Source organism: Leguminivora glycinivorella, chromosome 24 (genome assembly GCF_023078275.1).
Source record: "Leguminivora glycinivorella isolate SPB_JAAS2020 chromosome 24, LegGlyc_1.1, whole genome shotgun sequence".
Classification (NCBI taxonomy): Eukaryota; Metazoa; Arthropoda; class Insecta; order Lepidoptera; family Tortricidae; genus Leguminivora; species Leguminivora glycinivorella.
In genome coordinates this window covers 6,950,189-7,238,546 of record NC_062994.1, presented here as the reverse complement: position 1 = coordinate 7,238,546, position 288,358 = coordinate 6,950,189, and the positions used below count along the sequence as shown (strand labels likewise).

The window sequence follows — 288,358 nt, the reverse complement described above, 5'->3', positions numbered from 1 at the left end:
CACGTGGTTGAACAAAATTACTATAAATGTTACTGGACTTCGTCCAAAGTAAGATGTAGTTATCTAATACTATTAACTATAAGTATTAGTATAACAATACCACATTACATCGGTCAGAAAAAAACAAAACATATTATCAAAATTATATAAAAGAAGAAACTGACTGACTGACATATCAAAGCACAGCCAGATTCCAAATTTGGCACGTAGGTTCCTTATAAGGTGTAGAGGATCACTAAGAAACGATTTTTCAAAATTCACCTCCTAAGGCGGTGAAATGGGGGTCCAAAGTTTGTATGGGAAAACAAGATTCGTTTTTATTTAGTACGCGAGTGAAGCCGCGGGAAAAAGCTAGTTATACATATTATTCTTTTCCACGTTTATCCAAGTCCGCTTGCATGTGTTGCGTACGTACACGTTGCGCTTGTGCGCACCGCGCGGCGTACGTTTGTTAGAAGTGTTTATAAAGATAAAGATATTTTATTTTGCATTAAGCATTACCACATACAAGATGTTAACAATTACATATTGGTAAGTTTACATACTTAACCAAATTTGGTATGCAAAAGAGGAACTTAAGACTAAACTTACAACTAACAAGTCTAACAACACATTTTGATGATTTTGAATGCTACTCTGTGTCAAAAAATTCACTAAGGTTATAGAAATTTTTACTATTGAGCCATTGATGTAATTTCTTTTTAAATAATGTAAGATTCATTGTGCGGAATCCAACAGTATCTTATTATAAATTTTTACACTTAAAACTAGACAGATTTTTTGGTGTTTTGCTAACCTATACTGTGCCTTTGGGCAGACTGTAGTTACAAGGTCACTTCAAACTTTGAAGATAGCTTCACGGTTGCTTGAGAAGTTTTTGATGATGATTTATCTGAGTTTAGAGTTATGATTGAATTAAAAGGTTCGCTATTTGACTTTGAGCGGAATAAGGAGTACATTACGATACAAGTGATGAAAAGAGAAAATTCTAGACGAGTGGTGATAAATAAAAATACGGCCGAAGGAGAATTGACACGAGTTACGAATGACAAGGGGTATTTTCAGAATTTGGGTCCCCCAATTAGCGTAAGTTGTTAACAAAAATTAACTCGCTGTCAGTTTTGTGACGACAATTAAGCATAAAATCTGTCTAAAAATATACTTTTTTCAGATTCTGAATGTAGATTATCGCTTAAAGTTTATGTAATTAACACAAAAACAATATTGAAATTTCATTCTTAATTATCGTCACAAAACTGACAGTGAGTTAATTTTTGTTAACGACTTACGCTAATTGGGGCAGTCCCAAATTGTGAAAATGCCCCAAGACAGGAAATATACTACTTTGCGAACTGTCGTGTTTTAATTTATCGCCACTCATTTCGAAGTTCCGCTTTTTCGCACTTGTATCGCACTATTTGCGTTATTTAATAGTACATTACGATACAAGTGCGTAAAAAAGGAAGTTCGAAACGAGTGGCGATAAATTAAAACACGAACGAAGGGAGTGTTTTAAATCGACACGAGTTACAAATTTCCTTTTCGCACGTGTATCGTACGACGTTTTTCAGTACAGATGTGCCTCTGAAGTTTCGACCTGGCATATAATGAACCACTTCTCGCACTAGTGCGTAAAAAAAACTCCATCTGTACGAAAAAAAAAAACGTTTTTACTTAATCTGATCTCTGCTATGAGTTATTGACGTTCGAGAAAAAATGTTATTTGATACCATAACTGTCCAAAAACACCTTGTTTATCGTGTCTTCTTTGCTTCGTTTTGGTTAAAAATATTAGACATATAAACACAAATTTGATACCCTTGATGTAAATGAACGCAAAAAGGTAACCTTTAGCTAACAAAGAGATTTTGTTTATTATGATATTTATGATACAATATCTTTTGTGTTGTAAGGCACCTTCATTCGTCCCAATAAGTGTAGTTATACGTGGGCAACACCGAAAGTTCTTGGAATCTGAAAACTATATTAATTAGGCTATTTCACAGAACTTAATTTAGATAGAAGAAACAAATTCATATATTTGTATAGGGGCCGAGCGTGTCAAATTTTGTACTGAAGTTGATTCTTGCCTGTAATTTTAAATAATTATGTCTCAGGCTCTTGATTGTTCATAATTTTTGTGTTGTTGCAATTGAATATCACGTAACGAGGCATTTTTTATGTTTTGGTTGACTTCAACTTACAAAAATTGACGCCCGAAAGCTGCAAGCTGCGAGTAAAGACGGACAACTCAGTGGATTTCACTGAGTTCATTTGACACGCTAAGTAGATACGTTTGCTTGATCTATGGTATATATGACATCTGTGGGCTATTTACTGTTTTTTTTCTTTTTTGGTGCCGAGAATGAACTTGATACTTGAACTAATGCGACCGATACTAAAGGTGCGTTCACTATAAACATGTTTGTTTAGAAATACGGTTTACAAACATTGTTTTTAACCCATTCGCTGACAGTTTTTTTTTATACTATGTCGGTGGCAAACAAGCATACGGCCCGCCTGATGTAAAGCGGTCACCGTAACCTATGGACGACTGCAACTCAAACAGTGTCACATGCGCGTTGCCACCCCATTAGAAACTTGTACATTCCCTTTTGATGTGTTAAGTACACAGCAAAAAGGAGTGTACAAGTTCTAAGGAGGGTTCGTGTTGCCGACGGCTCAAAGGACAATAGACGGAACAAGTTAGTTCCGTAAGTCCTCCTGTCATCAGCACACCGCACCCTAATTGAGCTCTGGCAGCCTTACTCACCGGCAGCCGCCAGTGACGTACTGTCACTTAGAATACAGATACGGGTATGTCCTTTCTGCGGCAGTAGTTCGGCTGTCGACGTAGTGTCAGTGAATCTATACTTAATACTATAAATGGAAAAGTGTGCGTGTCTGTTTGTTTGTCCGTCTTTCACGGCAAAACGGAGCGATGAATTGACGTGATTTTGTAAGTGGAGATAGTTGAAGGGATGGAGAGTGACATAGGCTACTTTTTGTCTTTTTCTAACGCGAGCGAAGCCGCGGGAAAACGCTAGTGGGTTAATAACTGTATTAATTACGAAACATTGTTCAGTAACAGTATTTCGTATCAACTGTTTATAGTGAAAACGCACTTAAATGTACTTATGTATATGATTAAAATTTAAATATTATGAAAGAGAAACTGACCAATTGACTATAGCTGTAAAATATTTTCATTTGGAGATAATTTATTCACTTAGAAAAAATATATTAGAGCATTTCTTTATTTTTGCCAATAATTGTTTTAGGGAATCTTAGGTCAATTGTACTCAGAATCACGAGTACTTTCAATCTCACTGGGAGACAAAAAGTGTCCCAGAATTTCCATACATTTTTGTTACTTTCCTCTTTTGTTACCCCATACAACATGTACGGAAAATGGTAACAAAATAAGAAAATATCATATGGGACATTTTTTTTAACTACTAGGATTGAAAAGGCTAGTAATTCTGAGTAGAAATAGCATATTTTTTTTCAAAAATATCACTCTTCATAAAAGTGGCAAAAAAAAAGAAATGCTCATTTACGTTGACGAAATTATGAATCATTAAAGCAAATCTCATTGAAATATAAAATAACAAAAAAACTAGAAAACAAACTGCACTATAATTCAACGAAAACACATAATTTCAAAAATAATGCATGTTTGCATTGCTCAATTGCTCATGTTTTTGATGATTATTTATACTAGTACTAAATAAAAATTTCAGATTATTTATACTTTATACACGACAGATCCCAATAAAATTGCCTGATGTCTTCATTTCACTTTATTTTCACATCAAAGACCAATACTTTATGATATACCCACTTTTATCTTCGGTTTGAACTATACGGACGGACAAATTATTATTAATAGAGAAAGTAGGACGACTTCTGTTGAGGTGAGATCTATCGTTTGGAGTTTATTTATGCAATATTTGATTTATTTTGAGTTATTCTTGTTTTACGGAGTTTTAGGATTCTGCACTAGAAAAGTAACAAAATTAAAATTTTGAAAAGGCCCCGACCGCGACATAGTAGACCGATTTTCATGAAACATGGCTAAGAACACTCCCGACTAACTCAGCTTTCAAGCAAAAAAAAAACTAAATCGACATAGGTTCATCCGTTCGGGAGCTACGATGCCACAGACAGACACACACACACAGACAGGCAGACAAACAGACAGACAGACACGTCAAACTTATAACACCCCGTCGTTTTTGCGCCAAACAACGGGGCGTTTAAAAATAAAACTTTAGGGTACAGTCACAGAATATATAATAGTACAAGTACAGAAGGCTCACTCCTTTGATGTTCACAAAACGCCGCCATTCTAAATTCTTACCTACAGTAACAAACGGATCGCACGCGTGCAGACGACATTGAATTCTATTTCGCCGCGCGAAGGTCGTCGCCACTGAATGGGCCGCGAACTCGCGGCCGCCGGCATGTACTTGTAGCGCGGCGAAAGGATCGCGGAGTGAGCCGCCCCTGGTACAGTCAAGTGTAAAAATATGGGTGTACACATCTTACTCAAAAATATGTCCATAGCATCTTAGTCCGGTGTAATAAGAGAGTACCTTTAAAGGGAAAAAAGACACCATAGCGAAACGTCGCAATCGGTTGCAAGCTTCCCTTTGTCAGATGTGTGGCAAAATGTGTCGCTCTCGCATAGGTCTCTTTAGTCATCAAAAGCGATGTCTCTCGGACATTGCACCATAAATCGTCTGAAATAGACGCTAAGGCCATTGATTGATTGATAGTACCATATTTATGAGACGATTTTTCGATACATATTTTTGCACTTGACTGTATAACAATACAATCATACAATAATACACACAATACATACAATATACAACAATACGATCTTACCAAGCCTTTACCTGTAACATCAAAATAAGCTAATGCTACTTATACTTACACTGTACAGTACAACATTTCTAAATGTTATTGTAGATTTAAAAAAACGTCTGAGTACATGATAAAGATACTTGGTGACAAAGTTTGTTTAATCTTCGTGCCTTGAAATCCTCGCAACGCTAAATATTCCACTTTGCGAAGCACACGCTACGCTCGCGGTTCAAAATCGGAATCTTTCGCTTGCTCGGGTATCAATATTGGCATGGGGTCTCATCCGGAACAGTGCAAAATTATTTCCAAATAGATCTCATAGATGGCGCTAAGTGTCACGATTGACGATTATTATTTTTTTATCAAATAGATTTAAAGGTATTTGAAGCGTCATAAATTAAGTACATTATAAATTAAATACAAACATCGATGACAACACAAATTTAATGCATTATTTTAGAAATTTTCAAAGAAATAATATCACGTAATATATTGCTACTGACTATGACGCAACAACGTGAACAACCTGCGCGCGACAGTATCGAGCTACCTAAATTTTATTGCATATTGTCACTAGATGGAGCTGTCACTATCTACAGTATACTGCCAACGAAACGGTGCGATTGTGTGCGTTCCGTTCATTGAGATATATGTACTACGTACTATAGGCGACGTTGCCAGACGGAAACTCTGCACAAGCTGACAAATGCGCGGAGTGCGCGAAGCGGTAATTTACGCGTAGAGTAGTAAGTCCACCATCAGATGTGACACATTATTATATTCCGCCTGTCAAAATTATTTATTTATTTATTTACAACTTAAAAAATACAAAGTAAGCGATCACTGCCGCCCATGGACACCCGAAACACCAGGGGTGTTGGAGGTGCGTTGCCGGCCTTTAAGATGGATGTACGCTCTTTTCTTGAAGATTTATCTTCTTTTTTAAAATACAAATATATACTTATATATAATAATATATATATAGTGCGGTCAGTTTTATTGGACAAAGCGTAGGTATCCATTGTTCTCTTTTTTCATGACCAGGCCAAAGAAAACAGCAAAAAGTGAGCGTGCTAAAAATACAATTTTACTCAATAACTGTTACCAATCAATAAACAAATTAACTTTTTTTTTAATATTATACTTAGTAACATAATTCATAAAGTAGTAAGTAGTAAGTAGTTACCTAATAATTTTCCAAATTGAAATAAATATATTTCGCAAATCTATTAGAGGTGAAACACATTAGTAGGAACAATGAAAATGGCACATCTGCGCGGTTAACTTTTTAGTCTATGATTGCGTCACCAAAATCGCGCAGCCTCGCTCCCGCTCGCGTGTTCGTAGAATATTCAGCTGTCAGCCGATAATATTTGTTTGTGTACGTTAATAATGTAGGTATACGTTTGTAGTAGTGTGCGTGACAAAAATGTCGTCTATTTCTATTAAACAGCTGCCAATGATCGAAATTCAAATTAGTTGAACAATTTCCATTGAAAAAAAAAGTTTGTAATGCATCGGTCCGAATTGTGGATACTAGTTTTATCATCTTTTAGTAGATACAATTGAATGTAAAATTATTTATTTTGCCTGACACTCTTGAGTATTTTTTATGCCGTTATTTTAATTTTACAATATAATATTTGGAATATGGTGCTTATAATTATTAAATATAAAACATTTTTTAAATACTTTTTGATACAAAATCATACTTCATTGATTTGGAACAATGCTTTTTATCGGACCTACAGTCAACCAATTGGAACCCTAGGCCACTGTAGAACTATGTCATAGTAACGTTATAAATCAGATTGTAAGAAACCTCTTACTGCTTGTCATTTTGACATGGTTGTAGAGTGGCCTAGGGTTCTAATTGGTTGACTGTACATCCGACACTATCGGAAGCGTTTATCGGATGTAGGATGTCGATCTGACACCCGATATCGGATCGGATAATGTGAAAACGGCCTAAGCATTAACCGTTAGTGCGTTTTCACATTATCCGATCCGATATCGGATGTAGGACCGATATCCCATACATTGAAGCCGCCATCTTTGATTTTTGCCTTTGAAATCCTTCCGACATTTGCTACATGCACGACCGATGCGATGCATGCGAAATCAAACCTTATCGATATGGAAGTATGAGACGCGACGATTGCCGACTGGCTAGGATTTCCGAACGCACACGAATGCGCGCTCGGTCGCCGATTTGCGGCGGAGTGGGCCTAGACCTCGACGCGACGCCGCACTTGCGTCGCGCGAAGCGCAACAGCATTTTAAAACATTATTATTGTACAAATATAATTATTTATTAACCACATCAGCCCCCCCCCCCCCCCCCCCCCCCCGACCAAACCAAACCAAAACACACTACATTTTTGCATTTTTCCCCTCGCTAGGTCGGAAACACGCGTTTTGTCCTTCAATACCAGCAGGTAAAAACCCACTAGTGGATAAAGTAATTTGACCTTGAATATAGTCATATAGTGAATCTAGTGATGACGATATGTTTTACCACCTGTGGAACTCCTGGAAGCAGTGATAAACGCGTTTTTTGCGTTGTACTTTCCTCGCTATAGTGAGGGAAAATGTTGTTGTGTATCGTGGTTCAACTATAGAATACTTTCGCTTGCTCGTTTTTCAATTCCACACTCGCCGTTAAAATACAACTTTGCACTCTTGTATAACAAATAACTATGTATTTTATATTTTTGAATATATTTTTTCAGACTGGCACTTAAAAAGAGTTTAAACGTTTTTTTTTCTAAAAACCTAAATTTTTCAACAAAGGTTACCAAGGCTCGATCGGCGCGCCTAGTGGATGCCAGGCTTAAATTGTCTGGTCTTGGTGTTTTAATAATTTTATGTGTTTATAGTCGTAATTTATTTGCGAAGTATTAATTTTATATCTGTATTTTTAAATTACACTATGTTGTGGTACCGGGAAGCATATTTTAACTTAAAAGGACGTAATGACAACATTTCATACCATGTTTCAGAAAATAAATAGTTTCGGAGTTTAAATTAAGTTTGCAGTGTTTGCACAATTTTATGAATATAAATATTACTCTCGAAAATGTTTTATCAAATACGTACTTTACATTTTGTTCATTATGTTTACTACATGTACATTCTTAGCTATTATACTTATGTATTTCTTACATAATAATATTCATTTCCATATTTCTAATTAACTACGCGCCTGCTTTAGAGTGCTTTAAATTTTAACAAATCAATGCATCCTTTGGTCGGGGGCTGGGGCCTCTCAACTCAAGGTCGCCGGCGCCGTGGTCGCGGGGCGCGGGGCGTGGGGCGCGGGGTGGGGCGCCGCGGATCTCGTTCATTCAATTCCGCTTACATGTGTTGCGGACAGAGCGAGTATATTATACGTACGCGGCGAGCACACATACAAGCCGCACGGCAACGCCATCTAGTAATGTTCGACTTTAAACGTCCATGTGACGTTATAGGTTTAGTGCGTGAAAGCTAAAACAGATGTCGCAAGATGTTGCAGTTTGATGACTATTTCGACGTAGGATACTGATAAGAGTTTTGTTGGCCACGCGTGGCTACTGGCGCCATCTAGCTCTTTGAGTGTGGATTAAATTTAGCCTACAGGTCTAGAATACTTAGGACGGCGCCCATTTTTAGTATGGGCATGGGGTCTCATCCGGAACATTGTATAATTAATGTCAAACCAAAATCATAGATGGCGCTACGTGCCACGATTAGCCATTATGACCTATTTATTCAATAAATTTAAAGGTCTCAAAGGTATTGTTTTAGTCTCATGCATTAAGAATATCATTAATTTAATACACAAATCCACAAAAACACGAATTCAATGCAATATTTTTCAAAATTCGAATCTAAAATTTATTACACGACTGAATACAACATCAGCAAACTCGCATTGAACGTTATTGAGTCGTCTAAGTATTATTACCTCTCGTCACTAGATGGAGTGACTGTGCATAACGTACGTGATATAATTAGAATAGCCACTTGAGTACGGGCTAGTCATACGCTCAAAAAAACCAGTGTAAGGGCGCTCTCCGGAACCATGATCTTCTTACGCGTCTGGACGGCACATTTTAGACTGGTTACGTAGCCGTATTCAACTCGTGTGCACTCCGTAACCACATGGTATTGTTAATGAAACTTATGAATGAATGGCGTTGTTGGTAAAACGAAAAGCAATATGTGAAGCCTGGCGTCCACTAAGCGATTCGTCACTAATGCACGCACTTTCATAACAAATTCAGAAGGCGAATTAACCCTTAAGAGGATACGATACCGAAGCACGAATTCATCAATCAACAACTGTATCAAAACCGGCATCTTTCCTGATGAGTTAAAAATCGCTAAGGTTTCTCCCATCTATAAATCGGGTTCAAAATCTGATCCGGGCAATTATAGACCGATCTCAGTATTACCAGTCATTTCCAAGATTTTCGAAAAGATTATCCATACCCGTCTCAACAAATATCTAACAAACATTAATTTTCTTTTTGACTGCCAATATGGATTTCGTACCAAATCAAGCACACTTTCAGCAACAGTTGACATAGTTACAAAAATAAAAAGCAATATTGATGCAAAAAAAATAGCACTAGGAGTATTTATAGATCTTAAAAAAGCCTTCGACACAGTAAGCCACTCTCTGATCTTAAATAAACTGTCAAACATGGGAATAACAGGAAAGGCATTCGAACTTCTAGGATCTTATTTAAAAAATCGCCAACAAATTGTAAGAATCGGGAAATATCAAAGCGACACTCAAACCATCGAGTGCGGCGTCCCACAAGGGTCAATACTTGGGCCACTCCTGTTTCTTATCTATGTCAACAGTATCAGTCAAAGAAAATTACACGGAGAAATAACGTTGTATGCTGACGATACTTGTATCTTTTATTTTGGCCATTGCATAACAAAAATAATAGAATCGGCACAAAGAGATTTAGATCTACTATTTGAATGGTTTCAGTATAATTTGCTTACAGTAAACACCGCGAAAACTGCATACATTATCTTCAAGGCCAAAAACAAAAAGATACAAAATCACAAGCACCTTTTTATAAACTCCGAACAACTAAATCAGTCTAGAGAGGAAAAGTACCTCGGATTAATGTTGGATGGCGATTTGACGTGGAATGCACATATCAGTAAGATTAGGTCTAAATTATCATCTCTCCTAGGCTCACTTCATGGCATAGTGCGTTGCCTTCCACGTCAGGTACGATACAACATATACCATTCGCTTGTACAGTCTCGCTTGGATTACCTTATTGAGATTTGGGGGAGCGCAACGAAGTCGACTCTTAAAGATCTCCAAATCACACAAAACAAAATAGTCAAAACACTGTTTCATTATGATTATCTCACTCCAACAAATAAAATATATTCTGAAACAAAACTTATGAGCGTTCATCAGTTGTATGTATACAAAATATGCATACTTATAAAAAAAATACTAACCAAAAGTATACGTACTCAACTAACTTTCGTCACAAACAGAGAAAAAGGCAAACGAATTCTTCGAAATGCTGATAACTTATATCTGCCACCACCGCGCACAAAAAAATTTGGTAATAAAAACATCACTTATGAAGGAGCACGTATTTTCAATAATTTACCAAAAACAGTAAAGGAAGCAACTACTTTGTTTAGTTTCAAAAAGAAGCTCAAAGACCACATCATTCAAAATATTCCAGTTGCCTGAATACGGACCTGTACTGCGCACAACATGTGTTGTCGAGCATCAGTTGCGACCAGAGGAATGCGTTCAATTATCATTCTACCTGATTTTTAGAGTCATAAACACCTACTGTACCAGTCTAATATTACAATTGTTTTTTTACATTGTGTAAATTATGATTTATGAACTTTGAATTTTATCATTAAGAAATGTGAACCTTGCTGCCTACTAGTGAATTAACTAAGATATGTATCTAATACTCATTAAGTGAAATGTAAAATTTCTTATGAGATAATAAATTTCTTTAACCCGGAATTCAAATTTGAGATTTTTAGGTCTTTATCGCCGTCGCGCTGACGGGGGTGGAACCCACAAAGAGGCCCTGTGTGCGTGCGCGTGGCGCACGCACACAACCGCGTCCGCCGCCGGCGCAAGTAGCTACTCCGACTGCGCGATGGCAATAAACACAAAAATCACAAATTTGAATTCGTGCTTGCCTACCTTATCGTGTTAGTTCTTCATTATTAATAAATCATTTTAATTGTTGAATGTTGATTAGAACTGTTATCTGGGACATTTTTATTTTTGTCAAAGTTGTACGTCCACCCGACTTTTTTTGAATTTGGAAATTTTTATGTGGTTTCCACTCAGAATCGTGAGCTCTTTCACTCCTAATAGGAAAAAAAAGTCTCCCAAGTTTTTTCCCATTCCGTTACCATTTTTTTCATACATTTTGTGTGGCAGTAACGGAATGGAAGGTTTGAAAAATGTATGGATATCTTAAGACATTTTTTTTACTTCCTATCAGGCAGGATCGAAAGACCTTGAGATTCTGAGTATGAATCGCGTAAAAAACACCCATGTTACAAAAAAACAGGGGTGAACAACTTTAAAAAAATGGCTCATCTGGCCGGCAGCCATAAGGCCATAACAGATAATAGTAATTATGTGTTGAAATGAAATGAAAATGAAATATTTATTTTTCAAGTAGGCATATTACAATGAACATGTGAACGTCATGTTTCAGTAAATAACTAATTTCGGTGTTTTTCTCAATTTCATGAGTAAAAATTACTCTAGACAATGAAATAAAACTATGGAATTAATCCGTTTCCATAATTTTATTTCATAACTATCGCGGTAACCGAAGACAATATTACTCTAGAAAATGTTTTGTCAAATACCTAGCTACATTACCTTTTATTTTTTATATTAAGTACATGTATTTGTTTACTTAATAATATACATTTCCATATTTATACATTGAAATAGATATCATACACGAAAGGAAAAACGACACCGACGACGGTTTTTTTCCCACATTTCTAAATAACTACGCGCCTGCTTTCGAGTGCTTTAAATTTGAATAAACCAACGCATTCTTTGATTGGGGGCTCGGGCCTCTCAAGGTCAGTGCAAATGTGATGCATAGAATAGGTACTAGTATAGGTAGGTAGGGGCGCGGGGCGCGGGGCCGCGACTAAATCTTGTTCATTCACATCTGCAGCGAGTACGTAAGCGGCGAGCACACATACTAACCGCGCGGAGGCCGTTTGCCAACCTGATGTATACCTCTATGTACCTAAATGAATTTATTAGTGTGAGAGACCCTTACGAATAACATTCAAGTTAGTGTCAAGTGATTGACTGCACATGTCAAAACAAAAAACATTAGGAATTGGTCACACACGTGTTCAGTAATTATCTTTGGTAAAGGCAGTCACACACATGTTCAGTAATTATCTTTATTTTTTTAATAACTCGATAACCGTTTCTTAGAGACATTAAATTCATTTGATCTTCCCTTAAAGTTAACGGAATTCAATAAAAACAGTGTGTATAACAAATAACAATTTTATTTACATGATTTAAGCCCCATTTAGATGGTACGAGTTTCTCGCCTCGAACGTACGATTATCGAAGTACGAGAAAAAATATTGTATCATGTAAACTATGCGTACGATATCGCACGAGAGGGGGCGATAATCGCCTCGCCTTTGATATTTGTATGTCTCCGTGTAAACAAAACACATATGCGAAAATCGTATACGAGTTTATACGCTACTCAGTCGAAATGAATTCAGTAGAAAACATGGTGTTTTTATATTTATAGCTGCCTCTCAGTAACTGCTAAAACCAAAAATAAATTCGGCTTATTAATATTATACAGTTAATGTTTACCTACTGACATTTTACCCCATATATCTATGGGGCAAAATGCCTACTATGATTTAAAAAAAATGTTATTTATATTCTATGTTTAATATCCTAAACCTAATCGCAAGTACCGCAACCAAGATTTTATTAGCTAGGTAACGCTACGGTCGAATTCATTATTTTCCCTATTGTATATTATTGAGACCTTCATAAATCATTTATAGTGTTTTTAATATTATTGGGTACTATTCAACTTAAATTCAAATAAATCCAAGGTAAATTATACCCAATATTCTAAAAAAGCATATAATATATGTGTTTATAATTAATTAATTAGCAACTAAGCACGCAAGTTGACAGGCAAAACTCGTATGAAAATCGGTTCGCTCCGATTCGTGCGATAATCGCACGTTCGAGAAAAAATGTCATACGAGAACCGGTTTAGACGAGTCGAGAAATGTTATGGAAATATCTCCCGAAAATTCTACTCTCCGTCTAAACTATTTCGCCTGGCGATAATCGCCTGGCGAATCTCGCATACGATACTCGTATGCGAGTTTTTATTTCTTGCACTAATGTAAACGTTTTGGTACGATACTCGCACAGATTTCGGATACTCGCCAGGCGATTATCGCATACGATAATGTCATACGAGTTTCTCGACCAAGACAGGCGAGAAACTCGTACCATCTAAATGGGGCTTTATTTTATTTCTCTAGTCGATCTGTGTCGATACTAACCCAACGAAGTAACTTTTCTAAGACGTCACCAGCACGGGTAGCATGGTCGCGCGATAGACGATAAAATATCAGGCCGTCCCTATCGCACTAGTAGTAAGTGCGATAGGGACGGCCAGATGTTTTATCATTTATCGCGCGACCATAATTGCCTACCAGGTCACCACGCGTCCTTTTCTTTAGGGTGCTATAGAAAAGGATACCTATAGTTTTCTTTGTTCTTATTTACTGACAGACTTGTTTGACAAATTATATCAATTTATAGAGCAATCAATTTGATTAGTGAAACTAAATAATTTGTTATTCATGTCTATATAATATAAAGCTACAACCCGACTGACATTTTTCAAAAAATAGGTAGGCAGTGTTTGGTGTGGTCGTATAGAGTTTGGTCCTGCGACCCCGGATAGATCAGACGGTCGGTCTACCGGTTCCGGGTAAAAAAATGTTGGACGGCCTGGCCAAACGGCTGGAGTTAGCCGGGGAGTGTTCGACCAAATGTCATAGAGGACCCTGGGCAGTTTTTGACGCCGCCATTTTTTTTTCAAAATGGCCGACTTTTTTTTTTGACGATTTTTCAAGTTTGTCGTGGAGAGCTCAAATTTTGGTCATAGAATCTCCAAGCGGCCTTGATTCGAATAAAATAAAAAAAATTGAAAAGTGCTACAAATGTGGGAAAACTGGCCACTTTTATTTTGTATGGCAACTTTTAAACCGTAAGAGATAGCCGGGGGGTGCTCGACCAAATGTCATACAGGTATCCGAGTAGAAAAAAGTTGCATTAAAAAAAAATCAAAATGGCAGACTTTTTTTTTTGAAAATTTTCAAAATGGTCCTAGCGCGCTGAGATTTGGCACACGGGTGGACGGTCGCGCTAAGATTAGTATTCAAAAAGAAAATTTTGAAAAATTCAAAATGGCGGCCTTTGAGGGCCAATTGAAATTTGAATGGAGGTTTTTCTTTTAATTACCATAGCTCCGTAACGGTACAAAGAAGTGAAAAGTGCTCAAACAAATGTTATACAGTCACCCGAGGTCCATCGAATGGCATTAAAAAAAAATCAAAATGGCCGACTTTTTTTTTTTGAAAAATTTCAAAATGGTCCGAGCGCGCTGAAATTTTGCACACGGGTAGACAGCCACCCCAAGATTAGTATACAAAAAGAAAATTTTGAAAAATTCAAAATGGCGCCCTTTGAAGGCCAATTGAAATTTGTATGGAGGTCCTTTTTTTAAATCCCCATAGCTCCGTAACGGTAGGGAAAAGGTTAATAGTGCTTGAACTAATGTTGTACAGTTATCTCAGGTCCATCGAATGGCATTTACAAAATTTCAAAATGGTTGACTTTGAAATTTTTTTTTTTTTTTCGGTCCGAGCGCGTTCAAATTTGGCACGTGGTAAGAACGGCGGCCAAAAATAGAAATGAGAAAAAAAAAATTTGGAAAAGTCAAAAACGGTGGCGAGAGGGGACAAAGTCAAATTTCCCTACCAGTTTGTATGGAGGTTTTTTTTTTAATTCCCATAGCTCCGTAACGGTAGGAAAAAAGTTAATAGTGCTTAAACTAATGTTGTACAGTTATCTGAGGTCCATCGAATGACATTTACAAAATTTCAAAATGGCCGACTTTGAAATTTTTTATTTTATTTTCGGTCCGAGCGCGTTCAAATTTGGCACGTGGTAAGAGCGGGGGTTAAAAATAGAAATGAGAAAAAAAAATTTTAGGAAAAGTCAAAAACGGCGGCGAGAGGGGACAAAGTCAAATTTCCCTACCAGCCTGAGGGAGCGTTCTACAGCCCGACGGTCATTGCTCCTGTCCAAGTTCCGAGCTGCGTACAGACAGTGCTCCCAAGCAAGAAAATATAAGTAAAAGTGTCTAAAAAGCGACGCGGCGGGCCGGAGGCCGCAGGCCGGAGGTCCAACTTCCCTACAAATCCTACAATCCCCACAGTAACTACGCGGAGGGCCGAAGGCCCGGAGCGTGCCCGAGAGGCTTCCAAGCACGCGAAGGCCGCAGGCCGAGCTGCGGGCAGAGTGTTCCCAAGCACGCGAAGGCCGCAGGCCGAGCTGCGTACAGACTGTGCTCCCAAGCAGAACGATAATTAAGGTGTCTAAAAAGCGACGTGGCGGGCCGAAGGCCCGACGCGGAGCTTCGAAACGAAACCCAGCGAAGGCCGAAGGCCGAGCTCCGCGTAGGGCCGAGACACTTTTACTATTGGGTCGTGTTTAAGCTCCAATTTCCCTACAACCCCCACAGAAACTACGCGGAGGGCCGAAGGCCCGGAGCGTGTCTGAGAGGCTCCCAAGCACGCGAAGGCCGCAGGCCGAGCTGTGGGCAGAGAATGCTCCCAAGCAGAACAATAAGTGAAGTGTCTAAAAAGCGACGCGGCGGGCCGGAGGCCCGACGCGGAGCTACATAACCAAGCGAAGGCCGAAGGCCGAGCTCCGCGTAGGGCCGAAGGCCCGGAGCGTCCCTGATCGGCTCGCCGGCGTTCCGGGAAGTTGGAGCTTAAACACGACCCAATAGTAAAAGTGTCTTAGAGAAGCAAAACGACGGGCCGGAGGCCGCAGGCCGCAGGCCCGTCGTGAGCTTCTCAAGACACTTTAACTATTGGATCGTGTTTAAGCTCCAACTTCCCTACAACCCCCACAGTAACTACGCGGAGGGCCGAAGGCCCGGAACGTGTCTGACAGGCTCCCAAGCACGCGAAGGCCGCAGGCCGAGCTGCGGGCAGAGAGTGCTTCCAAGCACACAAAGGCTAAAGCAAAAAAGCAAACAAGTAAAGCAAAAAAACAAACAAGCTAAGCAAAGAAACAAAAAAGCAAAAAAGCAAAGCAAAAAAACAAACAAGCAAAGCAAAAAAAAAACAAAAAAGCAACAAGAAAGACCGCGGGGCCCTCGGGCCCCGCGCACCTTTAAAAAACTAGTTACCTACTTAAAACTGGAGTTTTAACATTTGGTTTAACAAGACGTCCTTACGAGGTTATATAAACAACAATGTGCCACAGGACTCAAAATAAAACGGCTCAACATAATTTTTAAGAAAAAAAAACCGTCGCCTTTCGGGTTCTGGTGAAAGCTACTGGCGAATGTTGGATTATGTAGAAATGTGTAAGTATTTTTTAAAATTGCTTTTAATGCTTTAATTATTAGAAGGCAACACAAATGAATATACGTATAACGTTAAGGTTTGAGGAGTTTCCTCAATTGACTCAATTCCTCATGAATCCGATTACATTATAAGAAATCGAAGCTTGACAAACTTTGACTTGAAAACTCAATATGCTTAACAAACATTAACTAAATAAATGTCACTGTTTCGGACTTAAATGTCAGCTTTTCTTCCAAAAATACCAAAGTCACTATGAGTGTGCCGTTCAGATTTGAGGAGTTCCGTTCTGACTATCATCAGCAGTTCCACTGCACCAAATGTTACTGTTCTGGACGTAAGTGCATGCTGTTCTTATAAAAATACCAAAGTTACTATAAGCGTGCCGTTCAGATTTGAGGAGTTCGGTTCTGACCATCATCAGCAGTTCCACTGTACCAAATGTCACTGTTCTAGACGTAAGCGCATGCTGTTCTTATAAAAAACCGGCCAAGAGCGTGTCGGGCCACGCTCAGTGTAGGGTTCCGTAGTTTTCCGTATTTTTCTCAAAAACTACTGAACCTATCAAAATCAAAATAATTTTCCTAGAAAGTCTTTATTAGTTCTACTTTTGTGATTTTTTTTCATATTTTTTAAACATATGGTTCAAAAGTTAGAGGGGGGGGACGCACTTGTTTTTCCTTTAGGAGCAATTATTTCCGAAAATATTAATATTATCAAAAAACGATCTTAGTGAACCCTTATTCATTTTTAAATACCTATCCAACAATATATCACACGTTGGGGTTGGAATAAAAAAATATCAGCCCCCACTTTACATGTAGGGGGGGGGGTACCCTAATAAAACATTTTTTTCCATTTTTCATTTTTGCACTTTGTTGGCGTGATTGATATACATATTGGTACCAAATTTCAGCTTTCTAGTGCTAACGGTTACTGAGATTATCCGCGGACGGACGGACGGACGGACAGACAGACATGGCGAAACTATAAGGGTTCCTAGTTGACTACGGAACCCTAAAAATGGCAAAGTCACTATAAGCGTGCCGTTCAGATTTGAGGAGTTTAGGTTCTGGCCATCATCAGCAGTTCCACTGCACCAAATGTCACTGTTCTGGACGAAAGTGCATGCTGTTCTTATAAAAATACCAAAGTCACTATAAGCGTGCCGTTCAGATTTGAAGAGTTCCATTCTGGCCATCATCAGCAGTTCCACTGCACCAAATGTCACTTTTCCGTACCTAAATGCATGCTGTTCCTTTAAAAACACAAAAATCAGCATATGTATGCCTTTCAGATTCGAGGAGTTCCCTCGATTTCTCCAGGATCCCATCTTCAGAACTGGGTTCTGAGAAAAATGGGACCAATCTGTATGCATATAAATTCAATCAAAAAAAAATTTTTCAAAATCGGTTCAGAAGGGACGGAGATATCGAGGAACAAACATTAAAAAAAATAAAAAAAAAACATACAGACGACTTGATAACCGTCCTTCTTGAGAGATGAGGCGACGGTTAAAAATAATACCAATAATAATAGGTGCGTGCTATGTTTTACTCAGCAGCCGGCGTAGCCGAATGGCAATTGTCGACATCATATGCCGACAGAAATGTAGTCTAGCTCTGTCGCACAAGTACGCAAGAGCTATAATTAGAGGTAGATAGATACAACGAAACAAATATTATCGTGAGCACGTGTGCATTCGACTACGCACACTGATGAGCGGACCCAGCGCGTACGTACATTGCGCACCACCTGCACGCACACATACAAACCGCGCGGCATACAATCCACTGGTAGGCTATGTCTACAACGCCATCTAGTAATGTCTGACTTTAAACGTGCACATGACGTTGTATGTTTAGTGCGTGAAAGCTAAAACAGATGTCGCAAGATGTTGCAGTTTGATGACTATTTCGACGTAGGATACTGATAAGAGTTTTGTTGGCCACGCGTGGCTACTGACGCCATCTAGCTCTTTGAGTGTGAATTAAATTTAGTACACAGGTCTAGAATACTTAGGACGGCGCCCATTTTTAGTATGGGGTTAGGTATCTGTACTAGTATTATTTGATCTGTGGTATGGGATTAGGTATCTGTACTAGTATTATTTGATCTGTGATATTGGCCTGCGATTAAACAACTTAAGTTGACCCCTTGTAAAACAAACAAAAAACAAATAATTATTATTTTAAGTGTAAGTGCCGGCCCGCGCACTCCATCAGGGTAGAGCGAGATATAATTTTGGCGCCCTTGTTTAAACTTTTTTGGGGTCCAAACTCCAAAGCGAAAGGAATCCTTAAAGGTAGTTTCGCTACATACGACTGTCGTATTAAAGCCATTTGACTAAGTAACAAAAATATATCAAAATACTTTCACTATAGATACAATGACTAAACGCGAGGGAAGCGAGCGCGAATTTTTTTTCAATTCTTTTGGGGAAAATCCTTCCATATAAGCCCCTCACTCCCGGACCCTCTCGCCTTGTTGGGCTATATGTGCCCCGCGACCATTTTTTTTATCTGGAAATTTCGACATTTACGATTTTGGCGCCCCTTTACCATGTGGCGCCTAGAGCGGCCGCTCCACTCGCTCTACCCTTAATTCGGCCCTGAGTGTTCCCTATATGTGAACGACGCAGGAGACGTCATTTAAATAAGTTCAAAATTGTAAATTAATTGATAACTTAGCTTAAGTAATTCTGAAAATAAATGGTTGATCTCTGCTTACATTCATTTAAGAGGCGGGCCTCAGGTCGCCTAGGCGGCCTGAGCCCCGACCTAGAATCTTATAAGATTCAAATTAGAATAAGAAAAATCGATTGCATAAGAATAAATAAAACAAATCAGTGTAGTAGTAATAAAGTTTATTAAAATAAATGACAAGTTCTGAAGGGCTAGGGAGAGCGCATGCGCGCGCAGCCTAGGCGCTAGAAGGGTATGCACGCGGGGGGCGCGATCGGCCGGGATTCGGCTATAAAACCGAGCCCCGATCGCGCTCCGGCGTCAGTTTGTTCGAGCCGCGCCAGAAGAAGGAACCCTCCCGAGCCCTCCGGAACTAGAAGAAAGGAAGCAGTGTGTTATTGCCCGTCCTGCTCTCACCCCTATGACCCGATCAGCTGATCGGCGAAAACAGCTGATCGCCTTTCGATACCTACAGTCCACATATCTACGTACGATCTCATTCGTATCTAGGGCCGAACACTCACATTGTTTGGTCCTTAGCGAAGCCGGATCTCTGAAGCAAGAAGAAAAAGGGCAGGATGGCAATAACTAGAAGCAGAAACGGAGCTCGGGAGGAATCATCTGGCAGCGGCGGCACTAATACGAACACCGATAACACGTCCGCTACCGCTGGGACGTCCGCGACCGCTGGGACGTCCGCGACGGACGGCACGTCCGCGACGGACGGCACTACCGCGACGGACGGCACTACCGCCACGTCCGACACCGACGCCACGGGCACCACGACTGGCACGGGAACCACGGCGGACACAGAAGCAACGACGGAATCAGGAGCAACCACGGAGGGTACAAGCGCGGCCCAAGAAGAGGTCACGCCCGAGGATGCCGCCGTCGCCGCCACGCCCGCCGACACCTCTGGTATCAGAGCCACGCCCGCCGCCAGCACCATAGCCACGATCGTCGAAAAACAGCTGATGCCTCCACCGCTCGGCACGAAGAGGTGCGCTAAGCCCGCTCGGTCACACCGATCCAAGGCCTCCAGCAAGAGGCTCCTCGCGGAGCTAGAGGCCAAGGAGAAGTTAGCCGAGCTGGAGCTCAAGCGCATCGAAGCCCAAGCTACGCTGGCAAAAATCAGAGAAGAAAGAAGAAACCTCTCCTCGTCGGGTGAAGACTCCGAACGAGAAGAGGAAGACCTCGGCCCCCAGAGATTAGCCGATTGGTTCGACCGCCCGATTCAAGACGCGGTCGAACACCACGCCGCGCGCCCCCCTGCGCACCGCGCGCGGCACCACAAGCAGACAATGGATGTGACGTCACTCGCAGCAGCCCTGACCGACGCCCTACAAGCGAACAGATCGAACAGGAAGTACCTGCCAGACCTGCCGTCGTTCAGTGGACAGTGCGCGGAGTGGTTACAGTTCAAAGCCGCTTACAACGAGTCGGCGCCTAGTTTCGCGAACAGTGAAAACGTCGCTCGCATAAGAAAGAGCCTCAAAGGCGCCGCCCTAGAAGCCGTCAGTGCACTCCTCATCAGCCAGCCGCGTCCAGACGATATCATCAAGGCCCTGGAACGCCGCTACGGGAGGCCCGACGCACTACTCCTGAACGAGATGGAGAGAATAAAGGCCTTGCCACGACTAGCCGAGAGCCCGCGCGACCTGTGCACGTTCGCCGGACGTATCGCCAACGCCGTGACAACGATCGAGATATTGAAGAAGCCTCAGTATCTTCACAACCCCGAGTTACTGAGGTCTATAGTGGAAAAGTTAACGCCCATATTAAAAAGTAAGTGGTACGACTACGCCGCGAGTGATGAAGACACGCCGGAACTTAAGAAGATAGCCGACTTCCTCAACAACGAAGCCGACAAGTGCACGCCCTATGCCCCGCCCGAGACCATAGCGGAGCCCAAGGAAGCACGAGCCACGAAAAAGAAGCCCGAGCGTACCTGCGTAGCCGTCGCCGAAGTGAAGAAAACCAAAGAAGAAAAGTTACCCTGTCCAGTGTGTGACCAGTCCGCCCATCAACTGCCGACGTGCCCGCAATTCACTAAGCTGGGCACGAACGAGCGGTGGGAAATAGCGAAGAAACACAATATGTGCTATCGGTGCCTCGTCAGCAAACATCGCCGCTTCGTCTGCCGAGCCAAGCCCTGCGGTCATCAAGGCTGCGCTATGCGTCACCACAAGCTGCTTCACCACGAGAAGGCCCCGACAGACACCGTCGCCGCCTCGAACGAGCCGACGCAGCCCCGCAAGTCCGACGAGGTCGTGGCCATAGCCGTCAAGCAAGCCGTACACGCCGCGACCCGGGCGAGCCGCGCCTACCTCAAGATGGCGCCAGTACTACTCCGGGGGCCGCACACGGAAGTGGCTACGTTCGCGCTCCTAGACGAAGGCAGTACAGTGACTATCATCGACTCTGCGATCGCCGCCGCCCTCAACCTTGACGGGCCCACCGAACCTATGTGGGTCCAAGGCGTGGGCGGGAACGAGATGGCGTACGAGAAGAGCAAGAGAGTGGATGTCCGCATACGCAACAAACACGGAGGGGACGAGCAGCTAGTGACGAACGCGCATACAGTCGGGCGCCTTGACTTCACCACTCAAACGATCAGCGAGCGAGAGATAGACGACTGTGAACATCTGCGGGATATCAAGCACCTGTTGACATATGAAGACGCTACACCGGGAATACTGCTCGGACAAGACAACTGGGAACTCGTTGTGTCGCGCAAGTTGAAAAAAGGACGGCGCGATCAGCCGGTAGCATCTAAAACGCTACTAGGTTGGGTACTACACGGTTGTCGCCACTCACAAGCGATACCCGTAGCCCACTGCTGCGCACACCTTACGCGCGTACAGCCCGGCGGGAACATCGAGAACGAGATGAAGAACTTCTTTGCGCTCGAATCACTCTCGATCGAGCCGAGGAAGCCCCGTAGTGATCCCGAACAGCAAGCCTTGAAAACGCTAGAAGAGAAAAGTCGACGCCTCCCCGACGGGCGCTTCGAGACCGGCCTGCTGTGGCGACAGGAAGACATCAACATACCTGACAACCGCGCCGACGCCCTCAAACGCCTACACACACTAGAGAAGAAGCTGGATCGCGACGCGGACTTGAAGAAGCAGTACACCGAACGAGTTGACAACCTGCTTGTGTCCGCCTACGCCGAGCTCGCGCCGACACCGAGCAGCGGGAAAACCTGGTACCTGCCCCACTTCGCAGTGCGCAACCCGGAGAAGCCGAAGATAAGGTTAGTCCACGACGCCGCGGCCACCTCACACGGCCGCAGCCTCAACGACATGCTTCTCGCGGGCCCCGATCTCCTGCAGTCGCTGCCCGGCGTTATCATGCGCTTCCGTCAATACGGCGTGGCGGTATCAGCGGACATAAAGGAAATGTTTATGCAAATAAAAATAAGAGAAGAGGACCGCGACGCGCTGCGCTTCCTGTGGCGAGGCGATCGACGCGAAGGCGGCCCGACAGAATATCGCATGACATCAGTCATCTTCGGCGCCTCTTCATCCCCCTGCACGGCGCTGTACATAAAGAATAGGAACGCACGCGAGCACGCGGCCCGCCACCCAGAGGCCGCGCGGGCGATCGAGCGAAATCATTATATGGATGACTACCTGCAGAGCTTCCCAGCATAGAAGAGGCGAAGAGAGTGTCAAGCGAAGTGAACCACGTACACAAGAAAGCTCGCTTCGAGCTGCGCGGCTGGGCTACGAACGAACCCGAGGTCATCGGCAAGAAAGAGCGAGAGGGCGTCACCGTCTCTATCGGCGGGAGCGAGATAGAGAAAACACTCGGCCTACTGTGGGACACGCGAGAGGATAGCATTCGTTTCAAACTCAATACGAGACGAGCGCCGCCAGAAGTGATCAAAGGTCAACGCCCCCCCACGAAGAGAGAGGCCCTCAGTATCATCATGTCAATATTCGACCCGCTGGGCCTCATCTCACCAGTGACGACGCCCGCGAAGAGGATCATGCAAGACACGTGGCGCTACACTACGGCCTGGGACGAAGAAATACCAGAAGAGCTGCGTGAACGCTGGGGAAATTGGCTGCAACATCTGCGCGACCTAGGTGACCTATCGATACCTAGATGCTACGATACCGCGCCCGCGCCCAAGTACGAGCTACATACCTTCGTCGATGCGAGTGAAGAAGCCTACGCCGCCGCTGTGTACTGGCGCATGACCCGAGCTGACGGCACAACAAAGGTCGCTCTAGCCGCCGCCAAGAGCAGAGTCACGCCCACGCGCCTCGTCTCGATACCTAGACTTGAGCTCCAAGCGGCCGTCCTGGGCGTGCGACTCGCCGAGGCCGTCGGGAACGAGCACGACTTCGAGATCGACAGTAGAACATACTGGAGTGACGCGCGCACGGCCCTAGCATGGATACGCTCAGAACCCCGCACTTACAAGTCATTCGTCGCGCACCGCCTGGCCGAAATCGAAGATTACACGAAAAAAGACGAATGGCGATGGGTACCGTCAGCACACAACGTGGCCGACGACGCGACACGCGCCGCGCCGAGCGACTTCGACGCCCGACACAGATGGTTCACCGGGCCGGCCTTCCTATACGAACCGGAGGAGGCCTGGCCGCAAGAAAACAAGATGAAAATCGAGCCAACAGGGGAAGAAAAAGAAGTCTGCTGCTCTGTCGCGACGCCGAGAAAAAGCCGCGCGGCCGTGCCCGCCATCGAAAACTTCTCGAAGTGGACAAGCCTATTACGCACGGCCGCACGGGTGCTGCAGTTCATCGACCTCTTGCGCGAACGACAAAAAAGTCGCGCCTCACTCGCGACACAGTGCATCGCCGCGGCGCGAAGGAAAAGGACGCGCGCAAACAAGGACGGCGACAGCACCTGGGGAAAACGAGACAAGCGCGCTCCCGTCGTACCCAAGACGGTCGAGAATAGCCGGAGGAGAAAATACATAATACTAGAAGCCAGATACCTACTCGCGGCCGAGAAAGTACTCGTGCGAACCTCGCAGGAAGATAGCTATGCAAGAGAGAGAAAGCGCATAGCCGAGGGCCTCGCGCCGAACAAGGACGACCGGCTAGCCAAGCTGAGCGTGTATCTCGACGAAGACGACATCATACGACAACGCGGCAGAATAGCGGCCGCCGACGACATAAGCGAAGACGCCGTGCACCCCATAGTGCTGTGTGGTAAACATCACTACACATATCTATATGTTTCCCACGTGCACGAACGGCTACACCACGGGGGCACCGAAACCGTCGTCAACGAGCTTCGCCAACGTGTATACATACCGAAGATAAGACCTGCAGTGAAAAAGGTGATCGCGCGCTGCCCCGAGTGTCGACTACGCAAGGCGAAGCCCGCCGGCCCGCCTACAGGGGACCTACCTGCCGCCCGGCTGGGGCATCACCTGAGGCCCTTCACATACACGGGGCTTGACTACTTCGGCCCGCTTGAAGTGACCGTCGGCCGACACAGAGAGAAGAGATATGTCGCGCTGTTTACCTGTATGACGTCAAGAGCCATACATCTGGAGGTGGCCGCCTCACTAACCACCGACTCGGCCATCAACGCGCTGCGCCGGTTCATCGCTCGCCGCGGCTGCCCCACGGAGCTGTGGAGCGACAACGGGACCGCTTTCAAGGGAGCGAACCGCGAGCTGACGGAGGCCATGAGAGAGGCCGCCCACGCTCGCCGCATCAACTGGCGTTTCCTACCCCCCTCCTCACCCTTCATGGCTGGGGTGTGGGAGAGAATGGTGAGATCAGTAAAGGAAGCCCTGAAGACCACGCTGCACGAGCGATGCCCGAGCGATGAGACACTACACACCCTGATGGCGGAGGTCGAGGCTACAGTCAACTCGCGACCCTTGACCTATGTCGCGACCGACCCAGAGGACCCGCCCGCGCTCACTCCGAACATGATCCTGCTCGGGCCAGACTGCCACTCCCCGGCCCCGGGAGACTTCAAGGTCAGCGATGAGAGCGCGCGGCAACACTGGAGGCGCGCCCAATACCTGGCCGACACCTTCTGGCGCCGATGGGTGCGCGAGTACGCCCCTCTACTTCAACACCGGCGGGAGCCCCGCGGCGAGGGCGTCGAACCAGCCGTCGGCGACGTCGTCATAGTGTGCGATAACAACCTCCCACGCAACACATGGCCGCGAGGGAGAGTGACACAGACGTATCCAGGCAAGGACGGAGTAGTACGAGTCGTCGACGTCACCACGAGCCGCGGTCACGTCCTGCGCCGACCCACCAAGAAGATCGTCGTTCTACCAGTAGGATCGCACGGCGACGGCGGGAGAAATGTGAACGACGCAGGAGACGTCATTTAAATAAGTTCAAAATTGTAAATTAATTGATAACTTAGCTTAAGTAATTCTGAAAATAAATGGTTGATCTCTGCTTACATTCATTTAAGAGGCGGGCCTCAGGTCGCCTAGGCGGCCTGAGCCCCGACCTAGAATCTTATAAGATTCAAATTAGAATAAGAAAAATCGATTGCATAAGAATAAATAAAACAAATGTGGGGATCGGAGTCAGGTTCGATTAATGGTGAACACGTGTTGATAGTTCAAACGATTTATTAATACTAACTCGCTTACACATGCATGCAATACTTATGCCCACTACATCACCGGGCTAATAAAAGAAAAAAAAAATAGTACTTATTACAATTTTTTTTTTGTTATATTTCTATTTAATAACAAGAAAAACCTGGAAAAAGTCAAAATGACTCAAATTGATATATATATTCCTATACCTGAATCTATTACACAAATAATAAATCATTGAATTTTACTCAATAAACAATTTTATACGGTTTTTATGAATTGTTTCAATTTTTCCTTTATTTATTATTTTTATATTTGGTCCACAATCTTGAACAACTTTAAATGGTCCTTTATATAATTTATCCAATTTCTTTGCAGTTTCGTTTTTCATTAATACTAAATCACCCTTATTGTAAACAAAAGAATGAGCATTCTGGTCATACAATTTCTTATTAGCTAATTTACTCCGGAGCAAATGCTCTCTGGCATCCTTATGTGCTAATTGTAGCCTATATCGTAATTCTAACATGTAGTTATTAGGATTATACAATGGATCCAAGGTGTTACTTAAATTACTAGGTACTTGGCATACTTTTCCAAAAACGAGCTCAAATGGTGAATATTTAGTTGAGCTATGAATTGTGGTGTTGTAGGCAAAACACCAAAAGGGTAGCCAACTACTCCACGTATCAGAACGTTCGTCACAATAAATTCGTAAAAATGCCGCTAAATGTTTATGCATATTTTCTATTGATCCTAGGGATTGATGATGGTAAGCTGTCGAATGAATTTTATTAATTTTTAAAAGTTTACATACCTCACTGAATATTGTTGACGTGAACTCGGTCCCTTTATCTGTAGCAATGACCTTGGGGATACCATACCGTAATATGTAATTGTTGACTAAAGCTCGCGCCACGCTGACTGAGTCCTTATTGCGTAGCGGGTACGCTTCTATATACTTACTTAGCTCGCATTGTACGGTTAAGATGTAGGTGAATCCGTCTGAGTCTGTTTGTAATGGTCCTACGATATCAAGAAATATTTTTTCCATTGCCGCAGTGGCTGTTGTCGTTATTTGCATTGGTTCCTTATTTTCTCGCGAATATTTCGTAAATTGACATTTACTACATTTTCGTACAAAATTTTTAACATCGTGTTCTAGTTTTGGCCAAAAATATTTACTTTTGATATTATTTATCATGCGTCGTATGCCGGCATGCCCACTCGTTGGCAATAAGTGATAGTCGTTCAATATGATAGTTTTTTCTTTTTCGTCAATTATCCTTTTAACATTTCTGAGAATGCTAATGCGTGGTCCGGACCACTGATTATTATTCATTATTTCTTCACTGAGATTCTTTAAAAATAACGCGTTATCTACTGTCTTAATGACAAATATCTCATTTATATTTAATTTATTACAAAAAACACTCAGTTTATTCGCAAAATCGACTCGCGTATAGTGCGACATGTAACTAAGGTTTATGTATATAATTGACTTTGCCTCAACATACGAAAAACATTCCTGTTCCGTAGTTACTTCACCTCTTTGTCGTAACTTGTCTAATTCTATATTTTTTATAAATTGTAACTCAACAGAATTACTCGGTTTTCTTAATATTTCCGAAATTTGAGGTTGATCAGGCCCCGAATCATTGGATATATTAAGATCCGCGGTATTTCCCGAATCTGCGTTTTGTTGTAAAGCTTTTTTGCTTTGCGCTCTAGTTGTAACTAAAACTTGTTCTCCTATACTCTTTAACTCATCCGAAGTGATGGTCACTCTACTCAACGCGTCTGCGACGACGTTATCTTTGCCCTTAATGTAAACAACTTTGTAGTTATATTGTTCGAGTTGCAATCTGAATTTAATTAAACGGGTGGACGGGTCTTTCATGCTGAATAAATACAATAAAGGTTTATGGTCGGTCATAATGGTAAAACTTTTTCCGTACAAATATGGTCTAAAGTACTTGACGCTCCATATCACAGCTAATAACTCTTTTTGAATAGTCGGATAATTTAACTCGGCTTTGTTCAATGTTCTACTTGCGTACGCCACTGGTCTCATATCTTTGTTACATAAACAAGAGCCTATCGCCAATCCGGAGGCGTCTGTTTGTAAAATGAATTCATTATCTTCTGAGAAGTCTGGATATTGCAAGATTGGTGGGGAAATAAGCTTTTGCTTCAGAGTTGAAAATGCTTGTTTACACTCATCCGTCCATTCGAAAGTAACATTTTTCCTACTTAATTTATTCAACGGTAATGTGATTGATGCAAAATTGGGTATAAATTTCCTGTAATAATTACAAAACGCTACGAAACGTCTTACTTCATCGCTATTTGTGGGTTCTGGATAATTTTTTAATACTCTAGTTTTTTCAGGATCTGGAAAAACTCCATCGGATGTTACTGTATGACCTAGGTACAAAAGTTGAGTTTTTAGAAATTCGCATTTCTGCGGATTAACCTTGAGATTTACCTTTCGCAATCGTTCTAAAACGTTAGTTAAATTTTTGTTATGCTGTTCCATATTTCTACCAAAAACCACGAGGTCGTCCATATAAACAAAACATTGTTCATACGAAAGTCCTGACATGGCGATTGACATGACACGCGAAAACGCACTGGCACTTATTTTTAATCCCATTGGGAGCCTTTTCATCCTAAATTGTCCTTGACTGGTGGTAAATGATGTAATGTTTCTACTGTCTTCATCCAATGCTGTTTGATAATAAGATTGTTGCAAGTCTAGGTGACTGAAATATACTGCGCCTGATAATGAGTCCAAAATCTCGTTGATGTTAGGTAGTGGAAACTTATCATCTTGAATTACGTTATTTATTTTTCTATAATCTACGACTAACCTCCATTTTTTCGTATTACCGTCCGATTTTTTGGGAACTAAAAGAATTGGGCTATTCCAATCACTATTTGCGGGTTCTATGATGTCATCTTTTAACATATTTTTAATCTGTCTACTAATCTCTGGCTTCATAGTTTCTGGTAGTCTGTATGGTTTTACGTATATTGGTTTGGTGTTGGGTTTAACACTAATACTCTGACTTAATATGTTTGTAGTGCCTAGCTTGTCTTCATCTAAGTAAAAAACGTCTGCGTATTTCACACAAATTGATTCAATAAGCTTCCTATCGGTTTTATTTAAGTGATTTAACTTTAATGTTTGTAGCAATCGTGAAACCCTATCTACTCCATTGTCATATTTGTAAAAGTAACATATGTCATAGTCCTTCAAGGGAGTAAGTTTTGGCGTGAAAATAGGTATTTGAATGTCCCTGTCAGTTGTATTTAATATTTTAATCGGTATCCTATTATTCTTGACCTTTCCTATACTACCGGCTATAAAAACATTTTCGAATAACTCTCCTGCGCTAATTACATATTCATTTCCTATTTGAAAAGATGAATCGACTTTTATCAAATGCAATGTCTCAGTTCTAGCTGGTACTGATAAATGTGTATCGGTGTCACCATTTCCGTGAATTGGTAACACACACATTCGATCGTCAGAATGCAAAGTTAACAAGTTCGTCCGTAAGTTGATATCTGCGCCATAAGTTCGTAAGAAATCTGAACCGAGAAGTCCATCCGCATGACATGGCATTTCATTTAATACGTAGAACTTCTGTGTGAATGATATCTGGTTACCGTTCTCTAGCGATACATAAGCTTTGTTATTGCAGGTGATATCACCTCCCACGCCTTTTATTGTTGCATCTACCTTTTGCAATAAGTTATTTGGAACTCTATCTATATGAATTAATGAACACGTCGCCCCTGTATCAATAATGAAAATTAATTCTTGTCCTTGTACTTTTAAACTTACATAATTTAACCCTTCGCATGTAAACACGTAATCTACTCCGTCACATGTTAATACTTTATGGACGAAAAAATTCTGAAAGGTTGGGGTGTTCGTCACTTACCTGGTTTCCCTCTCTTGTTGTAGCAGTGTAGGTCACATTCCGTGAGGTGCCGCGGTTGTCCCGCGCACTCTGGCTCCTAGTACGCGAATTATTGCGCGTAGCTCGTCCTCTATATTGCTGATAACTGTTGCTACTTCTATACCTGTTAAAGTTATTTGGTGCCCAGTTGCTGGTATGGTGGTATTGGTTATAACGCGGATATGAGCCACGGCTATTAGATCGACCACTATAACGTTGAGAGTAGTATCCACGGCTGTTGAAGTGTCTACTTACCGGATATCCTCTCCTGTAGCCTCTCATGTGCATCACTACTGGTGTTGGCTGGCTGTTGTCCTCATCCTTCGCAGCCTGCACCGCTTCTTTCAATTCCTTGTAATTCCTTGCCGCAATGATAGTACCTAGCCTCCTGTTACGCAAACCATCTGCAAATCTTTTTACAGCTAAGTTTTCGTTTATAGGTCTCAGGATTTCGCAAGCTTTTGTATCATTGTCCGCTTGCGCAATCGTGAGATTTGTAAACAATTCCTCAATTTTATCGCCATAGTCTGAAAGTGATAGATTATTTTGTGTAATGCTATTAAGTTGCATTAACAATGAATTTGCTGACTTTTTCGGGAGTAAATATTTTTTAATGTCTGAAACTAATGCTGAAACAGTATCGTAGCTTGTTTTTAATTTGAGTTTCGCATTTTTAGTCAATTTTGTTTTAAGGACAAAAGAAATCAGCAATTTCTTGTTACTTGCCTCTTGTAATATGCTTTCCATCATTTCAATGCCTTCGATAATTCTTTCAACAGTTTCATCCTTGCCGTCGTACAAGGGAATCAGAGACCCTACTTCCTTTAAGTCAAATTTCTCAGCCATTTCGATTCGTTTTTGGATTCCGCAAGTACTGTAATTACTATACTCTAGTATTTTATTATATATTTTATCGATTTTATCGCATAGAACATCAAATATGCAGCCGGGAAACTGTTCCGCTGTACTGCTGCTTGAGGTAGACTCAATTAATTTTACATAACACAAATATAGTTCCTGGGCCTTTTTAATTTTATCGATAGGGTCTAAAGATAGGGGTCTTTTGCAAACGGCGGTTGGGTCCTAATTTACTTAAATCTACTTGTAGTTTGCCAAGTTCACTTAATATGGTATTTAATTCTGCTTCCATAAGTAAAACATGCCAAGTTTTTATAGTAATTGCTAAACTACTTGCTAAAATTAAGAATAATCGCGTCAATTAATACGAAAAACACTCCTTTTATCATACCTCACTTTTATCGTATCTCACTTCACATCACACGTGTTTCTTCTTCTGCAACGTCACCGGGACCAGCGTCATCGCCTCGAGTCTGCCTGCGTCCGGAAAGCCTCAGTCGAATGCGCCGTACCATGTCACTTTGTATTTCTCGTCGTATCCATTTATGGTGGCATTTTCTATATCGGTAGAACGCGTAGATCAAAACACCGATAGCGACGATGGTCAATATGCATGACACTAAAATGTTGTTGACTCGCAGATGCTCTGTGTGCTCTGAGATGCCTTGTCCTTCGTTGGAACCTGCCGCATTTTGCGTAATTATAACTTCCTTCTCCTCTTGTTTCGAGTAGGATTTTCCCATCGTCCTTTAAATGTAGCACAACAGACGAAACGTCCAACACAACACGACGCGAATAGGTAAAGTTCATAAAATCAGTTAAATCGATCACCACGGTTGTTTCTGACCGAACGAACAAGTATTGTCTTTGCAAAAGTCATGAAGGTATTACTCAATAATATTAGCAACATCACTGCACCGGACCGTCCAAAATGCTGACGCGCGCGGCGCCGTCGCCTTGGAATGCACCCGGCGGCGGGCGATAAGCGCGTTCATGGCTCAGGGTCGCCATGTGGGGATCGGAGTCAGGTTCGATTAATGGTGAACACGTGTTGATAGTTCAAACGATTTATTAATACTAACTCGCTTACACATGCATGCAATACTTATGCCCACTACACAAATCAGTGTAGTAGTAATAAAGTTTATTAAAATAAATGACAAGTTCTGAAGGGCTAGGGAGAGCGCATGCGCGCGCAGCCTAGGCGCTAGAAGGGTATGCACGCGGGGGGCGCGATCGGCCGGGATTCGGCTATAAAACCGAGCCCCGATCGCGCTCCGGCGTCAGTTTGTTCGAGCCGCGCCAGAAGAAGGAACCCTCCCGAGCCCTCCGGAACTAGAAGAAAGGAAGCAGTGTGTTATTGCCCGTCCTGCTCTCACCCCTATGACCCGATCAGCTGATCGGCGAAAACAGCTGATCGCCTTTCGATACCTACAGTCCACATATCTACGTACGATCTCATTCGTATCTAGGGCCGAACACTCACACTATACGACTAAATGACTACAATATTTCTAGATATAAGAGCTCGTCTCAGTAAGGTACAAGTTCAGACCGGATCGCTTCCAATCGATTTCACAATCTATTACATCGCTCGTCAAATCGCTGAGACCGCAGTTCTGCACATAGGAAATATAGGAATGTGGTGTTCCGGTACTATTTAGTGCTCTCAACAAGACCTCCGTGATGCGACAGACAGGGCGATAAATGTCGTTACCTTTTGGGCCCGCACAGCCTGAGACCATCGACACGAGAAGACGAAGAAGACTAGTACCTAAAAGATTTTTATATTAGAGGAAAAAATGGAAAAATTTACGCTTCCGGCGGGACTTGAACCCGCATCATTTGCAATCCGTGCAAGACTCTTAACCAATTGAGCTACGGAAGCCACGCCGGACATCGCAAATCTTTCCATGCCTTTCCTTATCCGGCGTGGCTTCCGTAGCTCAATTGGTTAAGAGTCTTGCACGGATTGCAAATGATGCGGGTTCAAGTCCCGCCGGAAGCGTAAATTTTTCCATTTTTTCCTTTAATATAAAAATGTTTAGAATCGTTAGCAGACGTTTCTGCTTGTTAAAAATAAATTTAGTACCTAAAAGGTTTAAGAATTGGTTGTTTTCCATAGCAAAAAGGCCCTTAATACTTATAGCATAAGTGCTATAAGTATAAGGGCCTTTTGGCTATAGAAAATATATAATTGGGTAGGTAAAACTATGGAAACGGATTAAATCGCGTATAATGAATTTAGAATTCATCGCGACGTTTCGAACACTTTACAGCATTCGTGGCCAACGGTCATCCGTTATTTGGGCAATTTTTTTCAAAGTTGTCCACCCCACTTTTTTTTTTAATTTGGAATTTTTTATGTGTTTTCCACTCAGAATCGTGAGCTCTTTCAATCCTAATAGGAGAAAAAAAGTGTCCCAAGGTTTTTTCCCATTCCGTTACCACTTTTTCATACATTTTGTATGGCGGTAACGGAATGGAAGGTTCGAAAAAATGTATGGAAATCTTGGGACATTTTTTTTCCTATCAGGATCGACAGAGCTCTCGATTCTGAGTATGAATCGCGTAAAAAATACCCATGTTACAAAAAAGTGGGGTGGACAACTTTGAAAAAAATGGCCCATTTCATGAGTAACTATCGCGGTAACCAAAGACAATATTGGATAGGTAAAGTTTATTTGAAGATAGGCAAATAATATATTGTAGCTTACCAAGAGGTGATTTGTAGGTGTGGGTAGTTTGTCTCTTTATATCATTAAACTTCCGACGTATATAGACGTCACAATCGCGATAAAATAGCCGTTTTATCTAGTTTTTCACGTAATCCGTCATAAAATAGCATTTTACGCTAAACCTGTTAACAACGTAAACAAACAGTTTTTTTGTACACTGTAGAGCAATGAAATTGGTTCACGCTGGATATTATATACTATATAAAGTGTCCTATTTATAGTGCACTCGAGTTGTAGTTGGCAAGTAGCCATAGATGAATTACTAGTTATTTTTCAATAGATTTGACGACCGGTCTGGCTTAGTTGGTAGTGACCCTGCCTGCTAAGCCGCGGTCCTGGGTTCGAATCCCGGTAAGGGCATTTATTTGTGTGATGAGCACAGATATTTGTTCCTGAGTCATGGATGTTTTCTATATATATGTATCTTATCTTATCTTAAATCTGCGGGGGCCCTTACGGATACACTTCGACCCATCGGGATCTTTTGTGCAATTACCCCCTACGATCCTAAGATCCTTCAGCTATTCAGGAGCTTCTCGACCATTTCCACGTATCGGATGATGAGGCTCATGGGTAGCTCTCTGAAGTCCTTCGGTGCCAGGTAGCCTGCTCCGAAGTTCTTCATTCTTTGTCTGGCGAGGGCGTGACATTCACACATTAAATGTCTGACGGTCTCTTCCTCTTCGCCACACATGCGACAATCAGTGTTGTCGGCGTGTCCCATCTTGGCCAAAATTCCTTTGACCCCGTAATGGCCTGTGAACACCCTCGTTATAATTTGGAGGTGTTTCTATGTATGTAAGTATGTATTTGTCTATTTAAGTATGTATATTGTCGCTTAGCCCCATAATACAAGCTTTGCTTAATTTGGGGCTAAGTTGATCTGTGAAGTGTCCCTAATATTAAATTTGTTTATCTATTTTGCGTGACAAATATAGCATGGACTTTATAATTGTTTGAAATCAAAGCTCATTTCAATAATGGTTTTGTCAAAATTGTGAATGCATGGTTGTATGCAGCAAAAAGCATTAGCGGAGATAAGACGCTTTGCCGCTTTGCGAAAACAAATGAATGTTTATCAATATGGGTCACAGAAAGCGCTGGTGGCCTAGCGGTAAGAGCGTGCGACTTTCGATCCGGAGGTCGCGGGTCGAACCCGGCTCGTACCAATGAGTTTTTCTGAACTTATGTGCGAAAAGTCGTTTGATATTTTGCCAGTCGCTTTTCGGTGAAGGAAAACATCGTGAGGAAACCGGACTAATTTCAATAAGGGCTAGTTACCCTTCGGGTTGGAAGGTCGGATCGGATGGCAGTCGCTTTTGTAAAAACTATTGCCAACGCCAAATCTTGGGATCAGTTGTCAAAGCGGACCCCAGGCTCCCATGAGCCGTGGCACATGCCGGGATAACGCAAGGAGGATGATGATGATGATGATGGCTCACAAAAATCGATATTGTCGGTTTACAGATTTTATTTTAAAATTTTGATGTGTAGTGCGTCATTTTGAAGGAATAGGAAAAAATTTCGTTTGTTCATTTTTGCCTGCAATTTATTAAGTACTCTAGCTTTTGCCCGCGGCTTATTAATTGCGGAATGCTTCATACAAACTCCCCCCCCCCCCATTTTAGGTAAGTGGGGGGTTAGAAAGAGACAAAAAGTAGCCTATGTCACTCTCCATCCCTTTAACTACCTCTACCTAAAAAATCACGTCAATTAGTCGCTCCATTTTGCCGTGAAAGACGGACAAACAAATAGACACACACACACTTTCCCATTTATAATATTAGGATGTAGGTACACTACACCTACACAAACGTAATTAAATGAATGCATAGTGCTATTAGAAAAATGGGTCAAATAGGCGAGGTTAACTAAAAAGTAAATTGAAAAACTGTAAAATCGGCAACATTTTTCAATAAAGAAATATTTTTCATCAAGTCGGTTTTCTCAACTATACCTACAACGTCAAATCAAGAACAAGATGAAATGTTATATTCCATTTTAATTGGTTTTCTTTGTTTCAGGTAAGAAAAAAGGAGCTTAAAGGATTTTCACAACACCGCAGTAAAAATGGGAATATTTTACATTACAATGGCAAGTACCAGTGCTCGACACGCTAATGCCCAGTAGATGATACCCTTCTGTCACATTTATTCACGATGACTTAACACTGAAAGTGGCATCTACTGGGTCACTGTCGACTTTTCGAGCACTGGTAAAGCTGGGCTGGACCACAGAATATATAATAGTACAAGTACAGAAGACTCACTCCTTTGATGTTCACAAAATGCCGCCATTCTAAATTCTTACCTACATTAACAAACGGACCGCACGCGAGCAGCCGGCATTGCAAAATTTATTGCGCCGCGCGAAGGTCGTCACCACCGAATGGGCCACGAACTCGCGGCCCCCGGCTTGTACTTGTAGCGTGGCGATAGAATAGCGGAGTGAGCCGCCCCTGGCTGGACGAAAAATATATGACCACACGCCATTTTGCGGATTTTCTTCATACTACGAGTATACTGAACTACTGCACTGAAGATCATCATCCTCTTTGCGTTATCCCGGCATTCGCCGTGGCTCATGACAGCCTGGGGTCCGCTGTGACAACAAATCCCAAGATTTGGCGTAGGAACGTTTTACGAAAGTGCCATCTGACCTGGCTTAAAGGGTAACTAGGCCTTATTGGAACTAGTCCGGTTTCCTGACGGTGTTTCCCTTCACCGAAAAGCGCTCACAAGATAAAACTACCTACCTACTTATGAAGTACTAGCTTTTGCCTGCGGCTTCGCTCGCGTTAGAAAGAGACAAAAAGTAGCCTATATCACTCTCCATCCCTTCAACTATCTTCGCTTAAAAAATCACGTCAATTCGTCACTCCGTTTTGCCGTGAAAGACGGACAAAAAAACAGACACACACACTTTCCCATTTACTTATAATATTAGTATGGATGAAAACGCTTACAAGATAAAACTCACTGTTCCTACATTTTAGTCTAGGCTATGGTTTATTCCACAGAACTTAATTTAGATAGAAGAAACAAAATCATATATTTGTATAGGGGCCGAGCGTGTCAAATTTTGTACTGAAGTTGATTCTTGCCTGTAATTTTAAATATGTCTCAGGCTCTTGATTGTTCATAATTTTTGTGTTGTTGCAATTGAATATCACGTAACGAGGCATTTTTTTATGTTTTGGTTGACTTCAACTTACAAAAATTGACGCCCGAAAGCTGCAAGCTGCGAGTTACGGACAACTCAGTGGATTTCACTGAGTTCATTTGACACGCTAAAGTATAGATACGTTTGCTTGATCTATGGTATATATGACATCTGTGGTTTATTCTATAGTTAGTTGCTAAACTAAAATACAATCGGAAGCGCACGTCTCTGCGTGTTATGACGTCATGCGGCTTATGACGTCACGGGACGCGATCGATCATTGGCAGTCGCTCAAATAAATTAATTGAAATAACACCGGCTTAGAAACGAGAATGACTTATGTGTTGTCCAGTTTTTATTATACTCTGATTCTGCTTTATGTTGTAGGTAGAAACATTTATTTCTGTATATTAGCAATGCCAGAGATTATTAATAAAGTTACTAATGTAACAGATCCTTCACTTGCCCGCAAAACGACAAATACCTACGCTTTATTTCACTAGTACTAATAAGATACTACGTAAAACACAGAAGACAAACCTTGTAGTCAAAATGTCTTTAATTTCCATTCTAACGCCGTGGCTTGCGTGGGCGACGGTCGCGCGATGGTCGCGCGACGGCGATGCGACGCATACGAAATCAAACCTTATCGATATGGAAGTATGAGACGCGACGGCGACGGTCGCGCGAAGACACGGCGTAACTCAGCAGATACTGGCTAAATCCATGTGTTATTTAATTAATTCATCTCACATTCTGATCCTCAACCTTTAATAGTATTTTATGCAACTGGTGGTTAAAAGAGGTCAAAAAAGGTGAGTGGCGTGGGTAACAATTTGAGGCGAAGCCGAAAATTGTTAATAAAGACGCCACGAGCATTTTTTGACTCAGTTAAACACCGTTGCATACAATACTTTTTCTACGACCAAGTTTGAAAGAAAATTATAAATTCAACAAATACCTACTTTCAGTCATCTTAGTTATCTAGTGGACCGCCTACCATTTTGAATATGCAGTTTGAGTGCAAACATGAAAATAAAACTGTCTATGGTATGGTTCTTTGAAGCCTGGCCACTAAGACGAATCGAGCCGAGTTGAATCGAGTTCTCATACATTTGAATGCGATTTGACTCGTCGCCTATGAACGCAGCAGAAAACGAAGGAGTCTCGACTGTGCGAATTGGTTTGTTAAGTTGGTAGCAATGTATTTACTGAACTGTAACAGCTATATCGTGCTACTGCTAAATGTTTTCAGGGTATAGACTAGATAGACTTAATTGTCCTGACATCTTTTATGTAGGGTTTTAAAGTTCTATGCACGACCTTGTAACTCAGTGAATAACAGTACGGGAGTAGAAAAAATAATAAAATTGTGCAAAAATATTGATATTTTATATAATGGTTTGTTTACATTGTTGACAATTTCTATTGACAGCGATTTTAGAGGTAGATACGTGCCACGCGACTACACAGGCGGGCGCGTGGCGCTCCTCGGCCACTTGTTCATTCGAATGTAGTCGGTATTTTGATGGCTGTGCAAAGTTGACATTTAGAATTTCTTTTTGACATTTAGAATTTATTCTAGAAGTTTTTAGACTAGTATTTTTTTTTATACAATTTAGATTGATATCATTTTATTAAATCAATGTAGTTTTAAAACAATATTGTTTATTGCACCAATAAATTGCTCTGATATTTAGAATAAGATGAATATTGTACACTGTTGACAATTTAAAAGTGCTTATTGTAAGCCTATTTGAATAAAGAATATTTTGATTGGTTGTTTGTAACCTCAACAGCTCGCAATGTTAATGTTAATGTTAATGTGTTTTCTTATGCGCACTGCCAAGGAGTGGAATTACTTGCCGGCGGCTTTATTTCCGAGCTCATATAACCCGGCAACCTTCAAATCAAGAGTGAACTGGCATCTTCTGGGCGAGCTCACTCCATTGTAGGCCACGTCTTTGCCTTTGGCTAGTCCGTGGCCAAGAGTAAGCCCATTAAAAAAAAAAATCGCACGCGAGTTCGCACGACGTCTAAATTAGGCGCAAGACAGGCTCTTCCGGCATTGTACTAGGGATGCTGGCGACATGTCCTTGCTGTACTCGCCATGCTGATACGTTGTGCGAAGAGTCGCCAGATCTTCAGTCACCCAGACACTTTGCGGTTTTTATAACGTTTACCCCTAAAATTCATAGTGAATACAGTGATGTATATATGCATCATACATTTTTGACTCTATTGACAGCATGTCAAAATTCAAATTTGAATAAATCTTTGTCAAGGTCATGCATTTAACGGTTGAATTCTTCTAAGTACCTAATAACTTAACTTGTTGATCCTCTATGTTATTCACTAGATGCACGACTGGTGCTGCCCTCATTTTGTAGGCTTTTCTATCTTAGATGTTATGTCGCTGCCACTAGCATTAATGTTTGACATTGCATAAGATTAGGTCTGTGTAAATATTTGTGACAATCAGTGCCACTCAACGCCCCTTTGTCAATACTTGTTTACTTGATTATGTATGTATGTATTCTTTACTAGCTTTTGCCAGCGGCTTCGTTCGCGTTAGAAAGAGATAAAAAGTAGCCTATGTCACTCTCCATCCCTTCAACTATCTCCACTTAAAAAATCATGTCAATTCACCGCTCCGTTTTGCCGTGAAAGACGGACAAACAAACAGACACACACACTTTCCCATATATACTGTTAATTAGTATGGATTTGCTAGAATCATGGTACAGCTATTAGGCACTGGTCCCACCGCGAGATAGTAAGCTATGTGCTATCGGCTATAAAAATGAACAAAAGATAAGCACCCCCGTGAATAAAACAGACACGGCGATGTTCATAGTTAGGTACTCGCCGAGCGGTGAGCTATCAAAATCGCCGTGTCTCTTTTATTTGCACGGGAGTTCTTATCTTTTGTTCATTTTTATAGCCGATAGCTCATAGCTTACTAGCTCGCGGTGGGACTAGTGCCTAGATGTCAAAGCACAAATCTGCCGACTTGTGGCGTCATATTTTGGGGATTAGAACATCTTAGAGAAATCGAAATGCTAGATTGAGTCCATAGTTCCTCTTCTTCCTTCCATATTCCTTAAAACTTTCCGTATTCGGATGAATTTGTAATAAACGGTGTTTCGTCCCGCTTGGCGCGCTAAATAAAATCCCGTACTTAAACTAACCTAACCTAACCACAAAATTAAAATTTGAAAAAACCCCCGACCGCGACATGGTAGACCGATTTTCATGAAACATGGCTTCTGAACACTCCCAACTTACTCAGCTTTTAGACAAAAAACCGGCCAAGAGCGTGTCGGGCCACGCTCAGTGTAGGGTTCCGTAATTTTCCTTATTTTTCTCAAAAACTACTGAACCTATCAAGTTCAAAACAATTTTCCTAGAAAGTCTTTATAAAGTTCTACTTTTGTGATTTTTTTCATATTTTTTAAACATAGGGCTCAAAAGTTAGAGGGGGGGGACGCACTTTTTTTTCCTTTAGGAGCGATTATTTCCGAAAATATTAATATTATCAAAAAACGATCTTTGTAAACCCTTATTCATTTTTAAATACCTATCCAACAATATATCACACGTTGGGGTTGGAATGAAAAAAAAAAAATCAGCCCCCACTTTACATGTAGGGGGGTACCCTAATAAAACATTTTTTTCCATTTTTATTTTTGCACTTTGTTGGCGTGATTGATATACATATTGGTACCAAATTTCAGCTTTCTAGTGCTAACGGTTACTGAGATTATCCGCGGACGGACGGACGGACGGACGGACGGACGGACGGACGGACGGACAGACAGACATGGCGAAACTATAAGGGTTCCTAGTTGACTACGGAACCCTAAAAAAAACTAAATCCAAATCATTTATCCATTCGGGAGCTACGATGCCACAGACAGACACACACACAGACAGACAGACAAACAGACAGACAGACAGACACACACATAGACAGACACGTCAAACTTATAACACCCCGTCGTTTTTGCGTCGGGGGTTAAAAATGGGGCATACCGAAAAAAAAATGTACACTAGAAGTGCAATATAAATAATATGTAATACATACATACAATTACGCCTATTTCCTATAAAGGGGTAGGCAGAGCACATGGAACTACTCGTTTCAGTGCCACTCTTGGCAAAAAAGGGGTTGCAAGAAAACGAAAATTGTGACACTACGCCGCAGCCCGCAATTTAACCCATTACTTTTACGACACTCACGGGAAGAAAGGGGGTGGTTAGTTAGTTTATTGGGCATTTTCCGCAAGTAGAGACAACCATTGTGCCTATTTTGCGTGAAATAGACGAGGTAGCACTACTCTCGCCACCCCAGCTCCTCTACAAAACCTGGCAGTGTTTTCAGGTTGCTAAATACATCTTTAAATAAAAAATACTGACACTTAAGTTCTAGTTAGAATAGTAAATACATTTTAGCCAAACATAAACACGATTAATATTGTACGGGCTTCCGCATTTGCAAGGGAAATGGAGGCAAACAGACCCAAGTCAATTGGGTTTAGATCCAGTTCGAGAGGAATGGAAAGAATGAGCGGAAAGAGTGAATGGAATAGATGCACAGGTAAAAAAAGATTTTAGCTTTTTAATGAACAGTTTTTTGTTATTTTCTTTTGATATTTCAACATAGAAACGTAATTAAGAGAGTAAGAAAGAGGTAAGCAGAACACATGAAACTACTCAAGTTTCCGTGCCACGCTTGGCAAATAAGGGGTTGAATGAAAACGAAATTATGACATTGCAGTGACAGGTTGCCAGCCTCTCGCCTACGCTACAACCACAACTCGGATCTGGCGATCAAATATATGAAAGAGGCGCGTTCCTAGCACACATTATATGCTCGTGTAGGTGAACGCGTACCGTGCTTCTATGAGTGAGATATGACAGGTTGAATGTCCGCGTTTTTGACAGGCGGTAACTGTGAGGTAACCGAGAGGGGGTGGACGGCGCTTTCAGCGGGGAGCGGGAGTGGCCATACTGTACGATAGTACTCTTTATTATACTGTGCTACAACGCCACGCGTCGACGGTTTTGTGCGATCATGTAACGTCAAAATGCACGGTTAGAGACTCAGATCTCCAAGAAAGTTCAACGCTAAAAATGAAAAGAGTCAATACGCGGTTAGAGTAACGTGAGTCACGATTTTATGGCATGTTCCATTTATTCACTAAGCAAGTTCAAGTGTTAATCTATCTATCTCTCTATCGCCAGCGCGAACAAGTTGTTCACAGAAACCGCGAAGCGTCTGGTTGAGGTAACTGGTGACCGAAGAGCTGGCGACTTCCTCGCACAACGTATCAGCATTGCGATACAGCGAGGAAATGTCGCCAGTATCCTTGGCACAATGCCTCAAGGGCCTATTTGAGAGATTAGCTAGCTTTTAAGTTTAGTCTTAGTTTCTTATATAATTATGTAAATATATTCTCTAAATAAGTGTTAATTTCCCGATATATGCATAGATCCTTTAATTTGAAGACCGGTCTGGCGCAGTCGGTAGTGTGCCTCCTAATCCGCGGTCCCGGGTTCGAATCCCGGTAAGGGCATTTATTTGTGTGATGACGAGCACAGACATTTGTTCCTGAGTTATGGATGTTTTCTATGTAGATATAAGTATTTATATATTATGTATATAGTTATCTGAGTACCCACAACACAAGCACAGTATAATAAAGAGTACTATCGTATAGTATGGCCACTCCCGCTCCCCGCTAAAAGTGCCGCCCACCCCCTCTCGGTTACTTCACAATTACCGCCTGTCAAAAACACGAACATTCGACCTGTCATATTTCACTCATACAAGCATAGTACGCGTTCACCTACACGAGCTCAGACTGTGTTCTAGGAATGCGCCTCTTTCAATATATTTGATCGCCAGTGTCCGAGGTATGACACAAGCCTTCTTGAGCTTACCGTGGTCTCAACCAATCTGTATAAAGCTGAGTTTAGACGAGCAAGTTATTGCTGCAAGTTTTGAGACAGAAGCATATGCAAGAAAAAGATGCAGATACTTGCCACTCACTCTTACCTATAGTTGCGTCTCAAAATTGCAGCAATAACATGCCGGTCTAAACTCAGCTTAAGAATGTCCTATAATATTTATTTATTTTAATAAACACTCAATGAAGTCGTGACACACGTTACTTTCACATGTATTCAGTCAAAAGGTAACTTCTCCTTAATATTGATAAATGTAGAATAGGCTTTTTCTAAGCATCGAATAAATTTATCATGCAAGTTTCTGGAAGACAAAGCCATCGTGTGATAACAGCGTGACGTCACGATCTAAATCAGGCCCCAAGGCTATCTACATGCTAATGTGGGGAAGATCGATAAGACACTGTCAGTGCGTAGCAAATAGTTACACCTAATACCTACTGTATTGTTTCTTGAATAAATATATGAGTATGAGTATGAGTATGTATATTATGTACTATGTTCCGGATATATATATATTAGATATTATATCGTGTCATTCAGGAGCAGCGCTGCAGGAGAAGCGCTGGTAGCCTAGCGGTAAGTACGTGCGACTTTCGTTCCCTATTCTTCGTTCCGGAGGTCGCGGGTTCGAACCCCGGCTCGCACCAATGTGCCAAGTGCGAAATGTCAATTGATATTCGGTGAAGGAAACCATCGTGAGGAAACCGGACTAATTCCAATAAGGTCTAGTTTACCCTTCGGGTTGGAAGGTCAGATGGCAGTCGCTTTCGTAAAAACTAGTGCCTACGCCAAATATTGGGATTACTTGTCAAAGCGGACCCCAGGCTCCCATGAGCTGTGGCAAAATGCCGGGATAACGCAAGGAGGATGATGATGACCGTGTCATTCAGGAAGACGCCTGTGTGGGTAGCCGAGTACACAAACGCTCACGAAATGCTTACGATAATACTATATCTCTTTCGTAGCTATCTATCTTTATCGCTCTTGCGTATTGGCGCGAGAGAGCCAGACTACAATTCTGCGGCGTTTCAGTGGCGTTTCGCGTCGCAGAAATGCCATTCGGTTTCGGGGCCGAGTCGGAAAAACATGAAGAATTTTTTTTGATGCGAAATTTCTATTGCGACTTCCAACTGACAGCGCGTAACACTCAGTCATTGTTACTTTGCGTGTAATGCCGCTTACTCAGCGCGTACATTTTGTCAGTGTCGTTACGTTCAACGACTCACTCATTCCATTCATTCACTTATTCACTCAGTCTGTGACAGAACAGAAATGAATTGGAATGTGTGTGTTTTATATTTAGATCGAGTTCAAAATGAGTTTATGTTTGTTTTTTCAATAATTTGAGCAAATAGCAATGTAAATAAAATATTTAAAACAGTAAAAATATGGACGTAACTAAACGCAAAAACGTGGTGGTCACTTGACAAAATATTTTTGAGGTTATGTTGTTTGTTTTATGTTGTGCTGGGAGTTGTTTATGTTGAAGTTTGACTTCTTTCGCGCGAAGGGACTCCACGCACTGTTTTTTTTAATTGTTTGTTTAACCGCACGTACTAACATTAATACCCAAGCAAACGAAAGCGTAGTGAGTAGTCGAAAAGTGGGCTCTTGAGACACAGAATTAGATTTAGATACTTAGAAAAAACAAGTTCATCTATTTGTATGGCGGCCGAGCGTGTCAGATTTTGTACTGAAGTTGTTACTTGCCTGTGATTTTAAATATCTCAGGCCCTTGAGTGTTCATAATTTTTGTGTTGTTGCAATATCACGTAACGAGGCATTTTTAATGTTTTTATTGACTTCAGTTTACAAAAATTGACGCCCGAAAGCTGCAAGCTGTGATTAAGGACGTACCACTCAGTGGATTTTACTGAGCTCATTTGACACGCTAAGTAGATACGTTTGTTGATCTATGGTATATTATAGGTTTAGCTCTCTAGCTCTTTGCTTAGTTTATTAAGTCCGGGACCCACTGAAAATCAACGCTTCGGCATGCCGTGGCAATATGCTGAGTGGACTCCCAATTTAACATCTAGATTGTGTTGTATTTATCTTTGTTATATTTGTCCCAACTGATGTTAAATAAAAAATACTCTATTCTTTTTTTTTTTTAATACTACGTCGGTGGCAAACAAGTATACGGCCCGCCTGATGTAAAGCGGTCACCGTAACCTATGGACGCCTGCAACTCAAACAGTGTCACATGCGCTTTGCCACCCCATTAGAAACTTGTACATTCCCTTTTGCTGTGTTAAGTACACAGCAAAAAGGAGTGCACAAGCTCCAAGGAGGGTTCGGGTTGCCGACGACTCAAAGGACAATAAACGGAACAAGTTAGTTCCGTAAGTCCTCCCGTCATCAGCACACCGCACCCCCGTTGAGCTCTGGCAGCCTTACTCACCGACAGGAACACAACACTATGAGTAGGGTCTAGTGCTATTTGGCTGTGGTCTTCTGTAAGGCGGAGGTACTACCCCAGTTGGGCTCTGCTCTAGATTCGAGCGAGACGATATCGCTGTGCTGTACCACACAAAGCGGAATATCATTCGCTATGCCCTACCTCCAAAATCTATTCTGTATATGACATCTGTGGTCGCGAGTGTTTCATAAAACATGCGTTATTTATATAAATGTGATTCCACTGAGATAACCTTCAAAACATTTATCTATTCTTGAAGCTGTACACTATCTGTCAATACTACGGTTAGTCACGGAACGTATTTACGTTTTCAGTCTTATTTACATCGCAACTTACAAAACACACCTACGTCTTTTTACGCAGTTTTAACCCCCGACGCAAAAACGACGGGGTGTTATAAGTTTGACGTGTCTGTCTGTGTGTGTCTGTCTGTGGCATCGTAGCTTATTTTTTAATTACATACATACATACATACATACATACATACATACATACAATCACGCCTGTATCCCATAAAGGGGTAGGCAGAGCACATGAAACTTTGGCTTCAGTGCCACTCTTGGCAAATAAGGGGTCGAAAGAAAACGAAACTGTGTGTTTTTAATTACATTTAGAGTTTATGCTAGAAGTTTCTAGACTTGTATTTTTTGTACAAATTTAGATTGACATTATTTTATTAATTCAATCTAGTTTTAAAACAATATTGTTCATTGCACCAATAAATTGCTCTGATATTTAGAATATGATAATTGTAAAAGTACATTGTTGACTATTTAAAAGTGCTTAGTTATTGGAAGCCTGTTAAATGCTTTTCACCACACCAACTGATAAAGGCTTTCTTTGCTATTCAAAAACAGATAGCAAAATTGCATTTTATCCACAAGAGTGCAAAGCTGCACTGAGTCCAGTAATTTCATACAAATTTTAACTTGATGTCTAAAGCTGGGTGTTATAATTTACGTATAAATAATGATTTTGAATCATAAACGTTAAATAAATTGAAGTATTTTATTTATTTTGATGTTTTACAGTTCATATTTTCATAGTGTTGGTGTGGTGAAAAATTTTGTGTTTTACTCGGTGGCAAAGTTTGTTTAACCTTCGTGTCTTGATAACCTCGCAACGCTCAAGATTCCACTTTTTGAACCACTCGCTACGCTCGCGGTTCAATATTGGAATCTTTCGCTTCCTCGGGTATCAATATTGGCACGTGCGGTTAAACAACAACTTTGCCCCCTTGTAAAACAAATAACTATAGTTATAGGAGTGCTGATAAAAAGCGGTGTTAAGTACACAGCAAAAAGAGTGTACAAGTACTAAGGAGGGTTTGGGTTGCCAACGACTTAACATTTTCGCTCCTGTAGCATCTTAAAAGTTTTAGTAATAGATGTGTGTTTATGTGTGTTGATATTTATGAACACTTTGCCCGCTCCGATATATTAGATAGTGTCTGTATTACGTTCAAGTACGAAATGTACCTGGAGAGTTATTATTATTGCTTTCATGATCTTAGGCAAACCAGGGTAGGTCCAATGCAAGTTGTAGATTATTCTCATCCATAAATTATTGGGTGAGTAGCCGAATGGCACTAACGCTTACGAAACGCTCACGAAACGAAACGCTCGTAGTCATCTACCTCTATCGCCAGCCAGCCAGACTACCTTTCGCGTCGTTTCGTTTTCGTTTAGCATCGCAGAAATGCCATTCGGCTACGGCACCTGTACTGAAAAACGCAGTACGATACATACATACATACATATATACATACAATCACGCCTGTATCCCATTAAGGGGTAGGCAGAGCACATGAAATTACTAAAACTTCAATGCCACTCTTGGCAAAATAAGGGGTTGAAAGAAAACCAAACTGTGGCATTGCAGTGACAGGTTGCCAGCCTCTCGCTTACGCCACAATTTAACCCATATCCCATAGTCGCCTTCTACGACACCCACGGGAAGAAAAGGGGTGGTGAAATTACCCGTACGATACACGTGCAAAAAGGAAATTCATAACTTGTGTCAATTTATCGCTACTCGTTTCGAACCTCCTCTTTTACGCACTTGTATCCTAATGTAATAGGGAACTTGACTGTAGTTAAAATAAAATATTTTATACCATGCACGAAATAAAGCATCAGATTATAAGAAAAACACGGACAGAAGTTGTTTTTAAATCCAATTTCTATTTAATCAGGTAGAAATATATAAAGTAAATGAGTTGACCGTGACGTCACTCAATTCGATTTCATATAAATTCCATATCAGCAAGTCGTTCAAATTCGTTTTGACAGTTCTTAAATAGAAGCTGATTTGACTAGGAGGCAAGTAGCCTATTGTGCTGTGCCTCAGTAGTAAACGTTAGCTAAGCTTTCGAAACAGCACCAGTAAATATAGGAAGCTATTTTTGTGGCTTGCATCGGCCGTTGACTTGTAGCAATGAGTAAACAGATTTTAGGGTTCCGTCTGTTTCAAAATGGCATCGGTTCTTTTTTTAATCAATGAACAAGTGAACTAGTTCCTTTTACTTACGTGCTGAGGGTTCCGTTCAAACTTACAATTACCTCGTATTTGCTATGTGCACCACTGGTACTGCCATCATTTTGTCTGTTTTTCCATGTTAAATTCTACGTGATTGTATGGTGTCAAATTAGTTCACACGGACGTCGCTAACATTAATGTTGGACATGCACATAAAATTACGTATATTTATGACAATAAACGCCACTCTGTCAATATAGGTACACAGTTATACCTCCAATTTTCCTTAAGACGATACAGGAGGGGTCAATTCTCCATACAAACGTTCTCGACTATTTCCTCCCTGGTTTATGAAGATAGAGCACTGATTTTTGACGTGAAACGTTAGGTGAATGTCTTTAAAAACCCGTAGTAGAGTGACCGGACCGAAAACCAGGTGTAACGAAAAGTGTTATGGCGCGGCGGCTTATATCTCTGTAACTATAATACCTACATAGAGAATTTTAATATGACCGTATAGAGGAAAGTAGCCATTACTCGGACACATATAATTGGCTGCTACAGATGGCGCCACTTTTGCGATAAAAGCGTTCCATTCGGGCCAAAAATGACGTTTTTTGTAGTGTTTGTTTAACAATTACTCACAAAAATTGTATTGTGCTGTACCATAAAATGGTATTGTTAGACAGATCTAGTGCTGAATTATCGAAATATTATAAAAGCCTAACATATTTATTTATGATCAGCTGGAAATATTCAATAATGTGGCATTTTTTACAGAAATTTAGTGATTGTTCATATTTGAGGACATTGTATGCAAAAATTAAAGCATAAAACTTTAAAAAAATACTTAAAACACTAAGAATTACAAATAAGGATTAAAATAAATATACATTATTCATAGTAAAACTTATTCATCTTATCAAATAATGCATTAGAAACAATGGCGGCGGCAACGGCTGGCAATGTACTGAAACTTGTTGGCAATCGTGACTCTTTCGATTCGTTTGAGGCAATCGTATGCAAAAATTAAAGCATAAAACCGACAAAAATTACTAAAAATACTAAGACTAACTAATAAAGATTACTATAAATATACATTTTCTATAGTAAAACATATTCATCTCCTCAAATATGCATTTAGAATATTTAGAATGTATGGCGCCGCCGTCGCATATAACATACCTACCGAAGCAATCTTGTCTCTTCCGATTCGTTTAAGACCATCGTATGAAAAAATTAAATCATATAACCGTAAAAAAATACTTAAAATACTAAGAAGTAACTAATAAGAACTATAATAAATTTACATTTTCTATACAGTAAAACATATTCATCTCCTCAAATATGCATTATAATTGATATAACATACCGAAGCAATCTTGTCTCTTTCGATTCATTTAAGGCCATCGTATGCAAAATTTAAACATTAAACTTTCGCAAAATACTTTTATTACTCAGATCAAGCAATAATGATTCATTGAAGTTCAAATTCAGTTAATTAACATATTAATATTCTCAAATCAGAATCTGTAGCGGCGCGGCAGCAGTAAATGGAACCGACAGCGGTTGCTTGAGAATTTGGTGTTTTTAATGTTCATTCATTCATTCAAAATTTTAGTAGTTACTATGGGTGTCGAAAACTTCTAGTTATAAATATACATACTTAAATATATATACTGAAAGACACCTTCCATAGAACGAACCTATTAGACTCAAAGTCCTCAAACTAATTGTAAGACTAGCTCGTACTATGAGTGCCAGCGACACTTGGTACATTTTTAGCTATATACTTACACGTAGACGACAGGTCTGGCGTAGTTTATAGTACCCTGCCTGCTAAGCCGCGGTCCTGGGTTCGAATCCCGGTAAGGCCATTTAATTGTGTGACGAACACAGATATTTATTCCTGAGTCATCGATGTTTTCTATGAATAATAAGTATGTATATCGTCGCCTAGCACCCATAGTACAAGCTTTGCTTAGTTTGTGGCTAGGTTGATCTGTGTAAGGTGTCGTCAAATATTTTATTTATTTATTTACATGTACAGTACTTTTTTTGGTGGTGCGCAGGGCCCGAAGGCCCCACGGTCTTGTCTTTTGTATTTTGTCTTTTGTTTACCTCTAATGTTTTCACACGAGGCCGCAGGCCGAGCTGCAGATAGATAGTGCTCCCACGCGGAATACTTTTTATACAGTTATTATTATTATTATTCTGCGTGGGAGTTGGACCTCCGGCCCGCCGCTTCGCATTTTAGACACTTTTATTATTGCTCTGTGTAGGTCTGTAGGTGAACTATATGTCCGCAGCTCGGCCTGCGGCCTCGCGTGCTTGGGAGCGCCTGGGTGGACGCTACGGGCCTTCGGCCCTACGCGGAGCTCGGCCGTCGGCCTTCGCTGGGTTTCGAAGCTCAGCGTTGGGCCTCCGGCCCGCCGCTTCGCTTTTTAGACACTTTTATTATTGGTCTGTGTGGAAGCACTATCTGTCCGCAGCTCGGCCTATCTGCCCGCAACTCGGCCTTCGGCCTTCGCTGGGTTTCGGCCTCCGGCCCGCCGCTTCGCTTTTTAGACACTTTTATTATTGGTCTGTGTGGGAGCACTATCTGTCCGCAGCTCGGCCTGCGGCCTCGCGTGCTTGGGAGCGCCTCGGGGACGCTCCGGGCCTTCGGCCCTACGCGTAGCTCGGCCTTCGGCCTTCGCTGGGTTTCAAGCTCAGCGTTGGGCCTCCGGCCCGCCGCTTCGCTTTTAGACACTTTTATTATTGGTCTGTGTGGGAGCACTATCTGTCCGCAGCTCGGCCTGCGGCCTCGCGTGGTTGGGAGCGCCTCGGGGACGCTCCGGGCCTTCGGCCCTACGCGTAGCTCGGCCTTCGGCCTTCGCTGCGTTTGAAGCTCAGCGTTGGGCCTCCGGCCCGCCGCTTCGCTTTTAGACACTTTTATTATTGGTCTGTGTGGGAGCACTATCTGTCCGCAGCTCGGCCTGCGGCCTCGCGTGCTTGGGAGCGCCTCGGGGACGCTCCGGGCCTTCGGCCCTACGCGTAGCTCGGCCTTCGGCCTTCGCTGCGTTTGAAGCTCAGCGTTGGGCCTCCGGCCCGCCGCTTCGCTTTTAGACACTTTTATTATTGTTCTGTGTGGAAGCACTATCTGTCCGCAGCTCGGCCTGCGGCCTCGCGTGCTTGGGAGCGCCTCGGGGACGCTCCGGGCCTTCGGCCCTACGCGAAACTCGGCCTTCGGCCTTTGCTGGGTTTGAAGCTCAGCGTTGGGCCTCCGGCCCGCCGCTTCGCTTTTAGACACTTTTATTATTGTTCTGCGTGGGAGCACTATATGTCCGCAGCTCGGCCTGCGGCCTCGCGTGCTTGGGAGCACCTGGGGGACGCTCCAGGCCTTCGGCCCTACGCGGAGCTCGGCCTTCGGCCTTCGCTGTGTTTGAAGCTCAGCGTTGGGCCTCCGGCCCACCGCTTCGCTTTTTAGACACTTTTATTATTGCTCTGTGTGGGAGCACTATCTGCCCGCAACTCGGCCTTCGGCCTCGGGGCCGCTCCGGGCCTTCGGCCCTACGCGGAGCTCGGCCTTCGGCCTTCGCTGTGTTTGAAGCTCAGCGTTGGGCCTCCGGCCCACCGCTTCGCTTTTTAGACACTTTTATTATTGCTCTGTGTGGGAGCACTATCTGCCCGCAACTCGGCCTTCGGCCTCGGGGCCGCTCCGGGCCTTCGGCCCTACGCGGAGCTCGGCCTTCGGCCTTCGCTGTGTTTGAAGCTCAGCGTTGGGCCTCCGGCCCACGGCTTCGCTTTTTAGACACTTTTATTATTGGTCTGTGTGGGAGCAGTATCTGTCCGCAGCTCGGCCTACGGCCTCGCGTGCTTGGGAGCGCCTCTGGGACGCTCCGGGCCTTCGGCCCTACGCGGAGCTCGGCCTTCGGCCTTCGCTGGGTTTTGAGGCTCAGCGTTGGGCCTCCGGCCCGCCGCTTCGCTTTTTAGACACTTATTATTGTTATGCCTGAGAGCACTGTCTGTCCGCAGCTCGGCCTGCGGCCTTCGCTAGTTAGTTACGTCCCCTCCTCAATAGCGGTGGTCCACACAACGTTTCACGTTATCCATCGCGGCTGTGTCCCTGATGCAGCCTACCTTAATTTTTTCAACACAGATTATTATTATTTTTATCTGTGTCGGACCGTTTTGATTTTTTTGATATTCTTATTTTTAAAGACGCTAGAGCCAATCAAAAATTTCCAAAAACGGTCTTAATGATTATGGCGCAAACAAAGGTCTGGTATTCAAAATTGGTGAGAATTTGCCAAAAAAACTAAACGGTCCGACACAGATAATTTCATTATTATTCAGATTCTCAAATTTCGCTACGATTCATTAAGTTTTAAAGGAGGAGACAGTCGGGAGCGGAACCTCGATTTTAAAGATTTTTTCGCAACTTTAACTGAGTTGTGTGAATGGTCAATTTTTTTTTCGATAAATCTAGTTAATAACACTAGTATATTCAACTAAAATTCCCAAATTGAAAGGGGGGCTCCTTTCCATTTTAGCATTTTCGTTCCTGTAGCGTCTTAAAGATAAAAAATATTATTTACAGAACAAAAGACTTCGTTTTTCGGTACGTTAAATGTACAAACTGTGGTATTGTATGGTTCATTAATTTATCTTAGTAAAAAGCATTTGTTACTTAAATGTCAGAGCATTTGGTGACAAAAAGTTGTCGCCAAGTTGATAAATTAACCAAAAAAAGCCTCTTTATTTTGATTTAAAGGTTTTTAAGTCAAGTTTCCTGTACTGTATCGGTTTTATTTTTATAGGAGGGTACCTAAATGTCCTGTACTATTTATTTATTTCTTAACTAGCTTTTGCCCGCGGCTTCGCTCGCGTTAGAAAGAGACAAAAAGTAGCCTAAGTCACTCTCCATCTCTTCAAGTATCCCCATTTAAAAAATCACGACAATTCGCCGCTCCATTTGCCGTGAAAGACAGACAAACAAACAGACACACACACTTTTCCATTTATAATATTAGTATGGATATTTAAAAAAACAGTGCCTGGAGAGAGTTATGTTATGAAGTGAAACTTCGTATCAAAGTGATTTTTTTCAAGTGATCATCACGTTTTTTTTTTACTGATTTCAATATTTGCTCAAATTATTGAAAAAAAAAAAACAATTATAAACTCATTTCGCACTCGAACTAAATATAAAACACACACATTCCAACCAACCATTCCCTTGGAAGACACATTAGAAGTTTGACTTCAATAAAAAAATGTTTTCACAGTGCATTTTACTGCCCTCTCTCGACACAGTGTAATATGTAGTTATTTGTTTTACAAGGGGGCAAAGTACTTGTTTAACCACACGTGCCAATATTGATACCCGAGCAAGCGAAAGATTCCAATATTGAACCGCGAGCGTAGCGAGTGGTTCAAAAAGTGGAATCTTAAGCGTAGCGAGGGTTTCAAGGCACGAAGGTTAAACAAACTTTGCCACCGAGTGAAACACAAAATTTTTCACCACACCAACACGAACAAAATACTAACTATAGAACATCAAATTAAATCAAATCCATCAATTTATTCAATGTTTATGATTCAAAATTATCATTTATAAGTAAATTCTACCAGCCAGCTCAAGACATTAAGTTAAAATTTGTATGAAATTACTTTGCACTCTTGTGGATAAAATACAATTTTGCTCTCTGTTTTCGAATAGCAAAGTAAGCTTTTAACAGTTGGTGTGGTGAAAAAACTTTTATAAAATCAGTTTTTGACAATTTCTCTTATCCGATGCCCTTATGTCTTGGAACAATATACTCGTACCTATAACCTGTGTCGCTATCTAACTGACCATCAACCAAAGGTGTGGTTGCCATCTGAACGAGCATTCTGGCCTAGCGCGTGGTGACCCCGTCTGCTAAGCGGCCGTCCCGGGTTCGAATCCCGGTAAGGGCATTTATTTGTGTGATGAGCAGAGATATTTATTCCTGGGTCGTGGATATTTTCGATATATGCAAGTACTGATATAAATTAATTATAATAATTACTATGATATAGTATGGAATGTACCCTTTACTGTTACCTAATAGTTACTACAATCTTAGATTTTAAAGATTACTACTAGGTTTAAGAAACTGTAATATTACTAATTTGAAATAAACAGTTTAAAGTTAAAGTTAAGTTATGTATTTATCTATATAAGTAAGTATATCGTCGCCTAGCACCCATATACTGGGGACGCTATTGCTATGTCTTGTATGGGAACCCTGCATTTTATGATTAAGCACTGAGACTTGGCACAGTTGTTCATTGGGTGGCCCTGAGTAGATAAAGATCGGGAGGCATCGAGAGCCCCCCTTAATTTAGGAGGGAGGAGGGGGGGAAGGCTGCCGCCTCCGCGCTTCCTTTGAAACCATATTTCTCTAAAACTATACAAAATAGGGCATGCGATATATCATTTTCGGATAAATGAAGGACGAGAAATTCATTTTTGGAACAAAAAAAATGTATTTTAGAACAAAAATACAAAATAAAATGGGAAAATCTAAAAACGAGATTTTTTTTTTATACATATTATTGCACATTTTATGAAAACTGTAATGGTTTTTTTTAAATAAAAAATATTATTTAATAGCTACATTTATCTAGTTTTAGAAAATGTATAATTTGTTATAGAAATATATTATAGGACGAGTGATAAAAAATAATTTACATCGCCCGATAGGGTGATTTGAATGCTCATTTCAATAAGTTTTGTCAATGATTTCAGGTATAATCACTATTTTTAACACACGAAAGCCGTAATCATTGTAGTTTATGGCTATTTTAGTGATTAATGTACTTAAAATAAAATAAAATACAAAAATTAAAAAAAAAAATGTGATAAGTAACTTTTTTATAACATTATCCTATTTTGTTCTTTCTATACAATATATATCTAAAAGAAATAAATATGAATAAAAAGCCACATTTATGTAGTTTATAAAAATATATAGTTTGTTATATAAATATATTACGAAACGCGAGATAAAAAATAATGAAAGTGACGTGGCAGGGCGATCTTGATGTACGGTACGGGTCTGCTTGTATGATTCGATGAGGTGAGGTAAAGGTACTCAAAGCTCTCAAAAAGTGTAGTTATTTAGAGTACTTCAAATTAAACAACATACTCCTATATAGTCTGAATTTAACTATTTATATCACATGAAATGATCGATTGATATGATAGGTCAGATATATACATCTGATCCTAATACATCTTGTGAAATAGTAGATATCTATATGATTTGCATAATTTATGGATAATTCTTACTTGACATATTTATTATTCCAGATCTGCGTCCTGTACTTTGGTAAACGAGTGCCGAAAATAGTTATTAACCAAAAAAGACCGCCAAATTAACAGCATTTCACCGACAAAAACTGCCTTACACCATTTTTGTAAGGGTTATAGGTATATCAAGGTAGACACCTGTTGAAACCCAATTCAAAATTTCCCATTATTTGCTACGTGTGGCTGGACGAAAGTCTGTAACAATTTAGTCATAGGGCTTACGGAAAAAAACTGCATTTTATGCAGAAAGCAAACCACTTTGCACAGTGATACTAGGGACCAATACAAATGATTTCATCCGAGGAAACACGATTTTCATCCACTAGAATTCAAGATGGCGGACATTTTCCAAAATGGCGGCCGCATATTTTTAAAAATTTATAGAATCATAACGGTTGCACCGATTTTGATGGTTGAGGTGTCTATCAGTTCGTATTGAAGAGTTTATTAATATAAAAAATTAAAGTCATAAAAAAATAAGATGGCGGCCGAATAATAAGAAAAATATAAAATTTTCAAACTTTTTTTTTCATTTTCGTGAAATTTACCAATAAATTTTCTATGACATGGCCGCATTTTTATGTATTTAAATTAAACCTGATAATATTATCTACATAATAAAGTAAATATCATGAAAATCAGTTGAGAAGTTTTTGAATTGTACCCGTTGCAAATGGAGCGCGCGGATTTAAAAGACGTTTTTGCACTTGATGTAAAAATTTTGGAATCATAACGGCTGCACCGATTTTAATGTTTGGGGTGGCTATCAGTTTGTATTAAAACGTTTATTAATATAAAAATTTAAATCATTTAAAAAATTAAAGATGGCGGCCGAATAATAAGAAAAATATGTTTTTTTTTTTTGTATTCTCATGAAATTTACGAATAGTTTTTCTACGATATGGTCACATTTTTATTTATTGAAATAAAATCTGATAATATCATCTGCAAAATAAAACAAAAAACATTAAAATCCGTTTAGTACTTTTTGAACTATACGCATTGCAAATGAAGCGCGCGGGTTTGAAAGACGTCTTTGCACTTGATGTGATGCATCGTATCGTTTGGTACCGCTATACACGCAAGACTGATTATTTATTTTGGTCACAACTTACTATATTACTGTTCAGAATCAATGTTTTTAGTATTTATATACATTATTAGTTTTTTATTCCGAGTTTAGGTATATTTAGATAACCCCCGTAAACTTTGATGATCATAATTTTTATTTTAATACCTACCTAAAAGAACTTACATACATACATACAATCACGCCTGTGTCCCATGAAGGGGTAGGCAAAGCACATGAAACTACTCAGGTTTCAGTGCCACTCTTGGCAAATAAGGGGTTGAAAGAAAACGAAACTGTGACATTGCCGTGACAGGTTGCCAGCCTCTCGCCTACGCCACAATTTAACCCATATCCCACAGTCGCCTTCTACGACACCCACGGGAAGAAAGGGGGTGGTGAAATTCTTAACCCTTCACCACACGGGCAAAACCTAAAAGAACTTAAATGCACATAACATAACATTTGTATTAATAGCAGTTGTCCTTTCCGAGAACTCCAGAGATAATTCTCGACAACTTCTGTAGGGGGCTACAGAAATATCTATGTATAAAATAACTTATTTTCTTTTCTCGTCTACTTAGCCTACGTTTGGAGATGGTCTGCTTTTTATACGACAAGGAGCGTATGTTATTGTAGTGCTGACGATGTTGGTGGGATGCTGGTTATTAATTTTTGTTGGAAACAGTTCCTTGCGCACCAAGTTCACCGATAAAGGATCATATATAGGCCGCAGGTGAACTTTTCAAACTTGGCCATTATTCCTCCAGGTATACACTGACAACCAACAAGGCTTTTTCCAGAAACTGTAGCCTGTTGATGTTATTAGTGTGGTGAATTTTTTGTATAAACAATATACTTCCTCAGAGAACATTTGCTCTGCTATTCCAGGGTAAACCATAGGAACGTAACCGGAAGAAGCCGATAGCCTCATTGTATCTCAGGGACTCACGCCACGCGTATCATCAGAACTTCCGATACAGATGTTTTGGTGTTTAAATAAAAACTACTGAAGTCTGAAGTACGGGTGAAGGATAGACTGGCCAGATTCGGGTTTGGACTTAGCTTAGAGCCTCGAAAGGTCTTTGCCTCATGAAGAGGCCTCGAGTGAGTTCAGGGTGGTAAAGTCCGCGCTTGCTCACTAAAATATGTGTTAATGTTGTTTATTGACTTTATTGATTGAAGTGACATAGAACATCAGTTGGAATACATATTGTGTAAAAAGAAATATAAATTTGAAATATTGATTAGCCAGTAATACAACATACTCCGCCGTAATCAAAATAAAAATTACAAAGTTAAACCTATCCCTTTTACACAACCCTGATGCTTTATACGCGCTAAAGGCTTAGTGAGAACATCAGCCCACATTTCCGAAGTAGGAGTATAAATGACATTAATAATTTTGTCATTCAATAAATCGCGTATAAAATAAAAACGCGTGTCAATATGCTTGGTTCTATTGTGATGGACTGGATTCAGAGCCAACGTTTGGGCAGACTGTGAGTCATTATAAATCGGTATAGTAGTCAACTCACCTGTGACTTCAAACATCAACCGTCTCAGAAACACAGCATCCTTCGCCGCACTCGTCAAACATAAGAATTCAGCTTCACTTGATGAAAGGGCAGTACTGGATTGCTTCTTACTCTGCCACGAAATAGCTCCGCCGGACATTGAGAAGTAAAATCCAGTATATGAACGACGATCTACAGGACAGTTGGCCCAATCTGCATCTGCATAGCCGTGTAGATTTCCACCTCCTTTCCTGTAAGTAATACCCAAATCGATAGTACCTTTCAGATACTGTAACACTCGTTTTGCGGCAGTCCAATGACTTTTATCATATTTCGTATTGAATTGACTCAAATACGACGTCGCGTAAGCGATATCTGGTCTGGTATTTACTGCCAAAAACATTAACGAGCCAATTCATTGCTGATATGGATAAATAGAAGATTTGTTTACATTACCATCTTCACAGGGCAGCAATTTTTTTATTTCTAATGGCGTAGGCACAGACTTGCAATCCGACATATTGAACTTTCGTAGCAAATCCTTGATGTAAGTTCCTTGAGATATTTTAATCTCATTAGGTTTACTATTTACATTTAAACCTAAATAGTAACTTAACGGGCCTAGCACTTTCAAGCTAAAATATTCCTTTAAGTCAGTTATGACGTTGTCTAAAGTTATATTTTCTTTATAGAAAATGACAATGTCATCGACATGGAATGCGAGTATTATAACCTCGGTACCAAACTTCTTAGTGTAAATGCAGGATTCAGAAGGAGTTTGGTTAAAACCTATACGAAGTAAAATTTCGCTTAATTTCTTAAACCAAGCCCTCGACGCTTGTTTAAGGCCGTAAAGCGAACGCTTTAGCAAGCACACTTTACTTTCTTGCCCAGGTTTAGCAAATCCTTCCGGCTGACTCATGTACACCTCCTCCTCCAAATCGCCGTTTAAAAACGCTGTATCCACATCTAAATGATGCATCTTCATACCTTGTTCTGCAGCTAGCGCGAACAGCATTCGCAGAGAAGAATTCCGAACGACTGGAGAGAATGTCTCAGAATAATCAACGCCATATGTTTGATTATAGCCTTTGGCTACGAGCCTGGCTTTATACTTAATTACGTCACCCTCCGCATTTTTCTTCAGCTTGTATACCCACTTGCAAGGTATGACCTTCTTATCTGGCCTGTCAACGAGAACCCAAGTATTCTTCTCATGCAAAGATCTATATTCATCTTGCATAGCTTGATGCCACATATAACTATCTTCTGCATTCATAGCCTGTATATAAGATGTAGGCTCATCCATTTGATTATGGGATAAAGATTGCATACATACGCAGTTGGCTTCAGGTTTAGGTATTCTTGGTCTCAAATTATAACGCGTACCTTCTGCAATTTCCGTATCAGATTGTTCTTCAGCTGATGAAGGTGCAGCAACAGGATCAACCTGCTCAGCTCCGGTACTAGTGTTGTACACGGGGTCCGATACATGCGTAATATCGGGTTGAACATATTTATCAGAGGTGACTGATGAACTATTTGATGAGTTCGCTTCTGAACTTAAGAGAAGAGGTATAAGTGCTGGTTCAGGTGAATCACTACCAGACTTACCTTTCAAATCTCTAAATTGATTTTCGAAGAAAATCACGTCTCTGCTTTTCACTATCCTTCTGGGATATCTAAAGTCCCTAAAGTAATAGCATCGTGGATCATCTGAATATCCTACGAAAATGTGTTCGGATGCTTTCATATCCAGTTTCTTCCGATGACATGCGGGGACATGAATAAAAGCTCGACATCCAAATACTCGTAGATGAGACAAATTTGGTTTCTTACCATACCACATCTCGTACGCCGTCTTGCCATCTAGAGCACGGTGAGGCGATCTGTTCTTGAGATACACAGCTGCCTCTGCAGCATCTTGCCAATAGGCCGGAGAAAGAGAGCTTTCAGAGAGCATAGATCTGACTTTCTCCATAATAGAACGATTCGTCCTTTCAGAGATTGAGTTCATTTGGGGGCTATACGGAGCTGTTGTTTGATGATGAATTCCTTGGCCTTGTAAATAGCTTGAAAATTCATTATTAACATACTCCGTCCCGTTGTCACTTTTCAGCGTCTTGATTTTGTTTCTTTACTTCAGCTTTTGAAGAAATAAAGAACGCAAAGGTCATACGAGAAAAATCGTCTATAAAAAATAAAATATATTTGTTGCCTTGAAATGAGGTTTCAGGCAGAGGACCACAGACGTCTGAATGAATAAGCTATAAAACTGAAGTCGATCTCTTGTGCGATACGCTTTTAAAAGGTTTGCGACTTTGCTTACCTTCAATGCAAGGGATGCAGGGTTCCTTGTCTACCGCCGTGTAGTCGACGCCGACAGCGTGACCTTTCTTTAGTTGATCCATTCCGATGCGGCACAGGTGACCTAAACGTCTATGCCAAAGCTTGAAGCTAGAAACATCGAAGTGTGTTTCAAATGCGGATAATTGACGAGGTGGGTTGACGGTACAATCTAAAGAATACAGTCCACCACAAACAGAACCATGTAAAATTACATCACCTTTACAAGAAAAAGCATCAGAATCGTAAAAATTACAACCAGTTTTATCAAAAACTACACTAAAACCTTTATCAACAGCCTTCTTTACTGAAATAAGATTAGATTTCAAGTTCGGCACGTGAACTACATCCGTAATCTTCTTTACATCAGTATTGTGACCGCAACTGGTAATAGAAATATCACCAACGCCTTCGCTGGGTAAATTTTCTCCATTTGCAATTGTCACAGTCCCAGTTGAAGAACCTCTGACGTTTTTCATCCAATCAGCTCTTGACGACATATGCGCCGAAGCTCCCGAGTCTATATAGAACTTGCCATCTTCAAAACTGTCATTGACATTCAGCGCGCATAGAGAATTCCTGTGATTAACGGTTTTTCTCTTCTTATCCTTCTTATTTGGACAATCTGGCCGCTTATGTCCTGGTTCCATGCAATCATAGCATACTACGGGCTTCTTTTGTCTTGATTGAGAACGTTTGGTCTGGTTCATTCTGGTTTGAAGAGCAGAATCAGGCTTATCTAAGTTAGGCTTGTTCAGTTCATTCAATAACTTCGTCTTAATCAGGTCTACGGTAATGTTTATATTGGAGTTTTCCAAAGCCATTACTAAAGGTGCATACTGAGGACTTAAACCTCCTAAAAGAATTGCAGCAATTGAAGCATCTTCTATAGTTTTGCCTATATCGGCTAAATCTTGTACAGTTGTCATTACAGCATTTATGTACATCTCTATATTGGAGTCAAAATCATCAAGGCAGTACCTGTATAGCTTCCGTTCAAGACTTATGCGTCGTCCTAAGCCTTTGTCTTCGTAAGCGGATGCCAGCGCGTCCCATGCCTCCTTTGCTGTTTTGCATGACCTTACGTGCGTGATGGCCATGCCGTCTACAGTTAGGCATATTTTCGACAATGCTTTTTGGTCATTTCGCAGCTTCTTTTCAGCTGAGGTATCGTTACCTGGTGGGTATCCAGCAATGGTCTCCCAAAGTTCCTCGTGTATGAGATACATACGGATTTTGAATTTCCACGACGAATAACCATCTCTGTTGACTAGTGGTTTAATCGCACCGAGAGAATTACTGCTTGACATAATCACAGCTGTTTCGAACGTCACAACAACAACAAATGTTCGAATTGAAAATTTGTGAACTATTATTTTTCACGGATTTTCATAAATTATACACGCGCACATAGCTAAAACTCGCCTATTCACTTTTAAATGAAGAATTTGCAGTTTTAAACGTGTAAACTCAATTAAATATAAGCATTCGTGCTGATAACGTATGTTGTTTATTGACTTTATTGATTGAAGTGACATAGAACATCAGTTGGAATACATATTGTGTAAAAAGAAATATAAATTTGAAATATTGATTAGCCAGTAATACAACAGTTAAGAACGGTCCCAATTTGGCATTTAAGCATGGGATCTATGGAGCTCATTATATTGGGAAATTTCAAAATCTTGTCTAGTATATTTTCTTAATATTTCAAAGGAGAATAACCTGCCAGAGTATAAGTTATAAAATAGCCAACACTTTGGACACTGGGAGACCGACTGCTCTTCGTGGTTTTTACGCCGTAACGTATGACACCACTTCTTTTTTCAATACAAAAAGAAAAAATCATGTTCTAAAACATTGTTTGCACGCCCTGAAGTTATACCAGCTTTGATAGAAACATCGCAGTAACTACAAAGTCTTCCTGGAGGAATAATCGCCATGATTGAAAATTTCACCTGAACTTGGTGAGCAAGAAACTGTTTACCTGCACCAAAAATAAATTAGTAACCAACATCGGCACTTGCGCTCCGTGTCGTATAACAACGCCCCATATTCTGGATATTACTTATATGCCTATGCCATCATCCTGGGGTTGGAAGACGTACAATGATAGTTTAGTACTGCAGTGGTCTGAAAACAGGAAGATATGGTATGAATGGGTATACTTGGTCAATTGCGGTTGTGAAAAAGGCTGCGAAACAATACGCTGTACGTACGTGTTGTGGGTCTACCCTGCGCAAATAATGAATGTAACATTTGCAAAGGCAGCTGCCGAAAAAAAAGTATTTTGCAAAAATGATATTATAAATTATTATTTATTCATTATTTCCTTGTATTTTGATATTATTTTGTATGATTTATCTTTCAGTATAACCTAGACGAGAAGCAAAAAATAAGTTTTGTATTAATATATGTTTCCGTAGCCCCCTACAGAAGTTGTCGGAGATTATCTCTAGCCTTGAAAAGGAGAAGTGATACAAATGTTATGTGTACCTATTGAAGTTCTTTTATGTATTAAAATAAGAATTATGACCATTAAAGTTTACGGGGGTTATCTAAATATACCTAAACTCGGAATAAAAAACTAATAATGTATATAAATACTAAAAAAATTGATTCTGAACAATAATATAGTAAGTTGTGACCAAAATAAATAATCAGTCTTGCGTGTATAGCGGTACCAAACGATACGATGCATCACATCAAGTGCAAAGACGTCTTTCAAACCCGCGCGCTTCATTTGCAATGCGTATAGTTCAAAAAGTACTGAAGGGATTTTAATGTTTTTTGTTTTATTTTGCAGATGATATTATCAGATTTTATTTCAATAAATAAAAATGTGACCATATCGTAGAAAACCTATTCGTAAATTTCGTGAGAATACAAAAAAAATTTAAAATTTCATATTTTTCTTATTATTCGGCCGCCATCTTTAATTTTTTAAATGATTTTAATTTTTATATTAATAAACGTTTTAATACAAACTGATAGCCACCCCAAACATTAAAATCGGTGCAGCCGTTATGATTCCAAAATTTTTTACATCACGTGCAAAAACGTCTTTTAAATCCACGCGCTCCATTTGAAATGGGTACAGTTCAAAAACTTCTCAACGGATTTTCATGATTTTTACTTTATTATGTAGATAATATTATCAGGTATAATTTAAATACATAAAAATGCGGCCATGTCATAGAAAATTTATTGGTAAATTTCACGAAAATGAAAAAAAAAGTTTGAAAATTTTATATTTTTCTTATTATTCGGCCGCCATCTAAATTTTTTTATGATTTTAATTTTTTATATTAATAAACTCTTCAATACGAACTGATAGACACCTCAGCCATCAAAATCGGTGCAACCGCAACGATTCTATAAATTTTTAAAAATGTGCGGCCGCCATTTTGGAAAATGTCCGCCATCTTGAATTCTAGTGGATGAAAATCGTGTTTCCTCGGATGAAATCATTTGTATTGGTCCCTAGTATCACTGTGCAAAGTGGCTTGCTTTCTGCACAAAGTGCAGCTTTTGTCCATAATTTCGCCGTAAGCCCTATGACTATGGGTAAAACCGATTTAAGGGGGCCCAAAGGAAGTAACTAAGTTCTGCTAGTAAACTAAAAAATCTTCAAGCCTATGCATGCTTAGGAGAGGAGAACGTGATTAAGACAATTTTTCTTTTACATTATAACTATTATGGGTGATTCTCTGTAAGGATGTTCAACAAACAGTCCCCTGGCAATGATTTTTTAAAATATTTATTTATAAAATCAGAAATAGTTTGTATAATTTAATTAAGGCAAATGGGTTTTATTAAATTATACTAACTATTTAGGATTTCATTAATAAATATTTCAAAAAATCATTGCCACGGGACTGTTTGTTGAACATCCTTACAGAGAATCACCCTTATAAGTCACATGCAATTTTATTTTACAATCAAAATAAACTATATTATAGGACTTTTACAATTTTCTGTACTGGGTCGTGATATACCTACATGTGTAAACGTTATTAGAATAAGTATATTTCTGTATTACTAGACGAACTCCACTGCATAGCGGGTAGTACCTTTACCTCACCTCATCGAATAATGCAAACTGACCCGTACATTAAAATTTTCATTTTCATTATTTTTTATCTCGCGTTTCGTAATATATTTATATAACAAACTATATATTTTTATAAACTGCATAAATGTGGCTTTTTATTGATATTTATTGCTTTTAGATATATATTGTGTAGAAAGAACAAAATAGGATAATGTTAAAAAAAATTATCACATTTTTAATATTTTTTTGAATTTTTGTATTTTTTTTTATTTTAAGTACATTAATCACTAAAATAGCCATAAACTACAATGACTACGGCTTTCGTGTGTTAAAAATAGTGATTATACCTGAAATCATTGACAAAACTTATTGAAATGAGCATTCAAATCACCCTATCGGGCGATGTAAATTATTTTTTATCACTCGTCCTATAATATATTTCTACAACAAATTATACATTTTCTAAAACTAGATAAATGTAGCTATTAAATAATATTTTTTATTTAAAAAAAACCATTACAGTTTTCATAAAATGTGCAATAATATGTATAAAAAAAATCTCGTTTTTAGATTTTCCCATTTTATTTTGTATTTTTGTTCTAAAATACATTTTTTTTGTTCCAAAAATGAATTTCTCGTCCTTCATTTATCCGAAAATGATATATCGCATGCCCTATTTTGTATAGTTTTAGAGAAATATGGTTTCAAAGGAAGCGCGGAGGCGGCAGCCTTCCCCCCCTCCTCCCTCCTAAATTAAGGGGGGCTCTCGATGCCTCCCGATCTTTATCTACTCAGGGCCACCCAATGAACAACTGTGCCAAGTCTCAGTGCTTAATCATAAAATGCAGGGTGTTGTGCAATAGCGTCCCAGCTTATTAGTACAAGCTTTGCTTAGTTTGGGGCTAGGTTGATGTGTGTAAGGTGCTCCCCCAATATTTATTTCAATTTCCTTAGTTTTTTTAGAAAATTTACTATTTTTCTAATGATTCCGAGGTGTGTATTTCTAAAAACTGTATTTATCTAAAACGATGTTACATTATCTTTGGTTTGATGCCTGGTCGATATGTGTAAAATATACCCAAAGTCGCGGGCAGTACCTAGCTAACCCATATATTTCACGGGTTTCACCTGACTGCACAGTCATAAAACAAATTTAGAATTCCACCATGTCACTGCGCAGCCATAAATCTCTTTAATAGCCGTCGATGAATCAACTTGAAAATTCCTGTCAAACTTCTATGAATAGTTTGTTCTTAAATTGTTCAGAAGGTGACATTTGCTTTGCCTAAAGGTTGACTGGTAGAGGATGCCTTGTGGTATTAAGTCTGATTTTGTGATTTTCCTACCGTGGATGTTGTAGTTGTCGGCTTGTGTCGACTGTGGAATAAGGCCCTGATTGGGGGCTAGCAACCCAAATTTTGTTTAATTATTTTCCATAATATAAAAAAAAATACCGGCCAAGTGCGAGTCGGACTCGCCCACCGAGGATTCCGTACAAACTTTCAATAGTTGAATCATCAAATGTAATGTAAAAACAAACTTTTCAAGTTACGTCGTACGATTTTATTTTTCCTGTAATATTTATTGTAATAGCGATATTTGGTAAAAAAATCATACATTTTGCGTACAGTAGTGAAAGAATTATCCTTTAACTCCTAACCATTGAGGACTTGACCTTCCATCATCAGCTCAGCCCACATAAAATTATTACCATCAGCCCCATCAGGCTTAAATACTGGTGTACTTTTGAAAAAAAAAAAACCATTCAGTCGAATTGAGAACCTCCTTTTTTTGAAGTCGGTTAAAAATAATACTAACAGCTATTAACAGTTAAATAAGGACGTCCTAAATAGGGGGAAAAAAGTCATAGAAAGAAAACCCCGTCCAGCGAGTCCTCGTGCGTTACCTCTCTGGATTGCTAGCGATATACTCTGGGAGAGGTAAGCGCCAGCCCTTGGGTCACCGGATGCGTCTATCAGCCGGATCGAGACGGCACCCATGAAAGATTTCATGTCTGCAGACCAAGGCCCCATCGTCTCCACTGCAAACTCAGTCTTGTAATAAAGACGAGTATTTGCGGCGCTTGAGTTGTTGGGCCTGGTCAGCAGCAGCGCTTGCCTGTAAACAGGTAGCTTGGATGTGGGACTGCGCAAATGTATCCACACATGTGGCGTCCCACACCAGGGGTCTACCTAAATAACTAGTAAGCAGAGCTCTTTATTGTATTAACACAGAGTAAGTTACAACAAAATAAATACAAAGTAAAAATGCGATAATACAAAATGTAACTTTGTTTTCAAGTCAAAATGTAAATTTGCATTAGCCTATGTCACTGCGCAGCTCCAGACGCGTAAATCTCAATAATGGCTTCAAATAAATCATCTCCAAAGCTTCTGTCAAACTTACAACACTAAATCATATTGCTTTTACGTCCCTTCTCACGTATTACGTTTCAAGTGGGGGGAAGGAGAGAGGGTATGCATTTCGAGTTCTGCGAGTGTTAAATTTTTATGACTGGCGCTAAATCATTAGATATTGTATTAGATTTGAACGTTAATCAAAGTTTGGGGGGACTTGGGGTTAATAGAAAATCAATTTAGGTTTTGAACTTAAATTGAATACTTGAAGTCGAGCTTGATGTATGGACTCGCGCGACAAGGCAAGTTGTGCTAAAGGGGCTGGAGCTTAGTGACATTTTACTCATATCTCATTGTTCGAATGTGCTTTAAAGTTATACATATTTCACTGTTTTTTTTGTAGATTATTTCAAAACCTATCTACATAAATGGGTCATTTTTTTTCAAAGTTGTCCACCCCACTTTTTTTGTAACATGTGTATTTTTACGAGATTAATACTCAGAATCGCGAGGTCTTTCGATCCTGATAGGGGCGGTTCTCAGGGATGACGTTCGGTGCCTAATTTCGGTGCTGATTTTTATTTACTACTTTATTGATATGTCAGTTAATTTACTAAAATCTAGCCTAAATATAAAAAATATTAGTGGTGGAGGCCTCCATTAGAACCTTATAGTTTGTAAGAAATCTGACATTTTAAAATCACCGAAATTATGTATGGGCACTGTAATCAATTTATCCCACCGAATTCAATTTTTTACACATTATTCCACATTTCAACTTAATATGTAACTTATTATTCAGTTTATTGATATTTTTCATTTTAATTCGATGACAGGTCATGTAAAAAGGCTCATAATCGCGCAATTTCACTAAATTTAACATGGTAATATGCTAGTCATTATCGAGTAGTGAATTTTGTACCCGTAGTATGCTTTAATTTGCTTAGAAACATAGTTCTATGTTTTTACAACGTATATCCTACTATTTAAGTATGAAATGTTAGAAAATAATGGACAATAAACCAGTTTACAACGTGGAAATCGAAGTCGGTGATCACTTTTTTTGATATCGGTGGTCAAAAAATCCACCGAAACCACGGAAATCAACTCCACTGATATCAAATTTTATAGCTTTTTGGGAGATAACTGCAATAGCATGCATGATACAGAGGAGATGTCATAATGACGTAATAACATACTTTCAAGGATTTATTAGTACCCTACATAACGACAAATGCACCTAAACTGTGGGAGTAAATTGAACCACCGAATGTTAAAAAACATGGGACCAAACCCAGCGAACGACTGAAAAACCTTTAAAAAGTCCCCTTTATAAAACGGTACTTCATCTCCTCTACACTGAATGGTTAAAACATAGCTAAAACATACTTTATTATATTGCCTTTGTGTCCCTGATCTACTAATTTGTAAGAGTACTGTCATGTTTAAAAAATTACACCGAAATCAGTCACTAGCCCGGGACACATTGTAAATGTGTCTTTACTCGATGAGTTTAGCTAACATATTATTTTTATATAGAAAATATGATAGGTTAACTAATACCTTATACGTGAATATCTATATCGACTGCGATCAACAACTCCACCATGAGTTATGATTTTTTGTTTTGCAAATTCTGGGTGCGGGACACGCCCACCGACGGTCATTTTTCGCATTTAAAATTTTATTACTTATATTATACAAATAATATATAAAGGAGGCTAAAGATTATGCCTGATTTAATTCAGATTTTTAGAACAGTCCGTTCTGACTGTTTCTGCCCCGGACACGTAAAAACGCACCTCCTGAGAAATGCCCTAGGAGAAAAAAAAATTCCCAAGATTTCCATACGTTTTTTCGAACCTCCCATTCCGTTACCGCCATACAAAAAGTATGAAATAATTTTTAAGAAAAAAAACCGCCTTCCTTTGGGGTTCTGGTGATAAATACTTTCAAATGTTGGATTATGTTATCAATTCGTCTGTATATTTTTTAATGTTTGTTATTCGATATCTCCGTCATTTCTGAACCAATTTTGAAATCTGGATGATTCTGAAGTACTTAAGGTGAAATACCCCATAATGGACGGTGATGCCATTATGGACAAAAAAAAACAAATCCTTAAAAATAAGTATCTAAAATTAGTTTCTAAAAACTGACGGCTATGTACCATAAAATAGAGTTGTAGAGCTGTTTAATTTTGAAGTTTCAATTAATTCGGTTATTTCTGAAGGATTTGGCGACAAGATAAAATTCATCAGTTTACTGAAAAAAATATCAAGACGAATTCTTAGTAATGTTGCTAAGAGAGTTGAGTTCATATATAAAATAATAAAAAAATAATACTCGGTGTAAACTTGAATGCGTTTTACTTACTGCATTAGGCATGAGATAAGGTATAAAACATACTAGTTTGTTGCTCCAAAGATATAAAGAAATGGCGTTATTTTGCGAGTGTCCATTACTGGAACCGAAAAACTGCCTACCTCCTATGATGGACAAGGAACAATTTACAAAACCAAAATTTACAAGAAACAATCCTATGTTAAAATAACTCAAACTAATTGTATTTATGGTATATAAAATTGACTCATTGAGTATCAGTTGGCTTTAAAAGTAAAATTTTAAATTTATTTCACTGTCCATAATGGGGGATCCATTACTGGAGAACTGCCGTCCATAATTGGAGAAAAAACATCTAGTTTTAATTTGTTAAGTATGAAGAAACTAATAGGAGTATCCATTCTGCAATACGCTTGAAATATAAAAGAAGGATAGGACATTCAAGATTTAACACGCTTAGCGGTAGAATTTTTACATTTATGAGTGAAATATCAAAAACAGGCGAAAATTTTTCTTAAACTGTCCATGATTGGGTCCGTTACCTTACAGATGAGAATGATTATCAGAACGGAACTCTAACCAGGGGCGGCTCACCCTTCATCAGCAGTTCCACTGCACCAAATGTCACTGTTCTGGACGTAAGTTCATGCTGTTCTTATAAAAATACCAAAGTCACTATAAGTGTGCCGTTCAGATTTGAGGAGTTCCGTTCTGACCATCATCAGCAATTCCACTGCACCAAATATCACTGTTCTGGACGTAAGTGCATGCTGTTCTTATAAAAATACCAAAGTCACTATAAGTGTGCCGTTCAGATTTGAGGAGTTCCATTCTGACCATCATCAGCAATTCCACTGCACCAAATATCACTGTTCTGGACGTAAGTGCATGCTGTTCTTATAAAAATACCAAAGTCACTATAAGTGTGCCGTTCAGATTTGAGGAGTTCCATTCTGACCATCATTAGGAGTTCCACTGCACCAAATGTCACTGTTCCGTATGTAAATGCATGCTGTTCCTTTAAAAACACAAAAATCACCATCACCATTTCAGATTTGAGGAGTTCCCTCGATTTCTCCAGGATTCCACCACCAAAACTGGGTTCTGAGAAAAATGGGACCAATCTGTATGCATATACATTCAATCAAAAAAAAAATTTTCAAAATCGGTCTAGTAACGACGGAGATATCGAGGAACAAACATTAAAAAAAAAAACATACAGACGACTTGATAACCCCTTCCTTTGAGATTTGGAAGGCGGTTAAAAATTGTAACGGAATGGGAAAAAAACCTTGGGACACTTTTTTTCTCCTATTATAATCGAAAAAGCGCGCGATTCTGAGTGGGAACCACATAAAAATCTCCAAATCCAAAAAAAGTGGGGTGGACAACTTTGAAAAAGATGGCCCAAATAATCCAATACACTATATTATTTATTTTCCGAATACAAATACCACTTGTCTTTAGTTCTACGAATAATAGGCCTGGAATCCGTTCATGGCGAGTAGGAGCGATTCCCTTTATGGCGGCGGCGGGATATGAAATTCCTTGGTTGGAGGTACGAGGGATAGGAGGTAGCGAGAGCGGGAGATGTAGCGGAAATGGATTAGAATAAGCTGCTCGTATAGCCAAGGCAGGGGTCGGACTCTCTCCCGATCGAATGATTCCGGCAATGTTCGGTTTGTATGTCTTAGGGCCAGTTGCATCAACCACATTTGACAAACACATCATCGTCACGCAGCAGACGTCTATGGAACTTCCCATACAATAAAATTTACCGAACGCTTTGACGGTGACCGATGGTTTGGTGCAATCGACCCTTATGTAGCAATTATTAGGGATGTTAATACCTGACGGTTGTTTCCGTGCGCCCACAGATTAGGATATTACTTGACTTTATTTGAAGCGTTAAAGCTTTAATCGTTATGTTTCTGTTGCCATAAGCCATGTCTCTGGAATATTAATAAAGTTAAGTTAATCTAAATTATGTATTCAAATCTATAAAACATTCACACAGGAAATTGAAACGAAACTGACAGGATAAAGAAATGCTAGTCAGCATCAAATTCCGGTCATGACGGAACAGTGAGCCGATTTTTGAATGTCGACCATTCGATTTCGTGAATTTAGTTGAATAATATCTACAATAGCGATTTCAATTCTGCTAACATTTAAAATTACTAGTCATCCTTTTTCAAAAATAGCATTAAGTACGTCGTTTTCCACAATTTCTAATAGTGAATTTATGCGTTAGAAATGCGGAAATCTCTTTTTATGTCTATGCACAGTTAGAAAACGTAATATCAAAAACGTAAAATCGCTACCGCTTATCACTGGAACCGCGTCTAAACAAGCCCAAATTCTCACACCACGCCCGAGTTTTCTTTTACTGCCATTGTTTAATTAAATAAGTTCTCGTCCACTTCATCTCGCTAATTTAATGGACTGAATCTTGAATGAAAGTGATTCTTCATTTAGACAGTTTAGTTAAAGATTATCTTGGACCGTGTAACCATTTTCGACCATTTTAGCAAGTGTAAACGTGAGAAAACTTCCCGTCTCATACCATCGGATGTCGTGAGTGTTGTATGTAGGCAGAGTGGCAACCCTAGCGTAAAAGTGACTGATGACAATCAAGTGCGGGTAGTTCGAAAAACTCGTACAGCTAGAAGATGTTGATACAACTCCCAGCCAGTCTACCCGTGACCACGGACGTAATGTCATGTCCGGAACGTCGGGTTAAATATAAAACGTAAGTTTTACGCGATTAAGTCCCGTTTTAATTTAATAATATGAGTGAAGATCGTGTTAGTTTAAATCAATATAGTGTAACCATTTTGTTCTTGTGGTTAACTTGGTACTTGCTCTTTTAACCCCAGACGTAAAAACGACGGGTTATAAACCGGCCAAGAGCGTGTCGGGCCACGCTCAGTGTAGGGTTCCATAGTTTTCCGTATTTTTCTCAAAAACTACGGAACCTATTAAGTTCAAAATAATTTCCTAGAAAGTCTTTATAAAGTTCTACTTTTGTGATTTTTTTCATATTTTTTAAACATATGGTTCAAAAGTTAGAGGGGGGGGACGCACTTTTTTTTCCTTTAGGAGCGATTATTTCCGAAAATATTAATATTATCTAAAAACGATCTTATTAAACCCTTATTCATTTATAAATACCTATCCAACAATATATCACACGTTGGGGTTGGAATGAAAAAAAATATCAGCCCCCACTTTACATGTAGGGGGAGGTACCCTAATAAAACTTTTTTTTCCATTTTTTATTTTTGCACTTTGTCGGCGTGATTGATATACATATTGGTACCAAATTTCAGCTTTCTAATGCTAACGGTAAATAGAAAGAAAAATAAATTTTATAGTGGCAAGTTATGTAGAAGAATAATATAAAAACAATGGCCATGTTTTTTTTCGTATCCTAGATGAATGTAATTTGCAATTTCATAAAGTAATGCATTACTAATTAAAATTGAAAATCGTAATTTGGAACTGAATTGAGAATTATATTTATAATTTAGTGAAAATTGTAATTCAATTAGAAATTACAATTTTGTAATTTCAATTTATAATTGAACTTATAAATTTAAATTTATACCTAATTGAAATTACATTTTGTATTTTTTTTCAATGCTTTTACTGGAAGCTTCATTTATTTATAAACAACATATAAAATAATACAATAAACACTTGCATTAAAACTTACAATAAAACTTTATAAATAGAGAATTTTGCCCATGTCTTGCTCGTTGGGTAAGGTGCCCAGAAGGCTGGCCGCGTTGCCCCGCTGGAAAGCAATGCTGATCCGCTGAGCAAAGTATTGGCCAGCCCTCTGGTCACCAGAAGCGTCTATAAGGCATTTAGATTAGGGATGTTACGAATGTCGCATGTGTCACATTCGCGAATGCGAATGCGAATATTCAGAATTCGAATGTGCGAATGCGAATGCGAATATCGCTGAATTTCATAAAAAACCAAGCAATCACCAACAACCCGCTAGGTAAAAATGCTTACTATTGGTCAAAATGCCGAGTACGAACTTCACGCCGTACGAATTTGAGCTATCTGCGCATGCGCGAGTCGACAGTCGACAAGTAGCAATTGGAGCGGCCGGCGCGGGCGAGGAACAAGCTGCGACTTGCACATATTCGCATTCGCAAAACATTCGCATCGTTTGAAGCGAATGCGAATGTCAATGCAAATGTTTATAAGAATACGGATCTTTCGCATATGCGAATGCGAATGCAAATATTCGTAACATCCCTAGTTTAGATAGCTCCTTGTAGAGGCAACGCGCACTAGGCCCCCACGGACCAAGGGTTTCGACCCCTGAAGCCGCAAATATGTAACTACTTCCGAGGGTGACATACTTGCGACGCTTGAGGTCTTCAGCCAAGGATGCACCAAAGTTGGTGCACCAATTTTAATTCCCTTTATTTTTTGTGAAAGTTTCGTGAATTTTTCAAGAAATTTAAGATTTTTTTTGGAAACCTTTCGCCACTTGCACATCACTAGGTTATTTAAGACGATACGGTAGGGGTCAATTCTCCATATAAACGCTCTCGACTATTTCCTCCCTGGTTTTTGAAGATAGAGCAATGTTTTTTTCAACACAGATTCTGTGTCGGACCGTTTTGATTTTTTTTGATATACTGCTTCTTAAAGACTCTAGAGCCAATCAAAAATTTCCAAAAACGGCCTTTTTCATTGTGGCGCAAAAAAAGGTGTGAACTCAAGATTGGTAACAATTAACCAAAAAAGCTAAACGGTCCGACATAGATTATTTCATTGTTATTCAGATTCTCAAATTTCGTTCCGATTGATTAAGTTTTGAAGGAGGAAAGAGTCGAGAGCGGAACCTCGATTTTAAAGATTTTTTTAAAATATCTTTTGACTGAGTTGTTCTTAATGGACATTTTTTTTTCGATAAATCTAGTTAATAACACTTGTATATTTAACTAAAATTCCCAAGTTAAAAGGGGGCTCCTTTCCATTTTAGCATTTTCGCTACCGTATCCTCTTAATACCGGTAACTATCTCCGGTATTACGTAACTACTTGTCAGCGCACGTCCGAATAACGACCGTTGCTCCTGTCAGCTAAATATGCAAATTCTGGCAGTTTCGAAATAGGAGACGTAGCCCCGTTGTATTAGATACGGTATATTCAGATTGCAGTATAATGGCTACGCCTTTTGAATGCTGAATTTCTCCGATGTTTGACGACCGGCCTCGCCTAGCGGGTACTGACCCTGCCTGCTAAGCCGCGAGCCTGGGTTTGAATCACGGTAAGAACATTTATATGTGCGACCTTTATTATCTGAATACTGTCTGTTTGTAAACCCAAAACATAAACTTGTTTAAGAAGCAATTGAAAACTTATTTAATAAGTAAAATATATTATTCGATTAACGACTTTTTTAATGACATATAAATAAATTGTTTATAGTATTATTTTAAGTAAGTATTTTAATTGATCTGAATTGTATCTTGTTTCTTGAATTATTGTTATATATTCTGTTATTTCTTCTCTCTTATTTAGTGTTGTGACTTCATCTGTTTATATTTGTAAGAATTTAATATGTACCTTAACTAGTTATAAGTTAGGATATTCATATTTTGTACGCCCATAGGCAGAACACAGAGGCTCTCTATGCATGTACTTATATTAAGACCGTTTTAACACCTGTGTTATACAAATAAATATTATTCTATTCTATTCTATTCTATTTGTCCCATATATCTTCAGACTTAATGTGGCGATTTAGCTCCAATAATTCTAATATTAGCAATTTGACTATCAAATAGTTTTACGACGTTACAGATCGTTAAATTACAATGTATCCGAGACAACAGATTTCATTCTCAGACATGATTGAAATACAAGACAACGAGATCGATTATGAATTCATAATTTGTTATAAATTTATAATTGACTAGCTTCTGAAATTCGAAAATTGTGGAATGCTTTATACAAACTGGGGGGAGTTGATACTTGCCAGTCGATTTTCGGTGAAGAAAAACATCTTGAGAAAACCGGACTAATTCCAATAAGGTCTATTAATTTACCCTTCGTTTCGGAAGGTCAGATGGCAGTTGCTATCGTAAAAACTATTGCCTACGACAAATCTTTGGATTACTTGTCAAAGCGGACCGCAGGCTCCCATGAGCCGTGGCAAAATTCCGGGATAACGCAAGGAGGGTGATGATTGGCCGATAACGCGACAGATAAAAAAAAATATGTTTCAGATGCAGGAAAATTTGCCAGGTATCGCAAATTAGTATAGAAATTGTATGAAGTTCTATTTTTGAAATTATTACAGTTAACTAAAGTCAACTATAATGAGCTTATTATAATTGAGTCGGAACTGCCATAGTACTGTATCTAACACTGAAAAGTTAGCACTTATAGTTTAGTCTGTGGTGTCCTAATTGACAGATTACAATCGACAAGTAGAAAAAATACTATTTTACACCACAACGATAACAGATATACAAATAACAGAATCAAATTGAGCATAAAGGTAGCAACCTAGCAACAGGCGGTCTTATCGCTGCAAGCGTTGAAATATACAAGTTGTGGCCTGTAATAAGAGCAAAAAATTAAACTGTAGCGTCTACTCGTCAAACTAAGCAACATTAGTTCAGCGACTTTTATAAATAACTTAGATTGTTTTTTTTTCTAAGTTCAGTTTTTATTGTAGGTATGTAGGTAAGCATACTGATGTAAAGTTTATTTTAACACGCTATAAACTACACAACACTACACTGAATATGTCAGTAACAAATTCATTATGGCATATAATCTATACCGTTTTGTTTTCGAAGTGTCTAATAATTTTGCTTGCTTTTACGATAACTTCTATTCAACCATTTTTTAAGGGACAGAAATATGATATCAGAGCGGCCAAAAAAAGAATAAATTTTGCTGGCTTTTACGATAATTTCTATTCAACCATTTTTTAAGGCACAGAAATATGATATCAGAGCGGCCAATAAAAGAATAAGTATTGACGGGCCAGTAGTTAACGAAAAAGGACAAACCGTTCGGTTGTCTATTCTTGTAATTATCAAGATTATTAAATAAAGAAAGAAACCTGTTTAGGTTCGCCGCGTTTCATAAAAAAATTTCAGCAACGCAATGTACAATTTGTTCGCACACTTTAGAACTACATCTAACGGATGCTTCGAAAACTAAGTTTGACAGCGCCTCGTGGTGTTACATCTCTTCGTGTGTTTTGGCCCTCAGAGCAGCCAATAAACCACAAAGTGGTTTGGCAGAAGATCTGTAATAGGTTTAAGCTTTACGTTCTGAATGAACGTTTTTTTTTATATAAAAAAATTAGTATCGAGCCTTATTGACGGGCAGGAGTTAATGAAGGACAGACTGTTACTTAATCTTGTGACCGAGAAGGAGACTATTAATAAACTGTCCGGTTTGGGTTAACTGACTTTCAGTTTTAGGGCGTTTTCGCGAAAAAAGATTCAAAAACTTTTTCGAAAATAGGTAAATTTAATGTTTTGTTGTTACTTGGTAAAAAAAGCGTCCCAAATTTAATTTTTCCACTTCATTACCATTTTTTAAACACTTTGTACAGCGGTTACAAAGTGGAAAATATGCAAATTAATAAAACATTTTGAACCCATTTTTATGTTTCTTGTTTTTTTGTCCTAGATCGAAAGGGCTCGTGATTCTGAGTAGGAAAAACATAAAATTTATCTACCTTAGAAAAAAATATTTTTGGTGATTGTTCTCGCGAAGATGGCTTTAGGTCCCTTTAAGAATTATTCATACACATTCATATTAATCTTAGTGAACTTCTTAAATAAAGAATTAAGTAGGTAATATCGTTATCGTAAGTATGACCATACTAGCCAAATTTTAAGCGATATACAGTGTGTAATATTCTCATGGGAACAACCTTCCTCCGTAAATTTTAGCCCCAATCTCGGCTTTCGGTACATATACACAGTGAGTGACCTCGCATGCGAGTTTCATTGCATTCCGGTATTTTTTTGGTCTGATGAATTGTATTTATCCTTAATATCTGTATTATACAAAAATATTAAATTAAAAAAAAGCGCTGGTAGCCTAGCGGTAAGTACGGTCGACTTTTGTTCCGGAAGTCGCGGGTCCGAACCCCGGCTCGTACTAATGAGTTTTTCGGAATTTATGTGCGAAATGTCATTTGATATTTGCCAGTCGCTTTTCGGTGAAGGAAAACATCGTGAGGAAACTGGACTAATTCCAATAAGTCTAGTTAACCCTTTGGGTTGGAAGCTCAGATGGCAGTCGCTTTCGTAAAAACTAGTGCCTATGCCAACTCTTGGGATTAGTTGTCAAAGAGGACCCCAGGCTCCAATGCCGGGATAACGCAATGAGGATGATGACTAAAATATTGAAATTAAAAAAAAATTTATCCCCTAAACAATAGTGTGTAATCATCTCTCACGTAGGTATTTATTTATTATTAGTATAACTGGGCTTACTCTTGGCCACGGACTAGTCAAAGGCAAAGACATAGCCTACGCTGGAGTGAGCTCGCCCAGAAGATGCCTGTTCACCTTCATCAAAGAGGATCAAGTATTACGGAGTTATATGTCTTTGCCTTCATTAAGAAAACTGGATTAGACCTGATCCGATATACTTGTTTACACTGGCAAAAACTTTCACAACATACTGATATATGATCTTAATGAAAAATCAATATTTCATCTAATCGTATCCATAGATAAGGTTACAGCACAGTGCAGTAGATACGTCACTCTGTAAAAATAGTGCTTGTGAAGTGAACAGTGTTCTTCATTTATGATACTTTGTTGGTATTAATAACACGTGTGTAATATCATTAAGGAGTACCTATTAATAAATTTGTTTTTTATCGTGCAGAAACATCTGCGAGCGATATTACATATTTTAAAACTAAAGGAAAAATGGAAAAATTCACACCTCCGGCAGGACTCGAACCTGCGACCTCTGGCTCCAGCAAAACCAGAGGTTGCAGGTTCGAGTCCTGACGGAGGTGTGAATTTTTCCATTTTTTCCTATAGTTTTAAAATTGAAGTATATAAAAACAAAATATTAACACTTTCGAAACCGGGCTCTACGCGGCGCTACGACATTTTCGCTACATACGGGGAAACCCATGTAATCGGCTACGCTTCTACGAGCGGTGTGCCCGACAGTCGGGTTCTTGGTAGCGAAAGTGTTAAATAGTAAGAGAAACGTAGTCTCATATTAGTTGCGTATTTGGTATTATCATTTAATTTTACAGAGTTTGAATACGCACGAAGCAAAATAAACACTTTTTACATCATTCTATATTACCAACAAGTAGAAAAATACAGATATCTACAACTACAACATATTTAGAATAGTGATGTGCAAGTTGCGGAAACTTTCCAAAAAAATCTTAAATTTCTTGAAAAATTCACGAAACTTTCACGAAAAATAAAGGGAATTTAAGATTGTGTGCGTGCGTGCGTGCGTGTGTGTGTGTGTGTGAGTGTCTAGGACGAAAATTCACTTACATGTTTTTGGTGTGCGACAGTAAGCTTTCATGTTTTTTTTATGGGATAAGAGGCAAACGAGCAAACAGGTCGCCTGATGGTAAGCCATCACTGCCGCCCATGGACACTCGAAACACACCAGAAGTGTTGGTGTTGGAGGTTGCTCTGAAAAATACTAGTCTTTACGTTTTGAGAATTATTACTGCGTAAATCATTAAACTTAGCTCCGAAGCTTGTTTAAGTATATGTGGAGAATCTCCACCACTGGATATCCGTGGCGCTGTAAACGGCGGCCATCTTTAATTTCGTTAGGACCGATCTTCCGGATAACGCTTAATTGCCCCGATATCCGGTTCAGCTTATCTCTCGATAGGAAAATGGGCTAAAAGGGATTAATAACGAAGGGCATAAGAAGATTTAATCAAAGCGTTTCGCTCAAAGGCTTATTATTAATAATTGAGTTGACAATGGGCTACTTTCCTTTTTGTCAAATCAGCTTCTTTTTAATAACTGCCGAAACAAATTTGAGTGGTTTACTAAATTGGAATTCATATAAATTTGTGTTGAGTGACTTCACGGTCAACTCAATTACTTACATTATAAATTTTATATAATTAAGTACTTACTCGTTTCTTATCAAGGTAACATATCTGTAAGTATAAATAATAATAAATAAAGATATATTGTAACCAACCAAGTAAGCCGCTCTACGTGTCTCGCCTGCATTACTCCGCCGTGGCCGACGAAGTGGTGGACTACGTTCGCCGGAGGGTGCGTCCCACGAGATATAACGTTAATATATATAATTTCATGTTACTAACGTTCAGCAGCAATAATGAACGTTAGATATAACACCAATATCAATACTTTTGTAAGAAATAACGCTGAGTTGCCATAATATTAGTTTTACATAACGTTTTTTAATATAACGTTTACGTTACTTAATTTCAGTTTATATACCATACACTACGTATACCGTTCACCGTGCATAACATTTCTTAATATAATGTTTAAATTAGCTAATTGCAGTTTATATACCATACACTAAGTATACCGTCCACCATAAATAACATTACTTAATATAACGATTATATTAGCTTAATATCAGTTTATATACCATACCGTTCTCCATATATAATACTTAACTGTTGCTAAGAAAGTAGGTTTAGGTTAGGTTAGAACTGCGACCCCCACACAAAACTGTTGCTAAGAAAGTAGGTTTAGGTTAGGTTAGAACTGCGACCCCCACACAAAACTGTTGCTAAGACAGTAGGTTTAGGTTAGGTTAGAACTGCGACCCCCACACAAAACTGTCGCTAAGAAAATAGGTTTAGGTTAGATTAGAACTGCGAGCCCCACACAAAACTGTTGCTAAGAAAGTAGGTTTAGGTTAGGTTAGAACTGCGACGCCCATACAAAACTGTTGCTAAGAGAGTAGGTTTAGGTTAGGTTAGAACTGCGACCCCCACACAAAACTGTTGCTAAGAAAGTAGGTTTAGGTTAGGTATATAAATTGATATCGGGTAGTTTTGTGTTGTTTACATCTCCGGTGACACTTTGCTGGGACGTCAGTCTTCCGCGACCACGGCCAGTGCAACCTGGCCGAAACGTTGGGAAAAAAAAGGTAAAAATAATGTTAATTAATCGCGTTCGACCTGTGTGTGACTTTAAATAGGTTTAGGTTAGGTTAGAACTGCGACCCCCATACAAAACTGTTGCTAAGAGAGTAGGTTTAGGTTAGGTTAGAACTGCGACCCCCACACAAAACTGTTGCTAAGAAAGTAGGTTTAGGTTAGGTTAGAATTGCGACCCCCACACAAAACTTTTGCCAAAAAAGTAGGTTTAGGTTAGGTTAGAACTGCGACCCTCACACAAAACTGTTGCTAAGAAAGTAGGTTTATGTTAGGTTAGTACTACGACCCCCACACAAAACTGTTGCTAAGAAAGTAGGTAAACCTACTGTGTGCGGGTCGCAGTTCTAACCTAACCTAAAGGTTAGGTTAGAACTGCGACCCGCACACAAAACTGTTGCTAAGAATGTGGGTTAGGTTAGGTTATTATGCATTTAAAATCTTACACACAGAATGAACATTACGCCTTTTGATGTTAGATTAATTGAAAAATATATGTTATTAATATTAGGTATCCCAAACGTTATAAACATAGATCTTAGATATTATGAACATTACACCTTTTGATGTTAGAATAATTTATTTATATATTGTTTAAATATTAGGTATCCCTAACGTTATATACATTAATCTTTATATACACTGATATTATAGAAAATAAACATTATCCACTTCGAAATTAGATTATTTGCTATTATCGATTTTGAGCATTATAACCAGTGAACGTTATGCTGAACAAGCTTATACAAAGTGAGCGTATATATTATAAGTAATATACGATACGTTCTTATATCTCGTATTACTTACCCTTCGCCGGAAGACTGGCTTCACGCTGAGGGTGCAGCAGCTGCAGTCGCGCCGCTACGTGCACTTCAGCTCGTTTGTTGTGCGCGTGCCGAGGCCGCTGCAGGACACCATCGCGAGTGCAGACTTCTGGCCGAAGGGTACATGTAGTCTTTCGACGGTTCCGGGGCAACCTGCCGAATTCTACGCCCGGACAGACGACGCAACGAAGTCTCGACGTTACGTTGTCACCTAAATCTAGATGACGTTTCTTACTTTTATGTGTTTATTTTTTATGCTCTTATGTATTTTTAGTTACTCAGTGCTTTGGTTTTTACTGTCATACTGTGTAACATATTTGAAATAAAAATAAATAAATAAATTGTAAGACATTTTTTACACAGATTGACTGAACCCCACGGTAAGCTCAAGAAGGCTTGTGGGTACTCAGACAACGATATATATAATATACAAATACATATATACATAGAAAACATCCATGACTCAGGAACAAATATCTGTGCTCATCGCACAAATAAATGCCCTTACCGGGATTCGACCCCGGGACCGCGGCTTAGCAGGCAGAGTCACTATATACCCGCTATACCAGACCGGTCGTCAAACAGTATAGATAGAAGCATCATGCATCAGTATTGTCCGTAAATATAGAATATGTATTATCCTTGACTTTTTATTATCTAGTGAGGTACAAAATGTCCAAAATCATAAGGTACTGTAGGTATATTAAAATTAAATATTCATAAAGTAAGTCCAACCCTCGTTCTACCCTCTAAATAGACTAGACAGATACTTAAACGTGCTTGATAAATTCAAATGTATGAAATAACAGTTTTCAAAAGATATGAAACAACGAAATATTCGTAGAATACAGACAAAACGAGTAAAACACACAAGACGTGCAGAAATTGCAAAATAAAGGCACTGTGCAAGTATACGAACGATGCATAGAAAGCAAGCGACTTTTCGCATCGCTGGGTGCTTTTAGGATTCCGTATTCCGTATAAAGATACAATACAAATATTATTTATTGCTCACCAATATTAAAAATTAAATTAAATTAAAATATTGTGGGACACCTTACACAGATCAACCTAGCCCCAAACTAAGCAAAGCTTGTACTATGGGTGCTAGGCGACGATATACTTACGTATATAGATAAATATATACTTATATACATAGAAAACATCCATGACTCAGGAACAAATATTTGTGCTCATCACACAAATGAATGCGCTTACCGAGATTCGAACCCGGGACCGCGGCTTAGCAGGCAGGGTCACTACGGGCTAGGCCAGACCGGTCGTCGCATTAAAAGATCATGACATCAAAAATTAAGCACATAACTTTAACCATCCAGATCGGTGGGCCAAATTGGCTACAGACTGGACACCACCGATTAGCCGGGGCAGAGATAGGCCAAAGAAAAGATGGCGGGATGACCTCGACGCTAGACTTGTGTCGTTCACGAACTATGAACTGTTAGGAATAAAATCCCATCAATGACCGAAATGAACTGAATCTTTCCGTGCTCTGTGAATCGGTCTTTGCTCATTTATTTCAGTATAGGATCGGCGAGCGCAAGCGGTTTGGACCGAGAACGAGTAGTGTGTGACTGCGCCGACCGAGAGCGAGCTATTTAGCAAAGCGACACAAAAACGTCAAGTTTTCATATTAAGATTCGGTTACTTACAACCTTTCGGCCCGGAATTGTATTATCTGTGGAATATTCGTATCATTTTGACACTAGTCGATCCCATTCGTTCTGATTTTTCCTACCGTAGTGGTCGCTGGTCTGACTGAACTAAATGAGCAAAGACCTAAAAGAGCGAACTAGTTCGTGGGAGCGATTGAACGAGATCGGAGCGCTCCGATTAATGAACGAAACGGCACAAGCCTACTCGACGCACTTTGCAGCGACTAGCCGAAGCAGGCGGCAAATCGTGATGGATGGCGGAAGAAAGAGGAATCCTTTGCCCAGTAGGACACAGTTATAGGCTAGGAAAAAAAACTTTAACTATGATTTGATTTTTAGATAATAATCTAATATAATCTCATCATAGTTCAAGTTATGTAAAACTTATTAGATTTTTCCGAAAAAAAAAGGTAAAATTGATAATCACTAGTAAAGTACCTAATAGTAAGGTAGGTTTCGTTTAGCTCAGTGTTGCCTAGCAGAAATTTTCACCAGCCGCCACTGTAAGAGACAATAAATAATACTAAACGAGAAACCATATTATGAATGCTACTTTGCTATTCCACGAAATGATAGATTGTGGTTGAAAACGTTATATTTTGTTTCATTTGTTTATTATCAACAGCAGATCGACAATAAAAAAAAACCGAAAATATAGCTTATATATTCATAGAAAACACTTAATTAAACAAAATCATTCAGAACATTCTAGAAACAATAACATAACATTAATTCACGGAGCTTCCAAGCCATATAAACCACCGATCGTTTACCCGCCATGTTGGATACGGATATAAATCTGATACCGGTATCGGATAACGCGGTATTACCGGTATCGTTTGTCATTATCGCTCCCAGCGCCATCGAATGGCGGGTGGATAAAACAGATATTTATTATGAGCTTCTATGGACAGAGGTGTAGTGTGTATAAAGTTTTATATTATTTTGTACACACGATTATACTTGAAAGATCTATACGTCAGACATTTTCGACCGGTTTGGCCTAGTGGATTACCTTGACTATGAAGCCAGAGGTTCAAAATTGCAGATTACAGTTTTATGTTAATGTTATTTTTAGTTTACTGAATGCGAGTGGTACAAAATGAAAAATATCAAAGATATTAGTCTTATATTGACCGGGATATAGACTGTGATTACCTTTTTAGTTTTTAGTTACCTTTTTGTCATTAGTCTAATGAAAATAACCATGAATCATTCAAAACTCTTAAAGATATTAGTGTTGATAACAAGCTTACGAAACTAAACTAAGAACCATAGTAATAACGACGAAATAAAGTGTTTTAAATCCTTCTTATTAAGTAATATTAGCTGAACTTTACGAATCATTGCAGCCTTTTCCCTCAGCTGTTTCTTAACTTGATCAAATTCCACAAGTTCATCTTCAATTTGTTCCCTCATCACTTGGTCTTTATACATCATCACCGGTGGATTCTCTTAAGAGTGGTTTTTGATGCCACATGCAGTGTCCAGGACACTAATAATTTCTTCTCATTGTTACTTATTCGCCATTGAAAGCTGAATTATTCTAATCATTGCAGCCTTTTCCCTCAACTGTTTCTTAACTTTATCAAATTCCATAAGTTCCTCTTCAATCTGCTCCCTCATCACCTGGTCCTTATACACCATCACAGGTGGATTCTCTTTAGGGTGAGTTTTGATGCGACATGAAGGGTTCAGTGTAAACCCAGGATCCGTACGAAAAGATATGTAGCCAAAATTAGACATATATTCTGGACTGGATAGATGTGGTCTGCCTGATATCCGCACTGTGTACTGCTTGCCTGGACATGGTAGTTTAAGCTGATGTATTTTTGTTGTAAATTGGTTAAATGTGCTCCTTTCTGAATACAGTTGCTGGTATTCCAGGCCAGTGAACGAATACTCAATGATATAAAATATATTTATGTCATGCCACATCAACATGTCACTTAGAGGAAACATCCATTTGAAGACAGCAATAGAACTATTTATAGTTACCTCAATAACTTCTGGAGCTTTAAGTATTGATACCATTTTTAAATCTACATCATTCGTGTAGTTAACACATTCAAAATTATTACACATTCGCAAATTTAAAGATGCTCTTAGATCTTGACGGGCTAAACTGTAAGGTTTTATACTTTTCAAGTTCCATAAACATGAATAATGGAGAGTATATATAAGGTTTATATGCCCTTGACATATTTGTATGTTATCATTTTCCTGAATAGTTAAAAGTTTGTAAGTAATACCATCTGACTTTGAGTCCCATGAGCATGTGAGGGTTTCAAAATTGTCAGAAATGCAGGTAAACTTGGTTAAGTTAGGATAGTAGTTGACTTTACATCTTAAATAGTCTGAACAGAGGTAGCCACTAAGATCGCAGCATTGTAGTAATAGATCTTGAGATTCAGGAACAAGAACAGATTTGATCGTAGTTGCGTTGACATCTTCAGTAACCGAATCTATGTCTTCCTTAGGTATTATCTCAAGATCATTTGTGTCAGCAGAGCAATATACTTCGATAGGTCCTTCTTTGATATGACAAACCCGATCGAAAAGTATAGATGAGGGTATAGATAGTTCTGGTGTAGCTTTTGTAGCAACTATTGCTGTAAGCAGTGCTAATAGCTTTAGTTTAACTTTATACATTTCAATGGAAACTAGCAATAAAATATGTCTCTTTGATAAAAAATGTATTTATGTATGTATCTTCTGGGCGAGCTCACTCCATCGTAGGCCACGTCTTTGCCTTTGACTAGTCTGTGGGCAAAAGCCCATTTATAATAATAATAAAAAACTTAAATTTCAACGTTATATATCTACGAAATATTTAACTGTAATCACGCTGTTGAAATCTTCTTGGTCACAGTTTAGTTTTAGGTTTATAGAAGTTTTACTTTCATAACACCATACTTGTTTTTAACATTTTCTTACGACTTTCTGTGTAGTGCAAACTCTGAGGGTCAAACTCACAAGAAGAGTTGAATATAATATCACTGACTGAACATCGTTGTAAGAGGACAATATACATATATTATAGTAAGGATCGGTTGCACCATACCGTCTGCCACCATTAAAGCGTTCGCTATATTTTTAACCCCCCCCCGCAAAAATGAAGGGGTGTTATAAGTTTGACGTCTGTCTGTCTGTCTGTCCGTCTGTCTGGCGGTCTGTTTGTCTGTCTGTCTGTGTGTGTGCCTGTCTGTGGCATCGTAGCTCCCGAACGGATGAAACGATTTAGATTTTTTTTTGTCTGAAAGCTGAGTTAGTCGGGAGTGTTCTTAGCCATGTTACATGAAAATCGGTCTACTATGTCGCGGTCGGCGGTTTTTTCAAAATTTTTATTTTGTGGTTAGGTTACGGTATGGGAAGTTCTATAAATCTACTACGTTAATGTCTGCTAACTGTGGATGATGCAACTGGCCCTACTAGGTAATTAGGTATGTCGGGAATTTCCTTGCATAGCTATTTTTAATTACTATGATAAAGGCATTGCAATACATAATAATACAAAATACTTATCTTTTCCCTTATAACAAACCACAATAAAGGAAAAGCGGATTTTTGTCCTCCATCAATACAAGCGCGGATCCAGCTTCGTGCCCAGGGGGGGGGTCACGTGGTAAAGGCCCGGGGCCGCAGGGGGGTCACGTGGTAAAGGCCCGGGGCCGCAGGGGGTCACGTGGTAAAGGCCCGGGGCCGCAGGGGGGGTCACGTGGTCTATTTGTATGGCCAACTTAGGCTCCAGGGGGGGGTCATGACCCCCATGACCCCCCCCTGGATCCGCGCATGAATCAATAAATACTCTATATAATATGTATGATGTTTTTATATAAAATTTACTTAAATACATAGAAAATGTACATGAATCAGGAAGAAATATATTATTATATGCTCATCACATAGTAGAAGGTAGGGCATAGCGAATGATATCCCGCTTTGTGTGGTAGGGCACAGCACAGCGGATATCATCTCGCTCGAATCTAGAGCAGAGCCCAACTGGGGAAGTACCTCCGCCTTACAGAAGACCGCAGCCAAATAGCACTAGACCCTACTCATAGTGTTGTGTTCCTGCCGGTAAGTAAGGCTGCCTGAGCTCAACGAGGGTGCGGTGTGCTGGTGACGGAAAGACCTACGGAACTAATTTGTTCCGTCTACTGTCCTTTGAGTTTTGAGTCGTCAGCAACCCGAACCCTCCTTGGAACTTGTACACTCCTTTTTGCTGTGTACTTAAAACAGCAAAAAGGAGTGTACAAGTTTATAATGGGTTTGCAACGCGCATGTGACACTCCTTGAGTTGCAGGCGTACATAAGGTTACGGTGACCGCTTTCCATCAGGCGGACCGTATGCTTGTTTGCCACTGACGTAGTATTAAAAAAATCCCTTATCATTATTCGATGTACAGTGTGTACCGAAGTTTGACAGCCGTTTAGTCGTTTATGGATTATTATCACTTTCAGCTATTTAGAATTGTCAAACTTTAATTATCTTAATATTGTCTTCGGTTACCGCGATAGTTACTCATGAAATAAAACTATGGAAACGGATTAAATCGCGTAAAACGAATTTAAAATACATCCCGACGTTTCGAACTCTTTACAGCGTTCGTGGTCAACGGGTGACTGAGGAAAAATTACAATGTGCAAAAGCTACCCACATAGAAGAAATATTAACGAACCATGACCACAAATAATATAGATTTAATTATCTTATCTGTAGAAGCGTCCGCAAAGGGACGTCAAGTGGTCACGTCACTTCAACCCTAACAAGTGCTACGTAGCAATGCTGATTCTAACGTTGGTAACCAAACATTCATATAATAATAGGCTACTTGCCTCCTAGTCAAATCAGCTTCTTTTTAAGAACTGTCAAAACGAATTTGAACCCCTTGCTAAAATGGAATTAATATGAAATCGAGTTGAGTGACGTCACGCTCAACTCAGTTACCTTATATATTTCTACCTTGGATTTAAAAATAACTTCTGTCCATGTTTTGTTATAATTATGTGATGCTTTATTTCGTGCATATTATAATAGTACATTACGATACTAGTGCGAAAAAAAGACGTTTTTTTTACGCACTAGTGCGAGAAGTGGTTGATTATATGCCAGGTCGAAACTTCGGAGGCTCATCTGTACTGAAAAACGTCGTACGACACACGTGCGAAAAGGAAATTCGTAACTCGTTTCGAACTTCCCTTTTTTCGCACTAGTATCGTAATGTACTATTTTATTTCCGTTGTACTTTGCTTCTTTGCTGTGTACACGTTCAAATATATCCTTTCTACTATAACATAATTCAAGGGAGTGTACAGGATGACATAATGTTCTTTAAATCCTGATAAGAACATTCCATCTATATTTTATTATATGTCTATGTTGTTTACTACATAAACGTCAACTTGATAGAAGTGTATTGCCATACCTATAATTGTGAACTTTTCCTCCTCAGTAATATAACTTGTATGAGGAAAAATATAATTGACAAGAATTCCTGTTGACACTTGTATTTGTATGAGTGCTGCTTGTGATAATAATTGTGCTATTTTTTTGAGAATTGAAAGTGCAAAAATAATATCTGTGTAAGATATACAGTTAAAAATCAGGAATAGCGATAGTAAAACGGTTTTATTATTAGTGAATGGTGATAATAATGTTGTTGTGTTGTGTGTATATTTTACGCAGATACGATTGTTTTTAGTGATTATGAACATGGATACAAAATATACAAATTCATTGCCATCGGAAGCTGAGGTAATTTAAGTGATTTCGTAATAAATATTAAACATTTTTGAAAAAACCCCCGACCGCGACATAGTAGACCGATTTTCATGAAACATGGCTAAGAACTCCCGACTAACTCATCTTTCAGACAAAAAAAACCGGCCAAGAGCGTGTTGGGCCACGCTCAGTGTAGGGTTCCGTAGTTTTCCGTATTTTTCTCAAAAACTACTGAACCTATCAAGTTCAAAACAATTTTCCTAGAAAGTCTTTATAAAGTTCTACTTTTGTGATTTTTTTCATATTTTTTAAACATATGGTTCAAAAGTTAGAGGGGGGGGGGGGGGACGCACTTTTTTTCCTTTAGGAGCGATTATTTCCGAAAATATTAATATTATCAAAAAACGATCTTAGTAAATCCTTATTCATTTTTAAATACCTATCCAACAATATATCACACGTTGGGTTTGGAATGAAAAAAAATATCAGCCCCCACTTTACATGTAGGGGGGGTACCCTAATAAAACATTTTTTTCCATTTTTTATTTTTGCACTTTGTTGGCGTGATTGATATACATATTGGTACCAAATTTCAGCTTTCTAGTGCTGACGGTTACTGAGATTATCCGCGGACGGACGGACGGACGGACGGACGGACGGACGGACGGACGGACGGACAGACAGACAGACATGGCGAAACTATAAGGGTTCCTAGTTGACTACGGAACCCTAAAAAACTAAGTCTAAATCGGTTCATCCGTTCGGGAGCTACGATGCCACAGACAGACACACAAACAGACAGACAGACACGTCAAACTTATAACATCCCGTCGTTTTTGCGTCGGGAGTTAAAAATCTATTTTCAGGAAAGTGCTTATTGTAAACATTACAATACATGACACCACAAAGGCGACCTTTGGAATAGAATATCTAATATCTTTTGATCTTTTGTCCTCTCAAACTTACCTCGGATGTCCATCGATCATCTTGAAAACACCGGTAGACCGATTCTTACTTTGACACTTTATAAGAAATTGATTTGATTTTGATCCAACTTGTTCCTGATTGAATATCTAGAATAGAATAGAATAACATTTATTCATGAACACAGGCAAGACAAAATACACATAATAACAATCAGACAGAAAATAATGAAGTGTCACGAAATGGCCTCATCTCAGCGTGTTGCTGGGGACTTCCAGCGCTGATCTTCCGATGAGACCATCAAGTGAGAAAGATTCACGGAGGGTAACAGACAAAAGAAATGCAAAACACATACAAGAAAAGTGGTCAAACAGTTAAAAAGAATAAAAGTGAAAACGTTACAAGAAAAATAACAACAGTCTGTAATCTATATAAAAAAAAGAATAATAACAAACAGAACACACTAAATTTAATTAAAAAGAAAAAGTGTCGTACACCAGATTGCACACGCAGCGTTCCATCGTTTGGTCGAACCATACTATGTCTGTACATTAAAGCGGCAATTGCTAGTTGCAACTAGCGCCAGCGGTAGCTACACAAATTTTGCTATTTGTGTTGGTGGCCTAGCTGTGAGATCGTGCGACTATCCGGAGGTCGCGGGTTCAAACCCCGGCTCGTACCAATGAGTTTTTCGGAACTTATGTGCGATGCCATTTGATATTTGCCAGTCGCTTTTCGGTGAAGGAAAACATCGTGAGGAAACCGGACTAATTCCAATAACGCCTAGTTACCCTTCGGGTTGGAAGGTCAGATGGCAATGACTTTCATAAAACTAGTGTCTACGCCAAATCTTGGCATTAGTTGTTAAAGCGTACCCCAGGCACCCATGAGCCGTAGTAAATGCCGGGATAGCGCCAGGAGGATGAGGATCGAAGACATATATAACTCCGTATAGACAGATAAAGTCTAAGAAAAAAACGTACCTCAATACCATACGGGAAAAGGTACGGTGGCCTAGATGGCGTTACACCTTTGGGGTACGCTCAGCTAGATCCATTTTCGTTGGTGCAAGTGGCCCTAAGGGGCACTTGCGCCACATGCGTCTGTTTGTCTGTCTGTGTGTGTGTGTGACATCGTAGCTCCCGAATGTATGAATCTATTTGAATTTAGTTTTTTTTTTAAAGCTGAGTTAGTCGGGAGTGTTCTTGGCCATGTTTCATAAAAATCGGTCCAACATGTCGCGGTCGGGGGTTTTTCAAAATTTTAATTTTGTGGTTAGGTTCATCATCATCATCATTTCAGTCATTAATCGTCCACTGCTGAGCATAGGCCTCCCTTCGTGTACGCCACTTATCCCGGTCCTGGGCTAATCTCATCCAGAAGTGCCCCGCAGTTTTTCGAATGTCGTCCACCCAACGAGCCAACGGATGCCAGGCGCTTCTTACATCCGATAGCGGCCACCATTCGGTCAACATTTTAGTCCACCTGCCATCACTCTGGCAACATGCCCCGCCCAATTCCATTTGAGTTTGGAAATGACGGTTAGGTTATCGTTTAACAAGTTATGAAGTCAGAATCGTTCACCGATTCCAAGTTATTTCTGCATAAAGAGATCAATTTATTTGAAATCAATCCTAAATAAAGACCGTTATGTAGAATAGGATGTTCCGGAACAAATATCTTTCATTTTATGGTTCTGCGGGTCGGATTACGTTGTTAGGAAATCGGATTATTTTTATTGGAACTTGGTGTTTATTACGGTTTTGATTGAAATTCTTTGATGTTTTGGATTAAAAACTGAAGGATGAGTTAACATTACTTTTCTTACTTTTTGTTTTATAATTATCATTTTATTTAAGGAACTAACCGATTAGAAATATAACAAAAAATGTTTAATCAATCTGAGCAAATTTTGTTAAGGCTGCTTTCAAAAAAAACGTCAAAAGAATGTAAAATTGATAGTTTTAGTCGGTAAAATACTACACTTTCCGTTATCCAATAGATTTATTTAATTCAAGTTCCAGTTAGAGCATCTTATTATCTTGATTTTTATAAGACTGGATTTTTGAAAACTATCTCACTAAATTAATTATGAATTTTTCTCTAATGCACGTTTAGAAAAACGCACGTATAGAGCTGAATCAGTCGATCTTATTTGTAAAATTTGGACAATTTTGAATATTAAAACGGGTAAATTTATAATTCGTATATCCTGTACCACAATCATTTCAGACTAGATTTTTATTTTAGGTTTTTGAAAAAGAGTAAACTAGCCTAAGGCGAATTCAATTTTTTCAGAAATTACCTAAAATTAAGTGACAATTTCTTTGAAAATCTACATCACATCGAAGTAAGTTTTGTACTAAATTAATCTGCAACGTTTACTTAAATTGCTGTTATGCCTTAGTGATTATAAATTGCTATTATTGGTTTTTGCCAATTTTTTGAAAACGAGCCTTCACCGGTACAATTATTACCACTTTTGGACATTTTCTCATATTTTGTTAGACCAAGTAGAAAAAGTCCTATAATGTGATATATATTTATAAACTACTCGCAAAGCCCTTTAATTTGATACCACACACGGTATGATCGAGCGCTCGGTTGCGATTTCACTATTTTTAACACGAAAGCCCTCTTAAAACATTTTTGTTTGCAGTATGCAGGCGTGTCATAACACCGTTTACGAGCAAGTGTGATGAAAAATTATTTGGTTTCCTCATGTCACATTGTTTTGTGTATAAGTCAGAAATATTGAAATAATGAAGGTCGATAATCAGTGGGCGCAGGTGCTGCTTTCAAATACGTTATACATATTTGTTATTTCGGAAGGATTTGGAAGGATGAGTTTACTCGTATAAGCAATTTGTTTAAGATACTACAGCTTTTCTAAAATACGTGTTTTTATTCTAAAATACGTGATTTTCAGATTTTTTTTTTATTATTATAAATGGGCTTACTCTTGACCACAGACTAGCCAAAGGCAAAGACGTGGCCTACGATGGAGTGAGCTCGCCCAGAAGATGCCTGTTCACTCTTGATTTGAAGGTTGCCGGGTTATATGAGCTCGGAAATATAGCCGCCGATTCTTAAGGAATATAACTTGTGGGCATTTTCAGAAATTGGGACCCAAAATTAGTGACAGTTGTTAACAAAAATTAACTCGATTTCAGTTTTGTGACGACAATTAACAATAAAATTTGTCTAAAAACCAACTTTTTTCATGTTCTAAATATTGATTATTGCTTATAGTTAATGTAATTAACACAAAAGCAATATTTTTATTGAAATTTCATGCTTAATTATCGTCACAAAACTGATTTTTGTTAACAACTTTCACAAATTTTGGGTCCCAATTTTTGAAAATGCCCTTGTACGTACGTAACCATATGGAGGCGCTGTTATCATCAACTATGCGGCCATATTAAATCTTAATAATTACATACATACATATAACATGCATATAATCACGCCTGTATCCCATAAAGGGGTAGGCAGAGCACTTGAACTACTAAGTTTCAGTGCCACTCTTGGCAAAAAGGGGTTGAAAGAAATCCAAATTGTGACATTGCAGTGACAGGTTGCCAGCCTCTCGCCCACGCCACAATTTAACCCTTAATAATCTTTATCTTAATAATTAACTTTACTAAAGCTCTTTGTAGAGAGGCTGAATGTACGACCTGTGGCCCGTTTCTCGAAAGGTACAAGTCTTGTATTACAAGTGTGTTTCCATGACAACCCATACGATTTGACAGTTCGCGCACTTGTAATACAAGGCTTGTATCTTTCTAGAGACGGGCCCTTGAGTTCACGCTCATATAGGGCGTGCAGTGACACAGTATTCAAAAATAAATTAAAACTTTTCTTAATAAAGATGGCTTACTACTCGATTGATGAATACATATCAGGAATTCATTGATCCACATAAGTAGGTATAAAATAATAATAATAAAATCACTGTACCTTCTGATACATAATAACTACTTATATAATGTGTAAATATTTAATAATATCTACCTTTTCACCACACCAACTAGTAAAGGCTTACTTTGCTATTCGAAAACAGATAGCAAAATTGCGTTTTATTCACAAGAGTGCAAAGTAATTTCATACAAATTTTAACTTGATGTCTTAAGCTGGCTGGTAGAAATTACCTACAAATGATGATTTGAATTATAAATAATTGAATAGATTGATGGATTTGATTTAGTTTCATGTTTTATAGTCAGTATTTTGTTCGTGTTGGTGTGGTGAAAAATTTTGTGTTTCACTCGGTGGCAAAGTTTGTTTAACCTTCGTGCCTTGATACCCTCGCAACGCTCAAGATTCCACTTTTTGAACCACTCGCTACGCTCGCGGTTCAATATTGGAATCTTTCGCTTGCTCGGGTATCAATATTGGCACGTGCGGTTAAACAACTACTTTGCCCCCTTGTAAAACAAATAACTATTATTAATCTCTTTATTTACATGAACATATTTACATAATTATATAAGAAACTAAGACTAAACTTAAAAGCTAGCTAATGTCTAAAATAGGCCCTTGAGGCATGGCCTATTTTAGACATTAGCTATATCTACCTTGTTCTAAGATGTTGACATGTAAAATTGTTTTTACCAAGAAATATTCTGATTCTGATTCTGATTCTGCTTCAGGGTGGGGCGTGCGGCGAGCATTTCAAACAATTGAAGCTCACACAAGTGTCCTGAGTCGACGCCGCATAGGGTGGACGCACGATATCCCGCCCCGCTACACGCCCCGCCAAACGCTCAGAGCGTCAACTCTGGTCATACACTTAGGTCATAGTATAAGGACGACTCAGTAATAATTCTTCTAACAAATTTTGCGCCGCGCGGTTTGTCCTTGAGAAGCGCTCGCACGCAGCGAGGTGCAGAGAGTACATAAACCGGATGATGCTGGTCGCGCCAGTACGCGCGAGAGAGAGAGGCAAATACCGATCGTGGTAGTTTTTTTTTATTATAAACTGGCCAGTGATTGAACTTAGTCGCACCTGATGGAAAGTGACGACAAGGTCGAGGTTGTAGCTCACTGGTTCAGTAATAGCCTATTCACTCTTGACTTGAATTCACCCAGATTGTATTCGCCCGGGACTACAGATGAGGGGAGCATGTTCCATTCCTTAGCAGTTCGCAAATTAACCCATTAGTAGTTGATAAGATATTATTATGTAGTAAGGTGCATTTAGGGTAATTCCGATAGTCGTCTAATTACGAAAGTCACATAAAAATCACCATTATTTCCATCATATTAATATTCCCCTTTCGGAATGAATCGAGCATTGCTGTCATCCGTAATAACTCTTAACACTTAAGTCTTTCTATATAATTTAAGGTAGTAACTTTGAAAATGAGTGCTTCATTTCGCCGTTAAACGTAAGTTTGGCGAAAAGATTAGAAACATAAAACTGTAATTTTTGTTTTCAATAAATAAATAAAAAACTACTGAGTCGTCCTTATACTGTGCTTAGGTCACCCGCATACCTACTCCTGCTGACCACACATTAGTTTTATCGCCAAAGAAAGTAATAAAACTAATAAAGTTGGTATCATTCCGGGTTTAAGGTGTGAAATAGTGCGTTTTCCGACCATTAAATCGGATAAAAACGCCAACTTTTATTACCTGTGATTTATTAGAAAAGCTGTGAGTATAAGTATAATAATAGGTATTTGCATCTATAACAGATGATTTAAGCAGCATCCTTGCGACATTTAGGTTCGTGGCTGTATCAGCCCAATTCGAGAGAGGATCTCTCGTTCACGGGCATTTTCAGAAATCGGAACCCAAAATTAGTGACAGTTGTTAACAATACCAAATTTCAAGTAAATCGGTCCAGTAGTTTCGGAGAAATCGGCTGTGACAGAAGGACAGACAGACTCACGAGTGATCCTATAAGGGTTCCGTTTTTCCTCTTTGAGGTACGGAACCCCAAAAATTAACTCGATGTCAGTTTTGTGACGACAATTAAGAATAAAATTTGTCCAAAAACCACCTTTTTTCGTGTTCTAAATGTAGATTGTTGCTTATAGTTTAAAATGTAATTAACATAAAAGCGATATTTTTATTGAAATGTCATGCTTAATTGTCGTCACAAAACTGACATCGAGTTGATTTTTGTTAACAACTTTCACTAATTTTGGGTGCCAATTTTTGAAAATGCCCCCACACCACAAAATATATAATAGTACAAGTACAGAAGGCCCACTGCTTTGATGTTCACGAAATGCCGCCTTTTTAAATACCTACAAAATCCATACAAAGAAACGAGACGCACGTGCGCGGCGTCCGGCGATAGGGTTACCTAATATGGATTAAAACGAATTAATACTCACATAAAATGTTATACTATTACGAGTTTATTCAAGTCTTGGGTACTTTCGAGGTATATATACTGTATTTTATATATTTTTGTTCAAGTTCCAACATTACAAGCCTTATTAAACTTTTCCGTGGGACTTAATCAGTAAATGTAGTATTTATTTTATTCATGATGTCTACTTAACTAAGTATTATTAGCCATTCGACAAGCGGACATCGTATATGAACCTTAAAAAAACTCGTGATGTAAAGTAACAATAGAAAGTGCGAACGTGCATTCCGTGACAACGCGCGCCACCCCTGAGTAGGCCGCGAACTCGCGGCCGCCAGGATGTACTTGTAGCCCGGCGATAGAATCGCGGAGTGTGCCGCCCCTGCCCACACACACGGCAAGTGTACACAGACGGGCGGGGGTTAGGTGCTTGCTCGTGACGCCTCATGCGTTTATCATTCATTGTGAGTTGTGTGTATGTATATTAGATTTTTTCCACAGGCAAAATATTTTCTTCTAACATCTTCTACCTTAGATTTTTCCACCTTTGTAAGCTGCAACTCTGCATTATCTTGAAAAGGGACGCCATTAAGACGTCCGATTGATCGATGGCTTTTGAACGGGTCGGTATAAGGAGAGCGCATTGAGAAAAAAGTATTGAAAACCTGAATATTGTCTGAAAATTGCCTTTGCGTAGCAAAAATCTATATAGTCATTAAAACAAAAAAGCCATTTTGCTAATTCCCGGGAAAACTTTATCAGCTCGATTTCTTCGTTACTATTTTTCAAAAGTGGAAAGTAAGCAAAATAATAGAAAATTTTGGTACCATTTTTTTGTATCTCATTTTTTGTCCTAGATCGAAAGGGCTCGTGATTCTGAGTAGGAAAAACATAAAATTTACCTACCTTAGAAAAAATATTTTTGGTGATTGTTCTCGCGAAAAGGCCTAAAGAAGTCCAGTTACACAATAAAGGGTCTTCGGAGGCCAGCAAACATATCCATACAAATATTGTAAATGGGAAAGTGTGTGTGTCTGTTTGTTTGTCTGTCTTTAACGGCAAAACGGAGCGACGAATTGTCGTGATTTTTTTAAGTGGAGATAGTTGAAGGGATGGAGAGTGACATAGGCTACTTTTTGTCTCTTTCTAACGCGAGCGAAGCCGCGGGCAAATGCTAGTAGGTCATATAAGACAGATTATACAGAATGCCTCGAAACGAATAAGTCATTATACAGGATGCCTCGATCAATCATTTGGACGTCTGAATGGTGCTTTATTCCACGCCATAATGCAATTCAAGAGGGGCATCCGATATTTAATAATTGGATATTGATTTGATATATTGGGATGACCGGAACTACCGTGATACATACATACATACATACATACAATCACGCCTGTATCCCATAAAGGGGTAGGCAGAACACATGAAACTACTAAAGCTTCAGTGCCACTCTTGGCAAATAAGGGGTTGAAAGAAAACGAAACTGTGACATTGCAGTGACAGGTTGCCAGCCTTCTCGCCTACGCCACAATTTAACCCATATCCCATAGTCGCCTTCTACGACACCCACGGGAAGAAAGGGATATAATATAATTATACTAATTATTACTACCGTGATATAATATAATTTATTGTTACCATATTTTTTTATTATCACTAGTTGGTGTTAATTAGCAGAAATGGAAACTAAAAGTGGAACTAACCTAACCACAAAATTACAATTTTGAAAAAACCCCCGACCGCGACATAGCCAATTTGTGGCCAATTTTCTTAAATTACTTGAAGATTACTTGACTACAGGTTATTAAATAAAAAGCTCTTTATTGTGATATGTAACATAATATGTTTAAAATTTTTCACTTTTACCCCAAAAGTGGCCCCTACAGTTAAGTTTTCTTAATTTAAATTACATGTCCGTCTTTGAGTAACAGGTTAACATATGTGTGCCAAATTTCAAGTTAATCGGTTAAGTAGTTTTGGAGAAAATTGAGTATGACAGACGGACAGACAGACGCACGAGTGATCCTATCTGGGGGGTTACCATGACGTACTAAAACGTTCAGTTTAGGTTGAGAGAAAGGGACACAGCTATAGCAGTTACATAGCTCCGTCCCTCTCTCTCAACCTAAACTGAACGGCTTTAGCACGTCATGGTAACCCCCCAGTTTATGAGTTAGCTCTCGTTAACATGCATAAAAACACGAGACTTTAAAATAAAATTCAGTGATAATTCTCATTACTCACGACCAAGTTATTTGCTACATTTTTTTGTGCCATTTACTTAAAGTAAAACTCTGTAAATAGAAATACGAGTACTCGAGACACTCTTATTTAATCTAAGAGGTTATAAAAAGTCAGTTTTATACGCCATTCAGTTTAAAGTTATGACGCTAAAAAAGATTCTTACTCGTACAATGAAACTTACAAAGAAGTTTAATTTAGCGCGGGAAAAAAGTAGGGCGTCTATGAGGGCAATACGAGCTTACATTGACATTCTAATGTCAAAATTATATCATTTTAATATCGTTTGAGTCTTATTTAACCAGTGATTGGCATACTTTTTTATTGGGGGCCAAACATTGAAGAAATATTCCATCACACCCGCACTTTAAATGTGCTATTGCACGCAGGCAGAGCGTTAGTTATAGAAAAATCGTTTTCCCAAGGGAGTAATGACATTTTTTGTACCGTACTTAACTTTTTTACATCTATTTACATATTTTTTACATTGCGAGTGTGATGAAAAACATTGTGTGTAACTCGGGGAGTATGAATATTAGAAACTTGAGTCTTTAAATCGCTCCGGAAAGCCGTCGCGATTTAACTTACTCTCGTTAGTAATATTCAACTTATTTAAACTTTCACGATTATTACACATCATTATTTTTAAAATCGGGACTTAATCGCGTATAACTACATATTAAACTGACCTCCAACGTTTCAAGGACGGCGTTGTCCCCGTGGTCTCGGAGAAGACTGGCTTGAAATTACATCAACACCTTCTGACAGCCGCGCGAGTTTTTCGAACTACCCGCACTTGGTTTTGATTATCAACTTGAACTGTTTGCGCACTAGGGATGTTACTCTGTCGACATACAACACTGACGACACTGACGTTGGAGGTCAGTTTAATATGTAGTTATACGCGATTAAGTCCCGATTTTAAAAATAATAATAATATTCAACTTCCTCCCCTTGTTGCACAATGTACTATTATTAAATGAGGGATTTTTGGTATAATCCGGATTATACCAAAAATGCATTCTTACTACAGTGCTGACCATATTACACTCACTATATTCAAGGACCAGTGGAGGGTCGTATAACAAACCAACCTAAAGTGACAAATACGAGCGAAATGGGTCCTTTTTTCCAAAGTTGTTCACTACATTTTTTTTTATGTGGTTTCCACTCAGAATCGCGAGCTCTTTCAATCCTAATAGGAGAAAAAAGTGTCCCAAGGTTTTTTCCAATTCCGTTACCATTCTTCATACATTTTGTATAGCGGTAACGGAATGTATGGAAATCTTGGGACAATTTTTTTCTCATATCAGGATCGAAAGACCTCGCGATTCTGAGTATGAATCGCGTAAAAAATACCCATGTTACAAAAAAAAGTGGGACAACTTTGAAAAAAAAAAATGGCCCAAATACACGCTCGCTCGAGTGATATCAAAATGTGGCAGTGTGAATTTGGTTTGAATTAGTGATGGGCCGAATATTCGGTAAATATTCGGTATTCGGCATATTCGGCAAGTTTTTCAATGTTCGTATTCGGCCGAATAGTTCGGTTATATTGCCGAATATTTACCGAATAAACAAAGTAAATAAATAGCGTAAATTGTTTCGTAATTCTTGGGATAATGACATCCCATTTCAGGATTCTAAGGACCAAAGGGGGTTAAAAATGCGTTAAATATAAGTACCTACAATAATTACGTAAAAAAGTAAAAATAATGTAGCTTAAGAAACAAAAATCTAAATTTTCTTATGCACTAAATTATAGGAACATTAAGAGCCTTAGTTAGTACCCATTACCAATCATTGAAAAGTTTTTAACTCTAAGCCAGGATTTAAAATATAGTGGAACCGAATATTCGGCCGAATGATCGGTTCGGTACCAGCTGAACTCAATGCCGAATATTCGTATTCGGCAAAGTCCGTATTCGGCCCATCTCTAGTTTGAATGATATGAAAGCGATGTTTTTATTTTCTCTATGTTCTCTGTATTGTTCTTTTATGAGTCCATAAAAGAGAAACAAACGCTCCTCAATTATTTCGCCTTATACAATGTTTTGTTCCTTAGAATTCTAACAATTAACAACAATATAAGGGCATTTTCAGAAATTGGGACACAAAATTAGTGACAGCTGTTAACAAAAATTAACTCGATGTCAGTTTTGTGGTCTACTGCTCACAGACACTATATTATATTCTCACAGATACTATAACGAATATTCTATCTTGTTTCAGATAATGCCGAACACTCCGGTGGCGCCTGGGTTCCAATGGGACAAGCTGTCACCCGCAGAGTTTCAGCAGCTTCAAGAGCTCGCCTCTTGTAAGTATCTGTTGTTAGTGTTGTATATTGTTGTTAGTGTTGTATACTGTTAATGTTGTACATATACACTCCGGTGGCGCCTGGGTTCCAATGGGTCAAGCTGTCACCCGCAAAGTTTCAGTAGCTTCAACAGCTCGCCTCTTGTAAGTATCTGTTGTTAGTGTTGTATACACTCCGATGGCGCCTGGGTTGCAATGGGACAAGCTGTCACCCGCAGAGTTCCAGCAGCTTCGAGAACTCGCCTTCAATCATTTGATATTTGCCAGTCGTTTTTCGGTGAAGGAAAACATCGTGAGGAAACCGGACTAATTCCAATAAGGCCCTAGTTACCCTTCGGGTTGGAAGGTCAAATGGCAGTCGCTTTCGTAAAAACTAGTGCCTACGCCAAATCTTGGGATTAGTTGTCAATGCGGAGCCCGGGCTCCCATGGGCCGTGGCTAATGCCGGGATAACGCAAGGAGGATGATGATGACTGTTGTTTATGTTGTATACACTCCGGTGGCGCCACCAGGATAGTTGATAGGGCAATTCGGACGATTTTTTTACTCTATTGCAACGACGCGCACTTGATGTGTATAATTTGTGGAAATGTGGTAAAATGTTGGGTAAAATGAAGCTATTGTTTTATTGACAGGCTGTATATAGGTCTAGTGAAACAGATAAAGAGATATAGGAAAGAAAAACAGAAAATGAATGCTTCAAAACTCTTATAGAGAAAACTCATACGTCCAAACTTTTTATTGTTTGACATAGTCCATGTAGGGTTTGACATGATTTGAAATGACACGTCATGTCACTTTTACTTTTAAGTTAGTTAAGTAAGCTGTTTAATTTTACCGAAATTTATTTAAGTACAAAATTTTATCATGGCAAATCGGTCAAGGAGTCCAGCGAAAAAATCGCGGCCTCCGCCCGGCGGCGCGAGGCAATCGACCGGTGCTCCGATTGAGAAAGGACCACCAAGGCAATGTGATCCCATGCGATCTGTCGCCTTCCACACTGGAAACGATTCACAGAACGTCTTCTCAAACAATTGGAGCGAAGTCCTTTGCTTCCCCTACACTCTATGCATCAAGTTTTGGGAATGCTGTACAGCCCTGTGCGCCGGCACAAATTACTGCATGATGTATTGGCTCATGATCCAATGGCTTATGTGCAAAGTTCAGCAGATAACCACGCCGCACCCCGTTGTTTACCCCTACTTCTTCAACATATTCTTTCAAGTGTTCGCTATTACGTTTGTGTTTCTTGTGGTTTGGGCCAAGTATGGGAAGTCGACGTTGCTACCGTATTTAAAAGCGTACTGGATCGCGTTGCTAGAAGTACACTATGGACCTGAAGACGCCAGAAGAAATGTCACCAGGCTCTCGTACAGAAAATATTGCTTCAGAAAATCTGAGGTATTTGAAGTGCCTCTTGAAAGCAGTCGTGGACTAACTATTGTTGCAAATTATACTTTACCGTACTTAATTGCAGCTTTTCATTATTTTATTAGGAAAATTATACACTAAAACACATTCTTTGTTTATTTTTCTCCGTCTCATATTTTATTTACCAAGGATATTCTGAAAGTTGGCACACATGATAAACTACTTTAATTATTTTTAACGACGACGACGCAAAAACGAAGGGTCTCTCTGTCTGTCTGTGTGTGTCTGTCTGTGGCATCGTAGCTCCCGAACGGATGAACCGATTTAGATTTAGTTTTTTTTGTCTGAAAGCTGAGTTAGTCGGGAGTGTTCTTAGCTATTTTTTATGAGAATCGGTCTACTATGTCGCGGTCGGGGGTTTTTTCAAAATTTTATTTTTTTGTTTTATGCTATCGCTCGCTAGAATCTGCTCTAAGACTGAAAGTCATAAGGAAATAAGAACAAATTAGATTATTAGACTATAGCATCTAAGGCTCTATAGCACCAATACAGAAGAGTAATATATGAAAATGAAAATGAAAATGAAAACGAAATGAAAATGAAATATTTATTTTTCAAGTAGGCATATTACAATGCGCATATGAACGTCAAATAAAGCTACGCCGGCTCTAACCCTACGCCTCAGCCTCGAGAAGATTTCAGTCCCCCCTCAGTTGGAAGGGGGGTATCCACTATGGGACCGGCAAGAAACTCGGCGGGCAACTTCTTTTCAAAACATTACATCTTATAACTAACATGCATTAAATAACAAGATACAATTTAACATGCAAAAGTATTCATCAAAGAATATGAACAGACTAGGTACTCTATGGAAATTAATTTCAATAAATTATATTATTGCTTAATAATACGTCGTTCTTCTTCAGAGAAAACATATCAAATTGTCACAGAAGAAAAAGATAATATAGATAGATAACGATATTATCCAAAGCGTTTGCGCATTTGGCTTTTGGCTACGTACAGTGATCCATATATGACAATAACCTAACCTAACCAGAAAATTAAAATTTTGAAAAAACCCCCGACCGCGACATAGTTGACCGATGTTCAGGAAACATGGCTAAGAACACTCCCGACTAAGGGCCCATTTAGACGGTACGAGAACTCGCATACGAGTTTTAATACATTGCGGTATTTGATGGCTGTGCAAAGTTGTATGTAACCTCAACAGCCAGCAATGTACCTAAAATCGCATGCGAGTTCGCACGTCGTCTAAATCAGGCCTAACTCAGCTTTCAGACAAAATAACCACAAAATTAAAATTTTGAAAAAACCCCCGACCGCGACATAGTGGACCGATTTTCATGAAACATGGCTAAGAACACTCCCGACTAACTCAGCTTTCAGACAAAAATCGGTCGGATCGAAATCGGTTCACCCGTTCGGGAGCTACGGTGCCACAGACAGACACACACACAGACAAACAGACAGACAGACAGACAGACAGACACGTCAAACTTATAACACCCCGTCGTTTTTGCGTCGGGGGTTAAAAAACTAAATCTAAATCAGTTCATCCGTTCGGGAGCTACGATGCCACAGACAGACACACACACACAGACAGACAGACAGACACGTCAAACTTATAACACCCCGTCGTTTTTGCGTCGGGGATTAAAAATATATATCAAAATATTACTAGCTTTTGCCCGCGGCTTCGCTCGCGTTAATCGAAAATTGCGGAATGCTCCATACAAACTTCCGCCCCCCATTTTAGGGAAGTGGGAGGTTAGAAAGAGACAAAATGTAGCCTATGTCACTCTCCATTCTTTCAACTATCTCCATTTAAAAAATCACGTCAATCCATCGCTCCATTTTGCCGGGAACGACGGACAAACAAACAGACACACACTTTCCCATTTATAATATTAGTACATTTATAATATTAGTATGGATTTTCATCGTATGACGTCCTACAGTTTGAACGTTTCGCGTAAGACTCCAACGTCCATTATCCCATCACTTGGTCATACAAAGTCCTATCTCGCTATATCATCATAGGCGGTTACAACCTTGTCGAACTGATCTATCTTCAGTTGGTTTATCCTGGTACGGTTCACAAGGTTCTATCCCGCTATAGCACCATAGGCAGTTACACCTTTGTCGAGCTGATCTGTCTGCAGTTGGTTTGTCCTAGTGCGGTGTCGAATGTCCAAAGCGTTCGCGTTCAACGTTCTCTGAGGCAATTGAGTGGTAATTGGAGAAGGTTTTCCGTGTACATAAAACATCGATATTGAGAATAAGACAGATTTATGGATCAAAACCACAGAATATAGTACAAGTACAGAAAGCTCACTGCTTTGATGTTCACGACATGCCGCCATTTTAAATGCCTACAAAATTCTAACAAAGAAACGAGCCGCACGTGCGAAGCGCCCGGCGATAGGGTTGCCTATGGATTAAAACGAATTAACCCTTAAATGCATAGGGATGTATATATGCATCATGCATTTTTGACTCTATTGACAGCATGTCAAAGTGTAAATTTGAATAAATCTTTGTCAAGGTCATGCATTTAAGGGTTAATACTCAGATAAAAGTTTATCATCATCATCACGAACACGTTTTCAAAAACCACTTTACCGACCTCTGCAGATTTGATTGGTCTAAATTTTATTCTGCATTTGACAAATTGTCTTACCAGACTATACAGGGTGTAACAAAAATGGTGGTGATCCGTTTAAGGGCGTATTCAGTATCGTATTGTCATCAGGAAAAAGTAGGATAAAAAATTTTTTTCGCAAAAAATTTTTTATGTAACCTCAACAGCCAGCAATGTACCTAAAATCGCATGCGAGTTCGCACGTCGTCTAAATCAGGCCTAACTCAGCTTTCAGACAAAATAACCACAAAATTAAAATTTTGAAAAAACCCCCGACCGCGACATAGTGGACCGATTTTCATGAAACATGGCTAAGAACACTCCCGACTAACTCAGCTTTCAGACAAAAATCGGTCCACGGTTTTTTCGCAAAAAATTTTTTTATCTTTGTATGGATATTCGACCGATTCGCGCGGCCCGGCTCATACAAAAGTGAAAATTTTTTTAGCGAAAAAAAATTTTCTTCTACTTTTTCCTGATAAGAATACGATACTGAGTACGCCCTTAAACGGATCACCACCATTTTTGTTACACTCTGTATATAAATCGTCACTACTTTTAAAAAAAACTTGTATCTTCGTCTGTCAGTGAAAAGATAACTGTAGTAAGTATGTATGGAATGCATATAGACTTACTGCGTTTTAACTTTGAGAAGCAGCGTGAGATACGAGATTTTTTCAAAGTAGTGACGAAATCCTCTTACATCTTTCAGTGTATATTCTATTTCTGCCACTAATATGTGAATGTAATTTTCAGTATATTCTATTTCTAATACCTAAATGTAATTGCGAACAATTCACTAATAGTCACTAATGATATTAATCAACAACATCCTGAACTGTGACCTTTTGCCTTTCATGTCAGTAAAATCCCCTATGAAATAAAGGTGGAAACCCATTACACCATATCATGCTATGACCGTGCTATGAACGTGTCAGGCACGGAATGTAACGCGACACGGATGGCTATGCCCACTACAACGTGTCCACATCATTTCATATCCGGGCATAACGAGTTAAGTGACCGTAGGTCCGCGTATCATCCCCGTAGCATAGACGAGTATAGTGACCGTAGTGTCCGCGTATCATCCCCGTAGCATAGGCGAGTATAGTGACTGAAAGAAGTATGACAACGCGTGTATAACGTGCTTCAAACGGTCACCATACGCGGTTATACCCCGTTTGACCGCCTGCACGCACCGTTCTATCACCGTTGCGTGCCATTCACGGAGCGTTTCGACACCGGCAAAATATCCTCGCCGACAATATTTGACGGTCCGTGCATGGCACGCTACGGGTATGATCGGTGATGGAACGGGCTAGTATGCATAGCCTCATACTTTGTAATACAAAGAATATTTTTTTGTCTGACACGTTCATAGCACGGTCATAGTATGATATGGTGTAATGGGTTTCCACCTTAATGCAATACATTGCACGGTCCATTTTGCTTATTAGATGGATTAAATTGGGTTACCACGTGCTTTCATACGTTTATCGATATCCTAAACGTCTTGAAAACTACATTCATTCTCGCAAATTATAAATGCAGACATCAATCGTAATGGAAAAATCAACAGTTATCGACTCTGGCCAACGTGGGACTCGAACCCACATCCTTGGATTGCCGGTCCAACGCGTTACCAATTGCGAATTATAATTCTCGATTTATAAATTGGAGTACGTTCCACAATAAAAAGAACGGTTTTTTTTTACATTTTCCTTCAAATTTTTTTTTTTCCACAACAAAAAAATTATAAAAATAGTTTATTTACGTCACGTCCAATTTGCGCTCTTTCTAACGATAACTCACTTGACCTAGTAACTTGAAATTTACAGTTTGCCCCCTTTCATTTTGGGCATTTTCTACAATTAAATAATGGCTTGACATTACGCATTATAATAATTGCCAGTCACTTTTCAATGGAGAACAATATTCGAAAGTCGCACTAATCCTTATCAATACTGGTTTACCCACTGGGTTTCCGGTCATTTTTTCAACGCCGATTCTTGGGATCAGTTGCCTGTAAGCATAAATTAAATATAACAAGATCATACCATCCCATACATTAAAATGCGACCGCCTACGAACGCGCTTACACTCCACCACACATAGATGGCGCCACAAAAAATGCCTTGTTGCCACCGATTATTTGTAGATTGGCATTAAGTGTCAATTCCGAGCCGTAAATCTATGTCAAAAGTGACACTTAACGCCATCTACAAGTATAATCGAAAGCTACAAGACATTTTTTTTGTGGCGCCATCTATGTGTGGTGGAGTGTAAGTGCGGTCTTAGGCGGTCGCATTTTAATTTATGGGATGGTATGCTCTTGTTATATTTAATTTATGCTGTAAGTCAGTAAGTAGCCTGTATGTCAGTCTCCATCCCTTCGACTATCTCCACTTAAAAACTCACGTCAATTCGTCGCTTCGTCTTGCCACAGTATAATAAAGAGTACTATCATACAGTATGACCACTTCCGCTCACAGTTACCTCACAGTTACCGCCTGTCAAAAACGCAAACAGTCAACCTGTTTTATCTCACTCATTCCAGCATTGTACGCGTTCACCTACACGAGCTTTTAGAATGTGTGCTTGAAACGCGCCTCTTTCATACCGCGTGGAATCGGACGACGATCCTTTCGGGAAATGGGAGATAGTGTAGCATTAGGACAACATTTTTCCCCTAGAAACTATACAATTTACTTTAACTATTTTCAAGTTATAGCCTTTCAAACATTTTTGTAAAAATGTACTAGGTGCAAACCCTAAACAGGTGACAGGGTCAATGACCTTACTTGTAAACAATCGTTAGATGACAGAACATTTACTGGTGTTAATTTGATGCCGTACCATTTTGGATCTGTTTCCGACACCGATAACAAATGTCGCAGGATTTTCAGGGACCGTTCTCTTTGTAGATTTATCAGATGAAAGCTTAGGTTACATACATATTTTTAATAATATCAACACAAAAATTGTTCAAGTGACATTAGATATGACAACCACTGACTACTAATCATAAACATGAAGGCATAAACAATTAAGGAAGATATCGCGACCTCTTTTATCATAAAAAAAGTTATGTTTATCTTACTTAGACTGATATAATGTAATAATTGGTATAACCGCTTTTCACATCACTGTTTTTAAAGCCGGGCGTACATTTTTTCATGCATGAAAAAATGTACGCCCACATTTTTTCATGCATGACCTAGTTCTTAACTATTATTTGGTTCGCAAAATTAATAGGTTACATTTTCAACGACCAGCAAAACTCTTTACGTGGTCGAAAATTGATAAGATGTTTGACGCTTGAAATGATAGGTATTGTCATTTCATCTAATGTCATAATTATTCAACTAAAATTGCCTATGTTAAAACATCGTGATTATTGAAATTTGCTCTACGTAAAACTGCAATGGAACTGTAATGTGACTGATTATTAACAAAAGTAACAAACCAAATCCACTCTCGCATCAGGTGGGGCATAGAAAAAATTTTAGGTGCTTCTGATATAGTCACTTAGATTACAAACTTATCCCAATGTGGCTATCACGAAAAAGCACAAAATGACCAACGAATCAACCCGCGGGCCCTGCAGCTAGACTTGATGAAAAAATACTGCGGTATTATCGCCGGAGTCCAGGGAAACATTAATTACATACAATATTAAATATCATGTGCTACAACGTCACGAAACATCATGCATTTACCTACGAAGATGGAAGAACATTTGAACACCGTAGGATGTTAACGTGAAAATAGTGTTAAAAATGGTTAAAAGTATGTAATAAAGATTGATAATCATATTTTTGCCATTATTTCATTTAAGTATTTGACATGTGTCATTCATACATCAGTGTATTAATGTCAACGCTCGGAAAGAATGCAAACAATGTCCGAGATTTCCCGATTGCGATCCCTTAATCTAACAATATGGTATGTGCATGTAGGGTTATCACCAGGGCCAAAAGTTGGCAAATTTGTTAATTTTATTTTTTGTTTAATTTATCATTCCTACCTTCACTAATCTACTCTGCTGCACTTATATAACGCTATATTCCCGAGAAGGAACATGGTGTTAAACCACCCTGTATATTTGATAGCCAGTATCCGAGATGTGGTTTTGCCGTGAAAGACGGACAAACAAACAGACACACACACTTTCCCATTCATAATATTTGTAGGTATATGGATAATTATGGATTTATACCATGACAATTCAAATAATTAAAAAGCGATAATTTGTTACAGATTCAACGAAAAAGCTGCAAGATGTCCTCAATGAGTTTTGCGAGGTCAAGAAACAAAGTCCAGATGGGGTGAGTTTTTTTTATAATTATTTTACTACATTTGTTTTTTCTATCATGCAGAAACGTCTGCGAACGATATTACATATTTTTAAATTAAAGGAAAAATGGAAAAATTCACACCTCCGGCAGGACTCGAACCTGCGACCTTTGGCCTTGCCGGGGCCATCGCGCTTACCAACTGCGCCACGGAGGCCTGCTGGATGTGTGCGAATTTATCCATGCCTTCCATCAATTCTCAACCGCCTTACAGCCTCGCCGCCGCGGTTATTATTATCGCGTTATTTTTGTATGATAAGTAAGGTGCAACGATTTTTTCAGAAATGATTAACTCGTCCTTATATTACACGAAAATGATACACGATTTGCCCTAGTCACTAAGAGCAAAAATAAGTAATGCATAGTTTTCACCGAGGAAACCGGCCCTTTCCCCTTGTCTTTGTGGGGGGTAGTGACGTGCGATTTCATGACTATTGAGCTAAATCGGATCAGTTTGACCCAAGGAACAATTTTGTGAAGCAACATCGCCACAGGTAAAAGAGCAAAATCGCTAGTCTTACTTATCGTTCAGGTCACCAAAGAGAAATATCGTTAGGGGAAAATGAGCATAGTTTGAAAATTATAAGTTCTAGCTTTATACTTCCAAAAACAATATTGTAGAGAATTTTATGAAGAACATATTTCTTCTAGACATTGTGATGGTAGCTTTCACGGTTATCATGGAAATATTAAAAAACTGAAATCAGGAATACAAAAGTGGGGGGAAAGAGGGGAAACATTGACACCTCGGCGTGTTTCTACTTCCATATTTTCTTATAAACCTATACATGCCAAGTTTCATGCTTTCTGCCAGCAGGGACTGTACTCTCATACTAATTAGCCGTTTCCGCCCCGCACTACTAGAGAAAATGGTACGGTGGCTTAGATGGCGTTACACCTTTGGGGAACGCTCAGCTAGATGGCGCTAATACTAACAATTGACATTTTAACACTTATCAAGCTAACAATATGGGCCAAATTGTCAAAACAGGTTCAAAAGTTTTAAGCTTTTGTCGAGAGATGGCAGCCTATGCACTGTGATTATAAATTTTACTTTGACAGTAACTCTCTATAATACTCGATCCTCTTTGATAATATTAATACTTTGGATAAACGCATTAAACTTCCTATGCAAGTGATAAATTCATAATGAACACAAGGTCCTTTTTAAGTGGAAAGTCACATATTACGCCCGCGATATTTTTCGCTCGATTTAGTAGGGGCACTGTCCCCAGACAACCTGACATGTTTACACAGATCACTTACATAGATGGAGTCAGCAATTTCAAACTAGCATATTTTTAAGACGATACGGTAGGGGTCAATTCTCCATACAAACGCTCTCGACTATTTCCTCCCTGGTTTTTGAAGATAGAGCAATGATTTTTTCAACACAGATTGTTATAATTTTTACCTGTGTCGGACCGTTTTGATTTTTTTTATATTCTGCTTTTTAAAGATTAGAAGAGCCAATCAAAAATTTCCGAAAACGGCCTTTTTCATTGTGGCGCAAAAAAAGGTGTGATACTCAAGATTGGTAACAATTAACCAAAAAAGCTAAACGGTCCGACATAGATTATTTCATTGTTATTCAGATTCTCAAATTTCGTTCCGATTGATTAAGTTTTGAAGGATGAAAGAGTCGAGAGCGGAACCTCGATTTTAAAGATTTTTTGACTGAGTTGTTCTTAATGGACAATTTTTTTTCGATAAATCTAGTTAATAACACTTGTATATTTAACTAGAATTCCCAAGTTGAAAGGGGGGCTCCTTTCCATTTTAGCATTTTCGCTACCGAATCCTCTTAACCCCCGACGCAAAAACGACGGGGTGTTATAAGTTTGACGTGTCTGTCTGTCTGTCTGTCTGTTTGTGTGTGGGTCTGTCTGTGGCGTCGTAGCTTTCGAACAGATGAACCGATTTAAATTTCGTTTTTTTTTTCGTTTGAAAGCTGAGTTAATCGGGAGTGTTCTTTGCCATGTTTCATGAAAATCGGTCTACTATGTCGCGGTCGGTGTTTTTTCAAAAAATTAATTTTGTGGTTAGGTTACTTAATTATTGTATATTATTGTATTGTATTATTGTGTACCTACCTGGATGCTCTGCAAAAGTCGTGCCTTAGATTTGGCTTAGTAATAAGTATATCCAAGACCCAAGTGCTAAAACAACCAGCCCAATAATTGCGAAGCGGACACTTCCAACTTAACAATAGAAGGGAAACCCCTAGCAGAAGTATCCTCTTTCAAATATCTTGGGAGCCAGATCATAAAGGACAACAGGCTAGCCTCCGAGATCCCATCTAGGATTGCTAAGGCGGCATCCACTTTCGGGCGATTGACGCATCGTGTCTGGGGATCGCATGATCTAAAGATTCTTTTGTATGCTTCGGAGACGTGGTGCTTGTACAAAGGCGACATTCGCTTGCTAGACACTTTCCATTTGCGGTGTCTACGTTCCATTCTGCACATAAAATGGCAAGATCACGTCCCCAACACTGAAGTACTTCGTCGTTGCAAGATGCCTGGCATCTTGATGAAGGGTCAGCTTAGGTGGTGTGGGCATGTTTGGCGTATGAGTGATTGCAGACTACCGAAAGCCATGTTCTACTCCCAGCTATCAGCTGGAAAACGGAAGCAAGGTGGGCAGCACCTGCGTTACAAGGACGTGCTTAAACGCCACCTAACTGCCTGCAGAATACCACCTGAAAAATGGGAGGAGTATGCATCTCAGCGGCCAGAATGGCGCTCTCGTATCAAAAGCAGCGTCAAAGACTTTGAAGACGCCCGTCTCATTGAGCTTGATACGAAGCGTCAGATACGGAAATCTCGGCCGAAACCCTCCTATAATTACACCTACAATGGTTCTGGTCAACTTTACTGCCCCACGTGCGACACAATTTTCAAGACCAAGTTCGGCTTTGCAAGCCATATCCGAGCACACGCTCGTAACGTAAGTAGCTAGGGTCGCCGTTGCCGATAACGGCATGGATAGCTATATATTGTATACCAGTAACGGGCAAAGTACGGCCCACGGGCCATTTCCAGTCTGCAAAAAAAAATATCAGGACTTCTACTGGTCCTTCAATGTACTCGTAGTATAATATAATATATATTTCCCCTCACTAGCTCGGAAACACGTGTTTTGTCCTTTAATACCAGCGGGTAAAAACGCATTTTATCCTCTAGTGGGTAAAGTAATTGGACCTTGAATAGAGTCAAATTAACTGCTTTAAAATTGATAAAAGTAGGTGAATCTAGTAATAAATATGATTTACCACCCGTGGAACTACTGAAAGCAGTGATAAACGCATTTTTTGCGTTGTAGTTTCCTCGCTATAGTGAGGGGAAAAATTTTGTGTTACACTCGGGTGCAAATGTATTTTACTTCTCGTGTGCTAAAAAACTCGCAAATTCAGGATTCTATTCTCGAACCACTCGCTTCGCTCGTGGTTCAACTATAGAATCCTTTCACTTGCTCGTTTTTCAATTCCACACTCGGCGTTAAAATACAACTTTGCCCCCTTGTATAACAAATAACTATTATAGGTATAGCATAGATGAATAAAGAAAGAGTTGTAACTCCATACATCAGTAAATGCAAGTTACTTGTAGTGACATCTAGCGTCAACCAGCGTAAAGTTTTGTTCGAATATTTTTCTGTTACTCTAGATATTTGTAAAAGAAAAAGAAACAATTTGCAAATTTCGGTGTTTCGCGGTAGGCCCTTTTTCACTAGTTACTAAAAATTACCCATTGAAACTGCGGAGTCCATTTATGAAGTAATCTGTGCGTGTCACAAAAATAAACTTTCCCGAATCGGGCTAAAATTAAAAATGTATGAGTCGCGGCCTTTTTCAAGAACCGGGATTCGCTCAAATTAGGTGTAGCCAAAATAAAGAAGTGTTACGTGAATCGGTGTTAATACTGTTAATGTGATTAATGATGTGTTTACAAACATGGTTCAGTTTAAGACAAAATTAATGCTTTGTTATTGTTTTGTAAGTTATCAGGTATGGCTTTGAAAAAAGTGTCAATGTAAATCTTGTCAACAGTACATTTCGATACGAGTGCGGAAAAGAGAAAATTCGAAACGAGTGGCGATAGATAGTAAATCGACACGAGTTACGAATTCCCTCTTCGCCGTTTCTCAGTACATCCATGCCCTTTGAAGTCTCGACCTGACTTTACGAACTAGTGCGGAAAAATCCACCATAGGTATTTACTGAAAAATTAGATTAGACAAGTTGCAGTACGCTGCTGGCATCAAAGATGGGAACAAGCTATTTTCTTGAAGGTATAGTGGACGTATCCGTCCGGAAATACTGCGGGCGATAGTTCACACTTTATTATACAAATAGACATAATAGGAAACTAATATTCACGAAATAAAGCATTAAATAATTATAAGAAAAACAACGACAGTCTCTACAGTAATTTTAAAAATCAATTTTTATTATTTCGGATAGAAATATATATATCCCCCTTATTCATAACTGAATTCACTATAAGTTATCAAGCCGATAAAGTTCGTTTGTCCATTTCCGACTTATTGTTGTGATAGAAAGGTTTATGAATAAAGGGGAAAGTATATGAGTTGACCGTGACGTCACTCAACTCGATTTCAAATTTGATCTGATTTGACTGGACGTAAAGTGTCACGCAAAACATAGATTGACATCAACATACATACACATTTACATTTTATTGCGGTTATTACAGCTATATTCATTGACAAAAACAGTTGATTTTACCTTTATATTTTACCACAAACCTGGAAACCTAAATAAACCCCTTTCAAACAAACAAAACTAAATTCTCATTCCAATTCAAAATGGCGTGAAAGCAAAATTAATTTACAAAATTTTATTCCTCACGACAATAGGGCTGTCGCTTTTGAATTTTAATCGTTAAAGTTTAACAATTTGGAGGAATAATAGGGTTGTCAACGATAAAATGTTTAAAGTCAAGTGATTGAGCGATGGAGATTGATTAATTTATCTGCAACAGAACCATAATCATGAGTTTGTAATGTTTTATTAGAACACACACATAACGTGACGGGAAATGACTCTTATTGTATGGAGGAAGTGAACAACGCTCTCAAAACCAAAAACATACATACTACATTTGTCGTAAAAGGAGTGTACAAGTTTCTAATGGGTTGGCAACGCGCATGTGACACTCCTTGAGTTACAGGCGTCCATAGGTTACGGTGACCGCTTTCCATCAGGCGGACCGTATGCCTGTTTGCCACCGAAGTGGTGTAAAAAAAAACAGCGCCCTCAACAATTACTTATAAAAACCAAAAACTACATCCATACCTACTTACATTTTTCGCGAGGTTTATTGAACTAAAGTCAAGTTAAGCAATTTTTTTAGTAATCATTAAAAATGTTGTGATGGCTGGCAATAATTTAGCCGTTTTTTTTTACCCCCGACGCAAAAACGACGGGGTGTCATAAATTTGACGTGTCTGTCTGTTTGCGTGTATGTCTGTCTGTGGCATCGTAGCGCGAACAGATGAACCGATTTAGATTTAGTTTTTTTTTGTTTGAAAGCTGAATTAGACGGGAGTGTTCTTAGCCATGTTTCATGAAAATCGGTCCACTTTGTCGCGAGTTTTTCAAAATTTTAATTTTGTGGTTACGTTATTGTTAATCTGATAACTAAACTAACTAACTAACTATTTTGGCTCAGTGATCCAAAGTGAATCTTGGCCTCCGAAACGAGAGATCGCCTCTTGCCAGTCACTGACTTGAAGCCGAGCCGACGCAGATCCGCCACCACACTGTCCCCCCAGCGATACCTGGGTCGACCCGCCGGACGGCCACCAGCCGGTCGACCCAAGAACGTTCTCTTGACAGCCCGATTATCTGATAATTCTAAAATAAATAAATAAACGTGCAACGGCAATGACATTTCATCGTTGTATTTACATTACTTTCAACTCAAATATCGAGTTCGAGAATATTCGAAACGACCTCGTTTTCGGTAAAGTTGGTGTTTTAAAGGGTAAAGGGGGAAACGGCGTTGTTTGTGTTTGTAGCACTGTATTTGTTCTCGAACTCATTTATTTCTTTGACATAGATCGATGCCGTGTAGACTCTGCAGAATGAAATGAAATTACTATACAAGTGCGACAAAAAGGAAGTTCGAAACGAGTGGCGATAAATTAAATCACGACCGAAGGGAGTATTTTAAATCGACACGAGATACGAATTTCCTTTTTGCACGTGTACCTATCGTACAACGTTTTTCAGTACAGATGATCCTCCGAAGTTTCGACCTGGCTTATAATGAACCACTTTTCGCACTTGTGTGTCCGCCTTACAGAAAACCGCAGCCAAATAGCACTAGACCCTACTCATAGTGTTGTGTTCCTGCCGGTGAGTAAGGTTGCCAGAGCTCAACGAGGGTGCAGTGTGCTGATGACGGGAGGACTTACGGAACTAACTTGTTTCGTTTATTGTCCTTTGACTCGTCGGCAACCCGAACCCTCCTTAGAACTTGTACACACCTTTTTCTGTGTATTTAACACAGCAAAAGGGAATGTACAAGTTTCTAATGGGGTGGCAACGCGCATGTGACACTCTTTGAGTTGCAGGCGTCCATAGGTTGCTGTGACCGCTTTCCATCAGGCGGGCCGTACGCTTGTTTGCCACCGACGTAGTATTAAAAAAAAACACCATCTGTACTGAAAAAGTTTATTTCAGGCATAATCCCATAATAGGCTATGGATTCCTACTAGTCAAATCAGCTTTTTACGAACTGTCAAAACGATTTTCTGATATGTAATGGAATTACTATGAACTCGTGAGGAGTGACTCAAGACCTCATTTACTTTATATATTTGTATTATTAAATGTAAATTATTTAAAAATAACTACGGTCCAAATTATTCTTCTAATTGTTTGGACTTTTATTTCGTAGCTTCTATGTAAACTAGAGGTAGTTCTATGTAGTTCATCCCCTCATTATAGTATTTAATGATAATAGTTTTAATTTGTAAATAGTAGAATAGAAAGTGATATCTGATTATTGTTTTCTGTCACGATGCCTGCACGTACCAAATGTTTCTTTTTAACCCAGTGGTTAACTGGTAGAGAATGCCTTAAGGCATTATGTCCACCATTTGTACTTATTTTTTTATGTGCAATAAAGAATAAATAAATAAATAAATAAATAAACTACCATGCATTCAACTATTAACGTCAAAATAGTATAGTATTAAATCGAAAGTAAGATACACAGAATCAGGCTCTGTAGCTGAATGGCATTTTTACGACTCGGAACGAAAACTCGAAGCGAAAGGTAGTCTGGCTCTATTGCGCCTATACGCAAGAGCGATAGAGATAGATTACGAGCGTTTCGTTTCGTGAGCGTTTGTCCATTCGGCTACGCACGCAGATGGCATATGTCACTTAGGTAAGTGTCAAAGGTACGTTTTCAATCAATCAATTATTTATTCGTGATAACTACAAAATACACAAGTAAGAAAACAGAAACAGCAAATAAAAGAAATTAAACATATAAGTTACCACGAAATGGTCCCGACTCAGCATAAAATGCTAACCCGAGGGTCAGCGCTGGTCTTCCGTCGGGTCCATTTTGTTGGTCACGAACGCAGCTGTACGACGCGGACCTGTGACACAGTGAACGCAGCGCAAAGATAAAACTAAACGCAGCGGCGAGCGCCATCTTGTTGCCGCTAAGACGAGGGTTTTGTCTATCAGGTAAATGATCTGTGTCCGCTGCATATTGAATGGTATGGAACTTTCAGTCAATATTTGCAGTAAACGCGGATCCATTGTATTGCTGTTTTACTTGAACGTTTTTATAAGGTTTAACGCTTTTATTGCTTTATTTTACTGAGGGACAGAATATACCTACATACAACCTGTTTTTATTTAATTCCGTTAACTTTAAGGGATCTTTAGATCAAATACAATTAATTTCTCTAAGAAATTAACGTCTTAACTCTTACGGTTATCGAGTTATTAAAAAAATAAAGATAATTACTGAACCCTTGTGTGACAGCCTTTACCAATTCCTAATGTTATTTGTTTTGACATGTGCCGTCAATCACTTGACACTAACTTGAATGTTATTCTTAAGGGTCTCTCACACTAATAAATTCATTTATTATGTATGAAAAAGATGAAAATTATTTTTTTGCGAATTTAACTAAAAGTGATAAACAGGGTGGTTCTTGATAATGAACCTAGCTACGTGTCGAATTTAACGGAAAACAAAAAAGAACACGGTGTATAATGTAGAGGCGATAGAGCTTAAACTGCTAATGACTATAATTAGTTAAATATCTGGGCGACCGAGCGAATTCTATTTTATTATATTACGATTTTAGATAAAAAAAACTCTGATAAATACAAAAAAAAAACTTAATTCTCGTACGATTGAGCTACGCGGAGCCAACGCGCGGTCGGCGAAATTATTTTATGTTCACTAACGCGAAAGAAAAAACTCATGAAAACTCGAAAATTCGCGTTTTCCGGGATCTAAGGCTACGTTACATCGATTTTTCACCCCCGAAAACCTCCACAACGAATTTCAGTGAAATCGTTAGAGCGGTCGGAATTGCTCGTTTAAAGGTATAAGATTTCTTTTCCCCTCACTAGGTCGGAAACACGTGTTTTATCCTTCAATGCCAGCGGGTAAAAACGCATTTTATCCACTAGTGGGTAAAGTAATTGTGTACGGGCTTTGTCAGTCCAGTATTAAATCGTTCTTGGTAAAACTTTGACACTCGATTTCTGAAAAAAAAAAAGTTTTTTTTTAGTTGTGGCCGTTTGGCAGGGAAGGAGCGATATATCCTGAATTTACGACCAATACTTCTAAAAATAGAACACAAACAAAAATAATACTTACCTCTTACATTTGCAGCCCAAAATAGCTTGACCATTGTGCCTTTTCAATCCATGACGTCAATTAGGAAAGCAGTTCTATTTTGAGCCATAATGCGTTTAGTTTGAGTTTGATTTCAAGTGGGGTGTTAAAGTATGTCGATGGCGATGACGTCATGAGGGAAAGAGAGGGGAGATATGACGTCATAGACATTTTAGTGACGTGGTGGTTGTGCAAGTCATATATAAATTATCTAGATTGAGTATTTCATAGACTAGATAATGGCGCAATCTAGCCTAGCGGTAAGAGCGTGCGACTTTCGATCCGGAGGTCGCGGGTTCGATCCCCGGCTCGTACCAATGAGTTTTTTCTGAACTTATGTGCGAAATGTCATTTGATATTTGCCAGTCGCTTTTCGGTGAAGGGAAACATCGTGAGGAAACCGGACTAATTCCAACACGGCCTAGTTACCCTTCGGGTTGGAAGGTCAGATGGCAGTCGCTTTCGTAAAAACTAGTGCCTACGCCAAATCTTGGGATTAGTTGTCAGAGCGGACCCCAGGCTCCCATGAGCCGTGGCAAATGCCGGGATAACGCAAGGAGGAGGTAGATAATGGCGCAATCGGTTTTTTTCGGTCGACTGAATTTCAGATTGTTCTTGAACAAATTTTAATGAATGAATGAACGAATGAATGAATGAATGAATGAATAAATGAATGAATGAATGAATGAATGAATGAAAGTTTATTCACAAGAACATATGGTGCGTTACAGTAGATGTTATAAAGTGTTTACATTGGAGATCCTTAATATGCTCTGCCACAGGGCATGTGAAAATTTCCATGTTCACTACATGTCAAAGCTATGTATGTAAATATTAATTGCGTACATGCAATGTCTTCCTCACAAACTAAGAAAATTAGACTAAAAACACTAATATAGGTACCTAATCAAAATCATGAAAATTATAATTATACCTAGATATTTTTCTGGCACGAACGTCAAGTTGTTAGTACCTACTTGACAAAATGAAAACCTCGACAATCCTTTTATCGATAACTATAGCCTTGTATATAAGGTTATTAATTACCCCTATCTTATACTTTTAAACGAGCAATTCTTGTATATTTATTTATTTATTTATGTATATACCGACGATCTCGGAAACCGCTCTAACGATTTCGCTGAAATTTGTTATGTGCGGGTTTTCGGGGGTGAAAAATAGATCTAGCGTAGCCTTAGATCCCGGAAAACGCGAATTTTTGGAGTTTTAATGGGTTTTTCTTTCGCGTTAGTACAGATAAAATATGGTCGTTAATTTCGCCGCGCGCGTTTCGACTCCGCTTAGCTCAGTCATACGAGGTCGGTCTAATGTTCGCAGATAGATCGCAGGTGTCAGGGTTTCGAATCCCGGCCAGAAATTAAGTTTTTGTTTTTGTATTTATAAGAGTTTTTTTTTATCTAAAGACGTGATATAATAAAATAGAACCGAGCGAAGCTCGGTCGCCCAGATATTAATAATTATGTAAGAAATTATGTAAAGTATTAAAATAGGTTTCATTTTATTATTATTGTCCATTTATTTTCAAACATGTGACATTTATATAAAACATTAATGTTATAAATTCAAGCCTATATTGCCTAAACGAGGTAGGCAGAGCACATAAAACTACTCAAGATTTAGTGCCATGGCAATAATTAATGACATAATTATTATAATTTAGGTTATCGATGAACTAAATATCGGAAGGAAGTCACTAGTGTCACACTTCGTTCGCGCCAGAAAAATATCTTGGTATAATTATAATTAATACACTGTCTTAGAAATAACAACATCAGACCAGCGGAAGTGTAAGAAAAATACATTTTCAGTACAGATGGTGTTTTTTTTACGCACTAGTGCGAGAAGTGGTTCATTATATGTCAGGTCGAAACTTCGGATGGCCATCTGTACTGAAAAACGTCGTACGATACACGTGCGAAAAGGAAATTCGTAACTCGTGTCGATTTAAAACACTACCTTTTTTACGCACTTGTATCGTAATGTACTATTTTATTTCTGATATCATATTAGCTTGTAGTTGTTCAGTAAATGGAACCTACTTGGAAAAAACTTTCCGTCACTGCAACTTCACAATTCGTTTTCTTAATTGCCAAGAGTGGCACTGAAAGCAACAGTTTTATGTCCTCTGCCTACCCATTTTCAGAATACAGGCGGACAACTCCGTCACAACGCGTAGGTATCAGATCAAAGCATCTGCCAAGGACTGAGCCTCCTGCATACCTTATTACATTCTTGTTTTGCTTAAAGTGGAGACGTGTGAGGAATGAAAGTTAAGCGCGAATCGGGAAAATAAGAAGGGGGTTCAACCACAGCCTATGACATGTAGAAAAGGTAATTTCAAAACTTTTTTTTTTGTGTGTGCTTGAGTTTTGACGATGCGTGTTGCGGATAGTGTATGTTATGGTAATGTTTTATTTTGACGAAACCTTAGGTGGATGAACACTGTTATATGACGAAGCCTGCGCTGTGAATCTAAACGTATGTATTCTTAATGATTTTTTTATTCAATAAATGCTACTACGGACGTCCTTCCTCTCTTTCTTTTATCCGTAATATCCGTAAACATTAAATTAGATAAGTTACCAACTCAGGTCCGTTGCAACAAAAATATGTATTTATAATTCTACAACGATTTCGGCACTGTATTGTCTATTTTCATATGTAATACAACTCAATGTAACTCTTCTGTAATGACTGTTTGTGCCAAAATAAAGAGAAAAAAAAAGTTTATTTATCTTCTAAAATAGTTTTGATGTATACCAAAGAGGATCAAGTATTATAGAGAGTTACTGTCAAGGTAAAATATGTAATCACAGTGCATAGACTGCCATCTCTCGACATAAGCTTAACACTTTTAAACCTCAGTTTTGACAATTGGGCCCATATTCTTAGCTTGATGTGTTAAAATGCCAAAGCGTCCCCCAAAGGTATAATGCCATGTAGGCCACCGTACCTTTTTCTATATGGTTCTGAGATACGTTTTTTTAGACTGTAGCTGGGTAATTCCATGTAACAGAGTAATGTAAGTGACCAATTATTTGCATGTTTTTTTATTCATGGATATCAATATATCTAAGGATTAAAAGTAGGCTTATCTAGAGATAAATTAAGACTTCAATTTGCATCATAAATAAAAAAACATGCAATGAAGTGGTCACTTACATTACAGTTACGTGGAATTGCCCAGCTGTCTATATTTATCGTACGTTTATTTATCTAACTTTTAGATCTAAAATCTGATGGATCTATTTGATGATAACTATACCAAAACTCACAACAATATTGAAAATTATACACAATTAAGATTCTAAACGACCCTCCCGTTTCCTACAGAACCCTTTGTAAGAATCAACTCAACACGTACAGAATTAAGAGAATAGGGGAATACTTGGGGAACTAGCATTTTCATACAAAGGTAGTCCGTTTTCCTCTTTGGATATTAAAATTAAACATACATACATACAATCACGCCTGTATCCCATAAAGGGGTAGGCACACATGAAACTACTAAAGCTTCAGTGCCACTCTTGGCAAATAAGGGGTTGAAAGAAAACGAAACTGTGACATTGCATTAAAATTAAAACCGACATAAATTACACATATGAACGAAAAAGTGACCAAGGCCTCCAGTGCCTGAGTCTGGAATCGAACCAGCGTACTCTGCAATCGCGGCAGATGCCTGTTTTTCCGCTAGGCCACCCAGGTCACAGCTGCTGAGGTCAAAATTATCTCTCATATGACTAATCTATACAAGGACTCGTAGCGCCATCTATATATAGTGTGACTACTTTAAGATAGCACAAGTTGAAATATTTTCAATAGAATATACGATAATTTTACTTTTGTTAATTAGAATTGAATTTCCCCAAAACTTCTGCCGGATACAACATTTACTGAGCGCCGTGGTAAGCCAAATGAATGTTGGTAAAAACAAAAAGCGCTGGTGGCCTAGCGGTAAGAGCGTGCGACTTTCGATCTGGAGGTCGCGGGTTCGAACCCCGGCTCGGGTTTTTCGGAACTTATGTGCGAAATGTCATTTGATATTTAAAATTTGATATTTATATTTGATATTTGTCGCTTTTCGGAGAAGGAAAACATCGTGAGGAAACCGGAGGTCAGATGGCAGTCGCTTTCGTAAAACTAATGCCTTCGCCAAATCTTGGGGTTAGTTGTCAAAGCGAACCCCAGGCTCCCATGTCGCAAATGCCGTGATAACGCAAGGAGGATGATGATTCAGTTATTATTCAGGGAGGAAAACGAGGGTTACGTTTGTATAAATAATGTATCTCCCTTTCCTCTTAAGGGATTATCATAAACAAGTGAAGCCTAAACGTCAACGTCAGTACACTCAAACGCAATTAAAACGGCACACTTACCAAGGCTACATTATTCGTAACGACCCGCTTTGAGTGTTCTCGAGTGTGTACGTAGAAATAATTTAATTTGTCCAATTCTGATGAAAGGACATGTTACTGACATGTTAATATCGTGCGTGACTGTTTGTAAGGGAAAAGTCAGTTGTGTATGTCATCCAAGATCCAGATCCAAGTATTTACACGACTTACGCAATATAGGGCATATTTTTATTTTGTCGATTTCAACAACAACAACATATAACATACAATCACGCCTGTATCCCATAAAGAGGTAGGCAGAGCACATGAAACTACTAAAGCTCGAAGCTTTGTCGATTTCACAAATACAAAATACAAAATCATTTATTCAGCAAATAGGCCACGGGGGCACTTTTACATGTCAACATTACAGAGTATTCATTAAAGTTAATCAAATGAAATTAATAGAAATATTAACTAAAAATATTAATCATAAGCAAAGTAGCTATACACTGATATAGAATTAGAGATGTATAAAGTCTCTAAATGTCATATTATTACTAACTATAATCAATACATAAAGAAGGCGCAAACAGATACAAAGATAAAAGAAATCTATAATACTTCAACAGTTGTAAAAAACTGAATGTTACAAGTATATATATATATATATATTATACTTAATCAAATCACTTTTTTTATTTCTGGAAATTTTCGAATTCGATTCTCTACTAGGAGATAAAAATGTCCCAAAATAGTTATTTGTTTTACAAGGGGGCAAAGTAGTTGTTTAACCGCACGTGCTAATATTGATACCTGAGCAAGCGAAAGATTTCAATATTGTACCACAAGCGTAGCGAGTGGTTCAAAAAGTGGAATCATGAGCGTTGCGAGGGTATCAAGGTACGAAGGTTAAGCAAACTTTGCCACCGAGTGAAACACAAAATTTTTCACCACACCAACACGAACAAAATACTGACTATAAAACATCAAAATAAATCAAATTCATCAATTTATTCAATATTTTTGATTCAAAGTCATCATTTATAGGTAAAATCTAGCAGACATATTAAGACATCGGGTTAAAATTTGTATGAAATTACTTTGCCCCCTTGTGGATAAAATGCAATTTTGCTATCTGTTTTCGAATAGCAAAGAATGCCTTTATCAGTTGGTGTGGTGAAAATACATTTTTTTTGTCTTCTTTTGAGTTACTATCAAACAACATGTATATGAGAAATTGTAACTCAGTAGGAAAAAAATTGTGAGTTGTGATTTTTTTCCTGTGGAATCGAAAGAGCTCTTAATTCTGAGTAGAAAAAGTACAAAAATTCCCACATTTGGAAGAAAAAGTAAAACAGACAAGAAAATAAAAATATGCCCACATACATAATTATACATATGGATTGTGTGCGAATTTCGTACAAATCCGGTATGTTTACATTATTTACTGAGCAATTTTTTCTATGTAACAGCAAGTTAGATTAGTACTAAGTAAGTTAGGAGTCATTATGCCATCACATTTTTTTTTCTCATTACACGTGCCACATGTAAATAATATTTTAAAAAAATCGACCCTTTTTTGAATCCTCAATTATTCTAAACGTATTTTAAGTCATTTTAACTTTAAGAATTATCAGAATATCTCGAATAAACTCCAATAATGGCCACATTAATGTTTTGAAACTCTTCGGTGTTAAAAGTTATAATTGTCATTAAAAGTTACGATTTACGAATAAATTTGGATATTTGAATAACTTTATTCGCAAGGATTACATGATTAGTTAATTAAATTGGGATTCTTACCGTTTGAAATATATTATATAGTATAAGATAGTCGAAAAGTAAGCATATTATAGATCTAGCAGCTCAAATACAAGATTCATAAATTTTAACGTAATGTTAAGACATAGGCCACGTCTTTGCCTTTGGCTAGTCTGTGGTCAAGAGTAAGCCCATTTATATATATATATAAAAAAAAACATTGTAACGTGTCTGTTTGTTTTTTAGGGTTCCGTACCAAAAAGGGACAAAAAGAAACCATAAATGGTGCGACCCTGTCCATCTGTCAGGCTGTCTGTCACATTACTAAATATCTCTAGAGCTATTTTTACTATCGATTTATTTATTTTATTCGTCGTATCGTATGTCGGTGTACGATTGCCCCCAAGGTTCATTATGACTCAATATTTTTTGTTTAAATATCTGTTTTTAAAAGCACACTTTTACTCTGCCCGTATGGTGACGGGTTAAGAATTTCACCACCCCCTTTCTTCCCGTGGGTGTCGTAGAAGGCGACTGTGGGATATGGATTAAAGTGTGGCGTAGGCGAGAGGCTGGCGACCTGTCACTGCAATGTCACACTTTTGTTTTCTATCGACCCCTTATTTGCCAAGAGTGGCACTGAAACTTGAATAGTTTCATGTGCTCTGCCTACCCCTTCGTGGGATGCAGGCGTGATTGTATGTATGTGTATGTTTTTGGCATAAGCTAAAGTTACACTAACTTAACTGTATGACCCAGTTATACTTTGGCTTAGAATCAAAAAGCTATCAGTACCATTCAATATCCATACTGATAGGTTATCTCCCTTTAATATTGCCCTCTCCACTCTTATCTCATGACAATAAAATACATACATACATACATACAATCACGCCTGTTTCCCAGAGGGGTAGGCAGAGATCACGGATTTCCATTTACTACGATCCTGACAAATCACTTTCGCTTCACACACTTTCATAATAACGTTTCTCATACACGCTCGTCGGTTTCGAGTACTTCTGACCTGGCCCCGTAGCCGAATGGCATTTCTCCGACGCCAAACGAAAGCGATACGCCGCTGGCTCTGTCGCGCCAATACGCAAGCGCGATAGAGATAGATATCTACTAGCGCTTCGTTTCGTGAGCGTTTCGTGAGCGATTGTGCCATTCGGCTAGCCACCCTGGCCTATTTGCAATATTTCCCGGATTTGAACAAGAAAAGTTCGCCTAGGTCTTCCACTTCCAACTGACCCTTCCACTCATTTTTCATATACTTTCTTCGACAGTAAAATGCATATAAATATTGCGCAAATCTTTATTTATCTGTCTAAGCTTGTGGACATCGTCATACAAACATATTGAATACAGTTTCAAAGTCTGAGATATTGTTACGATTCAGACAGTTTGATCCCTAATTGAAAAATCACTCTGTATATTACAAGATTTTTATCGTTGTAATATTATGAATAGTGGTTTAGTAAGTATAATAAACTCCATGCAATAAACGTTTAGTAACGTATAGAAACTCATTAGCGATTTAAAAAATATCATTAAAAAACCGGCCAAGAGCGTGTCGGGCCACGCTCGGTGTAGGGTTCCGTAGTTTTCCGTATTTTTCTCAAAAACTACTGAACCTATCAAGTTCAAAACAATTTTCCTAGAAAGTCTTTATAAAGTTCTACTTTTGTGATTTTTCTCATATTTTTTAAACATATGGTTCAAAAGTTAGAGGGGGGGGGGACGCACTTTTTTTTCTTTTAGGGGCGATTATTTCCGAAAATATTAATATTATCAAAAAACGATATTAGTAAACCCTTATTGATTTTTAAATACCTATCCAACAATATATCACACGTTGGGGTTGGAATGAAAAAAAATATCAGCCCCCATTTTACATGTAGGGGGGGTACCCTAATAAAACATTTTTTTCGATTTTTTATTTTTGCACTTTGTTGGCGTGATTGATATACATATTGGTACTAAATTTCAGCTTTCTAGTGCTAACGGTTACTGAGATTATCCGCGGACGGACGGACGGACGGACGGACGGACGGACGGACAGACAGACATGGCGAAACTATAAGGGTTCCTAGTTGACTACGGAACCCTAAAAACATTACCTACACTTAATTACATTTTAACCAATAATACATACATACCTACATGTAATTACGCCTGTATCCCATAAAAGGGTAAGCAGAGCACATGAACTACTCAAGTTTCAGGCCACAATTCAACCCATATTCCACAGTCAACTTCTACGACACCCACGGGAAGAAAGGGGGTGGTGAAATTCTTAGCCCGTCACCATACGGGGCCAACCAATAAAACGTTATTACATACATACAACATACATACATACAATCACGCCTGTGTCCCATGAAGGGGTAGGCAGAGCACATGAAACTACTCAGGTTTCAGTGCCACTCTTGGCAAATAAGGGGTTGAAAGAAAACGAAACTGTGATATTGCAGTGACAGGTTGCCAGCCTCTCGCCTACGCCACAATTTAACCCATATCCCACAGTCGACCACACGGGCAAAACGTTATTAATACAGCAATTATTATCTATGACACCATTAACAGTATTGACACGTCACATTCCTTTTTACTGCTTTAAAAGCGTTTTCACATTATCCGATCCGATATCGGATGTAGGAAGGATGTGAAAAGCAGATCAAATACGGCGCTTTTAATATAGTAATCTGTTCTTCATCAGATATCGGACCGGATAGTGTAAAAACGCTATAAGACGATCTGTATTCTGTCACTGCCGAATAACGAAGGGTATAACTATAAAAAAGGCGATTTATCGTCTCCTTAAACTTTTAGCACGTCTTATATCCTCCTGGTAAAAGGGGCCAACTTTGTTTTATTTGGAAATATTGAGTAACTGAGAAAGCTACCAGGGATCCGTCACTGGCCAATACAAAAGTGTAATAACTACATAAAACCGGCCAAGAGCGTGTCGGGCCACGCTCAGTGTAGGGTTCCGTAGTTTTTCGTATTTTTCTCAAAAACTACTAAACCTATCAAGTTCAAAACAATTTTCCTAGAAAGTCTTCCAGTTCAAAAGTTAGAGGGGGGGGGGACACACTTTTTTTCCTTTCCTTTAGGAGCGATTATTTCCGAAAATGTTAATATTATCAAAAAACGATTTTAGTAAACCCTTATTTATTTTTAAATACCTATCCAACAACATATCACACGTTAGGATTGCAATGAAAAACAAAATCACTCCCCACTTTACGTGTAGGGGGGGGGGTACCCTAATAAAACATTTTTTACCACTTTTTATTTTTGCACTTTGTCGGCGTGATTGATATACATATTGGTACCAAATTTCAGCTTTCTAGTGCTAACGGTCACTGAGATTATCCGCGGACGGACGGACAGACAGACATGGCGAAACTATAAGGGTTCCTAGTTGACTACGGAACCCTAAACAAAGCAAGTCAAAACTTTAGCAAGCTGGGATATAGCTATCCCATATTTCTAAAAGGATTTAACTTTGTTTAGCAAATAATCAGTTACTAAAACTGGCTACTACACCAAAGCTCAAAGTTTCATAAGCAAGATTAAACATGGTATTGAGAGAGACAGAATGTAGTTTTTAACCCCCGATGCAAAAACGAAGGGGTGTTATAAGTTTGACGTGTCTGTCTGTCTGTCTGTGGCATCGTAGCTCCCGAACGGATGAACCGATTTAGATTTAGTTTTTTTTTTCTGAAAGCTGAGTCAGTCGGGAGTGTTCTTAACCATGTTTTATGAAAATCGGTCTACTATGTCGCAGTCGGGGGTTTTTTCAAAATTTTAATTTTGTGGTTAGGTTATATATTGATTGTTTGCACTAAAACAAAATATTCCAGCTGTGGAACACTATAATAGGCTAATTAAAAAAAAAGCAAAATATCGTGGATAAAATAAGTCATGCGGTATATGTCACATGCGCGTTGCCACCCCATTAGAAACTTGTACATTCCCTTTTGCTGTGTTAAGTACACAGCAAAAAGGAGTGTACAAGTTCTAAGGAGGGTTCGGGTTGCCGATGACTCAAAGGACAGTAGACGGAACAAGTTAGTTCCGTAAGTCCTCCTGTCATCAGCACACCACACCGAGGAGCTCTGGCAGCATTACTCACCGACAGGAACACAACACTATGAGTAGGGTCTAGTGCTATTTGGCTGCGGTCTTCTGTAAGGCGGAGGTACTACCCCAGTTGGGCTCTGCTGCTCTAGATTCGAGCGAGACGATATTCGCTGTGCTGTGCCCTACCACACAAAGCGGAATATCATTCGCTATGCCCTACCTAAATTAAATAAATTATTGGGTTGGTAAGAAAGTAATAAGCGATCGATTGAATTCCACATAAAATTTTTGAGAGAGTTCTAGAATCTTCTGTGGTCGAAAGTATATAAAGGGCGAGTCGCACAGTTTCTCGTCAGTCATTCACTAGCTGTCGCCGAGCTAATATAAGGAAGAAAATTGACGAATTAAAAGTGCATGTAAGGCATTGCTTACTATATGAATTTCAGTCTGGCCATTCAGCCGCCGAAGCAGTGCGTAATATATGTCAGCGTGTTGCTCCTGAAGTTGTGTCTGAGGCCACGGCGAAACGATGGTTCCAGCGGTTTCGTAGTGGCGACTTTTCATTATCAGATCAACCTAAGTCTGGTCAACCGGTGAAGATTGATGTAGCCAAATTAAAAACCTTAATTGAAGGAGATCCGAGGCTAACGAGTCGTACTCTTGCTACCGAGTTAGGCTGCTCTCATGTCACCATAGAAACACATTTACACGAGTTGGGAAAAAACTACAAATTCAGTGTTTGGATACCGCACGAACTTGATAGACATCAACTAAACTGCCGTGCCGATATCTGCATACAACTTCTGTCTTTTCGCCGCACATTCGACTAGTTGGACCAACTTATCACTGGAGATGAAAAATGGGTCTTATATATAAATCACACACGCAAAACGTCAGTGGCTAGCTCCAAACGAAAAAGGAATAGAGGCACCAAAAACAGAGCCTCACCCGAAAAAAGTTATGCTGTCCGTTTGGTGGGATATTCATGGTATTATTCACTGGGAACTCCTACCAAGTGGAATGACTGTTACCGCATCAGTATACTGTAATCAGCTTGAAAATTTAAACCAAAAAATCTGTCAGAATCGTCCACAGCATGCTGAAGTTTTTTTCTTACACGACAATGCTCGCCCACACATTGCAAAAGTGACTCGGCTAAAGCTATTGGAGCTAGGTTGGAAAGTGATACCTCATCCACCGTACTCTCCAGACTTGGCACCTACGGATTACGCATTGTTCAGATCGCTAAGCAATGCCTTGAATGAAAAAAAGTTCGATGATCAAGCCCATCTACGACAGTACATAGCTGAGTTTTTTTAATCTAAACCTAAGAACTTCGCCGATGCTATTCATTCTTTACCAGAACGATGGAGACAAGTAGTAGATAACGAAGGCCGTTATATTTTTGATAAATGATTAAAATAATAAATTAAATAAAAATTACAATATTGGTTATGATTCGCTCATTACTTTCTTACCAACCCATAAATTGTGGGGTTAAATTGTGGCGTAGGCGAGAGGCTGGCAACCTGTCACTGCAATGTCACAGTTTCGTTTTCTTTCAACCCCTTATTTGCCAAGAGTGGCACTGAAGCTTTAGTAGTTATTCTTTATTCTTTATTCTTTATTGTATTGCAGTCATGTTCATAATACATTAGGTGTTACACATTAAAGAGGTAGGTACATGACACCCTGTAAGGGTATTCAATATTTCTTAGGTCAATATTCAGTTTCATGTGTTCTGCCTACCCCTTTATGGGATACAGGCGTGATTGTATGTATGTATGTATGTATGTATGCCCTACCTCCTACAATAAATATTAATAGAATTTCAAACAGATAACAATAACATGTTATTTTTTAAGGTATTTTTAAGTGTGCTTAAAAATACCTTAAAAAATAACCCGCCCGTATCTATAAAACGGACCCTACAAATTTCAGACCCGTATCTATTCTCCCGGCAATAAGTAAAAAGAATCATTCTTGATCAGCTTCTATCTCATTTTAATGTTAATGATTTACTCTATAAGGAACAATTTGGATTTACCCGGGGCAGGTCAACGACAGATGCAGGCACGACCTTAATTACATACATATTTGATGCATGGGAACAAAAACTAGATGCTATAGGCGTGTTCTGTGATCTGTCGAAGGCTTTCGACTGCGTTGATCATGACACTCTTATTCGCAAGTTGCACCACTACGGCGTCAATTATAAGGCCCTTGATCTGATCTGGTCTTATCTTACAAACAGAATTCAGAGGGTGAACATAAACAGAGCTAAATCATCGGGGTCTATTACTTCAATGGGCGTTCCCCAAGGATCTATTCTTGGTCCTTTCTTATTTCTCGTTTACATTAATGATTTGCCTTATATAGTTAATGAAAAACATAAGTTAGTTCTCTTTGCTGATGATACATCAATTGTATTTAAAGTAAAAAGGAATGAATGTGATTCTAATGAAATAAATAATGTATTGTCCTCTTTAGTTCAGTGGTTTACTACTAATAATTTACTTCTCAATGCTAAAAAAACTAAATGTGTTAGATTCTCGTTGCCTAATGTCCAGCATACGAATGACGTACAAGTTGTTTTAAAGAACGAGACATTAGACTTTGAAAACAAAGCCGTTTTTCTAGGCATAACTTTAGATCTAAAACTACAGTGGGGTTCGCACATCTCTACATTGGCAAGTCGACTGAGTTCAGCAGCATACGCAGTTAAAAAATCCGTCAACTTGCAAATGTACAGACGGCACGGCTGGTGTATTTTGCATATTTCCATAGCGTCATGTCTTACGGCATTTTATTGTGGGGAAAAGCCGCTGATATTAATTCTATTTTTATTTTACAGAAACGTGCCATTCGCAATATTTATAATTTGGGGTCACGTGTGTCCCTCAGAGATAAATTTAAGGAGATCAACATCCTCACTGTTGCTTCCCAATATATTTACGATAATATTATTTATGTAAAAAAAAATATTGACATGTATAAATTGAATAGTGATGTACACCATTTTAACACCAGAAATAAAAATAAATTGGCGATCCCGCGATTCCGTTTACAAAAAGTGAATAATTCATTTATGGGGAACAGCGTGCGATTTTATAATAAGTTACCACCTAATGTATCTGAATTGTCAATAAATAAATTCAAATCATTCGTAAAACGACAGCTCCTGCAAAAGGCTTACTATACTGTCAAGGAATTCGTAGAAGATAAGGATGCATTTATGTTAAATTAGAATAAGATGTACATATATATAATTTTAAGTTGACATGTAAAAGTGCTAGCATAAGCCTATTTACAGAATAAACATTTTTGATTTTGATTTTTGATTTGATTTTGCTTCGTTACCCTGCATATATACGAGTTTCAGTATATTTTGACTATTTTTTTTATGAAGATATTTTATATTTTTAAAGTAATGAGATGTAGTTAAAATGTACGTACCCGCGTACAAGTCCTTGGTAACCAGACCGATTTCCCTATGAGGTTGTAAGCTATAATCTTGCTAGATTTTTTCCTTAATATAAAACCATGGTTCATTAGTTACAAACGTACCTATTCAGTCTAAGAACAAATTAAATTATTTTCATAGGATTTCGAACCTTGCCCCCGTGACCAGTTGGCCGAGTGGTTCAGGCATCCGTGGCTATAACGGAGTACGCTGGTTCGAATCCAGCCTTGGACAAGGCCTTGGTAATTTTTTGTATATGACATTTATTTCAGTTTGCTATTCAGGATAACAATTGAAGTTACCGCTCATTCTTCGTCTTTTTTTAAACCTGAAAAATAAGATTTTAGACTTATGCTCTTTCACCCGAGCACGTCAGTAATATCCCCTTAACGACGCACTTCCGTTTTGGACATTAGGGGTTTATTACGGCCGATTCAATATCTATTCGACTCATAAAAGAGTGTCTAGGTAGGAATGGGAATGACCCGAGACATCTCTATTTTGTGTTTGGCGCCTGCTTGGCGGCATAGCAATAAATGGTACAACTGTTTAGAAAAAAAAAATTGAAATCAACCCCCGACCGCGACATAGTGGACCGATTTTCATGAAACATGGCTAAGAACACTCCCGACTAACTCAGCTTTCAAACAAAAAAAACTAAATCGGAATCGGTTCATCCGTTCGGAAGCTACGATGCCACAGACATAGACAGACACACAGACAGACAGACAAGTCAAACTTATAACACCCCGTCATTTTTGCGTCGGGGGTTAAAAAACCTTAAACCGAAGAACAGTGTAGTATAATAAAGAATACTATCGTACAGTATGGCCACTCCCGCTCCCCGCTGAAAGTGCCGCCCACCCGCTCTCGGCTACCTCACAGTTACCTCCTGTCAAATCTCACTCATACAAGCATGGTACGCGTTCACCTACACGAGCTTAGACTGTGTGCTAGGAACGCACCTCTTTCATATATATGTTGGAGGCTTGAATAAAGCCTCAATAAAGAAATATACCAAAAATATTTTAAAGAATGCAGTGCAGTTGACTGCGATACTTTCCAATTCAAATCTGACTGACTGTTCCTCTCAGGATCCAACTCAACACCGCTGTCTTAATGACAGTGGTCATCTTAACCAGCCAGGAACTAATCCATTTAACAGCTGTTCGGGTCATATAAATAACAGACACTGTATCGCAGTCAAACACACTCAAGCATAGACTATTTCCATAGACTATATCTTGACATTCCAACATCCGCAGCCGTCATGCTGCGACACGGCCATTCTGACCTTCCACACGTCCGCGTGTGGAGAATACGATCAGGACCGCACAAGTAAACACTTTAGGTACAGGAGCACAAATCCACTCGGTTATCCTGACCATAATCATACGTGCAAAAGCCAAAACAAGTTCGCAATAACCATTTTTAAATGACTAATGAAAATGAAACAATGCCCTAATTGCGTAACCCGCAATCTGCATCATTGGCCAAAACGACCAATGAAAAACACACGGCACACAGCCCACATTGCGTAACCCGCAATGCGCTTCATTGGCTAACCACCAACGGGAAACTCACGGCACACAGCCCACATTGCGTAACCCGCAATGCGCTTCATTGGCTAACCACCAACGGGAAACTCACGGCTCACAGCCCACATTGCGTAACCCGCCATGCGCTTCATTGGCTAACCACCAACGGGAAACTCACGGCACACAGCCCACATTGCGTAACCCGCAATGCGCTTCATTGGCTAACCACCAACGGGAAACTCACGGCACACAGCCCACATTGCGTAACCCGCAATGCGCTTCATTGGCTAACCACCAACGGGAAACTCACACGGCACACAGCCCACATTGCGTAACCCGCAATGCGCTTCATTGGCTAACCACCAACGGGAAACTCACAAAAATGTATGTATGAAATGAAGGTACAGGAACATTATTGAAGTACTCATTGCGAACTTGATTCAGCCTATGCTTCATCAGTATCGTCACCATCTAGATTAGTTGGATGTGGTATTATGTGTCATTTTAAACTAATGTAGGGGATGTTATTGTTGGTAAACCGATTGCCAATTAATGGTACTAATGTGTTCTATCACTTTTGTCTTCCGTTGTTACTAGGTACTAGGCACTCAAAAGGCATTTATTCGAAACGATGCACGATAGCACGGCTCAGCTGTTCTACAGCATACTATATACGGTCCGGTCCACCATTGTACCTACCCCGCAACATGATGTACATAAAGGTATCTAATTGACCGGTAATATACATCCTCTGGGTTCCATTTCAAATTAAATCCGTTTCGCATCAAGTCGTATTTTCATATCTCGTTATTCAACCAATCATATGCAACCAATCATCTTTCACGAACGCTTTTTGTTATGTAATACTGGTCAGTATTTTACACTTGACGACGTGAACTTTATGATATCATCCATCGTAATATTTGAACGGAATAGAAATGCGATTTAAAAGTACAGTGAGCACATCAATACTTGCATTAATTAACTATTTAATATGATCATTATTTTCTTCTCATAAGATCGGAAGTGATTCTGAGTTAACAAGGAGAGAGATAGAGAGAAATACTGGAAACCTAAAATGAAATTTGAAAGTATAACTTTTAATATAAATTTCTTAACACCTTCGTTGCGGCAATTAAAGTATGTATACTTCGTAAGAAGTCTAAAGACCCCCTACTGCAGTGAAAGTGTTAATCCATCCTTCCATTAAAAATGTGAATAGTGAACATTTTTACTTAGTAGATATGTCGCAGTAAGATAGATAAAGCCGTTATATAGTTATAACCCTAGGAATATAATTATACGTCGTAACATAGTTAAACGAAAGCGATTAATTGCTATCTTACTAGGAATATAACTATAATACTAAACTAGTTTAGTCATATAGTTATATGACTGGATCCAGTTTAGTGAAATGATTGAAGGCAGGAGTGCGGCGGTGCGGCGGAGGTATAGTTATAACCCTAGGGATATAATTATATGCCGTAACATAGCTAAACGAAAGCGATTCCTTACCATCTTACTAGGAATATAATTATAATACGTTACTAGTTTAGTTATATAATTATATCACTGGATTAAACTTAGTCTAGGGATATAATTATAATACGTCTCTAGTTAAGTAATATAGTTATACACCGTGTTTCACTTAACACTAAAAACCTGAAATCTGTTCAGAATCGAGAGTAGAATCGATTGAGCTATATCTTGATGGGGGTAATATTTTTTGTTTAATTTGTATTATTAGTTATTTTTTACGTGCCCATTCTATTGTATTCGTAATGCGACATTGTGTATATCACATTGCTAGAGGTTGCTTACCTTTTTCAGTATTTAGGGGTATTAATACTGGCTGGTTACTTGGACGATACTTTTTCCGTTACGAGTTTGACGTTGTTTGTCAGTTTAATCTTAATGTTTATCATAAGTCATAACAAATTGAACTCGTACCTAATTACAACCTAGTCATTTTGAATGTTGGGTTTAAATTTGCTTACCGTGATTAAATTACCGGGATTTCCCGGGAAATCAAGAACCGGGAAATACCGGGAGCATGCCCTAACTGTTACGTTTTAACTAATATAGCTTGGATTCGTTTGTTTAGTAACCAAACCTTGTGTACTATGTTCGGATCGATACAAAATAAACTTTGTTCTAACGTCAGTGACGGTGTTGTTATTCCAAATCGTCTCGCTATACGTATTATAAAACACTGATTTAAACTTTCACGATTTTTACACATATTTAAAATTGCAAACGGGAGTTAATACATAGTAATACGCGATTAAGTCCCGTTTGCAATTTTAAATACCGTATTATAATTATATTCCTAGTAAGATGGTTCTGAATCGCTCCCTTATATCCCTAGGGTTATAACTATACCTCCGCCGCACCGCTGCACTCCTGCCTACAATCATTTCACTAAACTGAATCCAGTCATATAACTATATGACTAAACTAGTTTAGTATTATAGTTATATTCCTAGTAAGATAGCAATTAATCGCTTTCGTTTAACTATGTTACGACGTATAATTATATTCCTAGGGTTATAACTATATAACGGCTTTATCTATCTTACTGCGACAGATACATGGCTTTTATCTTCTATGCTGTTCCTGAAATGAAGACTATTGATTGTGTACTGAATTGAGTATTTTCATTTATCCGCATACTCTACTGTGATAAATGTCACCTTATTAAACACAACTTAAATATGGCAAATGTGCTTAATCGCATTCTCGTCGCGGTTCAGGACCTAGTAATAAAGGAGCCAGGATTTCTTCGATTTCCTTTGTTTTAGTAAGTGTATACCTATGCTAGAATAGCTATTTAAAAACTAACGTTGTCATTTTATATCTCATTGTCATCGCTGGGCATTTTAAATAAACAGAAAACAAATAATAATTGTAATTGACAACGTTGTTATTTGACTTTCTTGATTTGATTTCCATTCATCCTACCCATAAGTATTTGATCGCCAGTGTCCGAGGTGTGGCTACAGTATAGGACTATACAAAACGGAACAATTCAGGGTTGTCCCTTTCCAATGAATAAACCCATCCTACGGGGTATCGCAAACAAAGTGACGCAAAGTTAGTAGCCAAATTGAAACTGTTATGAGATGGAACATTTTTTTTTTACGTTTTGGGAGCGTATGTTCATATCCTACCGACCGCGCCATATAATGGTATATAGACGCGTCAATGAAACTAGGTGCTCAGATCAAGACCGACTCTTTATTCTCGTTCTCATCTACAGAAAATACGACATTTAACCGTAAAAAAATAATAAGCACGTACAAAATAATTTTAGGTCATTTAGTACAATAACATTTATCTACCTAAAATCGCCGTCAATAGAAATTGTCAACAATGTAAACAAACCATTCTATAAAATATCAATATTCTAGCACAATTTTATTGCTTTAAAGGTTGAGGAACATAATGTGATATGAATTGATTAAATAACACATGAATTTAGCCAGTATCTGATGAGTTAGAATGAAAATTAAAGACATTTTGACTACAAGGTTTGTTTACATTGTTCACAAGTTCTATTGACGGCGACTTTACCAAATTTTACCAAAACAACATGACAAAAAAATCAAATTCTACCCAACAATTCATCATCCTCATCATCCTCCTTGCGTTATCCCGGCATTTGCCACGGCTGTAATGGGAGCCTGGGGTCCGCTTTGACAACTAATCCCAAGATTTGGCGTAGGCACTAGTTTTTACGAAAGCGACTGCCATCTGACCTTCCAACCCGGAGGCTAAACTAGACCTTATTGGAATTAGTCCGGTTTTCTCACGATGTTTTCCTTCACCGAAAAGCGACTGGCAAATATCAAATGTCATTTCGCACATAAATTCCGAAAAAATCATTGGTGCGAGCCGGGGTTCGAACCCGCGACCTCCGGAACGAAAGTCGCACGTACTTACCCCTAGGCTACCAGCGCTTCAAATTATACCCAACAATTAATGTTTTTTTAATTCTAATTCAAAATATCTTTATTCATGTAGGCCTAGTTACAAGCTCTTATGAATAGTTCATTACATATATAAGGCCTGACTCGTAACGGATTTGTCAAATTCAAAACTGTTTTAACGGTACCAGAGCCGGCCGAATCAAAGTATGTTTTTCTATAATGTGTTTAAAATGTATTTAAAATTTATTATTTATTAGTAAATTCATCATTCTCCATTTCTCCTCGCTCATGGTGTAAGTTTTGTTGTATGCCCTCCATCGTACATCCGACAGTGTTTTTCGACACATTCTTAGTTTTAGTCCTATCAAGGACTATCTTTTTTTAAATATTTTGGTGGCTTATGGTTGGTGTCATTTAAATGAATGAATTTCTTAGACACTCCATCCTATTCCAGTTAATAGGTGAATACTATGAGACTTCGTTAAATTAAGTTTTTTACCCGATTTGAAGAGCGTTGGCTTTAGCAGGCTGCTGGCTTCATAGCTGTGGTGGATGATATCCAGCTATTGTCAGAATAAAGTTGAAAGATCATATTATTAAATAAAATCTGCGAACAGCTTCGTTCAGCAGTTTTTGTTGTAGATTTTTTATCGAAAAGTGGTTACTTTGCTTTAAATGCTTAGTAACGGACACTGCATCGACTGAATTCCTAGTAAAGTGGATATTTGGAGACTCATCTACATTATCATTGTTTCATAGGAATCGTAAAGAAATTGCCTTTCAGATAAGGTATAATGTTGGTTGCCTGGTAGTGTTGAAAATGATTTAAATGCAAGTTTCGTCAACAGGAATCAAGTTTTTGACAGCAATTTGTCGCCGAATTATTTTCAGCGATCACTTTAATTTTATCTATCTAGTTAGTTGAGAATTGCTTTTAAACATGATTCTAACATAATAATTTTGTGAATCTGGCAATTTGAATGGTGTAATGTATATATAAAGTAAGCCAGAAATTATACAAGAAAAAGCACTCTGAATTTGACAAATCCGTTACGAATCAGGCCTTATTATGATCTTAATCTAACCTAATTATCAGAGCACTTTATTGTTGTAAATTATTGTTCATAATAATATTGAGTCTATAATATACAATTTCATATAAAAATAATCGTTAAACAAAAAATATATAATTAGGTATATGTATATATAAAAATACATGTCTAGAATATTTCTAGGAAAAATCCAATGTCCAAAAAAATACAATATTAATTTCATCAACAATAATAATAATAAAAAACGTAAAAATAAGAAACCATTTCGAATAACAATTAATCCCACGTTGTTTTATCATTCATGTAGTCTTGTGTTGTGTTGTATATGTAAGCTTTTGAAATGAGTACACGCTTTACATGATTCTTAAATTTATTAATTGACAAGTCAGTAATATGATTCGGAAGTTTATTATAAAATCGAACACAATTACCCATGAATGATTTTTTAATTTTACAGAGCCGTGTGAAGGGCACCGCGAGTTTATGTTTATTTCTAGTATTTATATTATGTACATCACAGTTTTTCTTAAAATTACAAATGTTTTTATGTACATACATAATATTCTCATAAATATATTTATTGACAATGCACTGTCATTATATTAATGTCCTTAAATTTATCTCTAAGTGAGTCTCTATGGTTCATTTTATATATTGCTCGAATAGCCCTCTTCTGCAGAATAAATATGGTATTTATCTCTGAAGCACTGCCCCAAAGTAAAATACCATATGACATAATGCTGTGAAAGTAACTAAAATAAACTAATCGAGCTGTTTTCACGTCTGTTAACTGACGGATCTTGCTCACTGCAAAAGCTGCAGAACTAAGTCTATTCGAGAGGTTAACAATATGGGGACCCCACTGAAGTTTAGAATCTAAAGTTATACCAAGAAAAACTGTACTATCTACCAGTTCTAATTCCTCATCCTTCACAACGACACTTGTTTGCTCATTCCTTACGTTACTATTAGTGACAAACTTAATACATTTAGTCTTTTTTTCATTTAATAATAAATTATTAGCATTGAACCAGTTCACTACTTTAGAGATAGCATTGTTTACATCACTGTGAGCTTGTTGCTGTCGTTTGAGTTTGAAAATAAGTGAGGTGTCGTCTGCAAACAATACTATATCATGGTGGGTCTTTACAAGGAATGGCAAGTCATTTATGTAGATAAGGAACAGGAAAGGCCCCAATATTGATCCCTGTGGTACACCCATAGAGACCAATGACCCAGTTGATCTCTGTCCATTGACATCTACCCTTTGTATTCTACCATTTAAGTAGGACTTGAGTAAATCTAGTGCTGATCCTCTGACTCCATAATAATGTAGTTTCCTGATCAATGTTTCATGACAAACACAGTCGAAGGCCTTAGATAAATCACAAAAGATACCTAAAGCATCTTGTGACTCCTCCCAGGCATCGAAAATATGCTTAATTAGCTCAACACCAGCATCGGTTGTCGAGCGACCCCGTGTGAAGCCAAATTGCTTATTATGCATTAAATTATTAACGTTAAAATGTCGTACTAATTGAGAAAGAACTAATTTTTCAAATATTTTACTGAAAGTTGGCAGCACAGATATTGGTCTAAAGTTAGTGGGGTCAGAGTGGCTGCCGGATTTAAATAAAGGAGTTATTTTGCTATGTTTCATTAGATCAGGAAACTCGCCGCAGTCAACACTGTTGTTGAATATAACTGCTAAGTCAGGCGCTACAATCTCAACTAAGGATTTTACGGCATGGACGGAGACCCCCAGAGGTCACTAGTTTTTTTGACATTAATTGATTTAAATGCCTTTACTATATCTGAGGTACAAACATGTTCAAAATAAAGGTCTCTACAACACTCAGGAACGTTTTCCTCTAATAATGTGACGGCAGATAAGGGTGATGAATTTAAATCCTTAGTTGTGAATGCTGGTATCTCGGTGAAAAATTTTTCGAACTCTGTTGCTACTTCAAAATTGGAATCTATAATTTTGTTATCAATATTCAGTTTAATATCTTTTACTGCGTGTTTCGAGCGACCAGTTTCCACATTAATTACTTTCCACGTTGCTTTAATAATGTCAGAGCTATTTTTTATTTTATTACTAAGATAATTTCGCTTAGCGATATGACAATCTATCTTGAACTTCTTCGAATATTGCTTAACATGTTCTTTAAATTCATCACTCGTATTAAACCGCCGTTCTTCATACAAGGCATACAATGCACGTCTTCGTTGATGTAACTCTGCAGTAGCCCACTCACTAAAAACTGATTCTGTTTCAAATTAATCCCCAATTGCAAATTCACCTTGTATAGTAAAGGAATCTCGTTACGCAATTAGCTACCGTGAAATATGGCGCCCAATTTCAAGTACTGACGAGCAGTTATTACTCCTCGGCGGTGGAATTCGACTCCCGTCTGTGTTTTCGGGGATAATTAATCAACTAGTCATTACAAAACTTGTTTCATTTCTCAAACTCGATTCATCCGTTCGGGAGTTACAGTTCAAATATTGGCACTGTTTTTACAATTTTATAACAAGCCTAAAAAATTAAAATTAATAGTTATTTGTTATACAAGGGTGCAAAGTTGTATTTTAACGCCGAGTGTGGAATTGAAAAACGAGCAAGTGAAAGGATTCTATAGTTGAACCACGAGCGAAGCGAGTGGTTCGAGAATAGAATCCTGAACTTGCGAGTTTTTTAACACACGAGAATACATTTGCACCCGAGTGTAACACAAAACTTTTCCCCTCAATATAGCGAGGAAAGTACAATAAAGGTGACGGATGAAAAGAGATTGCACGGAGCAGAGATGAGAATGTTAAGATGGATGTGTGGCGTGACAAGAATGGATAAAATAAAGAATGAGTATATCAGAGGAAGCCTGAAAGTAGCACCGATTGTTGAAAAAGTAAGAGCGAATCGACTAGCATGGTATGGACATGTAATGCGGAGGGATGAAAGGCATGTGACGAGAAAGGTATTACGAATGAATGTGGAAGGTGGTGGAAGTAACGGGAGGGGAAAACCGAAGAAGAGGTGGATGGACTGTGTGAGACATGATATGGAACTAAAACAAGTTAATGATGAGATGACGAGTGACAGAGATCTATGGAAGAGAAAGACATGCTGCGCCGACCCCAAGTGACTGGGATAAGGGCAAGAGAATGATGATGATAACGAGGAAAGTACAACGCAAAAAACGCGTTTATCACTGCTTCCAGTAGTTCCACAGGTGGTAAAACATCGTCATCACTAGATTCACTGACTTATATAAATTTCAAAGCAGAAATAATTACTATATTCAAGGTCAAATAACTTTATCCACTAGTGGATAAAATGCGTTTTTACGCGCTGGTATTAAAGGACAAAACAGTTGTTTCCGAGCTAGTGAGGGGAAAAATTAATTTAGAGAATAAAGAATTAATGTAAAATATAAAGTATATCACTAATACAAAGTAAATTGTATATATTGCAAAAAACTGTTAGCTGTTAAGCACAATTAGTGTAAGATTAGATTTATATGAAAACTAAATCTGGGAGAGGACACTGACTTCTGTAACACAGGTTTTACCTAGCTCAGAACTCAGGGACGTACACATCTGGCTGTACGGTACATTTGCTCAATATTTTTTTTTTTTAGTTACGATGCCACAGACAGACACACACGCAAAGACATACAGACAGACACGTCAAACTTATAACGCCCCGTCGTTTTTGCGTCGGGGTTTAAAAACTCATAGTAGGTACAGTTCTAATTATAAACACAAACTACACACCCTGTGTGGTGACGGGTTAAGAATTTCACCACCCCCTTTCTTCCCGTGGGTGTCGTAGAAGGCAACTATGGGATATGATATGGGTTAAATAGTGGCGTAGGCGGGAGGCTGGCAACCTGTCACTGCAATGTCACAGTTTCGTTTTCTTTCAACCCCTTATTTGCCAAGAGTGGCACTGAAGCTTTAGTAGTTTCATGTGTTCTGCCTACCCCTTTATGGGATACAGGCGTATGTATGTATGTATGTATGTACTACACACAAAATTCTGTCGTTTATTCGATTACTAAGTTAATTAGTGAAATCAAACAAACCATCCTATTTCATGTCCTTCAGTTAATTCGCTTAATGAATATGTACGAACTTGAAATTTAATTAATTGTCGTTGGGTGGCATCCAATCGAAATCCATAATGAAATTATTTGACATCTGAATTTCGTGTTAATCTCGCAAATTTATAAGGGCGTTTACACATGGATTTCTGACGACTGGTCCAGCCTAGCGCGTGGTGCTGCCTGCTAAGCCATTGTCCGGGGGTTGAATCCCGATAAGGGCACTTATTTGTGTGATGAGCACAGATATTCTTTTATTTGCTGTTTCTGTTTTCTTACTTGTGTATTTTGTAGTTATCATGACTAAATAATTGATTGATGGATTGATTGATTGAATGATATTTGTTGCTGAGTCATAGATGCTTTCTATGTTTACGAGTAGGGGGAATCCGCCACGGACATTTAACCTTAAAGTAAGATTACATACTGTAGTTATAAACTTAAACTTGTTAACTATCCTAATACATTTCTGTATCAGTTTTCTTGTGTTAATAAATTCTTTATTTATACAACAACATACAATCACGCCTGTGTCCCATGAAGGGCAGTAGGCAGAGCACATGAAACTACTCAGGTTTCAATGCCACTCTTGGCAAATAAGGGGTTGAAAGAAAACGAAACTGTGACATTGCAGTTAAGTACCTAAATGGTCGCGCACCGTACGATTTCAGAGGAATTTCCTGCCACGAACGCTCCGGCTGTGGAATGAGCTCCCTGTCGAGGTATTCCCGATGAACTACAGTATGGGGTCCTTCAACAAAAGAGTGTCTAATGGGTCGGCAACGCGCACGTGACACCCCTTGAGTTGCGGGCGTCCATAGGTTGCGGTGACCGCTTTCCATCAGGCGGGCCGTATACCTGTTTGCCACCGACGTGGTATTAAAAAAAAAAAGGTTGCCAACCCCTCGCCTACGCCACAATTTAACCCACATCTTTATCACATCTTTATTTATACATTTCGTATATAGGTACTATAGTATAATTGTTTTAAGCAGTGGTAGCTATGACGCCGAACTTTTAATCCGGAGGTCTCGGATTCAAATCTTGGCAGCTAGCTACCAATGAGTTTTTGGAACTTATGTATGTACATAATATGTATGTTAATTATGCATCTGTGTCAGTCTGATAATTCCCAATTTTTTCTACAAATTAAAACCGCTAAATCGAAACTAATTGATTTCGCGTGAAATACGACAGATAGATGTCCGCGTTGTTACAATGAAGTTGTCATTCTTAATTTTTACAGTATTTTTCACAATAACTTTTCAATTGCAATTCACGAAAAAACAGAACTTCATCTACGATTTGAATATGGCTGAGAAATTATTCACTGAATTTCAGAAACATTACAAAAAGACATACACGGAGCAAGAAAAGAAGAATAAATATAAGACGTTCGTTGATAATTTAGTGAGAATAAATGCTATCAATCAGAATCTGCCTGGGGCGTGGTTTGCTGTGATTGGGCCTTTTACCGATTTAACGTATATGGAGTTTATCAAAATGAATAAATTGACGAAAAAAGATTATGAAAATGTTGGCAGTAATTTCAGGTTTGTTCTTTTTGTGTTTATTATTTCTTTTTTCAACGTAATAAGACACTAGCATGTAAACGTATGCAGTCAGAAATAGAAGCCCCGCAAAGCGGGGCACCGTCGATTCAAGATAAGTACAAGTATGCGAGGGCGTATGCCTGTTTAATATAGTGTTAACAAGTTATCCAAAATACAGTTTTCCAAAAAAGGAAAAAAATGTAAAATGCTTCTAGCATGGAATAAAAGTTTAGTAGTAACGCGTTTCGAATTGATGACAAGAATTTTTTCACGCTTCACGAAATAGACGATTGATGATTTGCCGTATCTTATGATCGGCCGCTGACATAAGTATTATGTAAAATTTCAAATCCCTTTATTTTTATAAAGTTTACAGAAATGTATAAATCTAAAATAGGCAATCAATATTGCGATACATCGCGTACCTAAATAGGTATCTCATAGATAAGCGTGCTCCACCGTAGACCGCATCATCGCACCATCAGTAGGCCTAGCACATGATGGCCGCGGGAGTATGTCGCCGCGAGATAGATGACACGTCTTTGTCTAATTATATTAATGACATAAGGACAGGTAGTCTATCTCGCGGCGACATACTCCCGCGGCCATCATGTGCTAGGCCTGCTGGTGTGATCGTGGTCAAACGTCTACCTATTCATACAAAAAAAAAAGAAACTTCGCCAGCATCTTTAGTACAATGCCTCAAAGGTATAATTCAAAATTAATTTCAGAAACGTAATAAATTGCACTGACCGCCGCGGCTACCTCTTCGAAAGGTTCTCTGACAAAGTGAGAGATGATTACGAATCGAAAAACACCCAATCAGACGAATATTATAGTGACGAAGACGAGACGACGAAAGCCCATGACGAAAACGACGAAGAACACGGGACTCATGATGAGAAAGACGAACACGGGACGAAAGGTCATGACGAAAAAAACGAACATGGAACTAAAGGTCATGATGAGAAAGATGAACACGGGACGAAAGGTCATGGTGAGAAAGATGAACACGGGGCGAAAAGTCATGGTGAGAAAGATGAACACGGGACGAAAGGTCATGATGAGAAAGACGAAAACGGGACTAAAGCTCATGACGAAAAAGATGAACACGGGACGAAAGGTCATGATGAGAAAGCTGAACACGGGACTAAAGTTCATGACGAGAAAGACCATGCGTCGCGGACGGATCGGACGTAACGAAGGTCTAACGAGTGATTTAATCCTAGTTTTTAAAACTAGAGGATAAAAAAATGGCATGAAGTTATAAATAAAGTAGAATAAAAGTAAGTAGTTTGTTTTATTTGGTGACCACTACCGACACTAAATGTATAAAAAACCGGTCATATATTTTACTAGGTAAGTATATAATGTAATAATATAAAGTAAAAAATAAGTATACATTTTTCGCGATTTTTCTTTTATCTGTGCTTGAAATAATAATAAGACGTTGCATCGTACCAAATTTCAAGATTCTTAGTTCACGGAAAGGAACCTGTAAGGTTTGACTCCCTTGCGAGTGCGAAAAATCAAGGAAATTTGCGGCATTTTTGGCTACAAAATGATCTTTCTAAATATATAAAAGAAGAAATTGACTGGCTGACTGACTGACATATCAACGCATAGCCGAAACTGCTGGTACTAGAGATGCCAAATTTGGCACGTAGGTGCCTTATAAGGTGTAAAATAGCACTAAGAAAGGAGTTTTAAAAGTTATCCTTCTAAGGGGGTGAAATGGGGGTCCAAAGTTTGAATTTAGTACGCGGGTGAAACCTCAGGAAAAAGACGTTTACAAAATAAAAATCAAACTGTACTTCTTGGGCACCGGCGCCTAAGATTGCCCATCGTTATGTATTTTTGCTTTTATTATAGTTAATATATAATATATTCTGCAGTTTTGTTTTTAGTGTTATTGAACATGGACACATAATTTTAGCTAACAAAATTATGAAATTTTGAAATTGAGAAATCTTAGGAATGGGGCTATCTATAGCGCAAGTACCTTAATGACTTTATATAACGCCTTTATATAAAATACAATAACGACTTTATATAAAACATAATTTTGACGACCGGTCTGGCCTAGCGCGTAGTGACCCTGCCTGCTACGCCGCGGTCCCGGTTTCGAATCCCGGTAAGGGCATTTATTTGTGTGATGAGCACAGATATTTGTTCCTGAGTCATGGATGTTTTCTATGTATATAAGTATTTGTAAATTAAATATATTGTTGTCTGAGTACCCACAGCACAAGCCTTCTTGAGCTTACCGTGGGACTCAGTCAATCTGTGTAAGAATGTCCTTTAATATTTTTTTATTAAGTATTTATTTATGTAAATAAACAAAACTTATAGGCAAATAGGCACCTAAAAAGACATATTCAATCAAGAGATACTTGAAGATTAATGAATTCATTGGTTTATGTCCAATTTTCAATGCATTGAAAATCAATTTGCATCTTCGATTTCATACTGCTATGAACAATAAACCGGTCAAGTGCGAGTCGGACTCTGTCCTGAGGTTCCTTTGAACATAAGTCTTTATAAGTTTTCAAATGATCTATAATCTAATGTATGTGAGTATAGGACTTTACGATACAAGAGCAGCAACTTACAGAAGACCACAGCCAAATAGCACTAGACCCTACTCATAGTGTTGTGTTTCTGCCGGTGAGTAAGGCTGCCAGAGCTCAACGAGGGTGCGGTGTGCTAGTGACGGAAGGTCCTACGGAAGTAACTTGTTCCGTCTCTTGTCCTTTGAGTCGTCGACAACCAAAACCCTCCTTAGAACTTGTACACTCTTTTTTGCTGTGTACTTAACACAGCAAAAAGGAGTATACAAGTTTCTAATAGGTTGGCAACGCGCACGTGACCATTCCTTGAGTTGTACCTTTTGAAAAGATACATCTTCTGATCAGTGCATGTTACAAGGTTCCTAAAATGGAAAACACTTGATTTAATATTTATTTCAACAAATGCAGTTATTTGTAGTTATTTATACTAATATTCGGATCCCTTTCTTTTACCAAAGAGGATCCAGTTTATAGAGGGTTACTGTCAAAGTAAAATGTGTAATCACTACATCGGTGGCAAACAAGCATACGGTCCGCCTGATAGAAATCGGCCACCGTCACTAATGGACGCCTACAACTCAAGGAATGGTCACGTGCGCGTTGCCAACCCATTAGAAACTTGTACACTCTTTTTTGCTGTGTACTTAACAATAGTATAAAAAAAATGTATGTGAGTATAGAACTTTACGATACAAGAGCAGCAAATAGGAAATCCATACTTACTAATACTGTAAATGGGAAAGTGTGTGTGTCTGTTTGTTTGTCTGTCTTTCACGGCCACAGAGAACCTCCTATAGAGTAGAAATCTTGTATATTTTGTTCGCGATACGAGTCATCAGTGTTTGGGGTGCGAGGAGCGGGCGGGGAATGTGTTAAGCGCGCTGTGATTGGCCGTTTCAAGGACGGCGGGCAGTCGCGCCAGATGAAAAGGGACAGAAGTATGACTGTCCCTCTACTGACGCGTAAGTGGCCAATGTAAGTTGACCTATGCCGGCTCTGAATTAATTATAAATATGACTTATTTGTGGAATGTAATGCCGTCTGTTTTTAAATTTGAGCTTCTTGTTACCTTTCCACACCATTTCACACTACAGGTGGACATCTTTAAGGCATCAAAATACCCTTTTCCAATTTTTTAGTGCGAAAAACACGCGCTGCTTTCGGGTCTGTTACTTGGTCGATACTGATCGGGCACGGCAAGCGCCCGCGCTTATATCAGTGCAAATACTAGGAAGGCTGGCGACCGCGAGTCGTCTTGTAATGGATGTCTATAGGGGTTGGTCTGAGTTCACGGCAAACGTTTGCATGGAAGATTCCGAAATGAATTTAACGCGAGCGATGCGTGCACAAGCTAGTTTACCATAAATTATTATTTTTCCAAAAACTTGTTGTTTTTAAGTACGGAACCCTAAAAATGAATTTCAAATTAGCAGCTCATTTCCATTTCAATTTTCTTCGCATCTTCATACAAAGCTAACACAATGATTTCTGAAACAGAATTATAAATAATATCGTAATGAAGTGTTATCTAATCGTCTTCCTCATCTCCTTCATCTATTTTTCCGTTTCTGTGGACAAACAAAGTTTTACCTACGACTTAAGAAGAGCTGAAGAATTTTTTGAAGAGTTCCAAAAATATTATAAAAAAAATTATACGCCTGAAGAGAAAAAGTTGCGTTATAAGATATTTAAAGCGAACTTGAAAAGGGTGAATGCGATTAATCAGAATGTTATCCTAAAATGGATAGCTGTTATTGGGCCGTATAATGATTTGACGTACGCGGAGTTCGTCAAAAAATATGATTTGCCTGAATTTGGTGAGGAGAAACAAGTAAGGTTGGTAGTTTTCACACGCGTTTATTATCGACCTGTATCACAGAATATATAATAGTACAAGTACAGAAGGCTCACTCCTTTGATGTTCACAAAATGCCGCCATTCTAAATTCTTACCTACATTAACAAACGGACCGCACGCGAGCAGCCAACATTGAATTTTATTGCGCCGCGCGAAGGTAGTCGCCAATGAATGGGCCGCGAACTCGCGGCCGCTGACATGTACTTGTAGCGCGGCGATAGAATCGCGGAGTGAGCCGCCCCTGCCTGTATGTAACTAAAGAGGATCGAGTATTATAGAGAGTTACTGTCAAAGTAAAGTGTGTAATCACAGTACATAGACTGCTATCTCTCGACACAAGCTTACTTTTGAACCTCTGGCCCCGTAGCCGAATGGCATTTCTCCGACGCCAAACGAAAGCGATACGCCGCTGGCTCTGTCGCGCCAATACGCAAGCGCGATAGAGATAGATATCTACTAGCGCTTCGTTTCGTGAGCGTTTCGTGAGCGATTGTGCCATTCGGCTAGCCACCCAGTTTTGACAATTTGGCGCATGTTGTTGTTTTGATATGTGTTAAAATGTCAAATAATAATATTAGCGCCATCTAGCCGAGCGTTCCCCAAAGGTGTAACGCCATCTAGGCCACGGTACCTTTTTCTCTGTGGCTTTCAGGTACGTTTTTTTAGACTTTATCCGTCTATACGGAGTTACATATGTCTTTGACGTAACTATGTAAGGGAATCTAAAGTAACTAATGGTCACTAGCACTAGGTGCCGAAAATGGAGGGTTAACCCGAGGTTAACCCACCAATTGGACTGTTGACAGCCCACTAACCTTGAGTTAAGCGGGTGGTACAAGTGGCCCTAAGTAATTTAATTGGGTCTCTATTAGTTCCTATTATTATCTGAAGTCATAATGTATTCTTTGTCCATATTTCGTTACGGGACTCTCGCCTAGATGGCGCTAATATTAATATTTGACGCCAGTGTCGAGAGATGGCAGTCTATGCACTGTAATTACATATTTTACTTTGACAGTAACCCTCTATAAACTGGATCCTCTTTGGTCAAAGAAAGGAATTCGAATATTAGTATGTATTGTACATAAGTACAAATAACTGCATTTGTTGAAATAAATATTAACTAAAACTAACTCCGAAACGAGAGATCGCCACCTGTCCCAATCCTGCGCAGCCTCTTGCCAGTCACTGACTTGAAGCCGACGCAGATCCGCTACCACACTGTCCTCCCAGCGATACCGGGGTCGACCCGCGGGACGAAATAAATATTAAATCAAAATAAACATTTTCCATTCATGGGTGAGGATCGGGCAGTCAAGAGAGCCTTTCTGGGTTGTCCAACTGGACGCCGTCCCGCTGGCCATCCTAAATATCGTTGGGCAGACAGAGTGGAAGCAGATCTCCGTGAACTCAGCGTTAACGAGGGCTGGCGAGAGGTCGCTCTGGACCGCGAAAAGTGGCGTGCTCTTGTGTTGGAGGCCAAGACTCACTTTGGGTCGTCGCGCCAACAAAGTAAGTAAGTAAGTAAACATTTTCCATTTTAGGAACCTTGTAACATGCACCGACCAGAAGATGTACCTCTTCAAAAGGTTCTCTGAGTACACAAAGGGTTTGTACGATAAATGGGGATCCTGGAGACCTCCAGCCGAGTACGAAACTGAGGAACTCACTGATTACGACGAATACGCAATTGGGCATTATTAGAGTGCACTGTAGTCAGCAACAAACTTCAGAAGTAACCACCATTTTGTAACCGCTAAACAAAAAAAATATAAATATATGTATATATATATTAGTAAATATACGAGAATTGCTGGTTTAAATTGCCCGTGTGGTGCCGGATTTAGAATTTCACCACCCCCTTTCTTCCTGTGGGTGTCGTAAAAGCCGACTGTGGGATATGGGTTAAAATTGTGGCGTAGGCGAGAGGCTGGCAATAGGGCTTCCAAAATTACGGATATGTCAATTACGTAATTGATTACGGAATTTTCATTTTTTATTACGTAATTACGTAATTCCGTAATCGACCATGTATTTAAAATAAAACGACAATTTCAATCAAACTTATAACCTAACGACATAGTTATTGATGTATATATATAGATAATAATAGGATAAATATTCAGATTTCATTAAGCGGCACAAAGATGAGTATGGGAGTAGTAGTCGATACTGGTCTTTGCCTTTTCGCAGAACTATCTTTGGCCGAATTTCATTTGCCAACCATTCGCCGACGTTTCACTTTGACAACTAACAATTAGCAACTTTTTGTATAACAACTTTTCAATTGGTGGAATTTTTGTAAAGCAGATTATTATAACGCCTCTAAACTTTTGGGAGACTTATCAATCTTATCATTTGTCAAATCTTTCACTTGGTCAAACAACTCTTCGGCGAATAACTTCTCTTTGATGCAAAAGTTCCGTTTTCATACGTTAGGCAAGTTCGAAATAAGTAAAAGGAACATACTTACACATACATACCTACATATTTTTGTTGGAAATAAAAAATAAAAATGCCTAAAATTTTGTAACAGGTAAGTATAGCAACAGAAATCTCATACAGGGACAGAGCCCAGTTAGGTGCGACGACGAGCGAAGTGAGGAAGCTTGTTAGGTTGACCGTGAGCTAACCGAAACCAACTTTTAGAACCGTAATACTAGAAAATAAGTATTTAATACTTACAATGGCTATTGAAATTATTTTTACCGAGGAGTACTAATTCTCAATAAAGTTAATCATGACGCTAAATAACAACACCGTACACATTTTAAACTACATAAACTCTTGATGTTTATTCTATGATATTTATGTGTTACCAGATATAAACACCTAAATGCGTTCATATAAAAAGTAAAATTTTGTATGATTTAGAGCTAAAATATCACACATATCTGATCCGATTACTATATTGTTCATAATTCCGTAATTACGTAATTGATTCTTTCAATTACGTTATTCTCAAAAGTTCAATATCTATCCGGAATTACGTTATTGCGTAATTACGTAATTACGGAATGGAAGCCCTAGCTGGCAACCTGTCACTGCAATGTCACAGTTTTAGTTTTCTTTCAACCTCTTTTTGCCAAGAGTGGCACTGAAACTTGAGTAGTTCATGTGCTCTGCCTACCCCATTATGGGATACAGGCGTGATTGTATGTATGTTGTAAGTATTTTTTTTATTTTATTTTTTATTTTTAGGTAATTACAAACATAAATGTCTTATTAATTTACATGGTATCATTAAACCAATAAGGTTTGTCTCGTCTGTATGTATGTATGTATGTATGTATGTATGTATGCTGGTTTAAATGTATTAGTGAGATAGATTAAATAGTAGCCACACCTGAAACACAAAAACTTTGCGCAAAGTCACTGAACCCCTTAGATATACTCACCAATACCCAACCCCCTAAGGAAGATAAGTACCTAATAAAGTAGGTAGGTATTAAAATGATCAATCCCAAACTCAGCATCAAGACTCGAAGTTGGCTCGTAAAGTAGGTTGACCATGAGAACTTATTATTCGGGACATATACTCATAATCTTTATTGCTTGTCACATCAAGATATCAAACTCATTATAAAAATGGTATGTATTATAGCAGTTTTATGGCCGCAATAAGACTTTTAAAATAATATCAGAGGCAAACGATCAAATGCATTGCCTGATGCCTCATGCACACATGCAACACTAGAGGAGTTAAGTGTGTTGTTAGGTATTGGAGCTGGCAAAGCTGTCACAAATATCGGAACACGCACTCCAACGATATATTTCATAGCGACTATAGTTCCCGGCAATGACATGTTACGTTACACAAGTCACAACGAAGGCCGCAACTGACACATTCTTATTTGGGCCATTTTTTTTTTCAAAGTTGTCCACCCCACTTTTTTTGTAACATGGGTATTTATTACGCGTTATTGCTCAGAATCGCCAGGTCTTTCGATTTTGATAGGAGAAAAAAATGTCCCAAGATTTCCATACATTTTTTCGAACTTTCCATTCCGTTACCGCCATAGAAAATGTATACTATGAAAAAATGGTAACGGAATGGGAAAAAAACCTTGGGACACTTTTTTTCTCCTATTAGAATTGAAAGAGCTCGTGATTCTGAGTGGAAACCACAAAAAAAATTTCAAATCCAAAAAAAAGTGGGGTGTCCACCCAACCTAGAAACTTAGAAAAAAATGCCCCATTTGTAAAGCCATAAGAGCGAGTCACATACTTTTGCGGCTTTCAAGGAATAACCTGTCATTGTAGATGACACACACGGTACTTTTTTTTTATTTATTGCTAAGTAAGACAAAACATACTTAACTCTTACAATAACCTAAATAAAGTTCGCCTTTGTACCTACTGTTATTTACTGTAATTACTGTGTTTTTTGTTATTAATTGTACAATAAAGAGTTTACTACTACTACTATAACTTCGCCAAACTGCGGAACAGTTTATTGGCGAATGAATCTAGCATAGAGGCGCGAAATTTAAACTTTCTATAGATCGATAATCAATCACGCCTACATTTTTCAATTTGCCGCTTTTTCTAGTAACGGAAATGGCTTTATAGATTTACCTATTTAAGCATTTATCTGCTCGTCTCAAATTTCCAAAACTCATGGTCACCGTCGACAGAGCGATCACTTCGGAATCGCGGAGTTGTAATCGCCACAATAAAGAGAACGCGTCCGCAGAATTCTGATCGCGTGGTCGCCCTGGTTACCGAGTGTCAAGGACTCTAAAAGGGTGGGTAAGTTATGGTGGTACGTTGACAAGTAAGCAGATGAACGTGCGACTTTCAATCCAGACGTTGTGGGTTCGAACCCCGGCTCGTACCAATTAGTTTATCGGAGTTCACGTGCGAGCGAGATTTTGGCGCAAGTTTTGTAACGCGCGACCGTCGCGCGACCGTCGCCGTCGCGTCTCATCGCATCGTCTACTTCAATATCGATAAGGTTTGATTTCGTATGCGTCGCATCGCCGTCGCGCGACCATCGCGCGACCGTCGCCCACGCAAGCTACGGTGTAAGACTTAAAAAATAAAGCATACATTAACATTGACTTAAACTTAATGTTTAGCTCAATGTAATTGGAATCGAACCAACGTATTCCGTTAACCGAACGGGATCACATGTGTTGATTCAGTTAGGAGGTCGAACTAGTTAACTTGATTGTAGTACAAAATTCTTAAAATAAATATAAAACAAGAATAGCCACTTAACTTGTCCTTTCTCTTAATAGACTAATCGTCATAATTAATTGTTAGCGTCAAAAATTTTGTGAAGTACATATATGTATAAAATATAGGTATATAACCCTATATGTAGTAATTATAAATAGCTACGTGCAACTACGCTCCCTACAGGTGTTCACGGAAGACCAGCGTCGGGTACTACTCCAGTAGGACCGGGCATTATCCTGAGTGTTCACCTTTTTCAGTGTAATTACCTACAGTGTACATGTTAGTTATAAGTCTTCTTTTTTTTCATCTCATTGTGTATGCATTGTATAACTGTGTTTTTATACTGAAATAAATTATATTCTATTCTATTCTATTCTAGTTTCGGTTCTACCTCAGAGATGGCGGGGGGGGCGCCATAAGTAAATAAATAATAATAAATAATAAATATTGGGGACACCTTACACAGATCAACTTAGCCCCAAACTAAGCAAAGCTTGTACTATGGGTGCTAAGCGACGATGTACATACTTAAATAGATAAATACATACTTATATACATAGAAAACATCCATGACGCAGGAACAAATGTCTGTGCTCATCACACAGACAAATGCCCTTACCGGGATTCGAACCCAGGACCGCGCCTCAGCAGGCAGGGTCACTACCGACTGAGCCAGACCGGTCGTCAGTATTAAGTATTCGGTAATTGTGTCATATATTTGGAAATTTCGACCCGGTACGGTACAAGAAATTTTATTATTCCCTTGGGAGAACGATGTATGCAATAGCACATTTAAAGTGCGGGTGTGATGAAAAATATGATATTTATTAGCTCATAGGACCACGCAGATCGCCCCAGACTACTTTAATCATCTAGTTTTATTTTATTCACTCAAACTTTTTTTTTAAATAAAGTATGTTCTTGCCCGCACTGACCTGAGTGACATGATTTTTCTTTGAATGTTTTACTTTTCTCATTTTCCTAATTCCGACGGCCACGTGGCTCAAAGAAATATGTCCCACGGGAGTTATAAATGAAAATAATATCCCTAAAGCAATTTATTCATGGACGAAGTTTAATGAAACTTCGGGGCAAAAATCGCAACCAGCGATCCTAGCCAAAGTGACACACGTTGACGCTACGTAGCGACAGAAACGCAGTCTGGCTCTGTTTTTGGCAGAATATCAGCGATGTGGCTTGCCGCATCATCATGCTGAGCCAGCGCCAATTCTCTGCCACGACACATGGTCGTATCATTATTAGTTTAGATTTTTTAGAATAGATTGTTTTTTCTTAATTTTAAGTTGCATGTACTTAATTGTTTTGTAATTTAAACCATGTATGTTGTGGAAATGAATAAAGTTTTTATCTATCTATCTATCTATCTACCTATCTATCTATCTTTTTAGGGTTCCGTTGTCAACTAGGAACCCTTATAGTTTCGCCATGTCTGTCTGTCCGTCCGCGGATAATCTCAGTAACCGTTAGCACTAGAAAGCTGAAATTTGGTACCAATATGTATATCAATCACGCCGACAAAGTGCAAAAATAAAAAGTGGAAAAAAATGTTTTATTAGGGTACCCCCCCTACATGTAAAGTGGGGGCTGATATTTTTTTTCATTCCAACCCCAACGTGTGATATATTGTTGGATAGGTATTTAAAAATGAATAAGGGTTTACTAAGATCGTTTTTTGATAATATTAATATTTTCGGAAATAATCGCTCTAAAGGAAAAAAAAGTGTGTCCCCCCCTCTAACTTTTTAACCATATGTTTAAAAAATATGAAAAAAATCACAAAAGTAGACCTTTATAAAGACTTACTAGGAAAATTGTTTTGAACTTGATAGGTTCAGTAGTTTTTGAGGAAAATACAGAAAACTACGGAACCCTACACTGAGCGTGGCCCGACACGCTCTTGGCCGGTTTTTTTTTTTATGGGATAGGAGGCAAACGAGCAGACAGGTCGCCTGATGGTAAGCGATCACTGCCGCCCATGGACACCAGAAACACCAGAGGTGTTGGAGGTGCGTTGCCGGCTCTGTCGCGCCATCTAGTAAATACAGTGGTCTATTTCACAAATTGTCGCCCGAGAGTGATATTTCCCCGTTCATTGCCTGTTTAACAACTTCAATAAGGAAATGTTGACACTGAGTAAGTGAGTAACAATGTTACTTATCAAACCAGGCGGCGCGCGGCGTATCATGCTGCCAATTTTGTCACTTAGCCATGTGGATAAGACATCTGTCACTCTCACACTGACATACTTGCCAAAGCGTGACAGAAGTCTTATCCACGTGGATAAGTGATAAAATTAGAAGCATGATACGCCGGCAGGCGGCGTATTAAGCTTCCAATTTTATCACTTATCAATGTGGATAAAGTATCCGTCCCGCTTTGCAATTATGTCACTCTGAGAGTGACAGATGTCTTATCCACGTGGATAAGTGATAAAATTGGAAGCATAATACGCCGACTGAAATCTATACTATACTATATTATATTACTATATATCCATATTATATATGATTTATTATAATATTATAAATGGGAAAGTATGTGTCTGTTTCTTTGTCCGTCCTTCACGGGAAAACGGAGCGACGAATTGACGTGATTTTTTAAGTGGAGATAGTTGAAGGGATAGAGAGTGACATAGGCTACTTTTTGTCTCTTTTTAACGCGAGCGAAGCCGCGAGCAAAAGCTAGTAATATTATAAATGGGAAAGTGTGTGTCTGTTTGTTTGTCCGTCCTTCACGGGAAAACGGAGCGACGAATTGACGTGATTTTTTAAGTGGAGATAGTTGGAGAAATGGAAAGTGACATAGGCTAGATTTTGTCTCTTTCTGATCCCCCACTTCCGTGAAATGGGGGGTGGAAATTTGTATGGAGCAATCCGCAATTTTCGAATATAACGCGAGTGGCGCCGCGGGCAAAAGCTAGTAGGCACAGAATTTTCAGTGTCAAGTGTCAATGGCACTATAATGAAGGTTCCCCTTGTTTTGGCATAATTTTACAATCGAAAATTCTTTTTGGCATAATCTATATTGGCATAATTCACCTTTCGCATAATCTGTTATGGCATAGTATAGTTACGAATAATTTGTCTAGGCATATTTTTGTTTGTCCGAATATATTTCATGCATAAAGGTTATTCGCCGAATAGTTTTTATGCATAAATTATTTCTGCGTAACATGGTTTAGTGGAAATTTACTACGCAGAATTTTTATCATAGGTAATACTACTATATTAATGTTGCAGTTCTAACCTAACCTAACCGAAATTCTTGACAAAATGTTTTATTTGTTGAGGTCGCAGTTCTAACCTAACCAAACCGACTCTCTTAACAGCATTTAGTATGGGTGGATATTCTGATTTTAAGAAATATGCCAAATACAATTATGCGAATTAATTTTATTCATAAAAACAATCGGCGTAAACAGAATTATGCTAACTTATTTTCGGACAATGTGTTATTCGTATTATTTTCGATTATGACAAATAAGTTTTCTGCCAAATTAACATTCGGCGAAAATCGATTATGCGAAGTCTGTTATGCGAAAATCGTTTCGGACAATTAAAGTTATGCCAAATAGAGGGAACCCCTATAATGAAATATCCCAGAGAAAAGCGATAGGGGGAGCTAGCTATGACATGCTAACGAATCGTAAGAGATTGTGATCTTGGCTAGGAATAACCTGCTTTAAATTAAATGTTTATAAATCAGTGTGTTTTGTGAAATTTATTGTTATTTCTGCGACCAAACATTTTTTCTACAGATTTTTTTATTGCGGTAAAGTCATTTCGCGCATTGGTACGATCCGGGGTTCGAACCTGCGACCTCTGGATTGAAAGTCACACGCTTTTACCGGCAGGCCACCAGCGCTTCAGCGCGGTTTAATCTTTATTAATTTTACATTTATTAATTTTACTTACAGATTCAAGTATTTATATATTATATAATTATATCGTTGTCTGAGTACCCACAACACAAGCCTTCTTGAGCTTACCGTGGGCCTCAGTCAATCTGTGTAAGAATATCCTATAATATTTATTTATTTATTTATTTATTTATTTATTTATTCAAAAGAATAGAAACAAGGTACAACGGGACAATTACGACTGGGGGGAATTTTCAACTAATTGATTTTTGTTTATGTTTTAGATTATTACCTAACTTGAGCTCCATAATATGTACCACTCGTCACGCGTGCCATATTTGACCAGTGAACACTATTTTAATCATTTAAAACATGGAAAAAATTTAATAGTTGGAAATTTCCCCCAGTCGTAATTACCCCGCTGTACCTTATGACATTTAAAAAATCTGTAATCAAGATTTTTATCATACAAGCTTTTCAGTACCTCAAAGCAGATTTTAATCGCAGTCGAATAACTACTTAAGAGCGATATCAGTTTCAAGTGTCTATTAAGAGTGAATGAGAGCTCTAGTCTAGACTTACCTATCGGAAATCAATAAAGTTATTCACACGTCATTGAAATATAATACCTAGTATTTAATTTACCTAGTATTTAATGTTTGAGTTTTTCGAAACTTATTTGCGGAATGTCATTTGATGTTTGCTACTCGCTACGCTCGCGGTTCAATATTTATTGCAATCTGCGCTATAATTAAGGTTAAATTACTTTATCCACTAGTGGAAAAATGCGTATTTACCCGCTGGTATTAAAGGATAAAACACGTTTTTCTGAGCTAGTGAGAGGAAAATAACTATTATTTCGCCACTTTGACACGTTACCCGTTACACGTCAAATATATTACAATTCGTCAATGTTTGGTTGGCGTGAAGTGACACGTGTGCGAAAGATACACGTGTTTCTAGAAATGTGTACGTGAAAATTTATCAAAATGCTGCGACTCTGCGAGACACTTTGATAGGATGTCACTCAAATAATGATATATTGTGTCTTTTTTCTTTGTTTTTTGTTTTAGTCGCGTACATGTTTTATACGTAAATTTTGAATTTGCAACCATTAGTAGAAATCGCGGTGGTTCATGGTACATTTTTGCTCTCACGCTAACCAAAGTTCTAGGTTCGATCCCCGGCAAATGCAAAAAAAAATGTATTTTTATTATTTTTTCTTCTGGTTGACACAGTTATCAGAAATTATGTTACGAAGTTTTGCTTGTTCGGAGGGACTCCACACACGACACCCTTTGCCACATCTGTCACAGGTGAAATGTGCGTCAAGAGGAGGAGAAGCTCTGGAGCGAAGCCTTTTCTGCTTAAGGTTGTCGAGCCAGGCTTTTTCGTGCTCCGTCACCCCGTCGGATAAGTCACGGCGCCATTCAGGTCTCATGCTAGCGTGTCCTCCAACTGTCTAGGTTTATACTAAAAGATTGCATATCCCGTTTATCTATCATACTTTGTTTTGTGTTTTAGTTGTGTGTGGCAAAAGGCAACGTGCATTCTCTACCATGTACATATTTGAATTAGGCATGTATGTAAGAAAAAATATAAACTTGTTCAGAGAACTACCCAATAGAAGACTAAAATATAAGCTAGAACTGGACGGGTGCCCCGAATCTAGAAATATATCGTAAAAGCCCTCATTACTCAGCAGTTAATAGTTATTTGTTATACAAGGGGGCAAAGTTGTATTTTAACGCCGAGTGTGGAATTGAAAAACGAGCAAGTGAAAGGATTCTATAGTTGAAGTTCGAGAATAGAATCCTGAACTTTTCGAGCGAGTTTTTCAATACACGAGAAGTAAAACACATTTGCACCCGAGTGTAACACAAAACTTTTCCTCTCACTATAGCGAGGAAACTACAACGCAAAAAATGCGTTTATCACTGCTTCCAGTAGTTTGACTATATTCAAGGTCAAATTACTTTACCCACTAGTGAATAAAATGCGTTTTTACCCGCTGGCATTAAAGGATAAAACACGTGTTTCCGAGCTAGTGAGGGGAAATGTGAAAGTTTTGGTTGACTTCAACTTACAAAAATTGACGCCCGAAAGCTGCAAGCTGCGAGTAAAGACGGACAACTCAGTGGATTTCACTGAGTTCATTTGACACGCTAAGTAGATACGTTTGCTTGATCTATGGTATATATGACATCTGTGGTTTTTACCCTCTGGTATTAAGAGACAAAACACGTGTTTCCGAGCTAGTGAGGGGAAAATACATTTCGACTGTCATAATGCCGCTCATTTCTATGGAACAGCCAATTTTTTTTGGCGCTTTCAGCTTTGGTAAAAGTTGTTCATTATGACCTCAAAAGTATGCAAAGTTTTGAACGATCCTTTTTATTTTACCCTGTATAAATACAAGGGTGATTATCTAAAAATATACCAACATTATCAGTGCAAACATTTTTAGACACTTCCTAAAAGAACTACGGAAAAGATTTAGAGGTAATAGTATCGGTCAACAATTTTCCTTAATTCATACTAATATTATAAATGGGAAAGTGTGTGTGTCTGTTTGTTTGTCCGTCTTTCACGGCAAAACGGAGCGACGAATTGACGTGATTTTTTAAGTGAAGATTGTTGAAGGGATGGAGACTGACATAGGCTACTTTTTGTCTCTTTCTAACTCGAGCGAAGTCGCGGGCAAAAGCTAGTTCTGTATAAATAATCCTCTTTTATTTCCCCCTTTCTTTCGTATCAAAACACATCTATAAATCCAAAGATATATATTCTATCTCAAAAATTGTCCACATAGGGCCGAAGTTATACGAAAATGAGCTTAAAACCTTCGAAAATCGCTAACGTTAAGGCCTATTTTCGCTTACAATAAGGGTCTATAATAAATTATAAGTAGGTCACGTAAATACCACTAGGTCGGCGTATCCTTCGATCAAAACAAACCGAAACATGCTCTATGTCATAATGAATAAAATTGAAAATAAAACACGATCACTCTTTATTACATGTATAGTCAAGATATTAAATATAGACACGGTCAAAGTGTCAAAAACATGTATACACGACTTTATTTCTTATACGTCAAAGTTGTGGATACATATCTTTGGGCCCGTGTGGAGACGGTTTAAGAATTTCACCACCCCCTTTCTTCCCGTGGGCGTCGCAGAAGGCGACTGTGGGATATGGGTTAAATTGTGGCGTAGGCGAGAGGCTGGCAACCTGTCACTGCAATGTCACAGTTTCGTTTCTGTCGACCCCCTATTTGCCAAGAGTGGCACTGAAACTTAAGTATTTTCATGTGCTCAGCCTACCCCTTCATGGGATACAGGCGTGATGGTATGTATGTACGTATCTTTGGCAGTTTTTGACTCTACAGCGTGTGGATTCCATACAGGCGAATAGTTATAGTATCTGATCATATGAGTCGTGAAGGATAGTCAATCTAAGTTATTTGTATCACGAGTCAATCAAGCGCCAAATAGCGTAAATTATCAGTACCACTACTCGACACTAGGTGCCAACAGTGTCGTGTCTGCCAAAAATGTAATATTAAAACAGTTTACAACTTATTACCGATTTGTTTGCCCTAGTAAAAATGGAACCCTGAAAATAAGAGTACGTAAGTAAGTATATGTCAATGAAATCAAAAACATAGCGGGGACAGACTGGATGGAAAAGGCACAAAAAAGAAGTGATTGGAGGCAACTGGAGGAGGCCTATACCCGAACAGGGGCCATGTCTTAACCACGTTTTGAGATTTAAATATTTACAGATTGTTAAAACCTATTTTAAGTCATGTAAATAAAGGCTATGTTATGTTAAGTAGGTATAGAATTTCTTAATATTCCCTGCGTCAGTTGCCTCAAAGCAATCTTAAGAGTGCTAACGGTATAAAACTAGAGTACACGAAGGATTTTTAATATTACGGCGGCGGCAAATAAGTGTATGACCTCGATTTTAATAAGACGACCGACGATTAAACACTTTGAACAAAGAACGTCTTAGCTACAATTTACAATTCTTAAAGTACTCTCAACTACTTATAATTGTATTCAACCCAAAGAATTAAAAGTCACACACAAGTCGAACGCGATTAATTAAGACGCTGACAGCACCCAATGGCCTTGACGCTAGCGTACACTGTATAATCGTATGGGAGTAAGTGAGAGCGCGATGTCACTAAAAGAGGGCGGATAGGTACGAAAAGTGCGGAAAAATATTAAAATAAAATAGAAAGATGCATTATTTGTGCAAAATGTTTCGTTAGTGTTTTAGATATGTATATATGTGTTATTATAATATTAACTAAAGACAACTAAGTGAATAATTGAACGACACACAACCGTTTAATGACGAACTCGGGACCAATCTTTGCAATTTTTTTCTATCGAGCCGATTTCATTAAATCGTGTATCGAGTACTGCCGTCCTATCACTAGAACCCCTCTAAGCTGCATATTACCAGTTTTCATTTGGATAAATATTCTTAAATAGGAAAGAATTCCCCATCGACTGGTCTTGGAATCATATTTTTATCATTTTTAGTTACCGAGATACAGAGTCGACATACCTCGCTAAGTGCACTATTTTATAACCCTTTTCAATAGTATAAAACCGCAAACCCACATTTGTCTTCTATAACTTATATTAAAGCGCTTAGCAGTTGTTTATCTTCATAGTTTTATCACACGATACATAACTATAACAACGTTACTTGACATAAGCTTCATAAATTCCCATTAAAGCCGTTTAATTCCGTTATTACATTTTATAACATTCACTTTTTTAAATAAAATACTACGCTTAAACACGGCTAAAGTCCTTTAACCGTATATTAAAGACTTTCATTGTAATTTCGGTTACAAATACATCACTAAAACCTAGTTACTGCGCTTTACGGTGAATTTATTACTAAAACATATTCATAATGCCACACTGAAACAGGACAAACCAGCAAAGCTACGCTAAAACCCCGCTAGTTGTAAAAGTATACCTTCCAAAGTTATTGCGCCAGTCCGACAGTCGGCCGAGCGGCTCGCGCGCAGAAGGTTGTGCGAAGGCTGTAGTGACCGGTGAATGAACATTTTCTCCTTAAAATGTTATGAAAATGAAAATGAAAATGAAATATTTATTTTTCAAGTAGGCATATTACAATGCGCATATGAACGTCAAATAAAGCTACGCCGGCTCTAACCCTACGCCTCAGCCTCGAGAAGATTTCAGTCCCCCCTCAGTTGGGAGGGGGGTATCCACTATGGGACCGGCAAGAAACTCGGCGGGCAACTTCTTTTCAAAACATTACATCTTATAATTAACATGCATTAAATAACAACATACAGTTTAACATGCAAAAGTATTCATCAAAGAATATGAACAGACTAGGTACTCTATGGAAATCAATTTCAATAAATTATATTATTGCTTAATAATACGTCGTTCTTCTTCAGAGAAAACATATCAAATTGTCATAGAAGAAAAAGATAATATGAATCTCAATATCATTAAATATGTAATTTACCTACACAACATAAAATATAAAATATTTGATGTGCTTTCTTATCTGAACTGTGTCCTCTATACATAATACAATTATTTTAATTGCTATTCGTTTTTTGTAGTTTCTGGTTCGGGCCATGCATGTTTGTCTGTCAAATAGTCCTCGACTCTGTAATAAGCCTTTAACATCAATGATTTTTTTAAGTAGTTCTTAAGAGCTGGGAGGGGTAATCTCAAAGCAGTGTCAGGTAACTTATTATAAAAATGAATGCATTGCCCAACAAATGACTTCTGTACTTTACGGACACGAAACTTCTTTATGGCAAGCTTATTTTTGTTTCTAGTGTTATAATTATGGATATCAGAATTCTTAGTGAAACAGTCTAAATTCTTAACAACATAAATTATACTATCATAAATGTATTGGGAAGCTACAGTTAAGATATTAATTTCTTTGAAGAGTTCTCTTACTGATTCACGTGTTCCTAAGTTGTAAATAGAACGAATGGCTCTCTTTTGTAATACAAAGATAGTCTGTATGTCAGCTGCTTTGCCCCAAACCAGAATACCGTATGACATTACACTGTGAAAATAACTATGATACACTAGGCGAGCTGTCTCAACATTAGTCAGTTGCCTGATTCTCCTAACGGCGTATGCGGCTGAACTTAATTTGCTTGCTAGTTTCTTTATATGAGGACTCCATTGTAGATTTTTGTCCAATGTTAAACCAAGAAACAGTGTTGTATCTACCATCTCTAAGCATTCATCATTCAAAAGTATTTTTGTATCGATTGGTTTAACATTCGGCAGAGAAAATCGAATACATTTGGTTTTCTTAGAATTAAGAAGTAAATTGTTGACAGTAAACCACTGCAGTACATCAGCTAACGTGCTATTAATTACATTGTAATCCGTAGATTTTCGGTCAACATTAAAAAGCAGTGATGTATCATCAGCAAAAAGTACTATTTCACAAAAGTTTTTCACTATACATGGCAAATCATTTATATAAACCAAAAACAGGAAACAAAAATTAAGAAACCGAAGACCAGGTAAGTGTTAAATATCTTTTTTTTAAGGTTTTTTTCAAGCACAACTTGCGTTTTGCTAACGTATTATCACACGTTTGCCGCGACAAGTAAATACCTAACTCATAAGTTATTCGATCAAGAGCCCAGTTAAAACTATTGTGTACAAATAAAGCGTAAACAAAAAAGTCAAGAAATTACATTGTACCATCCTATTGCTATGTAGGCATTGCCATAGCCACATACATTTTGTAAGCATTTATTTACCTTACAATGTTTTAGTACCTATGTAGGTATGGATTACTTGCGCAACATTATATTACCGTCAAGCTGATTTAATAATGCAGTCAAAAATCAAATTAATTAATGTTTTTTTTTAGGCTTGTTACGAACTTCAGGATACAAACGATAACAGAGATCTGCGAATAAAATGAATACCGAAAAACCGACCACAAGTCATCACACCAGCAGTAAGTTTAATAAATGTAGAACAGAAGGGGATTGCTCAACTTGATCTTTACCAAGGAACATTTTATCGTTGTGTATTGTTTCAAGAATTTTTGAGATTGATACCTCAGAATTCTTTGCCTAACTTAGCCACGTCGAACGTTTCTGCTTTAATTTTCAATGCTGACGAAAATACATCAATTTTAAAACTCCCTTTTACTGGTCCAAGCTAAAACCGTTGCTGACCATCATCGAATTTGGGTTTATCCTTCGTTGTAACAAAATCGAACAACGTTTACTTCTTTAATCATTCGTAAAATGCTTCTCATCTTGATATAAGGAAAGAAGGTGTTTGACTATTCCGTCGCAGACGCATTGAAACTACAAGTGATGACTCGAAAGAAGAAGAACTCTATACCTAGCATGTAAAAATTGTAATATAACAACATATGTATCATCCAAAATGAAGCTTTATCTTGATTTATCCGCTCCAATTCATACAAACAACAGAGAAACAGACTTAAATTTAACCTAGTTAATACAATTTTAAGCAATGATGCACCTGATTTTACCAGAAATTGTTAACAAAGATCTCTATATTGATTCTAGTTTAAAGAAAAAAAAAGATGTATGATATATAAGTATTCTGCTGTACCAATTAATTCAGACCCTTCAAATCCAGAAGTTTTACATACAGAAAAGGAGGACTGACCTACACATAAGTACATATAACCATTTATCGATGTAGAACCACCGTCGATATAGAGCACTACACTCGTAATATTAATATTAATAATACAACTGTCGAAAACCAAACGCACAAAAAAAGAAAAATACATTTTAAGAAGAACGGAATCAAGCGGAAAGAGAGAAAATTATTATGTCAAACAATCCTAAATGTATTTTGAATTTTTGAAGTATAAAATAAATAAAGATTGCTATTTTCATTTGCTTGGCGAATAATAAATGAAATCCGTGTTTCTTTTTGTAAGAACAGCCAATGTCAACCGTTTTTAACCTTATATAACTCGGTAATAAAAACATTATTTTAATAGTGTATTATAGTAATAATACGAATAACTTTGGATATCCAAGAGCGACACCTTTCGCCGTGTCGGTATAGCAAATTGATTTGTTGCAATGTAAAAAGCGAATTTTATTGTTTCATATTAATGTTATGTTAGTTTTCACTAATGTTAGAATATTATATTAAGTTTAAATATGTTGATTTGTAACATAACTTATAACGAGGTTTTTTATGCATGCAAATAAATGGTTACAATATCATACAGTTGTCTTTTATTCATTTAACAAATTGAATTGCTCTTGAAACTTAGTGCAGGTACTGCAGGTAAACGGGACATTGCTAAAATGATAAACTCCTTTTAAAAAGAATGACAAAGCTAAAACCTAGTAATCGTCGCTGGTTTGTCATATAGCGGGCTTTTAGATTAGGAATGCATACAAATTATTTCGATGTTAGTAGTCATTGCATAGCTTAAAAACGGTTACAGCATTTTTTTAGAGCATATACGATAGTATAAAATTGTTTAGTGTCTTTGCGGTTATTAAGCTATGTTTTTAGATTATTATGCAATGCTCAGTTACGATTACTATAAACACGTAAATTTACTTTGCCGTTATTAAGCCATGTTTTATGTATTATTCAATCCTAAAAAACGGCTAAAGTATACTTAACCGTGTTTTAACAGTAAAATCATACATATTTTAGGAATTATTTGCATAACTTAAACACAAAATGGCGAATTTCTAATAAATTAAACAATATTTAATTAAATTGATTTTAAATAATGTTAGCGTGAATTTAGTTTTAATTTAAGAATAAAAGAAATCTGGACTAAATCGACACATTTCCTAGAGATATGGGTTTTTATGTTTTTTGCCCATATCTCAAAACTATCATTTGTGGGTTAGATGGGTTTTAGTGATAGGACGGCAGAGTACGGCTATGTTCTTTGAAATATAATGAATAATAACATATAATTTACTTGCCTTACTAAGACTAATAGTTTGTCTTAAAAAACTGCGCAAGTAACATCAATTTTACGCAATTGGGTGTTGTCAGCCCCTTAACATTATTGTACCTTTTCCCAACGTTTCGGCCAGGTTGCACTGACCGAACGTTGGAAAAATGGTAAAATAATATTAATTAATCGCGTTCGACCTATGTGCGACTTTAAATACACATATTATCACAATGTTATAAATCGCAGCGTTTATACAGCCCTTTTGACATTTGGAGTGTCTGTGGTCGATTAAAAAAAAGAGTAGAAGAGTACGGGAGGTTTTGTTTTGATCCGTGTGGTAATTCTGTGTCCAGTAAAAATAATACAAATACATAAATGTTAAAGAAACTCTGAAACTTTTCATTGAATCGAGTAGTAAAATACTTATACAACATGTGTAGGTGGTGCAAAGGGCGAGAACTTAAAGTGTTATATTCCAAAGAATGTTACCTTAAAGCTGCCGAAAATCAATAAAAACAGGTTGTATCATTATAATACAATAGCAAATAAAATCTGTGTGAGAAAAACTTCAGTCAGCCGAGAACAAAAAACCCTAGAAAGAGCAATAAGCCACAAAACGCTATTAAAAAGCGCTTTAAAAAATTCATAGTGCATAACTTCATAAACTGTTGCCCACAACATCTTTCTCATTTTCATTGTGAATCACAAAGCAATCTTTCAGAAAGTAATCTAGGCTCCTCATCCTGAATATGTGTAATAAAGTTTTGAACTTAACGTATCGCCTCCTAACAACCAGTATACATATTGTGGTCTCATACAAGGTGAAATAATAAGTTTTATGCAAAAAAATCATTTTTGCACAAGCTTTCATCGCCGACTATATAGCTTTTTTTCAACAGTCATCTATATATATATATAGTCCTCCTCATCGTTTTCGATGACGGCGACCCTAAATAAGCCTTACGGACGTTTCCTTGCGTGTGCTCTAATGTGGCTGGCCAGGCCGAACTTGTTTTTAAATACTCGCTGGCACGGGTGGCAATAAAGTTCGCCAGCGGAGTTATACGTGTACACGTAGGAGGGCTTAGGTCTCTCTTTTCGTAATTGGCGCTTTTCATCTAAGGTTTTGAGGCGGTTATCCTCAAATGCCTTAACACCGTTATCTTGGAAGCACTATCCGACGTGATAACACCCTAGCCTCGGAGATACCTTCACGTATCGCTAACGCCGCCGCTAATTTCGGACGACTCACTGATCGCGTCTGGAGGTCCCATGATCTCAAACTCGAGACAAAATTAGCGTCTACAAGACGTTAATCATCCCTGTCCTTTTATATCTGAACGCTTGCGACATCGACCATGAGCGTTGGGAGGAGCTTGCTGGGAAAAGGTCATCTTGGCGAACTACCATCTATAACAGTCATCTACTGCTCTCTTAGACGTTTCTAAAAACCCCTTACTCGATGGGGATACGACGTTTCATGACAGAGTTCCTATGACTACCATTTATTCTGCTCCATCATCAGATCAGCTCCATGCATTGTCACGTGATTTACATATGTGTGCAAAATTTCAGCTCTGTCGGAAACCGGGAAGTGGGACAAATTTAGCTTCTACGTTTTGACGCACACCAACATATTAACAAGGCAAGTTGATAAAAGCTTGTAAAATGGAAAACCTTGCATAGTGAATTTTGAGGGCGGCGGCCTGATGTCATGACCGTCGTTCCCTGGAAGATGGGATAGGGACACAAGTGTGGACATTTTGGCACCGTCCCTCCTCCCAGGGACTTCTACCAAAGCTAGCACGGCCGCTTCGAACGCCTCAAACGGCGCAAATATGCGACCATAGATTCTGGTTGCATGTTTGAGCCGTTTGGGGTGGAGACTCTTGGACCCTGGGGACACGGAGCACATTTCAAGGAGCTGGCGAAGCGCCTTATTGATGCTACGGGTAACCAGAGGGCTGGTTCCTTTCTTGCGCCGCGGATAAGCATCGCGATCCAGCGTGGCAATGCTTCGGCTCGTACCTTTTTCTTTATGTTTCCACGGTAAGTTTTTCTTAGACTTTATATGTCTATACTGAGTTACATTATGCCTTTTATTTTACGTAGAAACTATTCTATAGTTAGCTGCAAACTTACCTTAGTTCGCGAGATATGTGAGTAGCGTTCAGAATAGCAACGCTCGTGTGGTAATTGCTAGGGGCTGTTATTTGTACGCCGACCGCGAGAAAGAGATAAATTTAAAGGGCAAGAATAGACCTTTGGCACGCTCTCACACCGAACGATTTGGAAATAGTTATTTGTTATACAAGGGGGCAAAGTTGTATGTTGTATTTTAACGCCGAGTATGGAATTGAAAAACGAGCAAGTGAAAGGATTATATAGTTGAACCACGAGCAAAGCGAGTGGTTCGAGAATAGAATCCTGAACTTGCGAGTTTTTTAACACACGAGAAGTAATAGTTATATTACATCAGAGGCCGGGAAAATGAGGATTTCCGGCCAAGTGGGTATATACGGCCGAGCGAGCGTGCGAGCGAGGCCGGATAGGGATACGAGGCCGGGAATCGGTTTTCACGCCGAGGCATGTAGGTATAGTGCTTTTCTCAAACATACAATGATATAAAAAAAAAATGCTCTAAAGGACAATATTTTATAAAAAAAAGTTACTTTGCAGGCCTAGGCCTGAAAAATAATATGAAATCCCTTTACAGTCCTCTCGAGTTGTTGCGCCCAAAAAGCGATACTTCCCAGCCCATTTTAAGGAACGTAAAGACAATATTTCATTGCATGTTTGAGAAAAATACATTTGCACCCGAGTGTAATACAAAACTTTTCCCCTCACTATAGCGAGGAAACTACAACGCAAAAAATGCGTTTATCACTGCTTCCAGTAGTTCCACAGGTGGTAAATCATCTTTATTACTAGATTCACCTACTTTTATCAATTTTAAAGCAGTTAATTTGACTTTATTCAAGGTCAAATTACTTTACCCACTAGTGGATAAAATGCGTTTTTACCCGCTGGTATTAAAGGACAAAACACGTGTTTCCGAGCTAGTGAGGGGAAAAGTTTTATACAGCCAGGGCTCTCAAACGGTACTTTTAAAAACCTCCGAAACAGACCAATATTTTGGATATTTAAACCTTTTTATATATGATTGATTTATGTATTTACGTAACAACATAGCTGGGCATTAACTCGTTAATCCGTTAATCGTTAATTAACGAAGTTAACAATTTGGTTAACGGATTAACTTTTAAGTTAACTTTAAAAACTGTTAACGGATTCGTTAACTTCCGTTAAATTTCTTCGAGTCCGTTAATCGTTAATCCAGTTCCGCACGCGTCGAGTAAAACTTGCTCTGCCCGCTACTGTAAAAGCCCGGAGTACGGCGAAACCTAGGATTTTTCCGTAAATTCACAGTCTACAGACCAATTGGTGCCTTAGGATCACTTGTTCGAGATCTGCTAAATTTTATTAGTCCTACTGCACCCATCACTAACTAGGAAATAGAATGCAAATCATCAGGCATGACACACAAATCGCGCAACCGACGCATCAAGCCAAAGTTCGGCGGGCCGCGCTATCTACGAAGTTACCGTGGATCACAACTTCGATTAGAGGTGTCTCAATCCGAGGAACCCAAGCACCATAACTACGACCGCATGAATGACCCAATATCTACAGGTCACCAAAGTAAAACCTAGGATTTACCGAACCAACGTCGGTATAAGTCCAAAGAGGACAATATTTATTAACATTTCGCTTATTACCAATTGGCAGCTGGGATTTTTTAAGAGATTTTGGCGAACTTCGGGCTTATACAATAACAATATAAACTTACGCAAATACTAAATAGTTGATAACTGATGCAACTAGCTACAGTAAATTTATTTTTTATCACGATTAACGGATTATCGATTAACTTTAACTTCCGTTAAATTTGTTGAAATGTATCGCTTTAACGATTAACAAAGTTAACTTTTATAGTAACGGATTAGCGATTATCGAAGTTAACTATTTGATTAACGGTGCCCAGCTATGCGTAGCAACTACTTCAGTTTGCCCCGTTAAAAAAATAACGAAAAAAATACCGGTATTTTAGTGAGGTAAAAACCGATCTCAGAGCCCTGATTTTAGGAACTGGGTTACAAAATTTAATTTTACAGAAGGCGTTTTTCAAATTTTCTTGACGAAGCGTTCTCTTATCACAACTTTATTTACGTTTACGAGTAGTAGCAAGACGTAAGTATAAATAACCTAATCACAAAATTTAAATTTTTTAAAAACTTCCGACATAGTGGACCGATTTCCATCAAACATGGCTAAGAACCCCGACTAATTCAGCTTTCAAACAAAAACTAAATTTAAATTGGTTCATCCGTTCGGGAGCTACGATACCACAGACAGACACACAGACAGACAGACATATCAAACTTATAACCCTCCGTTTTTGCGTCGGGGGTTAAAAAGTACACACAATCTTACTACGCTACGTTTGCGTAGCTGGGCGTTTTCCAAATTAAATCCCGAATATCGAATTTCACCAGATCTGGACGTGTTTGGGCTCATTCTTCTCAGAATCATAAGCTGATTTGATCCCGACGATAAAAAAGTATGTCCTATTTTTTTTTCCATTTGCGTCACGATTTTAGTATGAACTTACTACGAGCGTGACGTATTGGAAACTCGAATTTTGTATGGAAAATTTGGGACACATTTTTTATCGTCGGGATCGAATCAGCTCGTGATTCTGAGAAGAATGAGCCCAAACACGTCCAGATCTGGTGAAATTCCTCAGACGAAGGATACATAGACTTGACGCAAGGGTACACCCGTAAGGGACAGATATAGAATAATGGAGCGAATTTAAGAATCACTTTAAAAATGGCTGACAGTTTACCATACACAACGTACGTAATTTGGGCGGATAATAAGCTTGACAAGTCACGTCCTTATTGTTTGCCACAAACTCGTTTGTGGCAGCGGCGGAAAAGTGAAACTATGACAAAGACAAAAAATAACATTTTGCTCTCTGTCACTCTTATTATAATTTGTATGTGACCATCTCGTTCGGTAGTGGTATTATTATTTGGCTGTCTAGTCTAATTCGATATTCGGGATTTAATTTGGAAAACGCCCAGCTGCTCCGAAGAGTTACTTACTACGTGACTATTTTGTTTGCTACATCATACTTTCCTTCAGCGAATATTGTCATAGTTAAGTCCTATGATAGTATTAGATAGATGTGATAGGTATATTCTTCTGTATATCATTTTTTAACCCCCGACGCAAAAACAACTGGGTGTTATAAGTTTGACGTTTCTGTCTGAGTGTGTGTCTGTCTGTCTGTTTGTCTGTATGTCTGTGTGTGTGTCTGTCTGTGGCATCGTAGCTCCCGAACGACTGAACCGATTTCAATTTAGTTTTTTTTTGTTTGAAAGCTGAGTTAGTCGGGACTGTTTCATAAAAATGGGTCCACTATGTCGCGGTCGGGAGTTTTTTCAAAATTTTTATTTTGTGGTTATCTTATACTTTTAAACGAGCAATTCTTGTATATTTATTTATTTATTTATTTATATATACCGACGATCTCGGAAACCGCTCTAACGATTTCGCTGAAATTTGTTATGTGGGGGTTTTCGGGAGTGAAAAATCGATCTAGCGTAGCCTTATATCCCGGAAAACGCGAATTTTCGAGTTTTCATGAGTTTTTCTTTCGCGTTAGTAAACGTAAAATATGGTCGTTAATTTCGCCGCGCGCGCATCGATTCCGCTTAGCTCAGTCGTACGAGGTCGGTCTAATGTACGCAGATAGATCGTAGGTGTCAGGGTTTCGAATCCCGGCCAGAAATTACCTAAGTTTTTGTTTTTTGTTTTTTTTTTTTTTTTTGTATTTCTAAGAGTTTTTTTTTATCTAAAGACGTGATATATTAAAATAGAACCGAGCGAAGCTCGGTCGCCCAGATATTGTATAACCTAAATGATAACGGTTCGTATCGGTGTGAGTGGCACCGTCCTCTCCTAATGAAGATTGGTGGCACAGCCTGGATCCGAACTCGCATTTATTTCTATTACTTTTAAATGAACAGGTTTACGCACAAATAGAATAATACTAAAGCTTTTACGACGTTCTGCGGAACTATTACTAGTTTGGTCAAGTTGGATTTAGTTAGTTTCTTGTTGTTCTTTCCTAAGTCGAGTTAAACTACTGTTCTAAGAGTATCTGGTTCAAACTACATGAGTTACCAAAGAGGATAGAGTATTCGCTAAGTGCACGACTGGTGGTGCCCTCATTTTGACGGCTTTTCCATATTAAATTGTATTCAGATTCTATAAAAAAACCGGCCAAGAGCGTGTCGGGCCACGCTCAGTGTAGGGTTCCGTAGTTTTCCGTATTTTTCTCAAAAACTACTGAACCTATCAAGTTTAAAACAATTTTCCTATAAAGTCTTTATAAAGTTCTACTTTTGTGATTTTTTTCATATTTTTTAAACATATGGTTCAAAAGTTAGAGGGGGGGGGGACACACACTTTTTTTTTTCAAAATATGAATATTATCAAAAAACGATTTTAGTAAACCCTTATTCATTTTTAAATACCTATCCAACAATATATCACACGTTAGGATTGCAATGAAAAAAAAATCACTCCCCACTTTACGTGTAGGGGGGGTACCCTGATAAAACATTTTTTCCACTTTTTATTTTTGCACTTTGTCGGTGTGATTGATATACATATTGGTACCAAATTTCAGCTTTCTAGTGCTTACTGAGATTATCCGCGGACGGACGGACGGACAGACATGGCGAAACTATAAGGGTTCCTAGTTGACTACGGAACCCTAAAAATGGTTCATTAAAGAATCTGGTTATTAAATTTCAAGAGAATCGGTTGAGAATTGCGACCTGTAGAGAAAAACATCCCGATATACAAAATCGAGTTAAAATGTAGACCTCCGCTGTTGCTGCGGTCAAGTACCAACTCATGAGCAAGAGTATTACTTGAAACGTGTCTAATTTTCTTACAAAATTTCAAGGCTAACCTAAATAAGTTTCCGCCCTACATTACCCATGGACATGTGGCGCCATCTGTATTCATTCCCCATCTATATGCATATTGTTTCGCTTGGTACACGAATACTGGCGAGTTTTGTATAATTTCGCGAAATTACTTTACAGCGAAACATGTTTTACGGCATGTTACATAATGGTAGCTACGAGTTTTATTAAAACGCACAAATGGAGGGTAATACGTACTTCATCGGGCCTCGGAGTTATTATAGTATTTTTTCTACTTCCGTGTTGTTATTCGTCATTTACCGTGTCGTGCATAGATCGTTAATACCCTACATAAAAGATGCCCGCCCCCGCCCGGCGCCCCGCGCACCCACGCATACGATATAGCTCTTAAAGCATTGTTAGGTAGCCTTTAAGGGATATAGCGGGCCGCGGGGCGCCGGCCGGGGACGGGCGGCGGCGCGGGGGAGTGCGAGCGACAGGGTGAGTGCAGAAACATTGCAGAGGACAAGTCAAAATACTTATAGGAAACAGTGCGAATTTCACGAAAGTTATTCTAGAAAACTATTGAAAAGGCAGTGCATGGTCGTAGAAAAAGTATTGTATGCAACAGGCGATACAATAAAATACTATTATGCAACAGGCGTTTAAAGGGGGTCAAAAAAGACGAGTGGCGTGGGTAACAATTTGAGGCGAAGCCGAAAATTGTTATTAAGACGCCACGAGTATATTTTGACTCAGTTAAACACCGTTGCATACAATACTTTTTCTACGACCATGCACTTAGTTTTTAATAGTTTTCTTAAATAACTTTTGTGAAATTCACACTGTTTCCTTTATTTTGACGCAAAGGTTTGCACTGTCAGCTCAGCTGCCCAAAGCCTTCCCACGCACGCGCGCAGTATCGTTATAACAATGCGTTGCCATGGTTACAGAGCCAAACAATGCGTTTTCATTTTTTTCGATACTGCGCGCGTGCGCTGAAAGCCGGCGGACGCTGGCTTTGGGAATAGACTTTTATGTAGGAATTTAAAAATCTATGCACGACCCTGTAAATGACGAATAACAGTTCGGGAGTAGAAAAAAAAAAACATTATAAAACCTTAATTTTTTAATCCGGTCACAATAGGCGAGACGACTAAAAAAAACTAATTAGTCCGTCAGTTAGATTATCTCGAACTACTTGAATCATGAAACGAAACATACGGAGCAAACAATATTAAACAATATTTACCTTTACCTGATCCCTGTTTATTTGTGTACTAAGCAAGGCACACGTTGGAATAAATATTTGATCCGCTTAGACCTTGAGCGTTCCTATTGTTAACGCTGTAGTCGATTGATGGACGGAACTAGCAACTAAAATTACGACTATTTTGCGTGATACTTTGGACGGACTTTGTTTGTTTTCTTGTAGCTGTTTTTTCCCTTTGTGACCGGTCTGGCTCAGTCGGTAGTGACCCTGCCTGCTAAACCACGGTTCGAATCTCGGTAAGGGCATTTATTTGTGTGATGAGCACAGATATTTGTTCCTGAGTCATGGATGTTTTCTATGTATGTAAGTATGTATTTATCTATTTAACTATGTATATCGTCGCTTAGCACCCATAGTACAAGCTTTGCTTAGTTTGGGGCTATGTTGATGTGTAAGGTGTCCCCAATATTTGTTTATTTATTTATTTTAGCCTCCAACGCAAAAACGACGATGTGCTATAAGTTTGATGTGTTTGTCTGTTGCATCGTAGCTCCCGAATGGATGAACCGATTTAGATTTAGTTTTTTGTTTGTAAGCTGAATTAGTCAGGAGTGTTCTGTTTGATGGAAATCGGTCCATAATGTCGAGGTTTTTTCAAGATTTTAATGTATTATGGTTACACATACAAAGCGGTGATAAATAAGCATATATCCCGCCTGATGATAAGCAGTTACGTAGCCTAAAGACGCATTATACTCAAAAGGTCTTCTTGCGTGTTGCCAACTCATTAGAAATCAGTACACTCCAAATTCAAAGTTCTACAGAAGGTTGTTCTTGTAGGAAACATCGGTTCCACGGTTCGAAAATCGTTGTTACAAAAATAACGCACGTTTTTGGTTCTCGTTCCATTCATCAACCGGTTTTTAATTAACGGGCCTTTCGCTCGTTTTTGCTCAGAATATGCAAGTTGTGGAATGAGCTACCTTCTGCGGTGTTTTCCTTGCGCTATGACATGGGGTTCTTCAGGTAGGTTCTTCAGGTCTAAGGTAGGACGGCAACGCATAAGTGACTCCCCTGATGTTGCTTATGTCCATGGGCGGCGATGACTGCTTCCCATCAGGCGGCTCGTCTGCTCGTTTGCTGCCTATTTCATTAAAAAACGAAATAACACAACGGTTTTGGAACGATGTAACCGTTTTTAATTTAATTTTAATACCGTTTCCGAACTCTGTTGAGTTACTTTAATGAAGGGCGGCTCACTCCGTGATTATTTCGCCGAGCTACAACTACATGACGGCGGCCGCGCATTCGCGGCCCATTCAGTGGTGACGTCCTTCGCGCCGCGCAATAGAACTCAAAGTCAGAAGACATGAAGAAAGTAGGTAAGAAGACAGGCGGCATTTTGTGAACATCAAAGCAGTGAGCCTTCTGTACTTGTACTATTATAATATTGTTGTTTAATCTGATTTATCTTCTCGTAACCGACTCGAACCTTCTAGAACATTCGTCCTTCTATTGTAGGTTTCGCAAATGATTCCCAAGGGAATAGAAATAACGGATGTTTCTTGGAAATTGAATTTAATATTAAACAAGTTTTGCTGATTGTGTACTTGAAACAATGGGTGTGCTTAAGGTGAAAATGGGTAGGTAAATCTGGGCCCTTTGTTGTCTGATATAATAAATAAATTATTATTATTATTAAATCTTAAAGACGGTACAGGTGTAGTGCGAAAATAATAGGCTACTTGACCCTTTTTAGGGTTCCGTAGTCAACTAGGAACCCTTATAGTTTCGCCATGTCCGTCTGTCCGTCCGTCCGTCCGTCCGCGGATAATCTCAGTAACCGTTAGCACTAGAAAGCTGATATTTGGTACCAATATGTATATCAATCACGCCGACAAAGTGGTAAAATAAAAAGTGGAAAAAATGTTTTGTTAGGGTACCCCCCCTACATGTAAAGTGGGGACTGATTTTTTTTTAAATTCCAACCCCAACGTGTGATATATTGTTGAATAGGTATTTAAAAATGAATAAGGGTTTACTGAAATCGTTTTTTGATAATATTAATATTTTCGGAAATAATCGCTCCTAAAGGAAAAAGAAGTGTCCCCCCCCCCCTTTAACTTGATGAAAAAAATCACAAAAGTAGAACTTTGTAAAGACTTTCTAGGAAAATTGTTTTGAATTTGATAGGTTCAGTTTTTGAGAAAAATACGGAAAACTATGGAACCCTACACTGAGCGTGGCCCGACACGATCTTGGCCGGTTTTTTAAAGTTTGTCTTATATTAATTACTTACCGTCCAATTAACCGAAAAAAAATATCACTATAATTTATGACTTATAAACCGCAAAACATATCTTTAAAGAATACTTTTACGTAATCAGGCAATAAAACAACATCAGCCATGTCATCTATAGATTTTCTGTGAATGAAGTCATTCAGTGCGAAAACAACTCTTTCTGACACTTTAAGTACGAGGCATAAAGGTCATTATGTCAGTGATTGATTTGACATGAATTCTATGACGTCACTACACTGCCGACAGCGTTTTCGGTGTCCAAAATTTAAAAAAAAATACTCACATTTTTGAATTAAAAATACGTAGTCATCGTACACATTTAATTTTAACTATAAAACTCCCGTGAGACTCATACATATTTAAAAATATTTTAAGCGGGTTACTCACGTATTAAGTCGATATAGCGTTCGACATGTTTCGGTTCAATTTCGAAAAAGAAAGAAAAAAGAAAAAGAAAGATTTTGAGAAAGGTTCTCGAAATTGAACCGAAACATGTCGAACGCTATATCGACTTAATACGTGAGTAACCCGCTTAAAATATTTTTAAATATGTACACATTTAATACCCAAAATCATTAAATATTGGTTTCTTATATCAAATACTACAAAAGGCAATCATTTATTGTGCCAAATTAGATAAGAGTCTAGTAGCCTTCACTGTTACGGAAACATACGAACGTGTCATGCTATTTCAGTCAGTCTCAGTACAAGATGTACTGACATTGACTGAACTAGCATGACAAATACGAACGTTTCCGGAAAATACGAAGGAAACCCTTTTCGCACTACATCTGTATGATTTTTGTACAGTCAACCAATTGAAACCCTAGGCCACTCTACAACCATGTCAAAATGACAAGCGGTAAGAGATTTCTTACAATCTGATTTATAACGTCACTATGACATAGTTCTACAGTGGCCTAGGGTTCCAATTGGTTGACTATACCAAAAGCAATAGGCTACTTGCCTCCTAGTCAAATCAGCTTCTTTTTAAGAACTGTCAAAACGAATTTGAACGACTTGCTAATATGGAATTAATATGAAATCGAATTGAGTGACGTCATGGTCAATTCAGTTACTTTATATATTTACTTAAGAAATTTGCTTTAAAAATAACTTCAGTCCATATTTTTCTTATAATTACCTGATGCTTTATTTCGTGTATGGTTAAAATATTTTATTTTTAGAACAGTCAAGTTCCCTACTGCGTTTTATTAAGTCACTAGTTTTTGCCCGTGGCTTCGCTCGCGTTAAATTCGAAAATTGCGGAATGCTCCATAGAAACTCCCCCCCCCCCTTTTAGGGAAGTGGGGGGTTAAATAGAGACAAAAAGTAGCCTATGTCACTCTCCATCCCTTCAACTATCTCCACTTAAAAAATCACAATTCGTCGTTCCGTTCTGCTGTGACAGACGGAGAAACAAAGACTCGCACACTTTTCCATTTATAATATTAAAATTAATAAGTATAGATTCATCCTCCTTGCTTTAGAGCCTGGGGTCCGCTTTTGACAACTAATCCCAAGAAGCCAAAGCGTAGGCACTAGTTTTTACGAAAACGACTGCCTTCTACGCCGCGGTCCCGGGTTCGAATCCCGGTATGGGCATTTATTTGTGTGATGAGCACAGATATTTGTTCCTGAGTCATGGATGTTTTCTACGTATATAAGTATTTATATATTATATATCGCCGTGTGCCTGCTATACGGCCACAATTCAAAAAACCATTTTTTCGAGAAATCGCGTCTTAAAGTTTTGAGAGTATAGTTGAGGCTGTTAAATAGGATCTTACTTCTTGAGTTTTAGGTCTATGAATTTGAAAGTTAGCTATTTTTACTCGGAATGATATAACCCTCCATAAGATCACGCCACTTTTCGCAAAAAAAATCTGTTTTTTAAGATACAATGCCTGAAAGACAGGTATTTAGAGTTATGGCTGTATTGCAGAAACATTTTCTTATGATTTTGAGATGCGTCCAAAATTAAACGATATTATTCGATAAAGGTATCATGCAAATATATATGAAAAAACACCAAATAGTTAAAATAATTTTATTTACGAACTTTGACAGTAACGACAGCAATAATTATGTGTAACTAGCTTATTCATCAACATTATATTACGTCATTACCAAATAATATTAATTATTTAAAATTGAAAAAAATAAAACTTTGTAGCTTACGTATCTTGGTGTCACCCTGGATAGAAGCCTGAATTTCAAGGAACACCTGACCAGCCTCTCTGCGAAGCTCAAGACCCGGAACAGCATCATTCACAAACTTACTGGAACTACCTGGAGTGCCAGCGCAGCAACATTTCGGACAACCGCGCCATCCCTAGTCTACTCCTCTGCTGAATACTGCTCAGCGGTGTGACTAAACTGGCTAAACAGCACCCATACTACCGCGGTAACGCCCAGCTGAACCAAACTATGCGAGTCATCAGAGGCTGCCTAAAACCAACTCCCACACACTGGTTGCCGGTGCTGACTCATATTTTACCTCTAAACTTCCGCCGAGAAAAGTGCCTATTTCGTGAAATCGCCAAGATTCGAGCAGACACAAGTTTACCCATCCACCGAGACCTCGACGCGCTAAAGGCTCTCAGACTGAAGTCTCGACTACCCCCCCCCCCCCCCAAATTGAATTCCACTACAGTGGGTTACAAGTAAGCCCCTTAGAGGCATGGATAATGGACTGGATAGCCAGAGCTCTTCCTATAGAGCTGTACGAGTTCGATACTGGGGCCCGACCGGTGTGATTTAAGGAGCCTCGACAGGTTTGGTGTCGGCTGAACCGTATCAGGACAGGCATCGGAAACTGCTCATCTTTGTGGTGCAGATGGAGATGGTGCGAGTCTGTGGAGTAACAGTGTGGCCACCCAGATCCGACGGTGCACCATATAGCCTTCGAGTGCCCCATAACCAAGTTTAGCGGAAAAAGGGCAGATTTTAAGACACTCTCGACAAATCATCATCCTCCTTGCGTTATCCCGGCATTTGCCACGGCTCATGGGAGCCTGGGGTCCGCTTTGACAACTAAGACACTTTCGACAAATGCCGTTGAATACCTTAAGTCTAGTTTTTTAATAATTTAAGTAGAGAACAACGTGTACTGACTGGTAAAAATAATTATGACCTTAGTAATGAGACATATTGAACTGCACTTGTAAGAAAACAAAGTTGAGATTTGTTTAATCATTTTCTGTAGTAGTTTCGGCGTCGGGCTGGTAATTTTGTAATAATAAGTGTGATACTGACTGTTTGACACAATATTTAAAGGGATTTATCGCAATTATCACTCAAGTTTTTAGGACGCAACTCAAAACTTACATTTAAAATGTGTGCTATACAGCCACAACTCAAAACGGCCGTCGGTTTACATGCGAACAAACTGGCAAGTGGCCGTATTGCAGGGAATCTTCTGACAATTTATGGTCAATTCCATACGGCCACTTGTGAGAAAAAGGCTCTTAATGACCGTTTTTGCTATGGCTCTCGAAATAAGGTCGTAAATTGAACGATTTTGAATACGAATCTGCAATAATCCAGAAAATTAAAAATTTTGAGTTGTGGCCGTATAGCAGGCACACGGCGATATATCGTTGTCTGAGTACCCACAACACAAGCCTTCTTGAGCTTACCGTGGGCACATCTCGGACACTAGCGATCAAATATATGAAAGAGGCGCGTTCCTAGCACACATTCTAAGCTCGTGTAGGTGAACGCGTACCATGCTTGTATGAGTGAGATATGACAGGTTGACTGTTCGAGTTTTTGACAGGCGGTTACTGTGAGGTAACCGAGAGGGGGTGGGCGGCGTTTTTAGCGGGGAGCGGAAGTGGCCATACTGTACGATAATACTATTTATTATACTGTGCCGTGGGCCTCAGTCAATCTGTGTAAGAATGTCCTATAATATTTATTTATTTATTTATTATTTATTTATCTGACCATCCCAACCCGAAGGCTAACTAGGCCTTATTGGGATTAGTCCGGTTTCCTCACAATGTTTTCCTTCACCGAAAAGCGACTGGCAAGTATCAAATGACATTTCGCCCATAAGTTCCGAAAAACTCATTGGTTCGAACCGAGACGAGAGGGGATTAGGTTTGTATGGAGAAGCGTCATTTTCCATGTAGGCAGCGGTTTTATCGCATTGCTTATGATCATACATCGGGGTTTTCGGAGCGGGAATGATTTGAGATAGAGTAAAGATAAACAGATATGTTAGTCTAAGAAAATATCATATTATGCCTAATGAATAATTACCTCTCTGCGAGTTGTATACAATCAGTGACAAAGTTTTATTTTAATTTCCGTAAAATCTTATAACTTTTAAGCAGAGATCGGACGGATTTGCGACATTCTTAGTGACTTACGTCATTTTAATGACTTTTAGTATGAGATGACGCACAAAATTCCGATCTCTGCTTATAAGATAACAATAAAAATAACTTTAATTAATTACCTGCTGTAAATTTTATAGTTGAGAAGATTTTCAGAATAAATGAATAGACTTAACTGAAGAGGTTGATAATGAAATGGCCATTATAAAATATGTACCTATATGTATGATTAATCTTTATTTGTTTTTCAATCAATTATTCATTCGGTAGAAACCTGCTAGAGTACGATCTGTTTTTAAGTAAATACCTACTCTTTGGCTAATGTCAAACGTTCCCGCTCCGAAAACCCCGATGTATGCTTATGATCCCTTAATCCCATGTTTGCATAAGCACACGAAGCCTTCATGTGGCTTACTTGAGTTATATCATAGATTAAATAAAAGAAGATATATCATACCATCCCATGCATTAAAATGCGACCGCCTAAAAACGCGCATACACTACACCACACATAGATGGCGCCACAAAAAAAATGCCTTGTTACCATTGATTACTTGTAGATTGGCACTAAGTGTCACCTTCGAAAGCTAGAAGACATGTTTTTTGTAGCGCTATCTATGTGTGGTCTGGTGTATGCGCGTTCTTAGGCGGTCGCATTTTAATGTATGGGCACAGAATATATAATAGGATTTGCGTAGCCATACAAGCTTCCGGCTTGTACAGAACCTTGTGAGTTGTGTTTATCTTGTCAATCGTAAACAGGAAAGGGCACAACTCAATCAAAGAGGGGTTGAATGAAGACGAAATTGTGACATTGCAGTGTGTATGTGTTTATATAAGCATAGCTCTTACCTATTTATAAATACATTTATGAATTGATTTGATGCATGTGGTGTTTACCTTTAAGTAATTGTCGCTTAGCGATCATAATCATAATGTTTGTATTTATGTCAATAATGGTAACCAATAAAACCAATAAAACCAATAAAAAAAAAAAGAATTTCTCAAGAATCAACAAAGATGCATGTAATTACTATATTTAGAAGTAATGTATGGAAATATTGGAAACTAGCTTTTTCCCGCGGCTTCGCTCGCGTTAGAAAGGGACAAAGTAGCCTATGTCACTCTCCATCTCTTCAACTATCTCAATTTAAAAAATCACGTCGATTCGTCGGTCCGTTTTGCCGTGAAAGACGGACAAACAAACAGACACACACACTTTCCCATTTATAATATTAAGTATGGATAACGTTCTTTGTTCTGCAAACGGAAAGTGTTAAATAAAAAGGCCGCTGCGCTTACCGAAGAGCTGGCGACTTACTCGCACAACATATCACCATAGCGATACAGCGAGGAAATGTCGCCAGCATCCTTGGTACAATGGCTCAATATAATTTCTATTTTAAATATAAGCTGGCTTTTAAGCTAAGTCTTTATTCTTATATAATTATGTAAATACACATGTATGTTCAATATAAATACATTTTAATAGGTAATATTATCTGCCCGTGGCCCGTGTGGGGACGGGTTAAGAATTTCACCACCCCCTTTCTTCCCGTGGGTGTCGTAGAAGTCGACTGAGGGACATGGGTTAAATTGTGGCGTAGGCGAGAGGCTGGCAACCTGTCACTGCAATTTCACAATTTCGTTTTCTTTCAACCCCTTTTTGTCAAGAGTGGCACTGAAACTTGATTAGTTCATGTGCTCTGCCTACCCTTTTATGGGATACAGGCTTGATTGTATTTATGTATGTAATATCATATAATTATTATTTTAAAGAGTAATTATTTCTTAAAAGCTCAGGTACTTACCTAAATTATCTAAATCTGTTTAACTAGGACAATGGTATCGAAAAGGAAAATCTTTAAATTAAACACCCAAACTAATAATAAAGAGAGGTAATTATCTCACAAATATTTCAAATATCATATTATATGATACTTATAATACTTATAATAAGTAACAAAACTACAATGCACTACAGTTCGCTAGTTTCCAGGAAGAAAAGCGACATATCTCGGGAAATTGAGAAAACTATCGAGTAGGCGTTTTATACAAAATCCTAAGTAACTTTATAATTTTACAATTCATCCCTGAATTCCTTTTCTCTGAAGATCGTTTTCCTTTCTTCCATATCTAGGACAATAGCTATTGAATTCTATTTTCAAACAGAAATATCTTAAAGCTTCTGGGCACACAATATTCAATCGAAATACTTTAATCCTCTTAGAAGATTCCTATTGTATTCGTAGAAACTTGAGAATTTAAAATAGTCATATTTTATAAAATATTTCAAACGCTTTCGTGAAGGTCTACTCTACTGTATCACAGTATAATTATAGATTGAATATAAAAATATCATACCATCCCATACATTAAAATGCGACCGCCTAAGAACGCGTATACACTACACCCCACAGATGGCGCCACAAAAAATGCCTTGTTGCCATCGATTATTTTTGTAGATTGGCGTTAAGTGTCACTTTCGAGCCATACATCTATGTCAAAAGTGACACTTAACGCCATCTACAAGTATAATCGAAAGCTAAATTTTTTGTGGCGCCATCTATGTGTGGTGGAGTGTAAGCGCGTTCGTAGGCGGTCGCATTTTAATGTATGGGATGGTATGATCTTGTTATATTTAATTTATGGTACAGGCAATCAAGTTCTGTATACATACTTTTGACCACTTTGTCTGTATTCACAGCTATGTTGTTGAATACTTAATTGTCTAGAAATAAACGCGTTTGTGATTTTATTTTTATTTACGGTGGTATAAGGGGGTGGTGAAATTCTTAACCCGTCACTTTCTTTCCCGTGTGGTGACGGGTTAAGAATTTCACCACTCCCTTTCTTCCCGTGGGTGTCGTAGAAGTCGACTGTGGGATACTGAGTTAAACTGTGGCGTAGGCGAGATGCTGGCAACTTGTCACTGCAATGTCACAATTTGGATTTCTTTCAACCCCTTTTTGCTAAAAGGGGCACTGAAACTTAGTAGTTCATGTGCTATGCCTACCCCTTATGGGATACAGGCGTGATTACATGTATGTTGTACCTATGTCAATCATCATCATCCTCATTGCGTTATCTCGGCATTTGCCACGGCTTTGTACCTATGTCTATATTAGAGATGGGCCGAATATGGACTTTGCCGAATACGAATATTCGGCCGAACATTCGGTTCAGCTCTCACCGAACCGAACATTCGGCCGAATATTCGGTTACGCCATATTTTTAAAGCGAATGTTAAGATTAAAACTATGAAATAATTGATAATTGTTATACATACTACAACTATGTTCTTATGATTTAGTGGATAACTAAAACTTAGTTAAAACAACTCTGAACTCTTCTCAACTCTTAAACTACGGTTTTTTAACTTTATTACAAAACAATTGTGTTTATATTTTGATGCATTTTTAATAGTTCCTTAGAAAGCTACTAAAATAGGAGCTTCCAATCCAATGGAATACGTAAGTTCTTCATTAGTTATTTACTTTGTTTATTCGGTAAATATACGGCAATGCAACCGAATTATTCGGCCGAATACGAACATTGAAAAACTTGCCGAATATGCCGAATACCGAATATTCGGCCCATCAGACTAGAGATGTATGTATGATAAAAGGGGTTAAAGTTAATCTCGAGAATTTCATATGCTCTGCCTACCCCGTTTGGTAGGTGGTGTATGTATGATCAAAAAACACCTGTATGACATTAAAATAGGTATTAGAAATCATAAAAACTCAAGTACTCCGGGCAATGCCTTTTGAAGAGAGTGTATTTATAACCTTAAAGATGGCGGCGTCTGCCTCCATGGGGACCGTTGCTAGGCAACGAACTTGGGACTGACACGGTTTGGAACCAGTATTGTGAGTTGAGAAAAAATGCTCCGTTTGTGTTTTATGGGTTCCGGTGATAATAGTATTTTATGCAACTGGTGGTTAAAAGAGGTCAAAAAAGGTGAGTGGCGTGGGTAACAATTTGAGGCGAAGCGGAAAATTGTTAATAAAGACGCCACGAGCATTTTTTGACTCAGTTAAACACCGTTGCATACAATACTTTTTCTACGACCAAGCACTTATTTTGAAAGAAAATTATAAATCAACAAATACCTACTTTCAGTCATCTTAGTTATCTAGTGGACCGCCTACCATTTTGAATATGCAGTTTGAGTGCAAACATGAAAATAAAACTATCTATGGTATGGTTCTTTGAAGCCTGGCCACTAAGACGAATCGAGCCGAATTGAATCGAGTTCTCATACATTTGAATACGATTCGACGCGTCGCCAATGAACGCAGCAGAAAACGAAGGAGTCTCGACTCTGCGAATTGGTTTGTTAAGTTGGTAGTGTTAGAGTAATTATTTATTAATGCCTTATTTTGATTTATCTTACTGTCATTTATGATGAAAGTATTAAAGAATATCAATTGACTAATAGTAGTCACTGGGTTTCCGCCATGTTGGAATGTTATAAAAATGGCGGACAAGCAGTGACGGTGGCAGTTCGAGTACAGACGAGTAGTAGTGAAGAAGTCTTGAATTATTTATTGTAAATTGGTTGTTAATATGTTTGTTATAAGTGAATAAAGTAAATGTGATGGTACAAGTAATAGTTTTCATCATCAACCTGGTAATATCCCCAACAGTTCAGAAGTTGGACGAAACAAAAATCGATAAGATTTTTGCCACGCCGCACAAGTGTAAGGTTTTTTTTTTTTAGTCAAAATAATGTAACGGATTTATTTAACGAAACGTGCATTTAAATTGCTTTGGTAAGTGAGACATGTATTATATTTATTTCTTAAAATTAAACTTCATGTTCTGAAACTGGTTTGATAATCTACCCTCATGGCAGTATAAATTGATGAGCTCTCATTATTGTTTTATTTAAAAGATGACTTACTTTTGTACCTAAAAATCTTTTTACAAAAGGTGTGTAACATTACATTGCCCATTAGTTATTGAAACACATAAATCTGATAACTATATGACTATTATATTCTGGATACACAATAAGCGCCGTCATATGATACGTCATTCAGTTTGTGACAGTAAAATTTCATAAATTAATTGGCATAAGGAAATCGTGGAATTATGAGTAAAGTAAATTTGTATCTTATCAATAGAAATAAAGTTCTGATTAAACGACTGCTTTATTTAACGATGCCTCGAGTTGTTAAACACAAGCCATTTTATGTTGTTTCCGAAAAGTGGTGTAATTTATTCCAACGAGGCAATTGTCCTGCTGTTGTATTCTGTTATTATAATATAATTATACATATTCGAGCTTATCAAGTTATACAGATCAGATAAACAATTAAACATTCATACTGAATGAAATACGCTGTGTAAAATATGTTCTCATAAAGTACTTCAATAATTTAATCCCTCGTGTCCGGTAACACAAGATTGGTAAAAATTATGTATACTTATGAAAAGTTGATCTCAATTCAAACTGAGAATTATAATGCAGTTCTTAATTTTGATATTTAATGCTTTAAGTACGATTTTGAACAAAAACGATTCCTGTTCATTTGCAAATACATATTTAATAGTGAATTTAACATATTATATTAACCGTTAAAATTGAAGTTGTGCAATTGTGGGTAGTTTAATTCTGTTAAGTACTGAATTTAAATAAACAACTTTGATAATAAGGTTGCCAACCCCTGGTATGAATAATGGAGAGTAAGTTATATCTCTAATCATCTTCAGATATTTTATGATAACTCGTTATAAAAATGTTTAGCGTTTTAAAGTTTTAAAACTCAACGAATTGAAATGTGTTGTTTTTCAACGTTTTATTTCACGAATTGGACTGATTGATCTCATTTTGATTGTTGACGGTATGCTACCACATTTATGAATACTATTTTATAATGGCCAGTGATGGCAGAATTATTTAATCAAAGTAACGTTTAAAATAAAATTCTTCGCATTTTACCATGGTGATCATGGGTGATAATTCGATGGGAAATCGAAAAATTACATCTATGGTGTGAATAAATATCATTAAGACATGTTTCAGACTATTAGTAATATCTGTTTGCTTCTTAAGAATAACGATTCAATCTTGATATGCTTATATATTTGGTGCATGTGACATGACATGGGTGATGGTCACATGTAGTCATATGTAGTCATATGTAGAGTCATATGTAGTCATATGTAGAGTCATATGTAGAGTCATATGTAGAGTCATATGTAGAGTCATATGTAGAGTCAGTCATATGTAGAGTCATATGTAGAGTCAGTCATATGTAGAGTCATATGTAGAGTCAGTCATATGTAGAGTCATATGTAGAGTCAGTCATATGTAGAGTCAGTCATATGTAGAGTCAGTCATATGTAGAGTCAGTCATATGTAGAGTCAGTCATATGTAGAGTCAGTCATATGTAGAGTCAGTCATATGTAGAGTCAGTCATATGTAGAGTCAGTCATATGTAGAGTCAGTCATATGTAGAGTCAGTCATATGTAGAGTCAGTCATATGTATAGTCAGTCATATGTAGAGTCAGTCATATGTAGAGTCAGTCATATGTAGAGTCAGTCATATGTAGAGTCAGTCATATGTAGAGTCAGTCATATGTAGAGTCAGTCATATGTAGAGTCAGTCATATGTAGAGTCAGTCATATGTAGAGTCAGTCATATGTAGAGTCAGTCATATGTAGGTCATAGAGTCATATGTACGCGTAAACTCGAGTATTTTGGCCCCAGTATAAAATAATGACTTGAGCCAGGGTATTGCACAATGAATCGTATCTTGTGGAATAAATGGTTGACGCACGCGGATGGACGTGCGGGATTTAGAGCGCGTGGATGAACGTGCGAGATTTAAAGCGCGTGGATGAACGTGCGAGATTCAAAGCGCGTGGATATACGTGCATAACATTTAAGCACGTTGATGAACGTGAAAGACTTTCATTTCAACCTTTATAAATACATGAAACATTAATATAAAAGTACAACATAAATGACTGTGCCTTAATATCAGAATGTATATTATTTGCGACTTTTGATTGGATAAAGCAGTACAGCAATAATTACATATTTATCTTTTGGCTACGTGTAATACGTGTATCCAGTTCTTTACATGTTTTATAGTCTTAGGTGATCAAGAATAAAGTAACAAAAAAAAGAGACTTTATTGATAACATATAAAACTTATTACCTAGCAGGTTTAGCTCGTAAAATATTAAAAGTGAAGTACTTAAACTTTGTATCGGTTATGAAGAGACCTATTAGATTTAAAATAAAATCGTTACTAACGACTAGTTTCCCTTTCATAGATAAAAGAAATAAATTGAAAATGTGCAATTTGAAATCTAGAGAGCAAACATTAATAATCTTTTGTCTTTAAATTCGCGATAGCTCTTCATGAAAAGAAAATATATACTTGCTTTATGTGTGAATAGATCTTTTGATAATTAAATGAATTGCTTACCACTTGCGGCTTGTAATTAGCGCGAATAAAGATACGTCGGATATCGTATTTGGTTTTTCATACGACACGGTATATATAAAAAAAAGAGATTATGTATATAATGTCTGACGGGTGTCGCTATTGTTGACCTGTAACCTAAATAGTATATGTACAAAGAGTTTTTCTATTTCGGCATACTATTGCATCAATCTTAGCTAGTACCTAAAATAATAATAATAATAACAGGATAAAAAATAATAATAATAAGGACCTACACCGTAGTCGTGTACTTGCGATTAGTCTTAAATGGTTGCGTAATATAATATGTTTACGTTACAAATGGTAAATATTAACTAGGCGCGATATTTTATTGACAGGTCATTTGAGTATTTAAAGATTCTGTAAATGTGTATGATATATACATCTGAAAAATCTTGAATATAATTACTCAGTATATATAAACAGTAGATATATTAATAGGCGATGACAATAATTTAATTAATCATAACGACTATCGATACAATGTTATGACTTATTGAATTGATTACCGAACCATAATCGTTTTACCATAATTTCGAAGACAGTCGAAATTATGTTCCTAAAGAAAGTGTTGCAAGTTTCAGATCAAGGACCGAGGAGCGTCCAGGTGAAAGGGCCAGGGTCTGGTATTCGTTTACCACCCAGGAGTGCCCAGGTGAGAGGGTCGGGGTGTAGATTCACTTCCGACCCAGGAGTGCCCAGGTGAGAGGGTCAGGGTAAAGATACCTCTGTTTCGATCGTCCACCGTGGGTCCTCATACGCTGGCATGGTATGCGAGCTTGCGTCTGGCGGCGCAATGTCCGGCGTCCGTGATGAGCAGCATCGGCAGCACTATCCAGGCTGACAGAGCTTGGGTGGCCCATGATGCTGTTGCAGCGGACGGGTACATCATGTTGCCGAAGCCCGTGGCGGCACGGGAATTTCATTCAATCGTGTGATGAGGTGGTGATGTCATAAAACCGTGTAAATATGTTCTTTTTGCTTGTTTCGCGAGTGAAGTGTGAAGTGAAGTGTTGCATTGTTTACTTAAATATGTTTATAACTTGTGAAATTAATTTAATTATCATAATTTAATTAGATGTAATGAATTCAATTGGATGTAATGAATTTAATTAGATGTAATTAATTTAATTAATTTAATTGTATCGAAGTTAATGTTATTCATATATTTATTTTTCACGGGCCTATTTCAAATGCATATTATACTACACTTTTATAATCTTTTTCTTGTATAAACTGATATTGTCTTTCTTTTGAATTATTTCACATTAAGTTTTGGCGAAGGGTCTCGCCTCGAACAGGATGGCCGAGCTGTTAGAGTAATTATTTATTAATGCCTTATTTTGATTTATCTTACTGTCATTTATGATGAAAGTATTAAAGAATATCAATTGACTAATAGTAGTCACTGGGTTTCCGCCATGTTGGAATGTTATAAAAATGGCGGACAAGCAGTGACGGTGGCAGTTCGAGTACAGACGAGTAGTAGTGAAGAAGTCTTGAATTATTTATTGTAAATTGGTTGTTAATATGTTTGTTATAAGTGAATAAAGTAAATGTGATGGTACAAGTAATAGTTTTCATCATCAACCTGGTAATATCCCCAACAGTAGCAATGTATTTACTGAACTGTAACAGCTATATCGTGCTATTTCTACTAAATGTTTTCAGGGTATAGACTAGATAGACTTGTCCTGACATCTTTTATGTAGGGTTTTTAAGTTCTATGCACGACCTTGTAACTCACGAATAACAGTACGGGAGTAGAAAAAACTTTTTACGCGGTCACACTGTTGCGAATTAGCTGCATTCCTAGCATATATAGCTTGATAATCTACCGTGTAGACCGCCTAAGCCTCGTACATACAACCAATCAAAACGTGCACTGAGACTAAATGAATAAATAAATAAATATTGGGGACACCTTACATAGATCAACTTTGCCCCAAACTAAGCAAAGCGTGTAATATTAGGAATCCATATTATTATCATTTAGCTGTCATTTGCGTGTTAACTTCGCTTAGACAGGGCCAATGACCGTTACTCAAGTCAGCGATTTTGACAGCATCGTCGGCCCAAATGTTATGTCCAGGACCGGTCCAACCGCTCGCGGCGACAGAGGGGAAAGCGGGGCGCGGGGAGCGGCCCCGCGCCAGAGCCTATACAACCACGAGACCGATCGCGCGCGCGCCTCTCTTCAATATCAATTTGTATAGATAAATAATTATACCTAGTTCAGCATGTAACGATCTGAAAATTAAATGTATAAATCGAGACCTGCAGTTTCCATCACTAACAAAATTGGCGACCGTGACATTACGCACAAAAAAATGAAGAAGACGTCTACGTGTTAGAACTAAAAGCCGTTATCCAACGGACATGATTTGAAATTCGCCATACAACGCAGGGACAAACGGAGCTGGATACTAAGCGGCATGGGTGAATAACTGGTAATACCTACATCGCGGCGAGACACCGTAATCGAAGATAAGTAGCCCTGTCCTTTCTTTATTTCCTAAATATTCCCTCTTCAAGTTTGTGTGATCGGCGGGTTTGATTTCGAGTGTGTGAAACTAGCACACTTTGTGCACTAAGTGTCGTGTTAATTTAGGAGTTAATTTCTTTATTGCATGTACACCACGGTGCTTATAGTTATATTTTACGTGGTTTAGCTCTTAATCTTCATAAAAATAGCATATCTTCTGCTTCGCCAGCCTTTATTTAAGTGTTCTCTTAAAATCGAATACTGCTTTATGCTGCGAGTATATAAATGCTTAAATATCATAATCTTATAGCTAAACGCTTAATTTGCACGTAAATATATACATAAAATAAAAGCGCAGCGATTTCGCGTCTTTAAAACAATTAAAATATCTTTATTTATTTGCGTAAAGGCTTCTCATTCTCAACTACGTAGTTTATTCCTTTGGAAATAATAATCTTATTGTTAATAGTAGAATTAGTATACTGTTTTTATGCCCCTGTAAGTTGCTAAATCATTAATCTCTTTCCTTAAAGGTAATCAATCATAAAAATCGTAAACATAATTGTAGTTGAAATAATTTTGCTAATTATTATTGCCGAATATTCCAGGCGGACTGCTTACGTAACCGGTCAGTGGCGGTTGCTATACCCCAATTGCTAATTCGAGTCCAAAAAAACTACGACAGATACGTCAATGTCACAGCTGTCAATGTCACTTATGTCACTGTCAAAATACTTTTCAGGTTTCGACAACCTTCTACATTCTTTATTTGGCACGTAAGAAATCCAAGAATACTTGATGATAAAATTGTGAAGAAAATTCGTTTTAGTTTTTTTGTTTTAATTCTCATACGTCAAATTAGTTCCACCGGTCGCCACTAATGATAAATGTTGGTAATTCGCATTATATTACGTGTATATGTGACAATCAACATCACCTTCATTCACGTTGCTAATAATAATAAAACTTAAACCAGACTGTATGCACTAAAGCTGCCCTATCTCAGTCAGGTGCAATTTTCGCCAATGTTTATTAAATTAGTCATTGGAGTCTAACAACCCATTACCAATATTAGAATGTTATTGCTGAAGGGTAGCACCTGAACTGGCTCTCAGAATGGCGCGTGGCGAAGTCAAGGGCTCACGAAAGGTATTTCCTTAGCGTATTGAACAAGTGCCCAATGTATCTCTGAGACTCCTCAGGAGATTTGGAACCATAAATTGAAGAACATTACTCAAACTTACTTACATACTCTCTTTAAGGTAAAACAATAGATCATTACATGTGCCATTTTTAGGGTTCCGTAGTCAACTAGGAACCCTTATAGTTTCGCCATGTCTGTCTGTCCGTCCGTCCGTCCGTCCGTCCGCGGATAATCTCAGTAACCGTTAGCACTAGAAAGCTGAAATTTGGTACCAATATGTATATCAATCACGCCAACAAAGTGCAAAAATAAAAAATGGAAAAAAATGTTTTATTAGGGTACCCCCCCCTACATGTAAAGTGGGGGCTGATTTTTTTTTTCGTTTCAATCCCAACGTGTGATATATCGCTGGATAGGTATTTAAAAATGAATAAGGGTTTACTAAGATCGTTTTTTAATAATATTAATATTTTCGGAAATAATCGCTCCTAAAGGAAAAAAAAGTGCGTCCCCCCCCTCTAACTTTTGAACCATATGTTAAAAAAATATGAAAAAAATCACAAAAGTAGAACTTTATAAAGACTTTCTAGGAAAATTATTTTGAACTTCATAGGTTTAGTAGTTTTTGAGAAAAATACGGAAAACTACGGAACCCTACACTGAGCGTGGCCCGACACGCTCTTGGCCGGTTTTTTATCTAAAAGGTTCATAAGTGTCGGTTGTCAATAAAGCGCTACTTGCATATTAACGTCTGTCTATCATATATCAGAGATGTAGTCTGTATATCTGCGTATCATACATAATAATAAATTCAAATACAGTTTGACAGACCATGGTGTCATGGCCGCTTCCAAAACAATGGCGGCCGTGGCAACCATAAAGCCCACTATACACTATTTCGCTGATTAGCTAATTGTAAAATATATGTATAAAAAATTGGTCACAATATCTATATCATCAATAGTTTGTTCTATACCGCAAAATATAGCACCAAATGTTATTGATACCTGAAGTGATACAAGCGCAATACCAACTTTACAACTAAAAATCACGGAAAAAAAGAAAAAAATCGAGCGTCCTAGTATTTATGTAAATAATAAAAGACTATTAAATATATAAATCAAAGGATTGAAATAAATAATAAATAATTTATCTTGGCGTGTGTTTTTATAAAAAAGGATTATACTATTTTACAAACATTTTATTGCAGTGGCAACATCGTAGTAGTTTTTTTGGACTCGAATTAGCAATTGGAGTATAGTTGCATTATCATCGTGCGCTGTGAGTCGCACGGCGCGGCACCGTGTCTCAGCGTGTCGAGTCGCTCGCCTTATCGGAGCGCACCTGACGCGACACAGTGTCTCACCGTGTCTGCACGCCGCGCAGCTGCTACTACATTTTAACTGGTTTGATGCACATTTTACTTTACTTAACTCATTGTTTACGTTAAATCTTAATCTTAAAAATGCCTGACACTCCTGATGTTGATCTTGACGGCAAGAAAATGAAAGAGTTAATAAAATTACGGGGAACTATTAAGGGGCGTTTAACACGATTTAAAGAATATGTTTATCTCTTGAATGCATGTAAACAGGAAGAAACAAGTGACTTGAAACTTAAAGAATTGAAATTTCGTTTAGATCGGATTGAAAACTTGTTGTTTGAGTTTAATGAAGTTCAGTCTCAAATTGGAATGATTTCGTCAGATGAGGATGATAGTGAGGTAGAAAACTTTGAAAGTGTTTTTTATAGCACATTATCGTTAGCTCAACATATACTAGATACGCGTCTTAAAGTTATTGAAGAAAAAGAGGGGAGCCTTCATTCTGCTCGCTCTAGTTGTTCAAATACGTGTAGTAATCATCATCATAACTCAAATATCAAACTACCCACCATAAAACTACCCACATATGATGGAAATTATTTGAAATGGCTCGAATTTAGGGACACTTTTGAGTCGTTAATTCACTCCAATGATTCCATATCAGACATAAATAAATTCCATTACCTGAGGTCATCATTGGAGGGAGGTGCGGCCTTGATAATAAAGTCATTAGAGTTTAGCTCAAAAAATTACAGTGTTGCGTGGGATTTAGTACGTGATCGTTACGATAACAAAAAGGTTCTTATCAATAACCACTTAAAAGCGTTATTTGAAATAGAATGCATTTCAAGTGAATCTCACAAGGCAATACGGTTCATGATAGACTATGTGTCGAAAAACTTAAGAGCGCTTGATACTCTAGAGCAGCCCACGGATAAATGGGATGTTCTCATTATATACCTAGTGTCTACTAAATTAGATGCAACTACCTTCACTAAATGGGAGGAACATAAAAATACCTTTAAGGATTTACCTACCTTATCAGATTTTATGCAGTTTCTGCGTAACCGGGCTGATATTCTTGAAACAATGGCAATCAGCAGAAGCGACAAACGTGATAACAAACCTAATTTCTTCAAAAATCACCAAAAAAGTGAACCTAAAAAAGACTTTGCTCAAAATAAAACTATAAAAAGTTTTGTTGCCTCTGCTGGCGCCAAACCGACATTTTCGTGTCCGTTTTGTAATCAGCAGCATCGAATCATGGATTGTCCTTCATTTAAGCAGCTGTCACCTGAAAATAGATGTGCTGAAGTTTCTAAAATGAAACTTTGCTCTAATTGTTTGCGTAGGGGTCACACAACAAGCGAATGTCGGATTTTGGGTACGTGTAAAACCTGCAAGAGTAAACATAATACATTATTACATGTAGATAAACACTTACCTGAAACGAGTGCTACCTTTAATCATTGTAGCTACGCACCTGTGTCCCTGCCGGTTCGTTCTGCCAGTCAAGTTGTCCTTGGCACTGCTATGATTTACGTCATAAACCCTAAAAATAATCGTACTTACCTTGCACGTGCGTTTCTCGATGGGGGTAGTCAATCATGCTTCATCACGACGAACCTGAAAGAAAAACTTGAATACGTTAGTAGGGATCCGGATATACCATGTATATTCGGTTTAGGGAAACAGCAATTTCCCATACACGATAGTTGTGAAGTGACAATACAATCGCGACTGAATAAGTACGGGACGCGCATTGACTGTTTAGTGGTTCCTGATATTACAGGAATACTGCCTAATTCTCCCATAAATGTAGCGGAACTTAACTTACCTGGTAATATTAAGTTGGCGGATCCTAACTTCTTCCGTCCGGCAGAAATTGATATACTGTTGGGTGCAGAGTTGTTCTTTGAGCTCTTGTGCTTCAATAAAATAGAGTTAGGTCCAGGAAAGCCGCTGCTCGTCGAAACCACACTAGGGTGGATTGTGGCAGGTCGTCATTATGATAGCGATCTGCGACCAAAGCGACGTGTATACTGTAACTTCACTAAGGAGATCAGCGATCAGCTCCATCCTCAAAACCAACTTTGTCAGCTGACGACGAATTCTGTGAACGTTACTTCACTGAAACTACGAAGCGACTTGATGATGGTAGGTTTTCAGTTTTCATGCCCTTTAAAGAAACTCCAGAGGTAGCTCTTGGTGACTCTTACAGCATGGCTGAAAAGCGCTTCTACAGTCTTGAGAAAAAACTTAATAAAGATACTCTCTTTAAAAATGAGTATTGCAAATTTATTCGTGAATACGAGGAGCTGGGTCACTTAACCGAGATCAACAGGCCTCAATTCGGCTACTACATGCCACATCACGCTGTGATCCGTGAGCGCAGTGAAACTACGCGTCTTCGTGTTGTTTTCGACTCGTCAGCGAAATCATCCACAGATAAGTCGCTTAATAGCATTCAGCACGTGGGCCCAGTAGTCCAGGATGAGCTCTTTAATATACTCATTCGGTACCGCCAGCATAAGTACGTGTTGTCTGGAGACATTCAGAAAATGTATAGACAAATCATGGTTGATGAGTCACAAAGACACCTCCAGCTTATTTTATGGAGAGAGCAGGATAGCATGCCACTTAAAACACTGTAACTGAACACCGTAACTTACGGTACTGCATGTGCACCTTACTTAAGCACTCGGTGCCTAGTTCAGTTAGCAAAGGAATGTTCTGATCCTATCGTGTCGCAAGTAATTAAAAACGACTTTTACGTCGACGACCTCTTGACAGGTGCTGCGACGGAGGGCGAACTAGCTCACATCTTAAAAACGGTCACCGAGGTCCTTAACTCTGCTGGTTTCCCTATACATAAATTCAAAACGAATTGTCCTCAAATATTCCAGGAAGCCACAGAATCTGACTCTCTTAATTTATCAAAAGAGTCAAGTGTACTGGGAGTATTGTGGGCACCTAGTACTGATACTCTCAGGTTTGAAATAAACATTGACAAAGACGAACATAAAGTCACAAAACGCAAGATCTTATCGAACACATGTAAGGTCTTCGATCCTTTAGGTTTGCTAAGCCCCTGCACTATAACACTTAAAATTTTGTTACAGAAGCTTTGGGAACTTAAGTTAGAATGGGATTCGGACGTCCCAAATGGCATAAAAAAGACGTGGGACAGGATCATAAAAAATTTAGACTTGTTGCTTGCACTTTCGATCCCCAGGTCTGTGCTGTGCACTTCTCCTGTCTCCACGGACCTTCATTGTTTCGTGGATGCCTCACAAGACGCGTACGCTGCCTGTGTATATCTGCGCTCAACTGACAGTGAAGGTAACGTAACCACAAATCTATTATGCGCCAAGACGCGCGTTGTGCCCTTGAAACCTGTTACAATTCCGAGGCTCGAATTGTGCGCTGCTCTTTTAGGAGCAAGGCTTGCAACCAAGGTTTGTGAAGCTTTGCGGTGCAAAGTTGGCACTAAAACGTTTTGGTCTGATTCGACAATAACCATAGGATGGATCAAAACTCAGCCGAAACTCTTAAAGACTTTCGTTTGCAACCGAGTTAATGAGATCCATGAGTTGACAGAACGCGAATCGTGGAGACATGTACCGACTGACCTTAATCCAGCGGACATGGCCTCTCGAGGCATTGAACCCAGCGCGCTTGTCGATTCTACGCTGTGGTGGAATGGTCCTCAGTTTCTGTCCAAACCTGAATCTGAATGGCCTCAGCAATTAACTGCGCATTCAGAAACGCAGTTACCTGAGATCAAGGTCCATCATGTCCAAACCGTTTGTCAGAAGTTCGTGAAATTCGACGATTTCTCGAACCCTTTACGACTACAACGAGTATTTGCGTACGTATATCGTTTCATAAACAACTGCAGAAATCCTATAAAAAGAACGGTGGGTTCTCTTAATAACAATGAACTTCATCAATCTCTTACCTTCCTTCTTAAAACCGCACAGCAGGAGTCCTTTGGGTTTGAGATAAGTGCACTTAAAGAACACAAATCGCTTAAAAAATCCAATGTGCTGCAGTTATCTCCCTTTATTGATGACCAGGGACTGCTGCGTGTGGGTGGTCGGTTAAAACACGCGGATCTTAATTACGATGCAAAGCACCCTATCCTATTGCGATCCAGTCATCATTTTACCAAAATTCTGATGTCAAGTGAGCACTTAAGGTTATTTCACGCAGGTCCACAACTGCTTCTTAGTTCTTTCAGAGAACGATACTGGCCTATTGGCGGGCGAACGCTAGCTAGAAGCATTGTGCATAAATGTGTCACTTGTGTCAGGATGAAAGGCAAAACGATGGAGCCATTAATGGGTAATTTACCTACGACTAGGGTGTCTCAATCTTATCCTTTTCAAGTCACTGGAACCGATTTTGCTGGCCCTTTCATGATTGCCAGCAAAACAGGTCGCGGCAGTAGAACCACAAAATGCTATCTGTGCATCTTTATTTGTTTCTCGACGAAAGCTGTGCACCTTGAAACGGTCAGTGATCTCACAACGCAAGCTTTCATTTCTTGCCTTAAGAGATTTATCGCTAGAAGAGGTAAACCTGATTACATCTGCTGTGATAACGGCAAAAATTATGTCGGAGCTAACAATGAGTTGGGCAGAGTGTTGCAGTCAAACCTAAGTAGCATAACTGACTTTGCGACTAACAGGGGCATAAAGTTTGTTTTTAACCCCCCCTACTCCCCTACCTTCGGAGGCCTCTGGGAGGCCGGCGTTAAGAGTGCCAAATTTCATTTAAAGCGCATAGCAGGGAATGTTAGTCTTACATACGAGGGGTTAAGCACGCTTTTCACTCAAATTGAAGCGATCCTTAACTCCCGACCCTTAACTCCTTTATCACCTGACCCAAACGACCTTTCTCCATTGACCCCAGGGCACTTCCTCATCGGCCGGCCGCTGACGTCACTACCAAGCCCGCAGAAGCCTCAAGACATGAAGATTCGCACCAGGTACCAGATGGTCGAACAGCTCCGATGCAACTTCTGGGAGAGATGGAGAAAAGAATATCTGGCCGAACTACAACAGAGAACGAAATGGCGTTCACGGCAGATAGATCTTAAAGTAGGAGATCTGGTGGTCTTTAAAGAACCCAATCTACCACCACTCAAATGGAGACTTGGCCGAGTTCAGCGGCTTTACCCCGGCGACGATGGAGTGGCCAGAGTTGCTGACTTTTTAACTCACCGAGGCGTTGAACGACGAGGCATCAACAAGGTCTGCCCTTTGCCAACCGCGACGGAGGAGTCTGATGTCTTGGAAGAATCTGCAAGTCCTTCCAAGGGCGGGGAGGATGTCCAGGACCGGTCCAACCGCTCGCGGCGACAGAGGGGAAAGCGGGGCGCGGGGAGCGGCCCCGCGCCAGAGCCTATACAACCACGAGACCGATCGCGCGCGCGCCTCTCTTCAATATCAATTTGTATAGATAAATAATTATACCTAGTTCAGCATGTAACGATCTGAAAATTAAATGTATAAATCGAGACCTGCAGTTTCCATCACTAACAGTTATTTTAAATCGTCAAATATCAAATTTGTTTTTTATCATGCAGAAACGTCTGCGAGCGATATTACATATTTTTAAATTAAAAGAAAAATGGAAAAATTCACACCTCCGGCAGGATTCGAACCTGCGACCTCTGGCCTTGCCGGGGCCAATCGCGCTCCCAACTGCGCCACGGAGGCCTGCTGGATGCGTGCGAATTTATCCATGCCTTCCCTCAATTCTCAACCGCCTTAGGGTGGCGTTATACCGCGTTCGTCAAATATCGTCAAACTTATTTGTTATAGGCTACTTGACCCTTTTTTAAAGTCTCTTATATGATTGTACTGTCCAATCAACCGAAATAAAATATTACACATTAAAAACAGCAAAAAATATTTTTAAAGTATACTTTTACGTAATCAGGCGAAAACAACACAGTCATGTTAATCTAAATATAGATTATCTATGCATCAGGTCTTTCTATTCGAAAACAACATTTTGTGACTTTTTAAGTACGAGGCATAAAGTTCAATATGTCAGTGATTGTTTTGACATGCAGTAAGGTTCGAATTCGATGACGTCACTACATCGCTGACAGCGTTTTCGGTGGCCAAAATAAATAAAAAATTACACACATTTTTAATCGAAAATAAGTAGTCATCAAACACTTTTAATACCTAAAATCTATAAATATAGATTTTTTATGTCAAATACTACAGAAGACAATCATTTATTGTGTCAAATTAGATATGTGTCTAGGAGCCTATTGCCTTCAAGAGTGAGAGCTACATGGTATAATTCCAATACCTATTTTGAATATTTCAGTAACTTCAATCGATAAAAATGAAATCTTACGAAAAAGTAATGCATTTGGTACAAAATACCGGGAATTATAATATAACTTAATTGCCTATGAAAACGCAGCGTTTACATCAAGTCCTAGGACTGTGATATATTTATATTGTGAAGAATTAGAAGGTGAAAGTCAAGACATTATTATATTTAAGACTTTTCACCTTGAGTCAGGGTCGTGGAATTTTTGCTTTTGTTTATTTCAGAGAGAAACAAATTCTTATCTACAAATATTACTAAGTAAATGTTAATTGTGGGTTGTGTAATTTAATGTGGACTTAATATTTTTCTGTAAATTTATATATATTTTTTAGAAACATCGTAGAAGCTAAGTTTATTATACCACATTTGTTACATGGCGCTTTCACCTTGTATTTCTATCCCAGAGATGCTTAAAAATTCGAAATCGAATACCACACTTTGTCAGCCAATCAGTTATCTAAATTTAATATATGCATGCAAACAAAGCACATTGTGGGTATGTTGAAAACAAGTAATATAACTTATTTACCACACTAATTTAACTTATTTAACTTACGCCGTGTCTTGCGTGGGCGACGGTCGCGCGAACGTCGCCGTCGCGTCTCATCGCATCGTCTACTTCCATATCTATAAGGTTTGATTTCGTATGCGTCGCATCCCCGTCGCGCGACGGTCGCCCACGCAAGCCACGGCGTTATTGCCACACTTTTATTTTTACTAGAATCGATCGTGAATGGTGACCTGTAATAAAGGACATGCTTATGGGCACAGAACTTAATTTAGATAGAAGAAACAAATTCATATATTTGTATAGGGGCCGAGCGTGTCAAATTTTGTACTGAAGTTGATTCTTGCCTGTAATTTTAAATATGTCTCAGGCTCTTGATTGTTCATAATTTTTGTGTTGTTGCAATTGAATATCCCGTAACGAGGCATTTTTTATGTTTTGGTTGACTTCAACTTACAAAAATTGACGCCCGAAACCTGCAAGCTGCGAGTAAAGACGGACAACTCAGTGGATTTCACTGAGTTCATTTGGCACGCTAAGTAGATACGTTTGCTTGATCTATGCTTATGGGTATGTACCTTCAATTCAAGCCTTTGTAAGTTTATTGCGAGACTTAGAGCCCATTTAGACGGTACGAGAACTCGCATACGAGTTTTATTACATTGCGGTATTTGACGGCTGTGCAAAATTGTATGTAACTTAAACAGCCCGCAATGTAACTAAAATCGCATGCGAGTTTGCACGCCGTCTAAATCAGACCTTAGTCAAGCTGAGTAAAACATGTTATACAAGGTATTTTATGAATTCTTAAATTACGAAACTTGAAATATTTAAACAACAAAACGAGTAAGATTTATTGTTTTCAAATGGACCATTTTGTTTTAAAGTTAGCCCCCGACCTTTTTTTGGAAATTTTTATGTGGTTTCCACTCAGAATCGCGAGATCTTTCAATCCTAATGGAGAAAAAAAGTGTCCCAAGGTTTTTTTCCCATTCCGTTACCATTTGTTTACACATTTTGTATGGCGGTAACGAAATGGATGGACAATCTTGAGACATTTTTTTTCTCGTATCAAGATCGAAAGACCTCGAGATTCTGAGTATAAATCACGTAAAAAATACCCATGTTACAAAAAAAGTGGGGTGGACAACTTTGAAAAAAAAAAAATGTCCCAAATAAGCTCTTTTGATAAGACACTCCTCAATACCTCAACTACTCGGCCATCCGGTTCACGACCTTGTCCTGTACAATGCGAACGTAAAATTGGCGCCCAAACGTGGGACAATGTATCATAATCCTCATATAGACTGGTTTCATAATTTACATGTCCATTATCTTAAAGGTCAAAGCGGAAGTTAACCCCTCCGCGCTTTATCATGCAAAAAACTTAACCCTACACTCTTTATAATGGAAATTAAATTTTCACCATTTCCCTGAAAAGCCACCTCGTTACAATATTCATTAAAAATTATACCTTATAACCTCGTTCTTGTGTTCAAATTATGCAGACTTCGAGTTCATATTCTCCAAAAAGAGGATTTTTACATAAAAATTATACGCCTTAACACGTTCACTGCGAAACAGGTCATTCTGACCCTGTTCTAGACTTCCTCCTGGTGCGGCGACAGAAATGCGCAACTTTACCCTGGTGCGAAGCCCATAACGTTTTGATATTTTATTATTTTTATATAGTCAAGTATACATTTTATATTTGTAATTTTACACTTTATTTGACAGCATGTAAATTAATAAACAGGTCACGTATGTCCTGTTCGCACCAGACTTTAACTTTTGTTATTCAGTGCGGAACAGGGCCTATATGACCTGTTACGCAAGACCTTGTATAGCACTAGAGCAAAGGGCAAAATACATTAGTGTTGTTACCATATTATCAATCCACACGTTATTTTTTGGTAAAAAAATGTGCTTCGATTGTTTTAAATGAAATTCGTTCAACACAATATAACGCTTTTATATGCAAAACGCTTACAATTTTGCTAAATATTATTACGTAAAAATATATTGTAAAAAGCTTAAATTGCTTGATGCAAAATATTTACTGAAATTTCTAAAAATCGTTTTTTAAATAATATTAAGAGCAAAGTTAAAAGTTTTGGTTGTATATAAAAATCTGGTTACATTTAAGGTAAAGAAAGTAAGAATTTGATCGATATATTAGTTCGTTTATTTTCCTCATCACTACTACATCATCGACATTTTTACCTGTGCCAGTTCTGGCTGTGCGGTACAAGTCAATTCTGACCTGTTAATTAATTCGTCTATAAAATCTAAACGAACAGTCATCAACTTCGGCGAAGACAGTATTGTGTAGATTAGTTATTAGACTAAACATTGTTTCAATAAAATTTAATAAATGTGTATCTGGTAAAGGTATTTTAGGTAAAATATGAAACCCTCCTTACAAGCTGTAATTGACTTGTACCGCACAGAGAGAAAGCTCAATACAGGACTCTCATGGGTTGTAACGCACTGAGAGCGAGTTCACAAAATCCGGCTCCGCAGTGAACGTGTTAAGGTTTTCTAAGGGAAATATTCTTTTATTAAAATGTCGACCGTATTTCCAATCAATTAGAACTCATTTTGTAATATACTTAAATAATGAACTTAATCCGTTCTGAACCCTACCGGTATAAGCTATTATTCAATTTCAAACCTTAAGTCTTAAGTTTTAGACTTCATGTTGCAACGCACTGTAGATTATTAACTAGAGTCGGTGTATAATTTTGAGACTTATTTCTAGGCTATTAGAGTTAATTTTTCAATGGAGTAGAGGATATTAACTTCGTCTATTAAGACGATTAAGTGCGGGCGGGAGGTAGTCAGTTCCCAAGAGTAAGTTTAAGGCTGTGTGTAACCAGTGAAGACTTACTGAGGCTGGTTTTAGTGTCACCATAGATTAAATATAACAAGATCATACCATCCCATACATTAAAATGCGACCGCCTAAGACCGCGCTTACACTCCACCACACATAGATGGCGCCACAAAAAAAATGTCTTGTAGCTTTCGATTATACTTGTAGATGGCGTTAAGTGTCACTTTTATTTATTTATTTATTTATTTATTTATTTTCGGAACACAAACAGCTATAAATAACATTATGCTAATTTAAATAATAACACAAAGCCAATTACAGGTATTCACAGATAGAATTTGAATGGACAATATATAAAATGTACGCGCAAATTCGCACATAGCTATTGTGAAGTATGACATTAAAGAAAGGAAAAAAAAAACTATTGCACAAATCTCGAAATATGCTACTCAAGGCTTAACTAAAACCACAGAATATATAATAGTACAAGTACAGAAGGCTCACTAAAACTAACAAAACTACTACTACTTACAACAATTTTCCACAAAGCACCCGGGCAAATCGAAAACCTGTTATTTGTGCAGACAATCTGATCTTAAATTCCATACAATTAACTTTTGACATAGATTTACGGCTCGGAATTGACACTTAATGCCAATCTACAAATAATCGGTGGCAACAAGGCATTTTTTGTGGTGCCATCTATGTGTGGTGGAGTGTAAGCGCGTTCGTAGGCGGTCGCATTTTAATGTATGGGATGGTATGATCTTGTCATATTTAATTTATGGTGTCACGTGGGCCGACCACGCGGAGCTATCTGCACGGCCAATTTGTATGAAGTTGATATTGTCCGCGAGACCATCCGCACCACTCTAAAACACTCCCTAAATCCATACTTTCGCAAAGTAACGATGTGTTCTCTAAACTTGGTAATCTGAACAAAAAAGGATATATATGTATATATAATAGTTTAATGACATTGCTAAATTCTGTCGCTATTAACTCTATTACAGACGGGTATATTTCTGATTCGACACACGTAAATCAACTAGATGGAGAGTTTTTTCGTGACCAATGAACAAGACGCGGCAGATCCTAGTAAAAATGTAACTAATACTAACTCAAGCTCCACCAACCTAAACATTTTCCATCAAAATATGTGTGGAATTAGCAACAAAAAAGATGAGTTGGAAATATACTTAAGTAATAGAAAAAATAAAGTCCATTATCTATGTATTACTGAACATTTCTTAAATAAGACTACGGCACCACTTTTTAACATGTCACTCTACAATTTAGCTACTCATAATGTACGAACCAACAAAAAAAGGGGTGGAAGCATGATCCTTGCATGTAAAGATAGGAAAACAGAAGAGTTGTTATTTTGTAAATCGCTTTATAAGTCTGAATGTTTCGAAGTGTGCGGGGTCAGAGACTGTGAAACAGATGCTTATATTATTTGTTGCTATCGCTGTCCGAACGACACGAACCTGGATATATTTATGGAAAAACTGGAAAAAATGTTAGAACACTACTTTAATAAAAAATGCATCATATGTGGCGATTTTAACATAAATTTGTTGAAAGGTGACAAAAAAGCAATAGATTTTGTTTCACTTTTGAATTGTTTTAATTTTAAACCACTTGTCAGTGATGTAACTTTCAAAAGGAACTTTTCAGAGTCTTGCATTGACAATGTGTTATCTAATTTATCCCCTGAGAGTATAATAGATATGGAAATTGATCACAATGAATTAGCTGATGGGCATGCAGGTATATTCTGTGATACAAGATTAGAATCTAGGAAAAGGGAAACAGATAAACCTAAGATTTCCGTAGTGCGACGTGTGCTAAACAGCAAAAACAAAGCGGCCTTTAGGCAAATGATTCTGGAACAAAACTGGAACGACATGGGAATCAATACGTTTCTTAAGAAATTTGTGGATGGCTATAAATCCTGCTTCAAAAAGAAAAAAAAGCTGGTAAAAGAACAAGATCCTAAAGCAGTCTGGATTTCTAAGGGTATACGAATCTCGAGTAAAATGAAGCGATTCTTGAATACGATAGATAAGGAAAACTGTGACTCATCGATCGTAAATTATAGAAATAAGTATCTTACATTCTATAAGAGAGTTATACGAAATGCGAAAAGGAATGCAGTACAGCTTCAAATAAATAGGGCAGGTGACTCAAGTAGAGAAATCTGGAAAGTAGTCAACAGACACAGAAATAAAACACAAGTAAAATCAAAAGAATGCGTACCACTTAAATTGGATAGAATAATTACTAATCCACAAGATCAGGCAGCCGTTTTCTCAAAAATATTCGACCATAGTAAGGATAACGTGTCGATAAACTATAGTTCAGCTACGGAACTACTTCAGAAAAATGCAGTTAAAATTGAAAAATGCATGGAGTACGAAAGTGTCACCCCGCTAGAAGTTTCAAGGCTAGTAAAAGAAATGGCACCTAAATCTTCGGTGGGCCATGACGAAATACCTATCACGGTAATTAAAGAAAATATAGACCTGCTAGCTGTGCCTTTCGCAAACTTCTTTAACGAATGTTATGAACAAAGTGTGTTCCCAGATCAGTTAAAATTAGCAAAGGTGTTACCCATATACAAAAAGGGGGTTAAAAGTGACCCGAATAATTATAGGCCCATTTCCTTGCTACCCACCATATCAAAGATTTTTGAAAAGTTGATGAAAGTGCGACTACAGAGGCACCTAAATTTACACAAAGTATTAAATAGTAGACAATTTGGCTATCAAAAATCCGTGGGTACTAGCGAAGCCATTGATACGTTAATTCATGATACAGTGATCGAAATCAATAATAGAAACAAGGTGGCAGGCTTATTCCTTGACTTGAGCGCTGCTTTCGACACGGTCGATCATACGATTCTTTTAAATAAGCTGGAATATTATGGAGTCCGAAACAAGGTCCTAAAACTGTTTGAGTCCTACTTGAGAAACAGGAAACAGTTTATTGAACTCAGATCGGTTCAAGGGGGTACTGAGAAGGTTGTCAAGTCCAGACTAGTAACTGTGACACGAGGAGTGCCCCAAGGATCCATTTTGGGTCCTTTATTCTTCATTATATTCCTGAACGATCTTATTTTCTATATAAGCAACGTTGTTCCCAATACCAAGCTAGTTGTATTTGCCGACGACACAAATGCCGTTATATCGGCCAACAACATGGTGCAACTAAACAGTAATGTTAGCGCAGCCTTACGAGCCTTTAGTAAGTGGTTTGGGGTAAACCAACTAAAGCTAAATACAAGCAAAACCAATGTTATGCTCCTATCGGCGACTGCAAATAAGGCTGATGTATTGGATGTTAGTATTAACGGAATAAAAATAGAACAGACAGATAGTGTCAAATTCTTAGGCATCCAGATAGACTCCCAACTAAACTGGAAGCATGAGATAGAGGCACTGCGAAACTCTATAAGCTCTGCTTGCTATGCCCTCCGCAGTCTACGCGATGAAGTCCAGTCTAAACACCTTAAAATGGTCTATCATAGTTTAGTCGAATCCAAATTGCGTTACAGCATAAAACTCTGGGGAAATAGCTACAAATATAACGTGGATGAAATGTTTAAGATGCAGAAAAGGGCAATTAGAACCATAGTGCGCATTCCTCAGTATCAATCATGTAGGGAACACTTTTTGCGATTAAAGGTTTTGACAGTGCCTTGTTTGTATATACTCGTTCTTCTAACGGACTTTATTAAACATATACTACATTATGAAAGCCAGAATGAGCAGAATGCTAGATTGTTAACTAGAAGGAAGGATGTGTCGAATAGGATAGTGCCAAGACTAAACATCGTGAAACATGCAGCATGTTATCAGAGCGTTCTCTTGTTTAATAGACTGCCAGTGGAATATAAAACTATTACCAATAATCACGTTTTCAATGCAAGACTGAAAGAGTTTCTTATAAAAAAGTGTTACTATTCTGTGATAGACTTCATTAATGATAAAGATGAGTAACTAAATTTCCTAATATTCAATAAATCATTGTTTGTTATTTATTTAAATGATCTCAATAATTGTATAAATATAATAATGTTATGACATAGTTAAAACCAAATTTTGATGAATAGTAGCTTGTTTAATGTAATTTAGTAGTAAGTAATATAATTATATTTATTGTAAAATAGTGTATTGTTAATTAAGGATTATATTATAGACATTCGAATACAATGTATATTGTTACTGAATAAAAATGAAATGAAATGAAACTTAATATTATAAATTGAAAAGTGTGTGTGTCTGTTTGTTTGTCCGTCTTTCACGGCAAAACAGAGCGACGAATCGACGTGATTTTTTAAGTGGAGATAGTTGAAGGGATGGAGAGTGACTTATGCTACTTTTTGTCTCTTTCTAACGCGAGTGAAGCCGCGGGCAGGAGCTAGTTTCTTATATAGTATAGTAGAGATCATCTTATAATAGTTCCTCGTAGCCCTCGACTGAGAATATTCCAGAGCCACTAAATAATTAAGTGGCTACATTATCCCTTTACATTACACGATATTCATTCATTACAAGTACAAATGACAGGGTAGAAAACTAAGAAACCCGGCTTACGACCCGGCTTACGGCTTACCCGGCGGCGACTTGTTGCGGTTTATCAGTTTGAATCAGCCAAACGTATGTTTAAAACAATATGTGTCAGGTTGTTTTTATAAAATCGACTTGTTGATTCAAATATATTGCCGATTCAAATGACAAGTAGCTTGTTGTTTGAACCAAAGAGCACGTAGGCGCTATTTTAACCAAAAAACTTGTTGAACGAACATGAAAACTGGTTGTATATTCTCTCAGTGATGGGAGCACGCAAATTAAGAGGATAGCAGGGACGATTGATTCTTAATACAAACTTCTGGAGTTGCAAGCGTCCATAGGCTACGGTGACTGCGTACCATGCCGCTTACTGCTTACAGAAGCGCCGTATGCTTGTTTGTGTGCATTTAGTATCAACAATAACCACAAAATTAAAATTTTGAAAAATCCCCCGACCGCGACATAGTAGATCAATTTTCATGAAACATGGCTAAGAACACTCCCGACTTACCCAGCTTTCAGACAAAAAAAACTAAATCTAAATCGGTTCATCCGTTTGGAAGCTACGATGCCACCGACAGACACGCACACATACAGACAGACAAACAGACAGACAGACAGACAGACAGACAGACAGACAGACAGACAGACAAACAGACGGACAGATAGACAGACAGACACATCAAACTTATAACACCCCGTCGTTTTTGCGTCGGGGGTTAAAAACCATCAACAAACACATGGAAATGATGCGCGTGTGTACTGCAATAGCCCAATAGCAGCGTCCATCTACATGTGTGTGTCTTTAAGAACTTGCGACAGGCGTATTCAATACAAACCGCCTGGAATGTCCGATCTCCTATCCTTCTATATCTACATACATACATACAATCACGCCTGTATCCCATAAAGGAGTAGGCAGAGCACATGAAACTACTAAAGCTTCAGGGCCACTCTTGGCAAATAAGGGGTTAAAAGAAAACGAAACTGTGACATTGCAGTGACAGGTTGCCAGCCTCTCGCCTACACCACAATTTAACCCATATCCCATAGTCGCCTTCTACGACACCCACCGGAAGAAAGGGGGTGGTGAAATTCTTAACCCATCACCACACAGGCACCTTCTATATCTGTGCTAACAAAATTTAAAATTTAAAAAAATACTTGAATTAGTGTACCGATTTCCATCAAACATAGCTATGATCACTTCCAATTAAATTAGCTTTCAAACAAAAAAAAATCTAAATCGGTTATATCGGAGATACGATGCCTACATACACACAGAGAGACAGACCGACAGATACGTCAGTATTCTAACTTTTGAGTCGGGGCAGGGGCGGCTCACTCCGCGATTCTATCGCCGCGCTACAAGTACATGCTGGCGGCCGCGAGTTCGCGGCCTAATCAGGGGTGGCGCGCGTTCTCACGGAACGCACATTAAATGTGCGTTCCGTGAGATTTTGCACTTTCTATTGTTACTTTACGTTGCGAGTTTTTTTAAAGTTATATATGCGATGTCCGCGTGTAAATGGCTAATGCTTAGTTAAATAGACATCATGAATAAAATAGGAGGATCTTACACTGATCTACTATTGATTAAGTCCCACGGAAAAGTTCAATAAGGCTTACGATGTTGGGACTTACATAAAAAATATAAATACTGTAATTATGTAGCTAGAAAGTACCCAAGACTGGAATATAATAGTATAACATTTTCTCTGAGTATTAATTCGTTTTAATCCATAGGCAACCCTATCGTCCGACGCTTCGCACGTGCGGCTCGTTTCTTTGTTAGAATTTTGTAGGCATTTAAAAAGCGGCATTTCGTGAACATCAAAGCAGTGGGCCTTCTGTACTTGTACTATTATATATTCTGTGGTCGGGGGTTAAAAATGGATGATAATAAACTATTTAGGTACGTTAGCAGTAGCACAGAATATATAATAGTACAAGTACAGAAGGCTCACTCCTTTGATGTTCACAAAATGCCGCCATTCTAAATTCTTACCTACATTAACAAACGGACCGCACGCGAGCAGCCGACATTGAATTTTATTGCGCCGCGCGAAGGTCGTCGCCAATGAATGGGCCGCGAAGGCGCGAACTCGCGGCCGCTGACATGTACTTGTAGCGCGGCGATAGAACCGCGGAGTGAGCCACCCATGGCAGTAGTTTGTAGACCTGCGAAAACAATCAAACTACGTTGAATTTAAATTAACCTACCTAGAAACTAATCTCCCCAGAGAGTTTTCTTGATACGTGAAATACGTACAATGTTTGTACGGGCAACTTTGTATACAGAGTGGTTTAGTAGACGTGATCAAGATAAACTTTACTGTAGGCACATCTCGGACACTGGCGATCAAATATATATTATACACGTTAAACTTTCGTGAGACATATTCAAATAATTAATTAAAATACGGTTGTACTCACGTTACTATCGCTATTGCTGCGACATGTTTCGGGCCACGGCCGCAGACCGCGGAATTTAACCGTCGCGTGAACTCCTATATGCCTGAAGAGGGGCCTCCGAATTGGCCCGAAACATGTCGCAGCAATAGCGATAATAACGTAAGTACAACCGTATTTTAATTAATTATTCAAATATATATTATGAAAGAAGCGCGTGCCTAGCACACATTCTAAGCTCGTGTACCTGAACGCGTAACATGCTTGTAACAAATAATATATAACTCCGTATAGACAGATAAAGTCTAAGAAAAAAACGTACCTCATTACCATACAGAAAAAGGTACGGTGGCCTAGATGGCATTACACCTTTGGGGCACGCTCAGCTAGATGGCGCTAATATTAATATTTGACATTTGAACATGTCAAGCTAAGACTTATATTTCTTTATATGGGCCAAATTGTCAAAACTGAGGTTCAAAAGTATTAAGCCTGTCTCAAGAGATGGCAGTCTATGCACTGTGATTACACATTTTACTTCGACAGTAACTCTCTATAATACTCGATCCTCTTTGCTTGTAATGAGTGAGATATGAAAGGTGGACTGTTCGCGTTTTTGACAGGCGGTAACTATGAGGTAACCGAGAGCGGGTGGGCGGCACTTTCAGTGGGGAGCGGGAGTGGCCATACTGTACAATAGTACTCTTTATTATACTGTGTTGTAGGTAGGTACAGTCAGCCAAAAAACTGGTTTACCACTTTTCGATCTTATGTGTTTGAAATAGAGTCGAAAAGTGGTAAACCACTTTCTTGGCTGACTGTACCCTTCACTATTATATTCAGTCCCTCGTTTACTTAGATCTTAGATAAAAAAATATCTGTAATTTTTTGATGAAGGGCGAAGCATAAACGGTCTTTAAGTCTTTATTGAAACAATAACACATTTTTCTACATTCAAGGTCTGAGTGTACATCAGAATTTTTTTTTCTTTGTCTCTGTACAGTCAACAACATATCTGTGAATACAGACAAAGTGGCCAAAATATGTATACCCACCTTAACGTACAGGCAATAAAGTTCTGTATAGGTACATATTTTTGACACTTTGTATTAACAGCTGTGTTGTTGACTGTACTTGTATTATAAGTGGAATATGTAGGTATTGTAATAACTTAATAGCTGGTTGTTTAGTACCTAAAATAAAACCATTTTTTGTCACTACAGGTAGGCTATGAATCATATACATATTATTACATATTGTTTGTTAATATTTTTTTTATGAATACTTTTGCTGATTAAATTGTATCTCGTTTTTTTAATGCATGTTAATTATAAGATGTAATGTTTTGAAAAGAAGTGGCCCGCCGAGTTTCTCGCCGGTCCCATAGTGGATACCCCCCTCCAACTGAGGGGGGACTGAAATCTTCTCGAGGCTGAGGCGTAGGGTTAGAGCCGGCGTAGTTTTATTTGACGTTCATAAGCGCATTGTAATATGCCTACTTGGAAAATAAATATTTCATTTCATTTCATTTCATTTCATTATTTGACCCTGGCCTATGATAAAGTTGCCACGTTTAACGAAACTTGATTATTTTACATTCACTTGATATTTACCCACATCACAGTTGATTCACGACTTTCAGTACAACTTCTGGATCACCCTGTATAAACATAATTGGAACTGAGTTCACAAGACAAATGTGAACTCAGCTAGAAAATTAATTTTCCTACATAAGTACACCTTGAGTAGGCGGTTATATAAGCGCTTAGTCGAGGTTGACTTACTCTGATAAAACCCGTCAAGAGCGTGTCGGGCCACGCTCAGTGTAGGGTTCCGTAGTTTTCCGTATTTTTCTCAAAAACTACTGAACCTATCAAGTTCAAAACAATTTTCCTAGAAAGTCTTTATAAAGTTCTACTTTTGTGATTTTTTTCATATGTTTTAAACATATGGTTCAAAAGTTAGAGGGGCCGGGGGACGCACTTTTTTTTCCTTTAGGAGCGATTATTTCCGAAAATATTAATATGATCAAAAAACGATCTTAGTAAACCCTTATTCATTTTTAAATACCTATCCAACAATATATCACATGTTAAAACACACAAAAAAATATCAGCCCCCACTTTACATGTAGGGGGGGTACCCTAATAAAACATATTTTTCCATTTTTAGGGTTCCGTAGCCAAAATGGCAAAAACGGAACCCTTATAGTTTCGTCATGTCCGTCTGTCCGTCTGTCCGTCTGTCCGTCTGTCCGTCTGTCACAGCCGATTTACTCGGAAACTATAAGTACTACAGTGATGAAATTTGATGGGAATATGTGTTGTATGAACCGCTACAAAATTATGACACTAAATAGTAAAAAAAAGAATTGGGGGTGGGGCCCCCCATACATGTAACTGAGGGATGAAAATTTTTTTTCGATGTACATACCCGTGTGGGGTATCAATGGAAAGGTCTTTTAAAATGATATAAAGTTTTCTAAAAAACATTTTTCTTAAAGTGAACGGTTTTTGAGATATCAGCTCTCAAAGTCGTAAAAAGTATGTCCCCCCCCCTCTATTTTTATAACTACGGGGTATAAAATTCTAAAAAAAATAGAGGTGATGCATGCTAATTAACTCTTTCAACGATTTTTGGTTTGATCAAAGTATCTCTTATAGTTTTTGAGATAGGTTGATTTAACTGTAATTTTGGTTAAGTTATTGTGCTTACACTGAAATATAAATATAAATAAACATAAATTGACATAATAAGTTTATTATATTTGCTGCTACGGAACCCTTTGTGCGCGAGCCCGACTCGCACTTGGCCGGTTTTTTTATTTTTGTACTTTGTTGGCGTGATTGATATACATATTGGTACCAAATTTCAGCTTTCTAGTGCTTACGGATACGATCCGTTAACTTTACGCCTAATATGCTGCGCTCCATCGCTCGCTGACAAACCCGGGAGCACCAAACCGGGAGGAATGGAAAAAGCGGGGAGAGGCCGTTTCCCAGCAGTGGGACATCGCAGACTCTGAATAATAATATGTACCTAATAGTATTTTCTGTTTGTTCTAGGACATCGACTTCGAAGGCTTCCGCTGGTTTCTGGATAACTTCCTCGAGTGCTCAGCTCCAGATGAACTCTCCAGGTAATTCATTTATACCTAACTAGCTTTTACCCGCGGCTTCGCCCGCGTAATAAAAGTATTCATTAAGATTTTCATTTGGATCCTTAGGTTTCTCTGGTATATTTATCTGCGATTATTTCGATTGCAATAATACTTTTGCTTGCAATGATTGTAGAAATATTACACATCGACCACAGCGTAGGTAATTCTATATACGCCGGGGAAACCTTTATAAACATCCCACATAGCCCGTATTTCGACACTATGATCGGTGGGTAAAAAGTACTTTTTTCTATTATCCCTTACAATTTTTTACATTTTGCTTATACTTATCGCAAACGTAATCTTCAAGCAAGCAAACAACGATCGTCTTAGAGCACATTGATTGTAAGAGACCGCCGACCGATTATCCGTATCCCTCTAACGATACCCATATTATCCGTATCCGTATCCGTATCGCTATCGCTAACGCCAACGCTATCGCTATCGCTATCGCTATCCCTATCGCTATCCCTATCGCTGTCGCTATCCCTATCGCTATCCCTATCGCTTTCCCTATCGCTATCCCTATCGCTATCCCTATCCCTATCCCTTATCAAGATGTTTAATGATATAACACTTTAAGATCTCGCGCTTTGTACACATATTTAAAGTCACATACAGGTCGAACGCGATTAATTAAGATTATTTTTACCTTTTTTCCCAACGTTTCGGCCAGGTTGCACTGGCCGTGGTCGCGGAAGACTAACGTCCCAGCAAAATGTCACCGGAGATGTAAACAACACAAAACTACCCGATATTAATTTATATAAATGTTCGGGGTAGACAAATAAATATAATCTACCCGCATGTAATTATTTACGACATCACATTAGAAACCTCAAAAATAACAGTACTTCTCCACTATTTAATGGATGTTATTATACATATAAACCTTCCTCTTGAATCACTCTATCTATTAAAAAAACCGCATCAAAATCCGTTGCGTAGTTTCAAAGATTTAAGCATACAAAGGGACATAGGGACAGAGAAAGCGACTTTGTTTTATACTATGTAGTGATAGGGATAGTGATAGTGATATAGTGATGATGATAGTGATAGTGAAGTGATGATACATTGTGCAACAAGGGGAGGAAGTTGAATATTACTAACGAGAGTAACTTAAATTCCACCAAAAACATTCTGTAAAAAACTAGCCAAGTCTCGATGGAGCTGCTTGTTTATCTCTAAAAAGCATGGGGTCTCATCCGGAACAGTGCAAAATTATTTCCAAATAGAAATCATAGATGGCGCCAAGTGTCACGATTGACGATTATTATTTTTTTATCAAATAGATTTAAAGGAATTTGAAGCGTCATAAATTAAGTACATTATAAATTAAATACAAACATCGATGACAACACAAATTTAATGCATTATTTTAGAAATTTTCAAAGAAATAATATCACGTAATATATTGCTACTGACTATGACGCAACAACGTGAACAACCTGCGCGCGACAGTATCGAGCTACCTAAATTTTATTGCATATTGTCACTAGATGGAGCTGCCACTATCTACAGTATACTGCCAACGAAACGGTGCGATTGTGTGCGTTCCGTTCATTGAGATATATGTACTACGTACTATAGGCGACGTTGCCAGACGGAAACTCTGCACAAGCTGACAAATGCGCGGAGTGCGCGAAGCGGTAATTTACGCGTAGAGTAGTAAGTCCACCATCAGATGTGACACATTATTATATTCCGCCTGTCAAAATTATTTATTTATTTATTTACAACTTAAAAAATACAAAGTAAGCGATCACTGCCGCCCATGGACACCCGAAACACCAGGGGTGTTGGAGGTGCGTTGCCGGCCTTTAAGATGGGTGTACGCTCTTTTCTTGAAGATTTATCTTCTTCTTTAAAATACAAATATATACTTATATATAATAATATATATATAGTGCGGTCAGTTTTTTTGGACAAAGCGTATCCATTGTTCTCTTTTTTCATGACCAGGCCAAAGAAAACAGCAAAAAGTGAGCGTGCTAAAAATACAATTTTACTCAATAACTATTAACAATCAATAAACAAATTAACTTTTTTTTATATTATAGTAACATAATTCATAAAGTAGTAAGTAGTTACCTAATAATTTTCCAAATTGAAATAAATATATTTCGCAAATCTATTAGAGGTGAAACACATTAGTAGGAACAATGAAAATGGCACATCTGCGCGGTTAACTTTTTAGTCTATGATTGCGTCACCAAAATCGCGGAAGCCTCGCTCCCGCTCGCGTGTTCGTAGAATATTCAGCATTCAGCTGTCGTGTCGGCCGATAATATTTGTTTGTGTGCGTTAATAATGTAGGTATACGTTTGTAGTAGTGTGCGTGACAAAAATGTCGTCTATTAAACAGCAGCTGCCAATGATCGAAATTCAAATTAGTTGAACAATTTCCATTGAAAAAAAAAAGTTTGTAATGCATCGGTCCGAATTGCGGATAAAATGATAGCTAGCGGGGTTGTGGACTGTAATTACTGACGTGAAATGATGAAAACATGTAATAAAAGCACTAATTTTAATTATTGGTAAACAAACACAAGCTTATTTAGATACAGTTTCGTGACAGAAGGCAGACTGAAGACTGATTAATCATATTTCAAAACATGAGAACAGTTTTCGAAAGTGACATTATTTTAAACTAATACTTACTATAAAGAGGTCGCGCACCAGCCAGTCGCCAACATAGTTTTATCATCTTTTAGTAGATATAATTGAATGTAAAATTATTTATTTTGCCTGACACTCTTGAGTATTTTTTATGCCGTTATTTTAATTTTACAATATAATATTTGGAATATAGTGCTTATAATTATTAAATATAAAACATTTTTTAAATACTTTTTGATACAAAATCATACTTCATTGATTTGGAACAACGCTTTTTATCGGACCTACATCCGACACTATCGGAAGCGTTTATCGGATGTAGGATGTCGATCTGACACCCGATATCGGATCGGATAATGTGAAAACGGCCTAAGCATTAACCGTTAGTGCGTTTTCACATTATCCGATCCGATATCGGATGTAGGACCGATATCCCATACATTGAAGCGGCCATCTTTGATTTTTGCCTTTGAAATCCTTCCGACATTTGCCACATGCACGACCGATGCGATGCATGCGAAATCAAACCTTATCGATATGGAAGTATGAGACGCGACGATTGCCGACTGGCTAGGATTTCCGAACGCACACGAATGCGCGCGCTCGGTCGCCGATCTGCGGCGGAGTGGGCCGAGCCGAGACCTCGACGCGACGCCGTCAGCAACTACCTAGGTAGTAAATAGTCAAGAGCGTTTGTATGGAGAATTAACTCCTCCTGTATCGTCTTAAGGATGAAATGGTGATTTTAGTATGTATGCGATTTAGGCTGATTTTTTCAGAGTCAGTAATTATTTTAAGTTTAAACATTTTACTGTAGGGGTTCCACGAATAGTGTACCTTTCTAATAGTCAGTAAAACCCGAGTCAAACTTTTCATATACTAATATAATTAACCAATAATCATTATATTTTTATAAAAATGATTTAGCCTATTTAGCTTCTAACCACATAATATATTATAGTACAACTAATTTAGTATTAGAGGTAATATCGATGTCAAATATTTTTTTAAATATTTTCCCAGACTCAGGAAACCTTCGCCTATCATACATATAAGTACCTATGCTTATATTAAAAAAAGCATGCATTTAAGTGCGTTTTGACATTATCCGATCCGATATCGGATGTCGGACCGATATCCCATACATTACAGGCGCCATCTTGGATTTTTTCCATTGAAATCCTTCCGACATCCGATATCGGATCGGATAATGTAAAAACGGCCTAAGGGTTACCAAGGCTCGACTCGGCGCGCCTAGTGGACGCCAGGCTTAAATTGTCTGGTCTTGGTGTTTTAATAATTTTATGTGTTTATAGTCGTAATTTAGTTGCGAAGTATTAATTTTATATCTGTATTTTTAAATTACACTATGTTGTGGTACCGGGAAGCATATTTTAACTTAAAAGGACGTAATGACAACATTTCATACCATGTTTCAGAAAATAAATAGTTTCGGAGTTTAAATTAAGTTTGCAGTGTTTGCACAATTTTATGAGTAAAAACTAGTTTTTTAAAGGTGCGCGGGGCCCGAGGGCCCCGCGGTCTTTCTTGTTTTTTTGTTTTTGCTTTTGCTTTATGCTTTTTAGTTTTTGCTTTATGTTTTTTTGCTAAGCTTATTTGTTTTATTGCTTTGCTTGTTTGCTTTTTTGCTTTAGCCTTGGCGTGCTTGGGAGCACTCTCTGCACGTAGCTCGGCCTGCGGCCTCGCGAGCTTCGGAGGCTTCAGACACGCTCCGGGCCTTCGGCCCTCCGCGTAGTTACTGTGGGGGTTGTGGGGAAGTTGGAGCTTAAACACGACCCAATAGTAAAAGTGTCTTGAGAAGCTCACGACGGGCCTACGGCCTGCGGCCTCCGGCCCGTCGTTTCGCTTCTCTAAGACACTTTTACTGTTGGGTCGTGTTTAAGCTCCAACTTCCCGGACCGCCGGCGAGCCGATCAGGGACGCTCCGGGCCTTCGGCCCTACGCGGAGCTCGGCCTTCGGCCTTCGCTGGGTTTCAGAGCTCCGCGTCGGGCCTTCGGCCCGCCGTGTCGCTTTTTAGACACTTTAATTATTGTTCTGCTTGGGAGCACAGTCTGTACGCAGCTCGGCCTGCGGCCTTCGCGTGCTTGGAAACACTCTGACCGCAGCTCGGCCTACGGCCTTCGCGTGCTTGGGAGCCTCTCAGACACGCTCCGGGCCTTCGGCCCTCCGCGTAGTTTCTGTGGGGGTTATAGGGAATTTGGAGCTTAAACACGACCCAATAGTAAAAGTGTCTTGAGAAGCTCACGACGGGCCTGCGGCCTGCGGCCTCCGGCCCGTCGTTTCGCTTCTCTAAGACACTTTTACTATTGGGTCGTGTTTAAGCTCCAACTTCCCGGACCGCCGGCGAGCCGATCAGGGACGCTCCGGGCCTTCGGCCCTACGCGGAGCTCGGCCTTCGGCCTTCGCTGGGTTTCAGAGCTCCGCGTCGGGCCTTCGGCCCGCCGTGTCGCTTTTTAGACACTTTAATTATTGTTCTGCTTGGGAGCACAGTCTGTACGCAGCTCGGCCTGCGGCCTTCGCGTGCTTGGAAACACTCTGACCGCAGCTCGGCCTACGGCCTTCGCGTGCTTGGGAGCCTCTCAGACACGCTCCGGCCTTCGGCCCTCCGCGTAGTTTCTGTGGGGGTTATAGGGAATTTGGAGCTTAAACACGACCCAATAGTAAAAGTGTCTTGAGAAGCTCACGACGGGCCTGCGGCCTGCGGCCTCCGGCCCGTCGTTTCGCTTCTCTAAGACACTTTTACTATTGGGTCGTGTTTAAGCTCCAACTTCCCGGACCGCCGGCGAGCCGATCAAGGACGCTCCGGGCCTTCGGCCCTACGCGGAGCTCGGCCTTCGGCCTTCGCTGGGTTTCAGAGCTCCGCGTCGGGCCTTCGGCCCGCCGCGTCGCTTTTTAGACACTTTAATTATTGTTCTGCTTGGGAGGATTCTCTGCCCGCAGCTCGGCCTGCGGCCTTCGCGTGCTTGGGAGCCTCAGACACGCTCCGGCCTTCGGCCCTCCGCATAGTTACTGTGGGGGTTGTAGCGAAGTTGGCGCCCCTCTCAGGGACGCTCCGGGCCTTCGGCCCTACGCGGAGCTCGGCCTTCGGCCTTCGCTGTGTTTCGAACCTCCGCGTCGCTTTTTAGATACTTTTACTTATATTTTCTTGCTTGGGAGCACTGTCTGTACGCAGCTCGGAACTTGGACCGGAGCAATGACCGTCGGGCTGTAGAACGCTCCCTCAGGCTGGTAGGGAAATTTGACTTTGTCCCCTCTCGCCGCCGTTTTTGACTTTTCCAAAAATTTTTTTTTCTCATTTCTATTTTTGGCCCCCGCTCTTACCACGTGCCAAATTTGAACGCGCTCGGACCGAAAATAAAAAAAAAAAATTTCAAAGTCGGCCATTTTGAAATTTTGTAAATGCCATTCGACGGACCTCAGATAACTGTACAACATTAGTTTAAGCACTATTAACCTTTTTTCTACCGTTACGGAGCTATGGGGATTTAAAAAAAAACCTCCATACAAACTGGTAGGGAAATTTGACTTTGTCCCCTCTCGCCACCGTTTTTGACTTTTCCAAATTTTTTTTTTCTCATTTCTATTTTTGGCCCCCGTTCTTACCACGTGCCAAATTTGAACGCGCTCGGACCGAAAATAAAAAAAAAAAAATTTCAAAGTCGGCCATTTTGAAATTTTGTAAATGCCATTCGATGGACCTCAGATAACTGTACAATATTAGTTCAAGCACTATTAACCTTTTCCCTACCGTTACGGAGCTATGGGGATTTAAAAAAAGGACCTCCATACAAATTTCAATTGGCCTTCAAAGGGCGCCATTTTGAATTTTTCAAAATTTTCTTTTTGTATACTAATCTTGGGGTGGCTGTCTACCCGTGTGCAAAATTTCAGCGCGCTCGGACCATTTTGAAATTTTTCAAAAAAAAAAGTCGGCCATTTTGATTTTTTTTAATTCCATTCGATGGATCTCGGGTGACTGTATAACATTTGTTTGAGCACTTTTCACTTCTTTGTACCGTTACGGAGCTATGGTAATTAAAAGAAAAACCTCCATTCAAATTTCAATTGGCCCTCAAAGGCCGCCATTTTGAATTTTTCAAAATTTTCTTTTTGAATACTAATCTTAGCGCGACCGTCCACCCGTGTGCCAAATCTCAGCGCGCTAGGACCATTTTGAAAATTTTCAAAAAAAAAGTCGTCCATTTTGATTTTTTTTTAATGCAACTTTTTTCTACTCGGATACCTGTATGACATTTGGTCGAGCACCCCCCGGCTATCTCTTACGGTTTAAAAGTTGCCATACAAAATAAAAGTGGCCAGTTTTCCCACATTTGTAGCACTTTTCAATTTTTTTTTATTTCATTCGAATCGAGGCCACTTGGAGATTCTAAGACCAAAATTTGAGCACTCTACGACAAACTTGAAAAATCGTCAAAAAAAAAGTCGGCCATTTTGAAAAAAAAATGGCGGCGTCAAAAACTGCCCAGGGTCCTCTATGACATTTGGTCGAACACTCCCCGGCTAACTCCAGCCGTTTGGCCAGGCCGTCCAACATTTTTTTACCCGGAACCGGTAGACCGACGGTCTGATCTATCCGGGGTCGCAGGACCAAACTCTATACGACCACACCAAACACTGCCACCTTCAAATCCCCCTTCTGCCCATTTTTGGAAAAATGTCAGTCGGGTTGTAGCTTTATATTATATAGACTAGTTTTTTAAAGGTGCGCGGGGCCCGAGGGCCCCGCGGTGTTCTTTTGTGCTTTGCTTTTTGTGCTTTGCTTATGCTTTTGCTTTTTGTTTTTGAGCTATGCTTATGCTTTTTGTTTTTTCGCTTTGCTTGTTTGATTAATTGCTTGGGAGCACTCTCTGCCCGCAGCTCGGCCTGCGGCCTCGCGTGCTTGGGAGCCTATCAGACACGCTCCGGGCCTTCGGCCCTCCGCGTAGTTACTGTGGGGTTGTAGGGAAGTTGGAGCTTAAACACGACCCAATAGTAAAAGTGTCTTGAGAAGCTCACGACGGGCCTACGGCCTGCGGCCTCCGGCCCGTCGTTTCGCTTCCCTAAGACACTTTTACTATTGGGTCGTGTTTAAGCTCCAACTTCCCGGTCCGCCGGCGAGCCGATCAGGGACGCTCCGGGCCTTCGGCCCTACGCGGAGCTCGGCCTTCGGCCTTCGCTCGGTTCCGAAGCTCCGCGTCGGGCCTTCGGCCCGCCGCTACGCTTATTATGACACTTATAATTATTGTTCTGCTTGGGAGCACAGTCTGTACGCAGCTCGGCCTGCGGCCTTCGCGTGCTTGGGAGCCTCTCAGACACGCTCCGGGCCTTCGGCCCTCCGCGTAGTTACTGTGGGGGTTGTAGGGAAGTTGGAGCTTAAACACGACCCAATAGTAAAAGTGTCTTGAGAAGCTCACGTCGTTTCGCTTCTCTAAGACACTTTTACTATTGGGTCGTGTTTAAGCTCCAACTTCCCGGTCCGCTGGCGAGCCGATCAGGGACGCTCCGGGCCTTCGGCCCTACGCGGAGCTCGGCCTTCGGCCTTCGCTTGGTTTCGAAGCTCCGCGTCGGGCCTTCGGCCCGCCGCTTCGCTTATTTAGATACTTTTTGTTATTGTTTTGTTTGGGAGCACAGTCTGTACGCAGCTCGGCCTGCGGCCTTCGCGTGCTTGGGAGCACTTTGCCCGCAGCTCGGCCTGCGGCCTTCGCGTGCTTGGAGCCTCTCAGACACGCTCCGGGCCTTCGGCCCTCCGCGTAGTTTCTGTGGGGGTTGAAGGGAAGTTGGAGCTGAAACACGACCCAATAGTAAAAGTGTCTTGAGAAGCTCACGACGGGCCTGCGGCCTGCGGCCTCCGGCCCGTCGTTTCGCTTCTCTAAGACACTTTTACTATTGGGTCGTGTTTAAGCTCCAACTTCCCGGTCCGCCGGCGAGCCGATCAGGGACGCTCCGGGCCTTCGGCCCTACGCGGAGCTCGGCCTTCGGCCTTCGCTGGGTTTCGAAGCTCCGCGTCGGGCCTTCGGCCCGCCGCTTCGCTTATTTAGATACTTTTTGTTATTGTTTTCTTGGGAGCACAGTCTGCACGCAGCTCGGCCTGCGGCCTTCGCGTGCTTGGGAGCACTCTGCCCGCAGCTCGGCCTGCAGCCTTCGCGTACTTGGGAGCCTGTCAGACACGCTCCGGGCCTTCGGTCCTCCGCGTAGTTACTGTGGGGATTGTAGGATATGTAGGGAAATTGGACCTCCGGCCTGCGGCCTCCGGCCCGCCGCGTCGCTTTTTAGACACTTTTTACTTATATTTTCTTGCTTGGGAGCACTGTCTGTACGCAGCTCGGAACTTGGACCGGAGCAATGACCGTCGGGCTGTAGAACGCTCCCTCAGGCTGGTAGGGAAATTTGACTTTGTCCCCTCTCGCCGCCGTTTTTGACTTTTCTAAAAATTTTTTTTCTCATTTCTATTTTTGGCCCCCGCTCTTACCACGTGCCAAATTTGAACGCGCTCGGACCGAAAATAAAAAAAAAAATTCAAAGTCGGCCATTTTGAAATTTTGTAAATGCCATTCGATGGACCTCAGATAACTGTACAACATTAGTTTAAGCACTATTAACCTTTTTCCTACCGTTACGGAGCTATGGGGATTTAAAAAAAAACCTCCATACAAACTGGTAGGGAAATTTGACTTTGTCCCCTCTCGCCACCGTTTTTGACTTTTCCAAATTTTTTTTTTCTCATTTCTATTTTTGGCCCCCGTTCTTACCACGTGCCAAATTTGAACGCGCTCGGACCGAAAATAAAAAAAAAAATTTCAAAGTCGGCCATTTTGAAATTTTGTAAATGCCATTCGATGGACCTCAGATAACTGTACAACATTAGTTCAAGCACTATTAACCTTTTCCCTACCGTTACGGAGCTATGGGGATTTAAAAAAAGGACCTCCATACAAATTTCAATTGGCCTTGAAAGGGCGCCATTTTGAATTTTTCAAAATTTTCTTTTTGTATACTAATCTTGGGGTGGCTGTCTACCCGTGTGCAAAATTTCAGCGCGCTTGGACCATTTTGAAATTTTTCAAAAAAAAAGTCGGCCATTTTGATTTTTTTTTAATGCCATTCGATGGACCTCGGGTGACTGTATAACATTTGTTTGAGCACTTTTCACTTCTTTGTACCGTTACGGAGCTATGGTAATTAAAAGAAAAACCTCCATGCAAATTTCAATTGGCCCTCAAAGGCCGCCATTTTAAATTTTTCAAAATTTTCTTTTTGAATATAAATCTTGGGGCGACCTTCCACCCGTGTGCCAAATCTCAGCGCGCTAGGCCCATTTTGAAATTTTTCAAAAAAAAAAGTCGGCCATTTTGAATTTTTTTTAATGCAACTTTTTTCTACTCCGAGACCTGTATGACATTTGGTCGAGCACCCCCCGGCTATCTCTTACGGTTTAAAAGTTGCCATACAAAATAAAAGTGGCCAGTTTTCCCACATTTGTAGCATTTTTCAATTTTTTTTTATTTCATTCGAATCAAGGCCGCTTGGAGATTCTACGACCAAAATTTGAGCTCTCTACGACAAACTTGAAAAATCGTCAAAAAAAAAAGTCGGCCATTTTGAAAAAAAAATGGCGGCGTCAAAAACTGCCCAGGGTCCTCTATGACATTTGGTCGAACACTCCCCGGCTAACTCCAGCCGTTTGGCCAGGCCGTCCGACATTTTTTTACCCGGAACCGGTAGACCGACGGTCTGATCTATCCGGGGTCGCAGGACCAAACTCTATACGACCACACCAAACACTGCCACCTTCAAATCCCCCTTCTGCCTATTTTTGGAAAAATGTCAGTCGGGTTGTAGCTTTATATTATATAGACTAGTTTTTTAAAGGTGCGCGGGGCCCGAGGGCCCCGCGGTCTTTCTTGTTGCTTTTTTGTTTTTTTTTTTGCTTTGCTTGTTTGTTTTTTGCTTTGCTTTTTTGTATCTTTGCTTAGCTTGTTTGTTTTTTTGCTTTACTTGTTTGCTTTTTTGCTTTAGCCTTTGTGTGCTTGGATTGGAAGCACTCTCTGCCCGCAGCTCGGCCTGCGGCCTTCGCGTGCTTGGGAGCACTCTGCCCGCAGCTCGGCCTGCGGCCTTCGCGTGCTTGGAAGCCTCTTACTGTGAGATTTGTAGGTAAGTTGGAGCTTAAACACGACCCAATATTAAAAGTGTCTTGAGAAGCTCACGACGGGCCTGCGGCCTGCGGCCTCCGGCCCGTCGTTTCGCTTCTCTAAGACACTTTTACTATTGGGTCGTGTTTAAACTCCAACTTCCCGGTCCGCCGGCGAGCCGATCAGGGACGCTCCGGGCCTTCGGCCCTACGCGGAGCTCGGCCTTCGGCCTTCGCTGGGTTTCGACGCTCCGCGTCGGGCCTTTGGCCCGCCGCTTCGCTTATTTAGATACTTTTTGTTATTGTTTTCTTGGGAGCACAGTCTGCACGCAGCTCGGCCTGCGGCCTTCGCGTGCTTGGGAGCACTCTGCCCGCAGCTCGGCCTGCGGCCTTCGCGTACTTGGGAGCCTGTCAGACACGCTCCGGGCCTTCGGCCCTCCGCGTAGTTACTGTGGGGATTGCAGGATTTGTAGGGAAGTGTCTTGAGAAGCTCACGACGGGCCTGCGGCCTGCGGCCTCCGGCCCGTCGTTTCGCTTCTCTAAGACACTTTTACTATTGGGTCGTGTTTAAGCTCCAACTTCCCGGTCCGCCAGAGAGCCGATCAGGGACGCTCCGGGCCTTCGGCCCTACGCGGAGCTCGGCCTTCGGCCTTCGCTGGGTTTCGTTTCGAAGCTCCGCGTCGGGCCTTCGGCCCGCCGCGTCGCTTTTTAGACACTTTGATTATCGTTCTGCTTGGGAGCACAGTCTGTACGCAGCTCGGCCTGCGGCCTTCGCGTGCTTGGGAGCACTCTGCCCGCAGCTCGGCCTGCGGCCTTCGCGTGCTTGGAAGCCTCTCAGGCACGCTCCGCGTAGTTACTGTGAGATTTGTAGGTAAGTTGGAGCTTAAACACGACCCAATATTAAAAGTGTCTTGAGAAGCTCACGACGGGCCTGCGGCCTGCGGCCTCCGGCCCGTCGTTTCGCTTCTCTAAGACACTTTTACTATTGGGTCGTGTTTAAACTCCAACTTCCCGATCCGCCGGCGAGCCGATCAGGGACGCTCCGGGCCTTCGGCCTTCGGCCTTCGCTGGGTTTCGAAGCTCCGCGTCGGGCCTTTGGCCCGCCGCTTCGCTTATTTAGATACTTTTTGTTATTGTTTTCTTGGGAGCACAGTCTGCACGCAGCTCGGCCTGCGGCCTTCGCGTGCTTGGGAGCACTCTGCCCGCAGCTCGGCCTGCGGCCTTCGCGTACTTGGGAGCCTGTCAGACACGCTCCGGGCCTTCGGCCCTCCGCGTAGTTACTGTGGGGATTGTAGGATTTGTAGGGAAGTTGGACCTCCGGCCCGCCGCGTCGCTTTTTAGACACTTTTACTTATATTTTCTTGCTTGGGAGCACTGTCTGTACGCAGCTCGGAACTTGGACCGGAGCAATGACCGTCGGGCTGTAGAACGCTCCCTCAGGCTGGTAGGGAAATTTGACTTTGTCCCCTCTCGCCGCCGTTTTTGACTTTTCCAAAAATTTTTTTTTCTCATTTCTATTTTTGGCCCCCGCTCTTACCACGTGCCAAATTTGAACGCGCTCGGACCGAAAATAAAAAAAAAAATTTCAAAGTCGGCCATTTTGAAATTTTGTAAATGCCATTCGATGGACCTCAGATAACTGTACAACATTAGTTTAAGCACTATTAACCTTTTTCCTACCGTTACGGAGCTATGGGGATTTAAAAAAAAAACCTCCATACAAACTGGTAGGGAAATTTGACTTTGTCCCCTCTCGCCATCGTTTTTGACTTTTCCAAATTTTTTTTTCTCATTTCTATTTTTCGCCCCCGTTCTTACCACGTGCCAAATTTGAACGCGCTCGGACCGAAAATAAAAATAAAAAATTTCAAAGTCGGCCATTTTGAAATTTTGTAAATGCCATTCGATGGACCTCAGATAACTGTACAACATTAGTTCAAGCACTATCAACCTTTTCCCTACCGTTACGGAGCTATGGGGATTTAAAAAAAGGACCTCCATACAAATTTCAATTGGCCTTCAAAGGGCGCCATTTTGAATTTTTCAAAATTTTCTTTTTGTATACTAATCTTGGGCTGGCTGTCTACCCGTGTGCAAAATTTCAGCGCGCTCGGACCATTTTGAAATTTTTCAAAAAAAAAAAGTCGGCCATTTTGATTTTTTTTAATGCCATTCGATGGACCTCGGGTGACTGTATAACATTTGTTTGAGCTTTTTTCACTTCTTTGTACCGTTACGGAGCTATGGTAATTAAAAGAAAAACCTCCATTCAAATTTCAATTGGCCCTCAAAGGCCGCCATTTTGAATTTTTCAAAATTTTCTTTTTGAATACTAATCTTAGCGCGACCGTCCACCCGTGTGCCAAATCTCAGCGCGCTAGGACCATTTTGAAAATTTTCAAAAAAAAAAGTCGGCCATTTTGATTTTTTTTTAATGCAACTTTTTTCTACTCGGATACCTGTATGACATTTGGTCGAGCACCCCCCGGCTATCTCTTACGGTTTAAAAGTTTCCATACAAAATAAAAGTGGCCAGTTTTCCCACATTTGTAGCATTTTTCAATTTTTTTTTATTTTATTCGAATCAAGGCCGCTTGGAGATTTTATGACCAAAATTTGAGCTCTCTACGACAAACTTGAAAAATCGTCAAAAAAAAAAGTCGGCCATTTTGAAAAAAAAATGGCGGCGTCAAAAACTGCCCAGGGTCCTCTATGACATTTGGTCGAACACTCCCCGGCCAACTCCAGCCGTTTGGCCAGGCCGTCCAACATTTTTTTACCCGGAACCGGTAGACCGACGGTCTGATCTATCCGGGGTCGCAGGACCAAACTCTATACGACCACACCAAACACTGCCACCTTCAAATCCCCCTTCTGCCTATTTTTTGAAAAATGTCAGTCGGGTTGTAGCTTTATATTATATAGACTAGTTTTTTAAAGGTGCGCGGGGCCCGAGGGCCCCGCGGTGTTCTTTTTTTGTTTTGCTTTTTGTTTTTTGTTTTTCGCTTTTGCTTTTTGTTTTTGTGTTTTGCTTATGCTTTTGCTTTTTGTTTTTGTGTTTTGCTTTTGCTTTTTGTTTTTGAGCTATGCTTTTTTGATTTATTGCTTTGCTTGTTTGCTTTTTTGCTTTAGCCTTTGCGTGCTTGGGAGCACTCTCTGCCCGCAGCTCGGCCTGCGGCCTCGCGTGCTTGGGAGCCTGTCAGACACGCTCCGGGCCTTCGGCCCTCCGCGTAGTTACTGTGGGGGTTGTAGGGAAGTTGGAGCTTAAACACGACCCAATAGTAAAAGTGTCTTGAGAAGCTCACGACGGGCCTACGGCCTGCGGCCTCCGGCCCGTCGTTTCGCTTCTCTAAGACACTTTTACTATTGGGTCGTGTTTAAGCTCCAACTTCCCGGTCCGCCGGCGAGCCGATCAGGGACGCTCCGGGCCTTCGGCCCTACGCGGAGCTCGGCCTTCGACCTTCGCTGGGTTTCGAAGCTCCGCGTCGGGCCTTCGGCCCGCCGCTTCGCTTGTTAAGATACTTTTTGTTATTGTTTTGCTTGGGAGCACAGTCTGTACGCAGCTCGGCCTGCGGCCTTCGCGTGCTTGGGAGCACTCTGCCCGCAGCTCGGCCTGCGGCCTTCGCGTGCTTGGGAGCCTCTCAGACACGCTCCGGGCCTTCGGCCCTCCGCGTAGTTACTGTGGGGTTGTAGGGAAGTTGGAGTTTAAACACGACCCAATAGTAAAAGTGTCTTGAGAAGCTCACGACGGGCCTACGGCCTGCGGCCTCCGGCCCGTCGTTTCGCTTCTCTAAGACACTTTTACTATTGGGTCGTGTTTAAGCTCCAACTTCCCGGTCCGCCGGCAAGCCGATCAGGGACGCTCCGGGCCTTCGGCCCTACGCGGAGCTCGGCCTTCGGCCTTCGCCTGGTTTCGAAGCTCCGCGTCGGGCCTTCGGCCCGCCGCTTCGCTTATTAAGATGCTTTTTGTTATTTTTTTGCTTGGGAGCACAGTCTGTACGCAGCTCGGCCTGCGGCCTTCGCGTGCTTGGGAGCACTCGGCCCGCAGCTCGGCCTTCGGCCTTCGCCTGCTTGGGAGCCTCTCAGACACGCTCCGGGCCTTCGGCCCTCCGCGTAGTTACTGTGGGGGTTGTAGGAAAGTTGGAGCTTAAACACGACCCAATAGTAAAAGTGTCTTGAGAAGCTCACGACGGGCCTACGGCCTGCGGCCTCCGGCCCGTCGTTTCGCTTCTCTAAGACACTTTTACTATTGGGTCGTGTTTAAGCTCCAACTTCCCGGACCGCCGGCGAGCCGATCAGGGACGCTCCGGGCCTTCGGCCCTACGCGGAGCTCGGCCTTCGGCCTTCGCTGGGTTTCGGTTCGAAGCTCCGCGTCGGGCCTTCGGCCCGCCGCGTCGCTTTTTAGACACTTTGATTATCGTTCTGCTTGGGAGCACAGTCTGTACGCAGCTCGGCCTGCGGCCTTCGCGTGCTTGGGAACACTCTGCCCGCAGCTCGGCCTGCGGCCTTCGCGTGCTTGGAAGCCTCTCAGGCACGCTCCGGGCCTTCGGCCCTCCGCGTAGTTACTGTGAGAGTTGTAGGTAAGTTGGAGCTTAAACACGACCCAATATTAAAAGTGTCTTGAGAAGCTCACGACGGGCCTACGGCCTGCGGCCTCCGGCCCGTCGTTTCGCTTCTCTAAGACACTTTTACTATTGGGTCGTGCTTAAACTCCAACTTCCCGGTCCGCCGGCGAGCCGATCAGGGACGCTCCGGGCCTTCGGCCCTACGCGGAGCTCGGCCTTCGGCCTTCGCTGGGTTTCGAAGCTCCGCGTCGGGCCTTTGGCCCGCCGCTTCGCTTATTTAGATACTTTTTGTTATTGTTTTCTTGGGAGCACAGTCTGCACGCAGCTCGGCCTGCGGCCTTCGCGTGCTTGGGAGCACTCTGCCCGCAGCTCGGCCTGCGGCCTTCGCGTACTTGGGAGCCTGTCAGACACGCTCCGGGCCTTCGGCCCTCCGCGTAGTTACTGTGGGGATTGTAGGATTTGTAGGGAAGTTGGACCTCCGGCCTGCGGCCTCCGGCCCGCCGCGTCGCTTTTTAGACACTTTTACTTATATATTCTTGCTTGGGAGCACTGTCTGTACGCAGCTCGGAACTTGGACCGGAGCAATGACCGTCGGGCTGTAGAACGCTCCCTCCGGCTGGTAGGGAAATTTGACTTTGTCCCCTCTCGCCGCCGTTTTTGACTTTTCCAAAAAAATTTTTTTCTCATTTCTATTTGTGGCCCCCGTTCTTACCACGTGCCAAATTTGAACGCGCTCGGACCGAAAAAAAAAAAAAAAAATTCAAAGTCGGCCATTTTGAAATTTTGTAAATGCCATTCGATGGACCTCAGATAACTGTACAACATTAGTTTAAGCACTATTAACCTTTTTCCTACCGTTACGGAGCTATGGGGATTTAAAAAAAAACCTCCATACAAACTGGTAGGGAAATTTGAATTTGTCCCCTCTCGCCACCGTTTTTGACTTTTCCAAATTTTTTTTTCTCATTTCTATTTTTGGCTCCCGTTCTTACCACGTGCCAAATTTGAACGCGCTCGGACCGAAAATAAAAAAAAAAAATTTCAAAGTCGGCCATTTTGAAATTTTGTAAATGCCATTCGATGGACCTCAGACAACTGTACAACATTAGTTCAAGCACTATTAACCTTTTCCCTACCGTTACGGAGCTATGGGGATTTAAAAAAAGGACCTCCATACAAATTTCAATTGGCCTTCAAAGGGCGCCATTTTGAATTTTTCAAAATTTTCTTTTTGTATACTAATCTTGGGGTGGCTGTCTACCCGCGTGCAAAATTTCAGCGCGCTCGGACCATTTTGAAATTTTTCAAAAAAAAAGTCGGCCATTTTGATTTTTTTTTAATGCCATTCGATGGACCTCGGGTGACTGTATAACATTTGTTTGAGCACTTTTCACTTCTTGGTACCGTTACGGAGCTATGGTAATTAAAAGAAAAACCTCCATTCAAATTTCAATTGGCCCTCAAAGGCCGCCATTTTGAATTTTTCAAAATTTTCTTTTTGAATATAAATCTTGGGGCGACCTTCCACCCGTGTGCCAAATCTTAGCGCGCTAGGCCCATTTTGAAATTTTTCAAAAAAAAAGTCGGCCATTTTGAATTTTTTAATGCAACTTTTTTCTACTCGGATACCTGTATGACATTTGGTCGAGCACCCCCGGCTATCTCTTACGGTTTAAAAGTTGCCATACAAAATAAAAGTGGCCAGGTTTCTCACATTTGTAGCATTTTTCAATTTTTTTTTATTTCATTCGAATCAAGGCCGCTTGGAGATTCTACGACCAAAATTTGAGCTCTCTATGATAAATTTGAAAAATTGACAAAAAAAAAGTCGGCCATTTTGAAAAAAAAATGGCGGCGTCAAAAACTGCCCAGGGTCCTCTATGACATTTGGTCGAACACTCCCCGGCTAACTCCAGCTGTTTGGCCAGGCCGTCCAACATTTTTTTACCCGGAACCGGTAGACCGACGGTCTGATCTATCCGGGGTCGCAGGACCAAACTCTATACGACCACACCAAACACTGCCACCCGCAAAAACCCCCTCTGCCTATTTTTGGAAAAATGTCAGTCGGGTTGTAGCTTTATATTATATAGACTAGTTTTTTAAAGGTGCGCGGGGCCCGAGGGCCCCGCGGTCTTTCTTGTTTTTTTGTTTTTGCTTTTGCTTTATGCTTTTTAGTTTTTGCTTTATGTTTTTTTGCTAAGCTTATTTGTTTTATTGCTTTGCTTGTTTGCTTTTTTGCTTTAGCCTTGGCGTGCTTGGGAGCACTCTCTGCACGTAGCTCGGCCTGCGGCCTCGCGAGCTTCGGAGGCTCTCAGACACGCTCCGGGCCTTCGGCCCTCCGCGTAGTTACTGTGGGGGTTGTGGGGAAGTTGGAGCTTAAACACGACCCAATAGTAAAAGTGTCTTGAGAAGCTCACGACGGGCCTACGGCCTGCGGCCTCCGGCCCGTCGTTTCGCTTCTCTAAGACACTTTTACTGTTGGGTCGTGTTTAAGCTCCAACTTCCCGGACCGCCGGCGAGCCGATCAGGGACGCTCCGGGCCTTCGGCCCTACGCGGAGCTCGGCCTTCGGCCTTCGCTGGGTTTCAGAGCTCCGCGTCGGGCCTTCGGCCCGCCGTGTCGCTTTTTAGACACTTTAATTATTGTTCTGCTTGGGAGCACAGTCTGTACGCAGCTCGGCCTGCGGCCTTCGCGTGCTTGGAAACACTCTGACCGCAGCTCGGCCTACGGCCTTCGCGTGCTTGGGAGCCTCTCAGACACGCTCCGGGCCTTCGGCCCTCCGCGTAGTTTCTGTGGGGGTTATAGGGAATTTGGAGCTTAAACACGACCCAATAGTAAAAGTGTCTTGAGAAGCTCACGACGGGCCTGCGGCCTGCGGCCTCCGGCCCGTCGTTTCGCTTCTCTAAGACACTTTTACTATTGGGTCGTGTTTAAGCTCCAACTTCCCGGACCGCCGGCGAGCCGATCAGGGACGCTCCGGGCCTTCGGCCCTACGCGGAGCTCGGCCTTCGGCCTTCGCTGGGTTTCAGAGCTCCGCGTCGGGCCTTCGGCCCGCCGTGTCGCTTTTTAGACACTTTAATTATTGTTCTGCTTGGGAGCACAGTCTGTACGCAGCTCGGCCTGCGGCCTTCGCGTGCTTGGAAACACTCTGACCGCAGCTCGGCCTACGGCCTTCGCGTGCTTGGGAGCCTCTCAGACACGCTCCGGGCCTTCGGCCCTCCGCGTAGTTTCTGTGGGGGTTATAGGGAATTTGGAGCTTAAACACGACCCAATAGTAAAAGTGTCTTGAGAAGCTCACGACGGGCCTGCGGCCTGCGGCCTCCGGCCCGTCGTTTCGCTTCTCTAAGACACTTTTACTATTGGGTCGTGTTTAAGCTCCAACTTCCCGGACCGCCGGCGAGCCGATCAAGGACGCTCCGGGCCTTCGGCCCTACGCGGAGCTCGGCCTTCGGCCTTCGCTGGGTTTCAGAGCTCCGCGTCGGGCCTTCGGCCCGCCGCGTCGCTTTTTAGACACTTTAATTATTGTTCTGCTTGGGAGGATTCTCTGCCCGCAGCTCGGCCTGCGGCCTTCGCGTGCTTGGGAGCCTCAGACACGCTCCGGGCCTTCGGCCCTCCGCATAGTTACTGTGGGGGTTGTAGCGAAGTTGGCGCCCCTCTCAGGGACGCTCCGGGCCTTCGGCCCTACGCGGAGCTCGGCCTTCGGCCTTCGCTGTGTTTCGAACCTCCGCGTCGCTTTTTAGATACTTTTACTTATATTTTCTTGCTTGGGAGCACTGTCTGTACGCAGCTCGGAACTTGGACCGGAGCAATGACCGTCGGGCTGTAGAACGCTCCCTCAGGCTGGTAGGGAAATTTGACTTTGTCCCCTCTCGCCGCCGTTTTTGACTTTTCCAAATTTTTTTTTTCTCATTTCTATTTTTGGCCCCCGCTCTTACCACGTGCCAAATTTGAACGCGCTCGGACCGAAAATAAAAAAAAAAAATTTCAATGTCGGCCATTTTGAAATTTTGCAAATGCCATTCGATGGACCTCAGATAACTGTACAACATTAGTTTAAGCACTATTAACCTTTTTCCTACCGTTACGGAGCTATGGGGATTTAAAAAAAAAACCTCCATACAAACTGGTAGGGAAATTTGACTTTGTCCCCTCTCGCCACCGTTTTTGACTTTTCCAAATTTTTTTTTCTCATTTCTATTTTTGGCCCCCGTTCTTACCACGTGCCAAATTTGAACGCGCTCGGACCGAAAATAAAAAAAAAAAAAAATTTCAAAGTCGGCCATTTTGAAATTTTGTAAATGCCATTCGATGGACCTCAGATAACTGTACAACATTAGTTCAAGCACTATTAACCTTTTCCCTACCGCTACGGAGCTATGGGGATTTAAAAAAAGGACCTCCATACAAATTTCAATTGGCCTTCAAAGGGCGCCATTTTGAATTTTTCAAAATTTTCTTTTTGTATACTAATCTTGGGGTGGCTGTCTACCCGTGTGCAAAATTTCAGCGCGCTCGGACCATTTTGAAATTTTTCAAAAAAAAAAGTCGGCCATTTTGATTTTTTTTTAATGCCATTCGATGGACCTCGGGTGACTGTATAACATTTGTTTGAGCACTTTTCACTTCTTTGTACCGTTACGGAGCTATGGTAATTAAAAGAAAAACCTCCATTCAAATTTCAATTGGCCCTCAAAGGCCGCCATTTTGAATTTTTCAAAATTTTCTTTTTGAATATAAATCTTGGGGCGACCTTCCACCCGTGTGCCAAATCTCAGCGCGCTAGGCCCATTTTGAAATTTTTCAAAAAAAAAAGTCGGCCATTTTGAATTTTTTTTAATGCAACTTTTTTCTACTCCGAGACCTGTATGACATTTGGTCGAGCACCCCCCGGCTATCTCTTACGGTTTAAAAGTTGCCATACAAAATAAAAGTGGCCAGTTTTCCCACATTTGTAGCACTTTTCAATTTTTTTTTATTTCATTCGAATCGAGGCCGCTTGGAGATTATATGACCAAAATTTGAGCTCTCTACGACAAACTTGAAAAATCGTCAAAAAAAAAGTCGGCCATTTTGAAAAAAAATGGCGGCGTCAAAAACTGCCCAGGGTCCTCTATGACATTTGGTCGAACACTCCCCGGCTAAGTCCAGCCGTTTGGCCAGGCCGTCCGACATTTTTTTACCCGGAACCGGTAGACCGACCGTCTGATCTATCCGGGGTCGCAGGACCAAACTCTATACGACCACACCAAACACTGCCACCTTCAAATCCCCCTTCTGCCTATTTTTGGAAAAATGTCAGTCGGGTTGTAGCTTTATATTATATAGATATTACTCTCGAAAATGTTTTATCAAATACGTACTTTACATTTTGTTCATTATGTTTACTACATGTACATTCTTAGCTCTTATACTTATGTATTTCTTACATAATAATATTCATTTCCATATTTCTAATTAACTACGCGCCTGCTTTCGAGTGCTTTAAATTTTAACAAATCAATGCATCCTTTGGTCGGGGGCTGGGGCCTCTCAACTCAAGGTCGCCGGCGCGCGGCGCCGTGGTCGCGGGGCGCGGGGCGTGGGGCGCGGGGTGGGGCGCCGCGGATCTCGTTCATTCAATTCCGCTTGCATGTGTTGCGGACAGAGCGAGTATATTATACGTACGCGGCGAGCACACATACAAGCCGCACGGCAACGCCATCTAGTAATGTTCGACTTTAAACGTCCATGTGACGTTATAGGTTTAGTGCGTGAAAGCTAAAACAGATGTCGCAAGATGTTGCAGTTTAATGACTATTTCGACGTAGGATACTGATAAGAGTTTTGTTGGCCACGCGTGGCTACTGGCGCCATCTAGCTCTTTGAGTGTGGATTAAATTTAGTACACAGGTCTAGAATACTTAGGACGGCGCCCATTTTTAGTATGGGGTTAGGTATCTGTACTAGTATTATTTGATCTGTGCTAAAAAGTAATGAAATCTAGACAAAGCCGTGCCAAGTCTAAGGTTCCTTACTGCGATTTCTTGGGAAGTGCTAGTTCTATTTTGATGATCATGAGTGAGTGTATGAGTGTCATAAATGCGAAACTTTGCTTTCGCTTAACTTCGGAACTAAATACCTACAGACTTGAAATTTTGGATTTTAAGTATGTGATTATAGCTTACTAGATGACGAAAATTTCTGCCCCAGATCGCGACGGCTTGCCGGAGCGTTTTAAAGAATCGAGTTAGTAATATTAATACTTCCCGAGTTACACACAATCTTTTTCATTACATTTGCATTATAAAATATGTGCAAAAAGGTAAAAAAGAGTTCAATACAGTACTAGAAATTTCTTAACTCCCTAGGGAGAACGATTTTTCTATAACTCACGCTCCGCCATCGCCAGCGTGTAATAGCACATTTAGTGTGCGAGTGTGATGAAAAATATATACTTAGTCGAGTCCAAAATCAAAGCATCAACTAAATTGACATAAGTATAAGTTTTACAAATAAAATGTTACCAGGAACAACAAACAATAAAATATGTAGTCATGATGAAAACAGGTGTGGTTCACGTCTTTTTTCTGGGATGCCAAGTTCTACCAACTTAGTCCTAACCCTACGCTTCAGCCTCGAGAAGATTTCAGTCCCCCCTCAGTTGGAGGGGGGTATCCACTATGGGACCGGCAAGAAGTTCGGCGGGCCACTTCTTTTCAAAACATTACATCTTATAATTAACAAATGCATTAAAAAATAAGATACAATTTACAAAGCAAAAGTATTCATCAAAAAAAATATTAACAGACTAGGTACTTTACCTACTGTTGACTATGGAAATTAATTTCAATAAAAAAAATATAAATAGGTAAAAATAAAACTGTATAATGTATATTTTAATCATGTGAAATGTCTTAATACTAATTTACTTAAGTTTAAATTATTATATTTGTACTTACTTATAAAAAATGACGTGTAAAATATCATATTTTATCAATAAAAAATCTGAATCTGAATCTGAATTTGTGTAGACCACCGATGGTCGGTTCAATAGTCATCTGAATAATATTGCAAAATACTGTTCATTAGATTCATTGACATTCATCAAATTGTGTTAGGAAGGTAACGGTATGATAATTAAATGAAAGACATGGAATCAATACTTACAGGTACATTTAGCAAACCTTTTTAACACTTTCACATTAACTATAACTTGTTATTCACTCTTCGGCCGCTGGTGAAGAACTCCCGAGGTTGGCGCAATAGCAGGTTTTAAATAAGTACTTACAATCGGAGGGTAAAAGCGCCAACCGGAAGTTCACTAGCAGTGACGCATTTATAAAATCTTGAATACATTATTAGTGACTAATATCACAAAACAAAAATACGTTTATTTATATGATTCATAATAGTCGCTTAAAGTATAACAGGCACATTAAAAGTGAACTTCCATTATTGGCGCCACATAAAGAATTATGGAAGGTGCATGGTCAATCAAAATAGCGCCATTCGGAAGGACGCTTTTATTAGGTACAAGATTAATCGTTAGTTCATTAAATACACATTTGGTATAGTAAAGTTGTACTAAACAGTCATCTGATAATATAGTTTTTAACATTTGTATTATTCCAGGCACTTATTCCTGTCCTTCGTCCGTCGCGACCGTCGGCCGGCGCTGCGCGAAATGGCGGCCGCTAGTTCCGCTGCCGCCTGCGCAGCTGTTACTGCGCATGGGGACCATCAGGTGAGTAATATAGCCATCTTTTTCACACATACATGCAGGAAATGAAGATTACAAGGCTATCTCTGTCGCTTGGACTTCAGTTAGACGCACTCGCCGACAAAACCTACTTTCTATTCAAAGGTATAGGTAACCCAATAAATAAATAAAACCCAAGTTACATTAACGCTATTTGACGCGTGATTGACGCGTGGACGACGCTAGATATCAGAATAAGAATAAGAATAAAAATAATTTATTTACCAAGAAAAGGAATAGCTACAATTTTATCATTTACTGTGCCTTCCACACTAGGCAAAGCCTGTTTCGCGGAAGTCCGGTTACTTAAGATAGTTTAACAAAAATGATTCGCCTATGGACATACATTAAAAAAGGAAAATCAAAAATAAAATGCTAAATGTAACAAAATCTAACAATTTGGGACTATATATACAATTTTATAAAAGCTAATTAATACATTTTTGTACGATTTTTAGACTTTAGGCTACAATCTCTAAGCATGCAGTATAATAAATGAGTGTTGATTTTGTGTAAATGTGCGTAAGTGTAAGTGTGAGTGTAAAAAATAAATAAATAAATAACAGAAACAACAGAAACAGAAGGATAGGTTATCCATTTTAAGACCTCTTCAACCTGATCATAGTTCATGGATAATAGGAGCTCTCGTAATAGGGTTTTAGCCGTAGTAATCTTGTGGAGTTTTATGTCACATATTTTTAATATATTATTATAAACATGAGGAAGAATGCAAATGCAGTTTTTACAGAAGGGATGGGAACTTTAAACACTCGTTTCTTTAGCAGGTCAGGGTAGGATGAGTGTTGTAATACATTTTGATGCATACGAATGGAAGCACGGAACAGAAATAATCTTCGGACGCTCAGGACATTCACCTGCTTATAAAGGTCTATAGTAGGATAGCGTCGGTGTTTACGAAGGTCGGTGTTTATATCAATAAGATGTATTAGGGTAATTCCGGAAGTCGTCTTATTTCGAAAGTCGCATAAAGATCACCATTATTTCCATCATATCAAGATTCCCCTTTCGGAATTTTCCGAGCATTTCTGTCATTCGGAATTACCGTAATGCACCTTACAAAATAACTACTGATGTATGGAGTTACAAATCTTTCCCTACTAATTCCACTAATATGATTTTTATGCATTTCTTACCTGTTTAGAAAGATTGCTAAAACAAAATAGTCCAAACGATATTTCGAGCATATAATATGTATCACGTTAGACACTCCAATATATCCAATTTCATCAGCTTACGTGAAGAAAATTGGCCTTCCAATAAAGCTATATACACGGTGTAATATAGGAAACCGTATAATTTTAACAGCGTATTCCTGCACCGATAGCATGGTCGCGCGATAATGAACGATGAAACATCAGGCCGTCCCTATCGCACTTACTAATAGTGCGAAAGGCACGGCCTGGCCCCGTAGCCGAATGGCATTTCTCCGACGCCAAACGAAAGCGATACTCCGCTGGCTCTGTCGCGCCAATACGCAAGCGCGACGCGATAGAGATAGATATCTACTAGCGCTTCGTTTCGTGAGCGTTTCGTGAGCGATTGTGCCATTCGGCTAGCCACCCTGATGTTATACGTGGCGTTTGACGACCGGTCTGGCTCAGTCGGTAGTAACCCTGCCTGCTAAGCCGCGGTCCCGGGTTCGAATCCCGGTAAGGGCATTTATTTTTGTGATGAGCACAGATATTTGTTCCTGAGTCATGGATGTTTTCTATGTATATAAGTATGTATATCGTCGCCTAGCACCTATAGTACAAGCTTTTCTTAGTTTGGGGCTAGGTTGATCTGTGTAAGGTGTCTCCCAATATTTTATATATATATATATATACTGCCCTGATAAGCCGAAAAGCGCTATCTCAAACGAAAATCCATAGCTAACTGTTATACCAATTTCGTTATGTTATATAAATAAATAAAAATAAAATGTTACCTATTTCGTACTATGAAACCTCTACGGCCGGTAGAGAAAGTATTGTATGTCATGTCAGAATTGACACACTTGTCATTCAATTAAAATATTGTAAACATTAAGTATGTTATTATTTATATAGAAGAATGAATACATAAAACTGGCGACGATGACGGAGGAACTAGAACGCTTTACGCGCCTACGGGCATCGGTACGTGGTCAACTTACAAAATTAGACCAACAATTACAACACTTACACGTTACATCAGATTTCGAAATATGTCAACGGCTGACAAGCCTTGAAAACTATGAGAAAAAATTCGACAATATTCAAAACGAAATAGAATCGCGAACAGACAATATAGAAGCTGAAATCGAACAGCGCCACGCAACGGAAGAAAGTATTTTACAATTAAAATTGAAGTTACACGGCTTACGCCCTACACCCGCTGTCGAAACATCTTCCACCTACGTGACGCTATCACAGCATGCTCGGAGCCTTGAAGGTACGCGCGATAATACACCAGTCGCTGTACAGCGACCAAAAATCTCGTTTCAACCATACCAGGATCGTGAAGACTTTACAAACTTCATACGAAGATTAGAAACATACATGAAACTTAATATCTGTGAAGATTCAAGAACCCGCACGCTTATGCTTTTAAGCTCTATACCCCCGGACTTACACCAAAAAGCCTACGATTTATGTGCACCTAACAATCCATGTGAAATGGATTTCAATGATGTTGCCAAAATTTTGAAAGAATACGTAGATCCAAAACCCAGTGTTTGGGCATGCCAACATAAATTTATTACACGAATTCAAGATACGCAAGAATCAATCATGCAATATACTTCAGAATTGAAACGTTTATGCCAAGACTGCGAGTTTTCATGTAGTCATTGCAAGAAATCAACCTGCGATCAATTTCTTACTCTACAATTTATACGAGGTCTGCGTGACAACGATGTAAGAACAAAACTCTTACAAGAAACAAAAGTATCAAGTTTCACAGACGTAGTAAAAACTGCTACTACACTTGAACTGGCAAAATCTGACAGCAGCTACATGTCACCTGCGCACTGCTCCACACAGGAACCTCAAAGTCAACACTTAATTAAAAGCGGACAAAATCGTTTTAAACTTAAAGTAAACAATAAACCTCTTTCGATTAAAGATTTAAAAGGAAAATGTTTCCGGTGCGGAAGTCAAGAACATCAAGCAAATACTTGTCGAAGCATAAATGACACATGTAACAAATGCAAGCAAAAGGGTCACCTAGCTCGAGTTTGTTTACGATCTACGCGAGAAACAAAACAAATTGAACAGGAACTCGAGGAGGAAAGTGATCCGGACCCGGATAGCGGATCCGATACAGTCGATGACAATACACCCTGGGATATGAACTTGATCGAATCACATAATACAGAAAAGTTTATGATAAACGTGTCTCTCAATAACAAGGAGACCGTCATGGAAGTCGATACAGGCGCGGCTCTCTCCACCATGTCTTACAAGAACTTTCAGAAACTAAATACAGGTTGTAAGATATACAAAACTAAAACAACGATGAGAACATACACGAAAGAATTATTCGTACCATTTGGCGTTGCCTATGTTACATGCAAATACAAAGATATAACATTTGATGGAAAACTTTACATTATGAAGCAAGATTTTGACACCATTTTTGGCCGAACATGGATACGCACTATTAAATTGTTTGACGTGAAAAATATTAATCAAGTACATTTAGATACACACCCAGAAATTGATCAACTTATCTCTGAATTTTCCGACGTGTTTGACGGTACCCTAGGTTGCATACCTAGCTACAAAGGTCGCTTCATCTTGAATGAAAATGCAACGCCAATCTTTGTCAAACCAAGACGCATTCCATACGCTCTAAAGGATAAAGTTGATAATGAGATAGAACGATTGTGTCAACAAGGAGTCATTACAAAGATTGACAACTCAGAATGGGGGACACCCGTAGTGCCGATTGTCAAACCAAACGGGAGCATACGGTTGTGTGCAGATTATAAAGTCACCCTTAATAAAGCCATCAAAGATGAACAGTATCCCATCCCTATTATAGAAGACATTCTAGTAGAGATGAATGGAGGAGAACTGTTCTGTACATTAGATCTTAGCCAAGCCTACCTACACATGATGATGGACGAAGAAAGCGCCATGATGCAGACCCTTAGCACACACAAGGGAACTTTCAAAGTAAACAGACTCATGTTTGGGGTCAAAGTAGCCCCAAATTTATGGCAAAAATTTATGGATCAACTACTTCAAGGAATTACAGGTGTCAAATGTTTTTTTGATGATATCATCATCCAAGGAGCTTCAAAACAACAACTGCTGGCGAGATTACGACAAGTACTACAAAAATTAAAAGAAAACAATCTGAAACTTAACAAGGATAAATGCCATTTTATGAAAGACAGTATTGAATATTTAGGACATATTATTGATAAAAATGGTTTACATAAAAATAAGAACAAAGTAAAGGCTATTGCAGATACTAAACCGCCTAGTAACGTAAACGAATTAAGAACCTTTCTTGGCATGGCTAACTACTATAATAAATTCATACCGAACTTAGCTTCAATTTCTACACCTTTAAATGACTTACTCAAGAAAAACGCACATTTTGTCTGGACACGACAATGCGATGAAAGCTTCAATAGAATTAAAAAAGAAATACTCAGTGATAGGGTTCTGACCCACTTCAATCCAGAAAACCCACTGGTTTTAGCTACAGATGCATCACCTACAGGACTGGGAGCTGTCCTATCACACCGCTTACCGGATGGTTCTGATAGACCAATAGCATTCGCCTCCCGCTCATTGACAAGTAGCGAGAAAAAGTACAGCCAAATAGACAAGGAAGCTACATCGATATTCTGGGGCCTTAAAAAGTTTTTCCACTATTGTTACTGGCGGAAATTCATACTTGTGACTGATCATAAACCACTAACCACTATTTTTCACCCACATAAGACCTTACCAGCAATGAGCACAATGAGGCTGTTTCACTACGCACATTTCTTATCCGGCTTTGATTATACAATTGAATATCGGACTTCTAACGATAACAGCAATGCAGACTATTTGTCAAGATTCCCAGTAGACACAATAGCTCCTAATATAATTGATGTACACACTGCATTTCAGCTAAATCAAATTAACACAATCGCGGTTGATCGTCTGAGAATTGCTGAAGAAACTAGAAAAGATACAGAATACAACTACATATTACAAGCATTAATGGCAGGTACAACCGTTCGCCGATATGGTTATAATGACAACGAACTGACCATTCAAGATGGTTGTCTGTTAAAAGGAGAACGAGTTATGATACCGGTAGCGCTGAGAAAACAGGTATTAGATGAATTACATTCAGGACACCTCGGTATGGTGAGGATGAAATTACTAGCTCGAGGCTATGTTTACTGGAGAAATATCGACAAGGATTTAGAAGATGTGGTAAGAAACTGCCGTGAATGTCGACTACATCAAAACGAGCCCCCACCAGTTACATTACACCACTGGGAACCTCCGACTGGCCCGTGGCAGCAACTCCATATTGACTTCGCGGGACCCCTGAAGGGATATTCATTATTTATAGTGGTCGATGCCTTTACCAAGTGGGTTGAGGTCTTTCCAACCAAAACGACAACCAGCTCCTGGTGTATAAAAAAATTACATGAAATTTTTATTACTTTTGGGTTCCCATTAACACTTGTTTCTGATAATGGACGTCAATTTATTTCATCGGAGTTTGAAGATTATCTTAAGGATAAAGGAGTGGTACACAAAACATCCGCACCATATCATCCGGCTACTAATGGTCAAGCCGAGAAATATGTACAGACCATTAAAAGGGCTTTAAATTGTATGAAAGCTGAATCAGGGAATCTGCATGACAAGGTCCTAGCCATAAAGGAACGTTTATTAAGAACACCGAGTACTACCACCGGCAGGAGCCCGTATGAACTCATGTTTAACAGAGCTATAAGAAACATGTTGCAAGTGAAGTTCAAGACCAGGGGGGAGAATGCGGGGCAAAGTCCCGAAGAAAACCGACCAACAGTGCGGTGCTTTGCCATTGGTCAGAGAGTTCAAGCAAGAGATTATGCTAACGGACATAATAAATGGCAATTTGGAACAATAACTAAAACCTTAGGCCGGCTTCATTACGAGATTAGAACGGACGCTGGAGATATTTGGATAAGGCACATAGACCAGATATTGGCTACCGTAATACCCATTCAAGCCGCAGAAAACCGACCTTAGGGATTTGTGAGGGAGGTGTTATACCAATTTCGTTATGTTATATAAATAAATAAAAATAAAATGTTACCTATTTCGTACTATGAAACCTCTACGGCCGGTAGAGAAAGTATTGTATGTCATGTCAGAATTGACACACTTGTCATTCAATTAAAATATTGTAAACATTAAGTATGTTATTATTTATATAGAAGAATGAATACATAAAACTAACTTATACTTAAGCATCTATAACTGACAGTTCCATTTTCAAAATCATTTGGTTTTGAGATAGCGCACTCGGCTTAGCAGGGCAGTATATATATACATATTATCAGTTATTATCGCGCGACCATGCTTGCCTGCCTGTTCTCAGTACAAGACTAAATGTCATTATACAATTTTCTGGATATTACCATTTAAAGTTATTTCATTTATATTTCTTAGTACAAAATTCTTTAAAGAGCATAATTTAACTATCTTATTGATTTACATTCAAAGAAAGTGCGAAAAGGGCACAGCGACACAATAGGCCATATTACGATACCGTGCTTGCCCGCTAGGTTTTAAGAAAAAAAAGTTTTTTTCGAATGCCGAATTTACTGTAACTTTTTTTTTCTTCTCTTGACCTCAAAAATGCGAACCTTCGGATTCCTCATTTTACACAGTGTATATAAAGTTAGGAACAGGTATTATAGGAGAGCCAATTACTTTGCGATCCAACCTCGATAAATTAAATTTTCACGTGCCGTGTATTGGAAAATAAGATCCGTTGCAAAGTTACGAAATCGTAACGTAAAGTAGACTTAAAAGACGTAAATCTTTTGAAAGGATTAAGCTAGGAACATACTACGCGGACGTCCGCCGTCGAGCGACCGCGACCGCGACCGATCAGTGTGCACGGTCTTCGGGACGTGGCTTCGGCTGACCAAAACATCCAGCGAGCCAGATTTCGATCGGACGTCCGTGCGCTCAATGCCTTTAACCGATTTACATTTTTTTTTTAAAGCTGAATTAGTCGGAAGTGTTCTCAGCCATGATTGTGTCTATGTCTATATTTAGACGACCGGTCTGGTTCAGCCGGTAGTGACCCTGCCTGCTGAGCCGCGGTCCTGATGGGTTCAATTCCCGGAAAGGGCATTTATTTGTGTGATGACCACAGACATTTCTTCCTGAGTCATGGATGTTTTCTATGTATGTAAGTATGTATTTATCTATTTAAGTATGTATATCGTCGCTTAGCACCCATAGTACAAGCTTTGCTTAGTTTGGGGCTAAATTGATCTGTGTAAGGTGTCCCTGATATTTAATATTATTTATTATTTTCTCTCTTCCTTCAAGCTTTTCAAAACTTACTAAATTTCTCTTTACAGACGAAGCACACGCTGGCCTCGAAGATCCATGGGCTAGCTGAACGGCTTCAGCAGCTCGGCAAGGGTTCTGGGGACTCTGTCGACGGCAGTGACAAGGGATCAAGAAGTCGAACTGGTAAGTCATGTCAAAGCTTATTTTTATATCTTGTGTTAGATTTTTCTAGAGATCAAAATTTATTGTAACGCAGTGGCTTGCGTGGGCGACGGTCGCGCGATGGTCGCGCGACGGCGATGCGACGCATACGAAATCAAACCTTATCGATATGGAAGTAGACGATGCGATGAGACGCGACGGCGACGGTCGCGCGACCGTTTCCCACGCAAGACACGGCGTGACAAAACTTGAATTGCTATTTTATTTTTGTTCAATACGTCATACTTAGCTGACTTGACGTAAAAAATTTGTTCCGCGTCTTATCGCGGGACTGAGCTAATGTATCCACGTCCATACAAAAAGTATGTAACCGATTGCGTTGCGACACGGCCTGGCTTTAATGTAACCCCGGCTTTACAGGGCTCTTAACAGAACTAAAACCGTGGCCGTTAAAGTATACGGTAATATCAAAAATACACACTGTATACAATCTAGGTAGGTTGACGGATTTTGCCTCATTAGACAAAATACATTTCATTTATATGGAATTTTAACAGTTCGGAGGAGGGTCGTTTAGAAAACACCTTAACAAAGTCATTTGAAAACGAAACTTAATGATTTCTCATGAAAATTCCTCTCCGTAAATCCATACTAATATTATAAATGGGAAAGTATGTGTGTCTGTTTGTTCACAGCAAAAGGAAGCAACGAATTGACGTGATTTTTAAAGTGGAGATAGTTAAAGGGATGGGGAGTGGCATAGGCTACTTTTTGTCTGTTTCTAACCCCCCCAATTCCCTAAAATGGGGGGTGGGAGTTTGTATGGAGCATTCTTCTTTTTCGAAATTAACGCGAGCGAAGCCGCGGGCAAATGGTAGTACAAAATACAGAAGGAAAATTCTTCGCGAAATCGTCATCATTTACCATAAATTGCTCTTAAGTCGTATGTAGAGTTGTAGAGTCACTAATGAGAGTAATGAGTTCCAAGCTATGAATAGAATAAGTGCATAAAGTCCACAGACCATCGCACTTCTAGACGGAACATTCAAGCCAACTCACGCCGTGGCTTGCGTGGGCGACGGTCGCGCGATGACGCGCGACGGCGATGCGACGCATACGAAATCAAACCTTATCGATATGGAAGTATGAGACGCGACGGCGACGGTCGCGCGACCGCCCTCGCAAGACACGGCGTAAAAGTGGTTTTGCACCGGCAGGTCGAAACGTGACGAGACGTTGCGTGAATTGAAATCAAGCTGACCCTTTTGGAGCTTGCCTGAACAACAAAAATCTATCGCGAGAACCAACATGTTTCTATTGTTTCTGTCGCAGAGTTCATTTATAAATACTCTATGTCTAAATCGATACAGCTCATTTTTACACCAAAATTTGACTATTTCAATTAAGATTCACACATTCTCATCAATCCGCGAAGCGACGTGTTTCTGTTGTCAGTTGCATAATCAATTTATACTCTATAGTTATCCTATATTACAATCAGCAGGTCTCATTTCTACACCAACAAATATTTTAATTCAGTCCTTACTATTTCCACCGAACATGTGCTCCAAGAATTTATAGATGACAATTTAAATGAAGTTACCTACTCGTAAGCACAAAATTACGCCGTGGCTTGAGTGCGCGACGGTCGCGCGATGGTCGCGCGACGGCGATGCGACGCATGCGAAATCAAACCTTATCGATATGGAAGTAGACGATGCGATGAGACGCGACGGCGACGGTCGCGTCGTAGACATCCTAATTATAAGTAACTATGTAGGTACACAGTTTTAAGAATCTTGCCGTACCCTTCACAGGGTGTCATGTGTTCATATTAAAATCCATCACGTAACATCCTGTACGTACCATGGTCAGCAAATAAATGATTTATGACGATTTATGATTTATGAGAAGAAATGTTGTCATACAATTTTCAATTTACGCCGCGCCGCGTCGCGTCTCGTCCTGCCGGTGGAAAATCGCCTTCAAAGTTACCACACTGGTCAAATCGTGATATTTTACCAGTAAAATTTGTCATATCTTTGTGAGCGCGCGCTCTTTAAAAACTCTGGGTAGCCTGTGGTCTACACAAATCGATTTCCCCCTTAGGTAAACCTTGCACCCACCCTTTCAGTTTATTGATTATTTCGGCCTCATTCGTACAAAGATTCTGATATGAGTAAGATGGCACTGCGATATTATATCACTACTAACTAGAACGATTTTTAGCATTATGTCGTTTTTCACAGACTTTTGAAAGATAAAGATAAAGATAAAGATATTTTATTTGCTAAAATGCAGTGTTATACCATAGGTGGACAGAATTAATAATGTGCGTACATTTTGCTTGAAGAAGCATGCAAAATATTCTTATAAGCTAGGTAGGTACTAAATCTAAACATTATATACAAAAGTATGTTATACAAGCTTAGTCTACACATATAATTATACAACTCCAAAACAGACATTAATTCAATTACTCACATTAAAATTCTGATTACCGTTAATTCATATATTATATTGAAATTCATATTATTATTAAAATCCTTATACATTCCTTGATTATAAAAGTAAAATAAAAATCCTATTATTATTCATTCATTTACAGATGCCAAATATTCATCTATTCTATAAAAACATTTTTCTAAACAGAATTTATACAATTTAAATTTAAAATCGGGCATGTCAGAGTTCCTTATGTCTAGGGGTAGATGATTAAATATTTTAATTGACATGCATAATATGTTATTTGAAAAAAAAGCTGTCTTAGAGAGATAGGGATAACATAAATCAGAGCCGTGTCTTGATTGATAAATTGTGGTTGATGCCTTATTTTTGAATGAATATATGTTCAATTTGACAAAGAGACTAATCTCATAAATATATAATGATGGCAATGTCAAAACCTTTAACTCGTGGAAGAGAGGTCGACAGGGTTCTAGTTGATGCACACCACATATAGCTCGTACACATTTCTTTTGTAGCAGAAATACCTTTTGCATATTGCTACAGTTACCCCAAAGTACTATGCCATAACGCAAATTGGACATTATGTGCCCGTTGAAGGCTAATAGTGCAGTTTTTTGTGACGATATTTGAGAGATCCTTCGCAGGGCAAATATAAACCTGTTCAATTTGTCAATGAGCATTTCGGTGTGGTCTTTCCAGTTTGTGTGGCAATCTAAAATAATACCCAGGAAACGAATTGATGACACACCCTCTATTGTATGACCGAAGGCGAATTCATGCGTTCGAGATTCAAAATTCATACTATTCTGAACTGTCACTGCATACATCACAATAACAGCGGCCTCTTGACAATAGTCATAACTTACATGTTCTTGTCAGATTTTGACAATAGTCATAACTTACATGTTCTTGTTAGGTTGTCGGTTCTACGGCTACCACTTCAGCCCACTGCCACTTCAGCTTGCTAACATAAATTCCCCAATGAACAATTTTCGTTATAAAAACCAGGGATTGTTTACATATGATTTACGTACTTCATACTAACAATCGTACCTCGATTTTTAGCGCCACTTATTAAATACCATCATAACTACACTGATGAATGATGATGCCTACAATTTTTTTTTTTTTTCAAAATGTGTGTTGACATGATCTCATGATTTTAAAATAAAGAAATATGTCATTTGTTCTTATAAAAAATAAAAACACGCAAAAATATTTGGGTAAAATATGATTTTGGCCACTTCCAGGCCGCGAAACAGCGCCATCTAGTTTAAAGCTTAAAAGGCCCATAAATTTCAGGGCTTTTTTGTATGGACTTTGTAGGATTATTTATATACGATTTACATACTTCATACTAAGAATCGTACCTCGATTTTAGCGCCATCTATTAAATACCATCATAACTACACTGATGACGCCTACATTTTTTTTTTCAAATTGTGTGTTGACGTGATCTCATGATTTTAAAATAAAGAAATATGTCATTTGTTCTTATAAACAATAAAAACACCCAAAAAATATTTGGGGAAAATACGATTTTGGCCACTTTCAAGCTGCGAAACAGCGCCATCTAGTTTTAAACTTAAAAGGGATCATTTCAGGGGTACGCTTTTTTGTATGGGCTTTGTTACTTCAGTATTAAATCGTTATTGTTAAAACATTTGATTTGATTCATCTACGTATCCACAGAAATTACCTTGTCACTCTAAATGGTCATTGCTATTAAATAATGTAGGCGTAGGCGCAAAAGGGTTATTTAACACGTTAAACGCCAATGTAAATTTTGATTACTTTCGTTTGAGCCGCGTTGGTCACCGGTGACCGGCACTAACACTCTCTGTTTAAGCCATGGGGGTCACCGGTGACCGCGATGTAGGTTCATCTTTGATCGGCTGTTTTGAACTCACGGACACTATTATATGGGAAAACTCTATTTGACATATACGGCGTGACCTCATGGAATAGTTTGCACGCTTTGGTTCTCGTTTGTACCTATTGATAGACGAGATAGAGCCAGTGCATTCCAATTGGAATGTATCCATTGGTTATTGTAATAAAAACAATATTATATTGTTAGTAAGCATTAATAACCCGACTTATTTTTACTAAGAAATTAAATAAAACACAAAACTTATGAAACGAACAATTTAAAAGTTCAATTTAATATAATACACATACTCTATAAATCTGCTTGCCCTAGCCGGACCTTCTTTTTTAGCCAATCTATGAGCTACTCTTCTAGCTCTTGGAGCAGGACTAGCAGGAGGCTGTATTGTATTTTATTATTCATATTATCACCATAACACTATTATATCTAAATCATATGTACTAAACACAGTCACAAAATGATATGGTCAGATGACTGAGGTGTCATCTTTTCTACAAGAAAGTCCAAGACTAACTGACTTACTTACACAGTTTTGTAGGGAATATAAATACAAAATATTCAATTGAAAAACGTTTACGAGTGTAAAAAATAAGAGCAGTAATAAAAGATAAACGCTGATGTACTTCCCAAAAATGTAATTCCAAACATATGTCATTGCAAAAATAGCAGAAAAGCGTCGGCATAATCAAAGGTACACCGCGTGGCAATAAAAAAATGTATTTACACAAATACACAGGTGTTAGAAAAGAAACAAAAGAAGCAAATAAAATGCATTTATAAAGTTTAATTGGGGAAAGGCGTAGTGTTGCAATACATACAATACAAACAGATGTGCCGCTGTGGGCGGCACTGTGGCCCCCCACGGCCCTACGCGAAGGAATCACAGATTTGTTTCCCCGCAGGCCATGACGGCCACCGGTGACCGGCACTGATATTTACGAGTAATTTTGTAAATTAATAGTTTATTTCATGTGTTGCGTTAATAATGTGAAGTTTATTTTGAAAATTTGACAAAAAATCATCATGTAAAAAATGGTAAAAATATAAAATTTCATATGGCCTAACTGATACACGAAGTGCCGGACACATGGTGTCCACCATGGCGTTTAACGTGTTAATTATCGAATAACCCCATATCTAACCGAACACAAACTCTTTGAAAATCTGTTCAAATATTTCGCAAATCTCGTTCGATTTGATTCGATATCTATTCGTAACCGCGTCACTGGTAATATTTACGATGATCGACAAAATAATCGAGTTTTGCACAATTTATACACTTGTGTAGCATGTGAACCTAAATTTTTAGGGAGCCTTGCCAAAATGGGTTGGCAACGCGCATGTGACACTCCTTGAACTGCAAGCGTCCATAGGTTACGGTGACCGCTTTCCATCAGGCGGACCGTATGCTTGTTTGCCACCGACGTAGTATAAAAAAATGTTATAAATGTCGTTCAGCTGCGTTCGTGGCCCACTAACATGGTCTCGCCGGAAGATCAGCGCTGACCCCCGGGTCAGCATTTATGCTGAGGCGGGACCATTTCGTGGTAAACCATTTTTTTTTTATCTCATCACTTATTAGAATTTTATATAATACTTATGTATATTAATTGTGTTTACCATTGAATAAATTATTGAATCTGAATCTGAATCTGAATCTTATAATATATAGTTTCATCACGTAATCTGCTGTGTCTGTATACCACCATAGATTAAATTATTATAAGAAGATCATACCATTAATGTATGGGACATTAAATTACGACCGCCTAAGAACGCGCATCACACATAGATGGCGCCACAGAAAATGCCTTGTTGCCATCGATTATTTGTAGATTGGCGTTAAGTGTCACTTTCGAGCCATAAATCTATGTCAAAAGTGACACTTAACGCCATCTACATGTATAATCGAAAGCTACAAGATTTTTGTGGCGCCTTCTATGTGTGGTGTAGTGTATCCGCGTTCTTAGGCGGTCGCATTTTAATGTATGGGATTATTAATTATATTTAATCTATGGTTTAACATAAAATTTCATGGAGAATAATTTAACTCGTTGTATAACAACTGCAATAGATTATAAACGGTGAGACCACAACTCAAACACATTTGAGGATACGTTGGCTGGTATTTTTGGTTCGTTAGTGGTCATTTTGAATCATTTTATTCATTTGCGGTCGTGTTTTCGTGATGTTTATTGCTCTTAATTATATCATCTGCTTCTGTTTTAACATCCACACTAATATTATAAATGGGAAAGTGTGTGTGTCTGTTTGTTTATCCGTCTTTCACGGCAAAACGTAGCTATAAATTGACGTGATTTTTTAAGTGGAGATAGTTGAAGGGATGGAGAGTGACATAGGCTACTTTTTGTCTCTTTCTAAAGCGAGCGAAGCCACGGGCAAAAGCTAGTACTATATACATAATAGTTTATTATATAATGGTAACTTTATGAAGGCTGTAAAAGTTGAGTACCGCGTTTAGGCCACGAGGCCTGCCGAGTGGCCTAAGTAAGGTACGAGACTTTTAGCCTTAGAGTAGAAAAAAGGTATTAAAATACAGTGTTGAGTAACATATTTATTTTCAATTTAAACATATGGCACGCTTGGACCGACACCATTGACATCGTCTTACCATTTTTATGACACAGCTCCTTCACTTACAGCTGAGCTCTCAGGACCATGCGCGGATCCAGGGGGGGGTCATGGAGGTCATGACCCCCCCCTGGAGCCTAGGTTGGCCATACAAATAGACCACGTGACCCCCCCCCCCCCTCTAGGGTTTGGGCCTTTACCACGTGACCCCCCCTAGGCACGAAGCTGGATCCGCGCTTGCTCCGGACGTTTAGAATCCGGCTAACAATGATACCTTTTATTTCAGGGAGCGTCCACCCCATGTTCACCGTGACTACTCACCCCTCGTATTCCTCCCATGAGCTGTGCCTGGGTCGTACGGAGACCAGCCCCAGTCATAGCCAGATGTCGAGAAATTCCAGCAGGAAGAGCAGTAACTCCTTGAGGGTTAACCAGTCCACCAAGATAGAAGGTTAGTTATAGTCTATTAGCCATTCACGTGATTTGGATTTTCATAAATGGCACGCTAAACTGCTTCGACATAAAATTAGCCAAACATTTCAATATGTAGCCACAGCTACTGCAAGCAATTCAAAGGTGTGCAAGCTCGTAGCTCCAGCTACTGAAAGCATGTGAGTAGTTAGACTAGTTGAAATAAGGTTGTCAGAGCTCAACGAAGGGTTTGGGACGGTAACCCGCGTGAAACACCTCTGGAGTTAATGCCGCCCATAGGCTGCGAAGTCTGTTTCCCAACAAGCGAGTCACGCTTGCCCTGGAATAGTTAATTCTGAAAATAAGGAGCTCAGCATAGGTACGGAGTGTTAGGTTCGACCTCAACCTCTCTAGTTGCAGGCATTCATAGACTAGAATGTTACTATTAGACGGCCTGGGTGCTTGTTTACTACCTACGTAGTATAAAAAATAAGTCAGGCAACATCGTGTGCTTTATAACATACTAGCTTTTTCCCGCGGCTTCGCCCGCGTACTAATCTTGTTTGCCCATACACACTTTGGACCCCCATTTCACTCCCTTAGGAGATGAATTTTGAAAAATCCTTTCTTAGTGCTCCTCTACACTTTATAAGGAACCTACGTGCCAAATTTGGAATCTTTAGGACCAACAGTTTCGGCTGTGCGTTGATATGTCAGTCAGTCAGTCAGTCAGTCAGTCAGTTTCTTCTTTTATTTATTTATACACATTTAGACAATTGCAACAAGTGTCTCATTTGGTCTCCTTGGCTTATTTGATGTTTTATCCTTTCAGATTTCAAGCACCTCATGCGACGGTCTTCCACGCTTGAAGTCCACACCGCCAGGGTCTCGTTGAAGGACATCGTCTGCTACCTATCCCTGCTGGAAGCTGGTAGACCTGAGGATAAGCTGGAGTGTAAGTTTAAAAAGTTTAGGTACTTATAAGAACAACATACATTCAAATACATACATAGAAATTGGAATACAGAGTTAAGTTTCAGTGCCTTTTAGCCATGAATAGGTTGAAAGAGAACAAAGAAAAGATATTAAACATTGATGTGACCAACTCACCACACGACGACACGCATACCTATTTAATCAGAACTTATTTTTGTGGTGTCCGCGGATTTAAACCCCAGCTCATACCATTCTCTAAATAGTAGGCGTAACACCTCTTACACAAAATATTTTGTATTATAAGCTTATACTGGAATATATACCATACACTTGCCATGCAAAGCGATCATGGCCACTGGTGGCGAAGCCGGGAATCAAACCCGGGTCTCCAGCTATCACGGCTGACGTACTGGACCGCTACAATGAACGAAATGTCTCTAGTGTATCTCTGAAGGTTAGGCGCCTTTGACCAATTCTTAGGGCGAGCAATGTGTGCTTGCCCCTGAATATGAATCCTTTTGCAGGATTTCGATATAGCGAGAGAGAAAAAAACTTGCAAAAACAAATCAAAAAAGATTTATTAAAATAATTTCATTGGTTCCCTACGTTCAAAGCCACACGACTCCGCTGTCTCGGCCACCTGGAAAGGATGGGAGAGGATTGTGGTGTGAGAAGAGCATATGTGGGACACCCGGGTGGAAAATGTCTGCGTGGGCGTCCCAGATATCGCTGGTGCGAGGAAGCCCTGAAAGACCTGTCCTCACTCGGTTTACCCATCGTGTGAAGTGGCGCAGGATAGGGCAGAGTGGCGATCTCTTGTGTCGGCCAAGATCCTTTTTGGGTCGCTGTGCCAGTGAAGTAATAGTTCCCTACGTTGGGTTAGTATATTTACTTTACAGGACTAAATATTGATATAGAATATTAATTTATTCCAGTCATGTTCCGCCTATACGACACCGATGGCAACGGAGTCCTGGACACCAACGAGATGGACTGCATCGTCAACCAGATGATGACTGTAGCTGACTACTTGGGCTGGGAAACTTCGGAACTTAAACCGGTGAGACACATCACACAATTTCACTTAGTTTATTGAAGTAAGAAATTAGAATTATGAAATTAGAAATAATTTATTATGAATAACATAAGTGTACAGTGGTTATTCTTAAAGACTAAGAATTTTATAAGGGATTTAAACAAATTCCTGAGATAGGATAGTTCGTGTGTTGCAGGCAATAAACAAGGACTTAATTGGTAAATTATTTTTAATTATTCACTAGAATAAAGCTAATTATTTTAATTATAAATAAACAAAAACATATTACAGTAGGTTCTCAACTATGTAACTAATTATTATACAACCATAAGCAAAATTTCTGTTATCATCGTACCTACGTCATACAATAAACATAGCAACATAGGCGGATATGAGTAATACGTGTTTTTCTTTTGTGTTAAGTAATTTAGCTTGATACACATTTTTACTAAAGTACAACATGCTATTTCCTATATCAGCAAAATTTTAATAAACAGGGTCAAAGTCAAATTTACGTAAATCATTTTCAAGTTTGTTTATGTTTCATTAGTGACAAATTGCATGCATTACGTGACTTAAGTATGTTAAAATAAGGTTCTAAGTAAAACTTCTGATGCGACTTCCAACTAGCAGCGCGTTACACTCAGTCATTGTTACTTTGCGTGGAATGCCGCTCACTCAGCGCGTAACATTCTGTAACGCGACTCACTCATTCCATTCATTCACTTATTCACTCAGTCCAAGAACAGAATGCCCAGAATGGTTTTGAATGGTGGAATGGTTGGTGTTTTAAGTATATTTAGATCGGATGAAACTGCACTGCATTGTCAACCAGTTGACGGAAGACGTACGCGTTTTGTAACAATCTCAATATTTATTTTTCAGATTCTACAAGACATGATGGTGGAAATAGACTATGACGCTGATGGAACCGTGTCCCTGGATGAGTGGAAAAGAGGAGGGTATGTTAAAAAAATGTTCAATATATTTCTACAGTAAATAACTGTTATAGGTTCAATTATTCACTCATGATGTAGAAGTATGCAGCCAGAACTCGTCGTCATCATCATCATCATCATATCAGCCCTTTATCGCCCACTGCTGAGCATAGGCCTCTCTTCTAGTACGCCACTTGTCCTGGTCCTGAGCTAGTCATCCAGTTGTGACCCGCAATTTTCCGGATGTCGTCCACCCAACGAGCTAACTCGTCACAAATATATATAATCTCGGGCAGCAATCCCTTCTAGGCTTAACCTATGTTACTTTTTTGTATCGTCTAGTTTCATAAACTCAACCAAACGGAGTAGACAGAGCACATGAAACTGATCAAATAAACAAATAAATATTATGTGACATTCTTGGACATTCTTATCGGTTTCATAGGTTGCCTGGAAGAGATCGCTCTTTAGCGATTAGGCCGCCTGTTGTTTACCTCTGTAATAAAATTAATTGTAATGTGTGTGTTCATATGTACATTCCTGAGGTTGTGCAATAAAGTGGATTTGTATTGTATTGTATTGTATTCTTACACAGATTGACAGAGTCCCACGGTAAGCTCAAGAAGGCTTGTGTTGTGGGTACTCAGACAACGATATATATAATATACAAATACTTATATACATAGAAAACATCCATGACTCAGGAACAAATATCTGTGTTCATCACAAAAATAAATGCCCTTACCGGGATTCGGATTTTAGTGCAAATTCTTGGCAATTAAGAGGTTGAAAGAAAACGAAATTGTGTGTACGTAAAAACACATCCTAAAAAGACAGCAAGAAGATTAAAAATGTTATTATTTTCAGGATGACAACCATTCCACTCCTGGTGCTACTAGGTCTCGACACCAACGTGAAGGAGGACGGTGAACATGCTTGGAGACTGAAGCACTTCAGCAGACCAGCGTATTGTAACCTGTGCCACAACATGCTCGTGGGACTTGGGAAGAAGGGACTGTGTTGTATATGTAAGTATATTTGAAAGAGAAATAAAAAAAATTAGGACAAGCTTTTATCGCCGATTGTACTTTTCTTTCAACAGTCATATAGCTCTCCGAAACGTTTCTAAAAACCCCTCACTCGTTGGGGATACGACATTTCATTACAGAGTTCCTATGACCACCTTTCTGCTCCATCAACAATTCAGCTCCATGATACCGGTAATATTGCATTGTCACGTGATTTATATCTTCTTCTTCTTCTTCCAGTGCCATCTCCTACCGGAGGTTGGCTATCATAAGGGCTATACAGACTTTAGATACAGCCGCGCGGAATAATGAGAGTGATTTATATATATGTGTGCAAATTTCAGCTCAATCGGAAATCGGGAAGTGGCTCTTTTACTTGCAAGATTTGATTACAGACAGACAGACAACGGGACAGGTGAAAAAATAAAAGCTTGTTATATTAGTTAAAATTGTACATACTAAATCACCTATATATTGTTGCAGTCTGCAAGTATACGGTTCACGAGCGGTGTGTGCAGCGCGCGCCAGCTTCCTGCATAGCAACGTACTCAAAATCGAGAAGGGCCTCCGCCACTCTGGCGCATCATTGGGTTGAAGGTATGTTTTATGTTATGTTGGTATCCCGATACACTAGTCTAAGTCTAGAGAACTAGACAGCAATGCCAGGAAATGTTCATTAAGTCAGGGACCGACTGAAAATCAGCGCCTTGACTTGCCGTGGAAATATGCTAAGTGGGGTCCCATTTAGCAACTACTTTGTGTTGTATGTTCCATTTTATATTAAATTTGTCCAATTTGATGTTAAATAACGTACCTATATTCTATTCTATTAAATTCTCATTTACTAAGCACGATATTTACCAACCCTTAGGCCACCTGAACTCTGAAGCTTCTAATAAGGAGTTTAACAAACTTCTCATAAATGCGCCTTAGACCCCCACGGCACAGCATAATAAAGAGTACTATTGTACAGTATGACCACTCCCGCTCCCCGCTGAAAGCTCTCGGTTACCTCACTGTTACCGCCTATCAAAAACGCGAACAGTCGACCTGTCATATTTCACTCATACAAGCATAGTACGCGTTCACCTACACGAGTTTAGACTGTGTGCTAGGAACGCGCCTCTTTCATATTGATCGCCAGTATCCGAGGTGTGCCAACGACCGCAGGTTTCCAACCCCACGTGCCGCAATATCTAGAAACTAATGTTGCGATGAATAAAGAAGATTTTGAACTGTCACCAGGAAACTGCCACGGCAAATGCGCTCGGTGTCGAAAGAAGATCAAAGGATACAACGGGATCACTGGGTTACACTGCCGCTGGTGTCATATAACGGTATGCTATTTACTTAGTTAATAGCAAATAATATATAATAGTTCAAGTACAGAAGGCTCACTGCTTTGATTTTCACAAAATCCTTTCATAATTCTTACGTACATTAACAAACGGACCACACGCGAGCGATTGCGCCGCGCGAAGGTCGTCACCACTGAATGGGCCGCGAATGCGCGGCCGCCGGCATGCACTTGTAGCTCGGTGAAAGAATCGCGGAGTTAGCCGCTCCTGTTAATAAGTATAACAAGGTCAAAGAAAAATTTTTGGATAGAGTATTGTCCTGAAGGACCTTCATCATCCTCCTTGCGTTATCCCGGCATTTGCCACGGCTCATGGGAGCCTGGGGTCCGCTTTGTCCTGAAGGACCTTAGGGCATTATATCTGCCATTTCGGGCCACTTGCACCAACGAAGATGGAGGGTTAACCCACCAATTTATATGGAATTTGACAGTTGACAGCCCACTAACTCTGATTTAAGTTGTTGGTACAAGTGGGCCTTAAAGTTTTTTTTTACTAGCCTATAATGGTGTCCCACTGTTGGGCAAGGTCTTTCCCCTTAACCTCTATGACTTCCGGTTTAGTGCCTCTCCCGGTCAGTTACTAATGAAGGTGTTTAGGTCTTCCATCCATCTTCTGGGCCTGCCGCGTCCGCGCTCTATTTGTGGCGTCCTTGGTAGCTACACTAGCTCTGTCAGGATGCAAGCAGACGTGACCAGCCCAGTTTCTTATTAAATAGTTAATCCATACTAATATTATAAATGGGAAAGTGTGTGTGTCTGTTTGCTTGTCCGTCTTTCACGGCAGAACGGAGCGACCAATCGACGTGATTTTTTAAATAGAGATAGTTGAAGGGATGGAGAGTGACATAGGCTACTTTTTGTCTCTTTCTAGCGTGAGCGAAGCCGCGGGCATAAGCTAGTAAATGTATAATTTTGACAGCTCCACAACCGCTGCGTAGCCAACAACGCTGGAGGAACATGTTCCCTGGGGCGCCATTCTCGTCACATCCTGCCCCCGACTGCCATCCGTCCTCTAGTACTCGACCGACAACGGTCGTTACCTCACCGTCCACACCACGACCAGGTGAGACATAAACAGCCATTCTTCACTCTATCAAATCTTCACAATTGCTGCCAACAACGCGAGAGTGACAGGTTTTATTGACGCCGCCATGCTTGTTACATCCTGCCCCCACTGCCATCCGTCCACTTTTATTATGCCAAGCTTTTTTTTTTAATACTACGTCGGTGGCAAACAAGCGTACGGCCCGCCTGATGGAAAGCGGTCACCGTAACCTATGGACGCTTGCAACTCAAAGAGTATGCGCGTTAATTGCCACCCCATTAGAAACTTGTATATTCCCTTTTGCCGTGCCGTGTTAAGCTTGATCGAAAATGGTCACTTCCTCATAGTCCACATCACGACCAGGGGCCCGTTTCTCGAAAGGTACAAGCCTTGTATTACAAGTGTGTTTCCATGACAACCCATACGATTTGACAGTTCGCGCACTTGTAATACAAGGCTTGTACCTTTCGAGAAACGGGCCCCAGGTGAGAAAGACACAGGTATATCGGATCTTCACTCTATAACAGCACAACCACTGTCAAAAATGTGGCTGAAAAGATTTCTTTATGCCACCATGCTTATTGCACCCTAAGAAAGGGGGTAGTGAAATTCTTAACCCGTCAGCACACGGAATGTATATGAGATATGGTACTTTGTATGTATATCTTTCAGCCTTCTTTTTGTGCGATGTTATTGCCGTTTACTGTTCCATAAATTGAGTTAAAAACTTTCAAATGTCATAGATCCAACGCCAACCAACCCGTTCTATGTACGAAAAACAATTCGGGGAAATTAAGAATTTGACACAATTACAGGAATTTCTAGGGCAAGTCATAATGGAGCCACGTGGATAATATTTCGACCGGTCAAACCTATAGTTCCAAGTGGAAATATAAATTTCCTGATGGTACACTAGAAACCTCAAGCACAGTATAATAAAGAGTACCTGTTATATTTCACTCATTTTCACTCATACAAGCATAGTACGCGTTCACCTACACGAGCTTAGACTGTGTGCTAGGAACGCGCCTCTTTCATATATTTGATCACCAGTGTCCGAGGTGTCCCTCAAGTAAACCAACAAATCTAAAAACCTATTTCTCTTTCAGCAAACCCTCCCAACTTCCATCTCCCTCCCGATCTCCATCTCAGCCCCCCCAGAAGAAAAGAAAGAAGATAGGAAGGAACACCGAGCGCCCCCCATCTCCTTCCAGATCACGCCCCCCGATGGGAGCTGCCCCCTCCTCGTGTTTATTAATCCGAAGTCGGGGGGGCGCCAGGGGTCCAGAGTTTTGAGGAAGCTGCAGTATATTCTTAATCCGCGACAGGTGCATGATATTGCGAAGGGCGGACCCATGCAAGGTTAGTTTTTCTATTTTTAAAAGATTTAAGATAAAATTGAAAAATCATTTTCACCACACTAACTGGTAAAGGCTTACTTTGCTATTCGAAAACAGATAGTAAAATTTCATTTTATCCACAAGAGTGCAAAGTAATTTCATACAAATTTTAACTTGATGTCTTAAGCTGGCTGGTAGAATTTACCTATAAATGATGATTTAAAATCATAAATATTGAGTAGATCGATGGATTTGATTTAGTTTGATGTTTTATAGTCAGAATTTGGTTCGTGTTGGTGTGGTGACAAATTTTGTGTTTCACTCGGTGGCAAAGTTTGTTTAACCTTCGTGTCTTGAAACCCTCGCAGCGCTCAAGATTCCACTTTTTGAATCTTTGGAATATTTCGCTGGCTCGGGTATCAATATTGGCACGTGCGGTTAAACAACAATTTTGCCCCCTTGTAAAACAAATAACTATTTTGTTTTCGAAAGACGAACAACTTTCCGCTTGAGATTATTTATTTTAAATAATCAATCACACTAACGTACTGTGAACTATAAGATCTCTATCTTCTCGTTGTTCTGATATGGTTTATTTCATACTTAATCACGCCTGTATCTCATAAAGGGGTAAGCAGAGCACATGAACTATCAAGTTTCAGTGCCACTCTTGGCAAATAAGGGATTGAAAGAAAACGAAACTGTGACATTGCAGTGACAGGTTGCCAGCCTCTCGCCTACGCCACAATTTAACCCATATCCCACAGTCGACTTCTACGACACCCACGGGAAGAAAGGGGGTGGTGTAAGTCTTAACCCATCACCATACGGGTTTACTTCACCAACTAAATATTTTTTATGTACTAAATAAACACTTTGAAACTCAAGATATCAATTTATGATACTGATAGTGTTATATTCTACTTTTTTTTAATACTACGTCGATGGCAAACAAGCGTACGGCCCGCCTGATGGAAAGCGGTCACCGTAACCTATGGACGCCTGCAACTCAAAAAAGTGTCACATGCTTTCAATGTGGTAGTAAGGCCATTATCATATCTCAAGAAAACTGTAAAGTAATTTCTGTGTGCAGGTCTCCAGATGTTCAAAGACGCGAAAAACTACAGGGTGATATGCTGCGGTGGGGATGGAACTGTAGGCTGGGTGCTGGAAACCATGGGTAAGTCCTCTACTTTAGACCCTGATCTCACCAAACGCGAGTACGCGATGAGCTATGCGGTAATAGAAACGAAAAAAAAAACCGGCCAAGAGCGTGTCGGGCCACGCTCAGTGTAGGGTTCCGTAGTTTTCCGTATTTTTCTCAAAAACTACTGAACTTATCAAGTTCAAAACAATTTTCCTAGAAAGTCTTTATAAAGTTCTACTTTTGTGATTTTTTTCATATTTTTCAAACATATGGTTCAAAAGTTAGAGAGGGGGACGCACTTTTTTTTCCTTTAGGAACGATTATTTCCGAAAATATTAATATTATCAAAAAACAATCTTAGTAAACCCTTATTCATTTTTAAATACCTATCCAACAATATATCACACGTTGGGGTTGGAATGAAAAAAAATATCAGCCCCCACTTTACATGTAGGGAGGGTACCCTAATAAAACATTTTTTCCATTTTTTTATTTTTGCACTTTGTTGGCGTGATTGATATACATATTGGTACCAAATTTCAGCTTTCTAGTGCTAACGGTTACTGAGATTATCCGCGGACGGACGGACGGACGGACGGACAGACAGACATGGCGAAACTATAAGGGCCTGGCCACATGGGCGCGTTGCGGCGACGCACCGCAAAAATTCTGCGTTGCGTTGCCGCGCCGCCAGTTTTTGCGGCAGGAAATCTGCGGCGCGGCACCGCGACGCAAGAACTCGCGGTGCGTCGACGCACCGCAAAAACTCGCGGCGCGGCACCGCAACGCAGAATTTTTGCGGCGCGTCGACGCGCCGCCAAAACTGGCGGTGCGTCGCCGCGCCTCGATAACTATACACAGTGCAGAACTTCACGATCAGTCTTTATCCAGACATGGATCCCATTACGCGCATTCTGCTCTTGCTCGTATTACGGAGGCGCTTAAAAAAAAGGAGACGAAAAGAAGATGCTGGGTCAACCCATATATATATATTAGGGTGGAGCGAAAAAACACTTTTCTGGAATTAGCAAACCTAATAGTTATCAATCAATGCCCCTTAGTCTATGAAGCCTTTGTGCAAATTTTCAGCTTTTTAAATCAACATCTTCTGCCTCCGCATTAGGTTTGAAATTTTGAAAATCTCATACAAACCTGAAAATTCAACTTTTAGATAAAAAATGTTTTTCGGCAGTATTATTTTCAGTATATATTATTGATACATATTATTACAAGAAACTACCAAAAATTGCGAAAATAGCGTTGAAAATCGCCAATTTTCAGTATTTTAGCGGCTATTTTGGCGAATGTACTGAAACTAGACAAACTTTGGCGATTCTTGACGCTATTTTCGCAACTTTTTGTAGTTTCTCATAATGATATGTATCAATAACATATACTAAACATAATACTGCCGAAATTTTTAGGGTTCCGTAGTCAACTAGGAACCCTTATAGTTTCGCCATGTCTGTCTGTCCGTCCGTCCGTCCGTCCGTCCGTCCGTCCGTCCGTCCGTCCGTCCGTCCGCGGATAATCTCAGTAACCGTTAGCACTAGAAAGCTGAAATTTGGTACCAATATGTATGTCAATTACGCCAACAAAGTGCAAAAATAAAAAATGGAAAAAAATGTTTTATTAGGGTACTCCCCCTACATGTAAAGTGGGGGCTGATTTTTTTTTTCATTCCAACCCCAATGTGTGATATATTGTTAGATAGGTATTTAAAAATGAATAAGGGTTTACTAAGATAGTTTTTTGATAATATTAATATTTTCGGAAATAATCGCTCCTAAAGGAAAAAAAAGTGCGTCCCCCCCCCTCTAACTTTTGAACTATATGTTTAAAAAATATGGAAAAAATCACAAAAGTAGAACTTTATAAAGACTTTCTAGGAAAATCATTTTGAACTTGATAGGTTCAGTAGTTTTTGAGAAAAATACGGAAAACTACGGAACCCTACACTGAGCGTGGCCCGACACGCTCTTGGCCGGTTTTTTTTTTTATCTGAAAGTTGAATTTTTAGGTTTGTATGAGATTTTCAAAATGTCAACCCTAATGCGGAGGCAGAAGATGTTGATTTAAAAAACTGAAAATTTGCACAAAGGCTTCATAGACTAAGGGGCATTGATTGATAACTATTAGGTTTGGTAATTCCAGAAAAGTGTTTTTTCGCTCCACCCTAATATATATATAAAATGAATAATGACGGAACTCATTTTGAAAGGAAATATGCGGCATTAAAGACAAGTGAAGTGAAGTTCAAAGAATATTTCAGAATGACAATAGCAAGTTTCGAAGAAATGGTCTTTAAAATCTCACCTCGAATAAAAAAACAATATATTATATTTAGAAAACCTGTCGGACCTCTGGAGATGCTGAGATTAACTAAATATGCCGAATACCGAATATTTACCGAATATTCGGCCCATCTCTAATGTGGACAAAGGACGAAAGGACAGCCTTATAGACAGCAGGCAGGCAATTATGGTCGCGCGATAAATGATAAAAATATCAGGCTGTCCCTATCGCACTATTTGTAAGTGCGATAGGGACTAGGGACGGCCCGATGTTTTATCATTTATCGCGCGACCATGATTGCCCTGCAACTTCTTATTGCTATCGGTGTCGAGTACTTATCCAAGTTAGGTATCTATTTTAAATATGACGGTGTAATTGTGTGCAGTACAGTACCTACAAAAAAAATGGTACAGAAATTAAAAATAATTACAGTACGCTGAACCAAAATAATATATTACTTACAATACTATATATCATAGCATTTTTCCTGTCTTTGTGTATACTACCTACGGTTGGCAACCCTACGGCCGTTTTCACATTATCCGATCCGATATCGGATATAGGAAGGATGTAAAATGTAAGATTTATGCGCTTCCAGGTTTTTATTTATGTATTTAATAGATCATTATTACTAAAAAACGATATAAAACGCAAAAATCGCGGATTTAATGCAGATGGCAGTGGCACTCTCCTAGAACAGTTTTTGTCCGAGGCACCACCGAACTGCCGATATCGGCAGGACGCTTCCGACATTTTTGGCATGCCGGACCCCCCGCCAGCTGTCGGCCGATAATATTTGTGTGTGTGCGTATATAATGTAGGTATACGTTTGTAGTGTAGTGTGCGTGACAAAAATGGCGTCTATTAAACAGCTGCTGTTAATGATGAATTTTTGTTGAAAACAAAAAGATTGTAATTCATCGGTCCGAATTGCTGATACTAATTTTTTCATCTTTTAGTAGATATAGTTAAATGTAAAATTATAAGTATTTATTTTACTTGCCGCTCTTGAGTATTTTTATGCTCGTTATTTTAATTTTACAATAAAATATTTGAAATATAGTGCTTATAATTATTAAATATAAAACTTTTTAAAAATATTTTTTGATACAAAATCATACTTCATTGATTTGGAACAATGCGTTTTATCGGACCGACATCCGACACTATCGGAAGCGTTTATCGGATGTAGGATGTCGGTCCGACACCCGATATCGGATCGGATAATGTGAAAACGGCCTACACCGCTCAATGTGGCATTTGCACGATACAGCAACGTGCCGCGGCGGCCGGCCGTGTCGCAGTTGTTAACTAAGCTACCCTTGTGTGCGTGCGTGATGACACGATTCGCTGGTTGTTCTTTTAGGTATTTAAGTACTTTTAGGTGTTTAAGTACTTTTAGGTATTTAAGACGCTACAGGAGCGAAAATGGAAAGGAAAGGGAGCCCTTTCAATTTGGGAATTTTAGTTAAATATACTAGTGTTATTAACTAGATTTATCGAAAAAAATTGTCCATTCAGAACAACTCAGTTAAAAGATATTGCGAAAAAATTCTTTAAAATCGAGGTTCCGCTCTCGACTATTTCCTCCTTCAAAACTTAATGAATGGTAAGTGCGTTTTCACATTATCCGATCCGATATCGGATGTAGGACCGATATCCCATACATTACAGGCGCCATCTTGTATTTTTTCCATTGAAATCCTTATGACATCCGATATCGGATCGGATAATGTGAAACCGGCCTAACGGAATTTAATTACTAACAAAAATAATTGATTAGTCTATAATTTGGATGTTTAATTATTGCAATACATTAAGACGCTACGGGAGCGAAAATCCTAAAATGGAAAGGAGTCCCCCTTTCAATTTGGGAATTTTAGTTAAATATACTAGTTTTATTAACTAGATTTATCGAAAAAAAAAATTTCATTAAGAACAACTCAGTTAAAAGATATTGCGAAAAAATCTTTGAAATCGAGGTTCCACTCTCTTTTCCTCCTTCAAAACTTATTTAAACGGAACGAAATTTGAGAATCTGAATAATTTAAAATGAAATAATCTGTGTCGGACCGTTTAGATTTTTTGGACAATTGTTACCGATCTTGAGTATCCCTTTTTCGAGCCATATTGAAAAATGCCGTTTTTAGAAATTTTTGATTGGATCTAGCATCTTTTAAAATAAGAATAGCAAAAAATATCAAAACGGTCCGACTCAGAAAAAATAATAATAATCTGTGTCGAAAAAATCATTGCTCTATCTTCAAAAACCAAGGAGGAAATAGTCGAGAGCGTTTGTATGGAGAACTGACCTGTATCGTATCGTCTTAAGAAATCTGATTTCAAAGGTTTAGGTAGGAAATCTAATCATCAATATTATTGCAATGTAAAATTATTTTTTTCTTTTTTCTCCGTGTTTTCTAACGCGCTTATTTTTAGGAAGCGGTTTTTAGGGTTCCGTAGTCAACTAGGAACCCTTATTGTTTCGCCATGTCTGTCTGTCTGTCCGTCCGTCCGTCCGTCCGTCCGTCCGCGGATAATCTCAGTAACCGTTAGCACTAGAAAGCTGAAATTTGGTACCAATATGTATATCAATCACGCCAACAAAGTGCAAAAATAAAAAATGTAAAAAAATGTTTTATTAGGGTACCCCCCCTACATGTAAAGTGGGGGCTGATATTTTTTTTCATTCCAACCCCAACGTGTGATATATTGTTAGATAGGTATTAAAAAATGAATAAGGGTTTGCTAAGATCGTTTTTTGATAATATTAATATTTTCGGAAATAATCGCTCCTAAAGGAAAAAAAAGTGCGTCCCCCCCTCTAACTTTTGAACCATATGTTTAAAAAATATGAAAAAAATCACAAAAGTAGAACTTTATAAAGACTTTCTAGGAAAATTGTTTTGAACTTGATAGGTTCAGTAGTTTTTGAGAAAAATACGGAAAACTACGGAACCCTACACTGAGCGTGGCCCGACACGCTCTTGGGCGGTTTTTTTTCATGGTTTGTTTAAGGTACACACCGACATGTTGTAAACATTTTTTAGTTTTTCGTAAGTTTGTCGTTAACGGTGGTCTACAGCTAAAATTGATCTACGACAGAAATGAAGTAGGGAAGAAAACCGCCATGCTGAAGTGTATTTGTGCATGCCACGTCTGGTCTGTCGCATGCATGGTGAGACGACTTGGACGCCTTTATGAGTGACTGCATGGCCGGAAAAATAACACCAGAGGGAGTTGAGGAAATCAAGGGGAGAGGAGGCCTTTGCCCAGCAGTAGGGCACTATAACGGGCTAATTAAAAAAATCTGTACCAGTTTAATTTTAATCTATTTTTAAGAAAATTTCCTATTAAAATGTAGATTCTAGCGCAAAAAACGTACCTAGGTTTTTCCAGTTGAACATTATTTTTACATAGCTGCAAGCCACTATTTACGATTTAATCGATTTAAATAAAACTTGCCTACTAAATTATCCATTTGCATATTGATCGTAGTGAAAACACGTACGAAAACGACGTACGTTTTTCTGTTTTACTTTTTTAAAGGCACAGGTCACACGTTTTTCATCAAATTTATATCGTACCGTTTTGGTTTTTTGGCTAATTGTTACCAATCTTGAGTATCACTTTTTTTGCGCCATAATGAAAAAGGCAGTTTTTGGAAATTTTTGATTGACTCGAGCGTCTTTAAAAATAAAAATATCAAAACGTTCCAACACAGATAAGATTAATAATTAATAACAATCTGACTGGGAACAAATCAAATTATTTTATAGAATATTTTTTTGATTTGTTATTTAATAACCTAACAATAAATAAATAAATATAAATATTATAGGACATTCTTACACAGATTGACTGAGGCCCACGGTAAGCTCAAGAAGGCTTGTGTTGTGGGTACTCAAACAACGATGTATATAATATATACATACTTATATACATAGAAAACATCCATGACTCAGGTACAAATATATGTGCTCATCACACAAATAAATGCCCTTACCGGGATTCGAACCCGGGACCGCGGCGTAGCAGGCAGGGTCACTACCGACTGCGCCAGACCGGCACACAACAATAAAATTAAAATTTTGAAAAAACTCCCGACCGCGACATAGTGGACCGATTTTCATGAAACATGGCTAAGAACACTCCCGACTAACTCAGCTTTCAGACAAAAAAACTAAATTTAAATCGGTTCATCCGTTCGGGAACTACGATGCCACAGACACACACACACACAGACAGACAAACAGACAAATAGACAGACAGACACGTCAAACTTATAACACCCCTTCGTTTTTGCGTCGGGGGTTAAAAATAGTCTTTCGCTATATCGTAATGCTGCAAAAGGATTCATATAGGAGGTGCAAGCACTAATTGTTGCCTTGGGCCTTGTCGTTTTTTCTTTCGTGTATGATGTCTATTTCAATTTATAGAATAATCTGTGTTGAAAAAATCAGTCTACCTTCAAAAACCAGGAGCAAATAGTCGAGAGCGTTGGTATGGAAATTGAACCGTCCTGTATCGTCTTAAAAATATAATCGATTGTCGATTTAGCCCCGCTCCCCAGCTGCCAGCTTGCAGACCTGAGGTTGACTATGATAAGAGAAGCATCTTAGCAGGTTGCCTCAAGGGCCTACTCCAAAATCCTGCCAGATTTCCGTCCATAGTCCATAATAGTGCGTAATTTTATTTTCACGAATTTATCGGATTCGGTTCGGACGTAGTTCGAAAGCGCTCTATTTTTAACGTAGGTACCTATCGTCATATTCAGATAGAACGAATATTTTCTTTACCTATGTATTTACAAATTGTCAAATATTTTGGGAATTACATAAAAGTCATAAAATTATTTATTTAATTAAATTTTGAAAAAAACCCCCGACCCCGACATAGTGGACCGATTTTCATGAAACATGGCTAAGAACACTCCCGACTAACTCGGCTTTCAGACAAAAAAATCAATCTAAATCGGTTCATCCGTTTGGGAGCTACGATGCCGCAGACAGACACACACACAGACAGACAGACAGACAAACAGACAAACAGACAAACAGACAAACAGACAGACAGACAGACAGACAGACAGACAGACAAACACGTCAAACTTATAACACCCCTTCGTTTTTGCGTCGGGGGTTAAAAATGTTATTATTTAAATCTACCCATCGATGTACCCATTGCGGAAATATAAATTAGAGAGGCACTCCATAAATGTCAATAAGCCCTTAATTGCATGATTTTACTTTTTTTAACAATTTACAGATATATGACACCATGGTGGTATATATGCTGAGCACTGGAAAAATAATGAAAAAAACCGGCCAAGAGCGTGTCGGGCCACGCTCAGCCGGCGTATCATGCTTCCAATTTTATCACTTATCCGCGTGGATAAAGCATCCGTCACGCTTTGGCAAGTATGTCGGTGTGAGAGTGACTGTTGTCTTATCCACGTGGATAAGTGATAAAATTGGAAGCATGATACGAGTACAGTGTAGGGTTCCGTAGTTTTCCGTATTTTTCTCAAAAACTACTGAACCTATCAAGTTCAAAACAATTTTCCTAGAAAGTCTTTATAAAGTTCTACTTTTGTGATTTTTTCATATTTTTTAAACATATGGTTCAAAAGTTAGAGGGGGGGGACGACGCACTTTTTTTTCCTTTAGGAGCGATTATTTCCGAAAATATTAATATTATTAAAAAACGATCTTAGTAAACCCTTATTCATTTTTAAATACCTATTCAACAATATATCAAACGTTGAGGTTGGAATGAAAAAAAATATCAGCCCCCACTTTACATGTAGGGGGGGTACCCTAATAAATTTTTTTTTCCATTTTTTATTTTTGCATTTTGTTGGCGTGATTGATATACATCTTGGTGCCAAATTTCAGCTTTCTAGTGCTAACGGTTACTGAGATTATCCGCGGACGGACAGACAGACATGGCGAAACTATAAGGGTTCCTAGTTGACTACGGAACCCTAAAAATCTATCACCATTTTTTTAATATGAAACAACGTAACTAAAAAAAGATGATTTTTAATAGCATATTGAAAAATTCGAATATTGCTTAGTATTTTATCGTGAAAAACTGTACTAAATCTACTATTGATTCAATGTTTGTGATGCTTGGAAAAAAATATCACCAAGTAAAGAAGGGTTAAATATATATAAACGACACGAAGTTTAATTCGAACACAACAGTTCACAATTGCGAGCAGAGGCGACGCACCGCCAGTTTTGGCGGCGCGGCGACGCGCCGCAAAAATTCTGCGTCGCGGTGCCGCGCCGCGAGTTTTTGCGGTGCGTCGACGCACCGCGAGTTCTTGCGTCGCAGTGCCGCGCCGCAGATTTCCTGCCGCAAAAACTGGCGGCGCGGCAACGCAACGCAGAATTTTTGCGGTGCGTCGCCGCAACGCGCCCATGTGGCCAGGCCCTAAGGGTTCCTAGTTGACTACGGAACCCTAAAAAAGGTAGTCGCTACCGTCATAGAGGAATAAGTAAGGGAAGGGTTGTAACTCCATACCTACATCCAGTTAATGCAAGACATTTGTAGTGACATCTAGCGTCAATCACACATCAATCACGCCTCGAATAGCGTAAATTATCAGTACTACTACTCAACACTAGGTGCCAACAGTGTTGCGTCTGCCAACAAATATTAAAACGGTTTACAACTTATGTTACAAGCAGAAGGAATTGAAAACAGAGTACTGATTAATACTATTGTAATATTAGCTAAAAAATGTTGAGCATTAGACTTTGTTTTCGCGACATCTCAGACAAGTAGCAGTACTGATAATTTACGCTAGCTGACGCGTGATTGACGCGTGGACTACGCTAAATGTCACTACAAATAACTTGTATTAACTGATGTATGGAGTTGATGTATGGACTCTTCCCTAGTTAAAGTTATAGTTCATTGCCGAGCGATGAAGTATAAATATAAATCTCCCTCTCTTTTATTGATTCATCACTTACTCGCTATGGATGAGACCGTTGCCTAAGTTTGTTATATGTCCATAAAATTTAGTCTTTATACCTTTTTATTATACGGAAATCAAACTTAATCACGTACACTAACTTTGATTATTTAATTAATTATGTGGTGTCCATGGACGGCAATGGTCGGCGATTACCATTCGGCGAGCAGTCTCGCTAACAGTGCTAGTTTCAAAAAAATACAATTTACTTAGGTACCTTTAGAGGTGCTTTTTATTATCATATGGTATATATACACTCAACGTCAATGGATGACAATTATAAAATGGAAACTTAAATAAAATTAAATTAAATTTTTGCCATTGCCAGGTACAGCAGAAGTTCCGTAGGTAACGGGCAAAGTGTTCACAATGATCCTAACACGCTCTTATTGTCTTAAAAATATGATCGTGTCAAGTTAATTTTGAACACCTTGCCCGTTACGGAACTTCTGCTGCTGACTGTACGCTACTGCTTCGTCCGACAAGGTTTTAAAGTCGTCTATCTGACCTGTATATTTAGTTAGGGGGCATTCCAGAATGATGTGGTTGATGGTCTGGTCAGGGTGCCCACTGTTGCAGGCAGGAGAGGGGCTCCAGCCCCATTTGTACCAGTGATGGCCGCAGTTGCCAACTCCTGTTCTTAAGCGGTTAAGTCAGAATACACCCGCCGAGGTTCCTTAAAACTTGCCGGGGGTACTCGCAGGGATAGGGTAGAGAAATGGTTTGTCTGGTCTCTGAGGGTGTTCCCATTCTGGTTGTTTAGAGTTGCTAATGAACTATAGGGAACTTGACTGTTCTTAAAATAAAATATTTTATACCATGCACGAAATAAAGCATCAGATAATTGTAAGAAAAACATAGACAGAAGTTATTTTTAAATCCAATTTCTATTTAATAAGTCAGGTAGAAATATATAAAGTAACGGAATGGACCGTGACGTCACTCAATTCGATTTCATATTGATTCCATACTAGCAAGTCGTTCAAATTCGTTTTGACAGTTCTTAAAAAGAAGCTGATTTGACTAGAAGGCAAGTAGCCTATTATGAGGTGTAAAACTTTATTAAATGAATTTCAGATAAAGTGCAAATGGAAACGCAGCCAGCAGTGGGAGTAATCCCGCTCGGGACGGGAAATGATCTGGCTCGCTGCTTACGGTGGGGGGGCGGGTAAGTACTATCTATACACCTTTTTTGTAACCCCCGACGCGCAAAAAGACGGGGTGTTATAAGTTTGACATGTCTGTCTGTCTGTCTGTCTGTCTGTCTGTATATGTGTCTGTCTGTGGCATCGTAGCTCCCGAATGTATGAACCGATTTCGATTTAGTTTTTTTTGTTTGAAAACTGAGTTAGTCGGGAGTGTTCTTAGCCATGTTTTATGAAAATCGGTCCACTATGTTGTGGTCGGGGGTTTTTTCAAAATTTTAATTTTGTGGTTAGGTTATATTAGCCTCTTTTGTGTCCCACTGCTGGGCAAAGGCCTCCCCTCGCTTTCTCCACTCGACCCTGTTGTGGGCATTTTCCCACCATTTTGGGTAGAATGCGTCCAGGTCGTCCCGCCACCTATAGAGTGATAACCACAAAATTTAAATTTTGAATTATCCCCCGATTTAGGGGACCGATTTCCATCAAACATAGCTAAGAACTATCCCGACTAATTCAGCTTTCAAACAAAAAAACTAAATCCAAATCGGTTCACCAGTTCGAGAGCTACGATGCCACAGACAGACAGATAGACAGGTCAAACTTATAACACTCCGTCGATTTTGCGTAGGGGGTTAAAAACAGAACGTCATTTGATTCTGAATTACTATTTACGCCTTTTGATGAAGTTAATGCAATGTTCGTTGAGTTCTGATCACTATTTTTTCTTAATTTATTTTTTATCGTGCAGAAACGTCTGCGAGCGATATTACATATTTTTAAATTGAATCAAAAATGGAAAATTTCACACCTCCAGCGGGACTCGAACCTGCGACCTCTGTCCTTGCCGGGTCGGGTCGGGTTGTTAAGATCTATTCTTACGGGTAGATGTTTGCTATAACGCCACCCTAAGGCGGTTGGGAATTGAGGGAAGGCATGGATAAATTCGCACACATCCAGCAGGCCTCCGTGGCGCAGTTGGAGGCTCCGGCAAGGCCAGAGGTCGCAGGTTCGAGTCCTGCCGGAGGTGTGAATTTTTCCATTTTTTTTTATACTACGTCGGTGGCAAACAAGCATACGGCCCGCCTGATGTAAAGCGGTCACCGTAACCTATGGACGCCTGCAACTCAAACAGTGTCACATGCACGTTGCCACCCCATTAGAAACTTGTACATTCCCTTTTGCTGTGTTAAGTACACAGCAAAAAGGAGTGTACAAGTTCTAAGGAGGGTTCGGGTTGCCGACGACTCCAAACAAGTTAGTTCCGTAAGTCCTCCTGTCATCAGCACACCGCACCCTCGTTGAGCTCTGGCAGCCTTACTTAGGTGTGAATTTTTCCATTTTTCCTTTAATTTAAAAATATATTTTTTCTTATTTCTTAATAGGTATGAAGGAGAGTCCATCCACAAGATATTGGATAAAATATCGCGCGCAAGCACGGTCATGATGGACCGGTGGCAGATCGACGTTGAAAACACTAGCGAAGAGGTAAATTGTGTTTTTATTGCCTGAATAATCCGGCTGGAGACTCTTGAAATCCGCTTAGCTGCCATATTTTTCGGCAATAGTTATTTGTTATACAAGAGGGCAAAATTGTATTTTAACGCCGAGTGTGCAATTGAAAAACGAGCAAGTAAAAGGAGTCTATAGTTCAACCACGAGCGAAGCGAGTGGTTCGAGAAAAGAATCCTGAACTTGCGAGTTTTTTAACACACGAGAAGTAAAATACATTTGCACCCGAGTGTAACACAAAAGTTTTCCCCTCACTATAGCGAGGAAACTACAACGCTAAAAATGCGTTTATTATTGCTTCCAGTAGTTCCACAGGTGGTAAATCATCTTTATTACTAGATTCACCTACTTTTATCAATTTTAAAGCAGTTAATTTAAATTTATTCAAGACCAAATTACTTTACCCACTAGTGGATAAAATGTGTTTTTATCCGCTGGTACTAAAGGACAAAACATGTTTCCGAGCCAGTGAGGGGAAAAATATTATGTTTCATCTCATTTCCTAGATTTTCGTCCCCTTAGGTATAATTCTATAACCCTGTTGAGATTTTGATAAACTATTTTTCATTTTTCAGCAACGTGAGCCATCGGAACAGCCAGAAATGCCAACGTCGGCTCCGCACCCTACGTCTGTGCCATACAATATCATCAATAATTATTTTTCTATCGGTGTTGTACGTATATTTCTTACTTTACCTATACCTAAAAACTCCCGTGTGTTACGATAGATGATTCTTAATTAATAGGGAAGTTGACTATTCTCAAAATAAAATATTTTATACTTTGCACGAAATAAAACATCAGATAATTATAAGAAAAACATAGACAGAAGTAATTTTTAAATCCAATTTGTATTTAATAAGTCAGGTAGAAATATATAAAGTAACTGAATTGACCGTAACGTCACTCAATTCGATTTCATATTAATTCCATATTAGCAAGTCATTCAAATTCGTTTTGATAGTTCTTAAAAAGAATCTGATTTGACTAGTAGGCATATTGTCGTTATTCCCTAAATGAGAAATGAATCTAAATCCCAAACACCCACCCAGTCCTCACGATACAGGCTAGACCTAGTGTGAGGGCTACTGTTTGTTCTAAGAAGCTCTTGTATATTTCTATAGTTTATTTTTCTATTATTAACTTAGGCTTTATGTAATGCAGATTGGGAAAATAAAATGTATTGTATTGTATTGTAAACACTTCAAGATATGACTCTATCTATGAAAAGCTCAGTTGGATGAAAAGACATCAGATTCAAGTCGTGGTGGATTTTATTATTTTTAGAGTAGTACCAACATGGGTGAATCCACGTAAAAGTATCGTGAGTCACGACTTCATTGAGTGTTTATTGGAACTACAGCTGCAAATGAAAGGATCTATGCATATATCGGGAAAGGAACACTTATTTAGAGAGAATGGAACATGTCATAAAATCGTGACTCATGTTACTCTTGCCACGGATTGACCCACCTGAGTTTAATTTGACATATACATAGATAAAATAATTTATTTGGCAGACTGCAAACACACATAATATCAAATTTAAAACACACACAAATTAGTCGCAACATATGTAGATAAAAAGTGACAGAAGAATAATAATAATTCAATTCAAAATATCTTTATTCATGTAGGCCTAGTTACAAGCTCTTATGAATAGTTCATTACATATATATTATGATCTTAATCTAACCTAATTATCAGAGCAATTTATTGTTGTAAATTATTGTTCATAATAATATTGAGTCTATAATATACAATTTCATATAAAAATAATCGTTAAACAAAAAATATATAATTAGGTATATGTATATATAAAAATACATGTCTAGAATATTTCTAGGAAAAATCCAATGTCCAAAAAAATACAATATTAATTTCATCAACAATAATAATAATAAAAAACGTAAAAATAAGAAACCATTTCGAATAACAATTAATCCCACGTTGTTTTATCATTCATGTAGTCTTGTGTTGTATAATAAGCTTTGGAAATGAGTACACGCTTTACATGATTCTTAAATTTATTAATTGACAAGTCAGTAATATGATTCGGAAGTTTATTATAAAATCGAACACAATTACCCATGAATGATTTTTTAATTTTACAGAGCCGTGTGAAGGGCACCGCGAGTTTATGTTTATTTCTAGTATTTATATTATGTACATCACAGTTTTTCTTAAAATTACAAATGTTTTTATGTACATACATAATATTCTCATAAATATATTGACAATGCACTGTCATTATATTAATGTCCTTAAATTTATCTCTAAGTGAGTCTCTATGGTTCATTTTATATATTGCTCGAATAGCCCTCTTCTGCAGAATAAATATGGTATTTATCTCTGAAGCACTGCCCCAAAGTAAAATACCATATGACATAATGCTGTGAAAGTAACTAAAATAAACTAATCGAGCTGTTTTCACGTCTGTTAACTGACGGATCTTGCTCACTGCAAAAGCTGCAGAACTAAGTCTATTCGAGAGGTTAACAATATGGGGACCCCACTGAAGTTTAGAATCTAAAGTTATACCAAGAAAAACTGTACTATCTACCAGTTCTAATTCCTCATCCTTCACAACGACACTTGTTTGCTCATTCCTTACGTTACTATTAGTGACAAATTTAATACATTTAGTCTTTTTTTCATTTAATAATAAATTATTAGCATTGAACCAGTTCACTACTTTAGAGATAGCATTGTTTACATCACTGTGAGCTTGTTGCTGTCGTTTGAGTTTGAAAATAAGTGAGGTGTCGTCTGCAAACAATACTATATCATGGTGGGTCTTTACAAGGAATGGCAAGTCATTTATGTAGATAAGGAACAGGAAAGGCCCCAATATTGATCCCTGTGGTACACCCATAGAGACCAATGACCCAGTTGATCTCTGTCCATTGACATCTACCCTTTGTATTCTACCATTTAAGTAGGACTTGAGTAAATCTAGTGCTGATCCTCTGACTCCATAATAATGTAGTTTCCTGATCAATGTTTCATGACAAACACAGTCGAAGGCCTTAGATAAATCACAAAAGATACCTAAAGCATCTTGTGACTCCTCCCAGGCATCGAAAATATGCTTAATTAGCTCAACACCAGCATCGGTTGTCGAGCGACCCCGTGTGAAGCCAAATTGCTTATTATGCATTAAATTATTAACGTTAAAATGTCGTACTAATTGAGAAAGAACTAATTTTTCAAATATTTTACTGAAAGTTGGCAGCACAGATATTGGTCTAAAGTTAGTGGGGTCAGAGTGGCTGCCGGATTTAAATAAAGGAGTTATTTTGCTATGTTTCATTAGATCAGGAAACTCGCCGCAGTCAACACTGTTGTTGAATATAACTGCTAAGTCAGGCGCGTAAAAAATGTTTAAATGTTTTCTGTAATAGAATATTACAGAAAACATTTAAACATTTTTTTTATTAAAGGAAAAAATTGAAAAATTTACGCTTCCGGCGGGACTTGAACCCGCACCATTTTTGCAATCCGTGCAATGCTCTTACCAATTGAGCTACGGAAGCCACGCCGGACTTCGCAAATCTTTCCATGCCTTTCCTTTTGTACACACGTCTTGGGGTGACGTCTAGCGCCATCTACCGACAGACTATTACATCTTGTAACGGCACTGGAGTCTCAAGTTATATTGAGAATTCACCAGTAATAATGTGCTAACCCATACTAAATTAATTTTTATTAAGCAGAAACGTCTGCTAACGATTCTAAACATTTTTTTTTTATTAAAGGAAAAAATGGAAGCGTAAATTTTTCCATTTTTTCCTTTAATAAAAAAATGTGCGAAGATTTGCGAAGTCCAGCGTGGCTTCCGTAGCTCAATTGGTAAGAGCATTGCACGGATTGCAAAAATGGTGCGGGTTCAAGTCCCGCCGGAAGCGTAAATTTTTCCATTTTTTCCTTTAATAAAAAAATGTTTAGAATCGTTAGCAGACGTTTCTGCTTAGTAAAAATTAATTTAGAAAACATTTATTTAACGTCACAAAAAACATAAGACGCTATAAAATTAAAGCCCCCTTGCAATAAAATTGTCCTAGTTGATCTTACAACTTCTTCCCCAAGCATGTATGACTTAGATCAATCATCATCCTCCTTGCGTTATCCCGGCATTTTCCACGGCTCATGGGAGCCTGGGGTCCGCTTTGACAACTAATCCCAAGATTTGGCGTAGGCACTAGTTTTTCCGAAAGCGACTGCCATATGACCTTCCAACCCGAAGGGTAAACTAGACCTTATTGGAATTAGTCCGATTTCCTCACGATGTTTTCCTTCACCGAAAAGCGACTGGCAAATATCAAATGACTTAGATCAATAATTTTCAATATTTCAGGACGCAGCGATTTGCGTGAAGTTCCACACGGAGCGCGAACGCAACCCGGACAAGTTCAGCTCCCGGATGAAGAACAAGCTGTGGTACTTCGAGTTCGCTACGTCAGAGCAGTTTGCGGCAAGCTGCAAGAATCTACATGAGCATATTGATATTGTGGTCAGTATCTCTGCCAAAGCACAGTATAATAGAGAGTAGGGGAGACCGAGGTTAGTTGTGGTAGAGGGGAGTTGTGACAGCGTTGATTTTTGGGAACTTATTAGCGAGCTCTTCCAAACATCGTTATGAAGGGAAAATGACTTAACGCTGCGGTAAGCGCATTGTCTTCATACATTTCGCGTTTGTGTTCAACACTGCGTCAGTCGCGTGACAAATGCGCTTAATTTTTATTAACCTTCGACGCAAAACCGACGGATTGTTATAAGTTTGACGCGTCTGTCTGTCTGTGAAAAGCTGAATTAGTTCCCGACTAGCCATGTTTGATGGATATCGGTCCAGTATGTCGGGAGTTTTTTTTAATATTTAAATTTTGTATTGTTTTCTAGTGTGATGGACAATCCCTAGAGCTGGGCAAAGGCCCCGCGCTGCAGGGGGTGGCATTGCTGAACATCCCCTACGCGCACGGGGGCTCGAACCTGTGGGGGGCGAGTGGGGTGCATCGGAAAGGCCGCTTTCCTAACGCACAACAAGGTTGGTTAGTTCACTTTGTAGTCTGGCTTAGGTTCATTTAAAGTTATCTTCAACAAGTGTTATTTTCACTTATTTTAAAATTAAAGGAAAAATGGAAAAATTCACACCTGCAGGATTCGAACCTGCGACCTGCTTTGCCGGAACCATCGCTCTCACCAACTGAGCCACGGAGGACTGCTGGATGTGTACGAATTTATCCATGCCTTCCCTCAATTTTTTTTTTATTCTTGTACCTATTCAGAGAGACAATGGCACCTGGAGGATCCGGAAAAAATGCCGAGATCAAGGACTTAGTAGCCGAACCCAATATCATCAGCGGAACGAAAGCCCACTTCGCTGGTTCGGTCACTTACTTAGAATGGGAAACTATCGGGCTGTCAAGAGAGCGTCGAGCGTTCTTGGGTCGACAGGCTGGTGGCCTAGTGGCGGGTCGACCCAGGTATCGCTGGGAGGACAGTGTGGTGGCGGATCTGCGTCGGCTTCAACTCAGTGACTGGCAAGAGGCTGCGCAGGATCGGGACAGGTGGCGATCTCTCGTTTCGGAGGACAAAATTCACTTTGGATCACTGAGCCGAAATAGTTAGTTTTTTTATTGTTGTACCTATTTCAGGCTCTGAAATCACAAGATTCATATAGGAAAAAGAAAATGACATGAAGTTTTTGCATTCGTGATGATGACGTTGATGACATCAAGTTTCTTTGCATCATGTCGAAACTTCAAAGGGCCATGTACTGAAAAACGTCTTACGATCGATATACGTGTGAAGAGGAAAATCGAAACGAGTGGCGATAAATTAAAACACGACCGAAGGGAGCCAATCTCTTTTACGCACTTGTATCATTCACTAAAGTAAAAATATGTTACTCGTATTTCAGTGACTCAGTTGTGTTTTGTATTATTTACAGATATCGGTGATAAGCTGATAGAAGTGATCGGCCTAGAAAACTGTCTTCACATGGGGCAGGTTAGGACAGGTAAGATTCCAAAATATATCTATATACAGTCACCATTGCCACCAGATGGGTCAATCCGTGGCAAGAGTAACATGAGTCACGATTTTATGGCATGTTCCATTTATTCATGATGCAAGTTCAAGCGATAATCTTTCTGTAAATAAATGTTACCTTACCGATATATGCATAGATCCTTTCATTTGCAGCTGTAGTTCAAATAAACACTCAATGAAGTCGTGACTCGCGTTACTTTATGTGGATTCACCCAGACGATCTGCTAAGTTGCTTACAAATAGAACAGTAATATAAAGAAGACGGGTTGTAATGTACTTTTCTCGAGTTGTATTCTAAACACCCCTTTTTGACTCTATGTCAGTGGATTAAGTACTAATTCGCACGTGTATCGTACGACGTTTTTAGTAGGTACTCCGAAGCTTCGACCTGACAAGAAAAAATATTTTTTCAACTCGTGTCGATTAACAACACTCCCTTCGGTCGTGTTTTAATTATCGCCACGCGTTTCGGACTTCCTCTTTTTCGCACTTGTATCGTACATACATACATACATATAATCACACCTGTATCCCATAAAGGGGTAGGCAGAGCACATGAACTACTAAGTTTCAGTGCCACTCTTGGCAAAAAGGGGTTGAAAGAAATCCAAATTGTGACATTGCAGTGATAGGTTGCCAGCCTCTCGCCTACGCCACAATTTAACCCATATCCCATAGTCGGCTTCTACGACACCCACGGGAAGAAAGGGGGTGGTGAAATTCTTAACCCGTCAATGTACTATTAATGCTTTTATTCGATTATTTTTGGAACTCCACAGGGCTTCGCGCCTCCGGTCGTCGCCTAGCACAGTGTAGCTCTATTGAGATGACCACGAAGAAGACTTTCCCGATGCAAATCGACGGTGAGCCATGGATGCAACCGCCTTGCAAGGTATAGTAACACTAAAGTAAGGCCTGAGTCGACGCTTGGAGCGGAGCGTTTTTTTTTTGGTCGTCAACTTTCGTTTCGATAATAGTTATTTGTTATACAAGGGGGCAAAGTTGTATTTTAACGCCGAGTGTGGAATTGAAAAACGAGCAAGTGAAAGTATTCTATAGTTGAACCACGAGCGAAGCGAGTGGTTCGAGAATAGAATCCTGAACTTGCGAGTTTTTTAACACGCGAGAAGTAAAATACATTTGCACCCGAGTGTAACACAAAACTTTAGCTATACTCTCACTATAGCAAGGAAACTACAACGCAAAAAATTCGTTTGTCACTGCTTCCAGTAGTTCCACAGGTGGTAAATCATCTTTATTACTAGATTCACCTACTTTTAAAGCAGTTAATTTGACTTTATTCAAGGTCAAATTACTTTACCCACTAGTGGATAAAATGCGTTTTTACCCGCTGGTATTAAAGGACAAAACACGTGTTTCCGAGCTAGTGAGGGGAAAAAATATTTGGTCTGAAGTGCCTAAGACCAATCTCAGCGTCAGTGATTTTGATTTTTATGCTAAGCAGATGCTGAGCTTGGTCTTAGGTACTTTAGATCAAATATTTTATCGAAACTCTGAAAAAGTTCTGTACAATATTGTCTATAGGTAGTGGTCTGGCCTAAGGTGGTCTAAGGTGGTCAGCCTTAATCAAAGGCCTTTCTGTAGTCGATGAATCAACTTGTACTCAAAAGTATGTTGTTCAGACTTATAGTTTTTTTTTTTTCAGATTACAATAACCCACAAGAACCAAGTACCAATGTTGATGGGGCCAGCGCCGGAGAAAGGGAGGGGATTCTTCAAGCTCTTCACACATTGCTAACCGTCTCTTTCACTCATTCCAAGTTTAGAAGAACTATACGTAGGTACATAATATTAGGTGTTTAGTTATCTCGGGATATTTAATGTAAAATTGTACATTGCCTTTTTGTTTTATGTTATATGTGAATAAAATACCAAAATTTTACCTTTTCTCATAGACTTCACTATAGATTGGTATTAAAGAATTTAAGTATGGGAATTTGTGTCCGTTTCTTAACTTCGTAAAACCCACTATAATTAGTTTTCCCATTTTGATTTTGAACCTTGTTCTATAAGTAAATTGGTAAGAATTTCGTTTGTTTCAAAAATCAATGTAACAAAGGAAAATCTACTTTATTTGGTTCCTGAAAGATTTAAATTAGATTGCAACATTTGCAACAATTATGTACATTGTAATGTACATTGGGCCTTACGAGGTTCATTAAAAAAAAATTGGCATTTTAAATAAAAACATTAGTAGAGGGTAGTTGTATATTTTTTAAATTAAAGGAAAATTGGACGAAAATCACACCTGCGGCAGAAAACAAATTCAATAAAAAACAAATTTAGTAAGGGTTAGCACATTGTTACTAGCGAATTCTCAATTCAACTTGAGACTCCATTGCCTGTAAAGATGTATTCTTACGGGTAAATGTTGCTATACGCCACCCTAAGGCGTTTATGAATTGAGGGAAGGCATGGATAAATTCGCACACATCCAGCAGGCCTCCGTGGCGCAATTGGGAGCGAGATGGCTCCGGCAAAGTCAGAGGTCGCAGGTTTGAGTCCTGCCGGAGGTGTGAATTTTTCCTTTAATTTAAAAACTATGTCGTATCGCTCGCAGACTACGTTTCTGGATGATAAAAACAAATAAAGGGTAGTTGTGTACAATTTTACTTTAAATTTGTTTTTATTATATTAGAAGTGCTAAAGCACTTGTTTTTTTTGTATTATTGAAACTGTATGCCATGGATTTGATCATTTAGATCTTGAAACTCGATTCGGGTTATGTAATGTACATTAAATAATTCCAAATTCATTTATTATCAATGTAATTAGTTCAATAAATTAGGTAAATAAGCATTTTATGACCTTGAGCCTGCGTTCAAGTTTTTTTTTTCTTTTTCATTTTTTTTAAATAAAAAGTTATCTATTTTTGCCCATGGTTAATTTCCCCATGAAATAATGATACCAATTTTAATATATTAGTCTGTATATATCTTTAATGTATATATCTTTTTAAATAAGAACGGTATTTTTGTATTATACCTAACCATTTAACTATATATAATAACAGAAGCAGCAAAGTAAAGTTATTCCAATGAGTCAGCCAGATTTTTTTCTGTTTTTATTTTGTTCTATCGATATGAATTGATGTGGCTGTAATCATCGATTTCTTGACTTATTTTGACTTTAAACTTATAAAATGCATTTGTAGCAAATATGTGGTCCAAATTACAGCCATTCAATTAAAAATGCTGTAAATTAATAAACCAATTAGCTTTATAGGTACACCTAAATCTTGGCGTCCATTAAAATAGTATTTTAATTTGACTTTCAAGAAAAATTATATTAATTTGGCTCATGCACGTAAAAATTATATTTGAATAATAGATTATTCATTTAAGTATCAATTTAAATTAGATAGTAAGAACGCATAATATAATAAGTTGCTGCCATTTTTAACGATCTTTGAACGAAATAATGTATCAAATAATATTTTTAACCTTAATGTCATAGGAATTTAAAGGAATTTACATAAAGTAAGTATTTGTCATTTAAAAATGCTACACATTTTTTGTAATTTTTTTTTGTAGCGCAAAGTTTTCAGCTTTAAATGTATATTATTATATCTAGTGATAATTAAATAGTTCTACATTTTAAATCGTAGTTAATAGTATTATTATAATCAAATGTAATTTTAAAACATAGATGTCTGCTATAGTTGCAAACCAAAAACAAAATAGACGGTTTTTTTAATCCAACTTTTTTGCCTTTTATGATATCAAAATATCAAGTTTTTGGAAGAATTTAAGATCGAATTATCGATGTTTTCATCTACGATTTTATTATTAGAGGAAAATATCATAAACGTGCCAATCTTTGGATTCGTCCTATTAATCCAACAATTGTAAATTGAATTTCTATAGGATTTTTATGATCCAGGTATTGGAGAAATACCCTAATAAAATAATCGAAAATATTTCTGATCAAATTCTCTTCCATCTAATAAATTTACAATTTTTTGAGAAAACTTCATTATTCCATTATTAAAATTTATTGGAATATTGATGAGAAAGTAATTTTATCGGAAAAAAGAAAATTAAAATGTAACTGTAAGTTTACTACTTATTGTAAATTACTGTTATTTATTTCCGTCAATGTTCAAATAAGTTGATGCTTATTTTATTAATAATTTATAAAAATAGTGAAAATATTATTGAAAGACTATGTGATTCTCGTAATAGGTTGTTAAACAACAAAATATATTATGGACGTGAAATTCAAATATAATTGAAAATATATAAAAATATTTGTTGTCGACTGTTTCTAGTTGTAACTATTTAAAATTATTACTTATTACTTAAACTTATTTACTTGTCTTTCTAACAGAGTAGTATAATATTTACATTTGAAATGTGCTATACAAATTAATCATTTAATAAATCCAGCTTAATTTATTATTTACCAGCTTTTCCCACGCGTTTAATTCGAAAATTACGGGATTGCTCCATACAAACTTCCACTCCCCATTTTAGGGAAGGGGGAGTGGGGGTGGAATGATCCAAAAAGTAGCCTGCGTCACTCTCTATCACGTCAACTATCTCCACTTAAAAAATCACGTCAAATCGACGCTAAGTTTTGCCGTGAAAGACGAACAAACAAACAGACACACACACTTTCTCATTTACCTCTATTATTTGTATGATTTGAAACAGAAAAGAAAATCGTTTTAATAACGACTTTTTATATCAAATAAAGAGAGTTTTAGTTATAAATTAATATTTACAGAAATAATTTAAAGTACCATTGTTGTTGTCAAAGCGGACCCCAGGCTCCCATGAGCCGTGGCAAATGCCGGGATAACGCAAGGAGGATGATGACTTTAAAATACCATTCTTAGGCCCTTCATTTATAACTTAATGATAACGAATTAAATTAATTTTCGTAATTAATAAAGTGTAAATGTAAATATCATGAAATTAAAAAATACACCGAGCTATAAAAAAAACAGGTTAAAAATACAACAGTTAAAAAATTAAACCTTAAACCATTAATGTAAAAATATTATACGACTCTGTGGGACAAAATCTATATATTATACTTTACACTTTAATAAATGTTGTTACGTTATCTACTTGTATTTTACATGTTATAAATGGGAAATGTTAATGTGAAATATTTTATCTTTGCACACTTTCTAAGGCAAGAAGAAGATTTTCTTATATTGCGATAAAAACAATAGTTATTTGTTTTACAAGGGAGCAAAGTTGCCGTTAAACCGCACGTGCTAAATATTGATACCCGAAAGCGAAAGATTCCAATATTGGTGTATCCGAGTGGCAGACAGCAAAATAATATTTTATATTTTGCAGTCTGTTTTCGAAGAGCAAACTAAGCCTTTACCATTTGGTGTGGTGAAAATAAAATTTTACTGTATTGGAGAGATTATAAGATTAACACAGCGGGCTACAGCACCCTTAAAGGTTATCGGAGTCATTTTGAAGAGTGGGGAAAGATAAAAACTTTCATGTCTTCATTAAATTGTAGGAAAATGTAAGAACTATCGAATTAACTATTGGGTATAAGTAATGATGCTTACGCATATATAGTTCAATTTTGGGATTTATTTTAAATTAACGCAATTGTATCCTTTTTAATGCAAAACTTAGGTGGATTTTTTTTACAAAAATCTCAAAAAATCCAATTTTTTCTTGTTTATTTTTCATGGTTATATAACGCTCTTATCAAGATATACCTCCTGACTAATTAATTTCTTTTTCTTAATTTTTATTTTTATTTTTTCTCATTTAAAGTACTTACTTTTCGATTTAGAGTAAAGTTTGTAAAGTTAAATTTGCATACATATAACAGTTTGATTTTGTTAAAGTGTATTGGAAGTTCAAAATAAATTAAAACACAACCAAAGGGAGTGCTTTTATCGATATTATCATCATTAACCACAAACTAATATACTTCCTGAAACAAAATCACAATTTCTTATCGGCTGATTTTAATTTTTGTTGTCGTTTCACTAAAATTATCAAAATCTGAAAAAGAACGACATGTAAAATCACTATTCCCCCCCTTTTTATGGAAAAAGACTGCTCTGACCACCCTGTAACGTATTTTTACGACTATATTTTTTTCTAGGGATGATATGAGACGGCTATGAGGATTGTTTTTTTTTCAGTCTTTCTCGTTCGAGGGTTATCAATCAATTAATCAAACAAACATTTGTTTCAATTCTTTTTACATTCTTATGTTATGGAATGGAACCCTTTGCCTTCCTACCATAGAGGATTAATAAGTAAAGGAATTTGTAACTCCATACATTAGTAAATGCAAGTTATTTGACATTTATGTGACATCTAGCGTCAATCACGCGTCAAATAGCATAAATTATCAGTACCACTACTCGACACTAGATGCCAACGGTGTTGCGTCTGCCAAAAATGTAATATTAAAACAGTTTACAACTTGTATTACATGAATAAGGAATTGAAAACAAAGTACTGATTGATAATATTGTAATATTATCTAAAAATTAAAAGTGGCGAAGGCCGGATTCGAACAAAGATGACATATAGAAGAGAAATTTCGACGGCTTCCGCTGTGACAGGGCGGCCTAGGAGTTCGTGCCGTCAGCTCGGATTGCTAAAGACGCCGGTTCGAATCTGGCCTTCGCCACTGGTAGTGTCCTTCATTTTTTCTAAAATGTATGACGTCTTATTTTCGATTTTTAATTCTTTATTTACATGAACATATTAACATAATTATATAAGAAACTAAGACTAAAATTAAAGCTAGCTAATGTCTAATATAGGCCCTTAAGGCATTGTACCAAGGATACTAGCGACATTTCCTCGCTGTATCGCAACGCTGATACGTTGTGCGAGGAAGTCGCCAGCTCTTGTATATAGTAGTGTGACTACTTAAAAACAGAAATCAAAATATTTGTAAAAAATAATTCGATCTGTTTCCATAGTTGACTTATCTAAAAATTGTTGAACATTAGACTTTTTGTTCGTCGCGACATCTATTGACAAGTAGCAGTATTGATAATTTACGCTAGTTGACGCGTGATTGACGCGTCGATGACACTAGATGTCACTACAAATAACTTGCATTTACTGATGTATGAAGTTACAACTCTTCCCTTATTTACTCCTCTACGCTTTTAAAGTAAAATGAATTAAATTAATATTGTGTATTTATATTTTCTCTAATGCAATATTACCGGTAAGGGTACGAAATAGGAGATATACGAAATGTACAATTTTAAATATGAGATTATTACCATAGATTAAATATAAGAAGATCATACTATCCCATACATTAAAATGCGTCCGCCTAAGAACCCGCATACACTACACATATAGATGGCGCCACAAAAAATGCCTTGTTGACATCGATTATTTGTAGATTGGCGTTAAGTGTCACTTTCAAGCCATAAATCTATGTCCAAAGTGACACTTAACGCCATCTACAAGTATAATCGAAAGCTACTAGACATTTTTTGTGGCGCCATCTATGTGTGGTGTAGTGTATGCGCGTTCTTAGGCGGTCACATTTTAATGTATGGGATAGTACGATCTTCTTATCTATAATCTATGCTTATGATAATTTGCAGATTTTTAGGTAATTATTTATATTTATTTTAAATGTTTTCTAAATGGGTATCGCTGGATACCAATTTGTGGCAGCTTTAATAGTGTTAAGAAATATAAATTATTATATTACATTATTAAATATTGTAACGAATTATATGTGCATTTGAAACTGTATTATTTGTTTTATTTTATTTTGTAATGTACTTATGATAAGATATAACCAATCCTAATCGACATTCTTGAATTATAAATCAATGTTTCATAGATCAGAATAAAAATGAATTCGGGTGTCAATATAGAAGGTTATTTATTTAGATTTTTTATTTATATGAACTTATTTACATAATTATATAAGAAACTAGCTCTTGCCCGCGGCTTCGCTCGCGTTAGAAATAGACAAAAAGTAGCCTATGTCACTCTCCATCACTTCAAATATCTCCACTTAAAATATCACGTCAATTTGTCGCTCCGTTTTGCCGTGAAAGACGGACAAACAAACAGACACACACACTTTCCCATTTATAATATTAGTATGATGGGATAAGACTAAACTTAAAAGCTAGCTAATGTCTAAAATAGGCCCTTGAGGCATTGTACCAAGGATACTGGCGACATTTCCTCGCTGTATCGCAATGCTGATACGTTGTGCGAGGAAGTCGCCAGCTACCTCAACCAGACGCTTAACTAGATTTATAGAAAAAAAGCCCAGTTAAAATATATTGCGAAAAAAATCTTTAAAATCGAGGTTCCACTCTCGACTGTTTCCTCCTTCAAAACTTCATCAATCGTAACGTAACTTGAGAATCTGAATAACAGTTAAATAATCTGTGTCGGACCGTTTAGTAGTTTTGGCTTACTGTCAGCAATTTTTTAATACCACACCTTTTGTACGCCATAATCAATAACGCCGTTTTTTGGAAATTTTGATGGGCTCAGTAGGCCTAGCACATGATGGCCGCGGGAGTATGTCGCCGCGAGATAGATGCCACGTCTTCTTCTAACTGTATTAATGACATAAGGACGGGTAGTCTATCTCGCGGCGACATACTCCCGCGGCCATCATGTGCTAGGCCTACTAGCGTCTTCAAAAATAAGAATATCAAAAAAATCAAAACGGTCCGACACAAATAAAAATAATAATAATCTGTTGATTCGACGATCATTGTCCCAAAAGTCGAACGGTCTCATAGCGAAGAGTCTCGACCAACTTAAGACTCTCGCTAGGTGGCTGGATCAAGGGTCAGATGCAGAAGGCGGTGATCTTGGACACAGCGCGGATAGTCCGACGGTTCCTCTCTGCAGCCCTAACCAGCGGCAGCTTGGGCCCTGCCCCGCTGGTGGCGGCACCCTAGGTTAGGTTTTTTATAATGTGTTTATGTTTTATATTGTTTTGTAAGTGTTTTTTTTATTTATTTTACTTTTATACTCATATTGTAAAAAACCTAGCCTAAGAGAAAAGATAAATAAATGAAATAATAATCACTTATTTATAAACAACATAAAAATAATATAATAAACACTTAAATTAAAACTTACAATAAAACTTATAAATAAAATATTTGGCCCAGGTCTTGCTCGTTGGGTAAGGTGCCCAGAAGGCTGGCCGCATTGCCCCGCTGTATCAATGCTGATCCGCTGAGCAAGGTATTGACCAGCCCTCTGGTCACCAGAAGCGTCGAAATATAAGGCGCTTAGATAGCTCCTTGTAGAGGCAACGCGCAGTTGCCCCCCACCCCCCAATAACAATCTGTATTGAAAAATTCATTGCTCTATCTTCAAAAACCAGGGAGGAAATAGTCGAGAGCGTTTGTATGGAGAAAATATTGACCCCTCCTGTAGCGTCAAACATGTAACATAAAATGTACTTGAGAGAACTAAATTAGTGTACTATACAGTGCCCTACATATGGATCACGGTAGATCTTATTACAAAGCTGTAAGAATTACAATTCATGGCTGGACAGAGAACGGGTTAAGCACCAAAATTAATTTGAATTGTTAATCGTACACTTGTATAATGTACTGTTAACATTTCAAAGAACATAATCTTTATATATCTGTCTCAAATCCATATGCATTTTAATTTTATAATTGTGAAAGTTTGTCTGTATGTATGTCTGTTTGCCACGCTGTAACCACTTCACTAATGTACCTCATCATCCTCCTTGCGTTATTCCGGCATTTGCCGCGGCTCATGGGAGCCTGGGGTCCGCTGTGACAGCTAATCCCAAGATTTTGCGTTGGCACACTAGTTTTACGAAAGCGACTGCCATCTGACCTTCCAACCCAAATGGTAACTAGGCCTTATTGGAATTAGTCCGGTTTCCTCAAGATGTTTTCCTTCACCGAAAAGCGACAGGCAAATATCAAATGACATTTCGCACATAAGTTCCTAACCCGCGACCCCCGGAGTGAAAGTCGCACGTTCTTACCGCTAGGCCACCAGCGCTTCACTAATGTACCCGTTAGTTGAAAAAGAGTACAGAGAGACAATTATATACCTTGGCATTTTACATTAACATTTTCCCTTCTCCACTCGTAAAGTAATATAATAGACCAGGAAAAATAGCTTGACCTGGACATAATTCGATAACCGTAATTTTCTTTTTCTGTCGTATAAAGTATCATTAGTGATAGTTAAAATACAAATTATTAATCAAATTAGGGTTCTGATTCAATTTAAAAAAAAATAAAAACGAACTTTGAATATTTTTTGATTTTATAACTAAAGTATTAAATGTAATCCGGAAAAAGTGCTTGTATTATGTTGTGACACCTGCATTTCATATAAAAACATCTAATTTTTATAAATAATTCATACAGAACTATCATTTATAAAGAAGGTTTAGTAAGTTACACATTTTCAGGCGTATTTCACTAGAAAATATTGTTAACCGTAATCCTGCAATTTATTATGAATATAATATTACGAGTGTTGATAAATTATTAAAACTTATACCAATACTTTTGGCGCTTGTTCAAAATCTTAAATATTGATAATTTTAGGAAAGGAAAAATACCTAACTAAATTGAAAGATGGTAAATTTTGCCGTTAATATATTCTTAGTACTATACGAAATCAATTAAACAACAAATATGTAAGATTCATTACTTAATTGATATTTTTCTTACTTGCGCTTTAATATGAACGTTATTACCTGCAGAATAAGGTCGTGCACAGAGTAGGTATAGCTAGTATAGTAGTAGCGGGAACGGGCGGCGAGTCGTCGACACGTGTTTCGCTCGGCCATATCAAGGGCGCCGCGTTTTCAAAACGCTTCGATAACAAATATTTCACCGTCCAGTATAAGAGAGCTCCCTTATTACAAGTGACAAAAGTCATACAAATCAATTAGTCCGATAGGTCACGTTAAACTGGTCAAGTCGTTAGCTCAATAATAGTACCTATCGAGCTTGACGAGATGCTTGGATCACAACAACGTAATATGTATGAAAGCTTGCGGCGGCGCTTAAGACTGTATTCTTTC

At 39.1% G+C, this 288,358-nt stretch overlaps 3 protein-coding genes and 3 non-coding genes across 6 annotated transcripts; 4 read left to right on the top strand and 2 right to left on the bottom strand.

Moving 5' to 3' along the window:
* Positions 1 to 19,837: 19,837 nt before the first annotated feature.
* On the top strand, positions 19,838 to 25,599 carry LOC125238978. Its single transcript, XM_048146479.1, has 2 exons — positions 19,838 to 22,852; positions 22,903 to 25,599. The coding sequence occupies exons 1-2, from the start codon at positions 19,838 to 19,840 to the stop codon at positions 25,597 to 25,599; spliced, it is 5,712 nt and encodes a 1,903-aa protein (XP_048002436.1).
* A 62,042-nt stretch (positions 25,600 to 87,641) lies between these two features.
* LOC125238684 (diacylglycerol kinase 1) lies at positions 87,642 to 279,160 on the top strand. Its single transcript, XM_048146079.1, has 24 exons — positions 87,642 to 87,833; positions 99,530 to 99,617; positions 107,910 to 107,977; positions 212,275 to 212,348; positions 235,317 to 235,428; positions 243,029 to 243,143; positions 250,361 to 250,525; positions 251,318 to 251,440; positions 252,357 to 252,481; positions 253,343 to 253,419; positions 254,263 to 254,423; positions 254,907 to 255,020; positions 255,669 to 255,760; positions 256,700 to 256,843; positions 257,935 to 258,187; positions 259,259 to 259,345; positions 269,673 to 269,763; positions 271,123 to 271,225; positions 271,825 to 271,923; positions 275,607 to 275,762; positions 276,149 to 276,293; positions 277,200 to 277,268; positions 278,080 to 278,192; positions 278,967 to 279,160. Exons 1-24 carry the CDS (start codon positions 87,786 to 87,788, stop codon positions 279,057 to 279,059), a joined length of 2,715 nt encoding a protein of 904 aa, XP_048002036.1. The 5' UTR covers positions 87,642 to 87,785; the 3' UTR covers positions 279,060 to 279,160.
* On the bottom strand, positions 108,086 to 108,161 carry Trnaa-ggc. Its single transcript has one exon. It is a non-coding gene; the product is annotated as a tRNA-Ala (tRNA).
* On the top strand, positions 146,809 to 148,975 carry LOC125238683. Its single transcript, XM_048146078.1, has 2 exons — positions 146,809 to 147,165; positions 148,731 to 148,975. The coding sequence occupies exons 1-2, from the start codon at positions 146,846 to 146,848 to the stop codon at positions 148,888 to 148,890; spliced, it is 480 nt and encodes a 159-aa protein (XP_048002035.1). The 5' UTR covers positions 146,809 to 146,845; the 3' UTR covers positions 148,891 to 148,975.
* On the bottom strand, positions 274,712 to 274,785 carry Trnas-gga. Its single transcript has one exon. It is a non-coding gene; the product is annotated as a tRNA-Ser (tRNA).
* Positions 275,084 to 275,157, top strand: Trnas-gga. The gene has a single exon. It is a non-coding gene; the product is annotated as a tRNA-Ser (tRNA).
* Positions 279,161 to 288,358: the final 9,198 nt, after the last annotated feature.

Excerpts from the sequence above, each read along its gene's own strand:
- LOC125238978 (XM_048146479.1), top strand. The coding sequence starts at position 19,838 with ATGGCAATAACTAGAAGCAGAAACGGAGCTCGGGAGGAATCATCTGGC. Across the intron at positions 22,853-22,902 it reads ACGCGGCCCGCCACCCAGAG|CTTCCCAGCATAGAAGAGGC; the intron begins GCCGCGCGGGCG and ends CTACCTGCAGAG.
- LOC125238684 (XM_048146079.1), top strand. The coding sequence starts at position 87,786 with ATGAACATGGATACAAAATATACAAATTCATTGCCATCGGAAGCTGAG. Across the intron at positions 243,144-250,360 it reads GGGATCAAGAAGTCGAACTG|GGAGCGTCCACCCCATGTTC; the intron begins GTAAGTCATGTC and ends CTTTTATTTCAG. Across the intron at positions 255,761-256,699 it reads GCCGCTGGTGTCATATAACG|CTCCACAACCGCTGCGTAGC; the intron begins GTATGCTATTTA and ends TAATTTTGACAG.
- LOC125238683 (XM_048146078.1), top strand. The coding sequence starts at position 146,846 with ATGAAGTGTTATCTAATCGTCTTCCTCATCTCCTTCATCTATTTTTCC. Across the intron at positions 147,166-148,730 it reads GGTGAGGAGAAACAAGTAAG|GAACCTTGTAACATGCACCG; the intron begins GTTGGTAGTTTT and ends TTTCCATTTTAG.